The sequence below is a fragment of the Miniopterus schreibersii genome (assembly GCF_964146895.1).
Source record: "Miniopterus schreibersii genome assembly, chromosome: 2".
NCBI lineage: Eukaryota > Metazoa > Chordata > Mammalia > Chiroptera > Miniopteridae > Miniopterus > Miniopterus schreibersii.
In genome coordinates, this window is record NC_138102.1 from 174,634,483 (window position 1) to 174,916,730 (window position 282,248).

The window sequence follows — 282,248 nt, forward strand, 5'->3', positions numbered from 1 at the left end:
AAAAGTTTGCTTTTTCAAACTAGCTTGCCAGCATTTAAAAGTAAAGAAACCAATACCCAAATTTCTAGATTCTCTTGGAAAAATCAGAGCAGCCTGCATTATTAACATCTGGAAAGTGCCTATGCCTACAATAAGGCAGCAGCTCAGAAGAAGAATGGCAGGAGTGAGGTCCTGAAGTGGAAAGACAGTTCCAGAAATGGAGAAAAGGTGCATGAGGAGCTGCAGGGGAAGATAACATCCAGATAACATGGATTCCAAGATACCGTGATAAAAATGATGAGTATAAAATATCAACCAGGTGGACCTCCAACTCGGAATCCCCCGTGGTGGGGCCTGTCAATATGGACTTTGGTGAGATGTCCCTGATGATTCTGATGTGCACTAATTTGGGAACATCCCGTCAGTGATATAATGGGTGAGGAAAGAATCATATGCGTGTTCAGAAATGCTGTGGCTCATAGTTACTATTTTGTTCCTTCTGAGTGTTTGTAGTTCAGTATTGCAGTGATAGTAGGATACCACAAACCCAGCATGATTTTGCAGCAATAAATTCCTATCATTCTCTTGCCCGTTTAATAGCAATACCTAAAGCCTCAATCAACAAAATTCCAGAAAACCTGTTAGAAACAAAATCAAAAATTGCCCCAACCCCCTTGAAGCTATGATCATACCGGTGAAAGGATGAAGTGAAGGATGGACACCTAGAGGTGAACTCAACATCTAATAGGATGAAAGTGCAGACACAAGTTAAAAAGAAAGCTGGAGAATCAGTGGGTGCTTAGGAATCACTGGGGAAATGCCTAATGTCTTAAGGAATTGTAAGATTAAAATCTTACTGCTTATGAAAAACAAAGGCTAAAGAAAAAGAAATGGAAAGTCACCAGAGATCAGCAAAGTTTAATAAATCTTGTGAGTGGAAGGATTGTTTTCCTGCCAGGGTGAACATGGGAATCATGGGGAAATTATTTCCCAGCAGCTTTGTCAGCTTTTGAGTTTGTCTTAGCAAAATCGAAGCCATTGGTGACGTCATTTCTATAGTATGCTTTCAAATTTCACACTTAAATAGGAAACAAAATGTCCCAAGCCAATTAGAAAGCTCACATCCAATAACTGGAAGGCAATTCAGTCGATATAAGACTAACAGTATTGCAATAATCCACAACAGTGCTAGGAAAAAATGTCACTCTTCTCTGAAATGTCCTTCATGTCTCCATCTTAAAAGAATCTCTCCTAGGATCTTTCTTTCCTTCTTTTTACTGGAAATTACAGTTGCTTATAAAAATATGTATCTTCCCTTCTGCATTGTAAGTTTTTTTAGGGCAACATAATTCAGAAGGATCAATAACCTAAGCATTGGAGGCAGAGACAGCTGCTTTCAAGTCCTGCCTTGGCCACTTGCCAACTGCATGACCTCGTGTAAATTACTTGACCTCTTTAAGTGTCAATTCCCTCATCTATAAAAAAGTAATCATTTAAGATATAATAATAGTTAATATATATAAATGCTTATACAGGTAGGTACTAAGTGTTCTAAATGTTTTACATGCAATATTTTAGTCAACCTTCACAGGAACCTTTTGAGGTAACTACTATTATTTCCCCATTTTATAGATTGAGCAAACTGAGGCATCCATTTTAAGTAACTTGCTCAAGGTCACATAGTCAATAGGTGACTGGGATGGTACTCAAACCCAGCCCATCTGATGTCAGAATGAGATGACGCTTCTATAGCGCTCAGCACAGCAGATATATGCCTAGATGACCTTTTCACACCAAGGAGTCCTCATGCCATCTTCCCATCTGTGCCATTCGGCAGTTTTCAACCCTAACCTCCTTATGCTCCAATCATGCAATGTTTTTTGCTGAAAATCAGGGGTGGGAGGAGATACAGGAACAATCTGTAAAGTACCTTTCTTCTTCTGAAGTTAATCACCACCCAACTGAGAGCCTCAAGGAAGGACCATTTTCCTGGAACATTTCCAAATTTGCCATCTTCAAAGAGAAAAAATCAATCTCAGCCCCGGAGTCACGCTTGAACACTTATAGGCAGCCTTGAAAATGTAATTTAAACAACACCTAATAAAGCTCCTACGTGTTAAATACTGGGGATACTGCCAAAGGAAAGAAAATGGTAAATCCAAGTGAGTTTCCAAGCCTGAACCAATTTAGCATCGATTCTGAGCAGAGCAGGTACTGGATGTGATGTTTAGCTACCCTGACCCTAACCAAGTCCCATTTTCATTCTGAATTCCTGTTTTGAGCAGTGCAACCCCACTACCCTTTTGAGGCCACACCCATATATGGAATATAATAAATCCCAACAGAGAGTTCTATTTTTTCCCCTAAACACATAATAACAATTTCCACCTCCCATTTTATCTTAGGCCTTTAGACTTTCTGACTCCAGGGAGTTCTGGCATGGAGATATAATTTTCTTGAATCCCCCTGAAGCCATCATTTTATTTGTGATAAAATTATAGTATCACACTCCCGCCTTGGGTTCCTTTCTTTTGTGCTGTAGGCTCAAGAGAGGCCAGGTCACAGATATTCAAGAACAGAAAAGTTGGACACGAAATCAATAATATTTTATTTTGCCCCTTCTTTAATGGCTGCAGTCTGGGTCTTGGCCCATCCTTAATCCCAGCCGCGCACACTGCAATCCTGTTTCCGCACATCAGGCCCAGCCCCCTCTTCTACCAAGAGAGCGCACGCTGATGGGTGTTCCCAAGCTAGACAGTGAAAAACATTATCCAACCCCTTTGAAAAGCTGCAGAGGTCCTTCCATGAGGACACTTACATGAGCAAATGCCTTTCCCTCTTTGCTTAAGCCCACCTGAGTCGGGTTTTCTGCTTCTTGCAATAGAAAAAGTCCTGATTAACGAAAGCAGGTTCTATGATCAGCCTTCCCCTCAATAACAAAACAAAAAAGAAAAGAAAAAGTTTTTACCCTGAGATTAGGAAATGGGGTCTTTCTCTAAGAATGAATTGTGGTTCATCTCTGGATCTGAAATACTCTAATTTGGGTAGAAAATTAAGACCCATTTCAACTAAATTTATTAACAGAAAGAGTATCCAGTCCTTTAACAGGTATTTATTGAGCACCAAATGCATGCCAGGCGAGTCAATATACCAGGCACTGGGACACATCCCTAAACAAGAGGCAGTGTCTCCTCCTGAGCTCACACTCCAGGGGAGGGAAGCAGAGTGTAAGCAATGCCACCCAGGGACACATTTGGGGGGGAAAATAAAGCAGGGTGAGGGGCACAGAGAGCGGAGGATGTGTTGATAGGAGAGGCCTCCCCTCTGAGCAGGAACCAGAAGAAGGTGCGAGAGCCGGGGCGTGGGCAGCTCTGAGGGAAAGGTGGTCCTGGCAGAGCGCAGGGCAGATGCCAAAGCTCCTGGGCAGGGCCAAGGAACAGCCAAGAGGCCAGTGTGGGTGCGACGAAGTGAGGCCAATTCTGAATTAAGAAGGGGCCAGATCCTACAGGGCCCACTGGGAATGGTAAGGACTCGATGTTGACTCTGAGTGATGTGGCAGCCACTGAAGGATTTTGAAGAGAAGAGATACGATCTGACGTCACTTAAAGGTTCACTCTAGCTGCTGTAGAGAAAATAGGAGTTGGGGGAACAAAGACAGAAGCTGAGAGATAGTGTCCCTGGGAAAATTTACACATGCTTTTAGATGCAAATAATATAAAAAATCTCTAAATCCAAATAGTGTGTTAGAAGGCTACTATATGCCCTAAAGTGAAAAACTGAGTATTGAAAAACAATTCCCAAATATACCTGGAGAGGAAGAGTTGAAAACCATGGCACAGAAATCGTCATTTTCATTCCTCATACTTCTAGACCAGTGGTTCTCAGTCAGGGGCCATTTGCCCCCCGGGAGGCACTTGGTAACGCCTGGGGACCCTTCTGGTTGTCACAGTTGGCGGGGAGGAAGAAGGGGAGGAAGCACTACCGGCATCCGTGGATGGGGCCAGGGAGGCTGCTAAACATCCATAACACACAAGGCAGCCCCGCGACAAAGAACTATCCGGCCCCAAATATCAACAGTGCTGAGGCGGAAAAACCCTAGTCTGGAGAATGTAAAGATTCCTTGTTCTTAGTTTCTGTTAGTGACTCTTACACTTGCAATAAATATGAAATCAGAGACCCGCAAACTGAGTTTTATTCTTTTCGTCTTTGGCTAATTATTTGAAAGGCAAAGACTAGAGTTGCTGTTTTTCATTTAAGAACAACTTATGGGGGGGGGGGGGAATGACTAGTGGCCTCTGCTCTCAAATGGATCATTAAGGGGAAAATTGACATAAGAATATTCCTAAATTTGCAACAGGAAGAAGACTTAATTTTTTTAAATATGAAAATGTCATTCCAGGGAAACAGCAGTACCTGGCACAGATTTTGCTTTGGGGAGGAAAATGCCTTTGAAAACTCAACTAGTTTTATAATTAAGTGATAATGAATGCAGAGCTGTACTTTGTATTCCATTCCAGCACATTGGAGTTGAATCTGAGCTTGAAAAGCTAAATCCCTCAGTGCTTTGGCCCCTCATCAGTGAAGTGCAAATCAAGGCCTTTAGCTGCTACAGAAGGGGTGGTTCCAAAAAAAGTGTGAACTACAAATATTATGTTTTCAAACTGCCTGTTTTCTAATGATATGCTAAGTTGCATATGCAAACTGTATTTAATAAAAAGAAATGTTTCCTTGGAACAAGAAAGCAAACTGTCATATGTGATATTTTATGCACAATGGAAGGATAATCTATTTTTTAAAAAAGAGAAAATAATTATTTCCATTTTATTTGGAAAATAAAAACGCTTTCTGGATTTTTAGCTCACTGATGATTTAACTTAGAGAAAGATTAAATAATATTTTACCTTTGTGCTCTAGTTAACATCATGTAAAATAAGATATGTGGGTGTATATATGTGTGTTGGATTGAGCTTGGTTATAGAGATACAATATAGTACAGTTAGTTCTTGGAAACTTGTTTTAACAAAAACTGGAGAAACTTTAAAAAAATACTGCAACAAAACCCTAACAGAGAACCTGAAAACATAAGAAATTGATGGACTATTTAATATCTTATCATCATAATTAAAAGACATACTATAACCAACCTGCAGATAGGCAATCATTCAAAGAAGCCACTATCATTTGATGTTTTCCTCTTGATGTTTAAGAGCAAACAGAAAGTTAGAAGCGATGGAAATTTGTTTTTGTCTCTATACAAATTGGCATTTTCTCAAAGAGGGGCTAAAACAAAAATTCTACATACAAAGAATTTAGGAAGTAAGCCGGACGGGGAGGAAAATTGACCATCCAATATATGTTCAAGTTCAAGTAGCATTTTGATAAATAGATGGACTTTAAAAGTTTGAAGGAAAAGAGGGCCTTACAATAGGAGGGTAAACAAATGACAAAAGCAGTGAGAAAATATAGCAATCAGTTTAACACCAACTGAAATCTGCAAGATTTAATAGAGAGGACAGGTTCTCACTTAGCCTTGACCATAGGCACGGTCCACAGTGCAACAAACCCTTGGAAGAGAACCAGCCAGCCACAGGTCTACTAGAAGGACCACGAAGGAAGACCAGGACAGCAGTCAGACAAGGCTGCCCAGACCAGGCAGTCCGATCAACCCATTCCCTAGACAGTGATGATGTAACAGGAGAAAGTTTGGGCAAACCAGGTTGGTGACAAACAGACCCAATATCGATTTCTCTTTTGTAAATATACATAATCCAAGTCTGTCTGCCTGAGACCTTTCTGGGTGAGACAGGCAAAAAGCTCTTTCTGCTGGCTCTGGTCAGACCTTCATAATTAACCATGAAATTGCATATCCACATGGCTCCACCTTCCCTGCAAGTCAACACTCTGGCACCAACAATACCATGGATTGGGAAGCTTGCAGCCTGCAGCTGGATGGCTCACCCAAGAGATTTTGGTAGAAGTGGTCAAGGCCATGGCACCGAGAGCAGGGTGGGAAGGAGGCCTTTAGGATGTCTTTGCTGGGGCCAAGCATGCAATATACTCTGCTCGCTTAAAGTTCAAGAGTGGTGTGATCCACCTGAGGGATGACCCCCAAGTTAAATAGACCATTTCAGGTGAGTGGTTGGAGAGTTACATGAACTAAAACTTCTTTTCTGATATTTTCTGATTAAAAGATAGACACAAGACAACCCAGTGGCACAAGGGGGGCTGGCCTTTGGGAAGTGTATTACCTTGAGCTAGGCTTTGAATTATTAATTTTTAATGGGAATGTCTTTTCTCTCAAACTGGGTTATATGATTCTTATATTTCTCTTATCCCGGGCATTTAGCTTTTAAAGACAGCCTTTAGCAAGGCCCTGCTCAGAAGAAAGAAGAAAGAGTCAAGGGGACATTTTTAAGATTTGAAAGAAAATTTATTGAAAATAACTTTAAATAGCTTCTTCTGAAAAAAAAATGTTAATTATTGGCTTATTTGTGGATTATACCTCTATATCTTTTCCCTTTTTTTTTAATCATCATGAATCAGAAAACTAAAAAATAATTTTTTTTAGCAATATTCAACAGGCAATGGAAATATTTCAATGCCATGAAAGGCGCAGCAGAAACTGAAACACTCCTGTCAGGATATAAGGGTTAGAGAACTTGTGAGTCATGAGAAAGACGCCCAGATGTTCCCTTGAACTCTGGGCCATCAGTTGGCTCACGGGCGCCCACAGGCTAGCGCTGGATCAGTCAGAATTCTTGGTGGCAAATAACAGAATCTACTTTAACTGCTTCAAGCAGAATCTGGATTTATTAAAGTTATATAAAGTAGCTCATAGAATCTTCAAAAGGGAGAAGGAGCTGGACTGAAGCCATCAGGCTCGTAATTCTAGTCACCCCCTGGGATTCTCAAGTAAGACCTCACTGGCACCTCTACACAGCAGCCCCTGCATGGGACCAGACACTAGAAACTTCCACGCCAGCCCCAGATGAAGTGGACACCGCTGCCCCACCACACCCAGAAGACTGACTCTCCTCCATGTGGGGCCAACTCCTTCCACTGCTGTTTTCTGAATCAAGTCTCATAGGGGTGGACCCCGTTAGAAAAACTGTCACACACAGACATCCTATGTGCAAAAGAGTCCAGGGACATAAGGTTTTTACCTTCTTCCTTAAAAAGAACTTATAAGGTGAGAAACCATCACAATGTAGAGGGTGTTCAAAGGTGGTGAGTGGCCACAAATGACACGAGTCCGATATGACCCCCAACCTCCCTTTTTCATCCGTATTTCTTTTCCCCAAACCCCCCATTCTAGCAGCCTGATCTTGTTATTTTTCCCTGTGCATCCTACATCCCAGCTCTACCACAGGAGCCTCAGTTTAGTAGCTTAGTCAAGGACACCCAACTGCTAAGAAGCAAAAAATCTGAATTTGAACCCAAGACTACCTTGAGATTCAGAATCTGCATCTCGGTCATGAGTTGAGAGTAGCAAACACAATGCGTGGTACAGAGACTGCGCTCAGCAGATGTTGATGAAGTGACCAGCCCTGACCTTGGTTCAGTTTCCCCCTTGGTTGTGCTTCGTCTCCCTAGTTGGGCACCTCTTGTGTTCCACTTCCCATTTCCTAGGCTCACCTTTTTGGACCCAACCCTTGCTGTGGCACCAGCTATGCCCAGCAATCACCTGGCAATCCTGTACCTCAGCCATACCCACATCTCTCCCATTTCTCCTTCCCAGCCCCATCCAGCCATCTTCACATGTGTGCGAACCTAGAGGAAAAGGGAGTTAACGCCCCACAGGACAACCCTTGACCATGAGAACATGGGAGCTGGTGGAAAAAAATGCCCCACTCTTTCGTGTGTCAGGGGACAATTTTAAGGTGCATTCTACCCAGCTCTTAGAAGGCCCCCAAGGGGATTGCGTTCCATTTGCCTCAGCAGTAACCAGCTAATAATCCAACCTTCCACTGGCTTTCACTCCTTCCCAGTTCATTCTGTTTAGCCACTGCCCCCATACACACCTTGAAAGTACTTCCCAAAATAAACAAGCCCTCATCTCAGGCTCTGATAAGATACAAGTTCACAATGGTTTTGATTGGAAAGCTCACAAGGGGACAAAACGTCCACAAAAACTACTCTTCTAACTTCGACAGGTCAGCTTAGAAACAAGTCCGATTGTTAGGACAATTATGAAAGGAGACAGCATCTAGCAGGTTCTCGTGGCCAGAAAAGCACAAACCTATCAGTCTCACGGAGCACAACAGTACCGACGTCGTAAGGTGTTAGTCTGAAGGACTGTTTTTGTGTAGGGAGGCCGTCTCCTACATCTAACTTGACATAGTATCCATAGCAAGATCAATTAACCCTCTCTTCTAAAGATGGCCCTCCTAGAGCTAGAGTTCAATCCTTTCAGATGGTGGCTCCCAGTCACCTGGAGGTCTGCGGGGCTTTTGCAAGAGCCTGTGGTAATTTATATAAGCACCGTGCCTTGTCTGCAGAGAGAATGAATGTCTCCTCATTTTCATCTGGCTACCTATGTATGTAGATGTGTTATGATTAATCTAATAGAAATTCATTCAAAAATGCTACTGATTTCAGTCAGTATGTATTTTCTCAGCCAATAATACACATCCTACCATGAGGGGTAGCTGCAAATTACTTTACCATTGTAAAGGGATGCCCATATTCCAAGAGTTTGACAACTCCCTGCTTTAAGGGATATTAATGTAAAATAATAATAGCTTCTGTGCTTTGAGTGCCTACATATATTATCCTAAACCTCTCAAAAACCCTGTAAGAAAGTGTTACTAGTCTCATTTTAAAGGTAAGAGAACAGATTCAGAATGTATGAGGGACTAGCCTAAAGCTACAGAAGTAATAAGTGACAAGGCTAAGATAAAAACCCAGGCCTATGAGACCTCGTCGTCACCATCATTCATCCATTTGTCCACTTATTGAACTGGCATGTTTGGGGACAAGGTGTGTGCTGTATACTTCAGGTAAACATAGTCGTTACCTAACCCCTGCTCCTCAAAACATTTCCCTCTGCCAATTTAATTCAATTATTCTGTCTTTTGTTCAGCTTAAGCAGGTTTAAAGTGTAACAGAATCTGACCTTCTCTCTTAGCTTATTTTTATAGCCCCTAAGACCCATCCTGCCTATCCCTTTTCAAGGATTTCTTGCTCTTTTATCATTTATTTGTTCTCTGGCCTTTCGCTCACCTACAAAGCAAGATGAAAGAAGGAACGAGGCCAGTGATTTGAGTCTCTCCAGCCACCCCAATCTCTTCCTTTCTCCTAGGAGGAGAGCTTAGGTCTATAGAGAGGAATCAAAAACAAGGCCGCATCATGTTTCCTTGAGGCACAAAGGGGGTGGGCAAGAGAGAACTGGATGGTTGCATTTTCCAAACGTGCCCTTTTTGTTCCAAAATCTGGGAGGCACGCTTCCCTCACCCATTCACACTAAGTGACAGCTAAGCCTGGGTGTGCCCTCCCTTAAAATGCCACCAGTGAGCAAGCCCAGAAAACCCAGGCAGCCATCAACCCTGCCACTTATCCGAATGACTGTCAGCCCACTAACGCAGTGAGGCTGGGCCACAGCAATTTTGATTTATTTGAAATGTATGATTTGCTAAGTACTTTTATCTGCCACAATGGCCTGGGCCATTCCCTGACAGGGTGTCTCATGCTGAATGGCTGCTCGGGGCAGAAAGAACAGAGGTATTGTTTCCAGATCCATCAACAGACAGGATGTGGGTGAATACAGTGCCAAGAAAGTCACCAGGACATCTCTAGGAAATATTTTCAGGGACACCTGTGATGCCACAGTTTCAAGGGAAGCTCAGCATCGCAGTACCTGGATCTGGTTTTGATCAGAATTGCCTTCTCCTGAGGCCTAGGGATGCTAATCACAACATAAATACACTTGAACCAGATGTGAAATTAACTACTAGATCTGTTAGATGAAATTCTCAAGTCCTAAAGAAGCAGCGTGGCAAATGCTCTTTGACCCAGCAATTCAGCTCCTCAAGGAACTCCTCTTAATGCATGCCAAGATTTGGCACCAAAGCTGTTCATTATAATGTGATGATGATGATGATGATGATGATGATGATGACAAATCAACCTTGGCACTGGCCTATGGACTTTGTGTATATTAACTCATTTTATCTTCATAGCAACCCCATCAGGTAAGTGGTATTATTGTTGCCACTTTACAAATGAGGAAACAAACATCAAGTAATTAAATAATTTCTCAAAATTACACAGCCAGCAAGAGGCAGAACTGGGGTTGTAGCCCTGGCACCAGAGACTGCCCTCTTATGCAACTAAGCTACAGCTGCAAGGAACCAGCTACCCTAGTGTGCTTCATCTTTCGACTATGCAGAACTTTCAATCATATATCTATTAGTCCTTAACAAAATTATCAAGCTATCTCTGAGAAGAAATAATACAATCCTCAGGCAGAATAAAACATAGTTTGCTTTTTAAAAAAATAAACATATTTAAGCTATTCTGGCATCCTGGCTCACAACAGCCACCTTCTTGCTGCATCCTCACAAGGTGAAGGGAGAGATCATCTCTCTCCTATCTTTCCTTATAAGGGCACTAATCCCATTAATAAAGGATCCACCCTCATGACATAGTTTGCTTTTTAAAAAAATAAACATATTTAAGCTACTCTGGCATCCTGGCTCACAATAGCCACCTTCTTGCTGCATCTTCACAAGGTGAAGGGAGAGATCATCTCTCTTCTGTCTTTCCTTATAAGGGCACTAATCCCATTAATAAGGGATCCACCCTCATGACTTAGTTGCTATCCAAAGGCCCCATCTCCTAATACCATCACATTGAGGGTTAAGTCTTTAATATATGAATTTTAGGTGGACACAACATTCAGTGCATAGCGCCAAGACTCAAAGAAGCTAAGAAACGTGTTCAAAGCCACACAGCCAATGAGTGGTAAGGCCGAAGTTCACATTCTCAATGAGTTCACACACTCAATCTTCTTTCTACTATTTAATATTGTCAAAGGGTTATGAGAGTATGTACCTTTTTAAAGGTACCAATGGAAACTACATTTAATATTTTGCCCCATGATCTTATAAAAACTAGTAAACGCCTCTCCTCCAAGCACCTAAGAGCGTCCACGAAGGACACAGCCTAAAGAGATGACTCTTATCCCTTACATATATCTCATTCAAACAATCCCACTGAAAAGCAGCTAAAGGTTTCGACTTTTGTATTCACTATATCATTCTTCTTTTTACCACTATTAATAGCCACAAATATTGAGTTCTAGTGGATTCCCTATGATTTCTCTTGATGCAAGCAAGGGTATAACTCAAAGGTAGATTTCTTCAGAACGTAGTAGCTGAAATATTAGATTTTATGGATCTTACATCAGATGCGGTGGTGGTTCAGTGTTGGACCACCTCACTGCTAACTGCTTTCATGGTTCGTGAACTCTTTCTACTGTGCCTCAGCTCCTTCTCCAGGCTCAGGGTATTGGTTGCCAGGTAAACACCCCATTGTGAACAATACCACCTTATAAATAGACTGTGCTGACTTAGCACAAAACCCACAGGCCTGGTCTGGCAGCAGGAGATAGTCAGGGATGGGGATTTGAGAATCTGAGCCCCACAACTGTTGGATTTCCTTGGCCTGCACTAGGGAGTATGAGTTCTGCTCATCAAACCCTGACAGCTGTAACAAATGTATTCCCTCTGATCATTTCAACCTGCAGTTGGGCAAAAATCAGATTCCTTTTGTGCCGTGTGGCTATTTCCATGGTGAGGCAAACCAATCCTTTACTTGGGTATTGAACTCCCATCCCTTTTAAACTTCTGGTTTTTTCCCTCTGAAAAGCTATTTTCAAAATTTCCCTTTATGGGTCACCCTTCTTCATCAGACTTCATTAGATGGCATTACCCCACTGACACTGTCAAAACTGTCCACAGGATGGGTCTTGGGAATGTATTTCTTACAATTGCCATGTCTTCCTTTTGTTTCAGTCAATATACTTAGGGCACAGGTTATTAAAGTGTATATTACCCACTCGACTTTAGGCTTTAAAAATCCCGAGATGCCTTCTCTTTATACCAGTGCAACCAGTGAGATACTGGCAATCATAAAGCCTGATATGGGAAAATGTCAACTAAACCCTTGTTCAGAGACTCCTCTGAAAAGCGAAAGCAAACCACACCAGGAAAGAAAAGTTACCAGGAGCGTCTGCCGAGTTTTCCCGCAGGCCCAGGCCATTCTCTCCTGGAAGCTGAACTGTCACCAGCACATGGAGCCTGGCTGACGTCTGAAGACGGGGGCTGGCGTCGCTTAGTATTCTGCAAAAGCAGTGGCGTGTGCTGGGGGCCGGGGCGGCTGGCGACTCGGCTCTGCGAGGCGCTCTCCCCCTGCGATCTCCCTGCTCCCAGCAGGAGCTGACCCAGGCTTGGAAAAGGTTAACTAGCACAAACAGCCATCATTTGTGCCGAGTGGGAAAGCCCCATGTGTTGCCCCAGCTTCTCTTTATGAGGCGTGAGGGGTGGTTTTTCTCTGTTGTTCAGGCAGTTGGCACAAGGTGAGTACCCAGCATGCTTCTGCTTTAGGAGCTGGAAAGGCCCGTCTCCAAGCGAGTGTGTGCAGGAGGCCGGGAAAGGAAGCCATCGGAAGCCCCACTTCTGCTCTGGGGGAGGCGAGGGGGGCAGGGGGCAGGGAGAGAAGCTGGGATGGGGTGAGGGGTAGGAGCAGAATAGCCCTTCAGTGTGCCCTGAATAAATGCATTCACCTCAACCTAATCAGTTCAGAGGCTCTGTTTTCAGATCCCATCTGCTTATCTCAAGGAAAGTTTGGGGAACGGCGCCCGTCCTATTGTGAGGCCATCATTTTGCAAATCTATTCCCGTCAGAGCTCTCTTTATAACAGATGTCAGTGGAGGAATCTGAGCTGTCGGGGAACCGCCGACCATGAAAAGGAGGGGCAGAGCAGCAAGCTACGCACACAAAACTGCGGCCCCGCCACAACGTAAACAGGCACGTTGTCTCAATATTTTCCCACATCACCCAACAACTCCAGGGGCCTTATCTCCAAAAGAAAAGGGGGGAGATCACTGTCACAACAGAGAGGCAGGATCCTTCGAGTTCATCTCCTCCAAGTTGAAAGATTTGTAACGTGTTCCTAAAAGCGTCTTCCTCTGCCACAAAAATTAACATGTTTATTCTGTACAAGAGAGTGCCTTGCCAGCATTAAAAAACAGCGCACTGGCTAACTTTTAGTCTGGGCAGCAATGTAAAGAGTTTAAATTCTTCTTTTTTGTTTTTAATAAGCCCTGCCTCGGCCTGGGTCATAAGCAGCATGGGACCTACAATTTTGCATCCTGTAGAAACGAGAGCATGATTTCTTGCCAGCCCTTCCCTGTGGCCAGAATGTTAGGCGAACCCATGAGGGCCAGTGCCGCCTGGAACAACAGGACATGGCCAAGGGCTGCTCACCTTGGGGCAGTGTGTCTAACCTGGCTCTTCTGTTGTCAGAGGAAAGCAGAGTTGGGTTTTGAAACTGGAGATAGTGGGAACACTGGATTTTCCCTCAGCTCACGATTTTAGTGGTTTGAGTGGCAAGTCCTTCTTACCATAGTGTAGGTAAAAGAATATTAACCTGAGAACTGTTAACAATTAGCACTCATCAAAACATTCATTCCTGGAACCTGAGAGGCTGCCCTGAATTCCCACCCAGTATCCGAGCCCATGGGGATTCTGTTTGAAGATTAAAGCCTTGGCCATGTCTATGAATGGAGCGTCACTTCTTTATTGAAGAGAAGACGGATCCCTAAAAGAGCTTGCGGGTTCTCTCAAAGTTTGGTTGTAGCCTCAACTTTAAGAGCTGCATTATGAGGCATTGTGGGGATAAAGTTTTGCCGTAATTTGGGTTGTGATGTTTGGTCGGTTTGTTTTTCTACTCTTAAGACCAAACCATTAAGGCAGACTCCGGTGTTATGGCTTATCTGTGAAGCATTGCCCACACGCCCCATAAGCACACCTTAAACAAGAGTTAGATGGGTACCACACTGATTGTGAGGATCACTTCATAAGTTATAGAATCGCTAATCACTATGTCGTACACCTAAAACATGCAATAAAACATTGTATGTCAACTGTAATTGAAAAATTTTTTAATATATAAATTTAAAAAAAAAAATTTTAAGGACTCCCTGTCTGGCATATCCTGCTCTGTGCATCACAGAAACTCACTTAACTTTCATGACAACATGGCAGCCAGGCAAATGTCAGTATTCCCATTTTACAGGTGAGGAAACTGAGGCCCTCTAAGTGCTAAGATTTAAAGCTGCATCTTCCAACCCTAACACCCAGTGCCTGTCTCCCCTGTGAATGAAAAGCCCCATCAATTTCACACCCAGCTCCCTCGTGGAATTCCATGAAGCCACAAAAAACCAGGCAAGAGAAGGCTATTAATTAAGATGAGAAAATGTTTGCAATATATGAAGTGGGGAAATGCCAGCTACCAAAATGTGTATAGTATGATAATAACTTATATCCATTATGTTATAAATGGATTTACTTATATGCCTAGATCAAAAACAGTTACAAAAATCATCATTGCGATCGGCACTGAATGTTGAGAATTTCACTTTTTCTATGCTTACTTCGTATTTAAAACATTTTATTCAATACATTCGTAAAATAGCATTTTATCCTTAAAAAATATCTGAGCGGCAGTACTCATCACAATGTTCTAAATGAAAGAAAACTTAATAAGAAAAGAAAATCACTCTATTTTATTTTGTCCAATTCTCTACGAACTTCTGACGCAGTGACATGGAATCTTCTGGACTTTCAGATCTCCAGCCTCAGCAAAATCAAACGTTGTCATCTGCCGTTTGAATGATATGCTTATTAAACTGTCACTAGGACGCGTGACCTACTAACTGTGACAGAACACAGAAAAATGCGGGCAAGCGCCACAGCCATCCCTGCAGTCTCTAGGCCTGCCAGCCCCTCTAACAACGGGGCGAGACCCCGCATCGAGTCTTCAAAGAGGTCACATCAAACCGCTCTTGGCCCACAGGCAAGGTGAAGCACGGATCACGGGGACAACGGGGAATTGTGTGTCTGCTGGCATGACTGGAACCAATGCCAATCAAACAAAAGCTCGGCCTTCAGTTCAGCCCCGACAGGATGTGGCTCCTTTCAGGCTGACTCGGTCAGCACAGCGAGCTCCTGGACGTTTTCTGGCCGCGTTTCATAACATAATGATGTAAATGAATATTTAGCCTCGAAGATTAACTTTGAGCAACAATGCTGGTTATGTCTTCTAACTCGGTAATTACTGGACTTATTGAATACTACTGTGATTTGTCATTGCTGAAAACAGCAAATTCATTTGGAGGAACTTGAATTTTCTTAAATTGTCCCTTCAGATTTCTAGTCAGGAATTCATTCTGACAGAATGAAGTTTAATATTCATAATGCTCCAGAAGGCTTTTGGCTGATCTGATGTTCAGCGGTTCAGCACCGTCTGCAGCTGCCAGAGTCTCAATCGTTGATCTCTTCCACTGTGCTTTTGGTCCTTGTGGATCTCAGTTAAGAAACTTCCTCTCCCTGGTCCCCATTTTCCATGAAAAAGTCCCCTGGATGACCTCAGGGCCTAGGTAAATAGTAAAACGGTGGTGCCAGGTATGGTGTGAGAAACCAAAGCACACCTGTACCCAGGGCACTTCATGTTTCTGAGGCTACGTTTTGAAATCAGCCTTGCTGAGATGATGTTTATGGGGCAGAGTTGAGGCTGAAACTGTGGAACTGACATCTTGTTGGGCCAAAGGCTCAGAGATCAGCCGCTGGGTTGTGTTCAAGCCACTGATTGTGTTCAAGCACACATACCTGTCAAGCTACAAACTTCCAAGTCATAGGATCAGATGATGATCCACTGAAGATGTAGAAAGTAGGTTCATATTCTACCACCCTCCTGCTCAATAAATGATCACCCTCCAGCACTGGCACTTTATGGACAGAGAGATGCCTTGTGTGGACTCACTGCCTAGGTCTGAGCACTAGCCCAGCACTTTCTAACAGTGCGGTCATAGGCAAGCCTTCATTTCTCGAAACCTCGGTTCCCTTGCCAGCAAAATGGGGCTAAAATAGTACCTATTTCACAGGGCCGTTATACAAATTAAATGAAGTATGTAAGTGCTTCGACGCATGCCTGGGCATATAGTAAGTATTCGATGAATTTAATTATTTAATTCAATCAACAAAAATATATTAAGGACCCACCCTCAGCCCTTCCAATAGTTCTGTGAGCCTCCAACTCCTTGTAACATACCCCCCACTGCTTGAAATACCTCAAGTGGTTTTTGTTTTCCTGGCCCAAGCCTTCTGGATATAGAGATGGGAGAAGCAGGACAGAGCTGGATGGTTGATGGAACGAGGTCCTGGAGGAAGCAGAGATGAGGACGGGATTCAGAGTCTGAGTGAAGAATAGGGCCTTCAGGACGTGAAGGAATCCCTCCTTGATTACGTCAGAAGAGAAGAAATCAAGGGTGAGTATTAATAAATCAAAGTAAATCAAAGAAACAGAAGGGCAGAGCATCCCAAAGTTTCTTCTCTCTCAGAAGCAATAGTAATAATTGCTAACATTTGTGGACCCCTAATACAAGTCAGACAATGACCTAAGGACTTTAAATGTATTAGCTCATTTAACAGCCACTGTGATGTGATAAGATAAGCAAAATTATTATCACCTCCATATTACAAAGGAGGGGACCAAGGTACAGAGAGACTGACAGCAGAGCCAGAATTTTAAACTTGGGTGGTCCATCTCCAGATAGATATACACATACATGTACATATATGTATAGGTACGCAGCTGCACAGAACTGGATTAATATTATCCTTGGTTCTTGTGTACTTTTTATTTTACTAAGGAAACATCACCTGTCTACCCACCATCCAATATATGAGCAAGAATATCGACAAGTTGCATTTACCTGTGCTTCCCCAATTCTTTTCCCATGACTCTCCCCATCGGAAATGATTGTTATACTGAGCCTTGCCTTCATCAGACCTTTACTTTTTTAAATAATTTTTTTTATATCTTTATTGATTTTAGAGAGAGGAAAGGAGAGGGATAGAGAGAGACAGAAACATCAATGATGAGAGAGTCATTGATCGAGCCCACAACCTGGGCATGTGCCCTGACCGGGAATCAAACCCCAATCGCCTGGATCCTAGGTCGACGCTCAACCGTTGAGCCACGCCCGGCCGGGCCATACCTTTACTTTTTTAAATAGTCTTATGATATGTTTGTGTACATATAAAGTTAGTTTTTCTTAATTTTTATAAAAGGTAACATGCTGAATGTTATCTTCTAAGACTTAATTTTCACTTCATAGTTTATTAAACATGAGATTATATATTATTTGTACTTTTTAATTTTTTCACATTATTGACACTTTTATCTACTTGATCTATCAGTTACGGAGAAAGGTGTATTAAAAATCTTCATAATATGATGTTACAATTGTCACTTTTTCCATGGAGTTAATTTTTGTTTTATGCATTTTGAGTTATAGTGCCAGGCAAGTACGCAGTTTGAATTTTTATATCTTTCTCATGAATTGAACCTTTTCTGATTATATAGTAACTTTCATTATTTCTCATTGTGTTCTTTGCCTTATAGTCTAAAGTTATTAATATTACTACACAAGCTTTCTTAAGATTAGCATTTGCCTACTATCTAATTTTCTAATTTTAATTTTTTCATATGCTGATATTTTAAATGTGTCTATTTTAAATAGCATATGCTGCATAATTTAAAACCCAGTCTGACAATCTCTGTCTTTTAACTGGAATATTTGCCACTTAATTTTTTGCAATGACAAATGTATTTGGCTATGCTTCCATCAACATATTTTGTACTTTCTGTTTGTATCACTATTTGTGTTTAATTTTTCTTCTTTTTTGCCTTCTTTTAGGTTGAATTTTTTTTTTTTTACTCCCCTGTCTTTTCTATCAATTTGGAATTTATATTCACATTTCTATTATTCTATATCCCCACATAAATTATAGCTTGCATACTTAAGTTACTAAATTCTAAAATTAATCATATATTTATCTCTTCCCATGCAATACAAAGGCCTTAAAACACTTTAATTCAATCAGCCACTTGGCAATTTGCATGCTATTATTGTTTTGTGTGTTGAATTCTGTCTTGCCTTCTCACTATAAGTGTTTTAGACAAATAATGCTTGTTTTAAACTTATCCGTATATTTACAACTTTTTTACTAATCATTCCTCTTGCACCTAAGAACATTCCATCTGAAAACACTTTCACTATTTCTCAAATACATCCTCTTACAACCCTCAATAGTAAGAGTCTATTGGTAGAAAACGTTCTCAGCTTTTAGTCTTCCTTTTAATGCCTTTATTTCACTTTGATTATTAGATTTTTTTGCTGAGTAATTCTAGGTTGACAGCTATTTTCTCTGTACAGTCACAAAATCTACTTAATCCTGGCTTTCATTGTTGATGTTCAGAAGTCAGCTCTATCCAATTACTATTTTTTTCTAGATAGCCTATTTTTCTCAGCCTCCTTTTAAGGTAATATCTTTCTTTGGGGATTCTAAACTTTGACTGTGAAGTTTCAAAGTATGGTTTGTTTGTTTTTAATTTACTTGATTGAAGGGTATTAGATTCCTAAACATGAGGATTGTTTGTCATGGGTCCTGGAAAATACTTAGCCATTAACTCTTCAAGCATTCCCTCCACTTAATGTACTGCTTCCTTTTGAAGTTCCAAATATTAGACAGACCATCTCACTCTATCCTTGTGTCTCCTAACCTTTCTTAAATACTTTTCATCTTTGTTTCTTTGTGCTTCATTCTAGATATTTTCTTCAGATCTACTTTCAAGTCATCAATTCTCTGTTTTATGATGTCTAATTTACTATTAAAATCCATCCATTGATTGTTTTTCTCTTTTTATCTAGTACCAAGGTTCAAGGTAGACTGTTTTCATTGCTGTATCCCTGCTTATGGGGATTGGCAGCTTGGTTTTTAGTTTACTGTTGCATATGTAGCCTCTATGGATTTTTGGAGCCCAGCTACATTTGGGATCTCCCTTATGTTTCCTACTTTAGGTGGAATCTAGTTTTTCTCCTTTCTCCCATATATAAGAGCTCATTACAATAAAAATTCAGCTTCTTGGCACGCTGGTGGAAATGGAGGCTCGCTTTGGAGCCCAGCTAGTACAGATCCAGGAGCCAATCAACAGAATCGAAGCCCCACTGAGTGACGTTCGTGATGACAATGAGCAGCAGAACCTGGAGTACTAGCAGCTCGTGGACATCAAGATGGCTGGAGCAGGTGATTGCCACCTACAGCAGCCCGCTTGAAGGCCAGGGTGCCTACTGCAGCAACCTGCCCACCACCAAGACTGCCTGAGTCCAGCAGCCTCCTGGGCTTCCTGCTTCCAGCAGAGGGATGGATGCTCCTGGGTAGGGAGGAGCGTGGGAGGGGCAGGAACCTTACCCCTGGCTCTTCCTCTAACCTGTCAATAAAATTGTACGGCCTAAGGGAGAAAAAAATGTAGCTTCTTTTGGGTTTCAGCAAATGGCCTCAGAATGAAAGTGTCTTTAGTAATCTGTTTACCTCTTTGGTTCTCTTTCCTCCTAACAGCTCATTAATGCATTTTAGGATTTTTAAAAATTTTATTCTGGCCCGGCCGGGCTTGGCTCAGTGGTTGAGCGTCGACCTAGGATCCAGGAGATCGGGGTTCGATTCCTGGTCAGGGCACATGCCTGGGTTGCGGGCTCGATCCCCAGTTGGGGGCGTGCAGGAGGCAGCCGATCAATGACTCTCTCATCATTGATGTTTCTCTCTCTCTCTCCCTCTCCCTTTCTCTCTCTGAAATCAATAAAGACATATTTTTTTTAAAAAAAATTTATTCTGCATTTGAGGATTTCACAGAGAGGGTAAGTCAGAGTATCTTACCTGCCATTCTTCCAGGAATAGAAAACTAATTTTGTTCTTTAAATTGGGAATAAAAACAGACACCAAGTCTAGCGCACACATCCCAGGTTTTTTATGAGCAATTGAAGGAAATGCTGGGTACTGATGATGTACAAAAAGCAAGTTGCAAATAAGTGTATATAATATAATTTTTGTAAAAATAAACATTGAGAACCTTTTTATATTTGTATATGTATACAAGCATAGAGAAAATTAAAGGGCTACATACAAAACTTGCTCACTTCAGAATGTCTAGGACAGAGAAAATAAGGGGGGAAAATACTATAAAAAGAGTGAAAATATACATGTTAATAAAATGTACAGCAAAAATATTCTTCCAAATATGTAAAAAGTTTAATAAGTCCATGGACTAGGACTAAAAGGTAATGTGGACAAATGTCTCAATGGCTTAGGCGTTACCTTGCCCAACGAGAGAATGATTGGCAGGTGATCTTGCACATGTCCTTTAAATTGCCACTTACATGGCCTTGAATTACAGTGAACGCACAACAATCTCTTCTCTTTCCCAGACTCAGTCCTGATCAACTTCTTCTGCCTTATCCCACGCTTAGGTTTCCGACCATCCACAGAACCCATGTTGGCCTACTTGTGACCTTGGAGTTATTTCACCTTTTTACCAAAGCTCAGGATTGATGAAACTTCACTGTGGTTCAGATTCTTTATCTGGGTGGGGTGCCTCTACTGTAGGAACAGGGACAACTAATATTGGTTGAGCGCTCACTTTGTGTCTGGCACTAAATGGGTACTTACTCTGCATTATTTTATTTGTACAAACACCAACCCTGTGAAGAGAGTTTCAAATGCTGACAGCATCCTTGGGAAATCTAATTGGTGAGGGAGATCAGGGGAACCATCCTGAGGCGGTGATAGTAAAGCCAAGTTCTGAAGACTAGGTAGGAGTTAAACTGGTGACTGCGTATCCAAGGGATTAAATCCAGGAAACTCAACATGTAATAACTCCATACTAACCTTTTAGTCAGCAAAGGCAACTATATAGATATTTCTAAAGACCAGAATGCAAATTTGCCTTAAAAGAGAAGCCAATATTTGGAGTCCCAATGAGCTTAAGGCTCTGGCCAAATGGTCCTGTCACCATTCCCTCCGGACGGACCCATGACACATGTTCCTTAAGGGGAAGATAGCATCAATTCTATTTGTAAATTATCATAACTTTCCTGGTTGCTTTCAGGCGTGTGTGTGTGTGTGTGTGTGTGTGTGGTTTTGTTGTTTAGACAATGGGTTAAACAAAATTAACACTCAGAAGAAAGTATATTTCCTGGGGTCTTAATAGATATGGGAGAATGGGAGAAAACAGAACAGTCCCCTGGTGGTGAGGGGGTATCCAATGGTGAGGTGTTTTGAAGGATGTCACTTTAGGATAAACGAAGAATGTTGAAGTTTGAAGTTACCACACCTTCCTAATTTATCATCTAGATTTTCTGTGCCATCCAATGTGTAGCTACTAGCCATATATGGTTATTTATTAAACTAAATGAAATTAAAGATTGCATTCCTCCTTCTTACTAGCCATAGTCCAAGTGCTCAGTAGATATTGGTGGCTCGCAGGCAGTGCATCGGGTAGCTCAGCTATAGAAAAATCTCTGTTGTTGTAGAAAGTTCTATTAGACTGAACTGACGACTACAGCGCAGGAGGGGAGCCCTCCCTGGTGTCCCACGACACACTCACAGATGCAATCTTCAATGCAGGTCACGTCTGTCTAACATTAAATGCCTTATGTGGAAATTCTATCCACCTCAACGAACATTTATTAACCATCTTCAAGGGGCAAGATGCTGAACCAACCACTGGGGGGGCGGGGGGCAGAAAAACAAACCAGACATGGCTACGACCTTCAGGCCCATAACCTAGAGAGGAAGAAGGAGATGCGAGCTGCTTCAGGGGCTGTAAGGACTCGGGAAACTTCTCCTTGAGCACAATTTCTCCTGAGGCTGGAACTGTAAAGGGCACCACACGCCAAATTCTCCAATTCTAGTGTTGAAGTGAAGGTCTCTGGAATTTTGGGGGACAATGGAATAACATTTGTACATGTGACAAACACAAGTCTCCAACAGGGAATCCAAGCCTGGAGTTCTTTTAAAGCTTCCCCCCCGCCCCATAAAACGGAGCATGTTTGGTTGACGTCATGTAGTTCATAGGGTTCAATGTTGTGTGAAACTGTATGTTCTCCTTCCTCCAAAGAAGGAATGTAAACAGGCTTGTCTCGGCTACGTCTTCATTTGTAAAATGAGCATGTTGGGTGATAATACTTTACCTTCTCAAAAAGATCATGTTTGAATGACTTTTTTTTTTTTTTATCTGAAAATATGAGAATGAAGTAAGGTTTTACTGATGGGGTTGACAGCAGGCCCCCACCTGGGCGCTATGTCCAGGGTCCCCGGTCACACGAGGTGCGCGGGGAGCCTGGAGGAAGGAGCAAGAGCTCCGCAGCGTGGAGGGCGCGCAGCCCTTGGCCTTGAACGTGCGGTGACAGATTACGGTTGGGCGCCTTGTTAGTAGGCGTAAGTGTTATACGGATCAGATAATCAATTCTTCCACACTGGACGAGCGGCTAAAAAAATCCTGTCAAAGAACAAGCAGACTGAAGATGCGGCAGACTGTATCCAGAGGTAAGACCACATGAAAAAAAATTGCCGATATCTGCCCAGTTTTCACATAAGAAAAACAGCAATTTAATACGCTTCAAACTAATGCTTACAAACAAGAAAGTGGGGTTATTCCTCGTACCAGCCAATCGACCACATTATAAGGGAAAAGCAGTGACCATCTGGTGAGACTTGACAGGAAGTGAGCCCGAAGGAGGTGAAATTACCGATACCTTTTGCAATATGGACATACACCCACTCTCCTTAACTGCGAGCCCCCTGGAAACGCGTGCACTGCCTTAAGACACTCATGGCAGAATGAAGACATCGACCGACCATTTCCTTATCTTTATATCATCTTTTAATTCTATTTGTTGGTGTATTTTATAATGTACCTATGTTAAATCAGCAGAACCGAGCAGGGCGCAGATCAAAACCACGCTAGGTGGCTCCCGCCGCCCGCCACAGCCCCGGTCGCTCCGGCTGGATGGCTTATGTTCTCCTGCCACCCCGTGGCGAGCCCGCTAAGCGCACACCGTCGGCGGCGGCGGGGAGGCCGGTTTGAACGCATACACTCCGAACTTCAGGGGACCCTGGAACCCAGAGGAAAGAATCTGAGTTTTCAGGAGTGTCACCGCCACAACACCTGGAAAAGCTGATGCCTCAAACAAGTGGCACATCGGGGTCCACAACCTTAGCACGTTACCTCCCATCTTTGGATTCCTTCTTCTCTTACCTGTAAAATGACGACTTTCAAACTCTTGGTGAACTTCAACACCACTTCCAGTTCTAAAAGGCCTGTGATATTTTAATGAAGGGTCACTTTGCATTTTGTTAGCTTCCGAATTCCCATAGGAGTTGTAAAATCTCAGATAGTCCCTCCTCTGTCTGAATTTCTAGGCCAAGGTGGAGCTGCTCTTGCCGGGGTGCCACACCAGCAAACCCAAACCTCGACAGCTTCCAGATGCCTGTCAGTGCTACCCTGGGCCATTACGTGAAGCACGGTACGTCCAGGCAGCCAACCCCAAGGCCAAGCCGGCCCTCAGGTGCTTATTCATGTTCTATCTTTCTCTCCCGTGTCCCTCACTGCTGTCCTGGGAAAGCCCCCTGCCTTTGGCCCCCTTCTCTGGGCCTTCAGGAGCGAAGACGGCCTGCTCCACGAAGAGTTACATCAAGTTTATCTGTATCGCCTAAATTGTCCTCCTTAATCATTTTTCATATGTGTCTGTCTCTTACAGTTCTTAGTAAGTTGTTTTTTCATTTTTGTTTGTTGGTTTTGCTTTGTTTTACTTTCTATTTTGAAATAATTGTAGACTCACAGGGAGTTAGGGGCTGGGATACATGAGGAGGCCCCACGCACGCTTCTCAGCCTCCCCCAGTGGTAGCGTCTTGTATAACTACAGGGCACAAGCTGAAAAGCAGGCAGCTGGCCCTCGTGCCATCCACAGAGTTAATTCAGATTTCATCAGTTTTACCCGCCCTTGTTTGGGTGCCTAGGTTGTTTTTGTGTTTCCGTCATTTTAGGTTCCCTGGTTCCTAGCACAGCGCCTGGCAAAGGAATGGCTTTCCCTGTATGTTGGTGAAGGGAGACAGAGAGAAAGAAACAAAGGATGGAGGGAAGGAAGGAAGGAAAGAAGGGACTCCTGTCAATTAGCAAAACAAACTGATCAATAAGTTAAAAATACTACTTAAGCCCAGCCAGCGTGGCTCAGTGGTTGAGTGTCTACCCACGAACCAGGAGGTTGTGGTTCGATTCCCGGTCAGGGCACACGCCCAGGCTGTGGGCTGGATCCCCGGTAGGGGGCGTGAGGGAGGCAGCCGATCAATGACTCTATCATCAGTGTTTCTATCTCTCTCCCTCTCCCTTCCTCTCTCTGAAATCAGTAAAAACGTATTTTTTAAAAATAGTCCTTACGTGGACTTTTCTGATATAACAAGGTAGCTCAATGTTAAAACCCAGCGTTTCACTCAGAGTTAGTCTTTTTTTTTTTTTTTTCAATTTTTACCCAACAGATTATTCGATATGCCAGTCTTCAAGACATCTATACAAATAACATCCACACACATTAGAGAATCTCTTGGCGTTTTCAGCTGCTGTGAAGGTGGCTGATGAGGCCCTAACATACAGCACCCAAGAGCCAAAGAAGCAATATCCAATTCCAAGAAACCCTTTGTTTATCCAGAGTCTTGCAAGGAAAGAGATAAAATGATAGGAAGAAACTTGGAGCACAGTGAAGGACACGAAGTTTAGAAATCACAGAAAATACATCAAAAAATTTTTAACTTAAAAACAAATTTTAAGTGTTTTGACAAAAATAACTCAAAACTAAAATAAATTCTCTTTGCTCAGACATGCCTTCAGCTAATTCTTGAAAGAAAGCCACAGTACTTTCTGTTAATAATAGAGCGCTTCCGTGACTGCTGGTGTTGTTTCTACTGTGTAGCAAAAGTTGTCAAGGCCCCACCATGTGGGTCTTATCACTACGGTGCAATTTGGCCCAGCTGCCAACATCTGCACCTCTTTGCTTGGGGGTTTCCTCTGCCCACCAGGGCAGGTGAAGTACTGGGAGTAAAATCCCCCAGGAGTGTCCCTCAAGCAATGTTTGAGTGGGTTCAAGGTATACACGCACCAGCAATGGCTGGGAGTCCCTGACCACTGAGTCCCCAGCAGGACTGAGCCCCAGATGCCCAGAGCACTAACCTGCTCTGCAGTGGATGCTTCCCTTCCTATCTTCCTTCCCTGCTCTCTTAGCAATGTTTCCTGGGATCAGCTCCCCAAGAAATCACTTCCATTTGAATTGCTCTCTGAGGGTCTCCTTGAGAAACCCAAACTAAGACAAATTGCAAAAGCACTGAGCTGGAAGCTATTCAGAACCAAAGAGCATAATGTGAAGTTTAGGCCTCTTTATTCTGCTTTAAGACTTTGTTCTGAGCTGTCTGCCAATTTCACGTTAATATTAGAAAATAATCTAAAATATTAGACTGGTGTTTCTTGAAATCGACATCTGCCACATGTACTCCAAGGAGATACACACCGAACTACATAGAACTTCCTCCTTCTCAACCTCAAGCCTACCCTCCATCGAGACATGAGTTCTAACTCCAAAATACATCCTATGTCAGTCCACTAATGCCCATTCCCACTGCCTCTCCCCTGGTCCATTCCATCAACATCTCCTGCTAAACTGTTAATAGAGATGGTCAGTCCATGACCCTCTCTCGCTAAACTGTCACGATAGCCCCCTGAATGGCCCATCCTTGCTTCCACTCATGACCCATCTGGTCTCCTCTTCAGAGAGCAACGAAAGAGATCATTTAAAAACAAACCAGTTCCTGTCACTCCCTTCAGGACAACCCTCAGCAGCTTCCCATTGCACCTGCAGTGAAATCCCAACTCCTCCTCTTGGCCTATAAGACTTCTCCAGCTTCCAGTTGAAACCACTGCCCTCTTTACTCACAATGCTCCAAACACTGCAGCTTCCCCTCTGTTCCTAGAAAGGACCAGCCTGTCCCAGCCTCCAGGCTCTGTGCCTGCTCTTCCCTCCTCCTCAAGTACTCCGCTCAGACTCTTGGTTGGCATGAATCCTCCTCATCTTTCAGATCCCCTTCTCGGAACATCTCCTTCAAAGATCTGATCTAGATCATCTACCCACATAGCCCACTGTGTCACCCTCTAGCACTGCACCCTATTTCCTTCATAGGACCGCAAACAGTTCAATCAGCAGACCTGGGTTGCTCCAACCTTGCATATCCCCAAGAAAGACCTATTCTCAGGACATTCCCTGGAAGATGAGCCCCAGCCCTTGGAATGTTCTGCCTGACAAGAGTGTTAGTAAACACCTAAGGCCTTGGGCCACATGGTACCAGTTTGATCTAATGGTTTATTCTAGCAATGAGGCTTATGGTGATCACCAGGCTTCTGCTCTGGGAGGTTGGAGTCTGAGCAGGTGAGGTCAGTCCCACAGGGGCTGCACTCACTTGGGTCAATGTCCCTGCCTGGCACCACTTCACTTGTGTGGTCACACATTGTTGCTGGAGGATGACATGTACCTATAGACTCTACGGGGAGAAGACACCTGGAAACTGGTGCCTGGTTTCTCCTGGGCTCTGCCCCATGAGTCCTTTACTTTTTCTGATTTTGATATTTTTATTTTTACTCTCAGAAACCATAACCATGAGTATAACAGCTTTTCTGAGTCCTGTGAATTCTTCTAGCAAGTCACCTAGCCTGAGGGTTTCTCAGCGCCCCCAGACACAGAGCCAAAGAGCATTCAAGGCAGGGGCCCCAAAGCCTCGCGACAGCCCTACACATAGCATGGGGGCCCGTGTTCTCTCTTCACCAAGAGGCCCAGCTCCATAGGGGGGACCTCAGCCATCCTCACTCACTGTGGCATCACTAGCACTCACCATGATGCTCGACACCATAGATGCTCAAAGAATATTTGTTAAATAAGTGAACAGTGAAAGAACAAACAAATAAAGGAGTGAGGGAGCGAGTGAGTGAATTAATGAATGAATCTGGGACTTATGTTACATCCTACAGGAAGGATAATTACTACTGACAGTTTTGTGTTACCTGTAATCATCTCAATATCTCAAGCTTGCTTAATCAAATGTAAATGAAAAGCCATGCTACCCAGGGACAAGTTACTTCATATCTCTGAGCCTCGGTTCCCTTACGTGCAAAGCCAGAGGCTGTCCTGTTAGGAGGACTGCTGTGAACGGTAAATGACACGGGCAGCAAGTGCCCAGCATGTGCTGCAAACAGTGTCCTCTCTCTCCATTCCCTCCACTCACCACAAGGAGGGGCTGGGGAAGAAGAATTTAAAATAAAATAAAAGGAGTGGATGTGTAAGAACAGTTTTATTTGCAAGAGACAGAGAACCTGAATCAAAGCAACTTAAGCAAAAAATAATCCTGAGCTCAATGAACTGAAAATCTAGGGCTGGAGCCCGTTAAAGACCTTGTTGCTAAGGTACAGCGTGGTTACTGCCCCTTCTCTCCTCTTAATCCTGTTTCTCCCCACAGGCTCCTCTCAGGCACAGGCTCTCTTCAAGGTGGCCTCTGGGACTCGCTCCACAGTCACCCCTCACAGCGCCAAGCCTCGTGGAAATCCCGTCACCCAGAGCACATAGATCAGACCGGGAAAGACCTAGTTCTCTGCAGGTAGGGTCACCAAATAAAATACAAGACACCCAGTGAAATATAAACAACAAATAGTTTTTTAAATGTAAGCATGTGCAAAATATTGCATGGGACATACTTACACTAAACATTTATTTGTTGTTTATCTGACATGTAAATTTAACTGGGTGTCCTGTATTTTTATTTGCTAAAATCTGGCTACCCTGTCCAGAGGGAAATGGTAATATGCTTAATATAATAAAAGGAAGGAGACTGCATACTGGGTCACACAGAAAAGAAAGAAAGAAAAACAGGTTTTACTTCTGTCTTATATCTCACTTCAATCCCAAGACATGGTCATTTTCGATCCCGGGTCTTGCTGGGTACAGGAAGATATGCATTCTTTCCTCTCATTCATTCAGATTTCTCTGTAGCAATACTTAAAACAATAAAGATTACTCCTAAGTCACTTACATGTAACCACAAGATTTCAGAACCAGAAAGGAAATTAAAAGTCATCCCTGTCAACCCCATTGCTTAACAGCTAAAGGTGCAGGGATTCGGATAAAAAGACCAATTCAAAGCGACACAGCTCTTTGGGACAGAACTGAGTCTGAAGTTCAGATTTCCTAAAACCAAATCATTGCAATTTCCACCATTTCTCTAATCATCTTAGTCATAGCATCTAGAAACAAAAAAAGGCATTTGGGGCTGACTTCGTTTGTGGCACTTTAAACTGAGTTGAGAGAAGAAATCCCTCTCATTCCACACACACTAGATGCAAGTGCCACCAGAAACACTAAACCCAATGCGTCCGCGAAACAGTTGACCTATGCGGAGGCCAGGGATCGCCTCAAAACATGCACATGACCCAGCACCGCCCAGATTTGGGGCGTCCAGGAGACTATGGCTTCTCGAATTCGTACTCAACATCCACGGTGCCCACACCCACCGAGTTCGGCGCCCTCCCCAGGCAGGCCTGCCCCGGCCCTGTTCAAACAGGGCGCCCCTTTTGTCAGCTGCAGTTGTGCCAGCTGAGCGACTCTTTTGAGCCACGCAACAAAAAGACACGAAAAGAGGCAGCTTTCAGGAGTAATCTGTGGGTAAGACCACCCCTTCCCAAGCAAGCAGGGTGGCTGTCAGCTGTCAACTGCAGGGCCACATTGGAGGCCTGGCTCCGTCCCACAGGGGACATTCCTTTGCAGAGCAGCTGCACTTGTGTTTTAATGCGTCCCATTGTGCTGTTTATTTAATGAGGTCTCTTGGGCACTGTGTTTGTAAATGACAGTCATCAAAATGCCAAAGCACCGGAGACATAACCAGCTTGTGTTCTGCTTTCTGAGAAGTTTGCACCATTAAAGAATTTTTTTTTTAATTTAAAAATAAAATACAATCATGGTAAAACTCACATTACTGTCTGGAATATTAACTTATTAATTTTCCTCCAGCCTGAGCAAATTATTATGGTAGAGTGGTTAGAGCACAGGATTTGGAAGCATGACCGAGTCCCACGTCCACACTTGCTAGCTGCCACAAGGTCTTAAGCCACTCGGAGCTCCAACTTTCTCAGCTATAAAATGGGTATAAAAAATCATACCTTCCTCAAAGGGCTACTGGGAGGTCAAATGAGATAATACACAAAGATGCTTAGCCTGACATCTGGTCTTTTGTAAGAGCTCAACAAATGTAAGATATTATTTACTGTACCAAAATATATGTGATACTGGAAAACAATAGCCAACAATAATTGTGTTCATATACATGTGAAAATGAGTTACTTTTTGAAAAGTGATTACAAGCAGTGATTGGCACATGATAGGTGCTATATAATTGTCAGCTATTATTATTGTTGTTGTTGATCACACCATTGTTGTTATTATTGTTAAACAAGAAACAAATTACAGAACCTGTGGAACCAGGACTCAATTTTCTTGACTGATGGACTAACTAATGGGTTTCTGTGCTCTGTGATTTCGGAAGAACAGGAAGCTGAACTATGATAAGGGATGGAGTTGGACTCTGGTTAGAATTAGGCTAGAATGAGAGGGTCAACAAGCCATGACCCACAGGGCAAATCCAGCCTTTTATTTTTGTAAATAAAGTTTTATTGAAACACAACCCCACTCGTTAGTTTACATATTGTCTATTGCTGCTTTCAGTTTGCAGTGGCAGGGTTGAGTAGTTGCCAAAGAGATCGTATGACCTACAAGGCCTAAAATATTTACTCTCTAGCCCTTTCCAGAGAAAGTTTGCTGACCCCTGAGCTAGAAAGAAGGAAACGGGCCTAGAACAGCATTTGGCACATAGCAGGTCATTGGTAAATAGATGTTGAAAAAATGAGGGAACTGGATAAATGGATAGGCAGGAAGTAGCTGATTTATCGTTGGTCCTGACCTATCAAGGTCTTATGAAGTCAGGACCCTTCAGAGTGATGTGTCAGCTCTGCAATCATCCCGGGGAATTGTCTGAGCCATTGTTAGGAATGAGTAGGGCATAAATATCACTTTGTAAGTCAGACACCAAGGTACCGGGCTCCCGCGGTCAGCTCCAAGTGTCCCATCCTCTCCCTATTTCAGCAGGAGAGGGGAAGCTGGTGATGGCAGAAAACGCATGGAGCTTTACACTGAGATACTGCAGAGAACAGAGAGCAAAGGGCAGACTCTAAAGTGGCACATTTGTCTCTAGTCGTAGCAAAAGAAAAGGCTGCATCTGATTCCTAATCCTGCTACAGTCCACAGAAAGCAGTTAAGAGAAGGAAATCTCCATATGCATGCAGAGAGACCGAGCACAGCTATTTTGAAAACCAAAAAGAAGATAACAGCTTGGGTGTATACATGGCTAGAGTTTGGGTTGGACTAGACTATGTGAACATAATTGTCTGCTAACACTTCTGTCAAAATTCCTAGCTTACCTGGAAATGCCTGGTCTTTGCCATCAGAATGTGGGCTCTGCGTAGGCCCAGGCTCGTCCCTGCTCCCTGTGTCCACCCGCAGTGCTTAGCGCACTGCTCTGCACGGCCCCGTTTGGTTTAAGCCAGTTTGACTTGGGTTTTCTTTCACTTGCTACTAAAGTTGCCCGAGTTACACCATTATTGTTGGTTACCAATGAGCTTTCCCCCTCCCCTCCCAAATCTGTTGATGGCAAAGAGGCAAGAAAAAAAAAAAAAAGAGGTTAAGAGTTCAGAATCTGTAACCAAACTGTCTGGATTTGAACCCCAAACTCTGCCACTTGGCCCTGGGCCCATTACATCGTTGCATCTCCATTTCCTAAGGGAGAAATGAGGAATAATAATAGTATCTGCCTCACAGGGTTGTCGATCATTTGTGAGATAATTTATGTAAATGCTGAGAATAGCACATACTGATAAATAAGACATAAAAACACTCGCCATGGTTACTGTGGTGCTGCGCCAGACCTGGACTGCTCACTCCACCCTCACCTCAAAGAGGCCACCACCCTTCCAGCTCCCAGGGCCTCCCCTCTCTCCTCCTTTCCCTCCACAGCCACCTCTCCCCCTAACCTAATCGGTACAGGCCATGGGAACAAAACCTATACTATTACTCCCCAGAACAGATCCGCAAACTGACCCTGGATGAATTGGATTTTTTGGACTCTAGGGGTGTCATATACTAGCAACTAGAGGTACATGCGCACACACGCACACACAGGCCGAAACTATCAGAGGCCCAAAACTGCATTTTCCATCTGTTGTGCCTGAAAATCCTCACTTGAAAGGTGGCAGGTGGGGACCCAAATCCAAAGTCCAAAATGCCACTTTCACTGGGCTAGAATATAAGCTCCATGAACTGCTCCACAAACCAGAGGCAAACATTTATGTTCTCAAATCACCCCCTCGAATCCCCATGAATCTTATTTGTAATGAAATCTAGCATCTCTTTCTAGAAGATTCTGCCCCATCCATCTCCCAACTGATTGTCCGCAAACCCCGGGGAATTGTATAATCCAAAATACGGAGACACACACACACACACACACACACACACACACACACCCTCGCTGGGTGCAGCAGGGAGACCTGCTGTGCCCCCAGGGCTGCCACCTGCAGGGCCTGCCTCCTTCAGCTCGCATGCCCAGAGCCGCCTTCCAGAACATCAGGCAGCCCCAGGCTCATTCCTCCTGGCCCCTGCAGCCTTAGGCCAGAGGCGCCTTCCTGGCCTTTTCCTCTAAAACGTCTGCCTTTTCTAAAGTGGTCGCAGGACGCCCTCCACCTTCCCGGTTCCAGAGGGCACCCTCCTCCATGGCTCCCTGGGGTCCTGCCTTTAGAAGGGAAAGTGCCCTCGGTGATTCCAGAAGCCTCCTCTCTCACGGCAAGAGGCTGCCTGCCCCGTGTCTGCTGATGCAACTCCTTCCCTTAATTTTATTAAATCTACGGTTTTGTGCTTATTTTTGCTATAATCCCATTTACTCTGCTTTTTGGACCATTTTGGGGTAGTTTGTGGACTCTGGGGGGTGGGGTGGCTCTTATGCCTTTAGAGAAGCCACAAAAGACCACAAAATGAGCCACGACTAAAGGACACTAGATTTTTTAAACTTTTGTTTTCTGCCTAATCTGCTTCCTAAAACACATAGTAAGTGATCTTTTTTCATTATAATCTTTTTCAACAACCTCTAGGCACACAAGAATTTAGGTAACCGTTAAAATATACACTGTATTATAACAAATGTTGGCAGCGGTGTGTTTTTACGAGTAGGATTACTGAATCAGATCTCTGCTTTTTCAACTACGAGGGTGTTTTCCTGTTTTCCCCTCTCTGCCTTCTTCTGCTGTTGTCTTCCTCCCTCCTTACCTCATGCCTTTTGCCCTCTTGATCTTTGAGGTTTTTTGCTCCCATGATTGTTGGCCATAGTCAACTGAAACTCCTTTAATGAATGTATTTATTGAATATAAGGTAAAGTTCCTTGTTATTTAAGGAACAGCTTCAGTGGAACTTTTTTCTACATCAAAGACACAAACATACCAAATCATGAAAATAGAAGAGCTAAAACTATAAAACCCTTTTTTTAAAAAGTCATAGGGAGCCCGGCCGGGCGTGGCTCAGCGGTTGAGCATCAACCTAGGATCCAGGCGATCAGGGTTCGATCCCCGGTCAGGGCACATGCCCGGTTGCAGGCTCGATCAATGACTCTCTCATCATTGATGTTTCTATCTCTCCCTTTCCCTCTCCTTTCCTCTCTCTGAAATCAATAAAGATACATTTTTTTTAAAAAATCAAAATAAAAAAGTCATAGGGAGAAAATTTCACGACACGGATTGGGCAATGATTTGTTGGATGTAACACCAAAGTAGAGGCCACGAAAGAAAAAATAAATCGGACCTCATCAAAATTAAAAACCATTTGTGCATCAAGGGATGCTGTTGACAGAGTCAGAAGGTAACCCAGGAGATGGAGAAATATTTGAAAATCACATTTCTGATAAGGAATTAATATCCAGACTATGTAACAAACATCCACAACTCAGCTACAAGAAACAAACAACCCGATTTAAACATGGGCAAAGAATTTGAATAGAGATTTCTCTAAAGAAGATATACAAATGTTCAATAGGCACATGAAGAGATGCCCTCTTCAGTATCTATACATCCCGGCAACACCAGGTGGCGAGCTAATCAGTATGCTATAGTTAGGGATGGCTTTTTCAATATTGACATTCATCATGATCATCATCAATTTTTTCTTCTCTGTTGGAAATTCCCATGAGCACATAAAAAGGCTGTTAATGTTTCTCATCTTCTAAACATCTTTCCTTGACTCATTTCCAGCCTCACCCTCACCAGTTACTGCCTTATATCTTGGTTCCCCATTTTCTTCAGAACTCAATGGAAAAGATCTATTCCATCCCCAGTTTCTCTCCTCCCATCCTTTCTTAAACCTACTCCATTCAGGCATTCTTTCCTTCCTCTCCACTGAAATCACCCTTGTCAAGTTCACCCAAAACCTCCAGGTTGCTAAGTCCAAAGGCGTAGCATCAGCTCTCGTCTGACTCGACCCTCCATCACCAGTAGACACAGGCGAGCATTCCCTCCTTCTCAACCCAGCTTTTCTGCACCTCTCAGTATCAGTGTCCCCTGAGCTCGGTGGCCTAGTTTCTATCTACCATCACTCCATAGGTGACATACCCTTATCCCAAGCTTTAAATACGACCTAGGGTGCCGATGATTCTCAGATGTGTAAGTCCTGCCCAGACCTCTCTCTGGAATGCCAGACTCACTTATTCAACTGTTCCTTGAATCTCCGTTTGGATATGTAATAGCCATCACAAACTTATTGTATCCAAAACTGAATTTGTAAATATCCCCTATAAAACCCTGCTTTACGTCCACCCTCCTGTATCAGTGGATAGCAGCTTCATTCTTTGAGTTACTAAGGCCAAAAATATTGGAGTCATCCTCCACTCCTCTCTTTTTTACTGCCCCCTCCATCCAAACTATCCACAAATGTTGCTGGCCCTCCATGTGAACTATGTCAAGAGTCTGACCCCTCCTCACCACCTCACGTGCCCACCATGGTTCAAGCTGCCATCTCCTCTCACCTGCTTTGTTGCAATCGCCCGCCGAGAGGTCTTCTCGCTTGCAATGCCAAGGTCTACTCTCAACACGGCTGCTGGGATGATGGTTTCCTAATAAAATCCAGATGATGACTTTACTTAAAACTTTCCAGTATTTCCCAGCCTCCTCAACAAAGCCCTTGACCTTTTACCTCCCATTACACCTCCAACAAAAGCCTTTGCTCTTTCAGCTCCCTCTACCTGGAATACCCTTAGATCCCCACTTAGGAAATTCCCTCGCCTCCTTTAAGCCTTTCTCACATTTCACCCTTTCAGTGAGAATTACCCTGACCGCCCTATTTAATACACCTTTCCTTGATCTCCAAAACCCCTTTATTCAGCCCTGCCGAATCTGTCTTGAAATTTTTTAACCTTTTTTTTTTTTAACAAAGGGCCCTGCATTTCTGTTTTGCACTGAGCCCCACAAGTCACGTAGCCAGCCTCAGAGATCTCTGCTTTCCTCTGTTTTCTGATTTGTAAAACAAAGATAGCAATCGTACCTTTCCCACAGGAACTTTGAGAGAATTAAATAACATAAGGACCAGGCACGTAAAATATATAAATTCATTCCGCGAGAAGGTCCTGTCTGCTATGCTTCAGGCACCGCTCTAGGCGCTGGGAAAGTGCCTGTGGCAAGTTTGTCTCACGGAGCTTCTGTTCCAGTGGCGGGGGGGGGGGGGGGGGGGGGGGGGGGGGGGTGACACAGTAACAGATGAGACACCATCACCTGGGAACGTACTATGCATGGAACTAAAGTAGAACTAAAGTACAGTCATGTGACAGAGTAGCCAGATGACCGCAGTCCCTTGGGTGATCAGGGGTGGCTTCTCTGTGAGGTGACGCTGTAATGAGAACTGATGACAAGGGAAAAACTCAGCCATTCAAAAATCAGAGGCAAGAGCATTCCAGGCAGAGGGGAGGTGGTGAACATGCCAAAGGTGGGGACCAACTGAGGCATCAGAGACCCAGGATAAAGGCAGGATGGGGGGAGCAGCAGGCTTCCCGATGAGACCGGAGACAAGCCTGGAGCCCGGACCAAAGCGGGCCAAAGCCATGGCTGTGGGTGGCGCTTGGTTAACAGCGTGATGGCCAGTCACTCTAGAGTTTGAAGCTGGGAATAACTGGTCTTAACTTACGTGTGTAAAGGTTAACTCTGACTGCTGTGGATTAGGGTGGAGGGGAGGGGAGGAACTCGAGAGTCAGGTGGATGTTCCTCCAGTCATGTAAGCACGGAGTGGTGGTGGCCTGAACCACGGTGGCAGCGCTGGGGTTGAAGAGAAAGGGCCAGGTTCTCGGCGGGATGCCACCCGCAGAGGGCAGGGGCACTGCTGGGCTGGGCTGGGCTGGGCTGGGCTGGGCTGGGCTGGGCTGGGCTGCGGCCAGGAGGCAGGAGAATGAAAGACGATTCTCCAGCAGCTGGGTGGATAGATGCTCACGATGACCATGGAAATGCCAAAGATAATTAAGTAAATACCAAACGATTAGTAACACGCATTGCTTAATTGCTTAATTAATAATGAATCCTAATGCAGAATTAGGGTGTTTTCAGGAATAACAGCCTAACCAGAAAGGTGCCCGGGGGTGCTGAGCACCCAGTGAATGCGGGCTGAGCAAAGGAGGTGGGGGAGAGGGTGCCGAGGGGAAGGGGAAAGGGAAGGGGAAGGGGAAGGGGATCTGCCAGCTTTACAGTTTTGCCTCAAGCAGGGCCTGCTGACCAGTCTCCACAAAGAGGAAAAACAAAATCACACGCTAAAAAAGAGAGCTTGCCACAAGGGAAGATTTGAACTAACAAAGGGACAGGAAAGGGCCCGGAGGACAGGGGCGCACGTGTTTGGACACATCCCCCGCTTGGGAAAGCTGGCTCGGGGGAGGCCAGGGCCTGGTGAGTGTGCAGGAAGCCCTCCTGCCCTGTCAGTTCCTAACAGCAAGTGGGCGTGTGTATTTACCTCTCGAGCATGGACGAGAGGAGCCAGGGGGGCCTCCGGGCCAGGTGAAGGCATGGACGCCTCCCCACCTGCGCACCGGCCCTTTCTGAAGGATGGGGAGCATTGACAGAGAGGCAACGCCCTGACCCGAATGTCCCTGCTACCTGGAGACATCATTTCACCCAAAACCCATAGTCTCCAGTCCTGGTATCTTGTACCCACAATAATGACCTTCCTAGAAAATTCAGTCCCTGAGAAGCAGACTGAAAGGGTGCTTCTCGCCCTGGCCAGTGTGCTCAGTAATTAGAGCATCGACCCACCCACTGCCCACTGGAGGGCCTCAGGTTCGATTCCCAGTCAGGCGCATGTACCTGGGTTGCAGGTTCGATCCCTGGCCCTGGTCAGGGTGCGGGCGGGAGGCAACCAATTGATGTATCTCTTTCACATCAATGTTTCTCTCCCTTTCTCTCTCTCTCTTTCTCTTTCCCCCCTCCCTCCTTCCCTTCCACTCTCTCTTAAAAAAAAAAAAAAAATCAATGGAAAAAATATCCTCAGTGAGGATTAAAAATAAACCAAAAAAGATTACCTCTCTATGAAGATTAAAAGCTTAGGCTCTTTCCTAATCGTGCATAGTGCTAAACAGGACCATGTGAGGGTACAGGCTAAGAAGTTGCCAGTATTAGTCCGTTTTTTATCTAAAAGAGTGACTGTTTCATGTGGTTCAACAGGATATCCTCTGCAGCCTGGTGAAATAGTTTAGGCAAAATACCACCATGGCCATGAATCTTAGCTTAATTAAATATATCCCCGACCCTTTCTTAAAATCATAGAATATTCCGTATCCTTTGAGAAAGTAATATTAATGGATAAAGCAATTTTGGATTACTTGAGGGAGAAAATAATTTACCTATACTCCTCTAGGATGTACCCCAAATTCAAGCCAACCACCAAAATGTTTAAGACTTGCAGAAATTCAGAGGGGGAGAAATATCCTTCGGGTGAGAAATGTGAAAAGAAATATTTTACAATCCTGTGACTGTGGAGAAGCAGGGTGAATATCATGTCATCCAACCCCCTTACTTTCTTTTTTTTTTTTTTCTTTTTTTTTTTTTTTTAAATATATCTTTATTGATTTCAGAAAGAAGAAGGGAGAGGGAGAGAGAGACAGAAACATCAATGATGAGAGAGTCATTGATCGGCTGCAGCCCACAACCCGGGCATGTGCCCTGACTGGGAATCGAACCCCGATCACCTGGATCCTAGGTCAACGCTTAACCACTGAGCCACGCCCAGCCAGGCGAACCCCCTTACTTTCTCTTAGAGCTCAAGGACTCGCTCAAGGTCAGTGTCAGCGGCGTGGGGCAGGACTGGAGTCAGACCCTTGTACGTATTGAAATCACCCTCTTTTCTGAATCAATACTCACTATATAGGGAAAGAGTCTGGGGCTTGGTGGATAAAAACCACTTCGTTTGTAAGAAATAGAAAAACATTTAACATAAGTTATAAGGTTTTGATTTCCCACATATCAAAATAATAACCCCCCAGAATAAGATGTGGGAGAAATCACCAAGCAACAGGGAGATTTTCGAATGATCATTTGGAGGAGGGTGTTATGGCGGAACCGAGTCACATAAAGAGCAAAATGAACTGATTTTGTCAGTGGCTCAGGGAAATAATCTCAACCACGTTCTTTATATCCGTTTTTCAGGGCTTGTGTGTCCACGGCCTTGTCTCAGTGGGAAAACAAATAGCGAGCACCCAATGCAGTTCAGCATTTTAATGACTGAATTAGGTGAACCACAAATAATCCATTCAGTAGCTTAGGCATCAGCTGTCCGAATGGTGCTCTACCAAACAGGCAGAGCAAGTGCTCAGAGTAAGACGCCCAGTTCATCTACTGCTGGTTCAGGCTAACGTACTGACCTTGTATGAATCACTCGATTCCCTTATGACTCAGTTTTCACATCTACCAAGCCAACATGCATTGCTTTGCCCAGGCTCTTTCACATGGTTGTAACAAAGTAAAATTAGCTAAAGATTAAGAGTATCTGGGCTTGCGGGCTCAGAGGAGACCTACAGGCTCCATGAGAAAGGGCAAGTCAAAAACCCACTGTCTGCTCTGCGAAGAGCCATTTCTTTGCAGTAGTTTGCCAGCCACACCAGGTGAGGCCACCGCTCGTCTTCAGAGTCAAGGATCCAGGCGTCTCCAGCATTCCCTCCAGGGGACTGTACCCATTTACGGGCACTCCCCCCAATACGGCCAGACAGCAAGCTCGAATTCCGACAGAAGGGCCTGCCGTGTTCCGCGGCGTGGCTGTGGAAACGCGGCGAGTCTCCGGGTCCAGGAGGAGACAGGACCAGAGGCAGGATGGGCAGAGCAGTGGGAGGCAGGAGCTTGTTCCCAGGGGTTTCACAAAGCACAAAAATCCCACATGGCGTCGCTGCCCCAGCCCTTCCAGGATATCCTGTCATTCAGCCAGGGCATATATACAACCGAGAGTGGCGAGTGTCACCGCAACCCCTGGATTTGCCGTTTTTCCTGTGTAGGGGTGGGTTTCGCATGTCATCTGGTTCAATCCAGGGAAAGGAGAGGCAAGGATTTAAAAACAGACACTGAAATGAGAGAGAATTCACTGGGAGTTCATCAGACGAAGTTAAAATAGGTACATAGTTCTGACAGGTGCCCGGCACAGAGAAGGAGCAAATATTTTCTCACCATGCTACGAAATGTAAGACTTTTTGTTCTTGGATTAGTTGCACTAAATTTCTGCTCCCCACTGGAAAGTACCGAGCAGGTAAGAGGAAGCTTCGGTTTATTTAACTTGGTCATTTTCAGGATGTGTTTAAGAGCTTTTTGGGTCGTGAGCAGAGAGCACTCTCTGGGCTTCCTACGCTAAAGAGAAAGCTGCGGGAGCGGGTCGGAGGAGGTGCGGGGCCTGCTGCGGGGCCTGCTGCGGGGCGCTGACCCCGGCGGCTCCTTCTGTGCTAACAGGCCGCTGTTGGGGTCTCTCATTTTAGTGCTCACATTTCTCGTTCCGTTGTGGATCTGGGTATCCTGGGGGTATTTGTTTGTTTTAATAGTTTCATCATTTCCCGCTGCACCGTTCTGAATGTGGGAGGTGACAATGGCTGTGGAGAGATGTCCTGCGGAATTGCGGGTCGGGTGCCGTCCTGTTGAGAAGTACAGTATTACACTAGGCATTGGGTGTCCACGCTCTACCTTCTCGAGTTGTAGTAAAAGTACCCAGGGCACTTTCCACCAGCACGCCGGCCTCTCGGGCAAACTCCCGTGCACTGTCACCTTAGAGAAAGTTTGGTGTCAGATCTGCAACAAGGCCAGCCTAGAGGAGGGGGCATGGAAGTCATCCCGAGTGGTTTATTTGAAATGCATTTCACAAGATCTGATTTCTGCTCTATGAATAATAAACCATAAACGTGATTCTGCATCTGTGCCGGACAAATCTCTACAACACCCATTTTACTTTAGTTGGCTGTAGTCTAATCATATTTTCATGGAAACATTGGAAAATGGCATAAAGGTAACTCGCTCCAGCTCTGAGGTTAGACAGCGATGGGTTTGAACTGTGGTTTCAGGTGTTTAACAAAGATTTCTGAGGATCAGTGACTGCTCCACAGCTTCCTAGCTGATCGACCCTGAGCAAGTTACTTAGTCTCTGTAGGCTTCAGCTTCTCCCTGCCAGGGGTCCACACACAGTCATTATCATCATCACCGTCACCATCACGGCCATCAGCATGAGTGGTTGCTTTAGTGCAGAACTCGGGTGTTGACTGATGCTTAAAGCTCAGTTTACTCTCCAAGAAGGGATCCTATGGGAAGTAGAATGACCCATTCCCTTTGAAAAGGAAAGGGGCTTTTGAAAAGAGAATATTCATCCCTGACTGAGTAGCTCGGTTGGTTAGAGTGTCATTCCTGATATGCCAAGGTTGTGGGTTGATCCCTGGTCAGGGCACATACAAGAATCTACCAATGCATGCATAAGTGGAACAACAGATCAATGTGTTTCCCTGTGTGGTGTGTGTGTGTGTGTGTGTGTGTGTGTCTTTCTCTCTCTCTCTCTCAAATCAATAAATTTTTAAAAAATGTTAAGAGAATATTAACTCTGGTCTACTAAGAAAAAAAAGATAAAGTAATGTAATATAAAGAAAATTCTGCTTTAAAAAATAAAGAGCTGTCATGACCATTAAAGGAAATTAATTGGAACTATTTCTAAGGGTGGTTTTTGATATTATTCCATACAGACCACTCCAGTGTTATTCTGGTTCATAGTGACCATCAAATGAAAGTTGCCAGAAAAAAAAACAGAGCTTTTATTTTCCTATTCACCACTATACAGTGTGCAGGGAAGAGACATGGCCAATCAAGGAATCGGAGGGCCACTAACTTACAATGTGGCCTTGGGCGGGTCACTGAGCCCCCCTCACCTCTAAATTGAAGGTGACGATACCTGCCCTGCTTCTCTTTGGAGTGGTCGAGCTCAAATATGATGGTGCCTTTGGGAGTATGCATAGCCATGAACTGCTCTGAAAATGTGCAGCCTTTACAGATTTCAATAAACTTAGAAGTAGTTATGATGTGCCCATGACCCCTAACCTACCGGTGGGCCCCTGGGATGACAAAAAAAAAAAAGGTAAGAGTAGTGGTTTTTAAATGGAAAGCAGGCCGGGCGTGGCTCAGCGGTTGAGCATCGACCTAGGATCCAGGCGATCAGGGTTCGATTCCCTGTCAGGGCACATGCCCGGGTTGCGGGCTGCAGCCGATCAATGACTCTCTCATCATTGATGTTTCTGTCTCTCTCCCTCTCCCTCTCCTTTCCTCTCTCTGAAATCAATAAAGATGTATTTTAAATGGAAAGCAAAGACAGCAAGTGTGTTCTCCCGGCCAGCCATGGAGAAGGGGGGGGAGGTGAGCGTGGTTTTGTGCAGGTGTGGGTGTTGAAGGATATGCGGTTTGGGTCGCCAGGAGGAGGGGAAGAGCATTCCCATCAGGAGAGTCAGCAGCAAAGCGCAGAGGCGGGGACAGAGCAGGAATTAGCACTTAGTGCCTGATTCTCCCACCCTGGGCCACCCAATTTGCACATGTTACGTTGTTTAAAGTTCTCAGTGTCCTGGAGGGTGGTCATCAAGATACCCCCCTCACAGATGATGGCAAAGAGGAAGGCGTTCATTTGAGGCGTACCCTTGGCAAATGCTGAGCTTGATCCCAAGCGTCGGTCTTTTGACGCCCAAGTTCAGTCTCTCGTCCTGGTACAAAGCTGCTTCTATTTAAGTTTGACGGGGGAATGAAGGGAATGTATTTGAAAAAGGTGAGGGAATGCATTGGGAGGATCGGCACCAGCCCCGTGGGCAAGGAGGGATCCTGAAGACAGGGCCCAAGTCTATCTGCCTCGTTCCGTGTAACAGGTCTGTGCTGCCTGGTGTCGCTTCTTGTTTCTGGTGTGCCTGTCTCACTGCCTCCGATTCATTCCTCAATCAACAAATATTCACTGAGCATTACTGTGTGCCAGACACTGTTCTAGGTGCTTCAGAGGGCAAATAGAAACAGACCGCCACCCTCACGGAGCCCACATTCTAGCTGGACTGTAAGCAAAGGAATACAAACATCTTTGGAGCAGGAACAGTGTTCCACAGCATTTAGTGCCCAGACTCGCCGATTCCTGTGGGATTAATGCTGAGAGGATAGCCTTGAGACTTGTCGATCTATGACCAGTTGACCTTGAATGACCTGCCTTAACAATTTCCCATTGAAAAGAGTACTCTACACTATATCTCAGGTCTCCAATTTGGAGGAGTGTATGTGGTGATGATACCTTACCTTGCTGGACTCCTGACTTTAGATCTGGGATGGCAAACATGTGGCACAAGCAGCCCTGGCACAGCCACGGCAGACATTGCTTGTCCATCCCAACACTCTTTCCAGATAAGATTGAAAGCAGCCTGCCAGTCCTTACTAATCAACCTCATTACCATCATTGCGATTCCATTGACATAAAGTCGATGGAGACGGTTGGCCAAGCAAGACTCTGCTAATGGAACTTGATTTTTTTATGTTTTCACAGGCAAAAAGATGCGATAAGAAGTCTTTGCTTGTCATTAGGACCGAGTGCCAATCCTGCTCACTCAACTTTGGAATTAACTGCCCAGATGGTTACACCAAGGTTACCAATGGCTCCGTAGGGGTTCGAGATTGCAGGTATTCATTATGAGAAAATAGTCCTGCTTGAGTCTTGAAACCCAAGGGACTGTGAATCCAAATAGAAACCTCCTGTCTCAAAGACGACAAAGCATTTCCAGGATTGTCTCTTTCTCTAAGACCACACTGAGGCCAAGCTTAGGCAATTCACAACTACTATGACCTTGAGTCTGGAAAATGTATTACTGATTCACATTTTAATACAAAATTGACTATATTACCTTGCACATAAACAATCTCCCTTCATTCTGCCCTTCTTTAGTTTGAAAATCTAGGTTTTGTTTCCCTTGGAAAGGGTTCTAGTCAGGACCCTTAAAAAGCCTTGGGTCTGACAGTCATCTTACTAACTAGCAATGGACCCTGATACTAATTAGAACCCAAAGAAAGGAGACAAATGAATTACAGCTTTGTTGCACTTTCTGTGAGCACGGCTCTCCTGAAATCCTCTTATGATTCAAAACTCTCAGGATTCCAGGCCCATCCTTGCAGTGGATGACAAGCCGTTCTGCTCACCAGCTAATGAATGCAGCCATGCAGCTCAAGTGAAAACACTTTTTAAAAATTTACTTAGTCTACTAATTTAAAAATTAGGCAGTACTCGATGAGTTTCATTTATAATTCAGGGATGAAGGTTCAGTATGACTTATCACTTTGCATAAAATGAAACCTTAGCACTGTTCTATCTATCGCACTGCTTTAAATTCACGTTTGCTTAATGTGACTGCACCATATTCTAAACCCAAATCATCATTTTTAATAGAACTTTCCCAGCACTAACTGGCCTAGAATTGGCAAGCATATGTGGCAGCTGACCACTCAATTACCAGAGTGGGTGCACATTTGGAACTAGATTTTTTTAGACAGTCTCGCAGAAAGACTTAGGGTTCAAGGTTCAAGTTATATGGAGACTTTAGTGAGACCTTTTTGGTACTGTGGAGTTGTTTTCATGGCCAAGGTTGGCACTTGGTTATGTCCCATCCCCACTCTACCCTAAACAGAGAGAGACAGAGACAGAAAGAGGGAGAGAGAGTGAGTAAGGTTAGTGCACTCATGCTCTGTTTTAGAATTGAAGACGTTCACCTGTCATCCATTTACACTGGAACAAACCCAAGATTGGCTCTTGAGGGGGCACTTGGTTTTGCCCTTGGCTCTCCCTTTTGCCATCTTTATAAAGAGATGTCCCTGCCAGTATTCTCAACCTTTCAAAGAAATTGCCAACCCTCTCTCCGGCCTGACTGCCAGTAGCTCTGTGGTTAATTGGCTGCATTCCAGGGCTGGTTTAGGACCCCCTGGAACTACCATCACACCACGAGTAACAGCCCGGGTGAAAGGAACAATATTCACGGAGGATGATCTCTAGAAACACCGGAGTCGCCTCCTGTAATAAGCCATCCATGCAGGGACCCCTGAGAATAGACACTGATGTTTAGCCTTCGCAGGATTGCTATCCCAGAACTGTACCTCAGACGGCACAGAAACTATTGTAAGGAACTCATCGTATAGCTCCCTCGAGGACACTGCGGCAAATGTTTCTCATTACATTGCACCACCTCTCACAGAAATTTCTACACCTACCGTATCCTGAGCAGCTGGTTTGATTTAAACCCACAGATCCTGTGCACCACACCACTCATGCTCTTTCTCTTCTTGCATTGGCTGCTAGGACGCTCAGGGACAAGTTGGAAGTCTACTTCCAGCACGTGCCTAGAACCCAACATCATTGTTTCCATCTACTAACCGCTTCTGACATCATTTTAGATATTTCACCCCTATTTTCATTGTGCCCTGATTTTTTTCATCCATTTCTTACAATTAAAGATAAATCGTAATTATGTTTTTTTCCTACCTAGAAAGTAAAATGTGTTCAGTGTATATTTTGAAAAATAAATAGCGTAAAGATCTAAAAAAAAAATCTAGGGCAATCCCACTGCCCCGAGCTAAGGCGTTGCTCTGGTAATGGGCGGTGTCTCTCTTTACCCCTCGAGGTACACCTTTCAGGTCCGATCCTACTCGCTGTCCCTCCCTGGCTGCCGCCACATCTGCAGGAAGGACTACCTCCAGCCCGAGTGCTGTCCCGGCCACTGGGGCCCAGACTGCATGGGTAAGTGGCGAACACCCTTCCTGGGTTTGGATACTTGCTTCTCGATGTCCCATTTGACAGAAAATTGAGAGGAAGGAGACCTGATAAAAAGAGAACGTCAGCATCTTTTTCCAGAAAGTCACATTTCTGCCTGTATGTAGAAAATCTTTCTTGCCCTCTCAGCTTTTCTAAAGAAATCTGCTTTCCTCCGGTGAGAGGTCTGTCTTTAAGAGAATTCCTTTACAGTTCAGCAAAAGAGACAATGGAAAGGCTGTCCATTTAAAAAAAAAAAAAAGTGAACTGACCACAGAGAGGAAGTAAGAATGCTGGGCTCTTATGACCCTAAAAGCAATTTACTGTAAGAAGTTTTATGACAACATCTCAAAGACTGTAGTTATCATTTGGCAACCAACATAATCATTCAATCTTCAAAAAATTTAAGTTTTAGGGTGAAATAGCAAACTGTAACAACCAGGTTCCACTGAAGAAAAACCACCAGCCACGTCTGAGTCAACAGTACACTTAGACTCCTGTGGCCAAGCACAGCACTGACAGCTGAACTTGAACTTCTATCCTGATTATAGACTGTACGCGATCCCTTTTTTTTCTTGGGGAAAAATAAAAATCAGGCATTTTAGTTCATGAATTTGCCATTTGTTTTCCATCTTCCAAAATGTAATGGAAACATCCCCGCAAGCATACACTTAAGGGGAGAGATTCGTTCTCTTTCGCTTTGTGTTTTTCTGGTTAAAGTAATATAAACAAATTGTGTACAGCTTGTAAAGAAAAGTACGAAGAAAGAAAAAAATAAAGCAACTCGTATTTTGTCACACGTAGGAAACCCTAACTCTTTTGGCTTATTTCCCTGGTCTTTTATACCCTGTGGAGCCAGAATTGTAGGCATAATGTTGTCTTCTTTCTTTTAGTAACTTATGATCTTTTAGTAACAATGTTAGCACAGCTTCCCTTTACTAACACTGGTCAGCAGAGGTCCTCGGCCGATATCACCTGATTTGATTCTTAAGCCACATCTTTGAGTTGACATTGTTATATCCATTTTGCACACAAGGAATCAGATATCTGAAGATTACCTCTTGCCAGCCTCCTGGGTCCGATACTCAGTCTTCGATTCGAGGCCAATCCCATCGGTACTGCTCAGGCCCCCGCCTCCGCAGCTGCCATGGGGGTAAGAAGTCCTGCTGACAGGAACGTGCTGGGCACTTTGTAACGCTGATTTCATGGAAAGTACCGGCAGTCTTAGCGGATCCCCTGAACACTCGGGCGTTGTCTTCTGCTAGGTCTCCAGGCCTTTGCAGCAAACATGTCAAAACCAAGGCTCGGCCATTCTTCCTGCTGCCCTCTTCTGGGGGCAAAAGCGCACCCCCTTTATCTCCATCTTCCAAACGCACGAGGTGTCTCAGAGGGCTTCCTTCCTTCGGCTCAGGAAAGAGATAAGCCCCCCGCTTGCCGGCGGACTTCACCTCTCGCTCACATTCTGCGGCGATGACAAGACAGATCTTGCCCATCGCCCGCGTTTCCGCCAGGATGCGGCCGGTCGGAGCTGCTGACACGCGGCCGTCCTTCCTGAGGGGGGCCAGCCCGGTGGCCTTCGGCCCAGGCGGGGGCGGGCCCCTCCTTTCCCGCGCCGGGAAAGGACTCGCACCCAGCGCCTGGGGCCGCTCCAACACGCTCGCACCCAGCGCCTGGGGCCGCTCCAACACGCTCGCACCCAGCGCCTGGGGCCGCTCCAACACGCTCGCACCCAGCGCCTGGGGCCGCTCCAACACGCTCGCACCCAGCGCCTGGGGCCGCTCCAACACGCTCGCACCCAGCGCCTGGGGCCGCTCCAACACGCTCGCACCCAGCGCCTGGGGCCGCTCCAACACGCTCGCACCCAGCGCCTGGGGCCGCTCCAACACGCTCGCACCCAGCGCCTGGGGCCGCTCCAACACGCTCGCACCCAGCGCCTGGGGCCGCTCCAACACGCTCGCACCCAGCGCCTGGGGCCGCTCCAACACGCTCGCACCCAGCGCCTGGGGCCGCTCCAACACGCTCGCACCCAGCGCCTGGGGCCGCTCTAACACGCTCGCACCCAGCGCCTGGGGCTACTTTCATACACTCACACCCAGCGCCTGGGGCTACTCTAACACACTCACACCCAGCGCCTGGGGCTACTCTAACACACTCACACCCAGCGCCTGGGGCTACTCTAACACACTCACACCCAGCACCTGGGGCTACTCTAACACACTCGCACCCAGCACCTCGGGGTTACTTTAATACACTCGCACCCAGCACCTCGGGGCTACTTTCATACACTTGCACCCAGCACCTCGGGGCTACTTTCATACACTCACACCGAGCACCTTGGGGTTACTTTTTAAATTATTTTAGTAGTACCTTTTTCCAAATTAGAAAATAACTCTATGATCCATCCGGAAAACACAGGAAAGCACAATGATAAAAACTACTAATCTTCTAAAATAACAGCAAAGGGAATCTAGTCAATAATATGTAATAACAATGCATGGTGCCAGGTGGGCACAGGCCTTATCAGGGTGATCACACCATAAGTTCTATAAATGTCTAATCACTGGGTGTACACCGGAAGCTAATATTGTAAGTCCACTGTAATTGTTGAAACACAAAAATTGTTCAAATGTTTATTCTTCGGAAGCAATACGCGCCTGCGAAAGAAAATAAGTAGCACTAACAAGCAAAATAAAGAAAATAAACATCACTAAGCTGCCAAAGATCTCCACTATCACAATGTGGATGAGTCTGTAGAGTGGCAGATATGCAGTGTGGTTCGGAGGCACAGAAATCTGGATTTAACAGCTGCTCAGCAGCTTATAAACTCCCTTACTCTTGGTCAGTTTACTTTACCAAACTAGGGCTCAGTTTCACCACCTGCTTAATAGAAATGATAATTAGCACGGTTTTTTGTGGCAACAAAAAAGAGAAAATGTAGCTATTGTTATTAACTGTTGTTATTATTCCTATTACTATTACCTTTTGCTATTATTTGTTTAAGATGTAACAATTTTTATACCTACATACTGCCTTCACTTAAAATATCATACTTTTAACATGCTTTTCAGTATTTGTAGTTTTCACTCAAGTGTGCGTTTTGACATTTTTCTAGACCAATAGAAATGGTTTAGCAACACGTTTGTGAACAGCTCTTTGGTAAACGCTTCGTTGAATGAACGTTCTTTCATTTAGTTCACAGACGCAGTATTTTGAACATTTAACTTGTTCTCAGTATTTCTTCCGTTAAACAGAACTCTAAAAAATATCTTCTTGTCCAAAAAGGAACGGAAAGGGAGGCACAAATTCTCACTCGAGGAAGAAAATCTATCATTCTGACATAACAAAGGTGCTTCTCCCTCAGTAAGCTCGCACTGCTGTTCACATCTGCATCTGAAAGTCTCTTCCCATTGGCACAAAATCATAGGTTGAACCCCGAAGCCTCACCCATTTAAACAGCCACTCTCTGTGTAAGATGAAATCAAGTTTTTTTGTTTGTTTGACCGCGCCGGTTCCTTTCCTTTTACCGTCAGTGTTAGTGGGTCTGCGCTGCAACTCAGAGTGATGGTGAAAGAATGTGGGAAAACAACCTGACTCCCGAAGGGAAATGACCTTGATTCTTCCTCCCAAGGTCAATGTCATCGAGTTATGCCCGTCTGTCCTTTGTATTGTGTTATTTGCATCTCCAGGCCGCTTTTTCTTTCCTGTTGTATGCCCCTTGCCATTCACGGCACAGGTTGCAAATAACAGACCATATGGACTTGAAGCCACTCTTTTAGGCACGTCCTTGGCTTTGAGGGACAAATCATGCTGAGTTTACATGCGGATCCTATTTCATCAGTTTCCCAGAAAGACGGTTTCCACCAGAGCTTGAAATGGGATCCCAGGGCAGGCCCTCTGCCCTGCTGTGAGCCGGGCCCTTAAACCAAGGTAGTGACACGGAGGCGGCCCCTCTGGAGGTCCTTGGGAGATAAAGGTCCAGGGAGGTCCTTGGCCTCTTACTGTCCAGGAAGTTTATTATCTTCCTATAAAGAAACAGACAGATGGTGATTTGCTGACAGCTTGTAATGGGTGAGCCTCCTGCATGAGGAAAGTCACGATGTCAGGGACACCAGAATAGCAGTGACCAAAGGGAAATGTGATAATAACCTGAAATAGCCTTATCAGCTCCTCGAGCCTCACAATGCATCAGAAATGTGCCCTCGTAGCAAAGTCTGTAATCTCCCTGTCAAGTGTGGTTGCTGAGAATGTCTTTTATTACAGTCCTTGACTACACTGTGATTCACTGGCCTCCTCTGTGGAACCCTGGGTGACGCCAGCAGGGTCTTCAGTTATTTCTTTTTTTTTTAAATCCCCACCCAAGGATATTTTTTCTGTTGATCTTCAGAGAGACCATGGAAGGGAGGGAAGAGGGGCAGAGAGAGAAAGAGAGAGACATCGGTGTGAGAGAGACATCGACTGGTTGCCTCCCACACACGCCCCAACCAGGAGCGGGGAGCAAACCCTCAACCCAGGTACATGCCCTTGACCGGGAATTGAACCTGCAACCCTTTGGTGCACAAGCCAGCGCTCTCACCATTGAACACACCAGCCAGGGCTTCAATTCTTTCTTCTCCCTGGCAACCAACACACTGCCTGGCACATAGTAGGTGCTGAGTGCATCCTTGCAGAATGTCTGTGTGCCATCATGAATGAACGAATCTGAGCCCTCTGATTCCGTAGAGTGCCCAGGAGGAGCGAGGTCCCCCTGCAGTGGCAGGGGCAGGTGTGCCGAAGGCATGGAAGGAAACGGGACCTGCTCGTGCCAAGTAAGTTCCAAAACGTGTTCTTCTCCCTGATTCTGCTCCCTCTCCTTACCTTTTGTTCCTCCTTAAACACACACACACACACACACACACACACACACACTAGATGGAGTCTCTACGAAGTAGCAATACTAGTAAAAAGAGTAGGCAATCTGCAACAAAATGACTTCTCAGAGGCTGGGGCTTGGAGTGAGTCAGTTAACGGCTCAGCCTTAATTGTATCCATCTGTAAAATGGGTTTGTTACCCCATGAAAGTGACTTTTTGTAAGTTTCAAGCCTTTGGCTAAAAACAGAGAAATCCTTCTGAAAATGACTGAGTTCAACTGTCTTCAGAAATGCAACACTGAAAGTTTTCATTTCACCCTTGGGTGAAATTATGATGCGGCTGTTAGCACTTGCTCTCTATTTATATCTTTGGATTGGCAAAGCAGCTTTCTTCTGAACAGCTCTGGACTCACAGTAAAAAAAAAAGACACAAGGATTAAGGTACGCCTTATAACACAAAACAGCAAAGAATAAGTGAAAAATAGAGAGAAGGAGCTTCAGGATAGGCACAGAAAGAAGATATATTTGAGAAACAAACACCAACCACAGCATGAGTGAGAAGTCCAGGGCCTTCCTGGGTGACGTCGATCACATCGGGTCTAACGTCATCTGCCTGGGATGTTTTGCAGGAAGGGTTTGGTGGAACAGCCTGTGAAACCTGTGCTGATGACAACTTATTTGGACCCAGCTGTACAGGAGGTATGTCTGATTTTTGTGTAATCAAACACATTTGGAAAGATTGAAAGTCGAACAGCTGAAGACCCCAGAAACACTGTCCTTTGGGGGAAAACATAACCAAGTCTACTTGTATAACCAAGTCTACAAACGTAAAACAAAGAGTTGACAGCAAATCTGATAAAATGCAGTTTTTGAAAAAAGAGTTTTCTATGGTTTTCAGCGTTTGCAGTCAGCTAGTCACCAGTAATGCTTTCTGGCAAAAAACTCCATCTCTCCAGATCCTGGTCTCAGCACTGACCTCCTCCCGGGGGCCTTGACTTCCACGGCAGGTCCCACCACATTCTAATCTATCCCTTCCTCTGGGGAGTTCACAAAGAAATACCCCAGGTGATCAGAGAGTGTTGGCTCCATTTTGTAGGTTAAACAAACAAACCTGACACTGGTTTGTCTATTATTTTTGGTTTCCCTCCTCCCCCTAGGAGTAGACCCTGAAACAAGGATTCCACTACAAGTAGCATATTTGGGAGGTGACCCCAGAAACACCAAGAAAGCGACACAGAGGAAATACAGGGTGTGCTGTCAAGCCAGGGGCCAGTGTGATGACCAGAGCTTAATGTCCTGGGGACTCTGAGTCTGTCCAACACTCACTCCGGAGTCATCTCACCCGAGGGGAGTCACAGTGCAAGAAGCAGAATAAAGACCACTCCCCCCCTAAAAAAAGGGTTCATATCCTCACACCTGGGACCTGAGAATATATTACCTTACATGGCAAAGGGGGGATTAAGGTAGCAGATGGAAGTAAGGTTGCTAATCAGTTGACCTTGAGATAGGGAGAGTGTCCTGGATGGTCCGGGTGGGCCCAGTGTCATCCCTGGGTTCTTACGTGTGGAGGAGGGAGGCAGAGGAAGAAGACGCAGTGTCTGAGTGATGGGATGTGAGAAAGACTCCTCCAGCTCTTGCTGGCTTTGATGATGGGAGGGGGCCAGGAGCCAAGCAAGGGGGGCAGCCTCTAGAAGCTGGAAAACAGCAAGAAAACATTTTTTCCCCCTCTCCAGAAAGGAACACGACCCTGCCACCTTGATTTTAGTTTAGTAATTTTGGATTCCTGACCTCCAGAAATGTAAGACAATAAATTTGTGTTGTTTTAAGACGCTAGGTCTGGAGTAATTTGTCATGGCAGCAACAGGAAGCTAATACACACAGTCATGGGCGGAGGGGAGTTGTTAATTCCATGGCACTTCCAGCGCCCAGGGAGCATTCAGGTGGAGCAGGCTTCCTAGGGAGCGTTCGTTCACAGGCTGCTGGAAGTCAGCTGCAATGCGCAGAGCCGGTAAGGCCTAGAGAATGTGGGCTTGGTAGGGACAGTGTCTGCCAGGTCCATAGTCACCCGAAAAGGATATATCTGGTGGCCTTTCTCCAACACCACCTTGGTTCTGGCGTTTATGGAAAAATCAAATTCAGTAGATACCGCATTGATTCAAATGTTCTTGAAGAAACCCTACACACACACATAGACACCCCACCCTCGTAAGTGTGCACAGTCTGGGATAAGTTTTACTGCGATAGCAGGGGCGTTGTCTCGTTCTAATGATCCATGGTTCTTTGAAGGCAGACACGATTGTTCCTCTTTATCTCCAGTCCCTTCCACGGGGCTGCCTGCATGGTAGACACTCGCTCCACCTTTGTTGCCCAGATGAGTGAGTGAGTGAGTGAGTGAGTGAGTGAGTGAGTGAGTGAGAATCCAATCTGCCCCAGCCACCTTGTCCTGACTCAGGGCCATGGCTCTGAGACGCAGCATAGGGAGCCCCAGCTCTAGGCTCAGACTGGGTTTCAGCCCCGAGGCTGCTGCTTGTGGGAACTCTAAGTTTACAAGCACATTCTCTCTCTGTGTCTTCATCCATAAACACAGAAATAATATTATGACGGTTTAATGAGATAATCAGTGCACGATCAGTGTGAGCAATTATTATTACCTATTATTCCTCAGTGGCCCCCAGTCTGAGGACTTTCTTCATCTACCACTCACAAAAGATTACTTCATAAGAGTGTTAGCAAAAGCCAATTTAAAACAGATGTTGATAGTCTGTATGTATATTTTTAACATTATACATTATATTAAAGGACATTAAACTAAAATATAATCAACCAACTGTTTAGAAATAACATGTTTCCTAAATTGGTCCTTCCCTATCATAATACTAGAATGTAAATCACATACTTTAAATAAATATTGAAATGGAAGGGTACAGAGAGCATCTAGCACTGCTTACTTCCCAAGAAAACCAAGTCATTGCCTTGGGATGAAAATTTAGAAAGAAGATGAGTCCATGTTGCCTCTAAGAAACTGGCGCTGGTTGCCAGTGAACACAGATATGCACGGAGATCCCAAACGTTTCTAAATAAAGTGGCCTTTCCTCACACTATTGGTGCCATGGAGAAAAGGCAAGTGACAGGGAGAGAGTTGGTTTAGAAACTGAAGTTGTTAAAAAAAAAAAAAAAAAAAAATTTGAAAGCCTAAACCGAGTCAGGAGAAAAATTTCCAAACTCTAGGTTCCAGTAGAACACCACACGGCAACGGAAATGTTCTGTGTCTGGGCTATCGCACAGTGCTCCTGGTCACAGGTGGCCACCGAGGACCCGAAATGCAGCTGGTGCATCTGAGGAGCTGAATTTTACATTTTAGTTCATGTCACTTAATTTAAGTTTAAATAGCCACATGTGGCTAGTGGCTACCATATTGGATAGCTCAGCTCTAGAACAAGCTTTGAAAGCAAACCAGCCTGACTTTGAAATCAGCTGCTGTGTGACTTGGGGCAAGCTAGGTAACCTCTCTGAGCCATCCTCACCTATAAAGCAGGGATAAGAACACATGCCTCACAGTATTGATAATATAGCAAAGCTTTTAGCACCACGACCCAAGCGCTCAATCAACAGCAGCTAGTGTTAAGTGAAGACAAAAGCAATCCAACAGTCAGGTGAACATTTATCCACCTATGGATGGATGGATGGATGGATGGATGGATGGATGGATGGATGGATGGATGGAAGAGTGAGTGAATGAAAGAGTGAATGAGTGAATGAATGGCTCAGTGATAGCTGGTCACTTCCCATTGCCAAGGACTAGGAGAACTTGCAAACCTTTTCAGCCGGGCATCCACTGGGTGCCAGTGTTGTTTCATCTCTCAGGGGTGGCTCTTCTGCCTGTAAGTAGGACAGCTCTATCAGCCTCAGTTTATTTTTAACACTGGCTCTAACCTGCTGCTGGAACATTCTCCTACCCGCCTGATGATTAATTTAAACATGATTTAGAGCTGCATCAGCAGAGAGGTTTCATCTCCATTGCCAAGGCCCTAGCCCACCCCGTGCCTCGCTCCTGGCTGGGTCAGAAGGCAAAGCCCACTTTCTCTGGCCTGACCCCCAAAGCAGTCCCACAATCGTGTCTTGGTAATAATATTTGCTTGATAGCTGGCATTTGCTGAGTGCCAGCTGTCTGCCAGGCGGTGCGGGAAGAGGCTTGACATACACGATCTCTTTGGATGCTCCAGCAACTCCTCAGGCTGGGTTCCTCATTTTACAGATGAAGTAGAAGAGAGGTTTCTCAAGGTCACGCAGCTATTATAGGGACAGAGGCAGGATTTGACCCCAGGTGTCTGATTCCAGAGTCTGGGTGCCCAGCACTGCGCCATTCTCCCCTGGTAAGCATCAGCCATTAGACTCCTGACAGGGCGATGGGGGTCCAAAGAGGGGAGAGCTTAGGTCCCCACCCCCAAGGACATAGAAACACTGGTGACAGTTATGATCCAGTGTGCACAGCACCACGGGATGCTACAAAAACACTGTAGGGCAAGCAGCTCCCTCTGCAGAGGGGCCCAGCATAGGGAGCTTTGGGCACTGTCCCTCTGACCCAAATGGCCATGGATTTGACCACTTCAAAGCCACACACCCCAAGTTCTGAATGTCTCTAAAGATTTGCGACAAATACCAAGGGCTCTTTAGATAGTATCTGGGAATCCCTCTGCCACGTGTTTCTCCTTCCCAAGGACACTGTCTTCACAGAGTTTGGCAGCCCCGCAATGCGTGTCAGAAGCTCCCAAAAGCTGTTCCAGGGCAGTTAACCCAGAACAGAGGCTACACTGGAAGACAGGACACGGGGAGAGGCTGACGCCAGATTCTTGGGCTCACACCACGCAGCCCAGCCCGAGGGGGAGCTTAGCGACAAGGACAGCTCTTGCAGTGAGCACCTACATTGGAAGCAGGGGCTGAGTCCCATTCAACTCCCTGCGTCCACCCCTCACCCTGTTTTATGCCACATGACAACACTCAGATCACACTCGCCTCACCCTGTTCCTGGCCCTGCGGGGTGCTGTCTGGGTCGAAAGTTTAGTTTGTGCCTGTTGGTGTTGGCATAAGACACTGTAAAAGATGTTGAGCAGAGGCACAGGCGAGGAAAGGTCTTTCAAGGGGCTCCAGTCTAATAAGGGAGAAAATATACAGACAGAGACGGAAAAAAGCAGCCCTGACGGCTGCCGGTGGCATGAATGATTTCACAGAATGTCACTACCAGAGGCTCACTGGCTCCTGTGAAAGACAAAAAGTAGGCCACTGCATAACCACGTCCGAACAGAGGAACGGACCGTGACAACGGGCAGCCACGAAAATCACCCCGCGGCTGCCTGCCCTGGCAGCGCCAGTGGCCCTGCTTCTTTTCTGGTGACCACGGCCATTGCTGCTGGCTTGGCGTGCCCACTGGCATGTTCCTGGTGGCCTTTGGCTCGCAGACATAAACAAAATTAATATTTGCAGTCAGATGTGATCGTGGACACAGTACAGAGAAAGTGCTGCTGGCCCCAGAGTACGGATTCTGCTTTGGGGCCTCTCAGATGGCGCCACAGAGGTGGGGGCTTTGCTTGGTCTTCGGGGGTAAGGAGGATTTCCGCTGGCATGTGGGAGGGAGCACAGCGGAGGCAAAAGCATGGAAATGTCACAGCGCAGGGTGCGGGTCCTGCTTCTTCCACCTGGCACGGTCTTCCCTAGGCCAGCCCCATCCGCCGCTTCCCTGACAATTCTCATTGCCATCGACCTATCCCATCGTGGCACTTACCACCCGCATTGTGATTGGCAACTTTCTTGCGCCTTTACACTGTGAGCTCTTTGAGGGCAGAGACTTTGTTTGGGTCATTAATCCTGAGCACAGCACTCTGAACATAGTAGATGCTCAGTGCATGTTTTGAGGAAGGAAGGTCAACTATTGAGCCGTCCCATGTGCTAAAAGCCTAAGACGTCTAGAATAAAGTGACAGGAGATGAAAATGAAAAATTAAAGAGGTTGGAGTCAGATTGGAGAAAGTCTTTTTGCCAGAGGAATTTAGATCTCGTATGCTTAGCAATGGGGAGTCACTGAGATATTTTGGAGATAGTCACCATGATATCATTACTGATCAAATAAAATGGATGAACTGGAGAGATGAGAAATTGAATGGTGAGTTCAGTTAATTTGCTACTGCAATAGTCCCAGCAAAATATGGTGAGGACCTAAACAAGGACAGTTCTAGTGGAGATGAACAGCAGGGGACCAAAGTAAGATACATACCTAACACTACAAAGGATCTGATGGCTTATTCAATGTTTGGAATACTTTAAACCTTCTTCATCTTTGCTTTTCCAGTGTTTGGTTAGGTTTTTTTAAGCAGATGTGTCTATAGAAACCCCGTGATGTAGGCATCATACCTGCAGATTTCCTGCCTCATCATGCAGATTCTCAATAAACACCATCTGAAAGCATTGTCCGCCCAGAATCTTTAGAAGATGTCTATACGTATCAGGTACTGAAAAACCCCTGTTTACTGTCTGCAGTGTGCAACTGTGTGCATGGGGTGTGCCACAGCGGGATAGACGGCAACGGGACCTGTGAGTGCTACTCTGCATACACCGGCCCCAACTGCGACAAGCGTGAGTACCGCTAGTGTCCTCAACGCCACACCAGGTCAAATAGGCACAGGAATCTGAATTTTAGGCAGAGCAGGTCACTGCCCAGCCCAGGGACATGCTGTTCTTCACACCCTCTCCTCAAACCTGTGCACACCAAGGCTCCACAGGACTGGCCATTGGAAGCTGGCCACCCCACCGTCATCCCACAGAGCTGGCCCCTGAGGCCTCCCTGGCCCCAGCCAAGCCCAGAAGTCCACCACACATCTGAGAGTGTCTCTCAGCTCCTAGTCCAAGCAGCTTCCCCAGACACCAAGTGAGTCCTGACTCTTGGCACTTCCCTGTGGATTGTTCCCTAGAGGGAAGATTTCCGGCAAACCTGGCCTCTCCCCCATCCAGTGCCCAAGGCCATGCCTTTTCCAGTGGCATCTGGAGCTCAGCCCAGGAGGGAGGCGGGCTTACCTTGGGTGCTTACCTCAACCCAAAGGCAGTGGTTGCTCTTTATATCTCTACTATTTCTTTATTCTTTAGAGTTCTTTTTAACTCTCACAAGGAATTTACCATTATTTTAATTCACTGTTCATAATTCTTTACACTAAAATTTTCCCTGTTCGAATTATTGGTCTTTTTGTCTCTTGCCTGCGCCCTAACTAATACATTGCCTATTACAAAAACACCTTATGTTCCCTAAGGTAAGAGCTCCTTCCTTGTAATGAAATCCACTGTACATTCAGGTCTCCATCTGGGACTCTTTGCATTGCCTTGTGGGAACTGGGGCTTGGAAGACCTGATGCAAAAATGCTGGCACTCTGGCTACTGCTCTTCATATGAGTAATAAACTGTCCTCCATCTCTGACCCGAGAGTTTCATATCTTCTACCAGCATCATCCATGAAACTGAATCAGCTCAACTACCTTTGCACATTGGCTAATATGCCAGACTCTTTCTAGTTTTTAACAACTATCTATGTCCCCTCGATATTGTAAAATACTATGCAGTTATTAGAGATTAAAGTATATCCTTAAAGTCCTCCTTAATACTGTCAAATTAAAAAACAAGTTTCTAAATATTTTAACAGGATTCCATTTGGCTTTAAAAATCACATAAATTTATAAATAAATATATGATATTGCCTGTTGACATTGGTTACTTTAGGAGTGGGATGGAATAGTGAGAATAAAAAGACAGTTATTTTTTACTTTATGCATTCAGGGTTTTTGTTTTTTTTAAATTTCTCTTTATTGTTGAAAGTATTACAGATGTCCCTTTTTTCCCTCCATTGATCCCCTCCCCCAGGCCTTCACACACAATTGTCTGTGTCCCATGGGTTATGCATATATGCATGTAAATTCTTATGTTATCTCTCCCCAAATTTTGTAACCTTTTTAATAATAGGGAATATTGCTTTTGTTGAGTTTTTTAGAACTGGTTTTTCTGCTCATGCAGTTACCTCCACAACCTTCCTTTGCAGCTATCCCTGAATGTGCAGCCTTGCTCTGCCCAGAAAACTCCAGATGCTCACTTTCCGGAGAAGACGAAACGAAGCTAGAATGCAAATGCCTCCCCAATTACAAAAGCGACGGCAAGCACTGCGAGCGTGAGTAGAATTTAGGTCCTGCTGGCTTATTAGTTGGAATTAGTTACTCAATAGGAAAAAAAGAAGCTCACAACCTCCCTAATTTTAATGCAATGGCCACTTCTGATTCTCTCTATGTCACTGAACGAAGTATATAAACAGTTCTAAGCAAAATGCTCATCACGAAACTGCAGCCTTCACACCCCAGATCCGCCTATTCCTGACGACATGACCCTGGACAAATTCTTTAACCTCCCTGTGTCTCCATTTTCCTATCTATCAAATGGAGATAATAATGGTACTTACTCTGGAGGATTGTAAGAATTAACTGAGTTCATGTTTGACAAATGCTTAGAACAGAGCCCAGTGCACATTATGAATTCCATTAGCCTGAATGCTTTCTTTCATGATCTTTTCTATTTAAATCCACATAGCCCATGGTATAGTAACATAGCAGCACAATATTTGTAGCTATAATCTCTGATGGCCGTACGGAAATCTGTTTGGTAGGTGGGGGTGCTCGGGTAGGGTAAGACAAAATGTTTATTACTCCTCTTAAAATTGCGGGGTTGCCCACGCAGCTTCGATGAGCTGTGACTGGCAGTCCCTTCACAGTTCAGTTTTCTTCCTCCCTCCCGGGTGTGGTAACCACCTCGTATTTTGTCATTGCCTCTCAAGCCCTCAATCCATGTTCGCAAAACGTCTGCCACCCTCATGCTAATTGCACGTCCCTGGGACCAAATCAGCACAGTTGTACCTGCCAGGAGGGCTACCACGGGGATGGCCGAGTGTGCTTGCCAGTTGACCCCTGCCAAGTGAACTTTGGAGGCTGCCCTACAAAGTCTACGGTGTGCAAATACGATGGGCCTGGACAGGTGAGCTGCTGAGGCACGGGACTGGTGCGAGTAGAAGTAGGACAACCCACTGAAGGCAAGACGGGCCACAGGCATGGTCTGTCTTCTGTGCCCTCCCAGTGCTCCCTTTCAATGACCAACTGGGCTTCCTCTCCAGACAGACCTGCGCGTGCTCAGGGATGACCTCAGCGAGTCCCCTCCCCAGTCTGTCCTCTGCACTCACAATTTCCAAGCTCCCCAGTCCACACGTCATTGTCCTACATGCTCTTCTACCCTAGTCCTATGTGGCAATTGACAAATATATACACAACTCAAAGTAGATTCACAAATGAACTGTGAGCCAAGTCTTGGGTGACTGTGTAACTGACTTTCACCCGCAATCCTCCAGTCTCTCTGGTTTCTTTTCAAGGGAGGACTCTTAGAACCAAAAATATTCTGTCGCAATGAGATGAACACTGATAAAATGCCAGGCAGCACTGACTGATTGCGGGGAGCAGAGAGAAGACTCAGGGGTGAGGCCCTGACCCTCTACATCACATCATGACCTTGACTGGTAAAAGTCAGCCTGGCCAGGAGACCTTTGCTGAGGAATCCAATTAAAAGAACCCTTTTCCTAATATCTCATCCATCCATCCATCAAATATTTAGCGGTGCCTCCGGCACCCAGAAGGGCACATTGAGTTCAGTGCAGGAAATCCACCCCCACACAAGGCTATTTGCTGCCTGGGTGGGAACTCACACAGTGATGGGTCCCCGGCCGTCTACTCAGCACCCCACAGGAATGCTCCTGGCGTTCCCTGCACAGAATCTGCCCAATCTCATCTCCTAGGAAAAAGAACATATCACGCAACGTTTCTGCTGTCAATTTCTGAGGTCTGCAAGAAATAATTCAAAGGGCTCAACTCTGTTCTCTAAATGAGGTCCCCTGTGGGCAAAGTCCTGTTACACCCTGAATCAAGGTCCAGGACCTTGGGGGTAGGGTTAAAAATATACTTTGTCTCACCCAGCCGGGCGTGGCTCAGCGGTTGAGGGTCAACCTGGGACCCAGGCGATCGGGGTTTGATTCCCGGTCAGGGCACATGCCCGGGTTGTGGGCTCGATCAATGATTCTCATCATTGATGTTTCTTTCTCTCTCCCTCCCTCTCCTTTCCTCTGTCTGAAATCAATAAAGATATATTGAAATATATATATATTTCTTAAAAATATATTTCTCTTTAAAATAGTCCCAAGGCAGATTTTCCGGTCTTCAAAACCCTCTGTTGCCCACACAGAAGCAGTGCATTCAGTTTTTTCATTATTCCGGGGCAGGGATCCTCAACCTCGAGATTAATAACGTTTGGGGATAGATAATTCTTTGTGGGGGGGGCTGCCCTGAGCATTGTAGGATGTTTAGGATCATCCCTGACCTCTAGTGATCCCACCCCCTGTCCCACTGTGAAAATCAAAAGTCTCCAAGACACTGCCCAATGTCGCTTGAGTCTTAGTTGCTGGGAGCCAGGCTTCCAGAGCAATGATCCTTCCCGTCTGAGCCTCTCTCTCCTCAGCCACAGGCTCTAAAATCAGGAGTCAGGGGCCAGCGAGGCCCAGGGTTAGCGAACGAGGAAGCTGAGAATAAACCCCCACCAGGGCCTGTGAGTTTCCAAACAGACCAGATGTAGGCTCGGGGTTTCCCATTTCAGGCGCCTTGACAAAGTTCTAGTTTAAGCCCACACTTCGGACCTGCCGCAAGTTGGGTTTTATGGCAGAATAAAGATAAGAATTTAAGAAGTGTCGTGTCAGTGACTAACTAGAACCCTTTGTTTTTCTCCCCCCGCCCCCCGAAGTCTCACTGTGAGTGTAAGGAACATTACCACGGCTTCGTGCCCGGCGTGGGGTGCAGCGTGACCGACGTCTGCAAATCTAACAACCCCTGTCCCAGGAATGCAAACTGCTCCACCGTAGCTCCAGGCCGGACCAAGTAAGTCGTTGCAAGTCCACCACCGTGTCCTTTCCAAGGGGTGAACGTGGGGGCCATGGGGGCCAGTCAAGGCTGTAAGTTCCTCGAAGGGCGGGAATGTCTTATTCTGCCTAGATCCATCCCCCGCCCCCCCTTAGCACAATGCAAGGAGCACAGTAGGTACTTAGAAAATCTTTGTTTAATGGGCGAGTCATTCAAAAATGGTTTCCTTTGTACAGGCCATCAGAACGGTCTGAAAGGCTGAGCGGCCTGCTGACCTGCACGAGGTGGTCAAGGGGGGGAGGAAGCCACGGCCACTGGGAAAACAAACGCTGCCCCTCCGGGGCCTGACCGCTAATGTATGTGCCTGTTTCCTCATCTGTGAAATATTGCTTGTTAGCTGCGCAAAACAACACCGGGGAGAGGGAATGAACACCGGCGGTGTTTCCTGGACCCCTGGTTTACTGAGGAAAGAAGGGGTTTACTGGGAGTCAGGGTATTTGTGTGGAAATTTCTGAAGCAGGGGCAGCTCTCGGGGTGGGGAGAGGGTGGTGTTTGGAGTTGAAAGACCTGAGTTTAAGCCCCTGCCCTTCTATCTATCGGCCGCATGACCTTGGGAAAGCGACACCATCTCTCTGGCTTCAGTTTCTCTGTGTATAAAATGAGCACAGGGATAACTACTTTACAAGGTTGTTGTGAAGATGACATGAGAGAATGTTCTGGAAACTGCTATACAGCTGTTACCATGTTGTTATTAGTGGCTGAGCTGAGGCTAGAACCCAAGTGTCTTGACTCCCAGAACGAGGCTTCTATCTTGACACCACTTTCCATTCTCATCGTCATCAGCATCTGAGAAGGACTCTGACTGCCACTGCGAGCTCAGGACCGTAAAACACACTGAACCACGGAATTACAGAAGAGTTTCTGTGGTTCCAGAACCCCTCTGTCTTCTTGGGAGCTCATTCCTTTCATAGCTGGGTTCTGAATGTGTGCATTGGCCCAGAGAAGTTTTGTGGCCATCACGTCCTGTCTGGGCAAATAAGTAAACCTGAGCTCACCGTGGGTTCAGACCTCAGCTCGGCCACTTACTTTAACCTGTCTGAGTTGAAGTTTTCTCTGTCATAAAAGGGGGAGGACCAGGGCTCTCATGAGGATTTCATGAGATTACATTCATCACTCTCTGAGCAGAACCCTGACACGTGGAAATCACTCCACGCACGTGTGTGCACACACAAGCACATCCCAGCCATGCGGACAGGCACACACGCACCCAACACACGTAGTGCTCAGGCTCGTCCCCTTTTAAAACACAGATCCTGGGAACACTGACAACCAAACATGCCAGTTCACACACTGTCAAGCGTCCTCTGAGAAGGCTTTAGTAGAATACACTAAACACTTTCTTTCCTTTGGGTTCGAGAAGATAAAATTGAAACCTGAAACTGAACATTAGAATGATAGAAATTGCATTGAAACTTTTGTTTGGAGTGTCAGTGGAACTAACAATGGGTTTTAGGGGTATGTGTGTCACAAGCCTCCTTGATCCCCACCCCCGCCCCCACCCCCACCACCCCCACCCCCGCCAAATGGCCTGTCTTCAGCAGGAAAGAGGCCTAGGTTAAAGGCTGGCTAAGGTACTTTGATAAAATACGGTGCCATCAGTAATCCGGGTACTTTACTTCACCCAGGATAAAGATTTCTTTTGTTTGCACCTCCTCAATATGGCAATCAGTTTATGCAGAATATTAAAAGTCATACTGTATCAGCTACAGAAGAATACCCAATAAAGGAGAATGGGTCCAAATGGGGGCTCCGCCATTCTCCAGTGGGGCAACCTCAGACAGGTTATGTAACTTCCCACCCACAGTTATAGGTGTTTGTATTTATGTATGTATGTATGTATTTAAAGAAGCTAGAATTCTCACAATTTTTTTAATTTTTCAATTATAGTTTGCATTCAATATTATTTTGTATTAGCTTCAGGTATACAGCACAGTGGTTAGACAATCATATACTTTTCAAAGTGTTCACCCTGATATTTCCAGTACCCACCTGTCACCACACATAGTTATTAGAATATTATTCACTATATTCCCTATGCTGTACTTTACATCCCCATGACTACGCCATAACTACCAATTTGTACTTCTCAATCCTTTCACCTTTTCATCCAGCCCCACAACACCCTGTTCTCTGTGTATATGAGACTGTTTCTGTTTCATTTGTTCATTTATATTGGTCTTTAGATTCCACATATAAGTGAAATCATATGGTATTTGTCTTTCTCTGAGTGACTTATTTAACTTACCATAATACCCTCTAGGTCCATCTATGCTGTTGCAAATGGCAAGATTTTGTTCTTTTTTATGGCTAAGTAATATTCCATTGTGTAAATGTCCCACAGCTTTTTATCCACTCGTCTATGGATGAGCACTTGGGCTGTTTCCATAGCTTGGCTATTGTAAATGCTGCTGCAATGAACATAGGGGTGCATATGTTCTTTTGAATTAGTGTTTTGGGTTTCTTTGGATATATGCTCAAAAGTGGAATCACTGGGTCATAAGGCAATTCCATTTTTAATTTTTTTGAGGACCCTCCATACAGTTTTCCACAGTGGCTGCACCAGTCTGCGTTCCCATCAATAGTGCCCAAGGGTTTGGCTTAGGGGTGTTTTAAAGCTTTAAGACAGCAGGAGACCTTTATACCTAATAAAGAACCAATTTACAAAACAGGCAATGCTGTGGACCTGCCACAGCCCGAATGAGAACATTTAAGTCAGAAAATGACCTCATGGAGTCTCAGACTTTGGACCGAGATTTTAAATAAAAATAAAAAGTATTTATATTTCATACATTCCATCCAGCACCAAGGCCACTGAAATACAGCTCTCCTGCCATTCTTAGGAAAACCAATCGAGGCACTTTACACAAAGCAGATCATTGGCCTCCTAACAACTTAGGGAACTTTTAGAGAGAAACATACTTAGTAGTTTGCAAAGGTTACTTGTCTAGCTAGCAACAGTTGTCCTCAAATAAAACTTATGTAACTTAGGGAAGGATTAATTTTCAACAATGACCGATGTTTCACTTTCAGTGCCCCTCTTGGCCTTAAATTCATCATCTCGTGGCACAGTACTCGCAGAGAAAGCTGATGATTAAGTAGGAAACTGTTATTCCATTGTATTAAATAGATTATTGTTTCATGGTTAGATCTACCTTAGTGATCTCTTATAACAAAGTTTCTCAACCTCAGCGCTACTAGCATTTGGGGCCAGGTAACTCCTTGTAGCAGGTGCTGTGCCGTGTATTGTAGGCAGTTTAGCAGCATCCCTGACTTCTATCAACCAGATGCCAGTAGCACCTTCACGCTGGTTGTGACAACCAAAAACATCTCTAGATATTGTCAAATGTCCCCTGCAGGGCAAAATTGCCCCTGGTTGAGAGTGACAGCTCTATAAAAACCCTGGTAACTCAATCAATAGACGTGTCTGGCTGGGAAACTCGTATGTATACTCCTAGAATTATCTTCAATGTTACTTTCTCCTGGAGCCTGCTCCATATTTCTCCAGGCAAAATAGTCACTTCCTCTCCCCTGTCCCAAAGTGTCCTATTCAAGCTTCTACCATGACGCTTACTATGGAGCTTACGTTATCTGTTTATGGATTTGTCCCGCTATATCCCAGCCCTTCCACGTGACTGCTGTTATCACCACTATCTCCATCACCATCACCATCATTGTCATCAACATTATCATCATCACCATCGTCCAAGTGTTGAGCTTTTTCTATGAATCTGTCACTGTGCCAGCTGTTTTTCATGCATTACCTCTTCTACTGACAGTCCTAAAGGTTTTATTAAACTTATTTCATAGGTAAAATAAGAGGGACTTAGGGAATTAAGTGGCCTTATCCTGTTGCTATAAATTATTTGTTTCCAGTTCCATCTCCAGCATGTGAGACGCTCAAAGGACTAAAGGACAAGTTAGCTGTTATTGTCTTTATAGCCCTCTCAATTCAAGGTTCTTAGAAAACAATCAGTTCAGCAGTTGGGCCCTGTCCCAGGTGGGATCCAGGCCCTAGGAGAGCCTCCCACCCAGAGAGGAGACAGCGCCTCAAGAGGTCATTTTGGCGAGAGGGGTTGTGATGGAGGTAGGGCCAGTATGCTCCTGTCAAGGGAGAGTCAGGAGGTCAGACAAGGCTGCCTAGAGCCAATCACACCTGAGCTAAAAAGTGAGGCTGGGAGAGTATCTCCCACTGTTGCAAACAAGGATCTAGATAAGGAGTTGGCTGCAGGGTCGCACCACTCAAAGGCTCTAAGACCCTGTGTTTTCACCCTCTCTGTAGATGCACTTGCCAGAAAGGTTACGTGGGCGATGGCTCGGCGTGTTATGGAAACATCATGGAGCGGCTCAGAGAATTAAACACTGAACCCGGAGGGAAATGGCAAGGGAGGCTGACTTCTTTCATCTCGCTCCTGGGTATGCAGCTACGGGGGCAAATTCCACATAAAGGGCAGCCAGCTTTCAGGCAAGGGCAACTGCAAGACACAATCATTCACAAAGAATGGGCAGGCTAGGCAAGTCTTGTCGGTTGGGATCAGCTTCTAGGAAGGGGCCACGCAGGTGGGAGGGAAAGGACGCGCAGCTGTTTCCAAGGAGATGGGAGTTGGTGCCAGGAGACCCAGCAATGCAACATTAAGAGGCAGAGAGCTGAGGACAGGGTCCTGAGGTCACCATAGATTAACAGGTCTGCAACACTGAGACAAGGCAACTACTAATATGACTGTGGAGGCCAGCCTCTCTCCCTTGACCTTATGGGTCCTTCAGGTATGAAACAAGGTTGACAGATATTACTGGGCATAGAGAGTGAAGAAGCCCCTGAGACAGTACACCCTGCATAAATGTCCTGTTCTTTCCGAGGCATCCTAAGGGGATTCAGGCATTACTGGCATGCCTCAGGGCTCCGGGGCGATCTTCCAGTCTCCTCAGAGCCTTCTCAAAGGACTCAAAATATCAAATGAGGGCAGAATGGAGTGACAGGGTGTCCTTTGCAGACCTGGCCCTCGAACATTTCCCTAGACAGAGTCCGGTCAGCCTCTCAGCTGCCCCATTTATAAAGTGCTGGTACACACATCGCCTCCTGTGTGAGAGCACAGAGCACATCTTCTGCTCCAGCTTCCCCAGGGGCACAGAAACAGGACCAGCCACAGAACTTGCAGGGCCTCCTGCAAAATGAAGAGGCAGAGTCCTTTGATTAAAGAAAAAAAAATGACTAACCATTCAAAATGGCAAGAGCGGAGAGCAGTAAGCCGAGCTGGAGGCTCTTCTGAGCTGGTCCAGATGGAGTAAGAGCTTTGTTCACTGAGATGGTGACAGCTAAGAGAGTCAGGCATAGGGCTGGGGGCCTGCTGGGTGGGGTTTGGTGACATGGCCTTCACTGAACTTCTCATCACAGGGTGTCCTTGAAGCCAAGACCATGGCTGCAGGCAAAATGACACCGTTCTGAGAAACCTCTGGGGGCCACCACATCACGGTGCCTCCCATTCTCAGACAGCTTCCCGTTGACAAAGGGCCTGCACATGCCACTTAGCACAGCGGAGCTCTTGAGCCGGGGGTCTAAATGGACCACAAGGACCATCGCATGACTTTACTCTGCATGTGCCACTGACCCATTTGTTTTCTTTGTGTGTTTCTACCACTAAGACAAAGCCTACGCCTGGCCACTTAGTAACCTGGGACCATTCACTGTGCTGTTGCCGACAGACAAGGGACTGAAAGGATTCAATGTAAGTATTTAAAATAAAGCTACACCAAGAGGCTGATGCAAAAAAATTTTTAAAAATTTAAATCTTCTTTTATTTAAAGCAGGAAACCCCCCTTAAAATCAAACCTACTGATGATAAAGATGGCAATATTTTGGTAAACTTCTTTTAGTGAAATATAACATCCTGATAGAAACTATACAAGTTGTGAGTACACAACTCAACAAATTGTCACAAAGTAAATGCACTTATGTGTCCAGCAAGAAGACCATTACCAGCTCTCTTCAAGACCCTTGATGCCCCTTCCAGTCATTAGCCCTTCAAGGGTAATCACTGCAAGTTCTCAGTTAGAGTCATGTGATAAGATTTGCAGAATGCAAACTGCTCCCTTCCTACAGGAAGGATTGAATTGATGCATTAGCTAGGTATTTATTTATTTAAAATCATAACTGGTCATTGCGAGAAGGAAAACTAGAAAGTTGTAGTCTTCCATGTGAACGGCTGTTGTCTGAGGTAATGTCATCCAGTGGGAATGAAACTCACAGTGCCTGGTGGAGGTGTCCCGTCATGATGGTATGAAATAGTTAGATTTGGTTTAATGTAAATAATAGACATTCTGATTTGTATAAAATCAGTTTATCTTACTCTAAGATATTCTGTGATGAATTTTGCTGTATTGAATAAAAACCCAGTAAGTTCCAGACTCTTTCACCCTAATATGCCACCACCATTAATCTCTCTGAGATGAACCTACCACTAATCTTCAGGGGTGCCCCCCCTCCTCTCCTGTTGGGGAGAATTGGTAAATATTGCATGCCCCCGGGCTGGGTACTTTGCATGTGGTCTCTTGTTTAATATACAGATTCTGTTTGCACAACGTTAATTCAAAAGTCTCTGTTGGTTGATTATTGATGATATACCAAAAAATGTAGATTTGGTCTGATGGATTTCAAAAGTCTTAATGTTACTGTTCCAAAGCTCCATTGGTCCACCCCACCTGCTCTTTTCACCTGATTTCATACTTCACTTCCACCTGCTTCCTGGGCTCAAGAGGACTCCTCGGTGCCCTGAGCCCTCCATCTCCTAACTTAAGCCCGGCCCAGGGCAGCTGAGCTCAAGGAAAGTCATCTGCATGAGAAAGCCCAAGGCCGAGGGAGGGTGCCTGGCCTTTGATGTCTTTCTTAAACAAGTCAATGTATGAATCACAAACCTCATTTTCTCCTTCCAATGACGGGGACTGAAGGGACCACTCTCTTCTCTTAGGTCCAAGAGCTTTTGAAGGACCATAAGGCTACTCAGTACTTCGTGAAACTCCACATAATTGCTGGGCAGATGAGCACCGAGTGTATGAATAACACAGACGCATTCTACACCTTGACGGGAAGGTCAGGGGAAATCTTCAGTGGGGACAAGGTAAGGCTTCTCTGGTGGTCTCTCACAGAACAGAGCTGTCCCCAAGTCAGGGCCCAGGGCTGGCGCTCCCTGTGGAGACCTTCCCTGCGGGGGAAGAAGTGGAGAGCAGCGCCAGGAAGGCCAGGTTGGAGGGGGACTGCTACAGAAAGGGGCTTAGAAGGCGCTCGATTTTGCTCGGGCCTGAATTCCTTTTCAAGGCAGCCATCATTCACCAGCCAGCGGGAAGGAGAAAGTTTGAGTCAACCTGTTCCCTGGAAGTATCCGCACAAAGCCAGATCAGCACTGTTCTTGTGAAAGGAAATGGATGATGTTTGTTTTAGATTGCTGCAGTTTACCCGCCCTCTCCTGCATGGCACTCCACCTTTCCTAATGCCATTAGCTCTGTTTTGCTTTTTAAATAAAACTATCCTCCCCCCCCCCTTTCACAAGTAGCTCTTTTTGTGACTTTACTGAGCTGAGGTCCACGTGGTTAATCGACAGAAAGTGCGTATGTGCGTTATGGACTATACAGGTATGTTTCACCAAATATCAATAGCTGATAGGTTATTGAGCACTTACTCTATGCAAGGATCTAGGGTAAATCTTCATTTATTCCAGGTAAGATTGACAGTGACCCCGTAAGGGATGTCCAGAGCCAGGATTCAAGTGCTGGTCTGCCTAACTCCAAAACCTGACTCAACCAGCATGTTGTGCTGTGTGTGAGAGGGTGGGTGGAGAGGAGAGGAGAGGAGAGGAGAGGAGAGGAGAGGAGAGGAGAGGAGAGGAGAGGAGAGGAGAGGAGAGGAGAGGAGAGGAGAGGAGAGGAGAGGAGAGGAGAGGAGAGGAGAGGAGAGGAGAGGAGAGGAGAGGAGAGGAGAGGAGAGGAGAGGAGAGGAGAGGAGAGGAGAGGAGAGGAGAGGAGAGGAAAGGAAAGGAAAGGAAAGGAAAGGAAAGGAAAGGAAAGGAAAGGAAAGGAAAGGAAAGGAAAGGAAAAGGAAAGGAAAGGAAAGGGAAGGAAGTTGTTTTCTTTCTCCCAAGGACATGCATTCATTCATTCATTCATTCATTCATTTATTCAATCAACTAGTATTTACTAAGTCTGTAACTTATAGGAGCCACATGGGAAGAAGAAGAAATTGGCTTCCGTTATTTATTCAACAGACATGTTTTATTGTGCGCCTACTCTGTACAGACAGTAAACCAGATGATGTGTTTATAGCAAATTGAGTAGTTCTGCCCTGTTGGAGCTTGCAGTCTATTGGGAGAGATTGCAATGCCTGATTCACATTTTCATGTGGTGTTAGCCATCAGTGATTTCACAAGCTGTCTCATTTGATCTTAATGAAAACCCCGTGAAGTCTATCAAGCAGATGCCATCGCTCCCCCCCCCCCATTTTAGGTTGAGTGGCCTACCTGAGATCACACAGCCAATAAATGGCAGGCCCCAAGGACTCAGGACTTCTGACTTCTAGTCCAGTGCTCACTCCTTCCAGGCCACCACACTAATCTTATTTTCCCTTGGTGTTTTAGGACAATCAACTAAAGCTTAAACTCTATGGAGGCAAAAGGAAGGTAAAAATTATAGAGGGGAACATAATAGCTTCCAACGGGCTCCTGCACATTCTCGACAGAGCCATGGACAACATGGCACCCACGTTTGCGAGCGACACGGAGGTGAGATATTTCAGCTACAAGTGACCTCGACTCCAATCCATCTTCCTTTGTTCCGTGGCGAGTCACATCCATAAAGGAAACGCATGCCAGCCGCACGGACTTGACCTTCATTTGTACTAGGACCCCGACCACGGGGATGCGATAATTTGTCAACAGAATTCAGGATACCTCTGCAGGGAGAAAGGCCTGCAGTAGGCGTAGGAAAGGTCTTGATCTTGTGACCTCCTTTATGGCCACAGCTGACAGTTCTGCCCAGTGACCAGTGAGGATGTATCCCTCAAGCTTTAAGGAGGAGGCCGTCTCCCTTCAGTAGCATGTATCCCCCCCGACTCTTCGGTGACAGCTAAACGCTGTTTCAGAATGTGCAGGCTGAGCTACTGTTTCAATAACAACAGGAAGTTTTTGTATAACGGTGCCCAGGTCTTTTTCATTATCTGTCCACACTCACACATAAACGCTGTCATCAGTCTTTTAATGTTAGGGTGTCTATTTCCTAAACCACTTATTTTTTTCCACTAATTTTTAAACAAAATGTCTCCTTTTAGCAAACCATAATGACAATGCTACAGCCAAGATACAGCAAGTTCCGATCTTTGTTAGAGGTATGTACTTTTCGTGGATTTCTGGGAAATGTTTTATGCCCGGTCCTTCGTAAAATTAGCAGGTGTGTCGACGATCAATATTATTTGAGGAGTTACTCTGCCTGAGGTCATTGCAGATATAAAATTTTATTCCTTAATTGCAGAAAACCGGCATGGGACATGCCTTAGATGAAGATGGAGTCGGTGGACCATACACCACTTTTGTTCCGAGTAATGAAGCCTTGAATGGCATGGAGGACGGCATTCTCGATTACCTCCTCTCTCCAGAGGTACTGTACCCTACTCGCTCTGATGGGCTCAGTCTGTGGCCACACAGGCTTTGTCTAAACTGGGGGTGGCAAGTAAGGAGCACACATGTCACCACTCACCCTCCCGCAACCCAGGCAGACATCATTAATCAATCAGTTCTCTGGCACTAAGCTGGGTACTGCTGTGGCTAATACTCCTCACTGGAGTTCCAAGTAGCTGTGACCAGTCAGACTGGGCAGAGGAAATAAAATCTATTTGCACCCCCAGATCTAAATGGTCGGTTTGATTTGTCCTGGCTCTTCTCAGTAGCAAAATCGATATTTTAAGTTCTCTACAACTCTAAAGCCATCTAGAAAATGAAGTCTAAAGTAGGCCGTTCTGGGCCAGGTTTAGGCTAAATTTAAAAGGCATAAATGTTATTTTTAGATGCTCCAGCCTTTCCCTTCAGTTCCTTTCCTCTCTCTCCATTATAACCCCCTTTATCAGCCGTTAGCCTTCAATTCACATTCTCCTCTAAAAAGGAGATTTTTTACTCCTCTGCACTACGGTGTAAATGACCGAAAGCATTTAAAGTGCTTCCACTCCCAGAAATAACAGCCTTACAGTGAAGGGAACAGCTAGTTATGGAATTTCGTTCATTGGAGCATCCGGTGGGGAAGGGGCACAGCTTTCTTCCCGTGTCCTGAAATCACGCCGCCATCCGGCAATGGGGCCAGACTGCCTATGACCTCATGTACAGGGTGTCCCAAAAAATGTTACACACACTTCGAACAATTATAAAGGCAGTGTTTATTAAAATACATTTCATTTTCAAAATTGACCTATCCGCTATTAAAGTGTGCATACATTTGGGGGGAACACCTTGTAGATCAGTGCCAACTATACAGGATGGGGGATCCAGATCTTCTAGGTTAATGATTCCCAAACTTCCATAAGCTTAGGAACCACCAAAGGAGCTTGTTAAGCAGGCATATTCCAGAGCCTTTCCCCAAGCATTCTGATTTCATGGTACTAGAATGAGGCCCAGAAATAGGCATTTTGAAAAAAATTAGACATTTTGTTAACTCAGGCAGCCCAGGCCACACTGTTTCTGGAACCCTGAAACTTATTACATGTATGGTTTAGAGGACGTGAATACATTCCTTTCTGGAATACTTTCTGGTACTATAAGGGTATTTTTCAGAAAAGTTTGGATTAAAAAGCTATGCCTCAAGGAGATAAATCAGAAGGTAATCTCCCTTACAATTATTCAACATATTAAACAATTTGCTATAGGTTTTCATTTAAAATGCTATATCCCCAGTGTCTTAAAAATAGGATGTTATTTTAAACATATGATTCACACTCACCTCAAACTTAGCTATTGCAAAAAAAAAAAAAAAAAAGCCTGTTCTACTTCTCTGTAGAACTCACACTTATACCTAATTTTAAAGCTAAAAAAGTAATGCTGCTCCCCTGGGAGATGATTAAAATCCTGATATTATATGGCCTCTCTGAGTGCATGAGCATCTTTTAAAATAATAATAAAGGAGTCCTCAGACATATAATCAGGTACACTTAAAATTAAAACAAAACCTCTTAACTAGAATAGAAAAAAAATCAAGCCCCCTGCTTCTCTATCAAGCACTTTTGCTCAGAAAGCTCTTCTGTCCCCCTCCTTCACTCCGATTGGTATCTGGAGCTGGCTCACTCTGGCTCTCGGGAGTCGACTGTGCGTCTCTTCCCAGCTCCATTCACTGAGATCGCGTTGGTAGCTTGAAATGAGCCCACGGTGATTTACACCATAGACACTGGCCAACGCTATAAATCACCGCTTATTTTTTCCCCATGGAAATGACGTACTAACACACCACGGCTCCCGGCTCTCAATCTCTTTTCTCTCAAAGGCAATATTTTTCTTCGCGCAAAGAATGTAAAGCTTCAAGTCTCTTTGTCCTGAGTCAGAAACTGTTTTTCCACATCAATTTCCACAACCATTTCTGCCTCTTCCTCAGGCTCGGAGCCTGTGTGGGTTAAAATTTCTCCACCTATGGGAAGCTCTTTCTGTCTCCATCCACCTTAATAGCGTCCTTTAGCTGTGTCTTCCCAGAAGAGCAGCAGCTGGAGGCAGTGACAGTCCCATCAGCTAAGCCAAGAAAATGGAAAACAAACTGATCTCATCAGAAGAATGGTTCCCAATTAATTCTCACTTGGTTTCTAATTCCCGCTTGGTTTCTAATTCTCACTTGGTTTCTAATTCCCACTTGCTTTCTAATTCTCATTTGGAATCCCCAATTTCCTTTCCACTTTATCTTTCCTTTTCTCCCTAAAAAAATGTTCAGTCCCCAAATCATCCCATCCCCACAGGCACCCAGCCCCTGATCATAAGCCCCAGGTTACGACTTCATCTCTGGACTAGACAGAAGTCAAAGCAAAGGGGGCAGAGACCGGCCCTTGCCAATTCTCAAACGCCTTGGAAGTTCAATGGGACAGAGGGACTCACAGTGGAGGGAGCGACGCCGATCAGTGCCCTTGTCCCTTCTCGTTCTCCTGTTTCTTCTGAAAGGGATCCAACACCGAAGCGGACTACCCAGTTGACAAAGTCCTCCATGTAGAATTAGAGGGCTGAAGGGGTCCAGACCACTCCCTTTATTTTGCAGGTGAAGGGGAGACTAGAGGAGTTACGTGGCTTGCTCAAGGTCACGCAGAAGCAGAACCAGGATTAGAACTCAGGGTCCTGAGGTCCAGCTCAGTGCTCTTCCCAGGACCCTTCCCCTCCTCCTTTTAATTTATGCGGGGCCTGCCATGTGCCCCATCCTGCTTGGCTGGGGACACAGTGGTTAGTAAGCTAGACAGACCCAGTTCCTGCCTTCTGGGAGACTGGAGTCCAGTTTGGTCTGGCATTTCCCCAGTGGCCCTCACTTTTTCTCACTCCTTCTGCCACTGAGCATCTAAGCTTGCCTGCAAAAGTCTCACTTCTGGGCACCAGCAAGTAGCATAAAGGGAAGGTTAAAACCCAGAGGCTAAGTGACTTGCTCAAGGTCACATAGTAGCAGAGCCAGTACTGTAGACAGTGGTCAGCTTCAGCACTCTTTTTGGTAACCATGTCCTGCACACGATGCCACTGACTTAGAGCTATGGTAGCCATACAATTTATCATTTACACCAGGACAATTTTGAGAGTGATTGGGGCTGCCAGGACATTAAGTATAAACCAGGGTGGTACAGACAAACCAGGATATGCGGTCACTCAACTTACAGGTAACTCCCCTGACATAGGGGCCAAGCCCAAATGCAGAGAGGTATCTGGGTGAATAGAACTGAGATTCAGCAGGGCTTTCTTTTGATCTGGGGCTTCACACTGTTGGAACATGTCCCCAGAATGGTCGGCCTCATGGGCATTACTATGATCTCGATTTGTGATCTTTCAACTAGTGACTACGGTTGTGCCACTTAAGCAGAATTTGAGGGCTGTGAAGCTTGTCACCCCCAGCTCTGGCTCAGCTGGGAGATTGCAACATTCTACAACAGACCACCACCACTGCCACCACCTCCTTCCCCCAAAGACAGTGGTCCCTGGGCTCCCCAACCCTGCACTCTCCCCAGGACACCCTTACGGGACTGCTCATCCTGTTTATAGTCCCAAGAGCCTCTTTTTTCTCCACTCTTGCTTCCATTTTCTGAAGCATGAGAAATGTTGGGAAGGGCTTTGCAGGAGAAATGACCATGTACCATGTACCATGTACCATGTACCATGGGAGCTGAGAAGGGCAAGTATCCTGATCAGATCATCCAAACAGGACTGTATAGTCCTCAATAACCAGTATGTGGTTATGATGAGAGTGAAAAGGAATCATAAGCTAGGCCTGTCTTAGCAAATCCAGAAGGCTGCCTTGGACGTTCAGAGAGGTCATGGAGCAGAGTGACTGAGAACTTGGGCTAATCCTTAGGCTCATATCCTAAGTTAGCTCTGTGACCTTGGACATGTCTTTAAAACTCAGTGTTATCACCCACAGAATGAGTAGAGAGTAGGCCCCAGCTCACAGGGCTGTTGGGGACTGAATGAGAAGCGCACACAGTGCTTTCAGAACAGCCCCTGCCAGAGTAGGAATGTGGTGAATGGTAGCTATTTGGGGGATGGGATTCTTCTCACCCTGGACTTCCCAATTAAGAGATTATGGGTCACTTATTTTTCTTGACTAAGTGTCCAAAGTCATTTGAGGAGGTTTCCAGAAGGGTGGGGGGAATGCTGTGTTTTCTTCATTGACTAAAGAAGTATTTTAATTCCTTCCCAGGGATCTCAGAAGCTTCTGGAACTCGTCAGATACCACATTGTTCCATTTACCCAGGTTGGCCCCACTTTTCTTGCCCTTTTCCCCCAGCTTTCAAGATATCTAACCTAGTCTTAAATTCGCAATATTTTGATGCTAGAAAATACAGGACAATTGTCCTTTTTCTGTAGTCCCACGTGTACCCTTAGCCATGAATAATGAGCTTGCTATCAAAGAAATCTTCAAAGCCATGAAAAAGCATGACACCCAAGCTCCCAGTATTTATTTCATAAACTTGCAGGCTATTTTTCAAGAGGACTTTGTGAAAGCGGGGCCATGGGTGTTGCTCTAAAATGTCTCCATCACTGTTCTTATTGCAGCTCGAAGTGGCCGCCCTCATTTCAACCCTTCGCATTAGGAGCATGGCCAACCAGATCATCCAGTTTAACACAACCAGCAACGTAGGTGCAACTCTACCACTGGTATCGTGACTTATGTGCATTTTTGCTCTTCTTATGATTTTTCTTCAGGTTATCCTACCTTTACGCTAACTCACAGGCTTAGAGTCTTTACAATTATTTCATTCATTCATTGCCTTTTTCAGCAAATCCCTGCTGAGCAGCTACATGTGTGAGCATCTGAACCAGATGCCAAGGGCAAAGCAGTGGGAGAGACAGGCTTCTATCCCAACAAGGAGAAGAGACTTTAAACAACTAATTAGCAACCAGCTAATTATTTCATTACAATTGTAGTAAGTCCACCAAGTGGACGTTAAGAGGACTGAGAGAGCATGCAACAGGAGTCTGAGCAAGTCTGGGTGTCCAGATGTCCTTAGTGAGGAGGTGAGGCTTTGGCCAAGAGTCAAAAGATGAGTGGAGTGAACTTGGGCAGAGATGAGTAGAAAGAGTCCCAGGCAGAAGGGGGAGCGTGTGTAAAGGCCCTGAGGCAGGAGACAGCATGACTGATTTAAGAAACTCAAAGAAGGAAGCATTATTCAGCTAACTCCCTGGGGCTGTAATATCAGCAAAAGGCTGGCAGCGTAGAGATTATGTCTCCTGTTGATTCATTGCTGATGGTGGTGATGAGAACCACTCAGCCTTTCAGCAAATATCTATTGAGCGCCTACTATGTGCCAGACACCATTGTAGGCCCTGAAGACAGACCAGTGAGCAGACAAAAGTCCCTGGTTGCATGGAACTTTCATTCTAGCAAATAGGAGGAGAGACAGTGAACAAATAAATAAAATATATCCCATATGAGCAAACAGGAAGTGCTAAGACGAAAACCAGCAGTACAAGGCAGGAGAATAGAAAGCAGGGATGGGGTGGGCATTTTAGATAAAGTGCCCAAGAAATCCCTGTGGAGAAGAAAACGTATGAGCAAAGGCCTGAAGGAAGTGAAGGGCGAAGCAGTGAGACCGCCTGGGAAGGAGCCTTGCAGAGACAGGGCGCAGGAAGTGCAGAGGCACAAAGCAAGGAGCGTGCGGAGCTGCCTGCGGGTCAGCAGGGTCGGCGCGGCTCCATCAGGGAGAGCGGAGGGCGAGGCCGTGGAGGGGAGGTCAGGGCAGGAGGAGGGGGGCGGGAGGGAGGTCAGGGCACGCAGGGCCGAAGAACTCCAGGTACGGGCGCAGGCTCTCACTCTGAACGGGATGAGAGGCCCCTGGAGGATCCAGGCAGTGGGCATGCTCAGATATTCCTTTTGGGAGACTGGCCGGGAGACAGTTGCAATAACCCAGGAAAGAATGCTGGTGACTCAGCCCAGGGTGGTAGCAGGTGCATGATAGGAAGGGGTTGAGTTCTGAAGGTATTTTGAAGGTGGACTTGACAAAGTTTGCTGATGGATTGACTGGGGAGTAAAGAGAGAGGAAGCCAAGGATGACCCCGAGCTTTTGACTTGAGCAACCACAAAGGTGAGTTGCCATTAGCACTGCAGGTGGAGCAGGTTTGGGGGGAAGTGGAGATCAGAATTCTTCACAAATTTGTTCATTTTCTGCTCTCTTCCCTGCAACATAAGCGGGAATTTGTCTGGGTTTGTTCGCTGATATATCTCAAGGTCAATAGATGTATCTGAATGAGTGGATCACCACAGACAGGTAAACTAATTTGCCCAAGATGCCATAGCAAATATATTATAGAGCTGGAAAGAGTTACGCCTCTTCCCTGGTCTGGCACCTGTAAGGAGCATTTCTGCAAGGACATCCTTGCCTGGCATCAGTCAAGAATTCACTTAACAGATTCATCTTTTGCTGTCAGCCAAGCCCTTCTAATAGCAATCTCCCAGTCACTGAAAAGTGAAGTTGAAGGTGTCTGGTGAGGTTACTACCATCCGGATCTGCCAGGGGACCACTGGTGTTCCTGCAGGACAGAATGAAAGATGTCACTGTTTCTTTCAGGGGCAGATTCTGGCAAATGATGTGGCAATGGAAGAACTTGAGGTGACTGCCAAAAACGGCCGAATTTACACACTGACTGGAGTGCTAATTCCTCCCTCCATCGTCCCAATTCTGCCCCACCGATGTGATGAGACAAAGAGAGAGATGAAACTGGTAAGAAACCCAGGAAAGGAACTGAGGGTCCCTACACAGCCCCACAAGGCAGACAGCAGTCCCAGCTCTCCCACTCTAAGGAGCCTATTCCCAGAGTGGCTCCTGTCTTCACGAGGAGTGAACTAAGGTTCCTTTGGGGGAATTGCCACCGTGATAGATGCTGCCTGGGTACATTCATTTTCTAGAGCTGCCATAACAGATTACCACGAACCAGGTGGCTTAAAGCAACAGAGATTTATTCTCTCACAGCTCTGGAGGCCAGAAGTCTGAAATCAAAGTGTTAGCAGGGCCACGGTCCCTCTGAAGGTCGGTGGAGGGGGGTCTTCCTTGGCTCCTCCAGCTTCTGGTGTCAACCGGAGACCCTCGGCCTTCCTTGGCTTGTTAATTGCATCACTTCAATCTCTGCCCCTGTCATCACACGGCCTTCTTCCCTGTGTGTGTCACTCTGTGCCCCCTTCTCTTCTTGTAAGGACACAAGTCATTAGATCTAGAGCCCACCCTAATCCAGTATGACCTCACCTTAACCAATTACATCTGTGAAGACTCAATTTCCAAATAAGATCACATTCTGAGATTTGGGGGAACATAAAATTTGGGGGGAATACTCTTCACCCCACTACACTTCAAGGGACTTTAAGAGGAATTTAAAATAGAATTTCTTCTCAGGTAGATGCTCTGGCCCAGCCAATCAACCATCTTTCTGTACTTCTTTCAAATATCAAACTTTCTGTTTGCCTCTGAGTTTGTGTACCTTCTAATGGCCTTTCCTGTTTCCATAGCAACTTTCTTTGGCTCAGCTGGTTTTAATCAGTGCACCCTAAATTTTGACATTGCTGTTCCATGTGATCTTTTAGTCCCCATGGAAACAATAACCCCAAAATCACTGCAATAATAGATCTGGGACACTTCAATAATACTTCAATGATTGTCCTCACAATAGCCTTGGAGTATGGGCCTTGAACAAGGAATGATGGCCTCTTTTTATAGATTTAATGTTACTGCTCTCTCTTCTTGTCATGAAGGCTGGAAATACCTAGTTGAGTACTTGGCACAGGCTTGTGGCTGACTTCTTTGATTCCAGATTTCTCAGTTAATGTAATGACTCTGATAGGTTTTAGGCTACTGTGATGGTACTAGCCCCCTGTGCCAGTCACATGCCATCTGTGGAATTGGATTAAACTCTGATCACCACTTTTTAAGAGAGGCAGAAACTTGGTCACTTTCCCAGCCAGTCCCTGGATGTGATTTATGTTTGGCTCAAACCTTTAAATAAATATTGGCAGGTGTGTCACCTGGCTTAGGCCAGGATGAAGATCAGAACAGGCCAGATGAAAATAGTCTCACCTTCTGGCCCAAAGATAAAAATATTAGGGAAAATAGAGCCTCTGTAGAAAGGAGTTAATTGGGATCAATAGACTCCTTCAGAACTCCTCCATCCCAGCAGCTACCATTCAAGTTCAGGGAAGAAAGTCTGTGGAGGCACAAGGGCAGCCCCAAGTTCAAGGTGCCTAATTCCAGGTTGTTCAAAAGTTTGTTTTCTATCTCCCCAAAGAACAGAATCAAGATGTGGGTTTGAACAGCAACCCAAAGAATGTTGGCTAGATAGGGGAAAGAGTTCCCAGTAGCTGCCTTAGAAAAGAGTTTTCTACTATTTTCTCTGGGTTTAAAGTCAAATCTATCTGCTCCAAGTGATTTAGGGTGGTTTTGATTGTCTATTAAAAGCACAGATGCATTCTTTGGAAAGTACGTAGGGCTGGCAGAGAATAGAAGCTGCTGGCACCTTCTAGAAGTCTCACTTTTCACCAGGCTGAACCCATAGCTGCCTTTGGCCATGCATGTTTGGATTTGGGGACATGTATTTTGGGTTTAGAGGTTTAATAAATAGCACCCTGTACTTGTTAGGATCTAAGATCCCTGCAGGAAACAGAACTTATCCCGAAGGTTCAAATGAAGAGATTTTAATGAAGAAGCTACTACAGAGAGATGGGCAGGGCTAAGGAAACAAGTTATGCTGGGGGACCCAGGGGGAGGCAATGGCAGGAAATCATTCCCATGGGGGTCAAGAAGGGGAGTCAAGTTACCCGAACCCAGTGAGAGTGGGAAGGTGGAAGAAGTCACACCATCAGGAGCTGTAGGGATGGTCCCTAAACACACAGCGAGCAGGGCAGAAATGCCTTGGCCTTGCTCTCCTCCTGCCCATCAATAACCTGCTAATGCCTCCCATTGGCCAGGACCAATGGGAAGTGGGCAAGGAAGCCCAAGAGCCCACCCTCCAAGGTCTACCTGCTGGAGCCCAGAGCCCAATAGAGAAAGTGGGAGGATGGATCTGGAGACATTAGGAGGCACGCTCCCCTTCCCTGGCTCCTGAGTTCAGAACCACTGGAGCAAGAAGCCCAGGAGACCAAAAGGCAGAGCTTCGGTGTTCAGCCTCATTACTGCTGAGCTAGCTGGAGAACAAGACTTCATCCTAGTACTCCATCCTTGGCACAGGTGGACAACTACAGTGTCCCCTGAGGGTCAGGTGCCTCTCTACACGGCAGAGAGTTGGTCTGTCTGACCCTAAAAGAGGGAAAGGCAGAGGCTGAGCAGGCTCAGTTCCTTCCCCCCAAACCCTCCTGCATTGTCTTGACTCTTTTCTCTGGGGAGGGGTCAGTAGGGGGTGGGGAGAGCAGCCAGGAGAGCTACTCTAGAACCCCCTTCACTGGGAGGAAGCATGAGACCAGACAGGGCCGTCCCCTGCCCCCTCCTATAGGGGCACCTGTGCTGATCCACTGTCTTTCCTTCCAGGGCACCTGTGTGAGCTGTTCCCTGGTCTATTGGAGCAAGTGTCCTGCCAACTCTGAGCCCACAGTGAGTGTGACAGCTTTGTGAAAACACACATCACCCAAGCAATCCCACTGATGTGGTTTCTCACCCTTTCTACCTTCCTCTTAAAAGATGTTAAGTCCAACTGGGGTGACATAAGATTAGCTCTTAACGTACTAGCTGGGGGATGGTAGAAAGACAACCGAGAGATCTGTGCTTGAATCCTTACGCATGAACCCAAGTAAGTCGCTTGACCATTTTACTCTCATTTTCTTCGTCTGTAAATAATAATAATAACCACAACAACAGGTGAGCATAGATTAAAAACCCAAGCACAAGGCCTAAATCAAGTAGCCATTCAGTAAAGGTTCATTTTTTCTCTACTCTTCCCTCTTAAACAAAATCCAATGTTTGTGTTGGGGAGGCAAAACCTTACCTCCACCCCCTTAGGGTCTCTGGCTAGGCCTCAATATTAGCTGTCACAAAACAGATTAAAGGGAGAAAAGCACACAGATTTATACACCTACATGGGAGCCTCCATAGGAGAATGAAGACCCAGACAAGTGGCAAAACCCAAATGATTATATAGTAGGTTGAACAAAGAATCGCAATTTGGGGCAAGCAACTAAAATGTATGGGAAGGCTAAAAGATAGTTATTTTAACAAGATCTGTATGTACAGATTTTTCTTGGCTTCAACTCCCTGTCCATGGTGACAAGATATTTCTCTTCTCCTGGTACAGGGAGAGCATCTTTCACATAGTTGTATCTTCCAACAGAACTTAATATTACCATTATTGTCCTATTTCATGGATTAGGCAGCTGAGGCCCACAATTTTCAGAAAGAAGAGATCAGAGTGTCCCTTTTGTATCTGCTGTTTTTCAGGTACCTTTAGCTCAAAATAATCCTATGCCAAAGTGTCACACTCTGGGGTGGCATAGCCTATCACCCTTTATTCATATTGGCTCTTCCCGAGCATCATTCTGGAGAGAAATATCAAGAAAACAACACTAGAATCATCTAAACCTTTTCAAATTTGATTGACTTCTATACATATCTATCGAGGATTAAAGTGCTGGTTCTGGGGGCAAAAACATGAATAAAATAGTTTGTTTTATTTGGTTTTTGTCTTGAGAGCTCTGATCTAAAAGGAAAACAGACCACTGTACAATTCATTATCCATGTGCCACGTAGTCTCTTGGTGGCGAAAGCCAAGTGTTTTGGGTAAAGTTGACAATAGAAATTCCTGCCTCTAAGTTTACCCTAAGAAAGAGCTTCGCAGCCAGAAGTTTCATCCAGCACTAGGATAAATCCCCAAGGAAGGTGATGAGCTCTTTAATGCAAAGCATTTAATAAAGCAAAACATTGGAATTAAATAGGCACCGGGGTGCGGATATTTGCTCTGCCCGATGAGGCCATCACCCCGAGTCCGTCGCACGCTGTCCACCAGGCAAAGGAATGGCGAACACCTCGCACGAGGTCACGCCGCCCACACGTGGCAGAACCACGACCCCACGGCGCCCCCACCCAAAGGGGGAGCGGGGAAGAAGAGAGAGAGAGGAGACGCTTGCCCTGGAGCCGAAAGAGCCTCGAAACGCCCCCCCCCCCCCAGGCTCCCATGATCTACGCTTGGTTAATTATCCCGAGATCCAACTAGAGGACTGAGAATTCCTTCCTCAATAAATACATCTAAGGCTTTAGGATTTTACAGTCTGTGAGGTTCTCAATGTTTTCTGGAGCAAGAGCCTAAGAGCAAGGAGGAAGTTCAACATCAGCATTTCTCTAACTTAAAATCACAGCCAGGGACCAGTGCTTCTGACAAAACCTGAGATCACCACTGTTGTCCCATTTCACGGATTAGGCAGCTGAGGCCCACGGAGACCGCCTAACTTGCCTGTGATATCCTAAAGTTAGTGGGTGGTAAATCAGGCCTGGCTCTCTGGAACTGCCTCTTACTAACAATGCTCCTCACAAAAATGACAACCTATCTGGGCCTCAGCTTCCTCACTTATGAAAAGGTATGAAAAATACCCACGTGGAGTTGAAGGTAGATAACCTCATATGTGCTGTGTGTCAGATCCCAGTCAGTCCTCGATAAATTATAGTTCTAGATAATCATGAGTGGGCGTTGGGGTTAGAGAATGCGGGACGCATTTAAATCTGCCCCCACCCCCAAGAGAAAAACTCAGACTCACTACTTTTTTCGGTGGATCTTTCTAAAATTAGAGCTAGACTCTACTGGCTCCAAAATTTTTATGTAAGAGGAGCTTAGGACTGGCAGTTGGTTGGAAGGGGAGATTCAGCCACATCCATGAGGAACAGGAAAGCGTCCCTTCATCAGTTAGCGATGTCTGCCATGGCATGAGAGGGACATAAAGATGCGCGTGCCCTGCATGGGGCACGCCCTGGCCTGTATTCTACCAACAAGCAAACAGAGTGCCTAGAGGGTGGCCACGCTCTGACGGGGACCCGCCTGTGCCCGTGTGGTCTAAAGCACCCTTGACCCTGATGGTAAAGTGAAAGCAGAAAGTCTAGTGTGTGTAGAAGCTGAGGGCGGCTCAGAGAACCACGAAATGCGCCCGCAATGCTCTTTCTCATTGGCTTTCCTCCAGGCGCTCTTCACACACAAGTGTGTCTACACCGGCCGAACAAGGAGCCTGAAGAGTGGCTGTGCCATGTACTGCAATGCCACCGTGAAGGTGAGGAGGGCGTGTGGCCAGGCCTCATCCAGGCCACCGGGGCTCACACAGAGGCCAGCGGGGCTGGGCCGCAGGTTCCCGGCAGTCACAGGTTGCCTGGGTGGCCTTGGCCATATCTCCCTGCAAGGGAATCAAAGGGCGGATTCTCTACAGGGCAGCCAGGTCACCCCCTTCCCTGCAGCCACCCCTCTTAATATAGAGCCATGTGCTCAATGCCCCACCCGCCCGCAGCTCACCCTCTGTCTCTGGCCTGCCTCTTACCCTCACGCCCACCTCGGAGTGTGCCCACTGGCCTTCCCAGCCTCAGGTCCTCTCCCGGACTTTCTGGGGGCTGAGTTATCTTTCAGGTCTCCATTTAACTGTCACCGCCTTGATCACCAGTCAGTCCAGGGTGGCCTCCCCAGACTACCTCACCTCTGCCTCCTCCTGCCCCCACTTTATTATGGGACCTTGTTTTCCCAGCACTGACCACACTCTGAAATTTCCTCCTTCCCCCTCCAGCTTCCCTCCCCCCTACCCCCTCCAAGTCTTCTCCCCCCTTCTCTCCCTCCTCAAGCTCTCCTCCTCCTGTTCTTTTTTACTTGTTGTCTCTTCCTGATTAGAACATAGACCCATGAGCACAGCCTTCATCGGTCTGGTCCACTGACGCCAGAGCCAGGCTGGGCCCGTGGTCAGCCCTCAGTAGGTTTGTGGTGAACAGATGGCTGAGCAGTAGCCATGGCATCATCTGCAAGAGAAAAGTGAGCTCCTAACAGGCGAGAGGCTAATGCTGTTTAGGATAATAATAGATTTTAAACCAGACCTCCTTTGAGGAACTGGGGCTCTGCTTTGGGTTTTAAAGGGCAACACGCATTTCGTTTCTCAGATACCCAAGTGCTGCAAAGGCTTCTACGGGCCCAACTGCAACCAGTGTCCTGGAGGCTTCTCGAACCCGTGCTCGGGAAACGGACAGGTGATACAGACAGTCCCTGAAGCAGACTTTCCCACGAATGCTGAGGGTGACCTTTCTTAAGTCAAAAAATAATTTTTAAAACCACTGAACCAAGAAATGCTGCAATGGCAGCCACTATTCCCAGGAAGCAAGAATAGGAGAGATCGGTTGCTGAAAGAGGCATCTGCGTGAGAAGGATGCTGCTGGCAAAGGGGTGGGGTGGGGTGAGGTACAGTGATGTCACCTCTAGTCTGTGCTTTTCCACTGCAGACTGCATGGCCTTGGGCACCTCGACAAGGCTCTCTGGAACCTACATTCCTCCCCTGGGAGACAGTAGGGTTGGCTGAGTCTTTAAGATTCCTTCTAGAACTAAGATTTTATGATACTTTTAAAAAATAGCACTGCCCAGTGATTGCTTCTTTTCAACCTTTCTGCAAAACCTAGTGAAACGGAAAGAACAAAACTTAACCCATTTAGCTAGGAGGCCGGAGCTAAACAAAGGTTTAAAAAAACCAGTAGCTGTGAGTCATATGGGAAAAGCATAGATCTGCGCAGTTAAGAAATCCACATTAAAATATGCCTCCTTCAAGGGAAAGGAAGAACTGGGCAACCACGAGTGGGGACACCACGCAGGCGAGGAGACGAGGGGAAGCTGGCACTAATTAATTGCCAAATCCGAGTGGTCAGGGGGGTGGGGCAGCTCTGATGAGCGTTGATTATTAGGAATTTAGCCATGAGGTGGCTGGAGAGGCAGGAGGCAAAAACATGTACCACTGGAGGGAGAAACACTGTGGCGAGCAGTCAGGCCCAGCAGGTGGGAATCGAGGGCAAGGCCAGCCTTCATTCTGGAGGTGGGTGTCTTGTCACACCAACCCATAAGCATCGTTTGGAGGGGCACCACTCCAGTTCACCACTGTGACGCCCCCACCCCTTGAATGATTTCCCTTAAAGTTCTAAATCCTGGTTTGGGACCCCGAGCTTGTTGTCACTGAAGCTTCCTGCCTGATACCAACATGACTCCACTTTCTGCAGAGTCCCAAAGGGTTATTTCAAGCAGGATTAAATCTGAGTCCCAAAAAGTCAGGCCATGCAGAGAGAGGGTCTGGGACTCCCCGAGGGGTGGGCGGGTGTGGTCCTGACAGCCCCGCGTGGGTCTGCCTCTGCTCGCAGTGCACCGACGGCATCAGTGGCAACGGGATGTGCATTTGCCAGGATGGCTTCCACGGCTCCCGGTGCCAGTTCTGCTCGGATCCCAACAAATACGGACCTCGGTGTGACAAACGTAAGTGGCACCTGCAGAGCTGCCCTCCACCTCAGCCGGGCTCCCTGCTGCACCGCAAGCCAAGGGTGCCGGCCAGCCTGGCGTCTGCGCCCTTCGCTTGGGGAAGGCCCTCACCACGGGGCATTTCTTCAGCGCTTGTTCTGAAGCTGTAGCACGGGCCAGATTGCTGGGCCCCACCACAGAGCCTCTGAGACGATGGGCCCGGGGTGGTATTTGAGAATTTGCATTTCCAAAAAATTCCCTGGGAAGGCTGACCACTGCTGGTCAGGGGACCACACTTTCAAAACCAGCCTCTAAGGTTTCCCCACATACCAGAAGTGATGCTGGGTTCCGTATAAAGAAACAGCCTCGCTCCCTGCCTTCCAAGAGGTCCACTTCCATCAGCTCCTCCCTTTGCAAAATGTGCAACCTTGGGCAAGTTACTACACCTCTCTAGGACTCAGTTTCCTTGCCTACAAAATGGGAATAATAATACTACCTCAGACAATCGGTACAGTTATAAACAGAAAGCACGTGCCTTGGAACAATGCCTAGCACACAGCGTGCACTCCCGATACACTGGCCTTTATTATGCTATTGTAGCTACTGTTGCTATAATTCTCAGCTCAGTGACATAAACTTCAAGAAGCTTATAGAAAATGTAGAAAGTTGCACAACAATAGACAATGAAAAAATGCAGTTATACAAGCTTAGGAAAATGCATTGCGTTCTTTAAAATACATTAGGTGTATGTTTATGCATATAAATATATTTAGATACATACTTCTGAGATTGGAAGTAACAAAAATAAAGGGAAAGGATCAGAGCTGGCTGTGGAGCCAAAGCCAACTGAAGCTAAGTCCACGCTGTGCTACCTACTGGCCACACGACCTTAGAAAAAGCCTCTCGTTGAGCCTCAGTTTTCCCATCTATAAAATCAAGATAACTCTGGTGCCCGCTTCATAGGTCATGGATCAGTGGGATCATCACTTAGGGCTTTAGCACAGAGCTTGCGCCTGGCAAATAATTCATGAAGCCGCCACCGCCGCAAACAAACCAAATAAAGAGGGATAACCTCTAATCAAAAGAAATAAACAAAATGAAGCCCTTCTTATTGCTGTTACTGCTGCCTTCACTCATTTGGTACAAAGTGCTCAACCTTCCCCTCTCCTACCTTGTTCTGATGTTTTCGCTTCCTCTTAAAATGGACAGCAAACCAGAGCTCGTGGTCAGGGCTGCTGATCCTAGGCCCATGTCCTTTTTGCCAAATAAGGCTTCTGAGAAAAGAAAAATCGGGTTGATCGCAAAGCCTGCTAACATTGACGCGCTCAGGAGGCCGGGGCAGGCCGTCGAGGCCGGGGCAGCCGTGCTGGGCTTCCCTCTCGAACGCCTCTCATCCCAGGCCCGGGGCCACCCCCATCGCAGGCAGGGAGCCTCCTTTCTGGGCTCATGCTCCTTGCGAACGAAGCACTGGCTTGCTTAAGTCTTTTTTGTTTCAAGTCCAGCCGTGCTCTTCTAGCCCCCTCGCTGTGTTTCTCCTCTCTCCTGAATGCTGGCTCCAAGCACCCACGCTCATTTCTCTCCCATCAATCCCGGCTGGGGCAAAGGCACAGGTTCCTTCATTTCTGATCCATTTCCAGCTCCCAAATCCTCGCCACCTGCCTTTGAGAATCATTCCCTCCCGCGTGCTTAGGAGCCTGAGTCTGATGAGCTGGCTCGCATTGCAATTTATAATTATAATCAAAAGCAAAGCAAGGAGCTAAAGTTTAAAATGACACAGGCAAGTGGAAATGCCCGTGAATATACCGATCTGTTGTGTTTACACACGGTCACTAATAGAAATGGCCTTTGAAGGCCTGAGTTCAAGCCCATGCTTGGGGACTGAGCAGCAAGTTAGGCAATTTGCTGCACCTCTCTGGGCCTCAGTTTTCTCATCGGGGAAATGGGAATGATAAAAGTACCTACCTCCCGAGGCTGGTGACCATTGATGAGATGGTACAGGTTAAATGCTGGTCCAGTGCCTAGAACAAGGCCAGTGAAGTATTCAGTGAGCTGGCATCAGGGGCCACAAGAGACCACTTCTATTTATTCCAAAATGTCTTCATGAAAAGGTGAGACATTTCCAGACTAAACTAGAACCATGAGCTCCAACCATGAACTAGATGAAAATCGAGTTGCTCGCTGCTTTCACACCATCACAACCCTCCCTGGGCCCCACCACACCCCATGCACGTGCATGTAAAGCAGCCCAGAGTCCAGGTTTTTCTCATCCTTGATGGGACAGTCCCCCTCACCACAAGCTGTCCCAGGCACCCTGAGAAATGCCTGAGACCCTAAAAAACAGCACTCAGAGGCGTCCCCTGCTCAGCCCCAGGTTCTGCTCTGACTGGAGTGAGTGGGGGTGAGGGGAGGTGGCCCTGTCCTCCATGACCCACGCGCTCGAGACTGAGCTTGTCCCCAGGCCCTGACTGTCCCTCTCCCTCCTCTCCCAGAATGCCTGTGCCTTTTGGGGACATGCGATAACCGGGTGGACAGTGACGGGGCCTGCCTCGCCGGCACGTGCAGAGAGGGCTCCGCCGGGAGATTCTGCCACAAGCAGACCTCAGCCTGTGGGCCCTACGTGCAGTTCTGCCACATCCACGCCACCTGTGAATACAGCAACGGGACAGCAAGGTGGGTCTGGGGAAGGGGGCACCGCCCTTAGTGGCCTATGGCCATTCTACTACCTGTAAACAGTCCCAGCCCATATACGCAGGCCTGTTCTCTCCAACTGCCAGTGTGGCCTTAGTGGAGGCAACCTCAGGCTAACGCTCTACTCCCTCCTTTGAAACTTGCCAGCTGTGTGGCCTTGAGCTAGTTACTTAACTCTCTGAGCCTCACTTTCCTCATCAGTACAGTAAGGGAGATGCTACCCACCTAGCAGGGCAGGTGTGGAGATCGTAGGTGCACCCAGCACCAGGGCTAGTACATGATAGATATTGAGTCATGGAAACTATAATTATTACCATCTCTCATCTGAAGGAAATGAAGATTCGTCCACCAACTTTCCAACCCTTGAAAAACACCTGTACTTTCTAAGGCCATTAATAATAACTCCCCTGTTCAAGGCATCTGACAGGACATGGGGTCTTTAGTCATTGGATCATTATTTGTTTCCTTAATGTCAATGTAATTCATGGCTAGGAGAGAAAATTTCCTCTCCAGGCAGATTTGGTGCAAAGTCAGTAACCACCCCCCAAATATCCTGGGAAATGCAGAGGATGTCTGGATTCTACAGCGCTTTTCTTAATTTGTAATTATATAGTTCTATGCTTACCTGTCTGCAGCCTGTCTCCTCCACCATGGGGCAGAGACTGTCTTATCCCTTCCACTGTTTACTACAGAAATGCATCTTCCTAGGAATTAGGGTCTACATAGGTGCGTAGGGCCAAAACCACAGTGATCAAAATGCCCTTAAAACTTCTTAAATCACCCACAAAGGACTATGGATGTGGGTCTGTCTATCCTACATAAGCTTAGGTAAGTCAGCGTTGGAACAGGTCAGACTAAGTCTCCATTTGGGTACCAGATAAAGTACCTATTCCTCTAGGGGCCTTGATATATGAAAAATATTATTTTTATTTTCTGTGAAGCACAGTTTACAGTAGAAATATGGGGGTGTGATGGAGCCACACAGCGTCCCAGCACCTGTCACAGGCACTCGATAGATAATGGGTGAGCCTTGCCCTGAGTTTAATGGTGAAAGTACCACGGTGGAACATGTTGAGATGGGTGTCTGAGAGAGTGAGGGGTCAGGAAACTGTTTCAACTCACAGAATGAGACATCTGAGAATGTTGTGTTTGGGGAAAATAAATAAACTGAGGGACTAAGAAAGGGAGAGAAGGGAGGTCTCAGGTGACTGTCGTTTACATGTCGTTCAAGAGCTGTCGCATAGAAGAGAGGGTAGAGTCCTCTCATAAACCAGAGATAATACCTGGAATTGTAAAGAGGCAGATTCTAGCCCAGTATGAGCAGAAAAGCTGCCAGATGCTGAGCTTCTAAGGGGCAAGCTCCCTGCTAAGTGCTCCATGCCCATTAGCTGTTTAATCTTCACCACAGCCTCAGGAGGGAGGCGGTATGATTAGACCCATTTTCCGGATGAGAAAACAAAGTTTCCCAGAAGTTAAGGGACTTGCCCAGGGCCACACGACTGCCGAGAGGCGGGGCCTGGATTCCCACCTAGGTCTGCCTGACTACAGACCCCAGAAGTGCCCAAGACCACCCTGGTACACAGGTCGAGCCCTGGACCCCTGGCTGGCCGGCCGTCTTCGGGTGGTGGGTGCCCACATTTCTGGGGCTGATTTTGTGAACCCCTCTCCTTGGCAGCTGTGTTTGCAAAGCAGGATACGAAGGGGACGGAAGCCTCTGTTCAGAGACGGACCCTTGCATGGGATTAACTGCAGGGGGCTGCAGCCGAAATGTGAGTGGTGGATTTTATTTTCAAACTGCCTGGTTTTTTAGGAGTTCCTGAGGGAATGCCTTCCGAAAGGCAAGGTCTTGAACCTTACATTTGAAAGACGGTGCCGGCTACCTTCTGTGAGTCTCCACTTCCTAACTCCACACGTTCAGGGGGAGCAGGGGCGCTACGGCTTCCAAGCGACTTTCCCGTGTGCAGCCTCACCTGCTCCCCCACCAGCCCAATGAAGCGACTTTGTTATCCCCACCTTGCTGATTAGGAAACTGAGGCCTGGGGACATTAAGTGACTTGCCCTAAGTCCTATTGTTGCCAGGGTATAGCCAGAGCCACCATTGCTTTCACTGATGCCTTTCGAATATCACCACCGCCACCTGGCCCTAGTCACCTTCATCCTTTAGCTGAAGTCTAACGACGGGTCCCCCTGCTGTCTCTCCTGACCCGTCAGTACATTTCTTGTCCAGCCACAGTCAGAAGGACTTGAAGTCGGTCAGACTGTGTCTCTCCCATGCTGACGGCCCCTCAGTAACTCCCCCTGCTCTGAGGAAGGGATCAGCCGCAGTGCCTTGCCCCCGCCCGTGGGACTCCCCTGGGGTGAGTCCTACCCACTCAGCAGCCTCATCTCAACAACTCACCTTGCGCCTCTGTCCCGCTCGCCGTGTCCTTCCACCTCCTGGAGTGGTCATCCTAAGGAAAGGTACAGTGATTAGGAGCGTGGGCTTCAGCATCATATAGACCTGGGTTTGTGCCTCTTTGTAGCTGTGTGTCCTTGGGCAAGTCACTTAACTCCTCTGGGCCTCAGATTCCTTATCTGTAATAACAATACCTTCCTCAGGATGGTGGCTCACACCTACAAAATATTAGGAGCAGTCCCTGGCTCAACAAAATGACAGTGATGTTAGTGGTGGCCATTAGCTGGCCCACTCCAAGTAATTTTGCTCTTTAAACCATCTCATCTTTTCCATTGAGCTCCATGTAAATGTGTTTCTAGAATGTACCTCTGAAAACCCTTTCTTGCTTTTGGAATCACGCAGCTGGACTGAGGTTTCCGAAGCCTTGATTCTTTTTTCCCTCCTGCAGGCAGAGTGCGTGAAAACTGGCGTGGGGACCCACACCTGTGTGTGCCAGCAGGGATGGACCGGGGACGGAAGGGACTGCTCAGAGATCAACAACTGCCTGCTGCCCAGCGCTGGTGGCTGCCATGACAACGCCACCTGTCTGTACGTGGGCCCTGGGCAGGTAGGTGTGACGTGGTAGAGAGCAAAGGCGAGGCCAGATGCCTGCAATGGCTCGCTTCCCTCTAAACATAAAAATATCTCTGGAAACCACCAATCTGTTCTCTGTTTCTAAGATCTTGGTTTAGGGTGGGGTTTTTTTAGATTTCACCTAAAGTGAGATAATACAGTATTTGTCTTTCTTTATCTAACTTATTTTACTTAGCATAATGCACTCAAGGCCCACCTGTGATGTTGCTGCAGACGGCAAGATTTCATTCCTGCTTATGGTTGAGTAATATTTCACTGTGTTGTGTGTACATACATATATCGTACACATATCTTTATCTGTTCATGTCAGTGGACACTTAGGTTGCTTCCATACCTTGGCTATTGGAAATAGTGCTGCAAAGAACATGGGAGTGCAGATACCTTTCCACGTTAGTGTTTTGTTTTCTTCAGATAATACCCAGAAGTGGAATTGCTGCATCATATGCTAGTTCCACTTTTAATTTTTTAGTAACCTCCATACTTTTTTCACAGTGGCTGCACCAGCTTCCGTTCCCATCCATAGAGCACCAGGGCTCCCCATTCCCCAAGTCCTCGCCAACACTTGCTATTTCCTGTCTTTTTGATGATGGCCATTCTCGCAGGTGTGAGGTGATGGCTCATTGTGGTTTCGATTTGCATTTCCTGCTGATTAGTGGTGCTGAGCATTTTTGATGTGCCTGTTGGCCATCTGTATGTCTTCTTTTAAAGAAATGTCTATTCAGATCTTCTACCCGTGTTTTATTCAGATTTTTGGTTTTTTGCTATTTAGCTGTATGAGTTGTTTATATGTTTTATATTAACCCCGTATCAGATATGACTTGCAGATATTTTCTCCTATTCAGTAGGTTGCCTTTTCATTGTGCTGATGGTTTCCCTTGCTGCATAGAAGCGTTTTAGTTCCATGTTGTCATACTTGTTCATTTTTGCTTTAGGTGCCACATGGGTATTATTATTAGTCCATCTGAGAAAAGAGGCACAGAGAGGCTAAAACTGTGCTCAGATCGCACAGAAAATAAATCACGGTGTGAGGTTCCCACCCAGACAGCTGACCTCAGAGCTGCCCTCTTCGTCGCCATCGTCGGCCACACTTTCTATTTCTGTAGCACCACAGTTTGTCGATCATTTTCACGTAGCCTCCTTTAAGGGAGGCTGAGGCAGAAAAAGCTACTGCTTAGGAATTGGTCCAACCCAGGAGAGGTGATGACACTGCATAGGATTGCAGCCATGGAAAAGTACCGGTCATGAAAGAGCTCACTGCCGTCTTGAGTCTTACCAGGCATCTAGCAAACACTTGTATTGGCTTTTGACTCATCTGGGTTCCCAGGCTGCCTTTGAGAAAAAAAAAAACAATTTCTCAGTATCTGTATTAGTTTGCTAGAGCTGCCATAACACAGTGTCACTAACTGGGTGGCACTGAACAGCAAAACTGTATTGTGTCACAGGTCTGGAGGCTAGAGGCCCAAGATCAAGGTGTCGGCCAGTTTGGTTCCTTCTAAGAGCTGTGAAGAACCTGCCCCGTGCCCCTGTCCTAGCTCTGGGTGGCTTGCTGGTGATCTTTGGGGTCCCTTGGCTTATATGTGCATCACCATGATCTCTGCTCCCTGTCTGCATGGTGTTCTCCCCCTGTGTGTTTCTGTGTCTAAATCTCCCCTTTTCTGTAAGGACACCAGTCATGTTGGATGAGAGACCAACCCTACTCCAGTATGGCCTCATCTTAACTGAACTAATTACAATAATAACAATCTTCTCTCCAAATAAGGTCATATTCTGAGGTTCCAGTTGTCCACGTAGAGGCAGTGACTTACTCAGATTCCTCTGCTCAGAGGGACGCCTATCTTAAATTACGCCAAGTGCCTCCTAGTCTAGCAATGGCCCTGCGCATGGATCTCCCCACACGGCTACCTCATGACTTACTTAACCCTTCCCTCTTAGGGAGAGGGGCCAATTTTCCAATGTGATTCTCTTTAGAGTCTAAGTTCTCTGAGGCTCTCCATATGGCTCTTCTGGGGTAATAAATTCAAAATGAAAGTACGAAAAAACTATCAGATTGAAAATTTAATGTGGAACATGGATGACCAACAGCTCTGGAATCTGAAGCCTAAAAAAAATCGAAAGACGTTAATGCTGCTCCCCAGGAGGGCGGGGCCGCCACGGCTTCCGCAGGTCATTTTCAGCACCGCGGAGGGGCATGGCGGGGAAGGCGGCTGTCTCTGCCGTGACCCTGTCCTTGTTAATTACAGAACGAGTGTGAATGCGAGACAGGATTTCGAGGCAATGGGATAGATTGTGAACCAGTAACCTCCTGCTTGGAACAAACTGGGAAATGCCATCCCTTGGTGAGTTTCTTGATTTCTTTTATCCTTACTAAACAAAATTATTTGAGGCCCAGCTGGCGTGGCTCAGCGGTTGAACATCCACCTAGGATCCAGGAGATCATGGTTCGATTCCCGGTCAGGGCACATGCCCAGGTTTGGGGCTTGATCCCCAGCAGGGGGCGTGCAGGAGGCAGCTGATCAATGACTCTCACATCATTGATGTTTCTCTCTCTCTCCCTCTCCCTCCCTCTCTCTGAAATCAATAAAGATATATATTTTTAAAATTATTTGACAAAGAAAGTCAAGTTATTTCTTACTGGAGCCTAGAAATGAACAAAATCTCTCTTACTCCCAAAGGGTGTCCCTCAGCAGAATGGGAGTAGCTATTGTAACTTTCAGTCCATTACAAAGCTTGGAGGAACCAACATCCGACTGCCAGACAAGATACAGGATTCCCAGTTAGATCTGAATTTCAGATACACAATGAATCTTTTTCCAGAACAAGGGTGCCCCCAAGCATGGCAGAGGACATGCTTGCACTAAAACACATTCATTTATCTGAAATTCCAATAAGCTGTGTATCCTGTGTTTTTACTTGCTAAACCTGGCAGGGTTGGAAAGAAAGAACTTAACCCGCGATTAAGGAAAAGCTGCACCAAACGTGCAGACCGGAGACTCTCATTGCAACGTGGAAGAGTCTGCAGATTATTTCTACCATCTTTCAATCCCAAATTTGCAATTCTCACCATAGGTGGGGCCCAGCGTCTCACGGATGTAGCCCATATCTAGCTCCTCAGTTAGGAGGCCCAGCCATCTTTCATCTCCCTTTCCCCAGGCCAGCTGTCAGCTCACTTCTGGCGCCTGGCGCTGTGTCTGCCGAGAGGGCTACGAGGGCGACGGCTTCCTGTGCTACGGGAATGCGGCAGTGGTAAGTCCCCAAGGGTCACCCCAGGGCCGCATGACAAAGACGGAGCTCTCTCAAAATGCTCCTAGGATGCCTTGGTAGCACTGTGCACACCAAGTGCTCCAGGAGACTTTCTAGGAAGCCGGCTGCCTCTCCCAGGTGGTAGATGTTTTCTACAGGCTGAGGGAGCTAACTTTTATTTGGCCCCTGCTGTGTACCAAGCAGTCCTGGCTTCCTTTTCTGGTCATTCCACATCTTTCCATTCCCAAATGAACGACTGAATGGCCTCTGCTGAGCTCTCAGCGTGCTCCTACCTGGGTTGTGTGCCCCCTATTCGTACCCAGAGCCCCCTGCACTGACCACACGGGGGGGGGGGGGAGAACACCTTCTGTATGCCACCATCTTACTAAGTCCTTAACACGCAGGCACCCCATTTAAACCTCATGACGACCTCTGAGATTGCTGCTGCTATTATGCCCATTTTGTAGATGAAGAAACTGAGAAACTAGGAAAATTTGCCTATACTTACCTGGCAAGGGGAATACCATGATCATGGAGAAAATTTGCCTAAGGCCCCTCAGCTGCCTAAGCGCCGAGCCCAAGCCCTTCACCACCAGTGGAAAGTATTCTATGAGCTTAGTGCCTGTCGCGCAGAGCTCTCCCTGCGCACACATCTAACTGTTTCCCCTCCACTGGGCTGTAAACTCTTGAGGGCAGGTCTTCGCCTTGTTTTCAGCTTCACTCCCACTGTTTATAAAGATTGGTTGACATGAGAAGTAGAGTAAATCAGGAATTTTCTCATCACTTGCTTTTTGTTCGACTCACTGCAGTTCGCTTGCTGTCCCTCTGCTCAGCTAAAAACCCTTGGGCTAACAAACCTCAGGACCTGCCTCCTGCCCAAACTCAGAGCCCCCCTCGGGCTGGGCTCCTTGTTCCCCAGGTCTGGCTGCAGCACCGGACCCTCGGCCATTCTGCCTAGCCATGGTCCTTTCCACCCTTCACTTCACACTGTTCCTCCTACTCACCCTGTTGGGCCTGGGATACCCAGACCATGGAGCGTAGACCCAGCGTTTTCTCTGCACCGCCCATGGGCCACATTGTCTAAAACCAAAACCTTACTTAAAACCCTAACCCCTGCTTTCACAGTGTCCCCTCCTCCCACAGAAAACAAGATGAAGTCTCAGTACTCATCTGGGACAACGGGTATCTTCACTTTCCCTGCAAGGAGCTGAGCAGAGCCTGAGCTTAGCTGTGGCTTCCCAGCTCCATGCCAGCCCTGCTCCCCTCTCCCACGGGCTCAGCCTCTGGTCTTTCTGCCATCAGTCCAGGTGCAACTCGTGCCCTCCTCTCCCTTAAAGCAGCCCCTTTAAGGCAAGACATGAGCATCTCAGCTCTTACACTTACCTGTTTACTGATTTACTTTTTAACAGGTGTTTACTAACTTAATAACCTCAGCTACTTTCAAAACGACTTGGAGACAGTGCTGAGATGTATTGTCTTTATGAAATTTGCATATTATCATTGGTATTGCCGATGTCATGGTGTTTGATTGTTTAAAATGCTCTCCCGTACATTCCCTCCTGGTACCAGTCGTGGTGGTTCAGTATATATGTTCATTAATCAATTCCATGGGAGAAATTAAAAAGAAGCACCTGCCAGCCTCTATTCTGAGCACTATAAAAACATTAACTGTTCCCATTCGAACATCAGCCCTAAGAGTTGGGTTTTCAATATCCCCATTGTACAGATGAGAAAATTGAGGCCCAGAGAGACAAAGTCTCTTGCCTAAGGAACTTTGGCTCCATGCTCCAAGCCACTGTTCAACATCGGCTCTGAACGTGGGGTCTTTACTGAGCTCTGTGACCCCCCTTAGGGTGGATGGCCATGTTCTTACACCCTAAATTCTGATTTGGAAGACCTTCAGGCTGTTGTTCCATTTGAAGTTTCTGGAATTACTTCTTTACCTCAAATAGAGAGGACAGTAGAACCACGGAGCCTGAAAGAAATGAGCAGCTCTGGGAGTGTGGAAATTCAACCGTTCATGTTGGGTCAAGGAGGCGGCAGGGAGAGCGAGCCCCCAGAAACGCGCAGATTATGCCCCTCACTGTTCCTTCTCTCGTCTCTCTCTCCTCTCTCCCTCTCCCGCACGGTGTGAACAAGGAATTGTCATTTCTCTCCGCGGCAGCTATATTTAACCAGTGGATAAACGTGAGTACCTTTGCTGGAATGTATGTAATTTTAGAAATTTGGAATGTATACAATGGGAAACCAAAAATGCAGCTGGTAGGAGGAGGGAGAGTCGTTGTCTAGAGCAGAGGTTCTCAACCCTGGCTGCCCTTAGAGTCACATGGGACACATTCTGTAAATCGCCATGCCTAGACACCCGCCCCAGACACCCTGATCTGACTGGCCAGAGGGTTGCCCTGGGCATCTGTAGTCTGACAGCTTCCCAGGTGATTCTGACACGAAACCAGCGCTAAGAAGCCTGGCCTAGGATCAGCTGGGGTGGTCAACATTTCAACCAATTCAAATATGCATGTCTAGCTTCGTTTACCACAGAGGCCTTCTGTAAAAAGTCCACATAATTCATCACCGGAACTCACCAAGTTAGAGACGGGATTTGCAGTTACAATCTGGAAAATTTCGTGTGTCCTTATCTCTCAGCCTAACATGCCTGGGGGAGCTTTGCCCTCTACCCTGGAAAGTCCTATAACAAAGAGCCCAGCCCCCACTCTACTCAGCCCTCTGAATCTCTGTCATCTTTGCCTGAGGGGGCCAAGGTGACCAGCCCAGCCAGCCATCAAACAGGTGGTTTATCCCCTTCGAATGGACATGTGCAAAGACAGGTAGGGCCTGGCCAGCACCCACAGCAGGACAGCCTCTTGCTGCTTCTCTGTGGGACCTCTCTCACCCCATCACATGGAGCAGCAGGGACTGAGAGTCCTGTTAGCACATTGATTTCCACATAGACCCACCCCACACACAGAAGCTTGCCCAGGGGTGTTCCAGACCCAGCTCATCCCAGCTCAGAGAACACACCTTTGCCAGCCCCACTGCCCTGTTGCCAGTTTGAATTCAGCTGGGAATATTTATGCCACAGAAGTCAGCAAACACTACAAAACAGGGCTTTTATTTGTTCGATTTCAGGCCTCCAGTCTCTCTCCCAGGCTGAACCTGTTCCTATAATCTCCCCACTATCCTATTCCAAAGGTCCCAAGGATTCCCAAGGTTCTCTGCACATACGCATGCACACACATGCACACACATGCACACACATGCACACACATGCGTGATCCTGTCAAGGCTATTCTCTCTTCATTTAGACTAAAGGGTAAATGACTGATAATGAAGCAGAATGTGACTTGATCAGGAAAATTTGCCTTTTGTCAAGGTTCACACAATTAAATAAAAGGAAGGATTTGCGAAAGCGGTCCCTAGGACCTTCCCAGTGTCCCTGAAATCACATCAAAGGGAAATGGTCATCTCTGCCAAGCATTAAGTCAGCCCCGGTCTGTCCCCTAATATGAGCCTGGCCACTTTTTTCCTTCTGTGATTCAGAATGCTTCTCTACATCCCATGCTGTCAGCTGCCTCGAACCTCACTGTCCTCGTGCCTTCCCAACAAGCTATTGAGGACATGGACCAAGATGAGAAAGCCTTCTGGTTGTCCAAGAGCAATATTCCAGCCCTGGTAAAGTAGGTATTATGCATTCTCTTCTTCATGATCTCTTACTGGCATCAGTGTGAACAAGTTCAATGGAGGGAAGCCACATGGTCCTTGAGATTCATGGCACTGGACATGCTGTGAGGCTCCCCTCACCACCCCCCAGGATGGCAATAGTTGACATTATTGACAGCCCATTCTGGGCTAACTGCTTTACATATAACTCAGTTAATCTTCCCAATGACCCTAGAAGATGGGCATTAATAATTATTCCTATTCTACAGATGTGGAAACTGAGGTATGAGGTAATTATGTAACTAACCCACAGGTGCCCTGACTGATCATTGCAGGGGGAGGTTTTGAATCTGGCAGCCTGGCTCCAGAACCACTTTTTAAATTACTCAGAGATTCTGCCGCGTGCATTGATATTCATTACAGCCCTGTGGACTGTTTTTTCAGATACCACACACTCCTAGGCACGTATGGAGTGGCAGATCTGCAGACTCTGTCATCTTCTGACATGCTGGCAACGTCTTTGCAGGGCAACTTCCTTCACCTGATGAAGGCAGATGGGGTAAGAAAGCACTTTATTGGGCTGGGTAGTGGAAACGTCAATTACATTCATATTGTACTTTTAAATTCTTTGTGTTGCGAAAATTTCCAAACATGAGCAAAAATAGGCCAAGAATAGGACCTCTACATCCATGTAGGCATCATCCAGCTTCAACAATCATCAACATATATTCACACACACACACACACACAGTTACTCTACAGCAGTGACCCTATGAAATGTCACCCTCTGCCTACTGTTTAGCCACAAGGCACCTCCTGACTGACCACACTCATCCAGAAAGTCAGATCTTTCCATTCTTCTGGGTGAAGGTCAGGCAGTTTCTCCACTTTGATTTTTATGTGTAGTTAACCAAGAGCTTGTTACTGTAACCTACTGATTGAGTCATTACAGGTCACTAAAATGTTATATCGGTTCGGGTGAGTCAGTCAGCACATGTTTCTTGAGTGCCTGCTGCGCTCCGGGAACCGGCCGAAGTGCTGGAGTCAGGGCGGCGCCCAAGGAAGAGCCGCGCCCCACAGACGCTCACCGTCTGGCCCTCAGCACAGCGGGGCGAGGGCTTGGGTTTAGCCTTCCCCGGGGACGTGCGGTTGCCCTGCTGCCCGCGGCAGTGTCTTAAAACTCTTTCTATGAATCTCACAAGATGAGAACGAAGATCCGGTTGGAGAGTGGGAACTGCTGCGTGAGTGGGCCACGGGCACAGTCAGGAGGCTTCAGAGGCTGCTCTAAACATCTCTGCTGACTACTCAGCAGCGTGAGCTCCATGGAAAGGCTCCATGCCTAGTGCCACCCAAATGTATGTGCTTCGCCAGATAATTCCTTTTAGGAAGCAGGAAAGAGTTACGTATGGTCCCATGGATTCTTTACGTGTTATTATAATTCTAGTGCATTACATACATATATCAGATCTGAGGTTATTTTCTATCAGTGTTTTAAGTCACTGATTCCCTTGACAAGCATTCAGTGAACACCCAACTTGGTCAGGCTCTATAGATTCAAAGATAAATCAACCAAGACCTCTGATCTAACCATCAAAGGCACATTTTTAATGAGTTTATTCCTATGCCTCATGTAAATGTCTCCCTTTAACCAAAAGAGATGTGCAAGGTGGCGCAGGAATGTTCTCTTCAGGGCCTCTGCTGATTTGACTTTGGAGATGCTCAGGGTGAGACAAGTCCCCTTTGCACCCAAAGTGCCCAGGAAGAATTTCAAATAGAGGGTAATGGTGGGGAGATGAGAGGAAACCAGAGAAACCAGAGAGGGTGGAGCCTAGTTGTTGTGGTTGGTTGGTGACTAGGTGGGTGCGTAGGTTGGCTTTTACTTAGCTCCATTCCACCTTGTAATTATTATTCTTGATAAATAGTTGGATTCTGACCAGGAAAGTCAGTTAGTGTCTGTATGAGTTTGCTAGGGCTGCTATACCAAAGTACCGCAGGCTGGGTGGCTCAAATATCAGTGATTTTTGTCACTCTTCTGGAGGCTAAAAGTCCAAAATCAAGGGATGGGGAGAGCTGACTCCTTCTGAGGGCTGTAGAGGGAACTGCTGCAGGCTGTCTTATAGGTGACTGTCCCATGTTCATACGGCAGACTCCCCATATACCTATGTCCAAATTCCCTCTTCTTATATAGACACCAGCCATATTCGATTAAGGCTCATTCTAATGACCTCATTTTAACTTGATTACTTCTGTAAAGACCTTACCTCCAAATAAGGGCACATTCTGACATACTGGGGGTTAGGACTCCAGCTTATGGATTTGGGGGAAAGGAGGGAAGACACTTCAACCTACAACATTGTCTACAGTGTTTTTCAAACAGCAGGGTCACGTTAGTGACCTTGGCCAGCACTTTTTTAATGAAATAGAATGGAATGGAATGAAATCAATGGTCAGCTGCCTCCCACATAGTAGAGGAAAGTACTAGTTCATTTTGATTGTGTGTGCATATGTGAGTGTGATATGTCTAATGGGTCACAATTTAAAGATATTTCTAAAGGAGGGTCATGGTCCAAAAGGGTGAAGGTCACTCCTCCTCAGAAAGTGGAAAACCCAGAATTAACATAGATCCCTAGGTGTTCTCTACGGAGACTCACCTTCGGACTGTGGTTTTCATTTACAGAACATCACAATTGAAGGAGCATCCATCGTGGATGGTGACAACGCAGCCACCAACGGAGTGATACACGTCATCAACAAGGTACGAAGTCCATCCTCGCACTCAGGTAGCTTCTCTTCTTTTGTTTGCCCTCCTGGACAGTATGTTTGCGGGGGTTGGGGGATAAATTTTTAGCCATAATATGAAAGCAACCTGCATTGTGCTTCATTGCTTTTCTTTTAAGGCCATTTAGAGGCTCTGCTCATTCAGTCAGACTCAGTTACTATCTACTCAGCCCTTGTTCTGCAATGGGTCCTATATAAGGAGTGGCCACATAGAGTATATTTCTTATTTATGGGAACATCTTATGAGGCACACAAGGACCTCAGCATTGGGAAGTCCCAGCGTCCAAATGGCATATAGTCAAGAACTGCAGGAGGGGCAAGTGCTTAGGTATCACTTCGCCAGTATTGCACCCTAAGACAATGGGGTGGGGGACGCCCTAGGAAAAGTGGGAAAGGGTATTGTGACATTTTCATTTTCTTCTAAGATGCAATTCAACAGTATTCAAAGATGTAAAATAGAAAATAAAGTATCATGCAAAATTGAAACTCTCCTATAATTTTTAGTCGCTGTATTAGGATCTTTATTTAAAATTAAAGTTAGAATTTAGGGTATATTGGAAACTTTTGAAAGGTGGAATATTAAAAAGACAATTAACTAACTGCATTTTAACTAAAATTCTTCTCATTTGGCCCTTATATACTCACTTTTTTATTTTACGTTAGAGAAAAGGTCAACTATTTCCATTCAGAAAAGAGAGGCTCTTTGTAAAGCTCCTTGGTGCATTATTTTGCTAGGACCATGCAATTCTCTTGTATTCCTAAGAGACCTTAAAACACAGATTTTTTGTGAGTTTTTTTGTTGTTGTTTTTTTGAGCAAGTGATTTTTCACTCACAGGGGAGCTGTGCCTAGTTTATGGCTTCATATAATGCAGTCACATTACTTTTCCAGGGTATTTTTCTTGTCTAACCCAGGCTTTCCAGAGTACTGAAAACCCTTTTTAAAAACACACACACAGGCCCTGGCCAGTGTTCTCAGTGGTTAGAGCAGCAGCCCACACACCGAAGAGTCAAGGGTTCCATTCCTCGTCAAGGGCACATACCTGGGTTGTAGGTTCGATCCCCGGCGCTGGTTGGGGCATGTGCAGGAGGAAACCAATGGATGTGTCTCTCTCACATCGATGTTTCTATCTCTCTCTCTCTCTTTTCCACTCTTTCTAAAAATCAATGAAAAAAATATCCTCGGGTAAGGATTAACAAAAAAATAAAATAAAAAATAAAAAACACACAAAATTACCTCTCCTTCTAATTTACACTTTTAATGGACATAATCTCATTAGTAGAATAGCAGAACACCTCATCCAGTCTCCGATCCTAAGCATTATTATCCTGGGGGGCTAGTCGAGTCCTGCCTGCCTCCTCTGTGAAGCCTTCCCTGATCCCTGCAGCTCATATCACCAAGGTTGACACAGTGTAAAGAGGGTAATTCTAGAGTCACACAGAGTCTGGGTTCAGGCACTTAGCTAGCTGCATGACCTTGGACAGGTGACATAACCTCTACAAACCCCCATGTGCTTCCCCTGTGCGGATTAAACGCCACCCTCTCTTGATGTGAGCTGCCCAGCGGGCCCTCAGTAAATGTTGGTTTTGTTCCCTTCTCCTGCCTCTGAGATCCATGGGTTTTCTTGGTATGGAGCTCCCCTGGCCTAACTGTGCCCTCCTGTTGGGTAGTTGTTCCTTTTGGAACAGGTCCTGAACCCCAGGCTGATGGCCTGTCCCGCCGGGGCGGGGCTGCATCATTTCTGTGTCCCTCATCAGCACTAGCACCTCACCTCAGGTACAATCACAGCTGGAACAAAGGACGGCCCACTGGGGCCTAGACATTGCAACGAGTATCATGAGTCACATCATCTCATTTGATATTTTTAAAGATTTTTTTGATTGATTTTTTTAGAGAGAAAGGGAGAGGGAGGGAGAGAAAAACATCAGTAGGAGAGAGAAACATCGATTGGCTGCCTCCTGCACGCCCCCGACCGAAGCCTGCAACCTGGGCATGTGCCCTGCCCGGGAATCGAACCAGCGGCCTTCCAGTGCACGGGACGCCACACCGGCCAGGGCTCATCTCATTTGGTCATGTGATTTTGACAATGCCCCTGAGAAAGTGGGTACAATTGTCCTCCCTTCCCGAATGAGGCAGCCGAGGGTCCTCATGGCTAAGTACCTGGGCTGAAGAAGAAGTTGTGTGAACACAAAACATTCACGGATGCACGCCCACCGGTCCAGCTCTCTGCCTAGCCTCCGGGGTGCACTGGCTCCCCGAGGCCCTCCTTCCACGCCTGTGCATTGGACACCGTGGTCCCCTATGGCAGGGCCACCATGAACAGCTGGCCTAAAGGCGGAGCGAGGCTGAAAGCCGCCCACTTCGCTCCCCAAGCCACGCGTCCCTGTCGGCGCCGCAAACTCTCAGGGCAAAGGGGGCCTTTTTTAAATTTGCAGAGGCATTCTCGGGACTGGCCGTAGCCCTGAAAACTGCAAACGGGTATGTGACATGCAACCGGGTATCGGAGAGTAGCAAGTGCCACCAACACCTGCTGAGAGAATTGTGGGGCTTCCTTCCCCAGGTCCTGGTTCCCCAAAGAGGCCTGACTGCCTCCTTACCGAACCTGCTCACCCGCCTGGACCAGATGCCTGACTACTCCATCTTCCGGGGCTACCTCATTGCAAGTACCACGTTTTCTGCGCGACCCCCTTGCTCAGGTGACCGGGGGCGGAGTCCCTCACGCGCCCTTGTCTCTCTCCGCCACAGCAACATAACCTGGCGAATGCCATCGAGGCTTCCGACGCTTACACGGTGTTTGCGCCCAACAACGAGGCCATTGAGAACTACATCCGGGAAAAGAAGGTCACCACTCTGGTAGGTATCGGGAACGACACCCAGGGAAATTCTTTTTGCCGATCCAGACGCTCAACATTTTACAGGTCACCCATCACGTATCATTTCACTCTTCCAGCGAAACTTCCTTTCCATCTCCAGATACTTAACATAAAGTCTTGAGGAGGTGCTCTGATGCAGACACTTGCCCCGTGTACACGCCGGAGCTGCCCATATACTGTATTTCGTTTCTATTCCGGGAAGCACACATTTGGGCCCATGTGCACAAGGGTGCAGGAGTTCCAGGAACCTGGATGTGTATCCACAGGACACAAGCATTCACTTGTCCCGAGCCAACACTGGGAGTGCAAGGGGCCCGGTGCAGTGACACCCTCCTCACTCCACTGTGGCTGGGCCAGCCTGCCAGCAGTCCCTGGCATGAGATCACTCAGGCTGAGTGACCCCAGTCCCACAGGCCACCATCTCTGCAGGGGACACAGATCAAGCCTTTAAAACATCCCATCAAACCTCCTCTCGTGACCCCTGATGTAAAAGGCAGGCTGAGGTATAGGGACTCTCTCTTCCTAGCGGCTCTTTCCAAAATAAATCATCTTTGAAATCCTCCCCAGCCTTTCATGCCCTCAGTCTGGGCTTTAGGATCTCCTAATGAGTTCTTGAGCATCCCACGTGGAAAACTCACGTGATCTCCAAGGTGATCTGTCTCAGATCTAATATTTATTGTCTATTGTGGCCTGATGCCTCGGTCAGAACCTCCGGTTCAGCAAGCTTTTGCCCCCATGATGCCCACAGTGCCTGACATGTGGGAGCAGCCTGGGAAGGGGCTGGGGACTGGCTGGCCCACTGGCTGACTCAATTCTGTGTGCCCAGGGGGAGGACATACTCAGGTACCACGTGGTCTTGGAGGAGAAGCTGCTGAAGAACGACCTGCACAATGGCATGCACCGGGGGACCATGCTGGGCGCCTCCTTCCTCCTCGGCTTCTTTCTCCACAATGACCAGGTGCGGTCCTCTCGCTCCAGGCCTGGGAATGGGGGTCTCGGCTCCCGTCACCCACCATCCCTTCCCTACTGGGAGTATCTCACCCAGACTTCCTACACCTTACCCACAAAAGACAGTGGTCTGTGTTTCACCATAAAGTAACGACTAGGCCAGACTGTCGAGCCCCCTGCCACCAGCCTTCAGATAGCCAGTGCGGCTGACTAGTCGCGGCCTCTGAATCCCAGCAGTCACAGGTGCCCTTCAATGCTGATTCCCATCAAACCCAGCAGACAGTCCGCAAGCAGCCTCCAAGGTGCAAGGAAACCTACCAGCAAAACCCAGCTCCCGGGAAGGAGCACAGGTTCCAGGCCATAGGAGCCTAATGCCATACGTAAGGTCCAGCAGCCAGATGAATTAACATTGTCGTTGCTTGATTGTAAAGACTGCAAACATACCGTAAACTCCAAAGGAGCCCCAAGGGAAACACGGGGTAATGCTGACCCCTGGGCAGTCTCCACACACTGGGAGATGATGCTATCTGGTGGAACCCTTTTTACAAACTCTACAAAAAGTTAGCTACTTTTGTTCTTCTATAACTGTCACTTAGCCTTCTGAGGGTTAATTGCATACTAACCACGAAGCAGAGACACGCTGTAAGGATTATGAATCTCACTGTCCACGTCTTGGTTTAGGGAAACAGTCACACCTCCAGCTCCACAAGTCCACAGGGCAGCTGAGCACATCCATGGAGCTATTTCGCCAATGGTCACTAACGAAATGATCACAATTCAACATTTTTCAAATAATCATAAACCGATGAGCTTTAGGGATGGAGAGAAACCTTCGAGATGATCTAGAACAACCTGTTTCTTTTACATAAGAGAACATGGAGATTCAGAGAGGAAAAGCAACTGGCGCAAGGTCACACAGCTCGGTGGTCAGACGCAGGACTATTCTGACTCCCCTCTCCTAGGCCAGAGCTCTTTCCCCTACAGCGTGCTACCTTCTGGGTGAATATTGAAATATCTCTTAGGCTGTTGTTATGCTGACACCCTCCAATCCCCATTTTCCTTACTTCCCTTAAAAGTAAAAATTTACATTTAACTCTCTTGTTCACAGCTTTACGTAAATGAAGCTCCAATAAACTACACCAATGTAGCCACTGACAAGGGAGTGATCCATGGCTTGGAGAAAGTTCTGGAAATTCAGAAAAATAGATGTGATAATAGCCATACTACTATTTCAAGAGTAAGTTATTTCCAAGGCTAATGATGCAATTAAATACTGTTGGTTTCTTTTATTCGATTTTTAAGCATAAGATTCGTCTATTAGGATATCTCAATTCAGTTCAAAAAACACTGAGTGAGCATCTCAGATGTGCAAAGGCGCACACCTGGCTGTGACTCTACAAACATAAGTAAGACCTGACCATGACCTCTGCCTTCCATGGGCTCAAAACCTAGTGCAATGAGTTGTACCTTGGATGCCCGGGAAAGGCTGCCTGGAGGGTTGTGTTGAGCAGAATTCTGAAGCCATGGTCTTTCTCAAATGGAAAATGTGCCATGCCGACCCAAAGGCACAGGGAGGGGACTGCAGTGCTTGGCAGGTACTGGCCCAGCCTGGTCTACTAGGAGAGAAAATATGAAAGTGGATTAGTTCAATATTGGAGACTTTTCGCTCCCATCCATTGGGTGGTGTAGGATCTTTCAGTAATAGTAACAGCTGCTAACATTCATCGGGCACTTAGTATGTTCCAGGCTCTGCTCTAAACATTTTACATGTATTAACCCATATAATTCTCACAGTGCCCTACAAAGTAGGTGCTCTCCCCATTTTATCGATGGAAGAGATGAACCACAGAGAAGCTAAGTAATGCACACAGGTTCACAGAGCTAACAAGTGGCAGGGAAGGAGTTCAAATCCAGTCAGTGTGACCCCAGTGCCAGGACTACACACTGTACTCTCGGGTAGGTGCTGAGTTAGAGCTGGATGCCTTGACCTCCTCTTATTTTAGGAACAAGTCACACTTAAGAGTTTCTGTCAATGTTAAGTTGGGCTCTTAGTTTGGTAATAGCGTATATATTATCTCCACCCTGACCCCTCTAGCTGGACTGTGGGCTCCCAAGCCCAGGCACAGAATCTGGCCCAATTCACTAAGTGATGGGTTAGCAATAAATGAGGGTTGTTGCTAAAGAAATTCAGGTTTGAATGAGGTAATACTCCACACGTTAAAGGGTGCTCGGCATCAGAAGAACATCGTGGAAGAGAGAGATGCTGAAATAGCCAAGACCAGAGGTAGTTCAAGTGCTTGTCTCGAAGAATATTAAATAGGTTCACCCGCTGAGCTCCCCTAATGTGGTTTCCTGTTCCATATCCTAAAACCTTCACTCTGAGGTCTGGGATATATTTGCAGCCTTGTTTTGCATTAAAAGCAATAACCGTGACATGTCCTCTTTGCCTCTGTTTCATCAAGGGAAAGTGTGGGAAGTGTCCCCAGCAGCCGATCTGCCCACTTGGAAGTAAACCGCTAGTGAGTATCCTTCCTGTTTTGATCAAATAATTTCCAGTCCCAGAAAGGTCCAAATTAGAAAATGAATCCCAGCACCCTTCCTTTTCACTTCCCTCATTCCTTCACTGGTTTTCATTTCATTTTACCTGCTTATGTTGTATGCATCTTTCTAAAGTCTTGAATCCATTTCTTTAGGACCAAAGCAAAATTTTAATTAATAAATAAATAGAAACAGGGGTTCCTCTCAACCAACACACAATGCAAGGAGAGGTTTTTCACTTTCTACATATTCCAGTAGCCAGGGGCGGCCAGGAGCAAGACCTCTTATCCGAGAAGGCAGCTTCTGTATCCAAAACCAAATCCAGCCTTGAGGCGCTCCACCTGCCTGATTTCCCTTTACAGGCGAAGACACAACTCATTTTCGCAGAAAAACAGGTGGCAGACCTGGAGGAGGTGGACGTGCCTTTGAATCAATTACCCACCCGTGCTTCTTGTAGCTATTTATTGCAAAAGCTAATTCTGATCATGCTCCAACCATTAGCAAGAATAAACACCCATGCACCTTCCAGGGCACGGGGATTGTATGTTCTAACGGTCACAGTGCTGATTCTCGCACTTGAGTTTTAATGTGATCTTGTGTATCATAAGTCTTTATAAGCAGCCTAATATTGTCTCAGATCAAGACAGGATAGAAATCAATAAATAGATAGAAGCCTAGACTCAGATCACCCATGTGTAGTGCTGGAAGGACATTTTTGTCTGGTTCACTCTTTTTCTTCCTAACTTGAGCTGTCCTCTGGGGAAAAGTTATTTTTGCAGAATGCTACCTGACAGTATAATTACTTGGACCTTGCCACCTGGTGTCCTGGCAGCCAACGCTGTGCTTGTCTGCTTTCTTTCTCATGAAGCAGCTCTGAGAAACCTTCCCTGTCCCTTTCTAGAACATTTCAGTCATGGAGAGACAGCCACGTGTCACCCACCTACTTGCCTTCAGAGGTTGGAAAACATTTTCCTAACTAAGAAACTGATGTGATCATTACTGTTTTGTAGGATAATGAAATGAGGAAATGTATTTTTACCACTTATCTCATGGGCAAGCGATCCGTGTTCATTGGGTGCCAGGCAAAATGTGTGAAAACTGTCATTGTGAGTATCATGGTTTAATAATTCTCATTAGAGCGGCGGCTTTGGGAAATTCAGTCATATGTTTTTCAAAGTGCCCTTACACGGCTGCCTTCTGCCATCTCCTCTGCTTCCTTCCTATCGTTACCATTTTCATTCAAAGTAGCCGAGACGGGCAGGAAGCTCGGGTGGCCCTGTGGGTGAGCACAGAGGTCAACACCGAGCATCCAGCCAGATGATGGAGAAACTGGGGACTGAGATGTGAAAGCCTGTTTCCTTTCCCTCTGTCCTACCTCCTGGGTGGAGGCCTCTGTCCATTCCTGGCACCCCTGGAAATTGCATGGCCTCCCTGGTTCTCAGGGAACCCCTCCATGGTGGGGTCCCAGCCCAGGGCACACAGCCAGTCCCACCCCAAGATTCTGTACCATGGCTGGACAAAACCGGGAGATGGAAGCAGGGGCCCCGCCTCGGCCTCTCGTTTCAGACCAGAGAGTGCTGTGCGGGCTTCTTCGGCCCCCAGTGCCAGCCCTGCCCTGGGAAAGCCAGGAACGTCTGCTTTGGAAACGGCGTCTGCTTGGACGGAATGGACGGCACGGGCACGTGCAAGTGTGAAGAGGGCTTCAATGGGACAGCCTGCGAGACCTGCGTGGAGGGCCAGTACGGCATCCACTGTGACCAAGGTGCGCACCCTGCCCCTCCGGGCCTGCCTGCCACAGGAGTAACGCGGCCTAGCTGCCAGGCAGGCTGGTCATCTACCTCTATGGTCATGTGAATTATAAGATCATTTATGTTGTGCAGTTTACATAGGGCAGTGTTTCCCCACTAACCGAGACCTACCAACCCCACCCCCAACCTGTTCGTTGACACTCCCCATCCTAACCACATTCCTGTATTTGCCTGTGCCCATGGTCCTCATAGTCACACTCTCAGTTTTGGACAGTGCTTGATAGTCTGAAAAGCAGATTTGTGCACATTATCTCACTTAATCCACACAGGAACCTTATGTACTTAGGTATTGTCATGCCCATTTTACAGGTGAGGGTATTAAGGCGAAGAGGTTGAATGACTTCCCCCAAGGTCATGCCTGAAAGAGGCAGAGCTGAGATTTGATGGCGCACTTTGCTTGACTCCAAAGCTCTGCTCTTGAATGATGTTGTCTTTTATATGAAGATCACTCTATTTATTCACCCTCAGGAAACAAACGCTTTAATGTTTTCACACAAAAAAGAAAAGAAAAAAAGTGCTCTGTTTGAGCCAAGTCATCTGCATTCTCACCCTGAGCTTCTTGTGCCCAGGGACACACCTGGTTGACTTGGGAGGAGGGGTTTCCTAATTCATGATGAGAAAACAAAACATTTCTTTTGCCTTGTACTAAAAACCATACATTTGACCTGGCTGTTACTGTTTTATTGTCAGCTGATCCAAGGCAGGCAAAATCAATGTATAGTTGGCTCATTGTAATTGGGCCATATAATATATAATTGGCATTATAGTGCTACTTTTTCTATGTTATGCGGAAGATTCTCTGCTTGTATTTGTGCAGGAGTTCTTAACCTGGGGTCCATAGATGACCTTCATGGGCTGAATGCTTTTCCCTGGGGAGGCATCCCCCACTTTCATCCAGTTATCAAAGAGGCTCCTGATGCTGCCGTGTGACAAAGGAATCGGCATTTCTATGCTGTTGGAGAGGGGGTGCTACACCAGGTTTATATAAACCCAGCATCAAATGGGCTTCTTTTAAAGACTACCCATATCAGGACCCCAAGGGGTCGCATGTAACCTTGGATCCTCAGATAACCTCAGCTGAGGACACTCCCACCGCCTGTGTCGCTGCCCCACAGAGCTACACAGTCTGGAAACCATGGTCGGTGTTGGACCGTGATCTCACTCACCCCTCGGCCTGCTCAGCTCTGCCTGCCCTTCCCGTGAGCCCAGCCCTCCGCTGAGGACAGCTGTTCTCTGAAACCAGGCTGAGAATTACGTGCGCTGAAGTGAACTTTGTAGTAAATGATCAATGAGTCATTGAACTCAGCTCAGAAGTCTGACGACGTGTGGGCGTTTTTTCACCCAGTGTGTTCCTGTGTCCATGGGAGATGCAGCCAAGGGCCCTCTGGCGACGGCTCCTGTGAATGTGACGTCGGCTGGCGAGGAGTGAGATGTGACAACGGTGAGAGCTGCCCCTCCATGCTGATGATCTGTTCTCAGCCTCCATCTCAGCAGCTATGTTTTTTTCTTTCCAAAATAGAAATGACATTTTTATTTCTTCCTTGAGTAATAAAAGTAATTCCTACTTGCAGCAAAAAGTTTGTAAAAGAAAGAGAAGCAGAAAGAAGAAAATAGAAGCCACTCTTATTCCCAAGGCAGGAAAAAGCTAGCATTAAATTCTGTATTAGCCTCCCAACGTTTTAATAGGCATACAAATGTGTGTATAGGGCTGTACTCTGCATAGTATTTTGTAGTCTGCTTTCTCACTTTCCGATAAATAATGGATATCTTTCCACTTGAATAAATATAGGTAAATATCATTCTTTTCTTAGCTTCTGTATAGTATTCTGTAATATGATTGTGCCAAGCTTTTAGAAACCAATTTTCTGCTATCACTAACAACGCTGCAATGAGCATCTCATATGTGCATCTTCTTGCATGTGTCTTCCCCTCCCTCCCTCCTGCCTCTCTTACCGGTCGCCTTGTGATTCGTCTCCTTGTGTCCTGTTATGCTTCCCTGCATCCCATACTCCACACTGCTGCCAGAGAGAACTTTCAGAAACAGGGATGTCTTCGTCTGTTCAGGCTGCGACAACAAAGGATCATAAACTGGGTGGCTCATAAACAGCAGAAACTGATATCTCCCAGTCTGGAGGCTGGAAGTCCAAGTTCATGGTCGGGTTCTGGTGAAGGCCCTCTTCTGGGCTGCAGACTGTCGTCTTCTTGTGTTGAGGCAGGAGAGGCAAGGGAGCTCTTTGGGGTGTCTTTTATAAGGGACTAACCCTTCGTGACCTACTCACCTCCCAAAGGCCCCCTACCTCCAAATACCGTCACATTGGGGATTAGTTTCAACATTAGACTGGGGGGAGGGCCAAACATTCCACCTCCATGGTCCCATAGTTTTACATAGTAAACATGATGCATATCATTTACAACAGGGAAGGGAAGTTTTTCCTAGCACCAAGTTCTAAAAGGAAGGTCTTGAGTAAGGTTTAATAAAAGAGGGCTGACAGAGAAATTGTTTTGGTTTGTTTTCCCAGAGATCACAAAAGACAACTGCAACGGGACATGCCACACCAGTGCCAAGTAGGTACCTTCTGGCCTCCTCTGGGGACTGTGCAAAGGGCATCCTTTCCTAACAGTATGCACCCCAGGCCCTATCCTCAAGGGAGTAGTCTCCTGGGGCCATATCTGAGGATTTGGGATAAACTTAATATGAAACTAGAAGTATTTCTAAAGAGGATACCTTTTGAACAAGCTGCCACCTGAGTTACCTAGCATGTTGGCAAAATGCCAGTCGCCACCCCAGTTCAAGCCACAGGGACGCCTTCACCGAGGCCTAAGGAGCCCAGTGGGCCTCTCGCTTTCATCAAAACTTCCTCCCAGTTCACAGCCAAGCCTCGCCCACTCTTCAACTTGGTGCTCCTAACTTCCAGCGGGGCTTAATGGGTTAATTAATGACGAGCCTCGAGCCTCATAGCTGGAGTTAGACATGAATTCAGATCAGCCTCTGTCATCGTCATTGACTGCGTGACGTTGACTCGATGATTTGATGCCTCTAAGCCTCGGTTTTCTCATCCGTAAATGGGAACAATAATAATACCTACTCGCCAGGGCTGCTGGGTATTGTGTAAGTTACATGAAGTCATGTGTGAGGCACAGCCCCCAGCACACAGGTAGCTCTGGGAAGCTGGGCAGCCACCCCTCAGCCCAGGGCCCGTACCCGCACATGCACATTCTAGTTTGCCTGATAATAGCTACAATTTCAGCCGCCTGGAGCCAAGCTAGGGAGGGGCCTTCCCCCTGAATCCTTAGGCAGAGCCTCTGAGAGCCTCCTGGGGCCGGAGCGGGAACACTGGCCATGCAGGGGTGGGTGTCGTGTGTTTTTCTACACACAGCATTTGTCCTTTCTCCTGGCAGCTGCCTTCTCAGTCCAGATGGCACAGCCTCGTGCAAATGTGCGGCAGGATTCCAAGGGAACGGGACAGTCTGCACAGGCAAGTGAAGAAGGAATTTGCTCCGGGGAGATGAGACCAGCAGGAGCTGTGGAGAGATCTCTGCTCCTGCGCGCTGGCCGGGCAGCCGCTACCAACCCTCGCTGGTGAACCGGGGGGACAGGGCAGCTGGCTGTGCCCAGGGGCAGGAAACCACTGTCGAGGGATTGTACCCGTTTCTCCCAGCAGTGGTTCACAGACGGGCCTGAGATGAGAGAGCTTTCCAAAACACTGATTTGATTGACCAGGGTGTCGCCTGGGCGTGGGGACTCTGGAGTGGGGCAGAAAGGGACCTAAGCCCTGCCTGGTTCTTCCTCCGCTACCCGCCTGGCCTTGGGTGGGTCTCTTCACTGCTCTGAGCCCCCTTAGCTCGTTTGCAAAAGGAACATAAAACTCTCTCCCTTGCAGAGCCAGTTTGGGGGGGAAATGACCTGTCTGTGTAGAGTGACAGAATGATGCAGTTGTTAAAAACGGCTCCAGCATTAGTCTCCCCCAGTTTGGATCTAAGTTCTTATCAGTGGCGCTACTTTGGGGGAGTTGCTTGACTGCTGTGATCATTGTTTCCTGTGTGAGTTGTGGTAATAAGAGAATCTCCCTCACTGGGCAGCTGGGTGGTAACCTGAATGAGTAGCTGTGAAGTGCTTAATGCAGCCCTGGCACAGAGCACTCAGTAAGGGTGAGCTCATACGCTTATGGTGCCCAACACGTATTTGGTGCTAGAAAATGGAAACGCTTAGCATCGTTTTTCTCTGGAGCTTTGGCCCAGATGGTGGCTGAGCTGGGCCATAAGCACAGAAATCTGCTTTCTAGGCCATCTTACCCTGGGGTTCCCCCAGCATGCAGGTACCCGACTCTGGTCCCTGCACGAGGAAGTATACAGTGTCCTAGTGAACAGAGCTGTGAAGGACAAGTAACTGGAATGGGGTTTTTTTGCCCTCGGTTTTGGGGGGGAAAGCAAAAGCAGAAGATACAAGTTAATATGACATTTCTATAATACTTTCATATACATTATCAGATGTAAGTCCCCAAACCTATAAATAAACCTGTACAGGTAGACCCCAAAATTCATATAAATTAAATGCAGGTCCAAAGTCACACAGTGAGTGAAGGCCAAGCCAAGACTTAAACACACACCTTGGGACTCCAAGTGAGTCTAGGTCTTTGACCCACTTTGAATTAACTTTTGTATATGTTGTAAAATTGAAGTACACATTCATTCTTTTACATGTTTATATCCAGTTGTCTCAATATCATTGTTGAAAATATTATTCCTCTCCCCATTGAAAAATCTTGGAACGTTTGTGGAAAATCAATTGACCATAGATGTATAGGTTTATTTCTGAACTCTCAATTCTACAACATATAGATAGAATATAGGGATCTAAGGATATAAGGAAATATATATATATTCTTATGCTAGCCCCACACTGTCTTTATTACTGAAGCTTTGTGGTGTTTTGAAATTAGGGAATGTGAGACCTCCAACTTTGCTTTTTCAAGATTGTTTTGACTACACTGGGCCCTTTGAATTTACATATGAACTTTAGAATCATCTTGTCAATTTCTATAAAGAAGTCAGCTGGAATTTTGAACGTAGAATATTTTTTATTTATTTAGATCTTTTAAAATTTTCTTTCAACAATGTTTGCAGCTTTCAGGTATAAGTTTTATATTTTGTTAAATGTATTCCGAAGTATTTTATTCTTCTTCATGCTATTGTAAGTAGAACTGTTTTCTTAATTTCATGTTCAGTTTGTTCATTGCTATGTATAGAAATGCAATTGATTCTGTCAGTCGCTCTTGTATCCTGCAACCTTGCTGAACTCGTTTATTAGTTCTAATAGGTTTTTAATGGATTCTTTGGGATTTTCCATATACAGTATCATGTCGTCTGCCAATAGAGCTGGTTTTACTTTTTTCCAATTTGGATGCCTTATGTTTCTTTTTCTTGCCTAATTGCTATGGCTGGAATTTCCAGTACAATGCTGAATAGAAGTGGTAAGAGTAGACATCCTTGTCTTGTTCCTGATCACGGGGGGAAGCATTCAGTCTTTCACCATTAAGTATGATTTTAGCTGTGGGTTTTTCATAGACATCCTTTATCAGGTTAAGGAAATTCCCTTTTGTTCCTAGTCAGTCGAGTATTTTTATCATTAAAGGCATTGAATTTTTTTCAAATGCTTTTGCTCCTTCTATGGAGATGATTGTGTAGTTTTGTCTTTAATTCTATTGAAATGCTGTATTGCATTAATTGAGTTTAGACGTTAACCCACATCGAGTTCCAGTATCAACCCCATTTGGTGCAAGTGTGCAGTAGCCCACCCTTATTCACAGTTTTACTTTCCATAGTTTCCATTATCTGTGGTCAACTACAGTCTGAAAATATTAAATGGAAAATTCCAGGTATTTTGAGAGAGAGAAAGTGAGAGAGCATATTTACATAACTTTTATTACAGTACATTGTTGTAACTGTTCTACTTTATTATTAGTTATTGTTGTTAATCTCTTACTGTGCCTAATTTATAAATTAAACTTTATCATAGGTATGTATGTATAGAAAAAAAAAAACAGTATACATAGGGTTTGTTATTATCTACAGTGTTAGAGGGGGTCTGGAAAGTATCCCCCATGAATAAGGGGGGCTACTGTATAATCCTTTTTATACATTTCTGAATTTGACTTGCAAGTATTTTCTTGAGGACTTTTTTCCTGTATTTATAAAGGATATTGGTTTGTAGTTTCTTGTGATGGCTTTGTCCAGTTTTGATATTAGGGAAATACTAGCCTCATAAAATGAATTGGGAAGTCCTCCCTTCTCTTCTAGTTTTTGGAAGAGTTTGTAAAAATTTGGCATTTACTCTTCTTTTAATGTTTGGTAGACTTCACCAGCAAAGATATCTGCTGCTCTGCATTCTTTTGCATTATCCATAGCTAATCCAATGTCTGGCATTTTGAAGTATTTCCATCTCTCAATGACAAGTAAAAGTGCATCAGTGTTTCTCCCCTCCCCCCTCTCTGCTCTGTCATCTCTCTCCCATAGCTATCAATGCCTGTGAGGTCAGCAACGGAGGCTGCTCTGCCAAGGCCGACTGTGAAAGAACCACCCCAGGAAGGCGAGTGTGCGTGTGCAAGGCAGGCTACACCGGCGATGGCATCGTGTGCCTAGGTACGTGCCATCCCTCACCCATCCAGAGCCCTGCTATAGGGCCCTAGTGTGTGTGGATGCTGTTGGACCGCCTTTCGGTTCTCCTGGGCAGGAAGGTGTGAAGGTGTGGGAATGTGACCACAGGGGTATGAAGGGGTCTGATGTCCAAAGATCACTTTGGAAGAAGAAAGGGGGGAAACTATTTGCAGTTAAACATTATGATGGTGACTGAATTTTAAAACATATATTCTTTTTTTTTATAAGTAGCACATTCTCAATATAGAAAAATTAGAGGTTGCATATAGGTTGGGGGTGGGGAGATCTGGAGGTAACCCCTCTTACTACTATTTTATTACCCCATTTTGCTATGTGTACATGTATTTTTTAAAACAAAAATTGTCCCTTATGATATATAATGTCTACTGCGCTTAGCAATATGATGCAACAACCCTCCCTGAAAATAAGTATACCTCCAAATCATTATTTTAATCACTAAACACTGCTCTTCTATAAAGGCATGCCATTGTAAGTTGTCTAAATTTTAACCTTTTAGTTGAAAAAAAATTTTATGCAGACAAATTGCTAGAATAGTACAAAAAAAAGACCTATTTTTCTCTTTCTCTAGGTTCAGTTACTGTTAATATTTTGCCCCATTTGATATATATATACACATATATATATTCTAACCATCTGAGAATAAGCTACATATATCATATTGCCTTTCTCCTTAAATATTGGCGCATATTTGAGAGCAAGGATAGACTCTTATATAGCCACAGTGGTGATCAACTTCAGTAAATTTATTTTAACCTAATACTTTTGTTGAATTACCATTTGTATTCTGACTTTATCAATTGACCCAATATTGTCCTTTTTTGACATTTCCCCTCTAGAGCAGGATCCAGTCTAGGGCTGGGAATTGCATTCAGTTTTCATGTCTCGTTAGGCCCCTTTGACCTGGGCTGGTTCCTCAGCCTTGCTTTTCTCTGATGACACTGACATTGTGGAATAATACTGCGCACCATCCCAACTTTTTTTTGCTAGCATGTCCTTCACTTGGGTTTGCCTGATGTTTTTTTCATTATTATATTCAGATTTTGCATATCAGGCCCAATATCACACTAGCAATGTTGCATCTTTCTCAGGATATCGCACTGGATGCTTGTGATTTCCAACTGCCTCTTGGCTGTGCTGTTAATTGTGACCACTAGTCAAGGTGCTATCTGACTTCTCTACTGGCATAGTTACTTTTTCCCCTTTGCTACTAATAAGCCATCAGTGGGGAGATGTTTTAACACCAAGCAAATCTCCTCATCAAAATATCGCCTAAAATTAGCATCTGCTGATGACTCTTTCCTGAGCCAATTATATTTTGATGGTTGCAATGATTTCTTTTAATTCCTAAGTCTCATCATTCATAGCATGGCGGGCTGGACTCCAAGATTCTATTATTTCAATCTTTGGCTGCCAACTCGTAGATTCACTCAGTAGAGGACAGATTCAAGCCCGCAGACCATGCCTGTGCTGGCACAGCCCCATCCCAGAGAGTCGGTTTTGAGAAACCATATCTGGTAGCCTCCCCGTTCGGTTACTTCTGCCCCGGAGATATCAGAAAACTGAATCGCACGTGGACACATGCTCTCCTCGGTCAGTTAGCCATCCTGGCTGGTCTCTCAAGATGCCTTTACTCGAAAATGAGGCTTGATTCTCATGCAAGGTGTTGGTTTTCTGTTCTAAAGAGATCAACCCATGCCTGGAGAACAATGGTGGCTGTCACAGGCACGCAGAGTGCACGCAGACTGGACCCAACCAGGTGAGCTCTGCCTCCGGGAGGGGCTAAGGGCCTTTAGACCCCAGCCTGAGAGAAGGGGGCTGAGAAGAGACCTCGGCAAAAAATAAACACTTTAGGGGAAATTCTGAAAGCATTCCCAAAGAAATAGGAGGGGAGACAGAGGGTACTTAGGAGAAGGGGCTCTCCTTGAGTGGGGAGAGTAGACTTCTCCAAACACCACATGGTTCCAGAAGCACCTAGAAGGTCCTCAACAGTGTCTCCCTTTTTTTCAGCTCTCTGATTCCCAGAATCCCACGATTTTTTTGTGGCTTGAGGCTCTGAAATGCATGGGCCACAGCAGAAGCTAACATTTTTAAGCCCTCTGTCGGTCATCTATTCCCTAACACAATGACCTTGCAGGGCCTCCCTAGTGAGAAGAATTGGGCAGGTGGGAAAATCTGAGGGTCCCAAAGGAGAGGAAAGGTCATGGGGGAAAGACACAGGCCAGGAAGCTGGTGGCTCAGGGACCCTAGCCCTGCTTCCCTCAGTCTCGGTCACATCATGTACAGCCCAGCGGTCAGGCAGATGACATACATCAGAACTGGATGAGGAGGTCAAGTTCCCCAGGGAATGTTCACCTGGCCTTGGTGAGCCCTTCAGAGACCTCAGAGCAGTCAGTTTTGGTGTGCCTTATTATACACATTTTGGGGTTCAGTGGAGTTCTTATTTCCACATATGAGATGGGGAAAACCTATACGTTTTTGGTGCTCAGGCCTCTAAAAGTCTTCCTTTGACCTAGAAGGCAATGAGATGCAGGGTTGGTCTCTGAGACGGGGCCTTAGCCCAGGAGGGGCAGCTGGTGGGCACCTTGATAAAGGTTTGAGCCCAGATCAGGGCCTGTAATTAAGCTGAAAAGGAGCAGTGAAAACCCACCCTTTGGCCCTGGCTGGCCAGCCAATGAGCTCAAGTTCTAACAAGCAGATGTCAGACCAGAGCCACCTCTCCTGTGTAGGAGGTTTTGTGTGAATTAGAAAAGCCACCCCTTGGGGGAACACACCAGGAGCAGGTGCCCCTTCCTCTGGACGCACGGCTTGGTGAATAGAGCATAGCTGGGTATTAGGCCCACTCACCGCCATGCCCAGGTGCTCCTGAGCAGGGCACCTGGGACCCGGGGTGAACTAGACAGTCCCCAACTTCCTATAGACAGTGTCCCCTCCCTCATCTTGATGTGCCCAACTGCCTTCCTCGGTCAGACAGTGGGCTTGACTGAGTATTTTCCCGTGTGCTACTGATTTGACTGCAGAGCCATCGCCTGGCGCCTCCGAGTGCTGGTGCCCGGGGGGCCGAGGCTGGGCGGAGGTGAGCAAGCACTGAGTTGAATGGCAGCGGGGGAGCTTAGCTTCCTTGCAACTGAGCCTTTACCAACCAAAGACAGGCAAGAGCCGAGTGCCCAGAACAAGGGACCAAATAAGGTAACAAAGTTTCTTAAAAACAAAGTACTTGGTAGCAAAGATAGGATAGGTAGGAGATGCCAGGGCTAGAGCGAAGTGTGCCAACGGTGCTAAGATGTAAGATGATCGTCACCATTACAGGATAGATACCCCCCCATATAGAGCCTGCTCACATTACCGGTACCCCCGGGGACTCCTAGTGTGAGAGCCAGCGAACCCCCCATGAAACGGCCTCTCGCTCCCCCCGACAGGCCGTCTGCAACTGTTTGCAGAGGTACACTGGCGACGGGAGGGTCTGCACGCTCATCAACATCTGCTTAACCGTGAGTCCAGCCCTGGCCGAGGCCCTCTGAGGTCGGCGTGGGGTGCTTACCCCCTTCCAAGGGATGAGGTGTCGGGGTGATCACCTCAGAGCTGCTTTGGGCTTGAGGCTCATTTCTCCCTCGTATGCCAGTGGTACCCCTGGGGAAACACCGGTCTCTGCCTCTGTCTTCAAGTGGCCTTCACCTTCACCTCTGTGTCTGTCTTCTGTCCTAACGAGGATGTTGGTGGACTTTAAGGGCCCCCTGGCTCATCCAAGATGATCTCATCTCAATCCCTCATAACATCTGCAAAGGCTCTTTTTCTAAACAAGGTCATCTCCACAGGTACCAGGACTTAGGAGGTGGCCCTGCCTGTGGGAGGCCAACCTCCAACCCACTGCAAACTGGGAGGAGCACAGGTCCTTGCCCAAGATCACAGAGCAAGCTCAGGCACAGCCAGAACTCGAACCCCCATCTCTCTGGCTCGTAGGCCAGTCTTGACCACACCTTGGGGTGCTTGTTCCTCCCACGAGGCAGTGACCCCAGCAGAGGCCCCATGGAAACACCTTAGCTTCCTTATTTATGTCACTGTCCCCCTGAGAGCCTCCAGTTGTGGCCACAAGAACAGCACTGACACCTCGTAATTAAAGCCCCTCCTCTCCAAGTGAGGCCCCTACTGTCACCTGTGTTGGTGTGACATGCTCCTCAGGAGAACAGTGTCCCAACATGAAGTGATCGTGTGGGGACAATAGGGGAAAAGCGGCAGAAGGCAGGGGGCTGGGATGTGGAGCTGTTACAACTGATTGGACGGCCAAATTTAGTCTAACAGCGGTCCTTCCAGTGGCTATTCCTGTGTGTTTTTTCCAAAACTGGCCACCTTGCCTTGGCAACTAATGCAATGAACCCACCTGTACCTGACACTCAGGTACTAGGGTCATGAACTCATGGCCACTCTCCTTTCACCTGCACCCATGACTGCCACCACCCACTGGATTTTTCTCAGAAGAAAGGAAGTTTGTTTTCTTGCAAATGAGTCCTATTAAGGCGTGTATTTATGCTGATGGGTACAATACAATAGAGAGGAGGAAACTGATGCTGAAGGGTCTCGAGAAGGTGAACTGTTAGAGGAGGAAAATACGTGAACGGGTAAGGGAATGGGGCCCAGAGCCCACAGGTGGAGAGGAGAGGTGAGCCTCACACAGGATCAGGGGCAGTGGTAGATAGGTAGGTAGGTAATCAATCAGTCCACCAGTCCTTTAGTTGCTCAGTCAGGCAGCTAGTTCGTTCGTTCGTTAGTCAGCCAGTCAATTAGTCAATTAGTCAAGTCAGTGAAACACTCATGGGCACCTACTTCATGGGGCCCTTTACTATGAATTAACTTAAAAATGTCTGTGTTCTCTGAAGGCAGAGGCTGTGTGCCTTCTATATCCAGTGGAAAGCCTTGCACGGTGCGACACACATTTGGTCGATGAGCATCCACCAGGTACCAGGCACCGCTTTAGGCCTGGAAATTCGCTGTGAGTTGAGGCTCAGGCAGGTGGTGGACCGCAGGACAGGAAGATGAGGCTCTTGTCCATATGTCTGTTTTCTCCATGAGTTGAGCTCATCAGCTGAGAGTAAGGGGACAGTGATTGAGAGCTGAGGAGACTGGTGATGTGAAATGTCCTGTCCGGGGGGGGGGGGGGCGCAGGGCAAACAGAGCCTGTGGGAGACAGACACCTCTTCAGTAAGAGGTGAAAAGAGCTTTCAGGGAACAGTGGAGACTGCTGGGGGCTTGCTAATGGTGGTGAGTTTCAGATCACACAGGGAGGGGATTGTGAGGGTGGGAAGGGGGGGATACAGAGTCAGATCCCGGTGCATAGAGCAACATGCAGGGGAGTATCCATGTAGTAGGGGATCACCTTGGACGCCTAGACCTCTGTGGTTGACAGGGATGAACAGGAAGGTGGGACAAGAGGGGATTTGTCTTTGTGGTCTTAGCGCATGCAGGGTATTGAGACAAGTAAATCCAGGGTATTTAGCTGGAAGATCCGGGGCCCCTAGGAGGTGGTTTATGGTCTTCCAAGAGTCCGCTTTTTTGAACAGCTCACTGAGCTGTGTCAGTGAGGCAGGAATCTGGGGCGGAAGGTCACTCCTGGGCCAAAATATCATGCTCCACAGATACTTTCGGGATGGGGATTGGGAGGCGAGACTTTGTAGCTGGTCTTTAAGGCTGCTGACCTCCTTCTCTGTTCAGCTTCATCGGATTTATTTTTCTTGAGCTTCCCATTCTTTCCCCTCTTAGGGCCTTAGCTTAGGCTTGCAGAGCCCTTCTTGAGTTTTCCCATGGACGTTGATTCTGAACTGCACTTTGCTCTGTCTATATCTTAGGTCTCTGCCCCGTCTTCCTCAGTTTATAAGCTCTTTGCAGGCAAGGGCAATGTCTTGTATAATTTTATACCTATTTCCTTCTAGTCCATGACTCTTAGCTTTGCTATGATGGGATCAGGGTTTAGCTAAAGCTGGGAAGTGTCAAACAAGACGGGGACCTTTCTAGTTAACCCCCCGGTGCTGAGAAATTTCCTACTGGCAAACTAACTGGTCCGACCCCTATCTCCCACCCCTTGGAAATTTTACCAGAGAAATGGCGGCTGCAGTGAATTTGCTATCTGCAATCACACTGGAGAAGAGGAAAGGACCTGTACTTGCAAACCAAACTACGTTGGGGATGGGCTCACCTGCCGTGGCAACATCCACCAGGTAACACAAGACACGTTTCCATAGAGTCAACTCTACTTCCCTCGCTGTGCTGAGACTCCAGGCTGCTAAGGGCCATGCAAGAGTTTTATAATGTGGAAGCTTTGTAACACTGTGAATGACTGTCTTTATATTAATTGGTGGTGAAAAGAAATTTGATCTACCCATGGAATTCATTTGACCTGGAATGTAGTGTCTCAGATCGACAGTTCTAGAGTCAGAAACACCTGGGTTTGAATTCAGCTTTGCCAGTTAGTAGTGTGACTTTGGGCAGATCACATCACCTCTCTGTGCATTTGCATTCTAACCTGAAAAGAAAATAATGCCTCCAACCCCATCAGGTTGTTAGGAGTATTAAGTGAGATAATGTGAGCAACGGGCACAGAGAACAGAATGACTCCCAGGCATGAGCAGGGCGTGGGTTGCTGTTGGGGGGCGTGTGTGTGCATCTACGCTGGGCATAGGATGCTTGTAGATTTCTGCCTGTTATAAAGTCAACAATCCATTATTTGATTTAAAAAGAGGCTAGAGCATTCTGGCTGATGCAAAATTCCTGTTAATAGAGAAACTAAATCTGCCATAAATCTATATCTCATTTTTTAAAAACTATTTGAACATGAACACACAAAAAGAGACACCAGGGACATACACCCAGAGGAAAGGCCATGTGAGGACACAGTAAGAGGCCATAGTGATCTGCAAGCCAAGGAGGGAGGCCTCAGAAGAAACCAGATCTACTGACTGATGACACCTTGATCTTGGACTTCCAGCCTCCAGAACTGTGAAAAAATAAATTGCTATTGTTGTTCAAAGAATAATAATAAAAGTATTTGAACTTTAAAAATTACTTAGAGCTCTGATGTTTCTGGAAATGGCTGGCTCTTTCTTTGATAAGTCAGATGGTGACTCCAGAAAGGTTTTGGAGCTCACAGCATGTCCACATAGTCATTCTGAACATCAGTCGGAAACCCGTAGATGGGGCTGGAAAAGGCCCAGGGTGGCAGAGTCCCCATTGAAAGGATGGTAGATGCTCTCAATCTTAGAGAAACTGCCCTGCAATAACCCTGTGTTGTTTGTTCTTGTGTATAATTCACAGACATTAAGTGAGCCTACCCTCTCTTTGTTTCCAGGAGCTTCCCAGGAACCCCCAAACCTCCCAGTACTTCTTCCAGCTGCTGGTAAGAATATGTGTGTGTGTCTCGCTGTAAGAGCTGGGTCTCGAGCCAGATACAGGATGTGCCTGTGGTCTCTGGAGTCGGTGAGGGTCAAAGAAAGTCTGGGAACCTGGATTTCTGGAGCGGGCTCTGTGCTGGTCATTTGTGAACTCTTCAGGCCTCTGGTGGGCAGAATGAAAGAGTGAAAAATCGTCACAGTGGCCGTTCTACACATAAGAATGTGACATATGAGAAAACTGCCATCATACCAGTGGAAAAAAGAAGCAGTACAGGGACAACTGGTTAACTCTTTGGGTGAAAATATTATGTTAGGTCTTTCTACACATCATACCTATGAATAAGCATATTCGGATATACTAGAATAAGACAAAAATCCAGAGGAATGAGATCTAGAAGAAAATATAACCATAGGATATTAGTATTGGCAACGAGACAATTAGAACAGTTAAATCATCTTATGACCTATAGGTACATGTGGAAGAGACACTGAAAAAGAATACCTGAAAATAACAGGGGCGACTTCTCAGTGGTGGGACTATGGGTTGTTATTTTCTTCTTTTTACTGTATTTTCAAATCTTTATACAATAAGCATATGTTATTTGGATAACCAGATAAACATAAACATTATTTCAATGACACTGAATCTGAATGAACTTGAATCTGAGACTAAATGAGGCACAGATCTCCCCACCCAGTGCTCACTCCCCTCTGCCACCCCATCTACTCCCTCTGCCCTGTATTTATGTTGAATATGTGGCATGTCACCCCACCTTCTTTCCACAGGAGCATTCTGTACGAGACTTGGCTGGCTCAGGCCCCTTCACCGTTTTTGCACCTTTGTCTGCGGCCTTCGATAATGATCTTCGGGTGAGCATGAAGCTTCGGCAGGTGGAAGAGGTCTGGGTCTAGAACACAGTCTTTGGGTGTCACCCGGAACCAACAGTGGGTACATGTGTGGGCAGGAGCTCTAAGGCCAGCAATGGAAGGGGCTGCCTCTCAGCATAGGGACCCCTATCAGAGGAAGCATTCAATTGGATTTGGGGTAACCACTGACCAGAGACCTTCTCAAGGACATTCCTGAATACAGTAGGAGGTTGGAAAAGATCAGCAATTTTTAAATGATCCAAACTTCCCATAACTAAAAAAGAGAAAGAACATTGGATTAAAGGGATTTAAATTGGGGTTTCTTTCTTGCAGGACTTATCAGAGCCTTTAATGTTCTGATATTCACTGGGACTCTTCACGCTGGGTTGCCCATTAATCTGTTATAATGTAGCATACATTTATTGAGTGTTCCAGACACTGTTTCTGTGCCTGATCTAAGTTAACTCCTTTAGTCTTCGTGACAACCCTGTGAGCTGAGTGCTATCATTATGCCCATTTTACCATCGAGGACGCTGAGAGGAGTCACTTTCCCAAGGTCACCTGACTGAAAATGGTGGCACAAGGACTCAAACATGCCCCCAGAGTCTGTGTTCTTAGCCACCACATGCACTGCATCTTTCTTTAGACATATATTTTGGACACTGGCAAAGCAGGGACACAAAAATAATTTTTGAAAAAATTTGACATTTGATAGTATTTTTAAAGGATCAAAGGCATTTTCATAGAAAAACGAGAACCATGTGGGCTGTTTATTACACCTACGTTAGGGTTCAGTTTGTTCGCATTTTGATTCACAAATGGAGAAGCGTCGGGATCTCTCATCCTAAAGGTTTACATCTGGCCCAGGGGCCTCTCCGGGAAGGGAAGCAGAGGCAATGCTCCCCAGTACTTTTCACAAGAAGACTCTCTTTCTTGGGTAGAATCTCACCGGGCTTGGGGCCCCTGCCTGCTGTGAAATGCTGGACCAAAGGCGCTCCGAGCTCCCTCCCCCTCTGCGATTCTGAAGGGAAGCAGGAGGGAACGGCCATGGGCCCCCCTCACCTGAACAGTCTCTAACCTGGGCACCAGCCCGCCCTGCCCCCTTCCCAGGGCCTGGGCGGGGCGAGATGGGGAAGGGGCACATGGCACGCAGGACGCGACAGGGACAGTGGGGGCAAAGGCTCCTGCTCTGGCAGGAACCCTCTGACCTTCCATTGCAGGTTAAAGACTGGGACAGACAGGGCGTGATGCCCCAGGTCCTTCGGTATCATGTGATCGCCTGCCACCAGCTGCTCCTGGAGGACCTGAAACTGACCCCAAATGCTACTTCTCTCCAAGGGGAGTCAATTGTCATCTCCGTCTCTCAGGTAAGAGGGGCCACCTCAGGAAGGTGCCCATTTTCCTTGGGCCCTCTTTCTTCCCTCTTCCTTAGAGTAAAACCCAGAACGATAAAAATAGTAATAACAACAACAACAAACACATGGTGAGTGCTTTCGATAAGCCAGGTACTAAGTGTTTGGTACTAAGTGTTTGATGTGTACGAGCTCACTGGATCCTCATAATATAGATACTATTATTTTCCTCAACTGAGCTCAGAGAAGTTAAGTAACTTGTCCAAGGTCACACAGTAAGTAAATAGTAGAGCTGGAATTCGAACTCAAGGCAGCTTCAGGTGGTCAACAGAACTGCTTCTGGCAACATTGATCAAAAGCTGGAGAGAAATGAAAGCTTTTGACCAAAGCCACTTGACCATGCTGGTCCACTCCCTCCCCACAAACGGTGGCTATAAGGTTCACAGCAAAGGGCGGAAAGTGTGGGATGGGGCAGAGGGGGAGGGTTGGTGATATAGAGAACACATGGGAACCAGAAGCCAATTTCAATCTGCTTGTTATTTCATATTTGAGAATCACAGTGAAATGACTGTTTGGGTTGATGATCTGCTATTCAGTTCTCCAGGTGAAAATTACATTCTTGTCCCAGTTTCCTCTTTATAACCATAATAAAATAGGTGCTAAACTTGGATCTTCAGATTTTGCCCACAAATCTGCTTAAACATTCACTTTTATGACAATTTAACATGTTGTCGAGCATTCAGCAAGAGGTAATTTTGTGTCTATTTCTATTTGTGCTCATTTTTTTTCTCTTTGGTTGATTTCAGGACACAGTGTATATAAATAATAAAGCTAGGATCATATCCAGTGACATCATCAGTACCAATGGAGTCATCCACATCATTGACAAATTGCTGTCTCCGCAGAACTTGCTTGTCACCCCTAGAGATGCCTCTGGGAGGATTCTGGTGGGTGAACTCACTCATGGTCATGCTCTCAGCACAAAGTGACTCGTAGTGCTAATAATTTATTATCTCCATTCTGACTGTGAGGCATCGTTTCGGGACATTTTAATTTTGCTGCCTCGATCTCAAGCAACTATGAAAAGCCTAGTAAATATTATTCTTTAGTAAGAAGCAAATAAGTAAATCTGTTTTAAGTAGATAAATGGATTTTATCAATTTTCTTTAGTGTCCACAAGGGCAAGTGGTGTTGAATAGATTTGGAAGATGGAAAAATTACATAGATGGATGATAGGTAGGTAGGTAGGTAGCTATCACTAAAACTAGACCTGGAGTAAAACTCCTTCTCAATTGACAGCAAAGACCATTTTAACTTTTATTGTTATTTATTCATATTGGCCAGAATTCTTCATTGTAGACAACAGAATCCACTATACCGAACTTAAACAAAAAGGAATTTCTTAAGACATTGACATCCCCAAATCTCTGGAAAGCCTGGGAGCCTAATTCAGACGCTGCCCAGCTGGGCACAAAGCAGCCCAGGACACCTGCAGAGGGAAGGCCCCTGATTCCTCCTGTAACAGCTCTCCCAGTGCCACCTGTCCCCAGCCTCAGCACCGAGGACACAGGATCTGGACACCAGATGCCCTCGCCATGTGTTTGTCAGAAGATCTGATCTCCCTGCCAGCAGCCACTGCCACCTCCGGTTGTTTCTTTCCACCAATAAGCCTTGCATGAGCGCTGCCCCCTGGAGGACCCTATGGCACCTGGGGCTCTAGCTGCAAGGCAGTCTGGGAAATAATGCAGAAAGTCAAGGGTAGGCCGAGCCAGGGGGCGTGCCCATGAGCCCCCCACGGTACCGACCCAGGGTACCTGCTGTGTTATCGAACCCCCATCACATCAGCTGAGGTTTTGTTCAAGCTCTTTGTGAACTGCACGGGGCAAGGTAACATTCCCCTTCTTACTATCTTTGCAGCAAAACCTCACGACTCTGGCAATGAATCACGGCTACACCAAATTTAGCAACTTAATACAGGTAAAAACCTCGGAGGAAAGTTACCTCTGGGGCTAACCCAACTAAAGAGGTTTGGGTTTGGGAGGGGTTTTGGTTTGGGTGTGTTTTTTTTGCTGTTGGTTTAGTTTCTTGTCGTTCTGTTTGTCTGGGGCACTAGCCAGCTGTTCTGGGCCTGTGTGGAGGAGTCCTTACTTTCTAGATAACAAAGTTATTCTCTGCCGGTCCATCCCCAAAATGCTGTATGGCTTGTTCGGCTCTAGAGTGTACATAAGCCGAGTGAGAGATTGAAGGGTTTGAGCAAGGGAAAGGAGTGAGGGTGTACCAGCCCCTGAGCCGGGAGCTTCCCATCTGGGACTACCGCCTGCCTCATAGCAACAGGGAAGCCGAGGTGGAGAGTCAGGAATCTGTGCCCTGAGACAGGTAGAAATTGCATTTCAAACTATATCCTCCTGACTTCAGAGACTGTTCCCACAAATTGAGTAGGAAAAGTTCTTGTTCAAACAAATATTGCAGAGGAGCCTGGGGAAGAGTCAGAGTTCTCAAGGCCCCTCTCCTGCTCCTGCTCCTGCTCCAAGAAGTCCCAGGAGGGCCCTAAGAACTCTAGCTTCCCACCCCCACCCCCCATAGTATAGTCTGCAAACCTCTCTGTTGCCCACTGATTTTCAAAACAGTCTGGGGTCAGACTCTGGGCAGCTTTGAAGAAGTGGAGATTTCAAGGTGTCCAAAGTGAGACTCTCCAGGGATGTTACGGACAAGTCATCTTTGCCCACCCACCCACTCCCCAAACCTTATGGTCCCCCCCACACCTGGGCATCAGGTCTGGTTGAACACAGGCCTTTATGGCAAGTTAGGAAACCTTTCTGGGCTCAATGAAAGGGAATAGTAAAGCCTACTGCACAGGGCTGTTGGAACAATTACAAGAAAAAAATGTACGCGATGCGCCCAGGTTATAGAAGGCTATCAAATGGTCCCTCCCGTTCATCTGACAATTTCTTCTCTGGATCTATGTGATCTAGAAATCTTATAAATACACGGAAGTATCTCAGTATTGGGTAGGTTTCACTTTTTTTAATGAAATGTGAGAAAAGTGCTAAATGGGTCTTCCAGAAATTAAAATATGTGGGCAGGAGTAGGGGAAAAAATAATAATAATAGGATACTTGCTTAAGTTTATTTTCCTATTAACAAAAGCCCCCTTTTGCTTTCACTTCCCCTTTTGCTTTCTAAGAAAATGAGGGTCCAAACAGCTGGAGAGCAATGGGCCTCTAGTTTCTGCCTGCGTCCCTGGGTGGGCAGGGAGGGGACCCCAGCCACCTTTCGTCCTCACTGCTGGGTTTCGCCGAGCATGGCACCGGCCCTGTGTTTCAGGGTGCTGGGCTGCTGAGCCTCATCACTGACCCCCTGCACACCCCGGTCACCCTCTTCTGGCCCACTGACCAAGCCCTCCAGGCCCTGCCCCAGGAAAAACAGGATTTCCTGTTCAACCAAGTCAACCAGGACAAGCTGAAGGAGCATCTCAAGTTCCACGTGATCCGAGACGCCAAGGTATTTTGTTTTCACGCAGACACGAGTGCAGGGAAGCCCCAGGGTGACGCAGTCCATCCAGGGATTGTGAGCAGCCCCTGCCCTCTGTGTCCTCTGACCAGCCGTCACTAATGGACCCCTGTGGTATACCACCCCTCGTCCTGTTTCTGCAACCGGCCTTGTACTTTCTAACTCTCACCAATACCCACCAGCAGCTTTCCTGTCTTGTACGTCGATCAGATCAGCTTTTCCGCCTCGGTCATTCACTTGGCGAGAGGGCTGCTGACGGCAGTCCCAAAGTTTCTCCAGACCGACTCCTCTCCCAATTCCAAAGTTTCTAGGCAAAGGACTGATTCATTCCGCTGAGGTCAGTTGTTCATTCCTGAACCCATCTGCTGTGCTCAGGAAGACGAGATCTTGTAGGAACATGGCAGATCCTGCTAAAACCCTCAACCAGGACCATGTTTCTCTCCAGAAGTGAATCTGTCCAATCCAAAAACGCCCAATGTCCGAACTTTGGTTAATTCATAGGATCTGCATTAGTTTCCTGGGGCTGCCATAACAAATTACCCACAAACTGGGTGGCTTGAAACAGCAGAAATATATTGTCTCAGAATTCGGGAGGCTGGAAGCCCGAGATCAAGGTGCTGACAAGGTTGCTCCCCCTCAAGGCCCTGAGGGAGAAGCTGTTCCCTGCCTCTCTCCTGGCTTCTGGTGGTTGGCGGCAATCCTTAGCATTCCTTGGCTTGTAGGCGCACCCCACCCATCTCGGCCTCTGTTGTGACAAAGCTCTCTTCTCCCTGAGGGTTTCTGCATCTTCACATGGTTCCTGCATCTCCTCTCTTCTTCTGGAAAGTACACCACTCATAGTGGATTAGAAACCCACCCTACTTCAGTGTGACTTCATCTTAGCTAACTGCATCTGCAACGATCTTCTTTCTTTTTCTTTTTAAATATATTTTTATTGACTTCACAGAGAGGAAGGGAGATGGGGAGGGAGAGAGATAGAAACATCAATGATGAGAGAGTCATTGATCGGCTGCCTCCTGCACGCCCCCGACTGGGGATCGAGCCCACAACCCGGGCATGTGCCCTGACCGGGAATCGAACCCCGATCGCCTGGATCCTGGGTCGATGCTCAACTGCTGAGCCACGCCAGGCAGGCACGATCTTATTTCTAAGTAAAGTCACGTTCTAAAGTAATGAGGGTCAGAACTCTGACTTTGGGGGGGACATAATTCAGCCTGTAACAGCACCCTGTGCCATTTCCCTGACCCACTCCCCCACAGACGGGAGCCGGAAGGGTGACTGAACCCAGTCCAGCTGGCGGAGACTTTCCCCACAGAAGGAATTTCCAGGCTCCTAGAGGGCCTGTAATTATTATTCCTTTGGTTAGACCTACTGTCATTCTAAAGCTGGAATTATTAGAACTCTTGGAAAAACCTGTGTCTGAATTTGGTTTGTTGGCAAAGCTCCTTCGGCCCCTTCCTCGGCCCAAATTTGGGGCATTAATGTGGCATCCTGGCTTCTATAGGTTTCAGCGGTGGATCTCCCCAGATCTGCTGCCTGGAAGACCCTGCAAGGCTCAGAGCTGAGTGTGCGGTGCGGAGCTGACAATAACATTGTGAGTATCGTCACACGGGTGGGGGCTGGGAACCCATCATCGGCATTCCCCCCTAACTGTTGCCCTTTTGAGGGGATGTCCATTTTTCCCATGTTGACAGCAAGCTCTTTTCCCTCACTCCCTTGAGAGGTATTTCCCCTGGGAGTAAATAAGTGAACATGAAAAACCTGATAAATCCTGGCCCACCTGGTAGTAGGTGACAAGGAGCCCCCTTCCTCTTACGTGTGTGGAGAGCAGCTTTTAGGTGGGCTGGTTAGTTAGTTAGTTAGTTAGTTAGTTAGTTAGTTAGTTAGTTAGTTAATCGGTGGAGCATTTACTTTCCAGTGTGAGACACTTCCTGAAACAGGAAAGTACACTGTCATTCCTTCCCCTTCCTTCCTAGCCCCACTGTGCCCTGTCTCCAGCCCTCTCTTGGTGGTCAGAACCAGCTCTAGGCTGTTGCTTCTTAAATGAGCCAACAGAGAAAGTTTGCAATTTTCACCTTCCCTGGTTAGTTCCTGAACAATTTTACCTTCCTCTAACCCCATATGATGAGTGGATCTGATAGGGTAATAGTAGCTACATCCTATATCCTGCACATAAAGGAAAACCCAAAATGACAGCGACTTAAATACAAAGGGTTTACCCCTCCTATAAAAGAAATCAGGAGGTGGCTCATCCAGAGCTGGTATGGTGGCTCGATGGGGGAGCTCCTTCTGTCTTTCTGCTCTTTAGCACGTCTCCAGCCTCAAAGTCGCCTCAAGGTCCAGCATGGGTGCTGGAGCTCCCGCCACCACTTCCACCTTCCAGGCAGTAGGGAGGAGAAATGGCAAAAGGGATGCAGCTCCCAGATGAGTTGATTCCCTTCAAAGAGCCTTCTGAGAAGTGCCACACAACTTTCCGTAAAGTGATGACCGGCCAGAATCCCTTTGGTGTTTGGGTTGGAATTGCATTGAATTTATAACTGAATATAAGGAATGTTAGCACCTTTACAATCCAATTTCCAGAAAGTTACCCCAATGTACTTACACTCGAGACCAGCTGTAGTATCTCCATAGATCAAACTGGCGGCGTATCAAAGAAACATAATAAGGATGCCCACTGCTCATTCTGTGCCAGACAGCTCTCAGGGCATTTGGTAATGCGTTATTTAGTTTGACCTCCATAGCACCCTATGCAATGGAATCATTAATCCTACTTACTGGGTGAGGAAAATTAAACCCGAAGTCCGCGGAAGTAGAAGTGGGGGGATTTAACCAGTTTTCCAGTGTTCTTTCCCTGAATCACATCGTGTCCATCGCATCACAGATGCAGAGATTTATCTTTTTTTCTTTTCATAGAACTTTCTAAAAATGTTTTGCTTCCCGGTGGAGGGGGGAGAGAGGAAATGTACCCATCAACTTTGCTAGGTGGACCTTAGTGCAGAAAAGGGCTAGGACTGTCACAGCATAAGATGAAATCGTGTATTTAAAGCACAATTTAGACAATGCCTAATACATGTGAAAAAAGAAGTGACTGTTAACATTGTAAAGGTAAAGTCCATCACTTGCGGATCCTGGAAAGAAGGTTGCGTCAGGCACTTTGCTGGGTGCTGGGACTAAATAAGGAGCCTCGGTTACTGCACATGAAGTGGCCGTGTCAACCAAGTTTATCCTGAACTGCAGCCAGGCCACCCCGGCTCCATCCTGTTACCCCCGCTGCCACTGTTTCTACTTTGGCAGAGACGGTGTTGCAGAGCGGCAAACGGTGTGGGCTACGAGGCTGGCTGCCCAGTATGAATGCTCATGCTACCACTTACTGGCTGAGTGACCTTGGGCAAGTCGTTTAACCTCTCACTGCCTCAGTTTCCTCACCTGTAAATGGGAATACTAGCAACAGTAGCTACATCCTATCGTTGTGCGGAATAAAAGAATTTGCATAGGTAAAGCACATAAGACAGCACTTGGCACATAATGCATGCTGAGTGTTTGAGATGCATAAATATCTATGTCAGTTCTGAGTCTGGCAACATTATATGGCCTAGAAAGAAAAGAAGCCTCAGAAGGATTGTTGATCTCTCTCTCTCTCTCTCTCTCTCTCTCTCTCAGGGTGAACTCTTCCTTAACGACCAAACGTGCAGAATTATACAACGGGAGCTCTTATTTGACCTGGGTGTGGCCTATGGCATTGACTGTCTACTGATTGACCCCACCCTAGGAGGCCGCTGTGACACTTTTACATCATTCAATGTCTCGGTCAGTCCTAAAAACACTACTCCTATTGTGGTAAAAGAGCCTTGAGCCAAGGAATAGCCCTTGTGGTCCAGCATGGGCTCTGCTGTGAAACTCCCGAGGGCTGGTCCTCCGTGAGCCTGGGACCCAAGAGATCAGAGGCCAAATGACAGTGTTCTTCAGGTTCACAATCAATAAGCATGTACCTAGCCCTGCACAGGCCTTGCAAACTTTCATTTATCCACCCACCCACCCGTCCATTGATTCCCTCATGCCATTAAGGAAATGGTTGTTGGGTACCATGTGCCCCACCAGTCATTTTCACACCCACCCATCCATCCAGTTGTTCACTCATTCATTCAACAAGCATTTTTGAGCTTCTGTTTTATCAAACCATATGAACTTGCCATATTTAACAGGCTATGACTACAAACATGGCCATTTCTCATGGTTAGACCTAGTATTTTATGCCACCCCCACCTCCATTCATTGGATCAGTCATTAACTGCATTGGTTAAACTTCTACCCTAGGCCCCGCACTGTATGAGGTATTTTCATATTTCACATTTATCCTTCCACCCAGTACTATTCACTGCATGAATATCCTTACAATAATCCAATAACAGGAGTAGTTATCATCAGCTCTATTATATAGATTTGGAAACTGAGTCTCAAAGAGTTCGTGAAGTGACTTACATGGCAAAGTCCGTCACCAGTTGATTTTCGTATCTGGCAGCTTGTAGGCATGCAATAGACATCCCAGATTATTAGGAGATAGGCAGCCAACCTGGAAGATGAAAACCCGGTTATCCTTCCTGCTGACTTCCGAAGTATATTCACACACACACATTTCTTCAGTTTGTGATTTTCCCTCACCAATCCCCTGAAGATCAAGTAGTGTCAAGCGTTATTAGCCCTATTCTAGAGATCAGAAAACTAAGGATCAAAGCCTGTGATTGGCCAAATGTATCCCAGCTGATTTATGATGGTGCCGACACCTGCATCCACGTTTCCCACCGGTTTACTGTACGCCTCGTGACCACGTTGCCCTGGCCCACCTCTGCGCAACAGGGAACTTTTCATCTCCAAGAACTAAACCCAGGAGCTGGAGTCCAAGACAGACCCTCAGAATTCTCCAGGGCAAAGTTGCCATGTGTTTGCTTTGATGTTTTGGGGTTTTTTGATATATCTTTATTGATTTCAGAGAGAGGACGGGAGAGGGAGAGAGAGAGAGAGAAACATCAATGATAAGAGTCATCACTGATCGGCTGCCTCTTGCACCCCCTGACTGGGGACTGAGCCCGCAACCTGGGCCTGTGCCCTGCCCGGGAATCAAACCGCGATCTCCTGGATCCTAGGTCGACGCTCAACCGCTGAGCCACGCCCGGCCGGGCTGCTTTAATATTCTTGATCCTGGCCAGGGTCTTGATCAAGATGAAGTTCTTAGTCAGCTCATCAAGACATTCACCAGGGGCATGTCCTTGTGTTTCTCAATATTCTTGATTTTTAAGTGTTTCTTTTCTTGACTACTAGGGGGATTGTGGGAGCTGCACCTATCCTCCCAGCTGCCCGAGGTGGACAAAACCAAAGGTAATTATGAATGCAGTGGTGACGTTTAGAGAGCAATAGGTGTGTTTCGTCATCGGTCCCCCATCTCCTGGTAGGCATAGGTGTGTGTGTGAGTGTGTGTGCATTGGTGGGTGTGTTGCATCACTGTAATTTACGCCATTCTTTCAACAACCAGCCCTTGGGGTGGGAGATGAACATTCTTAACCCAGGGAACCTGTCAACCCACTGCCCGTCTTCCAGGAATTGTCTAGAAAAGTCATGGGAGTGTAGACCTGGGAGGGCCTTCAAAGAAAATTATAATGATAAAAATAACAGCTGGATTTTATTGGCTGCTGTTCATGTCCCTGGAGCTGTGCTGGGCTCTTAGATATTATCCCTACTTATTATAACATTCATAAGAAGCTATTATTATCTCCACTTATGAAAAATATGAATGTCAGAGAGGATCAGCAATCAGCCAAGGTCACACAGCTAGTAAGGAGCAAAGAGAGGAGTGGAGCCCAGAAAGCAATGTAAAAGTAATTTTTGACTCTGTAAAATGGAGCTGATAACTATTCAGTGTGTGGCTATTAGGAAAAATAAGTTTTAAACCATGGGTACAGAGCCTACCACCTAGTAAGTGTTCACTAAATAATGGTTTTATTACTTATTCCAAAGCCAAGTCCTTTCTATTCTACTAGGAAAACCTCTAACAAAAACACCCCCGCAAAACAAAATGTAACTCATACCCTCCCTTCCAATGATTTGGGGGCCTCGATGTGATAGAAAGTCCCCTCCCATGATAGAAAGCTACCTCTCCCCTACTCTCTCACCAAGGAACCACACCCTTTGGAAACACTCTAAGGGTCTTATGACTGGAGAGGCGTTTTTCTAGCTCTGTGCCCTCCCCCATTCATTTGCTGTCTACACAGGAGAAGAATTCCCTTGTTAAAGGCCAGTGAGTCCCATCTCTGACTTGCAGTACTCAGGCCCCCACTGGGAGCAGGCTAGAGCCCCAAGCCCAAGTTCAGGCCGCAGACGTCGGGGATCTTCACTCTCTCCCTTTAGGGCGTGAAGCAGAAGTGTCAGTACAGCCTGTCCTTCAAGAGGAACCTGGAAGGCTGCCGGCAGCAATGCGCCCTGGTGATTCAGCTGCCCCAGTGCTGCAAGGGCTACTTCGGGAAAGACTGTCAGGGTGAGGGCGCCTCTCACGGCCTCGAGATTCCGAAGGCACTGTACAGTCACTATGCACCGTGGACTTGAAAGTACTGAAGTTATGAAGTGTGTGTTGGGGGGGGGGTGCATTCTCCTAATGACGCCACTAAGAAAAGATCCAAACGCAATCGGTCTGAAGAGTTGTGCGGCTTTCCTTTGACTTTTTTCTTTTGTCATGTTTTGTCTCCGACTGAGCGGAGAGTCTAGTGCGTGGCTTGCGATTGCGTTTCATGCCTTTTTGCTTACCATATATAGTATAAGACATTTCCCGTGGAGCTAGAAACACGGTTCACTTTTTCCTCTAGTCTGTGATACTGACAAGCGCGTGCATTTAAATGCAGCTAATCGAGTTCTGCCCTGGCGGGGTGCTGGACTAACAGGATATGTTTGGGCCACTGTTTACCAAAAAAAAAATCCGCTATTGGATATATAACATCGCCCTCCCTTCCTTCACCAGGAAAGGGCTCCTTGTCAAAGGGCATTTAGGCCCATCCTGAAACCCCTGTGTCTAGATACAACTTCTAGGCAATAATACAGCAACAACAGCAGCGTAGCAAATGCCACGGCAATTCCATCTGCCATGCTGGGTGCTACTTCCCATATATACAATTATATTTAAACCTCGAAACGACCCCTAAGAAGCAGATTACGTTGTTATCCCCGTTTTACAGGTGAGAAAATAGAGACACAGAGAAGGTAAGAAGCAAGCCCAAGGTCCCAGAGTGTGTTTCTAGAAGCCATGATTTTAACTACCAGGCATACTCCTTTCATCCTGGTTCAGAGGAGAAAATTCTGGGCTGGGAGTCCACACGATCACCCAGCCTCCACTCTCCATCACTGAAGTGAGGACCATTCACAGAAATCACTGCCACCCCTTAGACTCGGCTCAGTGCTTTGTATTTTTAAAATGTTCTCAGTTATAGAACCTCATTGGATCCTCATGTCACAGTGTTGTGTAGGGCGTTATATCACCACCACCATCATCCAGAGCTAAGAGGACTGAAGCTCAGAGCAAGTTCATTATTCAGCCCAGATCTACTCACGCCAGGTCTCCTGACCCCCAAATACAGTGCACAGTTCAATGTATCACCCTCCCAAGGTAGAACCCCAGCAGGTACATTTACCTTCATGTCCCATAGACCCTAAACTTTGAGACACTGTGTGGGTATGTCCCCAGAGCCGCAATCCCTCTGGGATAATGGAGGTCAGGACCCACAGCTGAGGACAGGTTAGCAGCACATTTTGCAAATGCTGGGGAAACCATTGAGTCCCTGCTTTTTCATCTCTTCCAGCCTGCCCCGGAGGACCGGATACCCCGTGTAATAACCGGGGTGTCTGCCTGGATCAGTACTGGGCCACGGGAGAGTGCAAATGCAACAAGGGGTTCAGCGGGACGGCGTGTGAGCTCTGCTCGCCAGGGCGATTCGGGCCTGACTGTCAGCGTACGTGGCACCCTCGCCCCTGGGTTCAGCGTGTTGTTCGGCCATGTGCTCCTGTCCTCATCTGTGAAAAGCATCCTTCCTTCCCTCCCTCCCCCCCAGCACCCCCCATCTGCCTGCCCTTACATGCCTTTCCCTCCGATGTGTTCCCAGTTTCCATCCACTGAAAGAGCTTCATCTCATCCATCCGCCCGGGTGCTTCCCACGGTGACAACAGCCAACAGGTGGCGAGTGTGCCGGTTGATTGGATTTCAATCCCCGGTCACTAATTACTGATCACACTCCAATTTGCTTTACAGCCTGTGGCTGCTCGGACCACGGCCAGTGTGATGAGGGGATCAAGGGCTCCGGGCAGTGCCTGTGTGAAGCAGGGTGGACCGGCCGCTTCTGTGACATGCAGGCAGGTCCGTCAAGGGGGTGGGCAGCCGCCGGCAACACCAAGCTCCAGGGGACCCTGCCCAGAGCGTCCGAGAGAGGCTGGGTCTGAACAACACCTGAAAAAAAAAAAAAAAGCAGCACAGCAGGTGTTCCCTTTGCCACGTGGATATGTGGCCCCAGGCCCCAGAAGGTGTGGTGACTTAAAGGAAAAGTAGATGAAAATATTTCATTCAAACCCATGAAACCAGCACGCAGTCCTGTGCAGTCACAAAAGGACCCTCGTCAGGCAAAGAAGACAGGGTCGGGCCGGAATGGGCCCTCGGGATCGTGGTCCAGGGCCCAGAGGCTGTGATTTCAGAGAAAGTACAGCCTAGAGTCCTGGATCCGCCCCGGGATTCTGCTGCTTACTAGACAAGTGGCCTTAGACAACCCACCTGCTCTGAGCCTTGCTGCACTCGACCTTGCCCTGGCCGGTGTTGCTCAGTGGTTAGGGCATCGGCTCCCACACCACAGGCTCTCGGGTTGACTCCCTGTCAAGGGCACATACCTGAGTTGCAGGTTCGATGCCCAGCCCCGGTCAGGGTGGGTGTGGGAGGCAACCAATCAATGTATCTCCCTCCCACTGACATTTCTCTCTCTCCCCACTTCCCTCCCCTCCACTCTCTCTAAAAATCAATGAAAAAAGTATCCTCAAGTGAGGTTAACCAAAAACAAGAAGCGTGTGTTACACATTTTACATGGGGAGACTGTTGTGAGGGTCAGAGACGGTGGTTTGGAGGTGCCCCATATACGTGAGCACTTGACAGTAGCTGCCATTCTCATGTCATCATCATGTCATCATCATCATGTCATCATCATCATGTCATCATCATCATTATTCTCATGTCATCATCATTGTCATCATTCTCATGTCATCATCATTCTCATGTCATCATGTCATCATCATGTCATTGTCATCATCATCATCATCGTCGTCATCACCATCCTTACAGAGCAGGCAGTTTTCCGAGGCCTCCCTCATGCCCGAAGCCCTATTGCTGGCAGAAGGTCTGAGACGGAAAGGTTGGCTTATCTGGTGGATCACTGTCGTCCCATCCCCCCGGGTCCGAAAGGCAGACTCGGCTCTGCTGGGCTTTGGCAATCTGAAGCCCCAGAGTCCCAGCAGCACCCTTCCCTTCGGCTCCTCCTCCTGCTCCTGCTCCTGCTCCTGCCCTGCTCCTGCTCCTGCTCCTGCTCCTGCCCTGCTCCCGCTCCTGCTCTGCTCCTGCTCCTGCTCCTGCCCTGCTCCCGCTCCTGCTCCTGCTCCTGCTCCTGCCCTGCTCCCGCTCCTGCTCTGCTCCTGCCCTGCTCCCTCTCCTGCCCTGCTCCTGCTCCTGCTCCTACTCCTGCTCTGCTCCTGCTCCTGCTCCTGCCCTGCTCCTGCCCTGCTCCTGCTCCTACTCCTGCTCCTGCCCTGCCCTGCTCCTGCTCCTACTCCTGCTCTGCTCCTGCTCCTGCTCCTTCCCTGCTCCTGCTCCTGCTCCTGCCCTTCTCCTGCCCCTGCCCCTGCCCCTGTTCCCGCTCCTGCTCCTGCTCCTGCCCTGCTCCCCCGACCCGTGGCTGCCGCGTGGCTTCCTGGGCCTGTCGGTGCTGCAGCCCCGTCCAGTCACCGCAGGTCCTTCAGAGGCCCTGGGCTTTCTCCAACGTAACCCTCTCCATGGGGAACCCTGTGCCCTTAGGACCGAGAGCTGATCTGCCAAATTCATCTTTGCTGGCAAATTTTGAAGTATAAAGTTTTAATTTGTTGCCCCCAAAGGTAACATATTTGCATTTTAATTGGATGACCATTGCAGAGATAATGTCTTAATATAAAGGAGTAACTCCAGAATCTCCGGGCTCGGAGGGACCTTAGCAAAGCACCCCATCCCGCGGGTATGAGGGGACCCTTTTGGAACACGATGGCAGGCCAGAGAGGGAGTCCTGGGGAGACGCCTTAGGTGGGCCTCAACCCCTCTCACCGTGACACCGCATGAACGGTGACCTTTCTCTCTGCAGCTTTGCCCCCAGTGTGCACACCTCCTTGTTCTGCTCACGCCACCTGTACGGGGAACAACACCTGTGAGTGTAACCTGAACTATGAAGGCGACGGAATAACGTGCACAGGTGGGTGCCGCTGGTGCTTGTGCGAAACGATAGTGTGGCCCAGAGGCGGAGCGGGACGCAGTCAGGGCGCCGGGCTCCATGCCGCCCTCTGCCTCCTGCCTGAGCCACCTGGCAGTGCCCACCCTCTCTGTGACCCGGGCTCCTTAACAGGTTGGCTTACGCCTGATCGGCCTGCCTCTCGGGTCGTGGTTTGAAATTGCTTTGCAGACTGTGTTGCACTTTATTTTATAGTGTTTCTCTAACTCTATGAGTACTCCGGTCTCACTTCAAAAAATTCAGAAGATACACTACATTATAAAAAACAAACAAAAAATCAGTTAAACCTACACATAGCCTCACCATTCAGTGAGAACCACTGTGAATGTTGCAATGTCTGTCTTTAGTAGTTAGGATATGGGATCAGCCACATAGAGACCCAAAGGAACAGTGGCCCAGATGGCCACCACCATAAACACATCCCAAGCGGCAGGACAGAGAGAGAGAGAGGAAGGAGATTTATGGGCACACCTAGTAGCTGCTTAAATCCTATCTGCTCTTATCCCATTGCTTGGACCCTTATTATCTGTCAGACCTGGCAGCAAGGGAGCCTGGGGAATGTAGTCTTTCACTGAGTAACCATGAGCCCAGATAAAAGTCTATTACTATAAAATTAAAACAAAAAAAAAGAAGTACTTTGTAAGTACCAAAATGGAAAGATCCCCAGGGCATATTGTTAAATTAAAAAAGCAGAGTTCAGGGGGAAAAAAAAAAATCTATTACTATAGATAAAGGAGACAATAGGTACTAGGGGAAAGCTACCAGTCTCGGCCACAAGTACTTTCTTTTTCCTGAATAATTATTCACAGAGATGTAGACTTTTTTTACAAAAATGAGATCTTGCTATACCTGCTGTTTGTAATCTGCCACAAGGCAGCCCAGAAGTCAGCATTCAACAATGACAGCAAAGCCCAAGTCTGTCTTTCTACCCCGCTATCCTTAGGGTGAGAGGCCTTTTGTGCTAATGTCCATTCTCGCAGGGTCTCAGGTGGCCGCAACAACTCGAAGCAAAAAGGCAGACAAGAGAAATCAGATGGCTTTCCAGCTACTCCTGAAGCCAGAGCTCATCTATTACTGGGTTGAAATTCTGGGGATTATGAAAACAAAGGTGCTAAGAGGCAGCGCAGCACAGTGGGGACAGCAGGGGCTTCAGAGTCGAACCAACCTGGGTTTAAATCCCAGCCCCTCCACGTTCTAGCTGTTCGCCTTCATCAGATCAGTGAAGCTCTCTGAGTTTCAGTTTGCTCATCTGTAGGATGGGGTCCTGTCTATTTCACAGGTGCTCCATAGTGTGCTAACTCTACACACACATATACATTCATATTGTCCTGACAGTATGACCCAAACTCAGCCTGGCTGGCATGGCTCAGTGGTTGAGCATCGACCTACGATCCAGGAAATCCCGGTTTGATTCCTGGTCAGGGCACACGCCCAGGTTGCAGGCTCGATCCCCAGCAGGGGCATGCAGGAGGCAGCCGATCAATGACTCTCTCATCATTTATGTTTCTATCTCTCTCTCTCCCCTCCTCCCTTCCTCTCTCTGAAATCAATAAAAATATTTTTTTAAAAAAAATTCATCCAGAAAAGTGCTACCCACGCAGAGGCAAGAAGTATGTGGCAAAGGGGCAGAGGTGAACAGATGTCATCAGGCCTGGTTTATGACGGGGTTAGCCACAGGATATTAGTGTTTGCAAAGGCTAGCACAGAGGCCCCAGGGCATGGCGAGAGAAGGCACCAACCAACATGTTGGGACCCATTTATTCCCCCTGGTGCCAATGGTCCTGGGGTGACCCATAGCCCAATCTGAAGCCCCAGTTACACAGAGGGTTCATGAGCCCTCTCTCTCCTACCCTTGCAGTGGTGGATTTCTGCAAACAGAACAATGGGGGCTGTGCAAAGGTTGCCAAGTGCTCCCAGAAGGACACCAAGGTCTCCTGCAGCTGCCCAACAGGCTACAAGGGCGACGGCCACAGCTGCTCCGAGATAGACCTCTGTGCCAATGGCCTCAATGGTGGGTGTCATGAGCATGCCACCTGCAAGATGACCGGCCCGGTGAGTCTGTCTTCCCTAGGGAAATGTGAGATCAGCTTCTGGTGCTCCACTCTGCTCCCACTCGGCCTCTCCCTAAGCTTCCTTCCCACCTCCATTTCTTGTGAAGTCAGAGAGCTAAGGGCAAGCTGGCACCCTAACCAGAAAAGGACATCAGTGGGAAAACTGGCGAAATCCACACAGAGTCATTGTTTAGTTCATAGTGATGGGCCAGCACTGATTATTTAGCTTCGACAAGTGTATTATGGTGATGCTAGATGTTAACATGAGGGGAAGCTGGGTAGAGAGTAGATGGGAGGAACTCTCTCTGCTATCTTTGCAACTTTTCTATAAATCTAATTCAAACTAAAAAGTTTATTAAAATAAAAAGAGTTGGTAAGAGGTGGCAGGTAAAGTGCAGGCTTGGGCACTCCCTCAAGTCCTTTTAGACAGAATCAGCGTCTTGGAGCCCTGTTTATCTGGTGGAAAGAGAAGGTGATAGGAGATAATATCCATTGTGGTTATAAATATGAACTTAGAGTCAGACAGCCTTTGAGTCTTAGCTCCTAGACCTACACGCTGTTGGCCTGGGGCCGGCTACTTAATCTCTCTGAGCCTCAGTTTCCTCATTTTCAAAGTGGGCCTAATAATAATGCAGATCTCAGAGTATTGTTGTGGGGATCAGATGAGATCACGGATTCAACAAATGGTCACCAAGCACCTACTATGTGCTGTTGCTGGTTTCAGGGATCGCAATAAAAAGCTTGTACACAAACAGAGAGAGGAGCAATGCTCAGTGCAGAAAGGAATGCACATGGTACTTTCTGAGAGCACCGAGAGACAGGAGGAATATACACCAGCCAATGCGATAGAGGGGTTGGGAGAGCTACCCATTTAGGGGGGTCAGGGAGGCTCCCTCTGAGCAGTGCCATCTGAGCTGAGATTTGTCCAAGGACCCTGGACAAACACATGACATTCTCGCTGAACAGGAGAGGCACATATCCTCGGTCCTTCAGAACATCTCCTATGCTGGATGGTGGCCTGCAGAGCACTTTGGGGTCCTGTTCCCTGACAAGGGGCTTTTTCACCCTTTCCATTCTCCCCACAGGGCAAGCGCAAGTGTGAATGTAAGAGTCATTACATAGGAGACGGGGTGAACTGTGAGCCAGAGCAGCTGCCCATCGACCGCTGCCTGCAGGACAACGGGCAGTGCCACCCCGATGCCAACTGCGCCGACCTCCACTTCCAGGGTCAGTGTGGTGAGGGGCTGCGGCCCAATGCACCTGGTCTTCAGGCTTGGGGTGGGGTCTGTGCAAGAGGGAAAAAAACATTTTTAACTTTAAAAAAGTAAAAATTTTAATTTCATTAAATTTTACAACTTAATTAAAAAATAATATATTGGGGGCCAAATAGCCCATGCATAGCTGGGGACCCACTGTCCAGGAGACAGCAGCTTCTGAGTGGAGGGGCAAGTAAACTCAGAATTGGACCCTGAGCCCTGAGAACCAGAAGGGAGCTCAAGGTCCTCTATCATGAATTTTCCAGATACTTGCTTTCCTCAAGTTGCTTAGTGAACCCTGCAGCCCTTAATTGGATCTGAATCTAAGGAGCATAGTTGAGGGTTTAAATAACAAAAAGGAAGCGGCTGCCTCGTGCGCAAGCAGTTTCTTAGCGGTTCTTTGGATAGTAGCACATTGATTGGCATGGGCCCCGCCTGCTTCCAAGGACCATGTGAAGGGCTTGTAATAAACCCACAGGTGTAATAAAACTAAGAGGTACGGCTGATAGTGCATCTTGAAAGCTGGCGGAGGAAAGCCATAAAGGACCCAGAGACTAGATCTGAGCCAGGGCAAGGAAGGGCTCGAGTGTTCCAGAAAGCGACTCAGACCACTGCACATTATGGCCAATGGGACCTCTCTGCGTTGGGTTTGCTTTAGTGAGGCAGTTTTTACGCATCTCAATAATAACTGTTGACTTAATACCTGTTATGTGCTGTCTTAGTCCATTTGAGCTGCTACAACAAAGTACCATAGACTGGGGAGCTTATTAACAACAGAAATTGATTTCTCACAGTCTGGAGGCTGGGAGTCCAAGATCAGGTCCCAGAATGGCAGGTTCTGGTAAGGGCCCTCTTCCAGGTTGCAGCCTGCCAACTTCTCTCCGTGTCCTCACATGGCAGAAAGGACAGCGGAGCTCTCTGGGGTCCTTTGTATAGAGGCTCTGCCCATTCATGAGGGCTCCACCCCATGGCCTAATTACCTCCCTAAGTCCCACCTTCTAATTACCATCACATGAGGGTTAGGACTTCAACATATGAATTTGAGGGGGACACAAACATTCAGTCCATAACATATATTGAGTCCCAAGACACCTCAGATTTCTTTGGGGGATGATGGAGGGTGCCTGTAAGCAGGGAAATACATAAGATGACATTGTCTACTTACAAGGAGATTCACAATATAGTTGAAAACAATCTTTAAATTCATAAGACCAGGAAAAGAAACTACTAAGACAGAAGACAGGAATTTATCTCATGCTGACAGTACAACTGAAATGAGAGAGGAGAACAGAGAAAAACTGAGAGCAGGGACTCGAACAGATCTGTCCACCCATGTTCACAGCAGCACTAATCACAACAGCCGGAAGGTGGACAACCCAAGTGTTGATCAACGAATGAACGGATAAACAAAATGCACTGGGATATTATTTAGCCTTAAAAAGGAATGAAATTCTGGCACATGCTACAACCTGAATGAACCTTGAAAACATTGTGCTACATGAAATAAGCCAGACACAAAAGGACAGATGCATGATTCCCCATACAGAGACTCGGTAGCTGGCCTCCCGCTTTGAAAGCTCATCAAAGTCCTTTGCAGGAAGCACTGACCTGGCTGGTTCCTCTCCTTCCCTGTCTAGACACCACTGTTGGAGTTTTCCATCTACGCTCCCCACTGGGCCAGTATAAGCTGACTTTCGACAAAGCCAAAGAGGCCTGTGCCAACGAAGCTGCAACCATAGCAACCTACAACCAGCTTTCCTACGCTCAGAAGGTGGGTCCCAGTTAGTGGGCACCGAGCAGACGGGGTGAGCTGGGAAGGAGCCACAGGCTCTGCTTAACATGGGGACACTTAGGCTGTTGCCTCCTTGGAAGGGAGTGCAGAAAGCTCCTGGAGCTGCGATAACAATTTGTCACAGCCATCAGGTGTCTACTCTGTGTCAGGCACTATGAGGGATGGTTTGTTGACATTACTGCCCACCCTTATGACATCTCTGGAAGTGCAGATAGGGCAACGGAGGCTCTGAAAGGTTAAGCAATGTGTCCAATCTAGCCAAGAAGTGGCAGATCCAGTATTCAAATGTAGCCCTGACCTCAAAAGTCTGTTCTCGACCATGACATTCAACTGCACGTCAGAGGCGCAGACTGGAAGTGGACACCCCACAGCTGGGGACCAGAAAGAGAACAATGACCCAAAGCCTGGGATCTCCCTGAACCCACAGAGCAGTTGAGCTTCTCTGGAATAGCTGGATTTCTCTGTGTCTGGAAGGACTGAGAAGCGGTTAAATGGGGGTGACCGTAGCTCTCAGCTATAGCCAGGTAAGAAGTGGAGCTCTGGCCAGAACTACTCTCTTGGCCTCAAAAACCAGAAGCCCTTGGAGCTACCTAATGACTGCTCAGTGGGGCGAAGAGGTGATTGCCACACAGTATAATTCTAAGACTCTTCCTCCAACCTCCATCTCTACCAAATCTCTCTGCCTTTCTTCAGACGTGACATTTCTTTATCAAGGAACAAAGCTTTTGATGCCAGCACCCAGCATCTTGAAGGGTCTGAATTTCTGCTCTCCTGCTTGCTGGTTATGTGGCCTTGAAAGCTCTGTCATCCTTGGCATGTTTGTGTAAGGACTGAAGGTCATATGGCACAGTGACTGGTGTACAGCAGGGATTCCATTTTTAAGATTAAGAGCTCTGGAGTAGATTGCCTGGGTTTGAATCCCAGCTCTGCTACTTGCTGGCTGTATGACTTTGAGCAAGTTACTTAACTCCTCTGTGCCTCCTTTTTCTCAATTATATGATGGGGAATTTTTTAAAGTTCCGATCTCAAAGGGTTGATGTGAGAGATGCTAACACATGAAAAGCCCTTGCAATAGAACCTGGCCCAGAATAGGCTCTCAATGTGTTATGGTGATGATGGTGATGATGGTGGTGATGGTGATGATGAAGGTGAAGATGATGATGTCAATGATAGTGATAGTGATGGTGAGCGTGGTAAGGATGGTGATGGTGGTGGCGATGATGATGGTGATGATGGGGGTGATAACCAATTAGAGTTCTGCCAATCCACAAACAGAATGTTCACCCAGGGGTAAATGGCGGAGAGCAAATCCTTTCTCAAGAGCCGAGAAAAAAGAAATGAGTGTGAAGGACTTGGGCACCTCCAACAAAGAGAGGGCACCACTTTCATCTATCCAATGGCTCAATCAACGAAAACTGAATGAGCACTTACTACGTTAAAGGCAGTGGGGTACAAATGAGCCCTGACCCCTGACTCCATGGAGTTTACAGTCTGATGGGGGATCAGACATTAACCAAAGGGCTCCACAACAACTACAAAGTTGCAGATGACCCGTGGCCACGTCTGTGTCCCTACAGGCCAAGTACCACCTCTGCTCAGCAGGCTGGCTCGAGAGCGGGTGGGTTGCCTACCCCACGGCCTATGCCTCCAAGAACTGCGGCTCCGGTGTTGTTGGGATAGTGGACTATGGACCGAGAAGCAACAAGAGTGAAACGTGGGATGTCTTCTGCTACCGGATGAAAGGTAATTATCCCAGCTGCACTTCAGATTCCGGGCCATACAGCCTGGCCAGCCAATCTCCAAGGCTGAGGCTGGCAGCCGAGGCCCACTGGATGGGACCCCATGTGCTCCTGCCTTCCAGATGTGAACTGCACCTGCAAGGTGGGCTACGTGGGAGACGGCTTCTCATGCAGTGGGAATCTACTGCAGGTCCTGATGTCCTTCCCCTCGCTCACAAACTTCCTGAAGGTACGTACCATGTCTGCTCGTTTTCACCCCAGGGAAGGAGGGCTTGCCTCAAAGCAGGAATTAGAGAGATGAGTCCTTGAAAGAAGGCAAAGGCTCACAGTCCTGGTTAAGATCATGGGCACTGGACCACGTTGCCTAAATTTGAAGCTTGGGTTTGCCACTTGCTCCATCACCTTAAAGTTACTTTCTTCACTGGGCCTCAGTTTTCTCATCTGTAAAATGGAGATAATTATAGCACCAACCTCATAGGGCAATTGTGATAATTAAATGAGTTAATATTTGTAAAGCACTTAGACCTCAGCCAGCACATGGAAAGTGCCATGTTGGTGTTGGCTAGTATTGCTATCTCTGTTTGCATCTAGAGCATCTTGAGCGCCTGATCTTCAGGAATGAGATGCTCTTTTGTCTTCATGGACAGGGTAGGACACAGTGAGCTAAGCCTACCTGGTGATTATCCAGTGAGCCAAATTATCAACATGGTGTCAACTTGCATTTTGCACTGCACTTAAAGTCACTTCAACAGTCTACAAGTATGTCCAATAAAGAGAAAGACCCCATTGGAGAAGGATTTGAGGTTGACCAATCAAAGGTCAACCAGTCAAAGATCTAATAAAAATAATAATAATAGCAAGAAAACTAATATTTCCTGAGCATTTACTTTGCACTTTTTACTCAATCCACAGAAGGTAAGCTCTGTAGGAGGAAAGGTTTTCTCTGCCTGGTGACGTGCATCGAGTAGGTGCTCAGTAAATCCTTGTTAGAAGGAATAAATCTTCAAGCAACTTTATGAGGGCACTTCTGCTATTATTCCCATTTTGTAGATAAAGAAACTAAGGCTTAGCAAGATCATAGACACAGCCAAGGAAAGTAGACTAGGCATAAATATAGGGCTTACAGGATCAGGGCAGAAGCTAGACCACGGGCCCTAAAATGGTAAATCTTTGTCAATAGATCAAAGGTATCCATCTAACTGGTCTAAAAATCAGGTTTATCAGAAATACTTTACAGATCACCCAAACCAACATTTCTGCTATCCAGGAGCTTGGCTCGTGACAGCATTTCAGAGAAAAGACAATGGCATTAATAGTCCCATCTGCACGATAGCCACGTTGAACTGGGTAGTGTGATTTCTCATCATTTGTTCAGTGAGTATTTATTGAGCACTTATTTTGTGCTTGAGCTACATTAGTGAACAAAATACGCAAACAAAGTAAACAAACAGAATAAACAAGTAGATATCATTGAGCACTAGAAGTGATATGGGGGAAAGTAGAGCAGGGGGGTGGGGTGGGGTGGGGACCTCAGGGTTTCCACTTTGCATAGAGAGATGAGGGAAGGCCTTAGTGAGAAGGTGATATTCGAGACATGGCGATTTGGGGGGAGAACGTTCCAGGAGGAAGGAAGAGCCAGGCACAGGATGAAAGCAGGAGTATGCCAGGCAAGTTGGAGTAGCAGCAGGGAAGCCAGCGTGGCTGGAGCCGAGTAAACGAGAGGACAGCTGGGCGTGGGGTCTGAGGAGCTACAGTGTCCAGGTTTGGGTCTCATGGGTCACTACAAGGACTTTGACTTTTCCTGTGAGTGAAGTAAACATCAATGCAGGGTTTTGACAACAGGAGACTTTAGATTTGACGTAACGTTTCCAAGGACCGTGCAGGCTGCCACCTTGAGAATGGACCATGATGTGGCTGTGACTTAGGACCATTAGATTCAATGAAGAAAAGCAAAGTGCTCCTGAAACTCTGCCCAGGTGCAGGCAGAAGAAACAGCAGACGAGTGGCAGCCTGAGTGGGGCTCACACCAGCACTGTCCCCAGACAGGCCAGGCGATCCTCCCATCTGATCACCTCCTTCCCCTCCACAGGGAGTGCTGGCCTACTCCAACAGCTCAGCCAGAGGCCGGGCGTTCCTGAGCCGCCTGACTGACCTGTCCATCCGGGGCACCCTCTTTGTGCCACAGGACAGCGGGCTGGGGGACAATGAGGTGAGTCGGGTCCCTGGGGTCTGTGCTGTAGATTAATTCTTCCGGATGGTATCAGTTATCCATTGGCACGACAATGCCATGTCACAGATCACCCCAGAGCTCAGTAGCCACACAGTCACTTAGCTCTCACACCTGCAGGTCAGCTGGCAGTTCTGTTCTTGGCCAGGCCTGCTCGTGTGTCTGCGATGGGCTGGCTGGCAGCCGGTCTGGGCTGGCCGGGCTGGGGCTCTGCGCTTCAGGGCTCTCGTCCTCCAGCTGGCTAGCTCGGGCATGTTCTCATGGCGATGGCAGGACACGGTGAGAGCAAGCCCGGTCCTGCTAGCACTTTTCAACCTGTCTGCTCACATTTGCTAAGACACCACTGGTCCAGTTAAGTCACACAGCTGAGCCCAGAGTCAGAGTGGGAGATCCTCAGAGTTACATGGTGAACAGCAAGGATACAGGGAGGGGTGAAGAACCAGGGCCATTGATGCAACCAATCTACTACACCAAACTTCACGCCACGGCACACAGGGGGGTTGGCAGTGTTCATTGGCCCTCCCACAGCTGGTTGTCCTGCAGCTCCGACAGTCCCAGGCCCTTCCCACCCCCCATAGCTGAGTGGAGCAACACCTCTGCCCACTTGCTACCCACTCAAGACCCACTATTCCCAGGGCAATGTTGAGAAGCTCTGTTCAGATCATAAGGATGACTCTCAATGCCACATCCTAGCTAGAGGGGAACCTCTGGCAGAGCCCAGAAAACCAAAAGCCTGAGAAAACGTGACCTTTCCTGATCACACATGAGGCAGAAAAGCCAAGGCTATGAAAAGTGACATTTTTCCTGTGTGATCATCATTAAAAAGAAAAAATATTGCTTGGCCCTTAAAGACCTTTCTTGGGTTTCTCCTTTCCTCTCAGACGCTCTCAGGGCGGGACATCGAGCACCACTTTGCCAACGTCAGCATCCTTTTTTACAATGACCTTATCAATGGTACTATCCTGAGAACTAGGCTGGGAAGCCAGCTGCTCATCACTTCCAGTGAGGACCAGCACCAACCGGTATGAAAAGTCTTCTGGGCTTATTAGAAGAACTGGAGATAATACATGAAAAACTCCTAGCACACAGTAGGTGTTTAATAGATGGCAACTATTCTAATGTGAAATTATACCCTAAACCTGCAGTGAGGGGATGGTATTAGCTGAACAACATAGCACACCACACTGACTGGTTGGCCCCTACCCCTTGGGAGATAAGCCATTGGTGACCACCAGCCTCAGAAGCTGGTAATGAGGGACTATCAATGAATCCACTTTAAAGCTGTCTGATTCACCACCTTTGTTTCTGTCAGACTGTCAGCCTATCCTAGGCGTTAGCCTGTGAGCCTTGAAGTCAAATGACCCTACTATGAAAATTACTGCTGCCACTTGCTAGCTGTAGGAACTTAGGCAAGTCATCCAACTTCTCTGTGTCCCAATCTCCTCATACGACAAATGGGGATGATGGGATGTGTTGGTGATGGTGGTGACAGTGATATTATTTTGTCAGTGGTGATCATGGTGATAGTACTGACGTTGATGGTGATAGTGGTGGTGATAGTGATGGTGATGGTGATGAGATGATGATGGTGGTGGTGATGATATTAATGGTGATGGTGATGGTGATGGTTATGTTGATGATGATGTTGGTGATGGTCCTGATATTATAAGTGGTGTTGGTTTTGGTGGTGATGGTAATGATGACCATGACAACCATGATGTCAAATCATAGGCTTTTGTGGGGATCCAGTGATTCAAGGCTTGTGATATGTGAAAATAGTGCCTGACATGTAGCAAATGTTAAGTAAGTATGATTTTTAAATTTTACCTAAAAAAAGATTTCTGTTACTGAAGATCAGTTGTTTAGACGAGTGCTTCTCACATTTTAACAAGCATTTAAACTACCTGCAGGTTTGTTAAAACGCAGGTTGTAATTCAGCGGGTAGAGTGTGGGCCTCAGGTTCTGCATTTCCCGTGAACTCTCTGGTGATTACCCACCCAAGCCTGTGGACCACACTTTGATCAGCAAGAGATTAGATCACTTAAAAATTTCTTTTCCACAGTGTGGTGTGGTGTTCAGAGCAATGGATCTGGAGCCCAGAGGCATGGGATTGCTACTTACTCCCTGGGTGATCTTGGACAAACCATTTTCCTCCTGAACCCTCACCTACCAGACAAGCGGGCTGGACAGATGACCCCTTAGGTTCTCTGCAGCTCTTAGATAAAGCTGTTTGCACAAGGTCAACTAATGTGTTCTGGGCTAGCCAGGTGGTGAGCAGAGTCCTATGCTGCCTACTGGTAATGACAGGCTTGAAACCCAGGCTCCAAGATCTCAGGCAAAATGAAAAACTTCCCGTCATGGAAGGGCTACCACGTGGGGAGGAAGAGTCAGGTGACAACCAATCTTCATCAGCCTTCTTCTCATTTCCCTAGGAGACCAGGTTTGTCGATGGAAGAGCCATTCTGCAGTGGGACATCTTTGCCTCCAATGGGATCATTCATGTCATTTCCAGGCCTTTAAAAGCACCTCCTGCCCCAGTGGTGAGTATCCAGGGTTCCTGGAGAAAGGCCAGGAGGAGCCCAATGTCCAGGCTCCAAGAGGCAAACCACTGCTGGAAGCCTGCACATCCCCCTCCCTGGAGCCTGGAGGAGCCTTCCCCAATCATGGCAGCTGGCCTCGGGATGCCTGGCCCTGGTTCATCCCACCCCCGCTCCTGTGCATTGGAGCACAACACCTGTCACCATTATTTATTGAATGAAAAGGACAGGATAATGCAGAAACCACAGAAAGGAGGCTGAGAAATCCTGAGCCCCTCCATTTCATAGCTGTGTGACCTTGGACAAGTCCTAGAACATCTCTGAGCCCCATTTTTCTTACCTGCAAAATGAGGGTCATAACAACTTCCTCCTTGGGTTCTTGCGAGAACTATGAGTTAATATAAAATAATTAGGACAGTCCCTGGTGCACAGTACATGCTATGTAAGAGTTGGATGGTTGTTGTTAGTATCCTAACTTTGTTCAAAAGTATAAGGGAGGGTGAACACAGCTGGATGCTGGGAAGTTCCATAGCACAGTAGTTAAGCACATAAGCTCCAAAGCCAAGCTGGCTTCAAAGCCCAGCTCTACCACTCACTGGCTGTGTGACATTAGGCGAGTGCTTAACCTCTCTGTGCCTCGGTTCCATGTAAAAATGAAAACAAGAATGACTGTCCCTATTTCTCTGGGCTACTACACATTTAAATGGATAATTTCATATAAGGGACTTAGAACAGACTCTGGTGGTAGTAAAGGCAGACACATGTTAACTATTTTATCATTAATTCTATCCCAAATTGCTCCAAGGTTCCCAGCCAGCAGGACCGGGGTGGGCTCCAGAAAGCACACCTCTTTTGGAAAGTCACCAGATTTCATACCGACCCCTCCCCTTTCTGTGTGCAGACTTCAGGCCACACTGGCTTGGGAACAGGGATAGTCTTTGCTGTCATCCTGGTCATCGGAGCCATCGCGTTGGTTGCATATACTTACTTCCGACTACACAGGAGAACAGCTGGCTTCCAGCATTTCGAGGTGAGAGTGAGGAAAATGGGAACATGTGACGGGGGCCTCTCTGCGGTCCAGCCCCTGGCTCTGGGCTGCTTCAGCTGCCTGGCGGCTTCAAGAGCTCCCCCAGCAGTTGGGGGCTTGGCTGTACAAATCCTTTTAAATTAAGTTCAAGGGCAGGCAAAGCCACTCCAGGGTGCTGGAAGTCAGAACAGTGGCTGCGTTAGGTGGGATTGGTACTGGGGGCGAGAGGCCTAGGAGCACTTTCTGTGGGGATGGAGGTGCCCTATATCCTGATCTCGGAGGTGGCCCCACCTAGGTGGACATACTAAGAAGTCACTGAGCTGAACACTTCAAATTGGTGCATGTTACTCTATGTAAATCTGATGTCTATCACTGTTAAAAAGGTCCCAGGTGAGGTGGGGGGGGCTTGCTTTACCTGCCCGCTGGGGGGAGATGTTCCTGCCCTGGGACATCCTGGCCCTCAGCCCCGGTCCTGGTCCTTCCGAGCAGTCAGAAGAGGATATTGACGTCACAGCTCTTGGCAAGCAACCCCCTGAGAACATCTCGAACCCCTTGTACGAGAGAGCAACCCCGGCTCCCCCAGAACCTTCCTACGACCTCTTCACAGTGAGTTTGCATTATTTATCCAGGCTCCACTGGGGTGCAGGGGAACGATGTCTTTCAGCAAATCTCAGGGGACAGCTTCACACCAAGACAAGCTCGCTTCTAGAACACGGTGGGGCAGCAAGCCTAAGAGCTGGTGTCTCGAGCAGGGGGAGGCCCTGTGGTTGTTCAGGGTTCCAGGTTCCTCTGAGTGGGTGACAGAAGCCCCGACAGAAATAGGGGAGACCAGAAGCTGCCCCACTCCAGCCTCATGATCAGGTGGCAAGGAGAAGAAATGGGCTAAATTCTGCTGCAAACATTTCTGAGGTTGCTGCAAAATAAGACATAAAGCCTTTAAAAGGTATGTTTCCTGCCCTGTCCGGTGTAGCTCGATAGTCGGAGCATCGGCCTGTGCACTGGAGGGTCGTGGGTCTGAGTCCCAGTCAAGGGCACGTACCTTGGTTGAAGGTTCGATCCCCAGCCCTGGTCAGGGCGTCTGCGGGAGGCATCCAATCTGTGTCTCTCTCACATTGATGTTTCTCTCCCCCCGCCCCCCTTCTTTCCACTCTCTAAAAATCAATGGAAAAAATACCCTTGGGTGAGGAATTAAAAAAAAAAAAAAACAGCTGTTTCCTTTGGTTATGCTTTAAACTTGTATTTACATTGCTGCCTGATTGTTCTGCCTGTTATCAGAGCTGCTTCTTGCTCTTGGATCTTCGCTCCTTTGATGAGTTCCTTTCTACAGGGTTTCCATTTGTTTCTAGAGCTGGTGATCCTTGAGCTTAGAAGGGGCCTCCACTGACCTCAACCCAGGAGGACCCTGTGGCAGGGGACCCCATTCACACTGAATGTGGAAGGTACACCCTCCCTGTAATACCAGGTCTGGACTGAGAAGCTAGGGATAGCACTTAGTTCCTCATATAAAGACAAGAAAAGCTGACAGCCGGTCTGCTGACGGCCCTTTTGTACCTCAGCAGAATGAGCCAACGGCCTTACTCAAGTCCAAAGAAATACATGAATCTTGGCCTGTGTGGGTCTAGACCCCTCCTGCAACAGGAACCAAAGCCAGCTGTTGTCATTTTTTGGGTGGACATATGCTGTGCCTCCCCCCAAGACTATGTTATGGTTGTTGAATTTTTGTAAGTTGCACTGAAACGTTACAAAAATATTTTATCACACCATTTGAAGCTTGGATAGTGCAACAGATGTTATTTTTCTGCAGAGAACCAAACATAAATACCTTGTGGTTCTGAGTGCCTGTGGTAGCCAATGATGTACTATAGTTGTGATACACTGAAAAATAACCAGATCCTAAATCCTATCTTGTTTTTAATCAAACCATGTAAGCATTTCAAATCCAAATTGCAAGGGTAAGTTCAGCTAGATTGCCTTTATTAATATTTGATTTCTTTATTAATATTATGTTGAAACCAACCTCATTTAAAAAGCAAAGGAAAAGAAGTATCGATCCTGTTCAGCATGCTCCATGCCTTCTCAGCTAAGGGCTCCGTCGGCACTGTTCATGAGACACACCTGAGGCGGGCAAGAGCGCATCCTAGATGCGGGATTCAGCTAAACATCATCAGGCCGGACGGCAAAAGCATTCCAGTGACAGGAATCCTAAGGGGAGGGCGCCATCCCCAAACGTGACGTGCTAGAACCCCGTGCCTTTTCTACTGGGGAGGGGGGTGCTTATAGAATATCTGCAGCCAACCCAGACACCTCGAACATGCCCATTATGGTAATTAACAGTTTCGGAGCTGATGGGAGCTAAAGACAGTGGGAAGTTTGGGGTGGCTGCCTCTGGCATATGCATCCGACTGACTCTGAGATGATGAATTTTCAATCTAGAAGGAGTTTCATGGTAATCCTATGAATAGCCATCATTTGTGGGGTGCTTATACCTTCCTTAATGTAGCATCAAATTCAATCCTCACACCTCTTAGGACTCTTTATAAATAAGAAAACTACTGCAGAGTTTAAATGATTTGTCCAGGGCACACAAGCTTCAAACAGCAGAAACTGTCCCCAGAACAGGGGCCCCAACCACCACACTATCCTGCCTCCGGACACGAGACCAGGGACAGCCACGAGCAGGAATGAGACCAGGGACAGCCACGAGCAGGAATGTTCCCACCACGTGTGCTCACGGGCCCCTGGGGAGGAGTCATCTTGTAGGCTGCAGGGAAGGGAACAGATTTCCTCAACCCTCTCCAGCCCCTGGCTGATCTGAAAATTAAACTGACAAAGTGGGATTCACAAGAGAAAAGCATCTACATTTTGTTGAATGTTTACATGTGCACGGGAGCTTTCATAAGAGAATGAGAGCCGAAGGACTGGCCAGCACAGGAAGCTTTTATACCTGCAGACAAAGAAACGATGCATTGGTGAAGAATCGACGAGACAGGTCTGGGCTGGGCAGTGAATGGTAAAGAAGGACCTGGGAAGGGAAGGTCCGTTTAACAAGGTTTGTTTGTAAGGTTTCCCGGCCCCCAACTCCTCATCTCTGGTGATAAGTGTCTTGCTTCCTCCCCCAAGGAGGGACCTTCACATGGGAGTTTTAGGGCCTGTTTCAGGGAAGATGGAGGGGGAGGAGCTCAGAGCGACCATCCTGCTTCTGCTGTTTTTTTGTGTTTTGTTTTAATTCCTTCAGCTTAAGATATTTAATATGCCAAGGTGTCATATTTTGGGGTAGTGTGTCCTGAACCCCATCTAGGCCCCCGACCAGCGCCCGAAAGAAATGCTCAACCCGCAGAGTAGCAGGTCTGGGCCCTCCCCACGTGCTCACAGGCCTCTCTCTTCCAGGACTCCGAGGACCAGCTGCTGGAGGGCAGTGACCCCCTGGGGGCGCTGTAAGGCCCAGGCCCGCTGCAGCCAGCCACCCCCACGGCCACCGGGGCCACCCAGCCTCCTCACAAAGGCTGCCAACTGTGACTCCTCGGCCCCAGCTGCTCTGGGGAACGTAAGGTCCCTGAACATTGTGAAGCATGTGAGGCAGTCAAGCCGTACCTCATCTCCCTGGGTAATCTGGAGGATTCTTTGTTTCTGTGGGTGAGGAACCCTGTGAAACCCACCCGCCAACTCGGGCCTTCTCCCTCTGACCTCTGGCTGTTCTTCCTGCTACCTTTAGATGTTCCTACGACATCCTACCCAATTCCACAGTAACTGTGACCTTGTCTTATTTTCTTACTAGACTGTAAGCTCCTGAAGGCAGGGACTCACCTCATTCACCCTGTATCTCAGCACTTAGCACAGTGTCTGGACCATGAAATGGGCTCAATAAATGTTTATGAAACAAACAGTCAGTGGAACAAATCTAGTGTTTTGGGGAACCAAAAATACTGCTCGCCACAGAAGGGGTCAAGGTCTGAAGATAGAATCCACTTATTAGACCTAACTAGGATCTCTTTAGCAGCCAACATCTGCCTATAGTTATTTCTTCTGTGTTGTTTGTGTGCGTATATTAAGATGACATGATAACCACAGTGAGATACCACTTCCCAGTCACTAGGATGGCAACAATCAAACTGACAGGCAATAACAAGTGCTGGCGAGGATGTGGAGAGGTGGTCGCCCTCACACACTGCTAGTGGGACCGTAAAAAGGTGCGGCCACTGTGGAAACGTTTGGCAGTTCCTCAAAAATTCACAGAGTTACCATAAGAACCAGAAACTTCACTCCAAGGTACATACCCAAGAAAGATGAAAACAGGTCCACATAAAAATTTACATATGCACATTCAGAGAATATTATTCATAATAGCGGGGGGAAAATGGAAGCACACCAAATGCCCATCAGCTTATGAATGGGTAACCAAATTGTGGTATGTCCCTATGATGAAACGTCATTCCACCCTGAAAGGGACCCAGGCACTGAAGCATTCAACAGCGCGGATGGACCTTGAGCGCATTATGCTAAATGAAAGAAGCCAGACACAAAAGACCACATATTCTATAATGCCATGTATGTGAAATTTCCAGAACAGGCAAATTCAGAGACAGAAAGCAGATTCATTAGCAGTTCAGGGACTAGGAAGGAGAGAATGGAATTAACTAAGAAGTGTGGGGTTCCTTTCTCAGTGATGGAAATGTTCTGGAATTTCGGTGGTCATGTGCAGGACTCTCCATGCAACACAGAATGTCCACCACACCAGGTCCCTGCCCTCCCAGTGCCAGAAGACACCCCCCCCATGACTGTGACAAATGAACACCCTCCAACCCACCCACCACACATTTCCAAACTGTCCCAAGGGGGGCAGTACTGGCTGAGCATAGGAATCTCTGCAGGGACAGAGGAGTGAAAGGCTGGGTCGAGCAGATCTCAGACTCCTCTCTTTTGCTCTCTCAGCCCACATAACTTTGTCCCACATCATTGGGGCTTTTGCTGAGCCAAGTCCAAAGTTCTAGAAGCTTTTCACAACTCCAGGAAAGGGAAGAAGTCAGTCCCAGTTTCAAGCAAAGGAATAGCTTACCATCTCCTCTGGGATGACATGCCGTGGTGGGAGGAATGCCACGTGTCCAGGAAACCACCCCCCAGAAAGAGTGTGGGACAGATTTCTAGGGGGGCCACCAATCCCACCATCACAGGTACCAAAAGGCAAGTGACCTGATGGAAAACAACAGGCTTGTCCATGGGAAAAGGAAATGAGATTAAGGTTCTGGCACAATGAGAGGTCAAGGATATAAAGGTGTTTAAATACAGATACACATGTGCACATACGCACAGGTGCACAAATGCATAAACAGTTTAAAAAAAAAAAAAGCTCTTCGAAATATTTAAATTTATCCAAAACTGAGTAGACATTTGACTTATATAGCACTCCTAATTCAGTATATTCAGTATTTTCTTCCCTTAAAACACTGCTTCCAGCCCTGGCCGGTGTGGCTCAGTTGGTTGAGTGTCGTTCTGTGTATGAAAGGGTTGCCAGTTGGATTCCCAGCCGGGGGGCGTGCAAGAGGCAGCCAATCGATGTTTCACTCTCACATCGATTTTTCTCTCTCCCCCTCTCCCTTCTTCTCTCTCTAAAAATCAATAAATCTTTAAAAAGAAAATACAAAACACACAAAAACCATTCCTTATGATTTCCAGCTTTCATAGTAATTTGATGGCAGACAAACACGTGGATCACTGTCTTCTCCCTGGTCTCAAGGAGGGAACTGTCTGTGGGAGAAAAGAAACTCCAGGTGGGTTGCCTGCTGCCCACCTACTAAGCTCACACCAATTTTCCATCTGTGGCTAAATTACACAGTCTTCAAGCTCTGAAAACAAGCAAGTGTGCTCTGCTGGGCATGATAGCACAAGGATGGTGAGAAATGAACCCTAAATCTTTCACCCCTCCCTCTCACAGGGATATTCTTTTTCGGTCATATTAGAATTTGTTATGGCTTTGCTACTAACTTAAGCACACAAAAACCGATGACTTACAGTAAACTGGACAATACAATTCAATTCTCTTTTATTTGGCAATAAATTCAATATCAGGTAACATAAAATCGACATTTAGAATAAATAGCAAGTTCACATTCAGAATAAATAGTAGGTCTACCTAGTTTGCATTTACTGTGCCTGCTACCCTACAGGCACAATTAGTCATTCAACTAAATAATCAGAAAACAGTTTCCTAAGTCAGAGGTCAAGCCTGCGGTACTAGAAACGTACAGAGGGGCTGTCGCGGGGTGGGTTCTGCAGAGCAGACACGCTGAGATGGAGATCCGAGCAGGAAGGTTACGGGGTGAGTTCTGGGGATCCCCGCCTGGGAAGGGAAGAGAGGCTAGGGAAAGGGAGCTGCTCAGAGGAGGGGGAGTGACCTTTTGGGGGCAGGGCTTTTCAGCAGAGGAAACTCCCACGGAGGGCCCACAGCCACTGGACACCCAGCAGCTGGGGGTCTCAGTCCTTCAGTCCTGAAGGGTTATGTGGGCAGCCAAGCCCATCACCCACGACAACCACAGTCACAAACAACTACACTAAGGTATATTTAACTAGCGCTAGTGCCCGAGCCCGGCGGCTCAATCACACAGGACAATGCCAAGTGCTGGGGACACAGTATCTCACTCTGGCCACATAAGTCAAGATGCCCAGAGTAGCGCCCAGGGCAATACGGGGCACTTACCTACAGGGCTCCTCCCTGCTGCCGCCCCCGCCAGGAGGCTGTTCATCTGCACAGAGCAAAGGTTGCGAACTATGGCCTGATGCAGCCTGCAAGCTGTTTTTATAAATCAAGTTGTAATGGAACAAACTTGTGTCCTTTCCTAGAGTAGTGGCAACAGAGAACGGCCTGCAAAGCTGAAAATACCTACTATCTGGCCCTTTACAGGAAAAGTGTGCTGACCCCGCATTTAGAAAACTTCACTCCCTTTCCTGTCCTTAATCCACTCGGGTGTCAAATCCTAAGGCAGATAAAAAAGAAAGAAAACGGGAAATTGGTACAAAAGGAAACTGATAACATGAGGGCAAACACACAGATGAATAGAGCAATCGAGGAGCCCGGCCTCTGGCCAAATTCAGTAGCGAGGTCCCCCAAGAGGGTCTTTGGCAGCAAATGAGCATTCTGCATAGTGGAAACTCGTTCCAATACTGAGCACAGCTCTCTACTGCTTCAAGGGCCTTTTGGGAGGAAGAGAGAGGAAAAGCCATTTAGCTCAACCAAAGCTAAATTAGCTAGGAGGAGAAATTACTTTCCATTTCTCCTTTGCAGTAATGAAGAGGGCCAATGCTTTCAAAGCAACTAGCAATTTAGCCTGAGAGGTACCCGAGTCGGTAACAGGTGGTTTATGTTACACTGTGCTAACAGCGACAGCAGGAAATGAAGCTGAAGAGTATTGGGGGGGGGGGGGCAGTGGGAGAGGGAGAGATGGGGGAGGGGAGAGGGAGAGAGAGAGAGACTGAGACTATGTTTGGAGGAAAGTAGGAGCTCTAACCCAAACTCCTAAAATATTTTAAAAGCCAGTTTTCATCTATAGACGCAACTCTGGGAAAACCAATTGCGAGGGTCCCTCCAAGGCAACCTGCTCCGGGTACCATGCGCATGTTGGCATGTTGCCCCTGGACTATGAATTTTCGTTCACATAATTCTTAGAAAATCAGTCTAACCAAAGCTAAAAATGGAAAATATTTTTAAATGTGCACACTAATTTTATTCTGTTCACTTTCCAAGTTGCTATCTTGAAGGGTGGAAAATAGACTCCCTTCCCTTGGACCAACAGGCTTTCACCAGCGTGTGCACCAAAGACAAGCTGGAAGGAACAGAATGCCCCGTGCAGCATGCCAAACCCAGCCGAGTCAGGACAATGACTGGCGAGGACGAGGAGGGTGCCTCTGTCCCTCACGGGGAGACAGCTGTCCTGACCCGAGCTGCTGGCCCGGGCATGGGTTTGCCGCCTGCCAAGCACACACTCAGGGCGGGGGGGCGGGGGGGGAGCCTGCTAAGACAGATACCAGGCCCCTGCCAAGTGGTAGATCTCAACACTGCCATGTTTGATGGCGCAGAAACTGAAACCTTAATTGGTAATAAATCGTGAAATAGAAAATGTATTTCTCCCCCATGGCTTGGCTTACCCAACCTACACACCCACGAAAGCAGGACTAAAAAACAGTCTACTTCATTCCTGAGTAAACAAATCCCCGTGTAACTGGCACCTAGGAGACATCCAACAAATACCTGATTAGATAAAAACTAAGAAATTAAAATAACAGTAACTACTTCCTCACTCAGCTTCCCCAAAGCAGCCGCCAAAAGCACCAGTGTGCCCTCTGAGGCCCCAACCCTAAGCAGCTCTGGCCTCCACCTGCGCCCCTTAAATGCCGTCTCCAATCAACTCTGATGCTCACAACACCTAGGAGCTAACAAACAGTAAACAAAAGGCTGCCCCATTCCAAAAAAGGAACGGACCACTGTGGTTACAATAAAATGCAGCAGGAAAAAGGCATCTAACTGATCGGGCCAACTGGGTCTAATGGGTCACCTTCACTGTGACAGTTAAATACAAGAAAACACAAGTAAAATCCCATTATAACAAGTGGCATTACAAACATGCTACAGTGCTCATTTAATTTCTGCATTCCAGCAGGCACCCTATGGTCTGCCAAACTAGCACTCCTGTCAACAGCTGGTTCCCATATACTTATCACAGCAAAAATGCTCAATTAGCAAGCACAGTCCACAAGCCCCCTTCATGTACCAGCTGGGCGCTAGGTTTGAGAATGCAGGCCCCTTTCATTGTCCTTAGAAAGACAAGAGAAATAGTCAGCTAAATCATTTTCTAACCCTTTTTCTCTTTGTTTCAATGCCCCTTATCTCCCACCTTAAATACAGACACCTAAAGAAAACCCCTCAGACTCCCAACACAGCCACACAAACATGGCAGGAAAGAAAGCTAAGGGGAGCAGAGGGTGGGAGCCGGCTAAGGGGGGAGCCTGGCGCCCTTCTCCCTGCTGGATGCAAGCCCGCGTCTCCCCCGATAATCCATGCACAAGGCGGGCACGTTTGTTACCCTCCAGAAAAGGACGGTTCCTGGGAATGCCTACGTGTTAGCAAGATACCAACGCAACCCAGCGAGGTCACGGCATGGCATGGCGTGGCATTTCCTTACAAGGATTTTTTTGTTTCGGTTTCATTTTCTGTCCACCAATGAGCACATCAAGCCAATGCTCGGGTGGCATTTTCAGGGGACCCTCCACCAAGCGCTGGCTCTGACCTGCTTGTTGCTCCCAGCCTTAATCTACAGTCTGTCCTGCCAGCTGGAAAGGCAACCAGGAGCTCTTCTCTCCTCCTCCGGGGAAAGACGCGAACCCGCCCATTGCTTGCGGGCACCATCTGTCCTTCCCCAGGATGGGGTGGGCCACAGGAAGGGGATGCTGAGGACGACCCAGGGCTAAGGACTTGTATCTCTTGTTCTTTCGACCGATGCACCAGAACGCCAAAGCCCTAGTACCAAATGGCTGGGGACTGGGCTGCTGTTTGGGGATCATCTCTGCTACTTATGCCGCGTTACGCCGCCGCAGAGCTCACTAAGTCATCGCCTCCTGCAAGCGGTTTGTCGCTGCAGGCCACTGTGCCCGTCCGTTCCCAATACGCCGCCTGGGACTGTTCCCTGTTTTCCAGGGAAGGGTCAGGGAGTTCCAAAGCGTCACCTGCCAGAATACAGAGATGGCATCAGGAAGTCTCCCCTGTCCCGGGAAACTGACACCAGGTACAGAACCTCTGGCAGCAAGACTGACCAGAGTTTCCACGTGGGGCCTGCATCCAGCCCGACGTGTGCGCTGCTGGCTTCCGTCTTAGCCACCCGGCGAGTCTCTTCCAGAAGGTACGAAATAAATATCAAAAGGCGTTATCTGTGTCTTTTCCGAAAGCAACACTCCTACCCACACAAGGCCAACCCCTCGGCGTCCGCCCAACCTGGGCCGCGGCTGTCCCTGGCGTGCCCACAGGCGGGCGCCGGTCACTTGGCCCGGGCCTCCTGCAGGAGGGGCAGCCTGCGGGTGGGGGGCCCGTCCGACCACGCGGGGAGCTCGTGCTGCAGCGGAGTCCGCCTGGGGTAGAACGTGTGGCTCACGTCGTAGTTCAACAGGCAGCTCAGGGACGCCATGTAGATGTCGGCAAACCGCGACAGGCGCCGCAGGAAGTAGGTGGGGTTCTGGTCGGTGCGGAACAAGCTTCCGAAATGGGCGTTGAAGAAGCCTTTGGTCATTTCCCTGAGGAGGCAAGAAGAGAGGGCGCGGCAGGGAATGAGTCCAAGGGCCTGTCTACAGTCACCGAGATCAAAATCACCTTCTCACTTTCGCAGGACTCATCTGGGAGGAAAATCAGCCTCGAAGCAGCCCCCACTTCTAATCAGGAAACAGTCTGTCTGTCCATCCATCCAAACGACACTTCCTACTGGGGCCTCTGGAGAGGCTCCCGTTTCCAGGTGTTTGCCCCCCTAACTGCACCCCATTCTCAAACGAAAGCAGAGACGCAGATGCTGCCTCTGAAGGCACAGAGAGATGTGGAATGTTCCAGAGTCTCCACACGTCCCTCCTCTACAGAGTGGGAACAGGACACACACACCCTTTTATAAGGCTACAGCAGAAACCGAGTAAGGTAAGAAAAATAAAAGCATATTGTAAACTCTGAAGCGCTTTGGTATCTGAGAAATGAAGGGTTATTTTATAATGATGTAAATAAACCTCCACCATCCATTACTCGGCTTCGAGCACCTCACTGCCTCCTGGAAGCCGAGGTGACAGCATTTTGAAAGGCTGTTCACCCCACCCCAGGCGCTCAGCCCCTGCACGTAAATCAACACCCCATCACAGGTGCACAGAACACTCACACCGTCTGATGGCTGGGACCCCTGGACACAGAATATTCCAGCAAAATGTTAACTACCATTTGACTGTTAATCAGTGGCAAGCACAGCAAAAAATATAATCATCTACACAATTGTGTGATAAAAGCCACGAGTTGGTAGTGAGTTGGTCATCATATGGTGACAGTGGATGTTGATGACCAAAAAGTAGGAAATTAAAAGAACTCTATTAGGTCTGTGGGTGGAGCGACATAAATGGTATTTAAACTTTTACTAAAAAGTCTCATTGAGATGTGAAATTGTTAGAAACTTGAAATCAAAACAAAAATCTCTGGCGGGTGAAATGGTTCCTTTATCTAATTATCTGAGGTCCCTGGAGTGCAGGACCCAGGCATGGCCTTCAGGGGCAAGGGGCCCACAGTCAAATCTCATTACATGCCCATCACCCTCTCACCCAACACTTTTATACCAATGTTAGAGTGATAGTCAAGTTAGAATAAGCCCCTGACAGACAAGACCCTGGGAGGGAGGGGTCAATACTGCCAGGCTTCTGCAGCCCGGGGGAGGGGCTCTGTCCCCTCTCCATGCCCTGTCCCCAAATCAAGCTGTCCACTGCTCAGAGGCCAGAACCAAACAGTGACCGCTCCCTCCAAACCTTAGAGACAGCTGTGCCCAGGGCAGTGGAGGCCAAGCACACGAGCAGAAATACCCTGTAAACAGTGTCCGCATAACAGCATCCTCGCAGGGAAGCCTGACAGTCCAGGGGCCTCTTGAACAATGTTCCCTTAAGATGCACACCCGCCAAACTTCTCTGGTAGCAGGCGGGCATTCACCAGTCAACACAATGACACTGAGTGCAGCACATTCCTAAAACAGTGTGGTTACAAGCAAGCACCAGGGCTGGACGAGCCCCAGAAATTCACTCTGGGGCAGGGCCCGCCTCCTGCAATACTGTCTCAGGAGCCACACTGTGCGCAGCCAGCACCACCACCATGTGGGCCCCGGCTGCCCAAATGGGAAAGCCAAGCAGGCAGGGATGGAAGGCAGGCTCCTTCTCCCGGGGCCTTCACATCAGATGGGGCCTGGCAGGGACTGTGGAATCAAGATATGTTGTGAATGTCTGTTTAGGTGAAAAATAAGAGCACGTTCGTTTGATTCTTAAAAAAGAAACAAACGCAAGGGCAGGAGGTGTGAGGGAGGTCACTCCTGCCTCAAGGAAATGTCATGCATCACTCACTGGAAGCAGATGGACACTGGGGTGGGTCACAGTCATACCTGGGAGTTAAAAAGGAGTGTCTGGAAGTATGCCTAGGGCATGTACGTGGGCTGAGCAAACGCAGACAGGGTGGCGGATGCCCCACGTTCAAAACGGGTTGCTCTTACCTCATCTCCTTCCTCTCCTTTTTCCACTCCTGCAAAACCAGCTGGGACTCCGCATCTCTGTGCACCTGCAGGACAGAAGCTAATTACTGAGACTTCTGAATGCAAATAAACTCATCAGGTAGTGAGAGTATTTTAATGGGCAGCTTTTCTTGGAGAAATTTTTTTTATATATATATTTTTATTGCTTTCAGGGAGAGGGAGAGAGAAAGTTAAAGCATCAATGATGAGAGTCACTGTTCGGCTGCCTCCTGCACGCCTCCAACTGGGGATCAAGCCCACAACCCAGGCATGTGCCCTGACCAGGAATCGAACCACAATCTCCTGGATCCTAGGTCGATGCTCAACCACTGAGCCAAGCCTGGTTGGGCTCTTGGAGAAATTTTATTCAAGTTTAAGGAACAGGCACTTGCATGAAACAATACGTTTTTCAGACTCCCCAGTTGCAATCTTCCCTTCTTTACCAAAGTAGTTTTGAATATCCAACAACAGAAATACGGTTTAACAAATTAAACTGGATATTATGAAGGTATTAAACAAGGCCCCTATTAAACTAGAGATAGTAAAGTACTGTTAATGTCTATGTATAAACATAATGCATGTGCATCCACATAAAGTATACATGTGTACTGTACACGTGTGTAATGTACCCGTTACACATATGTGTTACCTACATAAACATATACTGAATACATACTATCTATCACACATATTAGATATATGCATCAACATAAAAATGGCAGGTAAATGGAAATAACAGGTACACCCACTAATTGGAAGCATGTAAAAATATGTGCTATATTAAGAAATTAACTGGAAATTTTTCTTTAATTTTTGCAAGGACAGTAGAATTATAATTTGTTTTAAACTGTCTTCCTTAATATTGTATTATCGTTTAAAATGTTTAAGGGAAAAAAATGTCTTTGTAAACAGCAAAAAGGTAGAGCACCTCAACCAGATGGAAAAGCAGAGAATTCGCTGGTTGGGCTGAAATATGAGCAAAAGGCACCAAGAAAACGGCAACTGCCCACAGCAGAATCTCACAAGTCCCTCCGCAAGGTCCCTATGGCTGAACGGAAACACTGGGCCTGTCAGAGGCGCACGTGATCGCAGGGGACAGGTGGCTCCCTGCAATTCAGTCACGGGGCAGCCTTAGGACCCAGTGGAAAAGACCAAACAAACCAACCATCTGCTTCTGACGTGGGAGCCAAGGCCCTTCTGTTTACCAGCTCTGCCCAGCTCACCAGCCTGGGTGACAGGCACCCGCTCGGTGCCTCTGCCGCTCAGACAAAACCCTGAGCTTGCGCGTTGGGTAATATTCTTGCCCAGCAGCACTGCCTGCACCACCAGGAAGCAGCGACACTGAGGGACCGCTGGCCGTGCTACCGGAGCACGGGGAGACTGGCCCGGCCCTTCTGGGGGTGTTGATGGTTTTGCGAGCATAGTTTAAATTAGCTTCGACATTTTAATCAACAAATTACTCACTACAGAATTTAAACTCTACAAAGTATGTGACTAGATCAAAAATCTGTAGGGTGTCCCAAGTAATTTATTTATGCATATACATATATACGTATATACACATATTCACATACAGATACATATATATATTCAGCACCTAGTATGTGCTGAGCATAGTGCTAGATGCTGATGATATAAGAGGACAGGATGGAGGCGTGTGTGTGTCTGTCTGGGAGGGGGGTGCCCAGGTAAGCAGACCACAAAACAATGCGATACCACAGAGCTGAAGTGTCCGTCTGTGGGAGGGAATCCCCCTCCTGCCTCTGCCCACACACCCTTTACCTGGCAGGAGAGAATTCTCTGACTGGTGACCAGAACAAGGACTACCAAAGTTTATCTGTTTACTATCCCTCTTTAAACTAGCTGCCACAGGCCGTGTGAGTGCTCCCCTCCACTCCTGCCCCTGGTGGCACCCCCCAACCTAAGGCAGGCTCTACAGACCAGAAGAGCCAACCTGAGTCTCCGAGTTCGAAGCATTTTCTCCAGGCCAGCTTTTCTAGAATGGAGGGCAGCCAAGGATGAGAGGTCATCTCCCGCAGAGCCCAAGGCTGCTGAAGGGACATGCAAAGGAGGAAAGCCCCAAAGACTGAGGCTAGGGGAGCATCCCCAGAGGGGGGCCACCTGAGCTCTGTGTGCGCCTTAACCCAGCCTCCCCTCGGGCCCTCCCGTCGAAGGCCCACCGAGCACCTGGCCTAGGCTCCCTCCCGCCTGCCCTCCCGTGAACCTGTCCCCATCACCTATCACCCCTTTCATATGATCAACCTCCTCACCTGGATCCATCCCATCAGCATTTAAACATGCTACAGCCTCTCCCGGGAAAAAACTGCACAGCAGTACCTCGGTTTCTAATGTACTCCGTTCCGGAGACCGTTCGAGTTCTGAAACATTGGAAAACCGAGGGATCCACAGCCAACAGCTGGGCCTCAGGATCTTGCCCTCAGCAGAAAACGTGTGGCATGTTCGACTTCCGAAGCACGTTCGAAAACCGAAGCACTTCAGTCCGGGTTTACGGCATTCATTAACCTAAATGTTCGTCCACGGAGACGTTCGAAAGCCAAGGTGCCACTGTATTCCCTTCAGCCACCCCCTTTCTCCAGCTCTATTCCCCCTACCAGGCCAAACTTCACAAAACAACATTCTCACGTGTCTGACATCCACTTTACAATGTTTTGAAGACTCTTAATTAGTTATAATTAACCTTTAAGTGAAGGCATGCACCCCAGGATGGAAAGCATCAGAAAAGACCAACCAGAAGCCCACGCCACAGGCTGATCCCACAGACACGGCAGCCACCGTTAGCCCCAATCATGAATCAGCAAACTCCGCTCTCCACGAGCAAAAATGCGGGTTGGCTTCATGTACCGCACCTGCCCATCCACACGTGCGTGAGCAGGATATTACAACCAGCCAGCGGCCGGCCATCTGCACCGGGGAGGCCACGTCCAGCCCACCCCCCACTGTTCTATCAGCCCATGAGCTTGAGAATGGGTTTTATTTTTTAAATGGTTGGGGGGAAAATCAAAAGAAGAATTTCATGACACATGAAAATGATACACAATTCAAATTTTAGTGTGCACCAGTGAAGTTGCAGGGACACAGGGACACGCAGCCGTTTGCATGTTGCCTGAGGCTGCTTTGTGCTACGAGCACAGAGCTGACTGAGCAGCTGCGATGAGACCAGAGGGCCCCACAGCCTAACATGCTGACTGTCTGACGGAGAAGTCCGCCAGCCCCTGGGCTACCCGAGGCTCTGACAGGGCCACCCGGAAAGACTGCACAAAATTATCTTTATTCCTTATAGCTAGTTTCTTAAAACCAAAAATTATATACTTGTATTTAATTCATCAGAGAAGAGCCAAGAACCAATGGGGCCGGGGCACATGGAAGCAAGACCAGGGGACATGCGGGTCCCCATGCTCTGCAATGTGAGCACCCTGGAGTGAGGACCTGGCCTGCTACCCCTCGCAGCTCTGCCTGAGCTCACTGCCAGGCACCTCCACACAGGCTGCCAGCTGGGCCAGGCAAGGCAGTTCCCTGGCCACTTCCAAAGCAGGGTGACACGCCATGGGCAGAGGCTGCGGGTACGTTAGCCAAGAAAGCGGGCATCTGCGCCCCTTATCCTGAAAGAGCCGGCATTCACACTGAGATTGCTGCAGGCCCGGCCAGCTGAACCAACCGAGAAAGCAAGGTGCCTCATGAGACTGGAAAGGGGGCTGCAGCCACCACAGAGGGGAATCTGCACTGGCTGGGAAATCACTGTGAAAAATAATACTAGTCCCAATATTACCAAAGTTGCAGGTTCAATCTTCAGTCAGGGCACATACAAGAAGCAACCAATGAAAGCATAAATAATGGAACAACAAATTGATGTTTCTCTTTCTCTTTCTCTCTCTCTCTCTCTCCTTTCTCTCTCTAAAATCAATCAATAACATTTTTTTTTAAAAAAAAGCACTAACTGTCCAAAACTGGCTACATGACTTACAGAAGCCAGCAAACTATAGGTATTGTCTTCAAAATCAAATGGAGACTGCACGCAGGGACCCTGACTTGCTGTGAGATTTTCCAGTAAGCCGTGGCACCTAGCCTGAAGTGTTCATTCCACAGGACCCTTCATTTTACAGAAGGGGAAACTGAGGCCCAGAATGGAGAAGACCACTGCAGGCTAAAGGCAGAAGCAGGACTAGGCCCAAAAGGCGGCAGACTCTCGAATCCCACCCCCCTCCCCCCACAAGACACCTCCCAAAGGGGCTACAGTGGGAAAGTGAGCACAATTGAATTCAGGCAGAGGAACATAAACACGGGTCTTTCTCTAAATGGCTTGGGGGGCACTGTTAAAGTTCTCTCAGGGAAACTGGCAAAATTCTCAGGGGCAAAATAATCTCAGTAGTTATTCTGAAGAGTGACTTATGCCTCCTACTATATAACCACAATTAAACAGAAAATACCTAAAGTAACTCTGACCAATGGACTAGTTTCAGGCTTAAAGAGAAAGGAGAGAAAGAAATCCCAAACCTGCATCTGCTCCAGTAGCCCAGTCAGGGTCTGCAGCCAGGTCATGGTTTGAATATATTGCTCCGTGTTCATGATTCTGAGCTCGGATCGTAGCTCTGGGATGATGGCACCAGTTCGCCAGCCGTGCCTCAGGGTCAAGTCCTGATCACAAAGATCACAGAAAGTCGACATCAGTCTCAACAGAACCGAAGTCATACACAACAGGCATTCATTGAATTACTTTTTAATTGTAATGGTTGGTTATTAACCATGCTGAATTCAGTGAATTACATTTCATTAAAACCAAGTTAGCCCAAGGCTTTAATTATTTCACCCAAGAAAATTTCTGTTCCAGAAATAACTGCTGTGAGTCACAGTCCTTGCAGAAGCCCAGGGTCTGGAATCATTAACCATGGCGTGTAAAACAACAGTTACGTCAGGGGCAGAAAGAGGCTGGACCGAGATGCTCCTGAAGGTGTTCATTCCATTCATCCACCGAGGGCTGGGAGCAGCCCCTGTGCACCGGGCCTTGCAGGTTAAGGGGAACCGTGGACTATCAGACTTGGTATGATCACACCACATAAACACACACGATCACATTTTCCATTCACATAAAGCCTGATGATTTGACAATAAGCCAGACTAGCTGATGTCAACTATGTCCTGGAAAATCTAAAATAGGCAACCATTGTACTAAAAGGCCATTCATTTTCTCATTTGGCAAATATTTTTCAAGTACTATTTGCCAGGCCCTGTTCTACATACTGAGGATAAAACAATGAACAAAAACTGACCCATCTGTGCCCTCATGGGAAATACAAAGAACAAATAAGCAAGTAAATACACAATGTCAAGTGGTCTTTAATAAATTTAAGATTAAAGTCACACAAAGTATCTTTTCCACTCAGAAGGAATGAAACCAGAACTCAATAGCAGGGGGGAAACTGGAAAATTGACAATTTTGTGGAAATTTAACAACACCCTTGATCAATGGGTCAAAGAAGAGATCACAAGGGAAGTTAGAAAATACCTTGAGACAAATAAAACTGCAAATGAACACACCCAGATTTACAGCTGCTACAGTGTTTATAGCTATAAACACTGACATTAAAATAGATCTCAAATAACTTTATACTTTAGGGAACTAGAAAAACTAAACTGAAATTTAGCAGAACAAAGGAAAAAATAAAGATTACACCAGAGTTTTAGGGGGAAAAAAATCAACAAAACCAAGAGCTGCTTCTTCAAAAAAAAATCAACAAAATTGACAAACCTTTATCTTAACTAAGAAAAAACAAAGGAAACTCAATTTAGTAAAATCAGAAATGTAAGTGGTGCCATTACTACTGATTCTACAGAAATAAAAAGGGGTTAAAAAGAGTACTAAGAGCTTCTGTACGTCAACAACTTCTGGATAACCTGGATGAGCCGGACAAATTCCTAGAAACACATAACCTGCCAAGACTGAATCACAAAGAAACAGGAAATCTGAATGGGTCTCTAATTAGTAGGAGACTGAATTAGTAATCAAAAAACCTGCAGCCATAGAACGCCCAGAACCAGATGGCTTCACTAGCGAATTCTACCGAACACTTAAAGATGACTTAGCATCAATCCCTCTCAAACAATTCCAAAACCTGAAGAGGAGGGAACACTTCCTAACTCATTCTGAGGCCGGCACTACCCTGATGCCTCAACCCCCTGGACAGATGAGGTTACACAGGGGGGTGCAGGAGTCACCCGGGAAGAGTGTCAGCACACACAGACACACAGGCGCGGGACTCGCCCCCCTCTACCTGCAATTGTAGGTTCAACCACAGTTCAAGTCCTGAAATACTCCTCTAGTCATTCCAGGAGGCATGAAAAGCCTCCAAGACTCATTCCAAGGGGCATGAAAAGCCTCCAAGACTCATTCCAAGGGGCATGAAAAGCCTCCAAGACTCATTCCAAGGGGCATGAAAAGCCTCCAAGACTCATTCCAAGGGGCATGAAAAGCCTCCAAGACTCATTCCAAGGGGCATGAAAAGCCTCCAAGACTCATTCCAAGGGGCATGAAAAGCCTCCAAGACTCATTCCAAGGGGCATGAAAAGCCTCCAAGACTCATTCCAAGGGGCATGAAAAGCCTCCAAGACTCATTCCAAGGGGCATGAAAAGCCTCACTTTCACATAACGGCTACCTCAGTTGTGTGTTGCTGAGGCATTAATAAATGGAAAAGAAAACAACACTGGCATTTATTTCTTATCATTACTTAAATAGAAAGATTTTTCTGATAAACTCTGTATCAACTGCTAACTTCCATCAGGTCCCAAAAAATGTATCTTTTTCATGACTGATCCATCCTGTTCTATAAAATATGAGACATAAAAATAAAAAAAAAATGCGGCCACCTACTCCTCATTTTATGAAAGCACAAAAATGATCTTAACCAAAAGAGAAATTCCTTAATTAGTGGGACTAACACGTCTGTCCCCCAAAGGAGAAATAGGAAAAAAGGCCCTCCTCACCGCCAGGTCGCTGTATATGTGGTCACCAAAATACAACACTTTGGATCCTCTCCATCCAGTGAGCTTCAAAAACTCATATAAATTGCCCTGCAGTAAGGGAAATAGAGATATTATATCCTGTGACAGGCAGAGGCCTGTGTATAACCCAGAGCCCAAAATACCTTTTTTCAAAACTTAAAAAATTATTTTGATTTTAAAATTTATTTTAAATATCAAAATATAAAGATTAAAGCATCTTAGTAAGAAATCTTTCAGGTCTTCCTTCTACGTCAGATGTACTTTTCAAAAAGGATTCATACTGTATATACCTCTTTGGAACAATCTGTTTGTACTTTACATGCTATGACTGTCTCTCCGGGTCAAATATTAACCTGCCTTGAAACTTCATTCCTGAGAAGTACCACAATTCATTTTACCAATTCCCTCATGTTGGACATTTATTTTGTTATCATTTACTTTATTTCGTAAGTAGCTCCATTCTTATAGCAGGGTTTTAGCTGCTATAATTATCTTAATAATTTTCTTAGGCTAACTTCCTAGTAATGGAATGGCTGTCTCAAAGCTAGTTTTTCAAGGCCTAGAACATAGACTGAATGCCAAGTCTAGCAGGTTGTTATAAACCCGCCAGGAATGTATCAATATGTTTAAAAAAAAAAAAACTTCAGTAGCAGAGTAACAGTCAGCAAGTCAATCATTTATGCAAACATTTGCAAGCCTTATATAATACCAAAATATATTACAACTGTAGATAAGACACAGCTTGTCAGGAAATAATTACTAATCTGGGCAAATAATATGCCATGCGATTAAATGTTTCTTAAAGAGACATTTTCAAGCTTTGCTACTAGTATCTTAAATGTTATATACAATGAAAGGTAATGCTTTAAATTTTGCTTTAAGAAACTGTTCATTTCTGAGTTAATTTAGATACTGACTTAAGCTTAAATTTCGCCACCAAGGCATAAGCAGTCCCCCGGGGCAGAGCGCTCTGCACTGCCCGGCCCAGAGTGAGCCTCGGAGAACATTCGCTGTTACCATCCGCACCGAGCACGCAGAGCAAAGCCACCCACAGGGTAAACCGGGCACGAGATACCTGCTTGTAGATCTGGCCTTTCTGCAACTTGTGGATTTTATCCCAAAGTAAGACACCTTTCTCATTCACCTTTCGGAAAGGCCTAAGGACAGAAACGGGAAACGTTATGACACGTGGTGGCCACGCAGGCTGCCTGCCGTGTGAAACACGACGTGGTCACTCCCTGGGAACAGGAGGGGCTGCAAGAGCCTGAGAAGCCCCGAAAACACGTCCACCACATCCCCCGGCCCAGGGCAAGGGCTCCCGAACAGCACCCCCAACCACCCCGCACCCCACGTCCAAGGATGGGTCATGGAGAAAGAACTCCAGGGGCAGACACAGTTGGAAACACCGTGCACTATACAGTCCCTTTAAAGTTACCGACGGCTGGGAAAGCCTCCTGTAAGGAAACTGGCTTTAACCCAGATTTGCCGGGTTCATTTGACCGTACAGAAAATGTTTGTTTCTGCAAAAAGCAGCCCTGTTTCAAAAAGAAAAGTGGCAAACACTGCCTCAGTACATTTATCCAGCTTTGTACCTGAAATTCGCCACTCTTGATAAAAAACCAACCAGAGGACCAGGCGGACCCTTTTACGATGGAAAATGGGAAAGAAGGGCTCGTTCCGCACCCTGGGGGTGCTGGTCCAAAGGACAAGGGGTTTGCTCGCCTTCAGTTTTTTAAGGTAACACCTATTTGAATTGTTTTCCTGATTAGAAAAATATAAACTCACTGGAAAATGCAAAAAAAAATACAATGGAGAAAAGGGAAATCACCCATAACTCTAGTACCCAGGTGTAAACACATTTCAGTCGCTTTTGGTTTTTTTACGTCTGTTATCTTTCTCTTGTAATCAGCATAAAATGAGGGTTGTTTGTGTACACTGGTTCTATCTTTTTCTCTCTACTGTCCTGAGAAATGTCCCACGTGATGACATATTCCTCAGACGTCAGGTCTTACAGTCGCTGCTCTTTCTTTTCAAATGCACCATTTTTACGGCTGCCTAACATCCCTCATATGGATGTTCCTTTAGGTTGTTGCTGACCTTCCATCACTATAAAATCACACAGGGATGAATACAGGTGGGAGATCATTCAGCTCTTACTCCAGGCCCCAGAACAAAGGCTGCAGTGAGGGGAGCGCTGCGCTGGGCCCCCCACAACACCCCCACAACTCCCTCCCACTCCCAAAATAGTCCAAAGCACTGTTTGGCCTGCTGCTGTGTATAACCTGACACAGGAGAGGAGGTCCGTGGTGAAAGGAGAGATGAAGCCCCTCTCCTGGCCACACCCCGGAATCTAATAAGAAAACGGTGGAGGGCATTTTATCAACGACAAAGCAGCAAGCCGGTGTTTATAGCTGTTTCTGATCGAAACTCTAGTTTTTCCTTCATTCTCCTGACTTCTCAGTCTCTGCACAAGGTTCTTGGGTTTGTCTGCCTCTTCTTCCGGGAGTCACTGTGACACCTGGAAAACTGGAACTTAGCAGTGCAAAGAGAATTTAATCCATTCAACACTAACTAGCCGGTTCTGACAGTTTATATCACCCAGCAGACAGGATGGCTTTCTGGTCACCGATGGCAGAGTAGCTTATAGTGTTTCAGAAATAGTTCATTACTGTACAAATAAGTGTTATTTTTCTAAACCTAGTGCAGTAACTGTCAACACTATTGACATTTGTGGGGGACAACTCCCGGTGAACATGTCTGCCCCACATGTTAAAAGACATTTTAGGACCCCTGAGCCCCACTCAGTAAATCCTAAGAGTACACTCGAGTCACCATCACAACCCAAACTCCCCGGCTCCCATTTCCCGAGGCTACCAGAGCAGAAGGACATTCTATAAGTCTTAGTAGAAATGTACTCCACCTGACGCAAAACCTGTGTTGCAAAGAAGTTTTGCAAAATCCAACTGCAATTTTAAAGGTACCATTTAGAGCTCTACATAAAGAGCTCGGTTTGCTGCCGCAGTTCTGTTAGGCTTCGCAATGTGTCTGCATCAAGAGATCTCCTATACTATGTGAGGATAAGTTTGCATTTTTCATTGTTATCCATCAGTTTCTTAAAGCTGACCGAAAGGACTGAAGCAGCCCACGTTGGCCTGAGAACTACTGCGACACGTGTAAGGCGTCTAAGCTCACCCTCCTCGTAAGTACTTACGAGACTTAAAAATCAAAGCTTTCATGTCAGATGCTTGTGATTTCCAAGTGGATTTCACGAAGACACACTACATCTTAAGTATTCAAGGCAGCAAATGAGTAAAACCTAGTCGCCTAGAGAGGCAGACACTCACCTCCGCTTATCGTTAAAGAAGTGTGGCTTCTCCGCCTGAACGATGACCACGTCGAATAGGTCCCTCCAGTCTTTTCCAACGATATACCTCATCCCTTTGTCCCTAAACGACACGTCAGCCAGGTTAGCATAACATTGAAGGGGTTAACTGTCTTTGCAACTCTATCCTGCAAATTTCCAACCATTAAATGCAGTAAGAGAAGGGAGCCAGAAGGGAGCCAGGAAACACTTACACAAAGCTACTGGGGCTGTTGGTGATGAGGAACATCTTCTTGCCGTGATCAGCCAGTTTGGCCAGCACCGCGCGGGTCTGCTCAGCGTAGCAGATGTACTTATCTGAGAGCAAAAGAAAAATTCACGCAGAGATTCAGCACGAGGTCCACTCAATCTGCAAGTGCTTACTGAATGGGGCCTATGGGCCCAGTGCCGTCCAGGGCACGTGGGGAAAGAGAAACGAGTCTTAAGGGAGCCTAGATCAGGGTGGTCTATCAGTGTCCACTGTATCAGTAGCCAAGCCCCCGCCTCCTTGGTCTATGGGGAGGAAACTAACGGGCTGCAGTTGCCAGCGCCTCTCCTTCTGAGTCAGGATCTTGTCAAGTTCTAAGGCAGAAGAGAGGGAGATGGCTGGGACACGAGGATGCAGGGGGTGCGGGGTCCTTGCACGGCACTCGGAAAGGTGCTAGAGCCTCTGCTCAGCACCTGTGATGGAAGTAAAATGCTTGCACAGTGCCATGGGGAGGCGCCCGCCTGGGACGAGCTTCACGGCAATGCCAGGTACGTACCAATGTCTGCTTCAATGGCTCGGTACATGATCCCTTTGATATGCACGTCTCGAATTGAATCCTGTCAAAAGATATGTTTTCCATCAGTGAGTGTATTGGCCTGAGTAAGAATACAAGTGAAATGGCACTCGTGATAACGTCTGTCATTAGGAGCTTGCAATCCAAGCACTAAATGAAATCTAAAGTCTGGCCCGTTCATCAGAGGTGGCCCCTGTGGGGAAAACTTAAGTTTCCATGGTGATGGTGGCAGTTTTCAGTGCAATGTGCAAAAGGGTCACTGGGAGGAGGTGATCTGTGTGGATAATTCTGAAAAAAGGCCCATATGATAAACCATAATTTATACGTAGTATCATGAACAATGATTCCAGGTCATCTGCGCGAGGGGCATTATTGTATTTTTCATCTTTGCACCCTTCCCTGGATTCCAACAGCAGGCAGAGGCATCTAGAAAAAGAGGCAGAGGCCAACGAGGGATGGACCTGCCTCTCTTCAGTGCTGCCAGTGAGGCGAGAACCATCAGTGGGATGGTGACTGAGGCAGAGATGTGGTCCAGCTCTCGGACATGAGCAGGAGGAAGCAGCCGACCCTTTGGCAGGCCCAGGGGTGTGGCAGCCTGATGCCTGGCAGATGCCAGAGCACAGTCCCACTCTCAGGTAGCACTGAGCAGGTCCTCTACACAGGTGGCACTCCTGAAGGCACATGGAAATGTTCAGAGCCTGTGGCAGGGGACTGGGCTGCAGACAAACTGGGCCATAAGCCTCAGAAAGTTAGTAGGAGATTTCTGTCAAGTATGAGCACCCTGGACTATAAATTCAACCTCAGTCCCCTTCCAGCACAGGCTTGTCTCAATGTCACATCGGCAGAAGGCAATGCTTAAGAAGCAAGCCGGAGCCAAACTTCTCAGCTTGAAATCTAGATTCTGCTATTTACTAGCTGTGTGACCATGGGCAAGTTACTCAACCTCTCTGTGCCTCAATGTAGCTATGAGACGAGAGTGACTATAACAGTATCTTCCTCAAGGCATTATTGTGAGAATTTAATTAGTGCATATGCATAAAGCACTCAGAAAAACAGTGCCTGGAACACAGAAAACTCAGTATGCGTGTTCACTATTGGTGGTCATCACACTAACAGTAAAAACTGAACTTTTAAATAAGCATCTCTACTCATGAGCGCAAGGGGCTACATAAATATAAGTGATTCTTAAAGGTTCTTACAAATGAAGTGTCTGTATACACAAAAGGAGACTAGAAACTAAATATTTAAATTCAGTTCACATAACACTAGACTGATACTGAGAAACTACAATTCATCCTTTAGCTGCCTAAAACCCATGATACAGGGCAGTCAAAATGCTAATTAGTCATAAACATATAATAAAAAATGTTGTAGGATATGAATATGGAGCTTTTAAAAATACATATATTTAAATAAGTATGTGTTATATGTGTAATATATATTTTATATAAACATATTTATAACACATGCTTATAAATATATAAGAAATACACATTAGATAAATACATAAATATTTTTAAGTACTGAAAAGTTCAGTTTAAAGAATATATATATAAACACATATGAATGTGAATTAAAATATATAAATAAAAAGCTATATAAATGAGGTGTGCATATATGCATATAAATATTTATATTGATCTGTCTCCCCTCCAAATGGATTTCTGCACAGCTTCTGCAGGGCCTCCAAGGGCCTGCGCAGAACCTTTGTGTGCCAGAGACAACCGCCTCCTGTGGGCAGCTGCAGTCCCTGAGGCATGAACCCCAGCCGGCGGCCAGGCGCGGGAATGAGCCTGTACAGGCTGGACCTCAGGCACCACTCGCCCCTTTGGCTGGGTGCCCTGGCGCTGGCCTTTGGTCAGGAAGAATTAAGAAATCCAGGTAACAATACGAGGACCCTCTGCTTTTAACCACAGATGTGACTGATTTCCAGCTCTCCTAACGTAACACCTTACGATTTTCAGGAACGAACTATAAGAGCTCCCAGGCGAAGGGCTCTTTCACACACCGACCCTACAAAGGGCCCGAAGGACTCTGCTAGCTCCGCAGAAAAGCTGGCAGCGGTGCGAACCCGTGACCCCCCTCTGCCCACACAACCTTGACGTCTTTGTACAGGTGGACAGGCTCGTAGTCAATGTTGTTCTTCAGAAAGTACTCGTTCACGCAGGACAGCAGGCCCATCTCCGGCAGGGAGAAGATGTCCATGAACTGCTTCATGGTGTTCCCGTGGGAGCTCTGCGGGCAGGGGGCAGTCAGGAAGGAAGGCCGACCGAGCTGAGCCAGCAGACCCTCTCCCGAGGGGTTCTGGTCAACCTCTGATCCCTCCCCACGAGGACGGGAAAATCCTAACACTACAAACTAAAAATGTTCGCCGTGTTCTCACCGTCCACGGCCGAGCGGACACCTCGCTCCAGGCATAACCAGCACATCCAAGGAGATGCCCCGATTTCCCCCGAAAGGCTAACCGCCCTCCCCTTCCACTCCCCTTGTGTTCTGTCCCACTCCCAGCTCACACTCTCATATAGGTTACCACGCGTGGAATGACAGAAAAAGCCGCTTAATGCCTGAGTTTGAGCACCTCACAACCCTATGTGTGAGCCTGAAAAAGGGCCTTTCCAGACACCTGCCATTGCACATTGAAAATGCAAATTAGACAATGCATCTAATAAGAAAAGAAGGAAAAATGCGGGGAGCAAAGAGAACCACAAAAGTTAGAAAAGCAGAGGTTTCCCTTCAGGCACAGGTAACCTCCTGCCCTCAATCTCAGGGGAGGCGACCACCGCTGCCTGGATCGTCCCCAAGGACTCAATCCAGAACATGCGGACACCTCAGGGAGATGGTGACAAGCGGGGGCAGGGGCGAGCAAGGTGTCAAGAGCCTCCGTCAGGCAAGGAGGAAAGGGCCAGGAAAGAACCATGGAAGAACCTAGGGAGCCTGTAACATACCCACCTCTCTCAACCTTGGGTCTCGCAAAACACAACCCCAAATTTCCCTGTCAGTTCCCTATGAGCAGCCACAGAGCCTGGGAATCCAAGCTCCTGAACGTGCCAGGCCATGTTCTGAGACGGAAAAAGACAGGCTGTGTTGACTAAATACATTTCTCGTTACCTTTCCGTAAAAGTCGCTCATCTGTTCCAGAGGCACGTGGGACCCCTCATACATTTCGATGACTTCTTCGTCAGGGACAACACTGAGGCCTCTGGAAAAAGACAGGAGGCGCAGTTTAAGAGCCCGATCGGCGAGCGCAATGACCGTCACACCTCTGGCAACTGCTGGGGGTTCTCAAGCAAGGTGTAAGACGCTGTTAACAAGAGGCGAGACGTGCCACCAGTAACTGCTACAAATGACGGGCAAAGCACCGCCACTGTTCCTGCTCCTGCCATTCTACCGGCGGTAAGAGCAGAAAGGTACCAGCTCCTATTCCGGGGCACCCAGTATACCCCAGGTAGGAATTCCACATGGTCCTTCCTCAGTTCTCAGCAATCCTAGGAGAAAGGCACTATCATTCGTCCCTTTTCCCAGCAGAGGCAACTGAGGCACAAAAGGTCATGCAGCCTCCCCAAGGTCACCAAGACAGAACGTGGTGGGTCCCAGGGCTTTGCGGCTCTTCAACCACCACGTCACACTGGCCCCTCAACAAGGTACAAGGCCTCATGCCTTACTCTGAGGTGGGCTTTTTTTAATGTTTTTAATACATTAAGAAAAGAAAGACTGGTTCTGTCTCAATCATCCTCGTGCCCTCCGATACTCTACCCTAAGGTCAGGGCCGAGATGGAAAAAGTCATGCATGAGGCTCAGGTGGACTGAACCCCGTGACACCAGGCAGGCCGCGTGGGCACCACCTCCAAGAGGGGTGACCCAAATGCTACGTGACGGTGAAGGCGAGTTCCCTGATCTGTGCAGGCCAAGGTAACTCCCCCCATCTGCCTGCCTCTGGAGCTGCAGGAGATTCTGGAAATGAACCCAGCGCCTCCACACGCAGGAAAAAATAACTCTGGAGTCAGCGTGGCTGGATTTCAGCCCCGCCTCTGCCGCCAGCGCCATGAGCAGATGCTTTTACCCAGGGCTCCATGGTCTCATGTTTCCTCACCTGGCACCCCCCACTCTGCAGTGTAATGGGGGCGACGCCTGCCCTCCACCCGCTTCTCCAGGAGAGAAGGTGCCTGAGAAACAGACACCATGACAGGAGAAGCATCTCGCTCTGCTACAACAGGGAAATAAATTATTCAGCTGAACTTTAGCTAGCGATACAATAGATTAAAATACAGTATCATTTGGCCAATATTAAAATACAGACAAAAATAATTTACTTTTGAAATGTAACTTTAATGAGAATTTAGCCTCTTCCCATTCTCCACCCTCATGTTACTTCTAAAAAGATCCCGGTGGATTTATTAATACTTTGTCCCCGATCTTGATTAACTTGTTACAACTACTAGCCTTTGAAAACAAAAGAGGCAATGTACTTCCGTTTATCTTTGAGCCAGAAATCAGGTAAGAAGCTGGTACTAAGCCAGACCTCTCTGGACAGTGACCTTGGAAAACAGCTCTTGCTAAGGTCGCAGCCGTCAGGTGTGCACACCTGTAAGGTTTTAACACTTGGAAAGAAAATACAAAAAAGTAAAAGAATTCTGCCCAGTGAGTTCTCTGCCTCCGCACTAGGCCCGACCCCCTCCCGCGGAAGCCACTGCTACCTCTAAGCGCGGTCACAGGCACCTGGCCACATAAGCTGCATCCTTAAGGCCCAGGTAACCAGGTGTCAGCTCAGAAGTCAGTCTGCTACAGCCGGCTGACTGCCGCAGAAGGCGGCTCTGGCGGACGGCGCACCACACGGACGGCTGTGACAGGCTCAGGACTGTCACCGGCACTGAAAACTACTTTACATGGCCCTGTGTGGTTATGAGAAATACAGAGTCTGCCTAGGGTTCAAATCTCAGCTCCCTTAATTAACTACTAATTAATTACTACCTAGACACGGAATTTAACTCTTTGGGTCTCAGTGTCATTTTAAAACTGGAAACAATAATAGTACCTACCTCCTAGTGTTACTGAGCAGACTAACGAGTTACTTACTATATATGAACAGTAACTGGTATATGGTAGGCACTGCTGGGGTGCGAAATGAGACTGCAGTGGAGAGCAGTTTGCCGGCCCCCCTGCCCAGCGGTACTCATTCCATGGCCCACAACATAAAACTCAACCTGATGCAGAAACTGCAGGTCTCAGGTGTCAGAAATGAGCAAGGCTGTGGCAGAAGTCTTCTTTTCAGCCATTCACTCATTCATTACCCCTTCTGAGGGGAAAGGGAAGAGAAGTGGCACTTATTTGTGCCTATAGTGCTCTGGGCACTGTTCCAAGCATGCTTTAGTCTGCATGACAAGCCACCCCTAGGGAGGGCACCAGAATCACGTCCATTTGACAGAGGAGCAAACCAAGGCTTTGATAGTCGAGAGCTTGCTCAAGGCCACACATCTAAGTGGTGGGGTCCAAGTTCCCACTCAGGAAGTGTGACTCCAGAGCCCCCACACACACACCCCTGCTGCCTCAGGGACACCCCTCTCAGCACTGAGACCACAGTGACCTTCCCAGGACCCAAAGCTGGACACTCCTTCCCCTATAAACACCTCAGCTGGCTGCTCCTGCCTGGCCCAGTCCATACACCCTAAGACAATGCTCATTTATCTACAGAAGAAACAGGACAATTAGGAGCCACAGAGTCATGTGACCACAGGAGAGCAAAGAAAAAAGCCGTTTCAGGCTGAAGCATGAGGAGAGGCCTCATCATAAGTGAGCCCTGAAGGAAGGTTGGGGGATGAAAGCCTGGTAATTCCAGGGGTCACCACACCGAGGGAGCTTACCCAGAGAGCAAGAGAACCAAGAGATAGGAAGAGTTCTAGCAACATCATTTTGGCCCCTGGATCCAGCCACACCTGCAACTGGCCCTGTAATGGGCCTTACAATTAGTGACCCAATACTGTGTTTTCATTTAAGCCAGTTTGAGTTGGGTTCCAGTCACATGCAATAAGAGTCTTAACCAACCCAGTCAGTAAAGCAGCTGTGCATGCAAAAAGAGGAAGCTAAGGGTTTGGAGCCTGACAAGAAACCTAAGAGGTGTGGGCTCTAGTCTCTAGACAGTGGGGAGCCATCCTGGATTTCAGAGGAAGACGGGGGTGCTGAGGAAAGTGCTTTAGGTAGGTTGGTTGAACAGTAATGTACAGGATGGACTACTCTGCAGAAAACTGTAATCACCCAGGAGAGAAGGGATAGGGTCTGAGCCAGGGAGCTTACTCCTACCTGTAGACAGTTCCCAGCTGGATGTAATGAAAAGCATCAATCTTCATCAACACTGCCTTCAAAAACATAAACACAGGCACAGGTAAATAATGCGCAGCAACAATTTGCATACTGAATGAGAAGTCCAGACGTAGTTATAAGTCCTATCAACATTAAGTTGTCACAACAGGGAAGCAGTTGTCTGTTCCTGAAAGCGTTGCTTGTTGATTAAAGCAGCGTGCAAGTCACTAAAGAAATGGCCTATCTGCCCGGCCGGGCGTGGCTCAGCGGTTCAGCATCAACCTAGGATCCAGGAGATCGGGGTTCAATTCCCCATCAGGGCACATGCCCGGGTTGCGGGCTGCAGCCGATCAATGGCTCTCATCATTGATGTTTCTGTCTCTCTCTCTCCTTCCCCCTTCCTCTCTCTGAAATCAATATATATTTTTTAAAAAGAAAGAAAGAAATGGCCTATCTGCAGAGAAAGACATGACAACGGGCTCCTCCTCACAGCCCCAACAAGGACTGCTGGAAATAAACAGTAATGTCCCCCATTGCTGATGCATTCATACTTTTCTAATATAGAGTCTCCTGAAAAAGCCTTTATCCAAAGATGTTTTGAAGAGTCTGTAATACCGTCAACAATAAAAATATATTTTTAAAAAAGAATTCAGTTCTGCAGCCCCAAAGAACATGAATTTAAAATAAATTTATGTGTTGAGCAAAGAAATGCACCAAGAGTACAATTTATCCCCGAACGCCGTTAATCAAGGAAAAGGTGAGGCTTAAACTTACCCGCTGCACATCATAATGAAGCCCACGAATTGCAAAATTTGGGTCATACTCATACTTCCTGATTTCCACGGGATACTAAGGAAAAATAAAGAAACCGGTTTTAGCTAACAACGTACTAGGTTCAAGGTAGTACGTCCAGACTTGGTCCTTGGACAAGGGCTGAGGTGGCTGATGCACTCCGATGGGAAGGTGGGGTCAGAAGGGACGACTCGCACGGGGTCCCTCTGCTTCTGGACCGAGCGCCTCCTGGCCCCAGAGCCCTCTGCCCAGCCCCGCTCCCTGGGTATCTGCCCAGCAGAGGTGGGGTCTCATCCCTCCAACTTCTCTCATCTTCACTGTCCCCTCCCCTCCTTCCCTCCACCCCTAGACTCCCAGATCCCTGAGACCCCAGACATACATCTGCTTCTACCTCCCTTAACTCTGTCAAGCATTCATTCAGCTCAATTTGAGCCCCTCCGTGTCGCAGCCCTGGAATAGGCCCATTACCAGGTTTCATGAAGAGACCCAAGCTGAAAACTTCCAAAGGGCCCCTCCAGGTACCTTTCATTACGTTTCTCATCTGGACAGCAGGCCACTGCTCACCTTCCGTGGGCTAGAGGGACCCCACAGCTGTCAGTGCAGTGTCCTCCCCACTCAAGCAGAGGGGCCCTTTCTCAGCACGTGGCTCCCCGTTACTGCTCCAACGCTCTGATTCAGAACACGCACGGCTTTGGGGGGGAGCTTAGCTCCCCTGGTATTTCCTGGTTATTAAACCATTCCTCAACCTGTGCAAAAATCCAGGCTCCCTCCTTAGCTAGTCTTTCCCTCCTCCCCGAGTCTCAGGATTAGAACACCGGCTACCCCACTGACAGCACTGATGTATGAGCACCGCAGGCCCTGCCATTCCCATTTCACAGGCGGGACATCAGAGGAACCAGATGAAACAGCCTGGCCTGGGCTACACAGGTGGGGCGTGGTGGGCGGGGAGTCAGGCTCCAGCCTCTGCTCTCCCCACACCCTCGACCCTCAGAGCACAGACCTGAAGGACAGAATGTCTACTCCTGAGTCTAGTGAGGCTGTGTCACCAGGATCTTCCAATCACGATGTAAATAAACTGCTTAAGTAAAAACCTAGGCGCCTACCTTTCTGCAGCTTTACAAACTCTTGCATCCGCAGGGAACACCTCTGAACTACACTTCCTACAATGCCCAAGGGCAGCAAAGATTACAGTTCCTCTTCCTGGGCAGAAATGTGGGTTTACTACACTGAATTTCCAGATTAAAATTCCCAGAATCCTGGAGGAGAAGATAATCCATAGACACGTCATTTTGGAGCCGAAATGTCTAAAAAAAGCAGAGCTCTGGAGGCCAGAGCACCACTGGCATGCCTGCCTGGCGCAAAAGTTTCAACTACATGGAGCTTATGAAAAATGACATACACAGAGCCATTTCAAATGGAGGTGGAGCCCCCATCCCAGAGGAACTACCTTGCATGTCTTGCTTCTTGAACCTTTGAAATGTTTGACTTGGGCAAGATAACCTTTGGACTGGCCCAAACCAACACTGTCTTCCAAACCAGCCAGGAAAGCAGACCTTCTGACCACAATGACGTAATTTTGGACATTTGTTAGAATCAGTACTACGTACAGCTCAATACAACTAGAGAAACTGAAGCAATAATCAAAAAACTCCCAACAAGTAAAAGTCCTGGACCAGAGGGCTTCACAGATGAATTCTACCAAACATTCAAAGAAGAACTAACACCTGTCTTTCTCAAACTATTCCAAAAAATTCAAAAGGAGGGAAAACTCTCATTTTATGAGGCCAGCATTATCCTAATTCCAAAACCAGATAAAGACACTACAAAGAAAGAAAATTATAGGCCAATATCCCTGATAAACATAGGGATATTGTTCATCAATATCCTCAATAAAATATTAGCAAACCAGATCCAGCAATATATGAAAAAGATCATACACCATGATCAAGTGGGATTTATTCCAGGGATGCAAGGTTGGTACAATACCTGCAAATCAATCAACATGATACACCACATAAACAAAATGAAGAATAAAACCCACATGATCCTATCAATAGATGCAGAAAAAGCAATTGATAAAATCCAGCACCCACTTATGATAAAATCTCTCAGCAAAGTGGGAAGAGAGAGAATATACTTCAACGTAATCAAGGCCATATATGACAAACCTACAGCCAACATCATACCCAATAAGCAAAAACTAAAAGTGTTTCCCTGAAGATCAGGAACAAGACAGGGGTGTCCACTTTCACCACTTATTCAAGACAGTATTGGGAGTCCTAGCCACAGCCATCAGACAGAAAGAAAACATAAAAGGTATCCAAACTGGAAAGGAGGAAGTAAAACTGTCATTATTCTCATATGACATGATATTGTACACAGAAAACCCTAAAGACTCCACAAAAAAAGCTACTAGGTCTAATAAATGAATTTGGCAAAGTAGCAGGATACAAAATTAATATTCAGAAATTGGTGGCATTTCTATACACCAATAATGAACTCTCAGAGAAACTAAGAAAACAATCCCATTTACTATTGCAACAAAAAAAAAAAAAAAAAAAATGAGGTACCTAGGAATAAATTTAAGGAAGGAGCATATACTGTGTTCATGGATTGGAAGAATTAGCATCATTAAAATGTCCATACCATCCAAAGCAATGTATAGATTCAACACAATCCCTATCAAAATACCAATGGCATATTTCACAGAACTAGAACAAATATTCCAAACCTTTATATGGAACCAAAAAAGACAACAAATAGACATGGCAATCTTGAGAAAGAAGAACAAAGTTGGACGATCATAATACCTAATATCAAACTATACTACTACAAGGCCATTGTAATCAAAAGAGCCTGGTACTGGCACAAGAACAGGCATATAGATCAACAGAACAGAACAGAGAGCCCAGAAATCAACTCACGCCTATCTGGTCAATTAATATTTGACAAAGGAGTCAAGAACATACAATGGAGTAAAGACAGTCTCTTCAATAAATGGTGTTGGGGAAGCTGTACAGGTACATGCAAAAAAATGAAACCAGGCCACCAACTTTCACCATACACAAAAGTAAACTCAAAATGGATAAAAAGACTTTAATGTAAGTCACGAAACCATAAAAATCCTAGAAGAAAACACAGGCAGTAAAATCTCAGATATCCCACGTAGGAGAATTTTTGCCAATACCTCTCCTAGGGCAAGAGAAACTAAGGAGAAAATAAACAAATGGGATTGCATCAAACTAAAAAGCTTCTGCACAGCAAAAGAAACCATCAATAAAATGAAAAAGGAGTCCACTGTATGGGAGAACATATTTACCAGCAATACATCTGATAAAGGGTTAATTTCCAAAATATACAAAAAACTCATAAACTCAACAGCAGGAAGACAAACAATCCAATTAAAAAATGGGCGAAGGACCTGAATAGACACTTCTCCAAAGAGGACATACAGATGGTCAAATATACATGAAAAAATGTTCAAAGTCACTAATCATCAGAGAGATGCAAACTAAAACTACAATGAGGTATCACTTCACACCTGTTAGAATGGCTCCCATCAACAAGTCAACAAACAAGTGCTGGCGAGGGTGTGGGGAAAAGGGAAGGGAGCCCTCACGCACTGCTGGTGGGAATGCAGACTGATGCAGCCACTATGGGAAACAGCATGGAGTTTCCCCAAAAAATTAAAAATGGAACTGCCTTTGACCCAGGGATCCCACTTCTGGGAATATATACTAAGAATTTTGAAACACCAATTTGAAAGAGTATATTCATAGTAGCGCTATTTACAATAACCAAGATCTGGAAACGGTCTAAATGCCCATCAGTAGATGAGTGGATAAAAAAGCTGGGGGACATTCACACCATGGAATACTATGCAGCTGTAAAAAAGAAAATCTTACCTTTTTCAACAGTATGGATGAACCTGGGGATTATTATGCTAAGTGAAATAAGACAGGCAGAGAAAGACACATACCATATGATCTTACTTATATGTGGAACCTAATGAGCAAAATAAACTGTCTAACAAAATAGAAACAGAGGCATGGATGCATGGAAGAGACTGACAGCTGTCAGAGGGGAGGAGAGGGGGGACTGGGTGAAAGAAGGTAAAGGGATTAGACGAGGAACATATATGCATAACCCATAGACACAGACCACAATGTGGTGATGGCCAGAAGGAAGGGAGCCAAGGACTAGGTGGAGGTGGGCAAAGGGGGGCAAATGGGGACATCTGTAATAGTGTCAACAATAAAAATAAAGGGGGAAAAAAAGAATTACAGCTTATTATCACCAAGAGAATTTTCTTTCTTCTAGTCATGTAATTATTTCCATTCCCTTTCTCACAAACTCCCCTTGCCTTCACCCCATAATAGAAACACTATTTGGGTTTCTGCCTGAATCAGCGCTTCTCAGTACTGCAATTCTTTGATCTCAAATAAATGCTTGTTGCCTCTCAAAAAAAAACTGGGCAACAATCAAGACGCACAGGAAACCTCTTTGCAAGGCTGCATTGCTAGCTTTTTACATCCAAAGGCACACTGGCATGAGAACTTTCCAGGTCCCACCAGGCTAAACCACATACGGCAAGTTTTCAATTCAAGCAGCATGAAGTGCTGACTCAAATGTCACATTTAGGCTCATTTCTCTAACACTTACCGTGTGTGCCAGAAAATCACTGCGTGATATTTCCACTCATGGGCGTTCCCAAGAATTCAGAACACTGAGCACAGTTCTCACACACACACACACACAGAACCCAACACAGGCACCACAGTCCTGCTTCTTCAAGTGAGGCCACGGGACTCCACACAGCCAAAGTCTCCTTTTAACTCAGGAGTGACAAATAAGGGACAGGACAGGGGGAAGGTGTTTAACACGTTACTGACAGAGGGGCTTTTACTGAGCCATGTGCCACACTGTTCTAGACACGTTCTGTGACTTAATTTCATTTCTTCCCCCAGCATGAAGGGCACCTCATGTCTGTTCTCCTGTTGAGTAATCTGAGGACAGAGTCAAGGAGCCTGCGCAGGCTCACACAGATAAACAGAGGTCAGGCCAGTACTCAAACCCAGGTCCACCCCAACCACTCCACAATCAAGTCTGAACCAACCCTAAGCCACACACTAGATGCTCACCGCCTCCTGTGAGAGCAGCACCTGCCACCTCGGAAGGTGCGATGAGTTTGCTGAGAGGACTCCCAGAAACAAGGGGGTGCTGGCTCTTTCAGCTGAGCCGCAGGTGAATGAGAGAGTGTGTACTCTGTTCATGGACTGCTCGAAAGCCTGGAAGCTGCTTTCTGAAACAAGGCTTAGCTAGGCTCCCTCTGTCGCTCACTTATCTGGCTCATCTGTCACTCTCACTGTTGCTGGGAGCCACTTCTGATAGGTACACAGCGGTTTCCAAGTGGTCCAGAGACCATAGCAAACAACCTGGAGAACAGATAGAAGCAGCTGAAGGAGCCTCCACAGGACAAGTCTGATGAAGAACACAGGCCCCAGGGCTGAGGGACCGGGTGTCAAATTCTAGCCCTACCATGTGCTAGCTGAGTGACCTTGGGTAAGGTCATCTGTCTCCCTGAGCTTCAATTTTCTCATTTCTAGGGTAAGGATAACAAGAGTCCTACCCTACATGAAAGCAGAGAGAATTAAGTCAAACGATGCCTGTGGGGGGTCAGGACAGTCTTCTCTGGCACATAGCAAGTGCTCAAGAAAACTGCGGCCCAGCCGGGCATGGCTCAGCAGTTGAGCATTGACCTAGGATCCAGGAGATTGCGGTTCGATTCCCGGTGAGAGCTCATGCTCGGATGGTGGGCTCAATCCCCAGTCAGGGGCATGCAAGAGGCAGCCAGTCAATGACTCTCACATTATTGATGTTTCTATCTCTCTCTCTCTCTGAAATCAATAGAGATATATTAAAAAAACAAAACAAAACTGAGTTGTTTTATATTGGACGGGGGATCGGGAGACCTGGGCTTTCAGACCCACTCCACTAGCCTCTGCTACTCTCCTGGAGGACTCTAGGGAAGTCACTTAACCTTTCCAGGCCTCTTTCTTCATATAGAAAGTGAAATGGTGGAACTGGGTCATTAGTCTCCTGCCCCTAAACTGTGATTCCCATACAAGCAGCCTAGCCCTGAAAGTCCCTATGATGGGCCCCTTTCCAACACACACACTACACACATGCACACACACACCGAACATGCACACGCACACACCCAGAGGCAGCATCTCTAGGAATGACCGGTCACAGTAATATCCAGTCAGAAGCCAAAGCTGCTCACATCGGTCAGGGGTTCACATTCTCTCCCACGGCCTATGGCTGGATTTTTTTGGACCCTTCACAGTTTAGAAACTTTCCATCATCCTGAAAAACATGACTCATCCAACATGTCATAAAGATTACCGGTATCCCTAAAAGCAGGAAGAAATATAAAAGATAAAAGACTTTCACTTGGGATTTTTATTAAAACATCTTATTTAGGCCCAGCCTGGTTTCCTTCAGTATGTGGATTTGTTCCAATTCCAGGTGCACTCTGGGGCAGGTTGGTGTGTGCAGACAAAGAAAGATCAAGGTTCCCCCTGAAAATGCTACAGAAATGTGCCTTTGTCTTCGCTGCAGAAAGTTAAGACTAAAACACTGCCGAGGACCCAGGAGTCCCCACCTGTGCCATTGCCACAGATCTGCAGCTGGGCCATGTACCCTGTCCTGGCTAATTACAGAGCTCTGGCCGCAGCTAGTGACCTCAACATTACAACACTGCCCGTGAGTTCCTGAGGTCCTGATGCCTGTAAGTATATCCATTTTTTAGAGGTCTCAGTTTGCTATTTAAAGGAGCCTAAATTATGAGTCTAATAAGAGGCAGGGCAGAAGGGTATAAAAGCAAAGCTCTCCGAAATCCACCCAAAACAGGCATCAAGGGCAAATAATCTGCAGCTGAACGGCAGCTCCACACCAAGCACAATACTCTGGCTTAACTTTGGAATTCAACAAAGACATCGAGTATTTACTGAGCACGTACTTTGTGCCTGGGCCTGGGAATACAACCATGAACACACATGCCACAGTCTCTGCCCCTAGGAAGTTTCCAAATAAGCAAACGCATACAATCCCAGGCCTGGTGGTGATAAGTACTACAAAGAAAATGCAGTCCAAGGGTTCAGAGATCTGAAAAAAAGAGAGAAGCTGCCAGGGGCCAGGACAGACGTTCCAAAGCAGAGGAAATGGCAAGCACAAAAAAGACCCAGAGGCAGGACCGTGTCTGGGAGTTCAAGGGGCAGCAAGCAGGCTAGTGTGGCTGGAGCAGAGTGAGGGCAGTGGGAGGAGAGGCTGGCAAGGAAGCTGGGGGTCTGGGAGCCCTGGAGGCCTCCTGTGTCATTCCAAGTGTGACAGGAAGGCTCAAGGCAGGTTGAGCCCAGAAGTGATGTGATTAATATTTAACGGTTCGTTCTTGCTGCCAAATGGAGAGCAGACTATGGGGCAAGAACAGAGAAGCAGGGAGACCAGTCAGGAGGCCACTGCACCCTCGGGCGGGAGGTGAGAATTGGATGCAGTCAGGACACGCTGGACGAATATCTTCTAAATGAGTGAAAAGAGAGCTCACAGCTGCACGGAGTACAGCCTCCCAGAGTACTGCATGGGGAGGGAAATGTGACAGTGCAAACATGGGAGCATGACCTCCACCGACAATCAAGGTCAAAGTCACAGCTTAGTCATGTTAATGGCCTGTACCCTGGATAGGATGTCACAACAGCAGCACTTTACCTCTGCGGTCTTCCTCCCCAAACCCTTACCCCCAGTCTAACCATACGAAAAACATCAGACAAATCCCAAGAGAAGGACATTCTAAAAAATACCCAACCGGTGCTCTTCAAAACTGTCAAGGTCATCAAAATCAAGGCAAGTCTGAGGAACTGTCACAAATAAGAGGAGCCTAAGGAGCCGTGACAACTAAATGAAACGTGGGTCCTGGATGGGATCCTGGAGCAGAAAGACACTGGGTAACAACTAAGGAAATCTGAATCAAGTACAGACTTCAGTTAATAATCATTTATTAATACTGGATATTCGGTTGTGACAAATGTACCGTGGAAATGGAACATGCTAACATTAGGGGAAACCATACGGGGTATACAGACAGCAGCTCTCTGCATACCTCTGCAACTTTTCTGTAAACCTAAAACTCTTCTAAAATTGAAAGATTTCTTTTTTTAAAGGACAGAGAGGCCCAGCCAGCGTGGCTCAGCGGTTGAGCATCGACCTAAGATCCAGGTGATCGCGGTTCGATTCCCGGTCAGGGCACATGCTCGGGTTGTGGGCTCGATCCCCAGGGGGGCGTGCAGGAGGCAGCTGATCAATGACTCTCTCATCATTGATGTTTCTATGTCTCTCTCTCCCCTTCTCCCTCCTCGCTCTGAAATCAATAAAGATATTAAAAAAAAAAAAAGACAGAGAGGCCCCGCAGCATTTGCTGAGAGATCAGATGTGGAAACAGGAGAATGTCAGGGGTCACAGCCGTTGTTAGGCTTTCGAGTGAAAAAGCGGGTGAACGCCGGTGCCAGTGACGGATTGGGAAACACTGATGAGGGTGCGATTTAGGAGATGAAGTCAGAACTCTTCCAACACTCCCTTTCTACCCCGCGGACATGTGAAATACAGGTACAGATACAGTTATTACCCAATCTCTTTTATTTCTAGTCTTGTAAAAACTTGTTTTTGTAAAACAAAGAAGGAAAGAAAGAAGGGAAGGGTAATTAAGGAGCTGAAACTTTTTCATTTGCTTCTGGGAAGATGCTGAATTGCCCACTTCCCGTTCCATTACTATGCATCACAAACACAGATGTCTCTCCAGCTCCACAGGCTCACAAGGTCTTTGGCAGTAAAAACAGCACCAAAGTCAATGCTTCCAACAGCATCTTAGAAGAATCACTTTCAAATCCAAAGCAAGAGAAAAATCTGCATAAGCATAACTGACTCCCTTAATATGCCTGATATCATTAGTGTTATGACAGATTTCTCTTATCTAAGCAATGAATGAAAGTCCATGATCTTAAATCCAAAAGCTTTTCTCATCATAATCATTGAAACCTTTTTCCCAAATTTCATTAAATTTTTACTTTCCTAAATTTTTAATCTTCATGAATATTTTCTTTTCCTATGAACAATAAACCCACAGGGCAGAAATGACCGGTGTTATTAATTCCACAAGGTAGGTAACATGGAATAAAGGAGAGGGCATATGCACCTTGGACACGGACAGATCTAAGCTCAAGTCCGGGTTTTGCCTCCCTCTGGTCTCGTGGCCTTGACCTACTGGCTTAGTTTCCTCAACAGTCCAACAGAGACAGTATCTATCTACAGGGCTGTCACACAGATTAGAAATAATAAAGCCAGAATTTGAACCCCAGCAGTCAGGTTCTAGAACCTGTGCTTTTGGTACCCAGCAAGCAAGTAGCAGACGGTGCTGTTGCTAATGACCTTGAGTTTTTTGTTTTGTTTTGTTTTGTTTTTTTGTTTTGTGTGTTTTTTTGGTTAATCTCACCAGAGGATATTTTTTCCGTTGCTTTTTCGGAGAGAGTGGAAGGGAGGAAGAGGGGGAGCAGTAGGGGGGAGAGAGAGAGAGGGAGAAACATCGATGTGAGAGAGCCACATCAATTCGCCTCCCATATGTGCCCAGACCAGGGGCGAGAGCAAACCCACAACCCTTCGGGGCATGGGCCGACGCTCTAACTACTGAGCCACACCAGCCAGGGCAATAATGGCCTTCGTTTTGTGAGTGATATCAGAGTCACGGCATATGACCTAGGACTAGAATGCCAGCACCCACACCACACCCCTTCAGCTCAACCTCCCAGTGGGGTGTTGGAGAGGTGGTGCAGGGTGACAGATGGGAGAGCAAGGGCAGGACCACCTAGGTCTCATTCTGCTTCCATCCCTGCAGTCGAGGGAAAGGACCGTGGGTTAGACAGAACAGAGTCTCTTGAACAAACAGAGAACTGCTGTTGGACGGCAAGTGGCTGGTAACTGGTAAGGTGGCCATAACCAAAAGACGATGACCGATGGCTTAGTGGCAGAGGTCAAGTTATTTTTGGCAAATACCATTTCTGCATTTTAAAATAGGACAAGATGAACTGCTTATTAAATCCACTGATAACCAAAAACTGAAGGGAATATATTGCATCAAAGGGTAAGGATCCGAAGCTAATGGAAACTTTGGCAACATTAATCAAGCTCTAATATCCAGAACCAGGGAGGTGATAGTCTCCCTCTATTCCACACCAGTCAGACCCCCACCTGCTGTAACATCTCCAGTTCAATGTCTCAATGTGAGAGGCATAAACCAGAGCACACACAAAGGAAGGTGACCAAGATGACGAAAAGAAGCCAAATGAGAATGGTTGAAAAAACTAAGAATGATCAGCCTAGGAAAAGAGAAGTCTTGGCAGACATAATGGCTGATCTGTACAACACCCAACCTAAGTCAAGTTTTAGGTTTCTAGCTACTCACATTCTACCTCGCACCCCACCCAGCCTACCCTTGCTAACAAACTCCTTTCAGACTCCGCTGAAATATCACCTTCCTTGATGTTTTCCCAGTTCCCTCAGGCAGAGAAAGTTGCTCCAACCATGCTCCACACATCCCCCCATCTCTGGTCGGGTGTCTGTAGAGGCGTCCACCAGGCGGCTTCCTAACTCATCTGCCTGTGTGACTGACTCCCCCAAGGGACTGTCGGGTCTCCAGGGGCAGGACCTGGTCCTCCCCACCTCCAGCCTCCCTGCTTCTGTTACAGGGCTTGACACAGAAGAGACACTTGGTAAAGGTTTAAGAGCTGTGGGAAGGGATGCAGGAAGAAAAGAGACAGAGGGCGAAAGCTCTGTGAAGGCAGAATTGTCCAGCCCGTGGAAGAATCTCCCCAGATCAGAACTGCCTCTCGGAGGAATGCCCTCAGGTCCGAGACGGAGATTCCTGCGGCTCTTTGCGGGATGCTGCGGGGGTCCTCCAAGGGCAACCTCTGAGGATGCTTCTCATCCTGGCTCTGGAAATGTGTACTCAAAGCAGACTAGAGAATCACATGCTAGGTGTAATTTCCAAGCCTTGTAAATAATAAACCTGTATCTTTTCCAAGGTTCCCGATGGTTACTGCTGAAGGGTGTCTTGTAATTGTAATAAGAACCACAGGGGCTGGTCCAGCCACAACACTGATCATTATAAACTGAGACCAGAACAAAACACAATGCCTATCATTTGAAGAATTCCTTCTAACCAGAACTCAACAGGCTGCCACTTCCTGGGACGTTGGGAGAAGCTATGTCACTACTCTGCGAGAAATGACAGCATAAACGTCTGTTAATCTCCATTAACAGACACCTAAAGGGTCTTTTAAAAACAAAACAAAACTATCTTCTGAGTATAAAGTCTCAGTCATGCAAGATAAGTAAGTGCCAAAAATCTATTATATAGCATGGTACCCATAGCAAACAATATTGTACTATACACTTAAAAACTGCTAAGAGGGTAGGTCTTATGTGAAGTGTTCCTACTACGCACACACAAATAACAACAACAAAGGGGCAGAAGGAAACTCTGGGAGGTGATGGAGTTTATGGCCTTGATGGGGGTGATGGTTTCACAGGTGTATATTTATCCCCAAACTCATGGAAATATACACATTAAGTATGTACAGCCTTTTGCATGTCAATCATACCTAAATAAAGTGGTTAATTTAAAGAACTATCTCCCAGGTAGAGTCATTTGGAATGGAACAAAATCTACTCATTCATTCAGCCACAGTTTCCTAAACGCCATCTACGTGCCAGGCATGAGGCCAGGTCAGCTCACGGCTGTTCTTCACACATCTAAGGGACAGGGGAGAGAGAAGGTTATGTCCCCATGCTCTTACCCGGTGCTCATTGATGAGAAGGTCCCGGGCAGCGTTAAATATCAGTGTGTGGAGGTGCTTTGAATAAAATACCAAGGTGTAGTCATAATCAAAGCCATAGATCTCGATGTCCGACAGGCTCATCTCGTTGTTTGAGAAAATGGCATCGGGATTCAGCAAGTTGCTCATGATCGAAGGAACCAATTCTAGAAGTAAAGAAAAAAGAAATGCATCATGCCATGTGATAAGTAAGGGTCATAAGTATGATTTCTAAGTGAAATGAGCAAATGGAAGTGCAAGAGCGCTCTGCTTTCCCTTGCACACGCAATGCTGAGTGAAAGGAGCCTGTCACAAAGGACCACGTGTGTGTGATTCCATTCACAGGAGATGTGTAGAACAGGCAACTCCTCACAGACAGAAAGATTGGTGGCTGCCTAGGACTGTGGGGTGGGGAGAAACAGAGTGACTGCTAATGGGTGCAGAGTTTCTCCTTGGGGTGATGGAAATACTCTAAAATTGATTATGGCGATGTTGAAGAGCTGTTGTGAATATACTAGAATCCTGAATGGGAGACTTTAAGTGGTTGAATTGTATGGTATGTAAACAATATCTTAATAAAACTGCTATTAAAACAGAATATTAGCTTCAACATCATAAAAAGATCTGTTTTGTTTATAAAATAATACAGGTCAGTTACAGATTTTAGAAGATAGACAGATAATTAAACTTAAATATCAAAAATCCTGTCATCACCCAGGAAAAAAGCCATTAACATCTTATGGATCTGCTGCCAGTATTGTTGTAGATGCAGATTTTACATAGTTGGCCTCGCACTGTGTAGACAGCTTTGTACTCTGCTCTCTAAATTTCATATTCTTTCATGACTTTACTCTCCTATATTACAGACTTTCTGAGAATATAACTTTAAATTTACATAAGATTTGGGTTTACTTTGCCAAACCAACCTATTACTCTATGTCACACACTTAGGTATTTTCCTATGTTAAAAACAGCACTGCAATCAGTATCTTCCTATGTTATCTTTTACCCTTCAGATGAGTTCCTTCAGATGGGTTATGAGAAGTGTGATTAACCCCAGGGTCCCCTGGATCCAACAACAGTTTCAAGTTTCTTTTTTGAGCAGTTCTACCTGGGTAGGGATAGTTATTCCACGACTGTTAACTCTTTCCTGAAGCTTTTCCAGGAACTTATTCTACCTTACAATTTCCACCAGCCCACTTTAAAAAAAGCTAAGACGCAATGCGCGATGTTAGTGATCTTACTTTCCCAACACCTTTAAACGCGTTTGCTACTTTATCACGGCCGAAGTTTTCATCATTTCCCATCGGCTGTCCCCACCTGCGATTCCAAGCATGAGTCCGCTAAGGAAGCAGGAGGACGACGGGTGACTGTCTGAGGTGGACCGATGGTGAAATAAACCCTCACTGCACCGTGCTTCAGATCCCGTGCACGGCCCAAAGCATTACATCCGCCTCAGAAGTCTGAAGATACCACCTTTGCGGTCACTTTAGCTTCCATGGGACACAGTTGGAAAATCCTAATTTCCCATTTTCCATCCATTGTGGCAAATAATAAAACTGGCAGAAGATGAATACGAAGTGAAAGAGCATGATTCTCTAGCATCTGATGATGGAGAGAAACTGACCACAGAAGTGAAATCTTAGACTATGAGTCCTCAGTGACCACATCTGAGGTCACGCAACATACAAGGGGGGGCCAAAGTAGGTTAATAATCATAATAGTCAATGCAATAATTAATAATACAAAAATAAACCGTTTCATGTACTCACAACTGTAAACCTCCTCTTGCCCACTCCTGTGTTTCTAAAACAAAAGGAAACCTGATATTCTCCTAAGTTCCCACAGGTAGTCACTGACCAGGAAGAACATCATGTAGTCTGTGACAGGAACACAAGCCATCCTGTTTTGCCAGAAGGACATGTAATGGCATTCTTTCACCTTTTACGATGCTTGTGCACCAGAATTTACTAGAAACAGCAGACAAATGCTGAAGGCAGGTGACTTTCTGGAGGTAGGTACAAAACCACCAACACCTGCACACAAAAACTGAACTGTCCAGAGCCTACCACTAAACGGAACTGTGTTTATATTACTATTCTTTACGTTTCTAAGGACAACCTCCCACTTCCATTGTAACAACTAATACTGATTAAGCAGTTAGCATGTACAACATGCTCTCAGACGCACTTTATATTGCCTCATTTAATCCTTACAGCAACCTTAGGAGGCAAATACTCTAGGACCCCATTTTATATGGGGACACTAGTGACACAGAAATTATATAATCCACTGAAGGACACACACCCACTAAATGGAAGAGCTGGGCTTTGAACCCGGGAAGTCTAGCTCCAGAATCTATGCTCTTAGCTCCCTTCCCCAGGATTATACGAATCAACAAGCCTTGGAAAACAGTGTTTGGTTTTTTCCAAAAATAAAATGGATTCAATCCGTCATAATTTTGGTGCTTTAGAGTCTACGGTGCTTCCCCTTTCCCTTCTGCTCACTTCTTTCTGACTAGGAATGGTTCACATTATCCACTTGCGTCCCAAGGGCCACCTGAAATACTCAAAAGGTACTAATCTAGCAGGGTGACAGCTACAATCAGGGGACAGTCCCAGCCACAATTCTGAGTATTTCAGAAAGCCCCTTACATCTTTGGGGCTTGGATCCCTTTGAAAACCTAACAGAAGCTATAGAATAATGCACAGGGAAGTTTTGTGGAAAATTTTAGGGAGATTGACCCCTGATGCCTGTTCATGGTCTCCAGTTAAGCTGCCTCATTACACTAACTTCAAACCAAGCCTTTGCATCCCCACACAGAATTCCCCAACCATCAACGGCAAGTACATACATGCATGCATGAATGAATGAATGAATGAACAGGTGAATGAATGAATGGGTGAGTGAATGTCCCACTGACAACCTAGATACGACTGACTCCACTGAAAACCCCAATAGTCAAGATTCACCAACTCTGTGTTTTCACTGATTTTTTTTTTTTTTTAAATATATCTTTATTGATTTCAGAGAGAGGAAAGGAGAGGGAGAGAGAGAGATAGAAACATCAATGATGAGAGAGTCATTGATCGAGCCCGCAACCCGGGCATGTGCCCTGACCGGGAGTCGAACCCCGATCGCCTGGATCCCAGGTCGACGATCAACCGCTGAGCCACATCCGGCCGGGCTGTTTTCACTGATTTTGACAAAGGAACTAATCAGACAATAATCTTGGCTTCTTCTTTTTTTCTTTTGCAAATAAAACCAATCGGAGGACAGGAAACAAGTAACATTTTAAGAAACCTGAAGGCAGACAGTTGACAAGAACTAGTCCTGAGGAAGGGAGAAGCCCGCAGTCCCAAGCTCTTGCGCATCTAACACCCAAGACCTCTGGCCTTCCACAATCAGATGATGCCATTTTCAGAATATGCCACGTGACACTGTCCCCACAAAGCAAGTGCAGGGGGATCACTTACAGACTGCCTACAAGCTCTCCGTTCACAGATGAACTTTCCAAGGGAAGCTCTAACAGCCTGTTTAAATAAGAAGCTTACATTTACAAATGGCCTTGGCAATGAAGCCTCTCTCCCTCTCTGCTACCCGAGAAGAGCAAGCGAAGCTCTCAAGGAAACATGACCAGGATGGAAAATCGCTAACAGCCCGCACGCCTCCCAAAGCTGCCCAGGAATTTGCGCCCCCCCAAGCCCCCCTAAACTGAAAGCCCCAGGTGATATCAATCACATGAGCAGCAGCACCGGAAAACTGGGGCGGCTAACCTATCATCACCCAAAATAAACAGGAGAGCGTCAGAAGCTTAAAAGGGATCTCAACGCGCCCTGCAACCACTTCAGAAAAGTGCTGAAAATAAAACCAACACTTACAAGGCAGGAGAAGAGAATGCCAACCACTCAGAGAGAGAGAGGAGGCTCAACTGCAGACTGAAATATAAACAGAAGGGCTCTGACCAGTCCGTTATGTACTTTCCCAAAGCGCCAACGAGAGCAGGGATGAGCTTAGAAAGTGAATTCCTTTTGCACCTAATGGATGATGACAGCGAGACTACACAATTGTACAGAGAAACGGAGAGACAGCTCTGTTACTCTGGCCAGAGCCCGATTCCAACGCAGCCCCCGGAGCTGGAAGCCAGGTGCCTTTCAGGGGACAGTGTAGCAGATGGGACACCCACTAGCATACTCGGCAGCTTCTGGTTTTTCATCTGCTAATCCATGGAGCGCTGGGAAACGTGGAGAGCCACCTGTAGCAAACCATGTAAGCTTTCTGAGGGGCTTGTTTACTCATTTTTATTGTGGTAAAATATGCATAAAATAAAATTTACCATCTTAACGAATTTTAAGTGTACGGTTCAGACATTAAGTTCATTTAGACTGCGCAACCATCAGCACATGGGTCTCCAGAACTCTTTTCATCTTGCAAAATGGAAACACCATAACCATTAAACTGCAACTCCCCACTCCTCCACCTCCCCAGCCCCTGGCAACCACCACTCTACTTTCTGTCTATGAATCTGACTGTTCTAGGTACCTCATAAAAGGTCATATCGTATCCTTTTGTTTCTGGCTTATTATATTTAGTATAATGTCCTCAAGGTTAATCCATGTCATAGCACGTGTCAGAATTTCTTTCCTTTTGAAGGCTGAGTAATACTCCATGGCGTGTGTATCCCATATTTTGTCTACTCACCCATAGATGGTGGACATGGGTTACTTCTGCCCCTTGGCTACTATGAATGATGCCGCTGTGCACGTGGCTGTACAGATATCTCTGTGGGCCCTGCCTCACTTCTTTAGAGTATATGCCCAGAACAGGAATTGCTGGATTTCATAGTACTTTTGTTTTTCATTTTTTGAGAAACCGCCATACTGTTCCATAGCCACTGTACCATTTTCAATTTTGATTTTTTTAAAGATGGCCCAAAAGAATTCCTTCCTTGCCTAAATTCTATCTTTACAGAGAATATGAATGAAGTCAGAACTTAGGTACAGAAGTCAGACATTTCCAAACTGTGTCAAGATCTAAGTCTGGGAAATACTGTTTTTGCCAAGTACTTCGTCCCCTCAATGTTCAGAAATGCTAAATGACTCTCCCTTAATAAAGGCCTCGAGCCTCGCAGAGCAGTGTGTGGGGACGGTGCCGGGTAGAAATCCACGGCCTGAGCTGCGTCAAGGAATATTCCTAATGTCCCCAGAGAGGCAGCGTCACGTGACTATTACTCAGCCCTTGGGCACACAGCACTGGAAAGCTCTAACAGAAGTTTACCAAATACAGTACTTGCTCTCAGCATGATCCCCAGCATGAGTCAGATGAAGACAGGAGGGGTGTAAGGGATGGGTCTGACGCACGACGTCCTAACGGCAGCCTCTGATAAGCAATGGTTGCGGGCACTGGTTGTCTGTGCCCACTCAGTGTGGCTGGCTGTGCGATCTCACACTCACTCACATTCAGTTCGTCTCTCACCCAGGCCTATGGGGAGGATTAGCATCCTCCCTCCACTCCCCACCCTGGCTCTGGCCAAAAGATTGGGGGCAGAAGTGTCGCTTTCCAGGCCACACTCCCTTCTCCTACTGGCCTATTATGGAAATATAAGGTATGGAGACACCACAAGATGGAAGAAGCCGGGAAAGCTAAGCCCATCACCTGGAGGGCAACTGCCCTGGAGAGTGGCGTGAGGCCCTGGTAGACTACATGAGTGAGAAAAAACTTTGGTTACAGCTGTCTGCAGTAAGCCACTGAGATTTTGGTGTTGCTTGTCACTGCAGCAAAACCTAGTCAAACCTGACTGATATGCCTTCTATTCCTCTAGTATTCCTCCTGAATTTCTTTAGGATACTATACCTCTCCAACATTCAGACTGTACGGTATCGGTGAAGTTCCTGACTCCAGAAGGAGAGCATGTTGGCCAGGCCTGGCCAAATAAAGCCCCAGAATTCCCTCGCCAACACTGATTAGTTTGGGGCAGGGAGAGGACCCCTCTCGCTAATCATCACCACACTTTCCCAGCAGCCAAAGTGAACCAATGAGTCCAATCAGGAAAATTTCTGGAATTATAGGGGAATTTCAAGGAATAGGCACTATACTTTCAAACTTGGACCTAAGTTAAATCTGGAGATGAGAGGGGCCACAACTAGGAACCTGAAAAACAGGCCAACAGGGAGGAGAGCAATGTCAAGCGAAAGATGCAACCTGATGACACCATCTGAACTCGGAACAAGTCATGCTTGAAGTTAGTACTGCCTCTGGATTTTTATTTACACAAGACCACATAATTTCTTCTTTTTAAGGGTTTTTTGGGGGGTTTTTTGGCTTAAATTCAGTCAGTCTGAGTTGAGTTTCCACTGCTTGCAACTGAAGGAGTCCCAAGTAAAAGTTCATTTTTTCAAATGATGGGTAATCATTTGCCATTTTTCAAAAAGATGGGTAATCTACTACTCTGTGCTCTCCAGGATATACTGTAGTGAGTAATGACTTGGATTAAACATTCACCTGGAATATTCTGTGTACTTAGCTATACGGAAAGAATGTCAAGTAAGATTTTCCTTCACAGTATGTCATAAAACAAACACCATGTGAATCAGAGGTAAATTTTTTTAAAACATTAAAATATATAAAGATTACTATTTATTTCAACTCTGAATAGAACTTAACTTTCCAAATGTAAAAGCTACAGAATAAATCACCAAAGAAAAATACCGACGGATTTACAATATAAAATTTTAAACATCTGTGCATCCAAAAATATTTTTAAAAATTTGAGGTGAAGGCATCTATTAGACAAAAAAATTAAAAAACAAACAGCAGAGGACTAATGTCCTTAATATTCAAAAATCCATACCAATCTGTTAACAAAAACGAGATTCCAACAAGTAAAAAGACAGAGGATACATCTCACAAGAAAGGAAATTAAATGACTGATAAATCTTCGTGTTCAACCAGTCTAATTAAAAAAAGCAAATTAAAACAGGTAACAGCAGCTCTCCCCTAAAGGTGGGATTGTAAGAGGTGTTACTGATCTTATTTCATTTACTTTTTTCTCTAATAAGCATGTGTTGCTTGGCTAAGAAATGAAAGTAAGATGGCATTTTGCTCCTATCAGATTACAGCGGTGTTTTTGTTGCTATTATTGTTATTTGTATGTGTTGTGTGGGTTGTGTGATAGAACATAGAGTTGGTGCTGGCACTGGCCAGCCTCACTCCTTGCTGTTTAAGGGTATAAATCAGTTTGAGCCTTCAGGAAAGCAGATTGGCAATAACTACCAGGAATCTTTTAAAAATATTCATACCCTTTGACCTAGTAATTCTCCTTCTAGGAATCTATGCTCAGGAAATAGAGATGTGGATACAGATTTATATACAAAGACTTGGCTACAGTGACACGAACGAAGCAAAACCTGGGAGATAACATGCCTTATTTGGAGGCCCAAACATACATCTCAGATACCTGAACTCAGGAACCAAAACATGCCAACAAGAATATGAGCAAACAGAAAAGCTGAATGAAATGCACAGAAAAGACCCTGCAGTTCAATTTTTTGGGAAGGCAAACTACAATCCCAAAGACACTGAAATGACATTTTTCTTCATTAATGAAATATTATTAATGAAGATTCATTAATTAAATTAGGGATTTTCTTTTTTGCTGTGTGCCCTAGACTTCAACCGGGGGGGGGGGGGGGCAGCTTTTTTTCCTAGAGAACTTCAGAGGTTACAACAAACTGGCAGCCTCCGTTTGCCCCCATAAAGCACCGCCCAGCTTTCCGTGGATCTTCCCAGGGCTCCGTGCACCAACCAGCTACCCCAGGGCACTAATAATGTGCACTCGCTACGTGTCAGGCACATGAAGCAATGCACACGGGCCTCTGAGTGAGGCCCTCGGTAATATGCCCACTTTACAGAGGGGAAAACAAAGATGAGACGAGATTAACAGCTCAAGGTCACATTTCCTTGTCATATTTTTATGTTCCCACATCAGCAAAAGTTAGAGCAGATCTAAACTATTTGTTTTTCCCTCATTTGACCAAATCTCAACATCTGATTATATATTTCATAATATTCATATTTCATGAATATTCATATTAAAAATAATTTATGAATTAGTTCGTATTTACTAAAGATGGCTTCAAATCCTCTTTCAAAAGTGCACATGTAGATTGAAAACAAGGTTTCAAAATTTCTTTTAAAAGTATTTAGATTGAAAATATATGAAAAAAGTATGGGAACTTTGGTTCCTAAGGTAAAGCAGTATCTACATTTCCTGGCTGTCTCTGCGGCAAGTAAACCGAAGGTTCTGTATCCAAATTTTAAACCTTTAAACTTCTCATCTGCGATTGCCAAGGGAAAAACCACCCCACTTTAGGACAGCTGCCCTCAGAGAACTTCACACGTTACAACTTCCTTCTGTCAGGACAGCTTCCTTCTGTCAGGAAGGCCTGGGCGAAGGCCAGACGGTTTTGCTGCTGACGCTTGCTTGAAAAATGTGAGTTTGTTCTGATGCAACTGATCCGTTAGGGAACAGTTTCACCACAACGCAAATTTCACGTTTATGCTTACAATGATATGTTTTGTGCCAACCAAGGTTATTTGGTGTGGTTGTGTCCATTTAATATCCTTTCTGCTAATAACTAGTTATGGTAAGGGAAATAGAGACAAATAGAAGTGTGACTTGAGACACAGACAATTCCTGAGAGCGTGCTACTGTTAGCCTTTAGAGATTTATTTTGCTGGTTTTTTCCTTTTTATTAAATTTATTGAGGTGACATTAATTAACAAAATTGTACAGGTTTCAGGTGCACAATTCTGCAACACATCATCTGTACACTGTATTGTGTGTTCATTACCCCAAGTCAAGTCTCCTTCCATCACCATTTATCCCCCAGACCTTAGAGAAGACTGACGAATGTCAGAGGGATGGAGGGGGGCGGGGGCGTGGCGGGGGAGAGAGTAACCAAAGAATTTATATGCATATATGCACAACCCAAGGACGCAGACAATGGTGGGGAGAGTGACTGGGGAGGGGGAAGGAACGGGGGGGGGGGGAACGGGTCATTGCGGAGAAAAAGGGACATCTGTAATACTTTAAACAAAAATAAAAATTAAAAAAAAATCAATAAAAATACATTTTTTAAAAAAGAGAAAAAATAAATAAATAAATAGATACAACTATTCTTAGCCAGAAACTGTTTTCTCTAGTATCACAAATAACCGCTCAGTTGTAAATCACTTTTACTTCTGCAATAGTCCAGTAATAGATGTTCAGATGTCCAAAGTGTCCTTTCCACTATGGAGAACATCTATGCAGTTATCTCCCAGTCCTTAGATAAGAAATGACATTTCCCCACCTCTGAACACAAATTCTGGGCTCTTCTGGGACTCTGCCCCCGCCCCTCCAGCCCCAGTTGCTGGTCCAGAGTAGAACACGCGACTCACGCTCGACCACTCCTACGGTCCCTCCTCCTGGGTACTGCCCTAAGCCAGGCTAAACCAGAGTCCAGCCCTTACTTCTGTATCTCTCCTTTATAACTTAATGGAGGTATAATAAAATCATGTATAATAAATCACACATAGTGTATAAATTTTGATGACATTTGAAATACGTATATACTTCATCCCATAAAGATAATGAGCATCTCTAACATCCCCAACATTTCCTTGCACCCCTTGGAATTCCACCCCTCCCTCTCTCCTGCACCCCTGCCCATCCCCAGGCAACTGCTATGCACCTGATCAGATCTGTTTGCATTTTCTAGGATTTTAGGTAAATGAAACCATACAGCACGTAGTATTTTGGTAAACTGGTTTTCCCACTTACTAAACTCTCAGGAAGTTTTGCAATAAGCACTTATTGCACATCTAGTATGTGCCAGACACCGTATGGGGGCACTGTGCAGAGATTATAAATAAAAATAATAGTAAAGCCACAAAATGTAATGAACATCACAGGCAGTAAGAGAGACGAAGAAATGGCACTCTGACAGGTGAGATACGAGGAACTAACACAGGGCAGGGCGTGCCCCCAGAGGGGGCGGCAATTCAAAAGCCATTTATTGTGTCTATTCTACAAAGAAGCTTTCCTTTTTCTAGTTTAGATATTTTGCATCATCTCCAGGGGAAATCAATCCATGACAAATAGAATTACTCATCTGAAAAATGAATACTGCATATGACATTTATACTACTCCCACCAAAAGTTAAAATTACCTCTCTTACTACTCTGTAAGTAATATCTGTAATTCTGACTGCTCCGTAGAAATCCATCATGCTTCCCAAAGTTCCAAAAATAAAACTTCATGCAACTACATTTGCAATAAAATTATATATAGTAATGGTTTAATGACAACTTAATCTTAACATTGTCCATTTAATTAAAAAAAAAAAACTGCTCAAAAGAAAGAGAAAAACTTCTTAGAAAAGGAAAGTTAGCCCTATCAAAAGATCAAACACAAGGCAAACTATCAAGAATTTGTCATCAAAGTGTAGAGGACATAGAAAAGAAATGAATTATCAGTTACTTCCACATGCCACGCACTGGGCACTTCTTGTCATCTCAATTAATGTCCCAGAAATTCCATGAGGTGAATACTGTTATCCCCAATTTGCAGATGAGGAAATAAGGCTGAGAAGTTAAGAAACTGGTCCCAGGTTGCACAGTTATCAAACAATAAAATGTACATTGAATGCCTGGCATAGTACTTGGCACATAGTAGGTGCTTCATAAAGGTCAGTCCCTTTCCCTTTTCTCTACTCATCCATGCAAAGTAATATTTTTCCTAGATCAGCAGAATCCAGGAAACACACACCCCCCAACCCTTTCAAGGGATCTTTGAGGTCAAAACTATTTTTATAGTAATACCAAAGACATCCACATCCTAATCCCTGGAACCTGTGAATATGTCACCTTACGTGGCAAAGGGGACATTAAGGTTGCGGATGGAATTATGGCTGCTTATCAGCTGACTTTAAAATAGAGTATCATAGATCATCCAGGTGAGTTCCATGTAACCACAAGGGTCCTTCCGTGTGGAAAAAGGAAGGCAGAAGTCTCGAGATGTGATGTGAGAGAGGCCAACTGGCCATCGCTGGCTTTGAAAATGGAAAGGGCCATAATCCAAGGAATGTGGGGAGCCTCTGGAAACCGGGAAGGCTGGGAAACAGTCTCCACCAGAGCCCCTGGAAAGGAGGCAGCCCCGCCAGCACCTCGATTTCCACCCAGTGAGGCCCGTTTCGGACTGCTGACCTCCAGAACTATGAGAGCACACTCCGGCGGTTTTAAGTCACTAAGTCTGTGGTAATGTGTAACAGGAGTGATAGAATTTCATACGGAGATGTGCCTCTTTCACGCTTGTCCTCGCCAACGCGCAGTGGAGTTTTCCAGGGGCTACGTGATGTCTGATACTGCGAGAGGAGGCAGGATCAGGTCCGGGAACCTAGCTGCCTCCCATTCATCCAGACATCACGGAAATTTGCAAAAATGTAAACGTTTCTCTGGAGTTGGTACAAAAAGTTTAGAAGTTTAGGTATTCTTCTAAAGTTCTTTTATTCTGGAAGATAGTCATTTTTCATCTCAGGCTCTGAGATGGCTTTAAAGGGGGAAAGCCCACCAAGCTCTCCACATATGAGGCTGCAGCCGCCCTACATTCATCTTAGATACACCGTTCCCAGGCAAGATTTCTCAGCCTTGGCACAACTGACATTTGGGGCCGGAAAATCTTTGCTGTGGCGACTGTCCTGTGCATTGCAGGATGTTCAGCAGCATCCCTGGCCTCCACCCACCAGAGGCCTGCAGCCTCCCCTTTCTCCCAGAAAAGGTCTCCAAACACTGCGAAATGTCCCCTGGGGGACAAAATTCCCCCCCTCCGCCCGACTCTGGTTGAGAATCATAGGTCTATAGGAAACTTTTGCTAATGGTTATAAACCAATATTTTTTTTCCCAAAAATACAAAGAACCTTTTCTCTGAGCTGAATTTGATACAGGGTGCATAAATATTACACTTCCCAAAATCTCAAGTTTAAAAACAAAAAAGAAGAAATTCCAAATAATGAGGAGCATTCTACGATGTGACCAGTACTCCTCAAAACTGTCAAGGTCACCAAAAACATGGAACCTCAGAGAAACTGTGACAGCCAGAGAGCCCCAGGAGCCGGGGCAATGCGCTATTCCAGATGGGATTCTGGAGGAGTGAGGGGCAGTACTTAGGTTAAAGGCTAAGAAAATCTGAATTAAGTATTGACCAAAGTTACTATTGATACATAATGACAATGTATCCTTATTGGTTCATTAATTGTGACAAATGTACCATAGTCATGTGAGACGTTAATAGGGTTTATGAAAGGAAACATGCAATTTTTCTATAAATCTAAACTGACCTAAGAAATAAAGCTTGTAAAAAAAAAAAAAAAAAAAAATTCTTAAAAATGGAAATAAAAAGAAGGGTGGGAGAGCACGAGTAAAACGAAGAGTAACAATGGTCTCTTCCCTGAGCAGGCTTCATTCTGGGAGCCCGTTGGAAGGGAAGGGACCTGAACTGATTGCTCCGATTACAGCAAGAGATCAAATGGCCAGAAAGAAATAATCAGGAAGTGAGACAACACCACTCTTTTGTCTTCTTGTAAACTGAAACAAACAAGTGAAACGAAACAAAACAAAAACCCACCACGGGCTTTTGTACAGACCTCTGTTCCTACAGACGTGGTTCTCGGCAAACACTTCCTGCATCCCCGGGCAGCGACTTGCTCCGCTGTCAGAGCCCCTGGGGCCCACTGTTTATCTCCCCAGGCTGGACCGTCACTTACCTGTCACCAGGCACCCCTGCAACACAGGTCCCATGCTTGGCACAGGCAGGGGCTCAGCCACTGTGGGCCCCTCCCTCTCGGACCCATCCATCTGGGAATCAAAAGCCTTTAAAGCCACTGCTGGGTGCTTAATAAAAGCTTGCTGAATGAACACAAGTTGGACACATACACTCTTACAGACTTCAGCTAAAGGGGGTTGGAATGGTCCAGCCCCAATCTGGGCAAAGAAGCATGTCAAATTAAAGTCCCTGGCCCGGCCGGGCGTGGCTCAGCAGCTGAGTGTCCACCTAGGATCCAGGCGATTGGGGTTCGATTCCCGGTCAGGGCACATGCCTGGGTTGCGGGCTCGATCAATGACTCTCTCGTCGCTGATGTTTCTATCTCTCTCTCTCCCTCTCCTTTCCTCTCTCTGAAATCAATAAAGATATATTTTAAAAAAAAAAATTAAAGTCCTTGTGTTCTCAGGGGTGAGAGAGGGACCATGTGCTGGGGTGTCAAGATAGCATGGGGCACACGAATACCTGACTCACAGACCAGTAACGCTTGAAAAGGTTTAGACATAATTTAGCGGCTTCATTCTACAAAGGAAGAACCCAAGCTAGAGATCAGGCGGCTTGTTCAAGGCCACACAGTTAGTTAGGCACTTAGGAGACCTACACTCCAGAGCTAACTAACCCACCTCCACCCAGCATTAAGCGTGTCTAAGACTGAAAGTTATTTACTAACTAATAATAATAACTAGTACCTACTGAGCATCTGCCGGGTGCCACACCCACACTAAAAATCCTCCAATTATCCCCAGATTACAGTTACGAAAACTGAGGTCAGAGAGGAAAACAACTTGCCACCAAGGTTACATAGCTAATCAATCTCAAAATCTTCCATGAGCTGTCATAATCCAAAATCCCCCAGGGATTATAACACACCAAAGCCCAGACTCTAGCCCCATGCCGACCTTCACCACCCAACACTTCAGCTGTGTCACACACAGGCGCTGCTCTGAACACCTTCCATGGTAGACTCACTCACTCCTGGCCACAACCCTATGATGCTGGTCCTACTGCCAGCATCCCATTTTACAGATGAGGAAACGGAGGCTTCATGGCATCCCCAGGGTCTCACAGCCTGCAAGCAAGCAGCAAACCTCGTCCACAAAACAAGAATGGCAAAATTTTTGCTCATAGTTTCTTGTAACACTAAACATACAATTACCATTCAACCAAGCAGTGACGTGGCATTTATAGAGATGAACATATATGTTCGTTCACACAAAAAAACCTGTACCCGAATGTTTATGGCAGCTTTACTGCAACAGTCAAAAACTGGGAACAACCCAGATGTCCTTCAATGAGTGGACTGTGGTTAAGCTGTGGTACGTCTATACCACGGAATGCTTCTCAGCAGTAAAAAGATCATACAGCCTCGCCGGGCGTGGCTCAGTGGTTGAGCATCGACCTAGGATCCAGGAGATTGTGGTTCGATTCCAGGTCAGGGCACATGCCCGGGTTGTGGACTCGATCCCCAGTTGGGAGTATGCAGGAGGTAGCCAATCGATGACTCTCTCATCATTGATGTTTCTCTCTCTCTCTCTCCCCCTCTCCCTTCCTCTCTCTGAAATCAATAAAGATATATTTTTTAAAAAGATCATGCACACCACAACTTGGATGCATCTCCAAGGAATTATGCTCGGTGAAAAAACCCAATGCCAAAAGGTTATGTACTGTGTGATTCCATCTATACAACAATTTTGAAGTGACAAACTCTTAGAAATGGAGAATGGAGAATGCCCCAGGGATTAGAGAGAACACAAGGAAGGAGCGGGTATAGTTATAAAGACAACCTGAGGGGTCCTGGTAGTAAACTGTTCTTCATCTTGACTGTGGTACACGATACAGGAACCTACAAGTGCTAAAATGGCATAGAACTAAATACACACACAAAGTAAAAGTAAATCTAGGGGACTCTGAACAAGGGCTGAGAAATGTCTCAATATCAATATACTCATTGTGATACTGTACTACCTATTGTTTTGCAAAATGTTACTGTTGGGAGAAACTGGGTTAAGGGTATGCCGTATCTCTTTGTATCAATTCTAACAACTGTATATTGTAAATATACAATTATCTCAATTAGAGTTTCAATTTTAGAGTTCCTGCCTGCCTAAAAGCTGAGCTACATGATCTATATTTCTTTCACGGTAAATGTGCAATTTCGACGTCTCCAAAGCCAGCCCTTTTTGCACCCTACCACACAACCATTTTAAAAGCCAATGCAAAATTAACTCTGAGGAAAGAAAAACCAAGAAAAGGAGCCCTGTGACGTAGCATTCCGGATTGCTGGTCACTTTGAGTTCGCTCAGAAAAGTATCCCAATTGACTTCTTTCATTAAGTTGACTTCTAGCCAAACAATGGAAAATGTGATTCTACAAAATGTTCTCTCCCACCAAATAATCTCTCCTTATCTCTATGTGCCACCTCTACCCTCCTCCTCAAAAAAGGCTGTTTAAATTTTCAATTCTAAACCTTCCCTGAAAGAAACCTCACCAGTATCACTGGCCCTTTACACCAGTTCCCAAGCGGTCAGCTACTAGCAGAAGGCAGAGCAAAGCAGGAAATAAGACAGTGGGCTAGGGACTGAGACAGGTAGAGTCAAGGTGTCACCGTGGCCAGGATCCTTAAACTTGAGTCTCACCTTTGCCATCTATAGAATGGGGATGTGGCACGCCCTTCGGGTAGGTATGGGTAGAATTCAGGGACACAATCTACGTGCCTGGCACTAACATTCACTCGGTCCTCCGTCTCTCCCCATTTCCCTCAGTAACAACGGAACCATGCTAATTTTAAATTCACCAGGCCCCAAAGCAGTAACTCCCTGGAATCCTCTCCTCCCTGAGGTCAGCAGATAGCCCAGAACAGCCGACCTGCAGCCCCTCCTATTTCCAGCACAGCAAATCCCACCTATCCCCTAAAACAAAGAAGGAAACAGAGTAGCCCCGGACACCGCCACCTGCCCGGCAGTCCCGCTCCGAAGTAACCTGCAGTCCGTCGGATGCCGGCGGTCACTATTATTAGTGCTTAATAACCACCCCTAACGGTGCGTGGGGGTGACCGTACCCCAAGCGACGTCGGTGAAACCCCCGGGGAGAGCCCAAAGCGCTTCCGAGGCAGATTTCTAGCTAAAACCCCAAGAATGTATAGAACAGCTTTCCAAACGAGAGGAAGGCAAGAGTTGTAAAGTTTCTGGAGGCGCATTTTCCGCGTTTCCCCGAATCGCAATGCAGAGGCGATGCTGCCCGCAGCTGGGGGCGACCGAGGGTCACGATTCGGGGCCCTGAGATCTGCAGCGGGTCTCGCGCGCGTCCGGGGATACACGCCTCCCGGCTGACCGCGTGGGAGGGGGCCTGGCGCCCCAGCCCTGCGGGGAGGGTCCCCACGGGCTGGCGGCTCGGGGGCGCCGCCGCACTCACCGTCCGCGCTCCTCTTCGCCTCCCGGTAGCGCTCCCACAGGTAGCGCTTCATGTCCGGAGCGGCTCCAGGGGCCGTGCACAGGGGCCGTGCGGGGCCCGCGCGCAGCCGCCCCCGGGCCGCGGTCCCGCACACGCTCCGCAGGGCCGCCGCCGCCGCCCTCGCCCGGGCCCCACCGGCCATCACCGCCGCCGCCGGGGTGGCCATGCTCGCAGCCGCCCCGCTGCGCCTGGCACCGCGGGACCGGAGCTCCGCCCGCGCTCAGCCCGGCCGGCCGGCGGCTCGCTGCGTCTGAGCGCGTGGCGGCGCGGCCCAGCCCGCGGGGCGGGGCGGGGCGGGGCGGGGCCTGGCCCGGGCTGTCGGGGGCGGGGCCTGGGGGCGGGGCCTGGCCCGGGCTGTCGGGGGCGGGGCCTTGGGGGCGGGGCCTGGTCCGGCCCGGGGGCGGGGCGGGGCGGGGGCGGGGCCTGGCCCGGGCTGTCGGGGGCGGGGCCTTGGGGCGGGGCCTGGGCGCCCGGCCCCTTGCCCAGCTGGCCGCAGTCGCTGCTTGACCCCGCGGCGCACCGGTGGCGGCGCGGTCAGGTGCGCGTGGGGCCAGGCCGAGGCCACACGGAAAGGGATGACTCGTTCCCGGCCCTGGGCCACTAACCGTGACCCCGGCGCCGCCCGCCGAGCTCCGCAGCATCTCCCCCCGCGGTCCGTGCCTGTCCCCTCTGGCCGTGACCCCCGCTTTCAGGAGGTGACCTCTGAATTCCGGATCTCCCCTGGGCCGCGGGGTGGGTCTGGGACGTCCCCGGACCCCCAGCTTGGATCCTCCCGGGGCTGCCCGTGAGGGGACGGCTGGGCCCAGACCCCGCACCTGGGCAGATGTGTTTGAAGAGCACCCCCAGGGCACAGCCTGAAAAGCCAGTGTCCCTGCCGAGATTCCCGCCCCCGGACGCTGCCACCAGCTCACCTGCCACCAGCTCACCTGCACTGCGCACCTGTCTTCTCTCAGACCTGTTGGCGGCGCCTCTTCTGGGCACTGTGGCTCCACCCAAGTCAAACAAACTCCCACCAGGCGACTTTTCTGTGAGTCCGTCTGGGCTCCTGCGGGAAAGACTGACGCCACCCACCCCGGCCTGAGAACCACCGTGACCTGCCGACTTCCCGGGCTGCTGGTTGCCGTGGTTACTGCCGAGCGGGGCTGGGCGAGGTACCGGGAGTAGCTCCAGGCTGGCACCGCGCCTGGGACACCACACTGCTGCGTGTGAAATGCGTGGGGAAGGACTTAAGACAAAGTGCACAAAGCATTGGTGCAGGCGGGAGGGCTGGGGAGGTGCTTCAGGGGAAAGGTGGCCTTGGGATTAAACCCTGACGGATAATAACTGCTGTTTATTGAAGGATGTGCTGCGTGCGTTTTCGCATGCAAGCCTCTCAGTGATCCCGAAAAGCAGGTGCATGATTCATAAACAAGGAAACTGAGGCTAAGAGAAGTGAAATGACTTTCCGAGGGTCACACAGCTGAGCCCAGTCTTCCCTTTGGCTTCCTAATGTACTAGGTAGGATTTAGTTGTGTGTTAAGGAGGAAGGTAGCCAATAAGTAATCCTTACAGGCTAACAGGTAATATCATACAAATCACTGATAAAATGAGAGGCAATTAACATGTTTAAAGCATATGTGATATCATATCCATGGATTCTGGTACTTTAAGGTCTTAGTTTGCCCCAATTTATATTTTTTCTTATTCATGTTTCATTAAAAAGTTTTCATGTTAGCCATTGTTTACGTGAAAAATTAATTCAAAAATTCAAATAGGTGAAATTTAGCAATGTAAAAGTAACACAAATTAGAACTTTATAACATTGCTTCTCTGTACTTTTAGATATGGAACCCTGTGAGATCAGCATCCACATACCTACCATAGAAATGGGAATCACTTAAAAATTGTTCTTCTTGCCTGGCCCGGCATGGCTCAGCAGCTGAGCATCGACCTAGGATCCAGGAGATCACAGTTCAATACCCTGTCAGGGCACGTGCCCAGGTTGCGGGCTCAGTCCCCAGTAGGAGGCACGCAGGAGGCAGCCGATCAATGACTCTCATCATTGACGTTCCTATCTTCTCTCCCTCTCCCTTCCTCCCTCTGAAATCAATAAAAATATTTTTTTAAAAGAAAAAAGAAATGTGAAGCACTTAAAAATTATTATTCTTGCCCAGCCAGCATGGCTTAGTGGTTGAGCATCTACCTAGGATCCAGGAGATCGAGGTTCCATTCTGGTCCGGGCAGGTGCCAGGATTGTGGGCTCAGTCCCCAGTGGGGGGTGTTCAGGAGGCAGCTGGTCAATGACTCTCTCATCATTGATGTTTCTACCTCTCTCCCCCCCTCTCCCTTCCTCTGCCTGAAATCAATAAAGATTTTTTTAAAAATATTGTTCTTCTTAGCGAAAATCTGTTACACTATTTTAAGCAGCTAAGAAATCAAATCAAGACCTTGATTAACATCACTCCTAGGAGTTATATCTCATCTCCTCCAAGAGTTCTGAACAAAGGCAAATAGAAAAAATTTACAGACATAAAAGAGCCCGTGATCATTTTTATACTTTATTAGTGTCATTTGAGCTCTTCAATAAGAATCTTTCAAACTGAGATCTTCTCTGCAAAACAAAAACACTTCTGAGGAGCTGAGCTGTGACCTGGGCTATGAAAAAGCCACTTTTCTGAGATAAGCTCAGTCACGGATTCACAGGGCTTATCTGCACTAAGAGGCCGTCGTCGCCGGCAGTGCTGGTAAACTGTGGTGGTTTGGCCTGTTCCACTCTCCATGGCCGCTAACAAAATCCTCCATCGTGAAGCTTTACTGCATCCTCCGTTGTACCCACAGATAAAATCTTAGAGAAATAATCTTTCTTTGTCTTCGATGCTTCTTTTTCTGGGCCATTCCACATTTCAATATTATTTTGTGTCTTCCATTGGGGCTTTTCCTCAACAGAAGTAGAAATAAGGCCCCAAGACCTTTTTCCCTTTTCCAGAAGCACCTTTTGATTTATCTGAGATTGTATGAGGCACCAACTCTGTGCTTTTAGCCCTCTGTAATTTATCTGCATTTGTGCACATCGCAGAGCTCACTGTATTAGAACCCCGGGTGCTGTGGTAGTTTAATTTCAGCAAGTGCTCCCACGATGAGGTGCCGTTCCTAGAACCCTCAGAATATTGCTGGCTCGTGCCTTGAGGCCAACATCTCCTACCCCGGATCTGCTCAACTTCCCTCAGAAGGCTGCAAAAGATCAAAAATTGTCAAGAGGCCATGCATAGGACATGAAGAACCAGAAGAGTATTTCTTTTTGAGACATAGAACAGGAACTCACTGCAGGTCCGTGGATTGATGAGTGAGAAGATCCAGCGTAAATCACCCTTAAATCAAGTGACCTGTACAAATAGCCCAGTGCCTTAATCACACCATGATGACAAGAGTCACTTACCAATAACTGACCTGCTGGATATTTGAAAATAAGAACATTAGAACTTTTAAAAATTACCCCTGACTTCACACATTTAAGAGATGGATGAAAAAATTTATCAGAGGTGGCAATGGAATGCCACCTATTGTAGCATTCCTGTCGCTTCAGACCTTCATTGTGGATGTGAAGGCTGTTGGTCGTTTTGCATAGGTCAGCTCATTAAATCTGCAGCATCACCCTGCAGGTAGACACTGCTATCCCCTTTTGCTGGTAAGAAAACTGAGACTCACAGAGGTTATGTCCACAAGCCCAGAAAATAGCAGAACTGGGATTCAAATACAGGTTCCTAGGATCCAAGGACCATAATTTCTAGAAGTCACATTGGTTCCTTAGGAGATTTTCCCCAAACAATACAGCTGGGAAGGAACCATCAGTTACCCTTTCCATTCTGTGCTTCTCCAAGGAGCCACACCCACCTTATTTCCAACCCAGTATGAACTGGGGGTGGGAGTGGGAGGAATGTCTCGCTAACTTCCTTGAAAATCTGTTTTCAAATTTTATTTTATGTTTTTATTTTTTTAAATATATCTTTATTGATTTCAGAGAGAGGAAGGAAGAGAGAGAGATAGAAACATCAATGATGAGAGTCATTGATCGGCTGCCTCCTGCACGCCCCCCACTGGGAATAGAGCCCACAACCCGGGCATGTGCCCTGACCGGGAATCGAACCCTGATTGCCTGGATCCTAGGTCCATGCTCAACCGCTGAGTCACACCTGGCCGGACTGTTTTCAAATTTTAAATGGTAAGTCTCCCTACTTTCCCCCTTTTTTTCAGCACGTAATAAAGTGGTATCTTTATTATTTCCTCTTGAAAAAAGAAAACTCCCTGATTCACCCTCCCTTGCCTTTATTCATGCTGATTCTTCTTGCCTGAAATGCTCCTCGCCTCTTTCACCCGTCAGATGCCTGTCAGGACTCACAGCCAAGTCACTTTCTCGGAAAGTCTTCCTGTGGCCTCTAGCAATGCCTGCCACAGCACATATCCTATTGGACCTCAGTTCTCTCCCATGTGCTTGTCCTCCCAATATGACCACAAACTCCGAGAGCCCACAAATGGTGGAAAGAGCATGGGATTTAGGTCAGAGGACTGGGTTCCAAGTCCTAAGTCTACTACTTACTACCTTCAGGGTTTCAGAATGTCACTTGGTCTTTCTGAGGCTCATTGAGTCTAGCACCTAATTCATAGGATTCTCTGATCATCCGCACTGGGGTGGGTCATAGGACAGATCTGCTATTTCTTCAGCTTTAAAATTAGCTGAAGAACATCTAGAGTCCCTTTCAGATAGAAATTTATAATCCATTAAAAATGGTTAAACCTACACAAGTAAGAAGGAAGCTCTGTTAACAGACAGAAACTGGACTCTGGATTAACCAGGGCCCTCTATCTCCTGTGTATAGTGCCCGATGCCCGAGGCACACCAAATGCTGCAGCTAGTGGGCTCTGCTCTACCCTGCTGGCAGACTTCTGCTTCTGACCGTGGGGTTCCAGCATAACCTAGAGTCCACAGGGTTTCTCAGTCTAATTGTGGTAACTGAATTAAGTATAGTACAAACTAATAAGTCATGAGCGTGAAATGAAAGAGAGTTGTTTTCTGTGAAAAACAGGCTGAATGCTTTGAAGGTCTTTCAAATTATGAAAGGGCAAGACAACCATGAAACACTGTGCATTTAAAATTTTTTTTATATATATATCTTTATTGATTTCAGAGAGAGGGCAGCAGAGGGAGAGATAGAAACACCAATGACGGGAGAGTCACTGGGGATGGAGCCCCCAACCGGGGCATGTGCCCTGACCGGGAATCGAACCTCGATCTCCTGGATCCTAGGTTGATGCTGAACCGCTGAGCCATGCCCGGCCGGGCAACACCGTGTATTTAAACGAAGAAAAGGTAGCAATCTAGGAGGATCCTGCACACACCGCATCACAGAAGCCAGAATTAGACACTGTGGGTGACGCATTTTGAGAAAGATGACATCTAATACCAATCAGAGGACCTATGGAAAAAAAGACTTTGATTCTAAATTTTAAATTGGGGGGGGGGTGTGGAATTACATTTATGTGTTTAAGTTAAAATTAAAATGCAGATTTTGTCTCTATCACTTATCTTACTTTTTGAATTAAGAGACCTCCTGCTATAGAGAGGAGGCCTCTGGCTGAACAGAGCATTTTAAAATCTAATGAGGTGCCCTGGCCAGTTTGGCTCAGTGGCTCGAGCATCGACCTGAGGACTAAAGGGTCCCAGGTTTCCTTCCTGGTCAAGGACATGTACCTCAGGCTCGATCCCCAGCCCTGGTTGGGGGTGCATGGGGGAGGCAACCAATTCATGTGCCTCTCTCAAATTGATGTTTCTCTCTCTCTCTCCCTTCCACTCTCTCTGAAAAGCAATGGAAAAAATATCCTCAAGTGAGGATTAAAGGAAAAAAATCTAATGAGAAAGGGGCTGACTCACCCTACAGAAAGTCACCTGCTAGAGCTTTTGTTTAAATTCTTCCTTCTACATTTGCCTGCGATGCTTGGCATTTCTTTTTTGCAAGAACCCCAGGGAGAGGGAAGTCGCATAATGTTCACCTACCATCCTTCACCCAACAATTCAATACAGGATCCTCGCCTTGCTGCGCTGGAATATGCGAGCCTGCAGGTCTGGTTTTTCTCCTGCTGCAGTGGTTTCTGAATGGGCAGACTCGCACCACTTATCAGAGAAGGAGATTAATAAACTCGCTCTGTCAGAGGCAGCCTGCAGCATCAATCACAAAATCCTCTTTCACAGTCGGTATTTGTGGAGAGCGGCTGAACCTGGAGGCCGGCCGGGGCTCGGGCAGGAGTGAGGCTGTGCCCTGGAGACCCTGAGGGGCCTTGTCCTGGGCAGAGGCAGAGCCGTGCCTGGATACGGGTTCCCCTGTGCATTGTGTAGGCCAACACGCTGGCCTGAGCAGAGCTCTGCTTGCGCGCAGCATGTCCTGCCAAAGGCCAGGAGATGATCAGCCGAGCAGCGGTCAGGTGCCAGCTTCTGGGCACAGTGGGTGCAGCTATAACAATAGAAAACCCCCAAGATGTTCTGGGCCCAGCAAGCAGCATGTTCTGAGCAAGCTTGCCAAGGGATTATTTTTGTCCCTCTCAGCTACCGCAATTTCCACGAAGAATTGTTACCTTGATGTATATAATAAAGACGCTGAGCTTGCTGGGGGTCACTGTCTCTCCATCCGAGGGCAGTGTCCCTCCTGGCCCCAGCTTTCACTATCTCCTATGTCTCTGTGTATTTCTTAATCTCCCATCGCTCCTTCTCAGGATCCCCTGCTTCCCTGCGAAGGTCGAGGCAGGTATTAGTACTGAAATCTCTAGAATGAAGTTTTATTAAGTTTTGTTCTTGAAACTGAATCGAGGGGAGATGAGATGAGCTGTAAAACAGGACCTGGTAAACAGAAAGTTTTCATTTTTGAGTAAGTGCCTCACAAAACTGTGATCAGAAGAAGAAACAAGATTTAGGATTTAAGGCCCTCTCACAAATCCATCATTTTAATATGTGCTTACTGTAATCTTATGCATAAAAATGTTATGTGTATAATTAAATCTGAATTATCATTGCTGGAAGCCCACTATTTTCATACCCCTTGGGAGATTACAGTTTCCTAACATGTTGACTGAATGTAATAATACAAGACTAAGGAAGGTGCCAAGATTATTGATGATTGCTTGCTTTCCAAGCTAGCAATCATCAATAATCTATAATCCAGACTGAAGTCTGAAAAATCAACTAAAGATTATTGTTTTCAATAGGTTAAAATATGTCAGCATAAGAAAACATTTAAACCTGTGAAGAGTTTTTATGAGTTTATTTGACCCAACTGTCAACAAATGTCAGGAGGCAAAATCTCAACGGACGGAGAGAACGCTCCAGAGAACGGCAGTTTTGCACCTTGCTTTGTGCATTACAATCAACAGAGGAGACGTATGTGGGTTACGTGAGATCCATGGGTGATCGATTAGGGAGGCGGGAGAAAGCAAAGCGGGGAAACCTCTGCAATTGGATAAAAAGTAAAATGATAGACACGTATTTCTTTTACATAGGTTAGTGCAGGATAGTTAACAACCAACCGTTAATTCAGTGACAACGAGGGGATTTGTGGTCTCAGCAGAGAGGTGCCTGTGCCCTAAGGGGCCCAGAAAAAGGAAAATTACTTTGATATTCCAGCAATATGTTATCGTAGATGCAAAAGGACAGTAGACAGGTTCTGTTTAGGTAAAGATTGGCCTTTGTCAGGGAAGATACCGGCCTAGGACATGACTACCCCATAAACTGCTTTTAGTTTAACAAGTTTTAGTTTCAGACCATCCTTTGTGGTTACTTTAGGTCTCTGCGTTTGTAAAGCCACCACGCAGGCCTTCCCTGAGCTTATCAAGTTAGCATGTGGCCCCTTTTCGCCCACAAGTGCAGTTTAGGCCATTTCTTCCAATGCTATTAGGCTGGGGCACAGCCAACACTTGTGTTGAGAGCCAGGCATATTGTGCAAATGCCCAGAAAGAACAAATGCCCAGAAAGAACCTGTTCCTCCACTTCCTCCCCTTCCTGCGTGGACAGAGCACCATTTCTGATGCTTTGAAGAAATGAAGAATAAATCATTTAGAACTGAAGGTCAGGTAAAGAGCTTCACAGACAAGGAAAAGCTAAAGGAGTTCATCACCACCAGACCAGCACTACAGGAAATGTTGAAGGGTCTTCTTTAACAAGAAGCTAATGAACAAAAGAAACTGATGAACTAAATGGATCCAGGGACATGGGCTCATGCAACAGACGATCATATTTCAGAGAGAAGAGGGAAGGAGGGTGGAGAGTGGGAAGAGATTAACCAAAGAAGTTATATGCATAACCCATGGACACAGACAATAACGGGGTGAAGGCCTGGGGAGGGGGTGGGAGCGAGGTGAGGGGGTCAATTGGGGGGGGGGAATGGGACACCTGTAATACTTTCAACAATAAAGATAAATTTAAAATAAATTAAAAAACTGATGCAGAGAAGTAACTTACTTAGTTACCAAGTGAGGCAACCAAAATTTCAGCATTCAAATCTCATTATTGCTTAACCATTGCTATTTATCATAACAAATTCAGTAACTCTCAGGAATTTAAACTCTACTGAGTCACATGAGAAGTGTATAAGCTAACACGGTATTCACAAATGTAGAAACCCAACAAGCTCCCAGAACATATGTTTTAAAGATACAAAATGACCTTATATCCTAGTTCCCCACTCAGCATAGTACTTAGTAGCACCTCTTTCACTCCTGATAGGCTCTGTTTAGATGATAGATTAAATGGCTTCCTTGCTCACTGATGACAAGATTTTATTGTATTTCCAATTTTTGATAATAAATGTTTATCAAAATGTTCATGGGTATATTCTCAAAAACAAATGATAAAATATATAAAGTGGAAAGAAAAAAATAATAATAAATCACAAGGTTTCCATTCAGCCTGTTTGACTGTTTTTCTACTGGAAAGAAGTAGAAAATGAGTGTCATAAAGGGTCCTTCAAGCTCCTTCATGACCCTGGATTCACAATACTATTTGAGCATATTTATTACAAATCTCTTGTGATAACTCAAGATGTGCCTCTGCAGTATGTGGATGATTTTCAGCTAAAGGCAACTGAAACCCTTCAGACTCAAGAGAAACTTCTGTGCTCCCCCCAACCCCTTATCTACCTAGAAGAATTTAAATTAGGAGCCTTGCCCATAATAAGAGATTATCAGAGATAACCGATTTGACCTATCTAAGCAGGCTGCTCTTCCATCCTGCAGTGACCTCCTTCCCCTTTGAAGCCCCAAGGCACTTAGAGAAAACAATATTGCTTGTGTAGGCTGCTAGAAGAAATAAACAAAGCCGCCAGGGGCTGAGAGGTCTCTATTTGGCAACTCGTTGGAGGCACAAAGTCTGGGAGGCACTGCCCTGTGGACTCACACCCCCCACCACACTCTCCAGCTGTGGCCTGTCTCCAGCTTACCGTCCACGCATTACTTGCAGCCTCCAATCCAACTCTCCATTCTCCTCAATTCCCAAGTTTGGTGGCGACATTCCAGGCAAGTGGCAGAACTCACTGAGTGGCCATTTTATCTGCAGAACAAGCTAATGGCCTGCTGGGCAGAACAAGTACTGAGGCCGCAAAAGATAAGGTCCAGCCACTCTGTCTTGGCAACGGCAGAGCCTGGAGCATAGCCGTCTCTCAGGAGGTCTCTCAGGAGCTCAACAGTGACCCTGGAAGACCATGCTTAACATGCGAGTGAATGCCACCCAGCTGATCTAGGACCAGTGAAAAAAGAACCGAACGTTCGCTATAAACCACAGATAATAATATCAATATTCTGGTGGAAGAAACTCAGAGGAAGAACAGGAACTCCTCCCATGAAGGGCAGCAAAACAGCCCTAACAGAAGCTACACGGAGCAAGAGGACTGGAGGGACCCAACTTCCCCTCCTAGTAAGAATTAAGGCCAAGTTTTTAACTTTAATTACATTTTAAGTTTTTAGTTTTTATCTTTAATCAGAAAGTATCTTCAGCCCTGCGGGGCGTGGCTCAGCAGCTGAGCATTGACCTAGGATCCAGGAGATCGCAGTTTGATTCCCGGTCAGGGCACATGCCCGGGTTGCGGGCTCGATCCCCCGTGCGGGGCATGTAGGAGGCAGCCCATCAATGACTCTCCCATCACCGATGTTTCTCTCTCTTTCTCCCTCTCCCTTCCTCTCTCTGACATCAATAAAGATACATTAAAAAGAAGAAAGTATCTTCAAGTCTCTGGGCCAGGTCTGAGGCGCTGAGTCCTATGTTCTATTAGGCAAATCAAAGGTGGGGCCCATGTAAAAACCCATTTGTTACTTTGGGTCACGTGTTACTTAGCATCATGGGTGCAAGTACAAAAAGGCTATTCTTATACTGTGTCTTAAACAGAATTTGAAGAAAGAAGGAACCTCCACTGACAGGAGAGAAGTGTCGTGGGACATGGTGCTCTGCCTAGGAAAGAATAAGAAATGGGATGGAAAAGATTGTAAAAGGTGTCTTTCTGTGATGGACTGAATGTTTGTGTCCCCCCTAAAATTCTTATGTTGAAATCTTTTTTTTTTTTTTTAATTATATCTGTATTGATTTCAGAGAGAGGGAGAGAGAGAGAATCATCAATGATGAGAGAGTCACTGATTGGCCGCCTCCTGCACACCCCCAACTGGGGATCAAGCCTGCAACCCAGGCATGTGCCCTGACCAGGTATCGAACCTCGATTTCCTGGATCCTAGGCCAGTGCTCAACCCCTGAGCCACGCCTGGCCAGGCATTATGTTGAAATCTTAACCCCTGAGATGATAGGAGATTCGGCCTTTGGGGGATAATCAGGTGATTTAGGTCATGAGGGTGGGGCCCTCATGAATGGGATTAGTGTCCTTATAAAAGAGACCCCCCCAAAAAATTGCTCTCAGGCCCTTCCTCCCATCGTGTAAGAACACAGCAAGAAAGCAACAATCTGTGAACCAGGAACTGGGCCCCCACCTGACACTGAATCTGCTGGTGCCTTGATCTTGGACTTCCCAGCCTCGGAAACTGAGACATAAATTTCTGTTGCTTAAGCCACCCAGTCTATGGTGTTCTGTTGGAGCAACCTGAGCAGACTAAGACACTTTCCAAATGAGGGAAGAAGGTAGCCAAAAGAGTTGAGAGTATGTGGAACAGTTGCTTCAAAAATGAAGGCAACATTTTTTTTTTTAATATAGCTTTATTGATTTCAGAGAGAGGAAGGGAGAGGGAGAGAGAAGATAGAAACATCAATGATGACAGAGTCATCATTGGTCGGCTGCCTCCTATATGCCCCGCACTGGGGATCGAGCTGCAAGCCAGGCATGTGCCCTGACCGGGAATTGAACCAAGATCTCCTGGATCATAGGTCGATGCTCGACTGCTGAGCCACGTCAGCCGGACATAAGTGAAGACATCTTTTAAATGAGCAAAGTATGCAGGTGAAACAACCGGAAAAGTCACCTGCTTCTTATAGAACTAGATCAGAGCAATTACCTAATTTACAATACGTACCGCTTAAGCTGGTGCTCAACTGCTTCCTGACCAGTGAAGAGTTGGCCAGAGTGCTTGCATTTGCCTTTATTTTTATCACTTGTTTATAATATTCAATTGCTTTCTTCCTTTGGAGTCTAGAAAAGAGAAATTTAAAGTTTTGTCTTGAAGAAGCATTGCAGTCATTCACTCATTCAACAAACAGTCACTGAAGGCTGGCGCTAGGGCTGGAGTGGAAACGAGAACTCAGAGAGTTCCCCGAGGTAGGAGGAGAGACTGGAGAGTGAGACAGAGGACTGACCACTCAGGAAGGGCGCTGACTGCAACCCTAAGGATTTGGGACTTTAATACTGAAGAGTTGTCATTAGGAGAATGATGTGATCTCATTTGCATTTTAGAAAAGTCACCTGGATGTTTAGAGGAGAAACTGAAGCAGGAGAGGCTATAGGCAGGGAGGCCAGAGGGAGATGATGAGGGCCCTGCGCCCATCACGGGTGGTGCGAATACCCGCTGCCTCACCTTTCTGTGACACGCATCGTGAGTGATTTTTCTCCAACAGCTTTAACAATGCCTGTCTGGGGAGCTGAGGAAAGCCCTACACGTCACAAGACAGCGAGGGGACGCCCCCAGCCAGGAGACGTAGCAGGAAAGCAGGGCCTGAGCACCACAGGCTCTGGCCGAGGTCCTGCAAAGACAGAGCAGCGGGCTGTGGGGACCACAGACCACGGGCCAGGGCCCATACATCGTCCTCACGAGGCCCGAGTGACGCAGGGAAACATCGTCATCTTCTGTACTTTTCCTGCTGCGGAACCTTCTGCACGTCTGTGGGCTCAGAGCTCCTTGCAAACACATTATGGTCAGTGTCCTGACAAATCGGCTGGGACAGAGCTCTCAGGCATGGGGAGTCCCTCAGGCTGGAGCTAGAGAAGTGGGACACCCCGAGGGGTGGCCCCAAACCTCCCTGCCACTGGGGGAAAGGGAAGGAGATACAGTACTTGAAACATTTCATAAAGACTTACCTTCCACTATCTCTTAATGGAATAATTAGTAAATCTGTTAAAAATTCCATAATTTCTCCAACTAGGGTGTTTTTCTCCCCAAACACACACTCCTGATATTTAAGCATTCTTGAAATTTTGTTTTTGCACCAGAACTCTGAAAATAAAACATATGTTGTGTTATTTACTGGGCATGATCGATGTTGGCTACATTTGCTGTGCTACCAAAAATAATTCTCATAAACACCCTGCCTTTTGAATAGGAAGATACCAAACAGCAGAGCAGTTCATGACAGCAGGGATTCAAGACCTTCAATGCGATTTATAGGAAGATGTTGGTGCATCTTTATAACAAACTAGGACACTATTCTCAGCCCCAGCACTGCTGACATCTGGGGCTGGGCAATTTGTAGTGGGGCCTGTCCTGTGCATTGTAGAATGTATAGCGACATCCTTGGCCTCTACCCACGAGATGCCAATAGCAACACCCCACCCCCAGTCATAACAGCCGAAAATGTCTCCAGACTTTGGCAAAGGTCCCAGAGAGCCAAGATTGCCCCTGGTCAAGAACCACTGAACCAGCAGATGGAAACACTTAAGTTCAGCATTTCTTACTCCAATAATCAGAGAGGTGGGAAACAGATTCACGAGTGTGGGTTAAGAATATTAATTATAGCCATAAAAGCTACTACAGAAAACAAAAATTTTTCAAGAAAAAACATGTTCGTATCAGAACACCTTGGTGTGCTTCGTGGCAGCCTGGCCGCAGGGGTGGCTGCCCAGCAAGCTGGGGAGTCCAGGAGCACATTCCAACACGGGGTTTTCGTTGAAGTGCTGCTCAGGTGCTGACGTCGCCAGGTTGTTCAGGACTCTGCCTGCAGGGAAGGAATTCTGGCAAAGAAGATGATACTTAAGGTTTTCTTTTCCACAAAAGAGGTAAGGTGACAAGAGGCAGACATTTAATATCATTTCTTCATCGCGGCCAATAGGCTTGTTTCTTAATAAATCAGTGACTGACCCACATGGCATGAGGCCTGGTTTTCATACAATGTATTTGTGTGTACACAGCAGTTATTGGGCCGAAGAGCTAAGAAAATAGATTGAAACCAAATTCTGGGTCTGTTTTGCAAACAAACAGGTCAGAAATAGAGTGAGAATAGAGATGTAGTAAAACTGGTTGTCACTGTGGTAACCGAGTCCTACAGAGGCAGCTGGTGGCACAAGAAAAAATAAAATGACACAGCCCTGCAACCACGGGCACGTGACTAAGCCCCATAAATCCAGTCAGTAACTAAAGGGCTCTACCTAGATACACGCCACCAGGAGAACGTCCCCTCGGCAAAGGCCCAACGTTTTGCTCCTTTATTGAGAGTTACATATTCTGACAGTAACACAGACCTCTAGAAAGTGGAAAGCGTTTTCTCTAAAAAGTGGAAAGTGTTTTCTAAGCTGTGCTTGGTTAGGAAGAGGGAAAATCGTAACAACGTTCCCAGGAGGTGTCGCTACAGCATAACTAGCAGTAAAGAAAAGCAGATTGAACTCTCGGTGCTATGAATTCCGTCTTAATTACAAAACACTGCCATTCAATTATCAAGACGCCTCTCTCCCATCATCAGTAGTACTCGTCCATTGCCCAGGGCCGATGCACCCCTCCCTTGCCATCCTGGCTCCAGGGCCTCACGCTTTGCATTTGAGCATCTGGGATGGACAGCCACATGCCTGGTCTCCCACATCCACTCTTCCCCACCGTGGGGTCTATTCTCCACACAGCAGCAAAAGTGATCTCGAAGCACAAATCAGATGACACCATCCCCACCGGACCCCCTGCGATGGTTTCCCCTCACACAGAGAATAAAATCCAAACGCTGAGACCACTGAAGGCAGCAGGAGAGCGTGTTGTGCCGGTTCAGAAGCTAGGCCTGGGCTTCTGCTCTCCTATGGGGATCCTGCCAGCCACCACGTGAACAGGCTGGGCTAGCCTTCTGAATGGAAACTTCTCGGAAGTTATCCACACCACTTTCATGTATGTCCCAGCAACCAAAACTTAGGCATGTGCTAGCCTCAAGAGAAGCTGGGAAATGTAGTCTTCTTTCCAGTCACTTGCTGGGCTAAAAATTCAGGAGGGGACATACCACAGGCTGGGGAAACTGAGGCTCGGTGAGGTTAAATAAATCACCCAAGCTCACATGGCTAACAAGTAGGAGAGCAAAGGTGTCCAACGCACAGCTGTTTAACTCCAAAGCTCTGGACATTTTCTTAACAAGTGAACCTCTGATGCATAAACAGAGGCCCCTTCACACACATATCCTTTGGTTTCCCTACTGCCTGGGGCACCTGCCGTGAAATAGTAGACGGGGTGGAGGGTGGTATTGAGACCTACTTTATTAACAAACATATCATTTAAATTAGAGTCTCTCATCATTGACACTGGGGCAGGACAGCTCTGTGCTGTGGGGACCATCCTGTGCATTGTGGGATGTTCAGCAGCATCCCTGACCTCTACCCACCAAAGGCCACTAGCAACCCCCATCAAGCTGTGACAACCAAAAGTGTCTCCTGCATTACCAAATATTCCCAGGGGGACAAAACTGCCTCCCAGTGGAAAAACACTGCATTAAATTATAAAATACCCTAAGCTGAAGAAATTATAAAAGCGGTGCAGAACATACACATCACCAGTAACAAGATCTTTGCCCTCAAGCACATATTTCAAAGAAGCCGTCATTGCCCAAAATAGTTTCAGCACTTCTCTTTTGGAAAAGCCTTCAGAGCCTAAAGAAAATTCTTTTACTAGTCCCCGTGGTGGCCAGTCTCAAAGGATTGTTTCAAAAATATTCTGAGAGTGGAATCCTAAGAGTGATGCCTCCAAAAGGGGAGCTCTGGAGCGGGACACTCTGGATGTCTAAGCTTGGGCTCGCCGCCCCTCCCATGAAGCAGCCTCACCCCTTCACGACCAACGTGTTTCACAGTCGTGCTTCATCACTGATGAGGATGTTGGCAGGGCTTCCGGGGAGCTTGGAGCTCCACGGCGGCAGAGGCTGGGCCTGTGGGCTCGCAGCTCTCACCCCTACTCCAGGCTCAGTGCCCGGCCAGGCAAGGCCCTCGGGGAACGTCAGTGGAGTGAATGAATGAGTGTGTAACACTGCACCAGATACTCAGGGATTAGCTAACAAAATACCTGGTGGTTTTCAGACACGCACATGTCAGCGATGGAAATCTGGACCTCAAGGAAAAAATCGCCTGGTACAGGGGGAAATCCCCCAATCATCATAAGATACCACAGAATCACTGGACTATCTGTTCCGAAGATGAAAGAGGGAGCAAAACAGCTTAAATTGAACTCTCTGTTTATAATCTAGGCCTCAATTCCTTTAGAACCCACAGACAGTAATAATAAAACAGCTACCAGTTCTGGAGATCTCACCAGGTGCCACATGTTGTGGGAAGTGCTTTGCGAGCTGTCTCAGTGAAACCTGGTAACAGCCCCAAGAGGCAGATAGAAACTCAACAGTGAGAACACCCTGAGTCAGGGGTTAACATCCCTGCCAAGGTCACAGGGCAGCGAGTGCCACAGAGCCTTAAATCGGGGTCAGTCTGAAAGCAGCTCCGCTCTGTTTACTGCTCCACGCTGCCTTCTAAGGACAAAGTTTCTGCAGATTCAAACTGCTTCACTGATCCATTTATCACGTTTCTTAAGCACCCAAAGGTTGTGGTGTGCCACAAATGGGTAGATAAGAAGGGTCTCTGCCATAAAGGGACTTGGCAGTGTTAAATCTTCTAAATCTCTTTAGATAGATTCCTTCTATGGAAATGTGTGCCCGCGGGTTGGAGGCAGTCTTTTATGAAAGTCTGAAGGCGTTTGCTTTAAAGTAAAGACAGCTTTGTCTTGGGTTATATTATCTTTGGTCCACAAATTATACTGAAATCAGTGAAAATTTATAATTGTCTTAAAGGGCAGTTAAATGTCACCCTAAGCACGGCTAATAGTTATATGTTGTGAGTGAAAAGTTCACTGTATTCAACAAAACCAAAAGTTCATATTTCAGAAAAAGTAAATCAATATAGAAAAAGTAAATCAATCAACCTTCCCCAACATCTTTATGAAAATATGACCAAGCCTGTAACCTGTCTCTCGTTAGTTCACTTCAATCCACTACTCAGTTCCCCTTTGCTTTATGAACAATCCTTTTTCCCCCAAAAAACGACACCTCTTAGTGTTCATTCATTCTACATTGACTCCCATCAATTTCCTGCTTCTTGTCATTAAAATACAGTTTGAGGCATGGATGAAAATCATTGCCTCCTCTTTGACGAACATAATTGATCAATTTCTCCATTTGTGGACTAAATTGTAAAGGAACAAAGGTGAATGATATCTAAAAATATCTAGCAAAATGATGAAAAGAGTAATGCTTGAAGGGGTTAAAATTATTTCCTGCATTACCGGCACTCAGGTAACTGTTCTCAACACTCAAGAATGGCTCTTCTGCTTCTGCGGCCTTGCCCGCAAGCTTCAGAAATCTTGCGATGAAGAACATTAACCGGCATTTGTCAGTGGCAGTAACCTCGAGAGGCCTGCATTCCAGCACTGGAACGGAAAGAAAAGCCAATAATCCTAAATCATATTTAGAAAGGAACAGAGAGGCTCATCGCTGAATCTTGATACAGGAGTTAAATACAGTATCCATCTTTTAGAGTTTCTCTCTCAAGGGATCAGCACAGCACCCTGCTTTCATTAAGGTTTGCATATATTACCAGGTGTTTTAAACAATGACATGAAAAATAACTCTAATGGCTTTAAATAACCTTGGTATGTAAGTTTTGTAAACCAGAGGGTGAAAGAAGAATATTTCCATAGCTCAGTCTGCATGTTGCTGCACTTTGTATTTGGGGGTGATTTTCAGGCATGAAAAGGTGTTTCAATTTCTTACACAATTCTGCCCTCTGTTGCCACTATCTTGAATCACTGGCTTTAACAGAAAGAACAGAATGTTTAAAAGAACAAAATACGAATCATACTGTGTGTGTGTGTGTGTGTGTGTGTGTACCTTACTATACACAAATCAAAATATATAGAATTTTTAACTTGAAGACCCAATTAAATGCATGGTACTGTAAGTCATCATTCTCAGAATTTCTCTTTCCAAATGTTCCAGGATCTAAACTTCTACATTTGCCCATTGGTTACATTTCACTTGTTGCACCTAATGTGTTTGACACAAATGCAGTCCTTGTCCGTCAGCCTTTGCACATGCTGACCCGAGCCCTCCCGCTTTCTGCCACTTCGCTGTGGATCTCCACCCGTGCACAGAGTAAACATTCACTGAGCATCCGTGTGAGAGACAAGCACTCCGGGCTCATCAGCACAGCAGGCGAGGTTGCAGCCCTCAGCCTGCGGGGGCACCAGGAGGCTTTACGCTGTAGCTCCGGTGCCTCAAGCTGGAGAGCAAACTAGAAGTCGGAGCCAAGGGACAGAGAGCGGGCTGAGGACCTGAGGCGTTTGTCCACAGAGGCTGTCTGAGCAAAGGGGCTGAGGTGGGCATGATAGCTGAGGGGCTGTCAAGTAACAGGGAACCTAAGAACTATAAGCAGCTGCTCAGAGCAGGCAGACAAGGGTGGTCTCGACAAACAGCCCAGGAATGGGCTCCTGCCCGGGGTGGGGCTTTTGCACATTCCAGAAGGATCACTGGGTCCAGATCCTGGCAAGGGCTCAGGCTGGAATGGACGACGTCCACCTCTATGTTTAATACTCAAGTCAACAATCTACGTGCTCGAAGAAGTATTCATTCATGAACCCTGCCTCCCACTGACGATATCCTCACGTTCACTCACTTAGCACCAGCATGTAGTTGGAACAGACAAGAAAGAAACTTTCCTTATTATAAAGCTAATATGTGTACATCATAGAAGATTGAAAAATATAGGAAAATACGAAGAAAAAGGAAAATCCCTCATTGAAAGGTAATCTGTTAACATACTGCTGTATTTCTGATCTTTTGTGTGTACCCACACTCATTTTTTAAATTAAAGTTGGGATCATCCTACATATAATGTTTAATGCCTGCTTTTTTACTTCCACATTCAGCAAATATTGCTATGTCAGTACTGTGCTAGGTGGTGAATACATATTGAACATAATATTCATGGTTCCTGCCCTTGTGTAGCTTATAAGCTATTGGAAAACATATTATTTGTAAATATTTTCCCATGTCCTTAAAAATTGTTTGAGAATACACATAGTTATGATTGGATTGTACTCCGTTTTACATATTATTACCATTAGTCAATTTTTCAGTATTATAAAATGTCATCCAGTGAGAATTATTGGAAGTAACCTTTTTATTTAATATATTTTTATTGACTTCAGAGAGAGAAATATCAATGATGAGACAGTTGTCCTTGATCGGCTGCCTCTTGCAGGCCCCTGACTGTGAATCGAGCCCCACCCCGGGCATGTGCCCTGACCAGGAATCGAACCAGGATCTCCTGGATCCTAGGTCGATGCTCAACCACTGAGCCACGCCTGGCCGGACTGGCAGAAATCTTTCTAAGCCTCCTTGACTATTTTTCTAGAGCAACTGTTAGAAATTAAATAACCCACAGGATATTAATATTTTTATTTATTTTTATTTATTTTTAATCTTCACCTTTCAGAGAGAGGGAGAGACAGAAATATCAATGTGAAAGAGACACATCGGTTGGTTGCCTCCCGCACGAGCCCCAACCAGGCCAAGCCTGCAACCAAGGTACATGCTCTTGGCCGGAACCAAACCTGGGACCCTTCAGTCTGCGGCCAACGTTCTAACCACTGAGCCAAACCAACCAGGGCAATGTTTTTAAGACTTTGGATATATATTGCCAAATTGCTCCCCAGAATGACTGCCCCAATATAAACTCTTCCTGCAGGATGGAAAAGTACCTATTTCCTCACACCTTTACCAATATTATTACTGTTTTTAAAATTCATTATACAAAAAATCATTGTCAGTTTGGTACCTGTTTTAATCTGCATTTCCTTGATTACTAGGGAAACATAAGGTTGTCTTTATTAACAACTTGTATGTTCCTCATCAACTCTAAACGCCATCAGATGCAAATTCTTCCCTAGTTCAGAAACGTTAAGTTTTGAGAAAACCTCCTTCCTAGAACCAGTGAAATCCAGTACTTGTTCTTTAGTGAATTCATTCTTCTAACAACCATTCACTGAGCACATGGGTACCTGCTATGGGCTAGGCACTGTCCTGGGTGCAGTAAAGGATGAGCCCAAACAGACCTGGGCCCTGCCAGCTGGCTGTCAGAAGGATGAGGGAGACTGACCATCCCATAATCATACAAATGAATATAAATTTGAACTATAAAAAAAACATGAAATAGATGTTGATATGAACTGGGGAAGGTTTTCCATGTATTAGAAATTGATCTGCGAGTTTAAAAATTTTAAAAAAAAAATAGAAGGCTTTAAGGTAAATGAGGGAGGGAGGGTGTGGGAAATTCTGGAGAGAGAAAAGAGCATGTACAGAGGCCTTAGGGTAGGAAAAAGCGTGGCGCTTAGAGAACTGGAAGATGGAGACTGAAAAGCAGAGAGAGCAAAGAGTTTGGTTCAAGGTCAGGGTGGAGACATAGGAAGGAGCCACCCAGCACCCACACCAAGCCTGCTGCTGCTCCAGGAACTTGGGAGACCTCAATGAACGTAAGAGGCGGAGTCCTGCTCTCAAGGAGCTTACATTCCAGTGGCTGGGAGGGCAGGGGGCAGGGGAGGGAGGAGCAGAGACAGACAATTTTTTAAAAAAAGAAAACAAGACAAAGCCAGGTAGCCGCAAAAGCTATGCAAAGAGCTAAAACACGCTAACATGATATACAGCATGACTAGGTATAACATTAGATTGAGAGGCCACTCTGAGAAAGGGACACGTCAGTTGAGATCTAAATATGTAACGAGAAAGAACTGGTACAATAAATGAGTAGGAAGAGCCTTTCCTGGCAGAGGGAACAGCTGGTGCCAAGGCCCAAAGGCAGAATGTACTTGAAGGACAGAAAGAAGGCCAGGGTAGCTGACACCTAGAGGTCAAGAGGAAGAATCTGACAAAATGATGCCACCCAGACACGCAGAGGCCATGTAGGGCATTGCACACTAACTAAGCCGAGGAACTCAGATTTAGAATAAGTGCAACAGCAAGCCATGGGAGTGATCTTAATCTGGGTAGTGACATGATATGGTTTACATTCCTAAAAGCTCATCCTGGGTACTTAGCAGACAACAAAAAATGAAAGTAGCAAGGCCAGTTTGGAGACTGACCATAGGCCAGGGGAGAGCTGAGAGTGGCTTGGACTCTGGAGTGATGCTAGTGAAAAGCTGAGGTCAGGGTATCCCCTCTCACCACTCCCGTGCATCGTCATACCAGGAGTCCTAGCTTGTGGAATAAGACAGGAAAAGGAAACAAAGATATATTGGGAAAGAAAAAATACAATGGTCTTTGTTCACAAATTATATGATTGTCTGTGTAAAAAATCAACAAAAAAATTCCTGGAACTAATAAGTAATTATAGCAAGGTTAAAGGATACAAGGTTAATATACAAAAGCCAAATGCTCTGTGTACCAGCAATGCACAATTAGAATTAGAAATTTAAAACATAGTATCATTTATGGTAGCACCTCAAAAATAAACACTTAGGTATAAGTCTAACAAAATATGTACAAGGTCTATATGCAAATCTACAACTGTGATGAAGGATATCAAAGAAGAATTAAATAAATAGATACTCCATGTTGATGGGTTGGAAGACTCAACATTGTTAAGATGCTTGACTTACAGGTTCAATGTAATCTCCATAAAAATCTTCTGTAGAAGTCTAGCTGATCTCTGACAAAGTAGCAAAAACAATTCAATGGGGATAGTCTAATTAATAAATGGTCCTGCAACAATTAAACATCCATATGCAAAAAAAGAATCGAGACACAATATTATACCTTTCACCAAAAAATGACTCAGAATGATCCTAGATCCAAATATAAAATGAAATACTATAAAACTTTAGAAGAAACACAGGAGAAAAGCTATGTGACCTTGGACTTGGCAATGAGTTATTAAATACAACATCAAAAGCATAATCCATGAAAGGAAATATTAAGTTAGACTTTATTAAAATTAAAAACTGCTCTATGAAAGGCACTGTTAGAATGAAAACACAAGCTACAGATTAAGAGAGAATATTTGTAAAATACATTAGTCATGAAAAGCTGCTACTGTCCCATTTACTACAACCTTCTGACAAGCTGCTGTGATGTAACCCATTTACCCTCTGCCCTAATCGGAAAGTGTCCCTTAAAGACGATTCTCCCTACCCCACCCCATCGTCGCCTGGAGGGCAGCCAGCCATCTGTCAAGACGCCCATCCTTCTGCCACGTCCGCTCCATTCTCTCATCTTCGACAACGTCCAAAAAGTGTGACTGGAGCCAGAAATGGGTTTTCTTCACTTTGATGTGACCCAGGACTCCAGCCAAAAACAAGAGTATCGTGTCTCAGATAATCTGGAAAAGCTGATCCCACCCTAGAAGTTGTCCTCGGGGCTCAAAGACCTCTCTGCTGGCTATCAGTCAGAGACGCAGCTTCCCCGGGGGTTCGACAAGGGGGGCAAGTTCACCAGGGAGAAGAGAGCTCCAGATTCCGCTGTGCATTTTTCCGTCAACCCAAAATAGACTACTGTTCCAGCAGCAGCAGCGAGGGGGAGCCAAACCACGCGGGAGGCGGGAGGGGGGACTGGGAGGCGGGGTGTGCTCCCTCCTGAGCCAGGCCTCCTGCAGCTGGAGCTCATTTAGAGGCTCCTCCGCTGCGCCATCAAACCGAACGGGCTGGGCACCCTGGGAAACTCTCACTGCCTTTCAGGAGCAGGCGGGGTCAAAAGGGTAAGTAGCCCGTCTGCCTTTTGGAACAAAAATGGGGACAATGAAGAATGAGCCTCGAAAAGGGAATTCTGACTCGTCTCCTGCATGGGGAGGGAGGCTAGGGATGCTCCCGCTGCCCCCAAGAATGGGGGCTTGCTTTCTACTTGGAGGCGTGCCTGCCAGGAAAGCACCCCTTCTCCCAGCAGCAAGATCTGCGCCGCCCCCCCCCCCCCCCCCCCCCCCCCCCCCCCCCCCCGTCCCTGTCCTCAGGCCTCTTCTTCGCGCTGGTGCACTTGGGGGAAGGGATTTGCCCGATATCCACTGCCCGCAGGCCAGTCCTGCGCCCAAGGGCGCCTGGCTCTACCTGCACTGCCCCCCTAAACTCCTGCTCACACCTGGGCCCCCGTCCCACCTGAGCTTGCTTCCGGCGCTGACTTCCTGGGGCCGCTGCTGGCCCCTCTCTGATCCAGGCTGCCTTAAATGTGGGCCAGCTGTGGATGTGTCCTCATGCCCCAAACAATTTGTAACTGACTTTTACTAAAAATGTAGGGGTATCAGAGGAGGGTGCCCACCCCGCACAGAGAAGAAAATCACTGAAAATGGAATGTTAAACATTTAGCTGAATGCATCTGATTGCCATCCATCCTTTCCTTTGGAATTTCTGAGGCCTCAGTCTCCCCGTCTAACCTTCTCCTGTCCCCGCTGCGCCCTCCTCTGCGCACCCCTCGGAGCTCTGTCCCAGACCCGCCTCTCCTCTTCCTGCCGCTGGATGCTCTCATTCAGTCCCCACAACACGCATGTATCCCTGCCCAGCTCCCTCTGAGCCCAGGGAATCTCTCCTCCCCACGCTCCACTGTCACTCCAGACTCAGCATGGCTTCTGTGCCCTAAATCTCCTCTGGGCGTGTTTGCTGTTTGGGTCGTTCTAGTCAGGCCTGTGGGAGTCACCTTGGACGCCCCCATCTCCTACACCCACCCGATGACCGAATCTTGTGGATGCTATGTCCAAACCTCCCTCTGTGTCCCCACTGCCACCCCTCACTTAGGCAGCATTGCCTCTCCCCTGCTTGTACTTTTCTGTTCTTAACACCACACCCAGAGTGACCTTTTCAAACCAAGCCTGTCACCAGCTTGCTTACATCCCCGGTGGCTTCCCAGTGCTCTCGGGATCAGGGCGGGACCCTCCGTGCGTGGGCTGCTGCCGGCCTCTGCAGCCTCTCCTGCACCCGTTCTGGACTCGTTCGGTTCTTCATGTTCACCGCTCTCCCTCCCGACTCTGGAACGTCAACCAGGCTGTCCCCTGTGTCCAGTGGTGTCACATGAAATGTCACTTCTTTGGGTTGATGTCCACTGTTCCTGAGACAAGGCCACACTGCCCTGCTCTAGGCTCCGTGCCACCTCTGGGTGCCACTCCTCGCAGGCCGATTGCTCCGTGGTGTCCGTCTTTACACCGCGTGAGCTCCAGGCCGGAACCGGGTCTGTTTCATCCGTTGCCGTCTGCCTGGGACGCAGCGTGGAGCTTGGCACAAGGCAGGTGCTCAGTAAATACCGTTTGAGTTGACGCGGAAGAGTGAGAACTCTTGTCCAGACCTCTTCTTTAGAAAGGAAAGCAGGGGTGACCTGGCAAGCAATTGCTAAGATGGCAGACTATAAAACAGGACTTCTCGAAAGCCTCTTTGAACGGATATTCCAGTTAAGGACCTTACCTCCAGCAGCACCCCAGGAGGGCAGAGGGGCTCAGGGCTGTGTGTGGCTACATCAGCATCGGAGAAACAAGAAATGTTTGAGGACCCCAGCCAGCCAGCCAGACCACTGCAACGACCCCTGTGGCTACTATACAGGATTCCTATATTTAATTAAACCTTGTTCCGATCAATGGAATATATTTTCTATTGCTTTGTGACAAGTACTTGGCCCTGTGGCTTCTACTCTTCAGCAACCAAACGGAAGAAAAGTGAACCTACACAGTCCTGGGGGACTTGAGGGAGCCCCCCAGCTGGCCCTGGGCTGACTGCCAGCAGGGCTGCAGGTAAGACAGGAGGTGGCCAGAGATGTGCCGAGTGACTTGAGCACAGCCTTGTGTTAGGAAGATTGATCAGAGAGGAAATGAGAACCTGGTGGATATGAGAGAATGAATATGAGAGACTTCACAGAGGTGAAAGTACAGGATTGGTCACGATTGAACACGAGTGGTGAGGAAGGTGACCAGTATCAAAGGCAGTGACCGAGGCCAGGACTCCCTGCTGAGAAGCCACCGGCAGCATCTCAGGTGACTGTCAGGGAGCAGCGGGCAACTTGCTCATGGAAGCCCCAGAAGAGCCCCATGGAAACCTCAGCCTAGATCAAAGAGACACATTCCAAACTCAGCTCATCTGCATCCAGAAAATCCTCATACACTGAAATATGAGCTGACTTCCTCCCCCTTCCCACCCCCAGCCCCAGCCCCAGCCCCAGCCCCTGCCATCACCATGACAACTATGTATGAGGAGCAGCTGTGGCCTGATCAGGACGGATTCTTACCCCTGCCTCGAAACTTCCTCTGGTTAGCCTCTGCTTCCTGTGGCACCCAGAGCTCCCCCACCCGTCTCCCCGCCTCCTTCCTCTGCCCTCCAGCCCTAAGCACTGACACATTTCTAGGTGGATCCTGGTTTCATTCAATCCCCTGGTATCCTTAGAAGCATCACTTGGGCCCCTCCACGTGGCGGAGCAGTGGATCAGACAATTCCAAAGTTACAGCAGTTATACATGGTAATAAAAATCAAGGTAAAGGCTCCATGCTCTAGGACCAAAACGGATGGAGGTCTGTGTAGCCCAAATAGGTTCCTAACTATCTGGGAGACTTTGGGCAACTCACCTCACCTCTCTGAGACTCAGTTTCCTCAATTCCAATCAAGATAGCAATAGTATTACAGATGTTTATAAGAATTGAACAAAATAATACATATAAAGTAGTTGACTTGGAGGCTAGCGCATGACAAATGCTCAGAATCTGTGATTATGGTCCCTGCTGTAACCCCATGAGGGCAGGGATTCTGTCTGCTACATCTGCAGTGCCAGTGAGTCCCTGGCCCAGGGAGGGTACACAGTGGCTATTTGTTGGAATAATGAACGAAGGTTATTACTGTTTAATAAGCCAGGATGAAAGGGGGGAGGGGAGGGGAACTACTTATAGAGAGCAAAGGAAGGAAATATTAACCAAGGTGCTGGCCAAGCCCAGTCATTACGCAGAATATCAGCTCAGCCGGTGTGGCTCAGTGGTTGAGTGTCATGAGGTCACCGTTCAATTCCTGGTCAAGGAGCATGCCCCGATTTTGGCTGGATACCCAGTCGGGGGCGTGCAGGAGGCAGCTGATCAATGACTCTCTCATCATTGATGTTTCTATCTCTTTCTCCCTCTCCCTTCCTCTCTCTGAAATCAATAAAAAAAATTTTTTTTTAAAGAATATCATCAAAGTAGGAGGAAACAAGATGGCGGTGTAGGTAACAGCTGTGCCCGCCGCCTCCCACAACCACACCAAAATTACAACCAAGATACAGAATAACCATCGCTCAGAGCCTCCTGAGATCTGGCTGCACACAAGCCCTACAACCAGGGAACTGAAGCAGCACTGAGACCAGGAGGAGGGGCAGAGACGCGGGCGGATCGGGGCTGAATCCCGGAGATGCAGCTGCAGGCCCACACCCGGTGCCGCGGGTTAAACCCGGGACGTATACCTCCCCCACCTTTCCCGGAGGGGCGGGGGGCCCAGCCCCACAGCAGGCCCGCAGCCCAGGGCTCCAGGGCTGGGAAGAAGCGTCCCCACAACCTCAGGCTGTGAAACCAGCAGGGACTGTCCCTGAGGGTCGCGGAGGCTGCGGGAGCCCCAGGCTTTCCTCTTAAAGGGCCGCGCAGACGCGCTCCCTCTGAGTCCAGCGCTGGGCAGCAGCCTGAAAGGACCTGGGACACTCGGGGAGGAACTGACCTGCCTGGAGTGGGGGCGAGAGCTGGAGGGGCCGCTTCCTCCCAGGCAGAAGGGCTGGCGGAGGCCATGGCTCCTGTGGCGAGTCCTCCCCGCGCACAGCCAGCAGGCAGGCGCCATGTTTGAATCGCCAGCACCCAACTCATGGCCCCGCCCCGTGATTCCCGGAGGCCCCGCCCCTCCCCACCTGCAGGCTTATCCGGGCCATTTCCAAGGGCTTTTCTGTGCAAGTGGCCTCTCGGGCCTCATGCTTAGTACTTTTCTAAAATCTCTCAAACAAGCAGCAGTGGGCCCCATATGGCTTGATAAGTGGCCCCAGGCCTGGCACTAGCGGCAGCCTGCATTGGCTCATAGCTTGGCCTCTCCTGGACAATGCCAAGCCCAGCACAAACAGCAGCCAACTACGGTTTGCTGTGTAGCTCATGCTGGGTGGCCCTGGGCAAAGCACTGGCAGAGGCTGACTTTGCACCTCCTGGGAGGCCCCAGAGACAGTGCACCTGGTGGTCAGACTCAACCACACTGGATTACAGCCCTACCACATCCACGAGTGACACACTTGAGGGGTGCACTTGGTTAACACCAAAGCCCCACTGAAGTAAATCCTGCTCCATAGGGGTGTCTCCAGCACAGCAGCTCCTTGGCTGTAATTGCAGCAGGTCTTCACAGATGATTGGCCAGGGGGTCGAGTCCTCCCATTGATGCCAACAGCAGCCAAGGCTCAACTACAACAGGACAATGCACACAGCCCACACAGGGGGGCACCTAATGGCCCAGCTAAGGTGACTGGGGAGGCTGAGCCACTGGACCCTACAGGACACCTACTACACAAAGCCATTCTACAAATTCCAGGAGACATAGCATCTCTACCATAGCATCTCTACCTAAACAAACACCTGGAAGCAGCCAAAATGTGGAGGCAAAGAAACATGTCACAAAGGAAAGAACAGAAGAAATCTCTAGAAGAGAAACTAAATGAAATGGACCCAAGCAAGCTAACAGATACAGAGTTCAGAATTTTGTTTATAAGGATGCTCAAGCATATTATTATGAAAACAACTGAGAAAATCGACCTAATAAAGTACCTATCAGAAATGAAGGCTACACGAACTGAAATGAAGAATAATTTACAGGGAATCAACAGTAGAGTAGAGGACACTGAGAATCAAATCAGCAATTTGGAACATGAGGAAACAAAAAACACCCAACCAGAAGAGCAAAAAGAAAAAAGAATTCAGAAATATTAAGATGGTGTAAGGAGTCTCTGGGACAACTTCAAGTGGCCCAACATTCATATTATTGGGGTGCCAGAAGGGGAAGAAAGAGAGCAAGAAATTGAAAACCTATTTGAAAAAATAATTACAGAAAAATTCCCCTACCTGGGGAAAGAAATAGACTTACAAGTCCAGGAAGCACAGAGGGTCCCAAACAAGAGGAACCCAAAGAGGCCCACAGCAAGACACATCATAATTAAAATGCCAAAGGTTAAAGACAAAGAGAGAATTTTAAAAGCAGCAAGAGAAAAGCAGTTAGTTACCTACAAGGGAGCACTCATACGACTGTCAGCTGATTTCTCAACAGAAACCTTGCAGGCCAGAAGGGAGTGGCAAGAAATATTCATAGTGATGAAAAACAAGAACCTACAACCAAGATTGCTCTACCTAGCAAAGCTATCATTTAGAATTAAAGGTCAGATAAAGAGCTTCACAGATAAGAAAAAGCTAAAGGAGTTCATCACCACCAGACCAGCACTATAGGAAATGTTGAAGGGTCTTCTTTAACAAGAAGCTAATAAACAAAAGGATCTGATGAACTAAATAGATCCAGAGACATTGATGCATGCAACAGACAATCATATTTCAAATGAAAGAGGGAAGGGGGGTGGAGAGTGAGAAGAGATTAACCAAAGAAGTTATATGCATATATGCATAACCCATGGACACAGTCAATAATGAGGTGAAGGCCTGGGGAGGAGGTGGGAGCCAGGTAGAGGGGGTCAATTGGGGGGGGGGGGGGAATAGGACACCTGTAATACTTTCAACAATAAAGATAAATTAAAAAATAAAATTAAAAAAAAAAAGTGTCAAAGTAGAATGATCCCTGGTTGTCTAACCACTATGCTGCACACTTGGAACTAATACAAAATAATATTGAATGTAAGCTGTAATTGAAAAATAAAAAAATATTTTGAAATAAAAGAGTGATCCTGATTGGAACTGAAGCCACCTCCACACTAATTACACATTTCCAGGACTGAGAGATGGAGGAAGTTAATGGTATCATCAGTAGATTAGGGGAACATAGAAAAACAACTTTTGGGGGGAAACCTGAAATAATGCATCTACTTAATCTGAACTGCCCACTGCTCACTCAGGAAAGATGTTGATGAAGCAATAATACTACTAGTAGCTCTCAGGAAGTGGTGAATGTACCCTGATACTCCAAGGGAAGTTAAGGCTGAGAATACAGATAAAGAAGGAAGGTGTTAGGGATGTGGTTGAAGCCATGAGAAAGTATATAGAGGAAAAAAAAACTGCTAAGAACAAACCCTTGGAAAACAGCCACAACAAGACAATGAGGAGGAGCCATTTCAAAATTAATACTTTTTCTGATTTCCTATCTTCATGAATTGTTGGCTTAAGTTGTAGGGAGGAGTAGTCAGGGAGATCTGTTGGGTTGACCAGAATTATATGAGGAAACAGTAATTATCGGCCACTCTATATCCCAGCAAAACGGACTGTGCACACGTCACTACTCACTGTACCTGAGAACGTGCATCTCCTCCTCACTCTGTCTTTCATCCAGGCCCCGGCAGGGTCATACCCAGCTTCCGATACAAATGCCAGGAGTGAAGGAGGTGCAGCCAGAAGCTCAGGCTTTGGATCTTTGATGTGAAGTCTGTGACAATGTAGCACAACGTATTCATGTAAGTCATTTTAGTATTCATGCCTCCAAGGGAGCTAGTCTTTTAATTCTATAAGCCTGTTCATCAGCTTCTTGACTAATATGACTTGGGTGGGTCAACAGATAAATATGAGCCTGTCACCCTTCGGCAGTGAAAGCCAAAGCCGTCATCTGTCCAGGAGGCCCCTCCTCTGAGCGGCTGCGAACCTGCCAGGAGAGAGGCCCCTCCCTCCCCGAGCTGCACAGCTGGAGGCCACGCGTGCCCTCCCCCCCCCCCCCCAGCGATTCTTGGCTGCACTTCTCCCCCATCGCAGATAAAGCACCTGAGCGCTGGGGCTGTATCTCAGTCCCTCGTGCATCCCCCCCAGAGCCTACCACAGCGAGGCAGACAGAGGGATAACGATAGACGTTTGCAGAAGGAATGCATGAGAGGACCAGAAGGAAAGGGGGCCAGAGTTAGGGGATGGGGTGGAGGGGAGCAGGGAAAAAAGGGAAGGCAGGAGGGTCTAGCAGGAGAACATGGCCAATCCTTTATCCCGACCCAACTACAAGTCCTCCTTTCTCCTGAATGCCTCTTAATTTGGAGAGGAATCCGCCGGAGTCAAGAATAGGACATTCTGCAGAGCCAGATGATCAAATGCAGTAACCCAGGGGATCCATTAGCCACAGAAGTTGATGGCAAATAATGGTCCCTTCCAAATGAATGAATGAATGGGAGCCATGGGTCATTAAATGCAGAGCTAGCAAAAGGAGAAGCTAAATCTGCCAAACACAGTATAAAAGCAATGCAACTTACCTAGGACTTGAAAGAAAGCTGCACAAATCCCCCCAGGAGCTGCTCATTTTCAGACGCCACAGCAGCTCCTGGTACACTCTCCAGAAAGCAGTTTGCCGTTGGAAATGTCTCACCAAGATTCAGTGAAAACGTGTTCTCTTGTGATTCGTTGGGTTCTGAAAGGCATGCGGACTGTGTGGACTGATTTCTCAGACAGGGGTGATTACACCTATCTAAAAAACTCAATTATAGTCGAATGCATCTGACTTTTTAGTATATGAAAACACAATGGCAAAGATTAACAGCTCTGTGGCCATAATCAGAGACTATAAGGTAGCTTGAAAAACACTGAAATATTAAAAATGTATCTCCTTATAAATTAGTCTGACTTACCAAAGAATTAGTTACAGTCATGATCCCTGACCTAGATTTTGGGAAGCCTGTGAGCATGTTGATTTTCATATGGTCTTCCCCCTCCCCTAAGGAAATATTTGTGACCTATTTTTCTATTTTCAATATACACCATGGTTACCACTTAAATAAGCACTTTCAGATATTTGAGGGCATGCATTTTATAAAAGTTAATCTGCTGCCTGGATCTCATATAGGCCAAGGGGTAGCTGGCAAATTAAAGGCAAATTGGATGTTGGAGTCAAAATTAAGGAGAAAATGGTTCCAACCGATCATACTGCTCATAAGCAAGCGTCTAGAAAACAGAAGGGTTTTGTTTCATTAAATCTTGCAGATATCCATCCTTGAAAACAGAAATAGAAGTACTTTTAATTTCCTGCTTGACACTTGCAAGCTGAATGGGTCACACAGCTGGATGGCACACCAAGCCCAGCTCTTCACAGACCTACAGTGAAAGGGGAGCCCATTGTTCAAATAACCATTGTGCGTTTCTGTTGAAATGATTTCCATGTTATCTACCCATCTGGGGAGACTCTGTGCTAGCTGGTCTAAAGTGTGCAAATCTGCCAGGGCAGCGTGCAGTGCTTAGGAAACGCACGGGAGGAAAAGGAATCTCCCCTCCCCCACTGTATGTGGGTCATAAATTGGGAAAGTGGGTGGGGAATGAGAGGAAGAGAGCTGCAATAGATATGACCCCTGAGTCCAAGATTTGGAGTTAAACACGATGCTTAAAACATTTTCATATAAGACACCGTGTTCAATTTTATATTTATTTTTAATTTATCTTTCTCATTAAAAGTATTAAAGATGTCCGTCCTTTTCCCCCCATTAACCCCTTCCACCACCACCATCCCCAACCCCCTCCAAGGCCTTCACTGCACTACAATTTTATCTTTTGAAAAGCAATCTTATGAGGAGAATCTGAAAGTCCCTGTAATGGTTAATTTTATGAGTCCACTTGACTGGGCTAAGGGATACCCAGACGGCTGGTAAGGTATTATTTCAGGGCGTGCCTGTGAGGGTGTTTCTGGAAGAGATTTGCATTTGAACCTGAGTAAACATCACCTTCACCAGTGCAGATGGACATCATCCAATCGGTTGAAGGCCCGAATAGGGAAGAAGAGGCAGAGGAAGGGCGAATGTGCTCACCATGTGAGCTGGAATATCTATCTTCTCAGCACTTCTGGTTCTCAGACCTTCAGCTGAGGACTAGGATTTGCAGCCTTGGCTCCCCTGGCTCTCAGGACTTTGAACTTGGACAGGAACTGCACTGCCAGTCTTCCTGGGCCTCCAGCTGGCAGACAGCAAGATCCTGGGACTTCTCAGTCTCCAAAATAATGTGAGCTGATCCCTCATAATAAGTATTTTTCTATATATCTATAATATTTTTCTATATATCTCCTATTGGCCCTGTTTCTCTGGAGAACCCCAATTAAGACAATCCCCATATGACAAACAAAGCTACTTAAAATCAGAGAGACCACGTGGCTGGCCTCTGTTCAGCACGTAGCTAGTAAATGCAGAAGCAGGATTCCAGCCTTCTCAATCAGGTCCAGCCCTCCTCTGAGTACACGTGGGATATGAGGGATGGCCCAACCACAGCATCTTCTGTGCAAAGTTCAGTGCAGTTCTCAGGGCAGACTCACTAGCTGACGACAGGCTAGATTTTGCTGTGTGGACAAATGAACCCCCAAATCTCATATTTCCTATGAGAAACACATATTACTTACATAATTTATAACTACATATAATTTAAAGTTTTCGAGAAAATGTTTCACAAAGTAATGACTGACACCAAAAAGTATTAGAGGTCCATCAACCCCATATTACTTCGAACAAGGGAAAAACTAAAGATAGTAATCAATCAATAGGATTTAATAAGTGTAGATGAGGTGGATCAAAATATACAACATAAAAAACACAACAGGAGCCAAATAAATGCCTGATCAAAGTATAAAGTGGGGCAGCACCGTGCAGGAGCAAAGGCCACAGTTGCTAGAACCAGATTTCCCTCGTCTGAATCCCAAGTCCACCATGACCTAAGGGCCTTCAACAAGCCACTTAACATCTCCATGCTCAGTCCCCTCTGTAAACAGAGGTGAGGATCACAGTCTTACTTTCATAGGACTATTGTGAGAATTAAATGTGTTAAGATTTCTAAAGTTCCTAGAATGGCGCCTGACCCATTGTAAGTGCTGTACAAATATTTGTTCCATAAAAATATACAGCAGTCCCTGTGAGCAATGCTGGCCACAGCTATAGATAAACAATGCAATGAAAAGGTGTTATGTGCAATCTAAATTATGGGGTTTTTTTCTTATAAAATAGTAATAAAACAGGTGTTATTTTTTAAAAAGAGATTACTTTCTGTCCTGAAATCCCATAAATACCAATCAATTCTTCGATTCCATCTAATACAAGGCTCTAAACTGATGGAAGCTGTGAACACTTCTACAAGAAGCTAAAAGACCAAGACATTTGAGTCTTAATGAGTTTCCAGCTGTCGGTTTCAGGCTGAGTACCGATAGCTTAGAAATGTGCTTAAATTAGGTGAAAATGATTCCATCACTGCTAGAATATGTTCATGGGATGGGGAAGCAGAAGGGGCTGGGAGCAATGGGTGCTAATCACAGCTGTACAGCTGACATGTACCTATAAGTGTGATTAGGAGCCTCAAAATATTCTACCCAAAGAGATGATGATATTCACCACCAGATGTATCCTATACAGTTTCAGGGTTTTATATAAAAAACATTTTGTATGATCCAAACCATTACTCTCATTTTACAAAATGCAAAAATCATGTTACAAAGAGTTGGATGGGGAAGAGAGAGAGGTCAGGCGGTTGTGATCTGTGAAGTTTCTGCAGCTCGTTAACATTGGGTGCCTGTTTAGGGGTCACGGCTGCCACCCTGGGCCGCCCAGCAGTGCACACATATGGCATCTCCCACCCACTGCCTAGTCTTTTTGGTCCTAGCCCATCTTCAACCTAACATAACAAATCCTAACCTCCTCTGCCCACAATTTCAGACCCCAAACCTTGGATTCTGAAAGTCACCAGGGAGAATTAAGTTATGAGCCAGCCAAGGGTACAGAAAGTTGTTTGAAGAGCAACTTTCAAACTGTGATGAAACAACATAGTAGCAGCAATGCAACATTATAATCAACTGCCTAATAATCTAAGAGCATTTTACTATACACGCTCCATATCTTGCTTTTATGTTTTCAAAAGCAATATTTTCTGTAGAAACTTAGGCATGTTAGAAACTAGAAAATCAAGTTGTGCAAAGAAGCTTTAATGGATTAAGTCCCTCCAATGCATTAAGATTCTGTTATAGAGTCATTTGGAGTAATTATGTTTGACAAATATTTGCTGGTTGCCTATTATGTGAAATGTTCTGTGCTAGATGACTTGAACATAGAGATAAAATGTTCCGTAATATAAAGTCAAGGAGTTAATGGAAGTGGAAATGGGTTCTGTACACAAATAACCACTTTTTGAGGCGGAATACAAGTCTGAAGTCTACTGGGGTTTGATGTAGAACCAGCACAATGAAGAAAAGCTTCATACAGAGGACATTTGAGGTGAGCCTTGACAAATGCACAGGTAGAAACAAGGGCAAGGCTATGTCAAGCTAGACAAGGCGTAGGTGAAGGCCTGGAGGTAGGGACGTACAGAACATTTGGGAAAACAGGAAGTTGTTTAGAGCAGTGGAACTCACCAGGGGTGATCCAGGGGCTCTCAACAGCCTGCAACACAGGACAGTCCCACACAGTGAAGCTCTATCCCTGATCTACCTGACTTTCAAATGTTCTGTAAGTCACATAATTGAGGGGAAACTATAATCACCTAGCCTAGAAACCAACTCCATTTTACATGTAAACATATTTTTTGCATGGGTTAAAAACACACGAAATTTTCTAGGAAAGCAACTGCCACTTAAACTGATAGATTATATATTATTTAATTTTAAATGATACCAAGATTTGTTCACCATTTCATAAAATCACAACCCTGAGACCAGTATTGCTCATGATGTTTGAGCTTTGACTATAGCACAGCCACATCAGTACACACTTATAGCTATCGCTTCCATGGTTGCTTTCCATATGGGGTGGGCACCTGCCTACTCCACTGGAATCAGGTCTCCCATTGGAATCAGGTCTGAGCATTCACATGTTGAAATACATATTATTTTAAAACAAATTATTTTCTCTATCTCGTCTTTTATATTACAGTAGAGGGTTGTATTGAATTTTATACATATTTTTATATCAGAAAATGGCCATAGCCCGGCCAGTGTGGCTCAGCGGTTGAGCATTGACCTAGGATCCAGGAGATTGCGGTTCAATTCCCAGTCAGGGCACATGCCCGGGTTGCGGGCTCCATTCCCAGTAGGGGCCGTGCAGAAGGCAGCCGATCAATGACTCTCTCATCATTGATGCTTCTATCTCTCTCTCCCTCTCCCTTCCTCGCTCTGAAATCAATAAAAATATATTTAAAAAAGAAAATGGCCATAAAAGTCAGTAACTTGAAAGTTACGTATGTAAATGTGAAACATAAAGGAGGAAAAGGTATAAAAAAAGATACAGTTTGAGTTTGTGTCACACAATAAAAACTACTTTTTCACTTTTTGGCAGTGCTGTCTCCCATCATTCAATACAGGTTTATTAAGAACCATCTATGTGTTGGCACTGAGTACGACAATGGCCAATAAAATAGGCATGGTTCCCACCCTAGCCAGTCTTGCCCAGTGGTTACAGTGCCGGCCCTTGGACTGAAGGGCTCGATTCCAGCCAAGGGCATATAGGCTTGATCCCCCGCCCTGGTTGGGGCACATACAGGAGGCAACCAATTGATGTGTCTCTCTCACATCGATGTTCCTCTCTCTCTCTCTCTCCCTTCCACTCTCTCTGAAAAGCAATGGAAAAAATATCCTCAGTGAGGATTAAAAATATATATATAGACATGGTTCCCTGCACTCACAGAACTAGAGAGGGAGACAATAAAACACATGATGACAGGACCATGTGTAAGTGACCTGAGGGACCAGGAAGGCAAGCTCACAGTATTGGAGGGAGACACCCATATAAGCTAGAACACAGTGGGACTGGGGCTATCCTTGCCCCTGGTCAGTGTTGGGGGTGAGGGAGACAGCCACCCGTCAGCCCCTCTTATAGAGGGTGACCTTTAAATTGGGCCTCACGGAATGAGATGAATTTCACTGACCTGAGAACAGGGAGGTGCATTCCAGGAAAAGGGGCCTGAGTGGACAGACATGGAGGAACAGTGGAGGAACGGCAGCGACTGGCTGCTCCGAGGAGATCAGGCTGTGGAGCGAAGCAAGAGAGACGCTGGAGAAGTCAGCCAGGCCCAGGGCGCCAAGCTGGGCGGCCCTGCCCAGGCTTCCCGCTGCGCTTTCTGCCCATTGCGTTTCACTGACTTGAGTGCAGGCTCTCCTGGGAGCCAGTACCTGGCGGAAATCATCCCAGAGAGCAAGCTGCCCCTCTGTTGGCTCAAGGAGGCAAGTCGGTACAGTACCGAGGACCAGGGGCTTGCAGCTCAGCAAGCCCTGCTTGAGCTCCCTGCTCCACGCACGCGTAGCCATGTGACCCAGCTCCTCACCTGCGTGGGTGATGCTGGAGGCTGGGAGCATTCCATGACATGCGGCTAAAACCCTTGGCACATTGCCTGGCACCCAAAAGCCAGTTCAATGAGTGGAACTCGTTGTTATTCAGGGCTGCCACCAGGGCACAGGGGTAACAGGGTGAGGAAACGTGTACATGAGAAGGTCAGTTGCTCTCCTCGGACCTTCTGTGAAGCATGTTACAGAAGGGACACCAGCTGCCTGCAGGGCGGCTGAGGGGCATGGGAGCCGTGAATGCTGGCTACCGGCAGTTCTCATCTGCAAGGTCCCTTTACCCTGACAAGCAGGGGTGAGGTGCGGAGCAGAAATGTGAGCTTTCCATAGGGGCACCCTGGGGGAGGTGTCACAGCCCACGATGGAGCTGCAGCTGCAGACAGCTGAGGTGGCCCCAGGAAAACACTCTGAAAACAGGCTGACTAGCTCCAAGTACTTGACCTCTCGGGCCAGCTGTGTTCTCAGCAGCTGTTCTTCCTCTTCTGCCCACATCCAGCTCACCAGGTGGAAGCCAGCTTCCCTGGAGAGGCAGCTGTGCTCACCCCCCCCACCCCCCACCCCCACCCCACCCCCCCCCACCCCCCCCACCCCCCCGGCCCAGCCTGCTGGCTCCCGCCCCGCCTCTCCCCTCCAGCTGCAGCGGTGGCAGCTACGCGCTCTCTTCTTGCTTTGCCGTCCTACTCTCCTAGTCTAGTTAATGAAAGGGAGTTGCCTGTTTCCCTTAGCAGTCTCCCACTCCCTGCCTCTTTCGAGCTCAGTGAGGAATCATATTTATAAAATAATATAAACAACAATAATTTCATTCATTTATTGAATAAAAATTTTAATATAATTTTTTAAATTAAAAAAAAAACACTAAATATTTATCAGACCTGGAGAGGATATCCAAAACTTATAAGCTATAGAAGAAATCACAAAAGAAAAGATGGGCAGATATAATTACATTTTTTAAAAACTTAAAAGGCAAACAGACTATAAAAAATATTTGCCACAAATAAATTTATCTTTATTCCAAGAAAAATACTGACACCCTAGTAAACTAATAAGCAAAATATACAAATAGAGAAAAAAAGAAAATCAATACAAGAATCCATATAAAAGCATATTCAGTGCCCTGGCTGGTGTGGTTCAGTTGGTTGGAACATCGTCTCATACACCAAAAGGTCATGGGTTTGATCCCCAGTCAGGGCACATACCCAGGCTGCAGGTTTAATCCCCAGTTGTGAGCGCATGCAGGCGGCAACCAACTGATGTTTCTCTCCCTCCTCTCTAAAATCAATTTGAAAAAAAACAAAGCGCCATAGCTGGTTTGCTTAGTGGTTAGGACATCAGCCCTGGGACTGAAGGGTTCCGGGTTCGATTTTGGCCAAGGCCACGTATGTCGGTTGCAGGCTCGATTCTGGTCAGAATCGATGTGTCTCTCTTACATCAATGTTTCTCTCTCTCTCTCTCTCTCCATTCCACTGCCTCTGAAAAGCAATAGAAAAAATATCCTCAGGTGAGGATTAAAAAAAAAAAAAAGCATATTCAACATTTCTAGAATTCAAAGAAATTTTAAAGTAAGCAATGTTACAGATTTTTTCAAATATAGCTGTCTAAATATTGGTGAAACATATCTCAGATAATTTTGGAATGCTATTGGAAGGTATATTTGGAAACTTAATGACAATATACTTCTAAATATATTAGAGTGTTTATAATTTTTGACTCAATAATCCTTCTTTCTGGGAATCACTCCAAGGAACTAATCAAAATAGACAAAAACTATAGCCAAGATGTTCATTGCATTCTCTATAATAGAAAACATACTAAAAGAAAGAAGGCAAGCTAGTCTTCACTAAGGGGGCAGCTAAGAGGATAAAAGTGCGACCACTGATGGCAGGTTGTGCATCTATTAAAAAGACAGGGACTTCTGCTTCCATCTGTGATAGAATATCAGGGACTAGACTTGCCTACACTCTTCAAAAAATTAGAAACTGGACAAAATATATGAAATATCTATTTTCAGACATTAGACAATACAGGAGTGATCCAGAGAGAAGTAAACTAGAAGAGCTCTATAATTATCAGAAAAAGTGGACTTCAGAACAAGACTATTACTCGGACTAGAGAGTGACATTACATAATGATAAAGTAGTCCACCAAGAAGATATAACAATCCTAAGAATATATGCACCTAACAACAGAGTTTCAAAATACACAAAGCAAAAACTGGTAGAAATTAAAGGAGAAATAGACAAACCCATAATATAATTAGAGATTTCAGCATTCCTCTCCCAGTAATAGATGGTAGACAGATAGTCATCAAGGATATACAAGATCTGAGAAACGCTATCAACCACCTTCCCTTACTGACATTTCTGGATCATTCCACCCAACAACAGAATACAAATTCTTTTCAAGTGCCCCACAGAACAAGGATCATATTCTAGGCCAGGGTTTAGCAAACTACATCCTAAAGGTCAAAGCCCACCTGTTGGCTACTTTTATAAAGAATATTTTATTGGAACACAGCCATTCCCATTCATATTATGAATTTCATACAACAGCAAAGCTGACAGAGATCATATAGCACACAAAGCCTAAAATATTTTCCATATGGCCCTTCAAACAATAAATTTGTCAACCTCCATTCTAGGCCATACACCAAAAACTCAACAAATCTGAAAGAACTGAAATCATATAAATTATGTTCTCTAAGCACAGTGGAATTAAATTATAAACTGATAACAGAAAGATACCTGAAAAATTCACAAATTTGGGAAGTTAAACAATACATTTCTAAGTAATTCACGGGTTAAAGAGGAAGTCAAAAGAAATATTAGAATAGTGACAGAAGGACAGGGGAAGAAATTACTGGGTCACAAGGAAACTCTTTAGAGTGATGGGAAAGTTCTATCTTAATTACAGTGGTGGTTAAGTGTAGGCATTCATCAAAACTTATCAACTGAACACTTAAAATGAATACATTTTATTTTATGTAAATTATACCAAAATTAACGTTTTTAAAAATTTGAGAACTACATAGCAAGAGGAAAATGTTTATAAATAAGGGTTAAGTAAAAAGGAAAAAAATAAGTATAGGCCATAATAACAATAGTGTTAATAAAACACAGCTAAATATGTGTAACAGCACAGTCAGAGATGAAAAGTAGAAGCTCAGAAGATTCAAGTCCTTACAATAAATTTCTTAAATTCACAGTGATTCAGCTTCCTCTTATGCAGAACAGGAATGACAGTATCTATATTATAAAACAGTTGAGAAGATTCAACAAGTTATTAGATGCAAAATGCTAAGAACAGTGCCTATTAACAAACATTCAATGAATGTTAACTATCATAATTAGAACAAATGCACATGAAGAGAAAATAGGAAAGAAAAATAATATAGTAGCTGTGTTCGAATGATGAAATTACGGCACATCGTTTTTCTAATCAAAATGACTGTAAATTATAGCTATGATATTTTATAATTAAAATTTTAAATTAAAAAAACAATAATTGCCATACCTTGCTCCATTGAGTGATTTTTACTGAGAGCCCAAGGCTGTACTTTTTCTTTTCTTTTTTTAAAGGTTCTTATACTTAAAATGTACATTAGTGGGGATTGGTACAACTTTCCTTGAGGGCAATTTGTCATGTGTATCAAAAGTCTTTTAAAACAAGTGATATATTTTTGCCAAGCATTCTAACTTTAAGAATTTATTTTGTCTATAAGGATTTATCTCTGAAGATTTTTATTGCAATGGTATTTATACTGGCTTAAAAACTGGTAACAAACTAAATTCTAACAATAATAAACTGAATAATTATGACATAGTCATGACAGGAAATAGTGCACACCCATTAAAAGATAACTTGCAAAAATATTTATTTCTAATAATGTTTACCATATATTGGCAAATAAAAAAGACAATTATAAAACATTATTGTGTGATCCTAATTTAATTTAAATATATATATGTTAAATATTAATAAAGGCACCAAGATGCTAATAGTGATATATCTAATAAAGAAATATGGGTTACCTAACTCTGGAACCTCATTTAATTTCTCTAGACCTCAAAATTGCTAAGCTTTTTTCTTATTTATTTTTTTAAGGGAGGTTGGGGAGGCTTTTGTTGGGAGTATAAATTGGTAGAGCCTTTTTTGTAGAAGAATCGCTAATATCCATGGATTTTTGAATGCACATACACTTTGACCTAACCATTCCAAACCTAAAAAGTTCTCCTCCAGATAAACTTGCACAAATACGAAAACTTGTGCTTATTAAAACATTCCCTGAAGCACTGACTGAAAGAGCAACAAGCTGGAAACACCCTGAAGGGTTCAATTGGTGGTATGCAGGTAGGCTGAATAGCCATCTCAGGGGGTGAGTAAAGAAAAATTGAACTTATTTAAAGAAAAAGGGGTTGGGGGCGGGGGATATCCAAAGGGAAGGGCTGCACAGCACCGAGCCAAAGGGTATTGGGTCCAGGTTGGCGGCAAAAATATACTTAGGACAGTGAGACAAGGAAGAGCATATAAAAAGCAACAAGAAAGCCCAGGCAGGGCTGCTCTGCCTCACTGGGAAGTCAGAGAAAAGGGGGCCTCGGGGACAGGTTCAGGGGGTCAGCCTGGGATGAGCTGCTGTTGCTGCTCCCTCATGGGGCCCCTTCGAGGGAAGGAGGGGGAAGGGAACGAAGCTGGGTCCTTTGTCCTGAGCATATTTATCTTTGTCTTGCAGGTAGAAATCTTAGGGGAGGGTCTCAATAGAATATTCATCAGCTTTCCAGGTGTGCTCTTTCAGGGTCCAGGTCAGTGCCAGGGCAGGGGGTCATTTAGTCAATGAAGCTGGTCCTGAGGCAACCACAGTGTCACTTGTCTGGTTTTGTGGCTTTTCTGGGGCTACAGCTGAAATACAACTGAGGCCTAGATGGTATCTTTAGGAAGGAAAAGGTCAGGGAGGGTCTGAGCCGCTTGACTAGCAATATGCTGGGGAGGGTAAGTTACCTTGGGGGTGAGGTTCTTGTTTTCCCAGTTTTGCCCCTTGCTAAGCATCTGGGGCTTTCTGCCCTTGTGAGTTTCTGTACCTTGGCCCATAGTCCTCGCTCTGCTCATGTCTGTCTAACAAATACAGATGCTATCAAATAGGGGAGTAGATCAAAGGAAATGAGGCATCCAGGTGTATTAAATGGGATGAGCCAATATGTATTGTTCCATTTATCTTTTAAAAATTAAACGTTTCATTTTTAATTTTATTACACACACACACTTTTCTAGAAGGAAGCATAAGGAACCTCTAGCAGTAGTGACCTCTAAAGAATGGTAACAGTGAGGTGGGGAGAACCTGGAACTTTTACCTTGATCTTAAAGCTTTCTATACCAATTGGCTTTTTAACCATGAAAATATATTAGTTATATAATTTAAAATGAAAGAGAGAATTGTGGAACTACATGATTTTTAAGATTCCTTCCAGCTCTAAAAACTCTGTTAAGTACTTACTATAAATTATCAACATAGCTGATTTGATCGCGCAAAATATCAAATTTATCTCGACAATTTAAAATTTAACAAATCTCTTATTTGAAATTCAATTAAAGCAGACTCTAGGGAGATGTTTGTTTTTAATTAATAGAAAATAAAATGTAAACTACAAGACCGGGGGATGAATTTAATCTATAACAGGTTTAAACTTTCTGACTGCAAGTAAGAAAGTCATAGCACCCTGAGACTTTATTAGCAAATGCAGGTAACCATTTTACAAATTCAAAGCCAATTCTGTGGACAAAAAGGAGCCACATGCTAACCTGACAAGCTCAAAGGAAGCCTGCGTGGAGGCCTTGCAAACTCAGAGACCTAAAGTAACCACAAAGGATGGTCTGAAATTAAAACTTTTTAACTAAAAGCAGTTTATGGCAGGTAGTCATGTCCTAGGCTAGAATCGTCCCTGACAAGTCAATCAATATTTTAACTGAGCCTGTCTATTGTCTTTTGCATCTAAGATAACATACCTTTGGAATATCAGGGTAACTTCCCTTTTCTGGACCCCTCAGGGCACAACTAATGTGCAGAGACTACAAATCCTCTCATTGTTATTTATATCATATTAATTATTGACTATTAACTATTCTGTACCCACCTATGTAAAAGATGTATATGTCTATCATTTTATTTTTCATCCAACCCCAGAGGTCCCCTGTCCCCACCGCTTTGCTTTCTCCCCCCTCCCTAATCTATCACCAATGGATTTCATGTAACCATCTTCTCTTTTGATTATAATATATAAAATAAGGTTAAAAACTGCCATTCTTTGGAGCATTATCTCAATCCGTTGAGATTTTGCTTCCTTGAAATTGTTGGCAGTTTGGTTCAAATAAACTCACAAAAATTCTTTACAGGTTTGAATGCTTCTTACGTCCACAATTCTCAAGCAGGGTAATGTGGAGTGAGTTGGGGTGAGGGAGAAGATCAGAAATAATACAGAACTGCAGATAAAACTAGTCAAAAAGAAGACAGAGTGTAAACTATAGTTACAATTACATTAACTATCCAGAAACACATTTATTGTCTTATAGCCAAAAATAATACAAGTTCCATAGTTGCTTGATGAAAAGCCACCAAAAGGTTAACATGAGAAAATAACCATAGTTGTTTAATGTCTTAGCGGAAATCTTCATATTTTTGAAACATTAAAATAGAACAAAGGACTTCTATTACTATGTAGATCTACTTCTACATTCCACAGTTGACACAGGTATGAACTGCATGTGTCCACTTATATACAGATTTTTTTCAATAAGTATGTACAGTACTATCAATATATTTCCTCTTCCTTTGATTTTCTTTTGTTTTCTTCTCTCTTGCTTACTTTATTGTAAGAATACAGTATAAAATACATATACAAAATGTGTTAAATTGACTATATATGTTATTGGTAAGGCTTCTGGTCAATGAAGGCTCCCAGTAGTTAAATTCTGGGGGAGTCAAAGGTATGGACAAATTTTTGACTGCACAAGGGATTAGTGCCCTGACCCCTTATTGTTCAAAGGTCAACTGAACTATGATGGACAATTTGAAACAGACTCACCCTCCTGTCAAAACAACTAGAGAAGCTGGATAAGATACTTGAGAATTTATTTATTTTAAAATATGTCTTTATTGATTTCAGAGAGAGGAAGGGAGAGAGAGAGAGAAACATCAATGACGAGAGAGTCATTGATCGGCTACCTCCTGAGGACCGAGCCCACAACCCGGGTATGTGCCCTGACTGGGAATTGAAGTATCATCTTCTGGATCCTAGGTCCACACTCAACCGCTGAGCCACGACAGCAGGGCAAGAATTTATTGAAGGGCATCAGATAGCTAGCCAGACAACCAGGATTTCAAGAGACCTGGGCAACACGGAGTTGAGGAAACAAGATTCCAGAGGGAAGGGAAAACTAGAGAACTGAGCCCTACCTTCTCTGTTGCTTTTCCCCTCCGAGTACTTAGTGAATCTTATGCCACCCAGAACCAATCATCTTAGAAGAAGCTGCAAGGCTGATAAGCTAAGCAAAGCTCTGAAGTCTATAAATGCTCGTGCTAGGAGACAAAATTGGAGCTCAAGGCCCACCAAGGAGGAGGTCGGGTGAACCTAGGCTTTCCGCTGTATTTTCTGCATGCTCAATGTTGGTTAAGATCTCCCTAACCCTTAGCATGTACTCACGGGCTCTCTTATTTTCTTCTAAGCTGGTTTTATTTTCCATGTGGTATAAGACAGGTGTCAACTTTATTTCTCTAGAGATGATAACCAGTCAAAGGCAGCATCATTTATGAAACTAACTATCCTTCCCCCTCTAAATCAATAGTCTCGGCACTTTTGTCACGGGGCAATTGAAACTATTTCTGGATTCTCTCTTTTGTTGCACTGCTGTTTGCATATTCAAACATGTAGTGGACATTTATTATTCTTTTTGACTTTGCAGCATCTAAACCCCCTTCCTGCGTTTGGGGAAATCCCCACCTTATGACTCTTACACCCAGCTTATGAGTCCATCCCTCACAAAGAAGCTGAAGATGCCAGAGCTTTTCTCAGCTTCCCTTAAAGCGAGGATGTGGCCGCAGCCAGCCTCTGAAAGGCCAGTGACCTCTGACTGCTGGGCTTCACTTCCTTGTGCAATCCTTCTCTCACTGAGTGGGGTTACTGCAGAAATGATGGTTTTATGCCTTCTAAGGTTGGTCAGGAGTTACTGCAGCTCCTGCCTTGCTTTCTGACTTGGATCAGCACTCACTCTGGGGAAAGCCAACTGCCGTGCCATGATCACACTCACTCCAGCGGCCCATGGTGGGGTCCATGGGGTAAGGAACCGAGGCCTCCTGCCACCTGCTCTCTCGTGAGCCCCTGAGGAAGCACATCCTCCAGCCCAGTCAAGCCTTGGATGACTGTGGCCACTTGAGAGACCCTGAGCCAGAACCACTCAGCTAAGTGCTCCTGGATTCCTGACCTACCCGTACTGTGTGAGGTATAAATGTTCCCTGTTTAGCCTGCATAGTTTGGGGGCAATTTGTTACACAGCAATAGGTATACATAGGGTATGGCACCTGACCCCAAGTGCTCCATTTATTTTATATTCTTGAGTAAGATTTTACCATTTTCTTCATACAGGAGCTGTCTTTCTTGTCAAGTTTATTCCTAAGTATTTTATGGGTTTTGTCTCTAATATGAACAAAACTTATTAAAAATTTCTACTTATGTGTTTTTTCAAGATTAGAGCAAGTCTATTAATGTTTAGTCTTGTATTTATTCCCTCTGCATGTGTGTGTGTGTTCTTCTAACTATAATCTCTTGGGTTTCTGGGATATACAATCATTTCACCAGTGAGAAGAATTTCATAATAAAAGACTTCACTTTTCTAAAATTACTCCTTTTCCTCGTCACACGGTTAGTGAGACGCTGTTAAGCAGTATGGGACGACACTGACAACAGTAAATGTAGTTTGATGAGTTTTAACCACCACCAAAATCAAGATCAAAAGCATTCCCATCACTCCCAAAAAGTTCCCTCATACTCTTTTGCATTCTTTTATACCTTTGCTTTAGTTTAAAAATACACGCATTTATGATGCAACTCCACTGTTAATATTTGTTCAAGCTCTATATGAAGAGAGGCCATCTACATTGCTTACCTCCACATTGCTAGCACCTTGCATAATACCTGGCACATACCAGATCTTCAACATTTAACTGAGTTAATAAACGAATTAATGAGCGAACCAATCAACCAACCAACGAATTCGCCCTGGTACTCAGCCCCAATTCCTTCATGCTCCCTGATACCAAATGCTTTCCTGCCATGATCTCCTGCATTCCCTGACTCCACACTGCCAGGCTACACCTGTGTACCAGGTGAGTAGTGTCCGTGGACATGTAATGTCAAAAGGGACAAATTAAAATTAGAAAACAAGGGAACCAGATCCAAAGGTATTCAATTTTAATACTCAATCTGGAGTATAAATTCTGAAGATGCTGCGGAAAGATGGGAACTGATGATAAAATAAGCAGGGGTGGGAACATCAGGCCTACAAAATCATTTGGTCTAGTCCTGCCAAGGCAACCGTCGGTGGGGCTCAAAATTCAACAAATCCAGGAGCTTTCTTCATAGCTAATTTTTAAGTTGATAATTTTGTATGGCCCGCGAAAGATGTTTCTAAATATCCAATGGCCCTTGGCAGAAAAAGGTTCCCCACCCGTGAATGGGTCAGAAAGGGTGGAGAGAACAGGTGAGAAACAGCAAGGCTGGGAACTGGGTAAGCTGCCCATTTCTTTTACAGGGTGAGCAGTCAGGGATCCTGTCTTAAACAGGCAGAGCTGAGCCACACAACAGCCATCCATTTTCTTCTGCTAGTCTACTGTCTTGTGTTCTCTCATAAATTCCCACCATCACCTGCTAAAAAGTATAGCTTCAAACAATGGATCTATTTTGGAGGGCATTCTCATTCTCAGTTCCCTCCAGGTGCAGCACAAGCTACCCACCACTGAGCAGTTAAGATGAAATTTGCAGTTTCAGAACTGGTTGCTTACTCGTTCAGAGCTAGAGAAAAATGTAAAGAAGTTGAGCTGTGAAATGCAGAAAAGTGAAGGGACTCATTTTTTTTTTTTTATTAAAAAAATAAACAAGAGGGAGTCCCCTTCGAATTGCTAAATGGGATGCTGCCCAATTCGTGACTTGCTTAATAAAGCCAAGTAAGTCTTCCAAAAAATGAGAATTAAAAAAACAAACAAGTTAAAACATATGAAAATGTAATTGCGGGATTTCTGAATGTAATTTGCACCCTTGTATACTTTTTTTTAAAAATATATCTATTGACTACAGAGAGAGGAAGGGAGAGGGGGACAGAAACATCAATAATGAGTCATCATTGATCGCTGCCTCCTGCACCCCCCTGTTGGGGATGGAGCCCACAACCCGGGCATGTGCCCTGACCAGGAATCTTACTGTGCGTGACCTCCTGGATCCTAGGTCGATGCCCAACCGCTGAGCCGCGCCCCGCCGGGCCTAGTACACTTTTTTTAAAAAATGCAAGCACAAAGGCATTTAAAAAAGCTTTGTAGCCCTGACTGGGGTGGCTCCATGGTTAGAGCATCAGCCCGCACACCAAAGGGTGGGGGGTTCAATTCCCAGTCAAGGGCACGGACCGAGGTTGGAGGTTCCATCCCGGGGCCAGTCAGGGTGCGCGGGACGCAACCAATCCATGTGATTCTTTCACATCAATGTTTCTCTCTCCCTCCTCTCCACGCTCTCTAAAAAAAAAAAAAAAAAATCAAAGGGAAAAATATCCTCGGGCAAGCACTAACATAAAAAAATAAATTAACTAAAAAGTTTTTTTTAAAAAAAATAAAAAGCTTTGTAAACTACCTTTTGCTTACTAATAACCAATGTAGGTAATTTGGGCGGATGTAAATAAGGCGCCGCCACAATGGGCACGCGCCGACCGCAGGAGGAAGGCTGGGCAAACCCAGAGGGGAAGTTGTGCGACTGAAACGCTTGTGTTCAGGAATTTGGATGGCTATCTGAAAACAAACTCGAAACTCAACTTCCTGGCAATAAGAAAGGGAGTGTTTCGCTGGAAAGGGAGAGGGCGCGGGTGGGCCGAGGGGGCGTAAGGACGGGGCTGGAGGGACAGAGCCGAGGCCGCGCCGCGGAGGCCTCCGGGGACACACCTGGCGCGCGCGCCTTTCCCAACCGACCGGTGTTTCTACGCAGCTGCGAAGTCGCGCCCCCTCGCTCACTCGCAGCCCCACGGGTTTTGCTTTCAAATACCTGCAGGTGCATCCTCCCGCCCCCGTTAAACTGAGTGTGTGTTCTTTTCCGTGCTGGACCGGACTTGACGGCCACGCTCTCCACCTGGCTGACAGCGGACGGGAGCCCACGGGCCACCGCCTTTGAACTTCACGAGGAAGTCGGGGGCATGAGTTGCTCGCCGTTTCCCTTTTTTTTAAAAAGCGCCCCGCTACCCCCTTCTTCTGTAAAGGAAATTAGGGAGGCCTCGGGATCCCGGCAGCGGAACGCGCAGAGGAAGGGAAGGCTCCGGCTGCCCGAGGGACTCGTGAGAAGCCATTTTCGGAAACGCGGGTACCCCGGCCGGAGGCGGAGTCCAGGCTCAGAAAGGCCGACCCGCGTAACCGGTGGCCTTAGCCCAGGCGCGGCGGCTTTCCAGTCCCGCTTCTCACAGCTAGAGGCCTGGCAGAGGCACAGATCGCTATTGCAATCAGAACAAAATGTAAATTCCAAAGCGCGCCGCACACAGTTCACGTAAAGACAACCTGGGAGCGTGGGGAAGAAAAGGCCAAACGACGCAGCTGGGCCGACTACGATTCCCAGCGTTCAATGCAGTGTACCCCTGGTGCGTTGCATGCCGGGAACTATAGTTGTCCGTGACCCGCTTCACCACTACCCCATCTGAAAACACTCCGGGGATTTTCAGCCTCTCACGTGTTTCTTTTCTAAGATGCGCTGCCAAAAGGAAATCCGACTGAGAAAAGTCGCACTGGAATCCTCCCAACGCGACTCCACGCGTGGACGAGGGAAAGGTGAAGAACGCGTTGCCATGGCTACTGTTCCCCTGGTCACGAAATAAACGCTCTCTAGGATCCGGAAGTAGTTCCTCTGCGACCTCTCCCAAAAGAGGGATGTGTTCTGAGCTGACGTTTATTGGACAATTTCCCATAGAAGCCAAAGCTTCCCAGGCAAAGGGGTGGTCCCTTGTAAGAGGGGGCCCGCGGAGCCATTTAATTGGAGAAAAGAGGCTACGGATGACCAATCGGAAGGAGCCACGCTTCGGGCATTGGGCGCCGCACCTGGACAGCTGCGATTGGTGGCCTGCGGTCCCCCCCACGAGTCCCCATTGGGTACAGAGAGTGCGTGGTGCGGCACGATTGGTGGGTTCGTGTTTCCCGTCCCCCGCCCTCCAGAAGTGAGGTGAAAAGCGGCCGAACCCGCTTGGGGGGCTAGTGGGCGGACCGCACGACGTGAGGTGTGAGGATCTGAGCCCAGCGGCGGCCGGGCGGAGGCGGCTCCTGCGATTAAAGGGAACTTGAGACTCTCACCGGCCGCGCGCCATGAGGGCCCTGTGGGTGCTGGGCCTCTGCTGCCTACTGCTGACCTTCGGTGAGTGATCCTGGAGGAGCGAGCACCTCCGGACGCCCCCCCTCCGCTAGCGCGGCCTTTCTCGAAGGTTCTTGGGGCACTGAGCCTGGGAGGGGGATAAAATAACAGGGTCTGCGCTGCGCCGAGGCGACCCGTACCTTTCCTCGAAAGAGGCTCAGGGGCTTTCGTTTACTCTTCCTTGTCTGGAAATAAAAAAAAGAGCGGAGTTATTTAAAGCCCTTGCAGACCTGGTATCCACGCCTGCGGTCTCAGCCGTCTCGAGGTGGGGCCTCCCGAGCTCTCGCTCCCCCGAGAGCTTTGCGAGCGCCCTGTCGGGAGGACTTTTGCCGACGCCTCCACCTTTGGCCATCTGAGCTTGAGGACCCCTGCCCCCCATGTTTTTGCGACTCCTCTCGAACGCGCGTTTCCTTTCTTAGGTGCTGGCCTGGGGAACGTGGGGCCCTGGATCGCCGCAGAGGCAGTGTTTGAGTCACTTGTGCTCCAGCTCCTTAACATCTTAAAATCTCTTAACATCTCGTCCCCTTCTCAGGCCCCTGGGCACACTTTCAGTTCCCCTCGCCAGAGGTTGCACAAAGTCCTATCTGTATCCTGACCTGTGATTTTTGAAGGCCTAAGTTTTGGCATGGTCAGCGTGGAGGCCTTGTGGTGGCCTGCGCGCAACACGTGTGAAAGTAGAAGGGGCCTGGTATCAAATCTGCTCAGCGTTATAAAGGATCCAGAGGCGGCTCTTTAGAAGTGATGGCTGCCTCCGTATTTCAGAATCTGCTGGGGAACCTCGGTACCTGAACTTAAATAAGAAATATGTGGACTTGGGTTTGCATTGGGTATTTAAACCAGTGGATCCATTCTCCCATCCCCACCTCTCATATTTACCAACTGAGTTTTGCAACCCCTATCCTTGCCCTGTTTATTTTCCCTTTGAGAAGTACATGAAGCAATGATATTTTAAGAGGTTTTTGGTGTTAAATCTTCCTTCAGGGTCAGTCCGAGCTGATGATGAAGTCGATGTGGATGGCACAGTAGAAGAGGACCTGGGTAAAAGTAGAGAAGGCTCAAGGACAGATGATGAAGTAGTACAGAGGTTTGTGTTCATTTAAAACTATACAGATAAGCCCTTCTGAACACTGGAAAACAGTAGTTTAATTTGTATATCCAAAAGTCCAGGTGAAGTGTAGCACCCCGAATTTAAATAGCTAAAAAATGGTCAGAGAAAATGTAGCAAGCATGTGCACACATAAGTATCTCCTAACTTGCCCCTAAGAATGGTCAAACTTGAATGAATGCCTTTGGAAACGGTATCTTGATAACTATATTGCAGAATACTAGACCTACAGTCTTAAGACTTTAGAAAAGACATTTAGTTGGTTTTCTACTCAATGTGTCCTTAGTAATTTTAAAAAGAATTTCTATCAGTTGAACAATGTTTTAAAAATTGGCCTCTTAGGACTTAGTTTTGTAGACCTGTAGAAGCCAAAGCTTTCCTGGGCAAAGGGACAGTTCCACGTGTGAGGGACATAAATGATTATGACTTCACTGTTTAGTAGAGGAAAGTTGGGTTTATTTTTCTGACAATTTTAAGAACTGAGTATTTCCAATACAGTGTTAAAGGCAACCTACTACTGTGATAAAATAATAATAAGATAGTAGATTAGTAATATTTTATAAAGGTCTCCATGTTTACTGTTTTAACCCTTAAGACCATCTTAAGAAAGTACTGTGCTCTCATCATAGATCCTATATTTTTGCTTATTTGTTTATTAACTTTACTTTCTCAGAGAAGAAGAAGCTATTCAGTTGGATGGATTAAATGCATCCCAAATAAGAGAACTTCGAGAGAAATCAGAAAAGTTTGCCTTTCAAGCAGAAGTAAACAGAATGATGAAACTTATCATCAATTCATTGTATAAAAATAAGGAGGTAAGCAACATGTGGCTAGGATAATTTTTTTTCTCTGTATGGTAGCATATTTGTTTACTTTCATAGTAAGTATACTTAAATAGTAATTCCAAATAAGTAGTTAGTAAAGTTTAAATACCCAATACTGTATGTACAAGAAGTGTGTGATGTGATGGTGGTGGGGGATTGTTAGACATTTTCCCTTTTTCCTTTCCCCTCCAAATATGTTCATGGCCTACTAAACAGTTGTGAGTCTTTAATGGTACTGACCAAGCTTCATGTATTGCGTACCTAAAGATCACTAGTAGAATGGTGTTACTGCTCTTACCAGTTCAGGTATCCCTTCTAGTTGTTTACAGTCCTTTGTGTAAAGAGCTGTACCTCCTTTTACCAAAAAAGTAAAGCCACCTCTTTAACATATAAAGTGCTTTTTCAGAGTACAGAGGAAAAATAAAATGAGTTTGACATTAAATTTAATGTCTTCTGTGTCTTGAGGCTAATCTAACTGTATTAAATCTGGCTTCCATTTAGATTTTCCTGAGAGAACTGATTTCAAATGCTTCTGACGCTTTAGATAAGATAAGGCTGATATCACTGACTGATGAAAATGCTCTTTCTGGAAATGAGGAACTAACAGTCAAAATTAAGGTAAGCGTAAAACAATTTTCTTTTAAAATAAAAAGAAACCTTAGCGACAGAGAATCCATATCAATCAAGGTAGTCTAGGTTATGCTGCAGTAACAAATAACCCCCCCAAATCTCGGAATTAAATCAGGGGTAAAAAACAACCTGCTGCCTGTTTTTTATAAAGTTTTATTGGAACATTGCCATGCCTGCTTGTATATTATCTGTGACTGCTTTTGTGCTTCATGTCAGTTGAGTAGTTGTGACAGAGATCATATCACCCACAAAGCCTAAAATATTTACTCTCTGGCCCTTTTACAAAAAAAGTTGTCACCCCCTGGCTTAAATCAGTCACAGGCTGCCTGTAGCCTTTGCTTTGTATCATTCTCACTCCAGGACACAGGCTGATATAGCACACCATCTGGAATATAGCTGGTTGCCATGGTGTAGAGAGAGGTTGGAGGGTCTTATGTCAGTTAAAGGCTCCACTCTGAAAGCTACACTGTCAGTTGCAACTTATTAGCCAGAACCATAAATGGAGGATGCATATTCCTATTAGTTTCTGGAAGGCAGAGAGTCGGGAATATTCAATGAAAACATCAGTCACCACAGATTCCAAACACAGAAGTCATTCAAGTTTTGAATTTCAATTTCCTATCAAAGAAATAAGAAAAACGTAAAATTTTATTTTTCTTGAGTATTTTCTTCAAAAATGACTTGTTTAGTCTTTCTCTGCCCTTTGACAATTAGATCAATCTCTGCCATCTTTATATTGCTACTTTCTCAGATACACTGAACCTCGAATTATTCTCTATAAAGAAAGATGCTTATACTTAAGATGTGAATTTTCTGAAAAGACCATAAAAGACTATATGGGCAAAATATCTCAATTTAATCTTCTACATTGGAATTGATGTTGCCCAAAGCTGAGTTTTTTCAAATAATAGTTTAGTATTTACTTGTCATACCATGACCATTAAGGCAATTTAACTATCTTGTTTTTGTCTTTCCTTTAGTGTGACAAGGAGAAGAACCTGCTACATGTCACAGACACTGGTGTAGGAATGACCAGGGAAGAGTTGGTTAAAAACCTTGGTACCATTGCCAAATCTGGGACAAGCGAGTTTTTAAACAAAATGACTGAAGCACAAGAAGATGGCCAGTCAACTTCTGAATTGATTGGCCAGTTTGGTGTTGGTTTCTATTCTGCCTTCCTTGTAGCAGATAAGGTTATTGTCACATCGAAACACAACAACGATACCCAGCACATCTGGGAATCTGACTCCAATGAATTTTCTGTAATTGCTGATCCAAGAGGAAACACTCTAGGACGAGGAACAACAATTACGTGAGTATTACTAATTCCTAATAATAATCATAATTAATAGTCGTAATGAGGATCTTGACTCTCCAGTTTGTTCTCTCTCAGCAAATGGCTTATTCTGGGCCTTAATTTCCTTGCTTATGAAATGAGGAAATTGAATTGTTCTCCTCACTTGAAGAAATGTTTTGAGGACTCACTCAGAGCTAGACACCAGGAGTTGTGATGGCTGCTGTACATAGAAGACATAAGTAGGAGGAAGGGTTAGCTCTCCCAGGGGAGAAGGCATATGGGAGGCCTCAACAGAAGTGGCAAGCAAGACTTAAGTAGTGGAGCGTCATGAATAAAGGCATAGAGGAACAGCGTACTCACAGGATTAAAGTTTTCTGAAGGATGGCAGGACTGGATGAGAGGAGACTCTGGATGACCATTGAAAATACTCAAGATCTGTGGTAGTACCCCGGGTTGGGATGGGTTATAGAGATAAAGGGCTTGATGAAAGTTACGAAATTTTTTTTAGAAGAAAATGTCTCATTTGAGGATAATCGGAAATGATTGAATTCAAACTAGAATTCATTTTAAGCCAATAATTATTGTTTGTGTAGATGAGACAGGTCTTATGCCCAGTATTGCTTAGTGGTTACAACATCAGTATGAAGTAGGACAGTTTTTTTTCCTAGAGGTCAATAGACTTGCCCAGTCTTGCCAAGTGAAAATGTGCCTGGGGCCTTGCTTTTTTTGTTTTCCTTAATTCAGTTTTAAATTTTCTTAACATTGAATATTCAAGTAGAAAAGAAGCATGTATCTTATCATTTTGACAAGTTTTCTTCATCCCAGAAGGTAACATTTCCTGTTTTCATGGTCACAGATGTTCCTTTAATGAAGGCTAATTAGAGGACTGCATTTTAGCACTTTTACTAATTAATTCGTCCCAATTTACCTTTCCCTGCCTTTGTTATTAACATGGACATCTCCCAGTCTCATTAGGAGACATCACTAATAGTCATACCCCAGTGCCCTCTCTCACTAGGTGTTAGAGTGTAGGTAATCACCTCTTAACTAGAAAGAGGCAGAAAATGATGTCCCAAGAGATGCTGGTGTCTCAGAGACAGCTGAGATGGGCTGAGAGACAGGCAGGATTACCTGGATGCACGCTTTACAAAAGCAAGCATTTTGTTGACAGCTCTGTTCCCAGACTATGACACTTAACCAGCACGCGTTTGTACAAATGAATAAGGTACCCAGAACAGCTTTATCCAAGTAGCATGGATGTGTGACACACAAATGGAACTTTACAGCAGGTTCTGCTTTCCTTGGCCAAAGTTGTCTTTTCCTTCAAGTCTTCCCACCACACCATCCATTCAGCAGGTGCTAATTGAAGTGCCTGTTACCTGTGAGGGTTTAAGGCCACAGTGGAGCATGAGACTGATGCAGTCCCTGCTCTCACGAGGCTCATTCTAGTAAGGAGAAGAATCATGAAGTCGTTTCAGATGGCAAATGCTACAGAGGAAGCTAGGGACACCTCCCTTCCCAGAGGCCTTTCTGGAATAGTGCTAAGTTCAGGTTTTCCCTGCAGCAAGCACAGCATGTTGAAAATTTCAGAGACAGGAGGCCCATTTGAGGAACTGGGAGTCTGCAGTGGCCAAAGGAAAATGAAGAGTGAAGGCCAGGAAGTGACGAGGTCACAATCCTGCCCTACAGACATGACTTCATCTCTGTTCGTGCCCCTAAACTAGCGCCTGTGGCACCCTTATGAAACATTTTGTGAGCATTAAATGAGATCACTATGGTGGATCGCTTCTGCCCTTCCTGCCACAGTGAGTGTGGTATTTTACATTTTCCCCTACAGCTGGTCTCCACATGTCACCTCTCATCTTACCTCCTCAGAGACTAAGCATAAATTAATTCCTCCTCCATCTCTTAAAGTCAGCCTTTCCCACACACCTCCCTCTTTCCCATCAAAGTGTAAGCATGCCCTGGTCCCTGGGGTAGGGGCAGGCGGTACCACCCTCCCTTCTGCCAGGCACACACTCTACTCTTTCCCCCTCCACGGCTGAGCTAAAAGAAGTCCACTTGCCTTTGCTGCTACTTCATCTTTTGTTGTGCTTACTTTACCCACCACCTTTCCATTGAAGTACATTACCAGTAATCCTTGTTGCTAAATCCAGTGGATTCAGGTATTTTTTAACTGACATTACTCCCAGCAATAGATTTTCTGTCTGTTTTCTTAGTTTTTCTGTGGTGTGTTCTACAGAATTGGCTTTCTGCTAGATGCTCCTTAAGATAATCCACTACCTAGTCTCCATAACCCTACATATCTTTTCATATTTCCTTTGCCCATTTCTTAAATGTTGATGTTCTCTTTCTTTAAAAGTTCAGTTCCAGCCCTTTTCTCATTGTCCTTGTTTTCCTCATTTAATCTTACAGTTGTAAATTCAGGTTCCAGAATTTTCTCAGGGTTCTCAAATTTATATTCTTAGTCTACATCAGAAGTCAGCAAACTTTTTCTTAAAGGGCTAGCTAGTAAATAATTGAAGCTTGTGGACTATAGGATCTGTCACATGTCACAACTCTGCTGCTACAGCTGACAGCAGCCATAGACAATATATGATGAAGTTGTATCCTGATGAAATTTCTTATGTGCGCCAGCCACACATGGTTTGTCAACTCCTGCTCTAGATCTCACTACTGGGCTCTGTTTATATATCTAATTACCATTTAAATATCTAAGATGTCAAACCATCAGCTTTAGTTTGTATCCAAAATTGAACCCTTCCCCAACCCAGCATCTCTAAGATGTACTCTGCTCTGAGAACAGAGACTTAGTCACCTAATTAGGCTGTATAATGTATACTGTCTGTCTTGTTGGCAAATGCTACTAAACTCTTAACTTTTTGAGGCAGGAAAGGAACCATGGATACAATATCCTTCATTTTTATTGGGAGCACAAACATCAAGATACGGGCTACCTGCTGTGTTTGAGAATGTGTTGTGATTTGTTATTTTTGGTGGATGGAGGGAAGGGTTTGCAGAAGGGGCAGTAAGGAAGCAGAGGAGACACAGTGCTGTAATTTTCAGTATTAGGGTTAGCTAAACCGTGTGTCCAATAGAAGTCTGGCAGAAATGTTGTGTCTCTACATTGTCTACTATGGTAGCCTTCAGCCATGTGTGACTATTGAGTACTTGGAATGTAGCAGTGCAACTAAAGAACCAATTTTACATTTTATTTGAATACTTACATTTGACTGGTGGCTACTGTTTTGGATAGTGCAGATATAATAATAGTTCAGATTAATTTTTTAGCTTTTTTAAGGAACATATTTTTTATTAGGGGTTCACTATCTATAATAATCATTTGATTTCTAGACTAATTTTCAGAGTGCATATAATTCCACTTTTCTCCAGAATGTTTTCTCACTTTGAGCTATCTTAAGATTGCAGTTCTTCAAATGAAAAACCTCCATATATTTAGAAGGTTAGGAACATTTTCTACTTGGACCTAAGGGCTATTCTCCACTTGGGGGAATGCAAGGAGGATTCTTCCTTTTACCATACACATATGTGGTGTATTTAGCTCACAAATCCTTATTGGTTCTTAACAGAGGATATCTTGGATTAAACAGAACTGCTGGCTGTTAGCATTGTCATGAAGGCAAATTTATAATCAGCTCTTCTACACCATGGATGTGTCTGTAAATGTCTTATTTCCCTTGCAGCCTTGTTTTAAAAGAAGAAGCATCTGATTACCTTGAATTGGATACAATTAAAAATCTCGTCAAAAAGTACTCACAGTTCATAAACTTTCCAATTTATGTATGGAGCAGCAAGGTAAATCTGTATTGCTAAAAATTGATACGCATCACCTTCACACATACTTAATGTGTAAAGAAAGTTAAGTGTGGTTTTCTCCAGGATACTTGGGGTTTTCTATAAAGAAGCCCTATATATATATTTATTTTTTAAAAATGTATCTTAATATTGATTTCAGAGAGAGGAAGGGAGAGGGAGAGAGAGAGAAACACCAATGGTGAGAGAATCATTGTTGGGGGGCCTCCTGCACACCCCCCACTGGGGATCAATCCCACAACCCAGGCATGTGCCCTGACTGGGATTCGAACCATGATCTCCTGGATCCTAGGTTGATGCTCAACCACTGAGCCACGCCTGGCTGGGCTAAAGAAGCCCTATTTTTTTGAGCTGTCATTTTGTTTTATATTCTATAGATGAAATCCGAGTCATTAAAGAAGTGAGTCTGACCATAATTCTACTTTCTACTTTAACAGACTGAAACTGTTGAGGAACCCATGGAAGAAGAAGCCGCAAAAGAAGAAAAGGAAGAATCTGATGATGAGGCTGCAGTAGAAGAAGAAGACGAAGAAAAGAAACCGAAAACTAAAAAAGTAAGTCTGGTTCATGCCCCCACCTAAAACACTGCTCAGGATGTATTAGAAAACCTAAGTGTGCACTGATTTGAGGCAAGCTTCAGTTCTGAAATGTTGCTTTTTTCCAATGGTAAGTCCATCTTTTAAAAATGAGGACTTTGTGTGTGTCTTTCCCCTTCTAGAAAGTTGTAAGTACCAAACACAGCTCATTTTTATAAGAGTTTTCTGACTTCTATATATTGCTCAGGACTGGTGGCTTATATTTTGAAGTTTAAACTCTTAGAAAAGCATTCTGCATCTTTTGACATGTAGATATTAACTATAAAAGTAGTTCTCATGCCTACTCAGGAAGCAGTAGGTAGAAGTTGTGGTTGTGGGTTTTGAGGAATTTTTATTGTAAGATGTTGGGTTTCTGTAAGTCATGAAATATGTATATCCTAACCTCAAAACATTTTCAAGAAATAACATTTTAGCTAAAAATAATGAAAAAATTTGCTTTTATCAATTACAGTGATAACCAGTTGCCTTTTTTGTATTAAATATCAATCTTAAATCAGTTTTAAATGCTGAGAAACCCTTTCATTTTATTTTATCTTTATTTTTTATATGGTTGGCAGGGACCATACTAGATTAGAGATATCCTTATATCCTTTGTTCCTCCCATGTTCTTTTCTGAAGTGTACTAAAGCTATGGTTTTCACTAGTTTAACTGCTGGAGATACTCATTAAATGCTGTTAACTTCAGGTTGAGAAGACGGTGTGGGACTGGGAACTTATGAATGATATCAAACCGATATGGCAGAGACCATCGAAAGAAGTAGAGGAGGATGAGTATAAAGCTTTCTACAAGTCGTTTTCCAAGGTAAGTATTGTTTAGAAAATGTGATGATAAAAAACTACTAAATTCCAAAATGAGTTTAAAACAACTTATAACTGCTTTAAAGCCACATGTGGGTACTTTACAGTTGGTTTCCTTTTTGTGTATTTATATTATGCATTGAAAATTACTCTGAGAAGAAATCTGTAGGCTCCACCAGGATGCCAAAGGGTCTGTGTTATAGAAAAGAATATACCTCCATGGGTACGTGCTTGGTTTCTACTGCAGAACCCATAAAACAAGTTGTGTTATTGAGTGGCCTTTTAACATTATTTAAAGAGCTTGTTTACAACATCATCAAACAATTACTGTGAGATAATTGTAGGTAGGAATAATTACTAACTCTGTTTTTTCTTTTACTGATCTCTTCTTATAACTCTTAAGAATCCAAAACTAGCAGAGATTAAGATTGTTTCAAGTTAATGTTTCCCCAAACCACATTTTGTACAAAATAGAATAGTTTGATGCACTTAACATGGCTAGATAAAACTTAATATTCTATGATTGCATTTGTTCTTTACTCTTTAGTCTATCTGTTGATTTGTTACTTAACACAGACCCTTTGGTTCTTTGTTCTCCTTAGGTTAACATCCAACCATCTTTTAAGCTTTACCTCTAAAAACTTTCCCTTGGTTCTCTAAAGTCCTAGTGTATATAAAGGTACTTCATCTAGGGCAGTTATATTAGAAATATAATGTGAGCCAAATAACTTTACCTTAAATATTTTAAAAAGTTGAAACAGGTAAAGTTAACTGTTAATATATTTTATTGAACCCAACATACCCAAAATAGTATTATTTCAACATGTAATCAATATAAAAAATTGTAATTTACTTTTTGGTGGGTTTTTTGTACTGTGTCTTCAAAGACTGTATTTTACACTTACCATCAATCACATCTCAATTTGGAATAGCCACATGGGGGGGTACAGTAATGGATAATGCAGTCTAGAGAACTTCTGTCTTTATACTTTTGTAGCTATTTTTATACTCTTCTATCTACTGCTATAGTCCAAATTCCATGGGAGAAACCTCCTAAGTACTTTTTATGGTTGACCAGTACACTCTTGAAATGTTCTTTATGATTTTGTCATTTAGGCAGGATGGTGGTTTTCCCAACCTGTTCTTTTACACATGTGGAACCTTCCCGAGTTCTATTAAATGCTAAACTGTACTATACTGCATAATAAACTGCTAAGTATTTGTACTGTAGTTTTTCATCCCTTTTGAATAACTAAATGCCAACTTTCCATAGGAAAGCGATGACCCCATGGCTTATATCCACTTTACTGCTGAAGGTGAAGTTACCTTTAAGTCAATTTTATTTGTACCTACATCTGCTCCACGTGGTCTGTTTGATGAATATGGATCTAAGAAGAGCGATTACATTAAGGTGGGCTTTGAAGTAATGTAAATGTAATTTTAAATTTGAAAGTACAGTGTCCAGAAGGTAACCTTTTTTGTGTGTGTGTCTCTGTTTAGCTCTATGTACGCCGAGTGTTCATCACAGATGACTTCCATGATATGATGCCCAAATACCTTAATTTTGTCAAGGGTGTTGTAAGTATCTGAAGATTGGGAGAAGGGATTATAGTGGGGGCTATTTTTTTGTTGCTGTTTTTTTTCCAGTGTTTTTTATTGCTCACTGACTTTGTTTTGCCATATGTAGGTGGACTCAGATGATCTCCCCTTGAATGTTTCCCGTGAGACTCTTCAGCAACATAAACTACTTAAGGTGAGTGTCTCTGGGGAGAGACTGGCTTCTTTGCTCTTTGATTGGGCCACAGAGGATAGTTTTCGTTAGTCTCACCTCATTTTGAGCTAGTCGGTGGTTTAGATGAATGTAATTTTACTCTGGAATTCTCAAATCCTGAGAATCTCATAATTTCCCCCCTATTATGTAATAAAAAATTTTCAAACATACAAAAAAGTCAAAATAATTATATAGTGAACACATACATACACACACATTCTCTCTCTCTCTCTCTCTCTCTCTCTACCTGGTCTAAAGTTACAGTATAAAAATTAAAGCAATCTTGTGACTATTTCCACTGACAACTTAGTTTCCGCTCAGTCCAGCATGGGAGTGCTCACCATCCCCTGCCCCTTGACAAATGGCAGTGACGATGCCCTGTCTTTGTATCTTTTCTCCACTACGTCCCACTACTTCCCTGCTACCTTACATCTTGTAGGTTTTCAGAAGTTTGAAGTGAAGTTCTCTGGTCAATTATTCTTTAATTTTGTTTAGGTGATTAGAAAGAAGCTTGTTCGTAAAACTCTGGACATGATCAAAAAGATTGCTGATGAGAAATACAATGATACTTTCTGGAAAGAATTTGGTACCAACATCAAGCTTGGTGTGATTGAAGACCACTCAAATCGAACACGTCTTGCTAAACTCCTCAGGTTCCAGTCTTCTCATCATTCAAGTGACATTACTAGTCTAGACCAGTATGTGGAAAGAATGAAGGAGAAACAAGACAAAATCTACTTCATGGCTGGGTCCAGCAGAAAAGAGGTGAGATGAACTCCAGCTGCTGGGGATTATGGTTCATAGCTGGGCAGTTACAGCCAACTCTTGAGAACAAAAAGGAAACTTAATTGTAATTTTGAACTGTAGTAGGTATGAGGCCTAGTCAGTCACTTACATTCTCTGCACCTCTTGTCTACCTGTAAATGAGGTTGTTACTAGTATGTAAACATAGCTGCTGGGATGAATACATAAATATATCAAGGCTAGACTTGGAAAATTAAACTCCCTTTATTTTGTAGGCCGAATCTTCTCCATTTGTTGAGCGACTTCTGAAAAAGGGGTATGAAGTTATTTATCTCACAGAACCTGTGGACGAATACTGCATCCAGGCTCTTCCTGAGTTTGATGGGAAGAGGTTCCAGAACGTTGCCAAGGAAGGAGTGAAGTTTGATGAAAGTGAGAAAACTAAGGAGAATCGTGAAGCAATTGAGAAAGAATTTGAGCCTCTGCTCAACTGGATGAAAGATAAAGCCCTCAAGGACAAGGTATTCTTGTGCAAATTAGAAAGTGTGAAAAGTTTAGTATCTGCATTTCTTAAAAAAATTGTTATGTCAAATTAAAGTTTGCAACTGGTTACTTTGTAACCATTAAAACTTGTGAGGACAACATTTAATATTGTGGTTCATTTATTGGGAGGACTAACTTAAAATTTCGGAACTACCAAGAGTTAAAGGACAGTAGTGATTACCCTACGTATAGATGCTGGGTGTGTTTTTTCCTTTATAATTGAAAGTTTTTTTGTAGTTTAATATTGCTCTTATAGTAACTTAAATTTTTATAGGTTGAGTTTAAGTTTTATATGGTTTTAAAAGTTGGTGGTTAAGTATTTCTGACTGAAAAATTAAGATTATTAAATGAAGTATGTCCTACAAATCTGAATGAGAGGTCCTTTAATGGCTTGCCTCTGTTTATGATCATAAGTGATGAATCCTTGAAGATTTGAAATGCAGTTATTGAGAGATCTTAACTATTGGTATGTATATGTATCTAACTTTGGTTTCTTATCCTAAGATTGAAAAGGCTGTGGTATCTCAGCGCCTGACAGAGTCTCCGTGTGCCCTTGTGGCCAGCCAGTACGGATGGTCTGGCAACATGGAGAGAATCATGAAAGCTCAAGCCTACCAAACAGGCAAGGACATCTCTACAAAGTAAGTGTTCTTGGGAAAAGAAAGTCCCTGCCACAGTGTTAGCTCTTGTCCAGCCTTCCTATAGAAGCTGGCATTATCTTCTAAAGAACTGGTGTGTTTTAAGTGGACACTATATAGTAGACACTTAATATATAGTGGACACTTAAAACACTGTATGTTTAGGTAGACAATAAGTTTACAAAGGGATTCTTCCTACATTAGATTGATAAAGAAAAGGTATTGGGCTCATTTATATTTTATATATGAATGCAAATTTTCTTAATCTGTTACACATAAATTGTCTTTACCTTTTCATTAGACTGTATGCTTGGCTTGGTATCTAGACCTCTTTTACATTTTTAGATGTTGTTACAGATGAGGTCAATGACAGTTATATTTTTCAAATGAGTCAAATCTTTTTTTAAACACCACACCTCTCCTCAAAATTGTATGCCCCACAAAATTAAAGGTAAAATATGACCCATGAGTTAACAAGTATTTTGAACTCAAGGTCTAAGTACTGGAGATAAGTGGATCTTTGATACCCTTTATAAAGAAATAAGTATTTCAAGCTTATGTTTTATTGTCACAGTGGTAGCCTTGAAAAATAGCTTTTTCCCTGCCTTTATTCTTTCTTCCACCTGGAATAACTTCTTTCTTATTTGTTACCTAGTCATCATACTTTTTTCCCAAGGTCTAACTTAAGGATTCTTCTCACAAATGTATTTATTAAAATAAATATGTACAGCCCGGCCGGGCGTGGCTCAGCGGTTGAGCGTCAACCTAGGATCCAGGCAGTCAGGGTTCGATTCCCGGTCAGGGCACATGTCCCGGTTGCGGGCTCGATCAATGACTCTCTCATCATTGATGTTTCTATCTCTCCCTCTCCCTCTCCCTTCCTCTCTCTGAAATCAGTAAAGATATATTTAAAAATAGTAATAAAAATAAAAAAAATAAAATAAATATGTACATACATATATGCACATACATTTCATAGTTAGCACAACTCACCAGTATGTTTAAGCAATAAAATGCTAAGGTGCTATCTTACTTATTTGTTTGTTCCCTCACTAGATTATAAATTTCAGGTGGGGAAGGAGGTTTCTGCTTATCCATTCATTAGCAGGAAGTTACCTTTCATTCAACAAACATTTCAACACTATTGTGTTTATCCATTGATAGTCTAAAGTAGACATTACTGCTGTCTTTGTGCCATTCAGATTAGTTGGGGTGACAAAGCAAGTCATAATCTTCTAAGCCCAGCACAGATCATGGTTATACCAAGATGGGGACAGATGTAGTGCCTCCTTGTCCTCATCAGCATGCAGCTATAGGAGAGAGAACAGTCACAACTGACAGTACAATGCTAGAAATTATGAAGATATGTTCAGGATTGGGAACTGAGCTCAGATAAAAGAAGCAATTAATTTTTCTTGGAACCATAGTGGTGAAGGCATCATGGAGAAGGTGTTATTTGAGCACACTCAGAGTCTGCCTAGAGGACTCCAACTCTGGAAGTGAGGATGAACAAGACATTGAATCAGTTCATCCACTCAAGCAGAGTGTTCTAGGCACTTGGGATTAACTAGTAAATATAATAATTCTCTTTGACTTTCATCTAACCATGTCCACCCCCTTTTAAAAGGTAAAGCAGTCAGGGCACATGCTCGGTTTGCGGGCTCGATCCCCAGTCGGGGGCATGCAGGAGGCAGCCAATCAGTGATGACTCTCTCGTTAATGTTTCTCTCTCTCTCTCCCTCCCTCTCTCTGAAATCAATAAAGATGTGTGTATATATATATATATATATATATTTTTTTTTTTTTTTTTTTTAATGTCTTTATTGATTTCAGAGAGAGGAAAGGAGAGGGAGAGAGAGAAACATCAATGATGAGAGAGTCATTGATCGGCTGCCTCCTGCAAGCCCCTGACTGGAGATCAAGCCCGCAACCCGGACATGTGCCCTGACCGGAAATCGAACCCCGATCGCCTGGATCCTAGGTCGATGCTCAACCACTGAGCCACTCCCGGCCGGGCAAGATACATATTTTTTAAAAATTACTGTATAAAAGGTAAAGCATTGCCTTGGCTGGTGTGGCTAAGTGGTTAGAGCTTCTCCTTGTGTACCAAAGGGTTGTGGGTTTGATTCCTGGTCATTCGATGTATCTCACATCGATGCCTCCTCCCCTTCCTTCCTCCCTCCCCCCTCCACTCTCTCTAGAAGTCAATGGGAAAAATATCCTCAGGTGGGGATTAACCAGAAAAAGGTAAAGCATGATGTAGCAATATAAGTACATCTTGATCTCTCCAAAAGCTGTTCACTGTAATTATGAAAGTGAGTAATAGAAAAAAGGAAATATATGGGCCCTAAAATTTGATGTTTGTTAATGTTCGTTTTTACCCCCTAACAGTTACTATGCCAGCCAGAAGAAAACATTTGAAATCAATCCCAGACATCCGCTGATCAAAGACATGCTTCGACGAGTCAAGGTGAGTAATGTTACACACAGCCATACTCCTTTATCTCGAATGCTTTTGTACCTTTTAATCAAGTGTGATTTCTTCCATTTCAGGAAGACGAAGATGACAAAACAGTTTCGGATCTTGCCGTGGTTTTGTTTGAAACAGCAACACTGAGGTCAGGATATCTTTTACCAGACACTAAAGCATATGGAGATAGAATAGAAAGAATGCTTCGCCTCAGTTTAAACATTGACCCTGATGCAAAGGTTTGTATTCCCAGCCTTCCCACATAGGCTTCATTTTCCTTTGTTTAAGAATAGACTTCCCATGGTTTAAGTGATATAACTGAGAAGTTGGACTAATTTCTACTTTTGAGAATTTAAAAATATATATCTTTATTGATTTCAGAGAGAGGAAGGGAGAAGGAGAGAGAGAGAGAAACATCAATGATGAGAGAATCATTGATTGGCTGCCTCCTGCATGCCTTACACTGGGGATGGAGCCCAAAATCCAGGCATGTGCCCTGGCCAGGAATTGATATGTGATCTCCTGGATCATAGGTCAATGTTCAACCTCTAAGCCACGCCGGCTGGGCTAGAAACAATTTTTTAAATGTTTGAATCCCTAGTGTCATGCATTGTGCTAGAAATTAAACAGAAATTCTCCCTTTACATGCTTTTATTTTCCTTTTTCCTTTTGTTAGCTTGACTGTTAATAATTGGAGAATTGTGAAATTAGTATGACCTTATACATTTAAATGAGCAAAGTGAAAATATATCCATTAATGGGCTCATAAATGTTGCCCTTAGGTTGAAGAAGAACCTGAAGAAGAACCTGAAGAAACAACAGAGGACACTGCAGAAGACACAGAGCAAGACGAAGACGAAGACATGGACGCCGGAACAGACGAAGAAGAAACAGAGGTAGCCGATCAAAAGTGGGACTTGTATTCTTAGTTCTGGCGAAGTCAGGCTGTAATATAAGGAAGTCAGACTTAGAGGAATCTGCCCCAGATAGACAGCAAATTCAAAAGCTGGAGCAAATCACTTTTTTCTTTAATGTATCTATTTTGATCTTCCCACTTCAATCTTTTTTTTTAGTCATCCATTCTTGAGATGTTTTTAAACAGACTTTTCCTTAGCACATAATGTTTTTATGCTCTTTGCCATTTGCTCTACCTTACTATAGAGTAACATTAAGGTGTTAAACTTTGTCTTCAGGGACTGTTGATCTTGTAGGGTTCTAAATTATGTAAAATTTTTTGCAGATTAGCAAGGTGAGGTTTTAGTCTACAGCTGAAATAATGGAAATAGGCTTGGCCCATTCTTTTTTTTTTTTTTTTCCATATATGAACCTTCTGTGAGCTAGGGGTTTTATTTCTGCTTTTTTAATGTCTTCTGATGTTTATTTTCACAGAAGTCTACAGCTGAAAAAGATGAATTGTAAATTACACTCTCACCATTTGGATCCTGTGTGGAGAAGGAATGTGAAATTTAAGTCATTTCTTTTTGGAGAGACTTGTTTTGGATGCTTCCCCCAGCTCCATTCTCCCCTGCACTGCAAAATGTTGGAAATCGTGGGTCACAGGAAGAAGAGGGTTTTTTAGTTGAATTTTTTTTTTAACATTCCTCATGAATGTAAATTTGTACTATTTAACTGACTATTCTTGGTGTAAAATCTTGTCATGTGTATAAAAATAAAAAAGGTCCCAAATATTCAGTGTCTTGCCTATCGTTTAATTTAAAAAAATGTTAGAAAGTCATTTATAGACAGAAACGATAATCCTCTTACAGAATTCCAGATATGTAGGTAGATGTTCTCCCAGGAGGTAGAGCTTAACCCTCTTTTTGAGTGTGGGCTGGACTGTGTGTCTTCTAAAGAAGAGAGTAGGCCCTGGCCGGTTTGGCTGTGGTTGGAGCTTCAGCATGCGGACTGAAGGGTCCCAGGTTCGATTCCTGCCAAGGGCACGTACCTCAATTGAAGGCTCGATACCTGGCCCCAGTCGGAGCCAGTGCGGGAAGCAACTAAGCGATGTGTTTCTCCCTCCCACTCTCTGAAAAGCATTGGAAAAAATATCCTTGGGTGAAGGTTAAAAAAAAAAGTATGGAAAGGGGAAAATAGTGACTATAGTGGAGAAACCTGGCAGCTGCAACCTTAACCAAGTGATCAAGGTTAGTATCACCAGTGATGTCATGTACCCACTCACATGATGTGATAAGGGCACTTCACCTCTGGTATTCATTCCAAAAACCAACCGCCGTTGCCTAACGAGAAAAACATCAGACAAACCTAGAATATGTGAAGAGTACTCTTCAAAAGTTTCAAGGTTAAAACCAAGGAAAAAGTCACAAATTTAAGATGGGCAACTAAGTGCAATAGAGTACCTGGATTAAAATGTGAAACCCCAGTGAGGGCTGGGGTGTAACGTTAATTGGTTCCTTAGTTTTGACATATGTACTGTGGTAACTTATGATAGTATTCATGGAAATGGGGAAAGGTATACAGAAACTACTGTCTAATTTCCCTGTAAATCTAAATTTATTCCAAAATAAAGAGGCAATCTTTAGAAAATCACCCATAATGCTACCACAGAGATAATTACAGATACAGAGTAAGATTCTCATTGAGTTACCTATTCCTTTTGAAACGTACTTTTATTTATGGGAGAAATAGCTTCTCTAATTTCACTAGTCATGTAGCCATCCAAAATGGTAGTCTTTTTTATTTTTTAACTGGCTAGGGAGAAAACACATTCAGTTGCATATTCCCTGGGGAATCTGGATGGCACATTCCTATACCCACCAAATTGTATACTTTTCACAATGTGGGGGAAGAGGAGTCAACTTCAAAGAAGGAAAACTATATATCTTGGTGAAAGTCACTTAGAATCAGCAATTATTGAAATAACATCATTTTTACTCTAGGTATTTTAATATTACAAAATTTTTTCACCTTCATGAAGCCATTGTCTTATAGGAGAGTTGGGCTCAAATCATGACTCATCCTCAATAGCCAAACCCATTACTCTGAACCTTTAAAGGAAGGTATGGGAAGGGGAGTGCTTTTAAAGTATGGTCCACTGCATTCATCCTTGGCATGAGGGTCCTCCCCTTATGCACACACTGGCCCAAGGGGCCAGGCCTTTCTTCAGTGCCCTCGACCTTCCCTTTGGAGATTGATGAGCTACCCACTGGTTATCTACAATATGCATTATCAAAGTGCACCAATTTGGTGTTCATATACTGAAGTTTGTGGAGACCTAGGACTTGAAAATGTTAATTTAGCAATGAGGAAAACTCCACTAGCAAACTCAATTGCTGAAACTAGTTCAGAGTTAAAAGATTTTATTTTTGATTTCTACTAAATCAAATATCCTTCCTGAAATTTTTGGAATTCCAATTTGAGGCAGTTAGGCACCTAGATTAAAATTACTGAATTAGTGTTTGGGAACCCATTTTTTAATCAATTAAAAAAGAAGCCACCTGGCTGGGTGTGGCTCAGCGGTTGAGCATCGACCTAGGATCCAGGAGATCGGGGTTCGATTCCCGGTCAGGACCCATGCATGGGTTGTGGGCTCTATCCCGTCAGGGGTGTGCAGGAGGCAGCCAATCAATGACTCTCATCATTAATGTTTCTCTCTCTCCTCCTCCCTTCCTCTCTCTGAAATCAATAAATTTTTTTTTTAAAGTCAAACTTCTTCCAGTTTGATAAAAAGCCCTTGCAATGGCAGCTGTGGCAAGCTTCACCATTTTGTAAGGTATACGATTTTTTTTCTCCCCAAGAAAAAAGTTAGTTGTAGCTATGAAATTTGATCCAGAGAAGATACATCTCATGCACAAGGTCACAGTAAATAAAATAGCAAACAGCAAGCATTCTCAACTAAAAGCTCAGTCTTCTACCTCAGAATCCTAGCCTTTTCCTAGGGTAGGCTACTGCTCACCTGTCATTGACAACTGGGGACCCTCTTTGTGCTGGAAGCGTGTAAGGTACCAAGTGACATGGCAGCAAAGAGCAAGCTTGTGTATAAGGCGGGAAATAAACCATTTCATTTACCTGTAGTTGCTTTATACTATTAAACTGAAAAGGGTATTTACTATGGAGAGTAAAACAACAGTGGTTAGGTTGCACTTATGGATTTAATATTTAAGATTTCAACATTGACCCCCAAAGATCTATGTCATGGAGCAATTTGCTAACTGGCTAAGAAGCCTAGACATTATCTTTAAGAACGCAGAATTCTGAAAAACTTCTTTTGGAAAAACAAACTGCCACCTGCTCTATATATTACTTTTGTCCTGTATTTAGACTCAGAAAAGAGTTGAAATTAGTTTCCAAGGACTATCACAACAATGTACTACTAACTGGGTGGCTTAAGACAACAGAGATTTATCCTCTCAGTTGTGGAGGCCACAAGTCTGAAATCCAGGTGTCAGGAGGGCCATGCTCTGAGACTCTGGGTGGAATCCCTCTTGCCTCTTCCTAGCTTCTGGTGGTGGCCCTCTACCCTTGGTGTTCCCTGGCTTGTGGCTGCATCACTTGTCTCTGCCTCTGTTGTCACAGGCTCTCTGTGTGTCTGTCTTTAAGCGCCCTTTCCCTCCTCCTTAATAGACACCATTCATACTGGGTAAAAGCCCGCCCTAATGACCTCATCTTAGCTCCGTTACATTTGCAAAGACCCTACTCCCAAATGAGGTCACATTCACCTGTACTGGGGTTAGGACTTCAACATCTTTTGGAGTGGACACAATTCAGCCCATAACAATGCTCATTTAAGTTTTCCAGTTATCTTTAAAATATATTTTATAAGAAAAATTAACACGGTTTCTCAACTTTGGAGGTAAAGAAATTGTAACAGTCCAAGTTATAATTGTTAGAATTTTGTTATGTACACAATTCCAAAAGAACTTCACACTTGAAATATTTCAACTCAATTCAACTTAACAAACAGTACTTTCTTTTTTTAAAACTTTATTGAATTTATTGGGGTGACAAATAAAATTATATAGGTTTTGAGTGTATAATTCTATAAGACATCATCTGTATATTGCATTGTGTGATCACCACAGAAAGTCAGGTCTCTTTCTGTCGCCATTTATACTAACTTATACTAACTTCCTCCTCCTCCCTTTACCACTGGTAATCACCATACCGTTGTCTGAGTCTATGAGTTGTTGTTTTTTGCTTAATACCTTCAGATTTTTTCACCAAGCCTCCAACCCCACTCCCCTCTGACAGCTGTCAGTCTATTTTCTGTATCTCTATGTTTCCATTTTGTTTATTTTGTTCATTAGATTCCACAAATAAGTGAAATTGTATGGCATTTGTCTTTCTCTGGCTTATTTCATTTAGCATAATACTCTCTAGGTCCATCCATGCCGTCCCAAAAGGTAAATTTTCCCTTTCTTATGGCCAAGTAGTATTCCATTTTGTAAATGTACCACAGCTTTTTTACCCATTCATCTACTGATGCACACTTGAGCTGCTTCCAAATCTTGGATATTGTAAATAATGGTGCAATGAACAGAGTGCATATATTCTTTCACATAATGTTTCAGGTTTCTTCAGATATATTCTCAGAAGTGGAATCACTAGGTCACAGACAATTCCATTTTTAGTTTTTTGAGGAAACTCCATACTGTCTTCCACAGTGGCTGCACCAATCTGCATTCCCACCAGCAGCGCACAAGTGTTCCCTTTTCTCCGCATCCTCACAGGCACTTGTTTGTTGTTTTATTGGTGATAGCCATTCTGACAGGTGTGAGGTGGCATCTCATTGTGGTTTTAATTTGCATTCCTCTATTACTGACACTGAACATTTTTTGTGTCTATTGGCCATCTGTATATCCTCTGGAAAAGTGTCTATTTAGATCCTGTGCCCATTTTTTTTTTTTTTTAATATATCTTTATTGATTTCAGAGAGAGGAGAGGAGAGGGGGAGAGAGAGATAGAAACATCAATGATGAGAGTCATTGATCGGCTGCCTCCTGCACGCCCCTGACTGGGGATCGGGCCTGCAACACAGGCCTGTGCCCTGACCAGGAATCGAACCCTGATCGCCTCGATCCTAGGTCGAGGCTCAATGGCTGAGCCACGCCCAGCCGGGCATGTGCCCATTTTTAAACTGGATTGTTTGGTCTTTTGGTGTTTAGTTTTTTATACATTTTGGATATTAACCCTTATCAGATGTATCATTGGCAAATATGTCCTCCCATTCAGTGGGTTGTCTTTTCATTTTGTTAATGGTTTCTTTTGTTATGCAAAAACTTTTACGTTTACAAATGAAGTCCCATTTGTTTATTTTTTCGTTTCCCTTGCCTGAGAAGATAAATCAGAAAAATATTGCTACAAGAAATGTCTAAGAATTTACTGTGTATGCTTACTTATAAGATTTTTATGGTTTCAAGTCTTATATTTAAGTCTTTAATCCACTTTGAGTTTTTTCTTGTGCATGGTGTAAGAAGGTGGTCTAGCTTCATTGTTTTTGGCTTTTCCCGTCACCATTTATTGAAGAGACTATCTTTACCCCATTGTATGCTCATTCCTCATTTGTCAAATATTAATTGACCATATAGGTGTGGGTTTATTTCTGGGCTCTCTGTTCTGTTCCATTGATGTATATGCCTGTTTAAATGCCAGTACCAGGCTGTTTTGATTACTATGACCGTGTAGTATAGTCTGATATCACGTAGTGTGATTCCTCCAACTTTGTTCTTCTTTCTCAAGATTGCTGCTGCTATTCAGAGTCTTTTGTGATTCCATATAAATTTTTGGAATATTTATTCTAGTTCTGTGAAATACATCATTGGTATCTTGATAGGAATTGCACTGAATCTATAGATTGCTTTGGGTAGTATGAACATTTTAATGATGTTAATTCTAAAAATTCCATCGTTTCATTGTTAACCGGAGAGCATGATAGAGTCATTTGAAAGATACAGACAACATCTAAACCCACAACTGGTTTTGCCTGAATTAAGAAAAATACTGTGATTCTATCCACATGATGTCAGATTAGAATCATTGAACAAGAAAAGCAAATCTGATCTTTCTGGAGATTTGGGCAAGTTGCATAAAATACCAAAAAAAGAAAAAAAAAATGATGTCAAGACCTAAGGGTTGTTCCTAAGACTGATGCTAACCAGACCTAATTGTTTTGAAGGTTTAATGATTAAGGGAACGGATGTACAAGGGAGGAAGAGAGGCAGGTTTGAATGTTCTTACGTCAACGGCTGAATGTAAGAACAGCCAGGTGGATGAGATGAACAGGACAAGGTATGGGGAAAGGGTGTGGAGCTCTCATGCCCTCTCCCAGCATATCCCTCTCCCAGCATCTCCACGTGTTCACCAACTCAGAAGCTCTCCAAATCATGTGAAATCATACCTTTCTGTTAGGTATCATTTAAGAGTCTATTTGGGCCCAGCCATCATGGCTCAGCAGTTTAGGCTCAGCGGTTGAGCATCAACCTATGAACCAGAAGATCGAGGTTTGATTCCCGGTCAGGTCACATGCCCAGGGTTGCAGGCTCAATCCCCAACAAGGGGCGTGCAGGAGGCAGCCAATGACTCTCATCATTGGTGTTTCTATCTCTCTCCCTTCCTCTCTTTGAAATCAGTAGACATGTTAAAAAAAAAAAAAAGAAGTCTATTTGGCATCCACTTGGTCATCATTTTAAATATTTCGTTGTTCTTTCCAGCCAAAAAGGCATCCATTGCCTTATTACACTGCTTTATGATTAGAATACTTGTTTGTATTTTCTTCTAGATGTTTCTTAACTTTTTAAAAAATTGTATATATTGGGGTGACACTAGTTAACAAAATTATACAGATTTCAGATGCACAATTCTACAACACATCATCTATATACTGTATTGTGTATTCACCACCCCAAGTCACGTCTCCGTCCATCACCATTTATCCCCCAGACCTTCTTTGAATAGAGAACTGCTTTTTATTTTTAGTGAAATATGTTCCCTAAGATGCTAGTGAATTAAAATGTAAATATGGTGACATCTTTGTATAATTACAAAGATAATTAGTATAGAAATAACTAGTACAGACATGACTAGTTTCATATGTAGTCCTGTGAAACAATTAACCTTTACTGACTCAACATGACTTTGTTTATAAAGATACCCACTGATTTAGCTACTAAGAAAGAAAAGGGAAACTAGAAGAAAATTTAGCTATCCACTTCAGCTTGCCCTATTCAGCAGATATTAAAATTAATAGATCCTAAGATACTTAAGAATTTCTAGCTCTAAGTCATTTGCCTTTGTTATTTTTCTTTATAAAGCTATACAATTACATGAATAAATATCTCTGTTTCCAGAGAATTCATATGGAAGTCTATGTATACTATTGAATCACAAACCACATGGCTGTGTAAAGGTTAGGGCTGTTGTAATTTAATTTTGAACTAACTTCATAAAAGGACCCACTGTAGTGGTGAGGAGTTAGTATATTTTTAGATCCTGTGGGGCATGAGGTCATGTTCCTAGAGCATACTCCTCAGGTCTTTGCAGAGTT

General features: G+C 45.8%; 3 protein-coding genes and 1 pseudogene across 4 annotated transcripts; 2 read left to right on the forward strand and 2 right to left on the reverse strand.

Annotated features, from left to right (window-relative positions):
• Positions 1-38,766: 38,766 nt before the first annotated feature.
• On the forward strand, positions 38,767-154,930 carry STAB2 (stabilin 2). Its single transcript, XM_081127683.1, has 69 exons — positions 38,767-39,034; positions 42,317-42,450; positions 44,436-44,551; positions 49,283-49,368; positions 50,041-50,110; positions 55,942-56,037; positions 57,485-57,610; positions 58,268-58,464; positions 60,268-60,401; positions 64,723-64,856; positions 66,081-66,163; positions 67,403-67,552; positions 69,062-69,205; positions 69,751-69,807; positions 69,951-70,076; positions 74,331-74,384; positions 74,687-74,767; positions 76,699-76,851; positions 79,639-79,701; positions 82,269-82,355; positions 83,221-83,307; positions 84,457-84,568; positions 87,040-87,220; positions 88,914-89,007; positions 90,082-90,240; positions 92,507-92,602; positions 93,417-93,509; positions 95,646-95,693; positions 97,044-97,180; positions 97,608-97,722; positions 99,841-99,918; positions 102,501-102,599; positions 102,686-102,793; positions 103,640-103,771; positions 104,870-104,998; positions 106,224-106,280; positions 107,310-107,405; positions 107,866-108,061; positions 109,453-109,548; positions 110,627-110,672; positions 111,507-111,583; positions 114,621-114,746; positions 116,465-116,538; positions 118,199-118,270; positions 120,869-120,988; positions 122,116-122,163; positions 122,945-123,028; positions 124,246-124,392; positions 125,184-125,324; positions 126,295-126,354; positions 127,701-127,877; positions 129,391-129,480; positions 131,547-131,693; positions 133,203-133,259; positions 134,286-134,412; positions 135,725-135,874; positions 136,171-136,275; positions 138,284-138,391; positions 140,286-140,479; positions 141,564-141,705; positions 143,372-143,505; positions 145,104-145,269; positions 145,388-145,494; positions 147,355-147,474; positions 148,374-148,514; positions 149,925-150,032; positions 150,931-151,059; positions 151,546-151,662; positions 154,444-154,930. Exons 1-69 carry the CDS (start codon positions 38,957-38,959, stop codon positions 154,492-154,494), a joined length of 7,647 nt encoding a protein of 2,548 aa, XP_080983809.1. The 5' UTR covers positions 38,767-38,956; the 3' UTR covers positions 154,495-154,930.
• A 2,131-nt stretch (positions 154,931-157,061) lies between these two features.
• On the reverse strand, positions 157,062-210,052 carry NT5DC3 (5'-nucleotidase domain containing 3). The gene is made up of 14 exons (XM_081129778.1): positions 209,762-210,052; positions 193,473-193,657; positions 181,552-181,626; positions 180,778-180,833; positions 177,592-177,682; positions 176,581-176,718; positions 174,466-174,526; positions 173,917-174,019; positions 173,685-173,786; positions 171,416-171,497; positions 170,323-170,409; positions 167,838-167,978; positions 163,308-163,372; positions 157,062-161,328 (listed from the first exon to the last, which is right to left on the reverse strand). The coding sequence occupies exons 1-14, from the start codon at positions 209,964-209,966 to the stop codon at positions 161,076-161,078; spliced, it is 1,644 nt and encodes a 547-aa protein (XP_080985904.1). The 5' UTR covers positions 209,967-210,052; the 3' UTR covers positions 157,062-161,075.
• A 6,650-nt stretch (positions 210,053-216,702) lies between these two features.
• LOC308552623 (putative tetratricopeptide repeat protein 41) lies at positions 216,703-240,233 on the reverse strand (annotated as a pseudogene). Its single transcript has 6 exons — positions 240,213-240,233; positions 239,841-239,995; positions 222,322-222,446; positions 221,909-221,987; positions 221,306-221,429; positions 216,703-216,710 (listed from the first exon to the last, which is right to left on the reverse strand). The product of its transcript is annotated as a putative tetratricopeptide repeat protein 41 (transcript).
• A 17,996-nt stretch (positions 240,234-258,229) lies between these two features.
• On the forward strand, positions 258,230-275,436 carry HSP90B1 (heat shock protein 90 beta family member 1). Its single transcript, XM_081130332.1, has 18 exons — positions 258,230-258,501; positions 259,480-259,582; positions 260,277-260,418; positions 260,929-261,045; positions 262,038-262,369; positions 266,059-266,170; positions 266,626-266,742; positions 267,470-267,586; positions 268,856-268,993; positions 269,083-269,160; positions 269,270-269,335; positions 269,849-270,118; positions 270,373-270,618; positions 271,145-271,281; positions 273,670-273,748; positions 273,832-273,987; positions 274,531-274,644; positions 275,138-275,436. Exons 1-18 carry the CDS (start codon positions 258,453-258,455, stop codon positions 275,165-275,167), a joined length of 2,403 nt encoding a protein of 800 aa, XP_080986458.1. The 5' UTR covers positions 258,230-258,452; the 3' UTR covers positions 275,168-275,436.
• The last annotated feature ends 6,812 nt before the right edge of the window (positions 275,437-282,248 follow it).

Excerpts from the sequence above, each read along its gene's own strand:
- NT5DC3 (XM_081129778.1), bottom strand. The coding sequence starts at position 209,966 with ATGGCCACCCCGGCGGCGGCGGTGATGGCCGGTGGGGCCCGGGCGAGG. Across the intron at positions 174,527-176,580 it reads ACCTGTACAAAGACGTCAAG|GATTCAATTCGAGACGTGCA; the intron begins GTTGTGTGGGCA and ends ATCTTTTGACAG. Across the intron at positions 170,410-171,415 it reads AAGGCCAGATCTACAAGCAG|GGCAATTTATATGAGTTTTT; the intron begins GTATCTCGTGCC and ends CCCTTACTGCAG.
- HSP90B1 (XM_081130332.1), top strand. The coding sequence starts at position 258,453 with ATGAGGGCCCTGTGGGTGCTGGGCCTCTGCTGCCTACTGCTGACCTTC. Across the intron at positions 270,619-271,144 it reads ATAAAGCCCTCAAGGACAAG|ATTGAAAAGGCTGTGGTATC; the intron begins GTATTCTTGTGC and ends TCTTATCCTAAG. Across the intron at positions 273,988-274,530 it reads ACATTGACCCTGATGCAAAG|GTTGAAGAAGAACCTGAAGA; the intron begins GTTTGTATTCCC and ends TGTTGCCCTTAG.
- STAB2 (XM_081127683.1), top strand. The coding sequence starts at position 38,957 with ATGCTACGAAATGTAAGACTTTTTGTTCTTGGATTAGTTGCACTAAAT. Across the intron at positions 129,481-131,546 it reads GCGGAGCTGACAATAACATT|GGTGAACTCTTCCTTAACGA; the intron begins GTGAGTATCGTC and ends TCTCTCTCTCAG. Across the intron at positions 143,506-145,103 it reads AGCTTTCCTACGCTCAGAAG|GCCAAGTACCACCTCTGCTC; the intron begins GTGGGTCCCAGT and ends GTGTCCCTACAG.